The following is a 288,358-nucleotide window of genomic DNA, read 5'->3' on the forward strand; positions in this document are numbered from 1 at the left end:
GTGTGGTCCTGTGACATGGAGGTGAGAGTGGGAACCAAGGAGTGGCACTTTTAGGAGGTGTGGCCTTGTTGGAGGAAGTGTGTCACTGGGGGTGGGCTTTGAGGTTTCAAATGTCAAGCTAGGCCTAGTGTCTCTTCTTGCCTACTGATCTGGATGTAGATCTCTTGGCTCCTTCTCCAACACCATGTCTGCCTGTGTGCCCCTACGCTTCCTGCCATGATGATAATGGACTGAACATCTGAACTGTAAGCCAGCCTCAAGGAAATGTTTTTTCTTATATGAGTTGTGGTCATGGTGTCTCTTCACACAATGCACCAAGTTTTCTGCTGCTCTTAGGAACAGCTTTATTTGGCTAACTAGTAGAATAGTATGGTGCTGGTTGGAGAGGGATTCTGTCTTCCTTCCTTCCTTCCTTCCTTCCTTCCTTCCTTCCTTCCTTCCTTCCTTCCTTCCTTCCTTCTTTCCTGTCTTTCTTTCTGTCTGTCTGTCTGTCTGTCATGAGTAGGATTCTTTCCCTGGTGACTTCCTCAGTGTGTTTGTCATTGTTGTGTAGAAAGGCTACTGAATTTTGTATGTTAATTTCCTATCCTGTCACTTTGGTGGAAGTGTGCATCAGTTCTTCCATGGTGTGTGGAGGAGTCTTTATAGTCTCATCTAGAATCATACTGCACAGAAGGATACCCTAACATCTTCCTTTCCTGCCTGCAGTCTGTTTATTTCCTTCACTCCAGCTGGTCTCCAGTTGGGGCTTTTGGCTCTGCCCCGTGAAGTTCGCTTTACCCTCCGAGCCACACCGTCTTTGTTGCTTCCCTGACTTCTGGCTTTCCCTGGATTATTCCTTGGAGATGATAGCTGATCATACCATAATGTTACCATTTGGGTCCTTCAAAAATTAGTATTTTGTTTTTAACGGTCAAGACGTAGAAAAGGAGGAAGAACTGTCCTCAATCCACTTTACGATATAATGTCAAAGCTTAGTATTACTGAGAAAGGATGTAATTGCATGTGCAGTACCTGGTGTTGTGTGTCGTTACAAACACTGCTGACTGCACTGACTTTCTCAACAAAAGAAAAATAATTGGGCTAGAGAAATGGCTCATTGGGTAAGAACACTTGCTATATAAGCATGAAGACAAGTTCAAAAGTATGAATAAAAAATACCTATGTCTCTAATCACACACACACACACACACACACAAGTAACTCTAAAAAAAATGAATAAAAGTACCCATGTAAAAGTCAAGCATGGCCTTGGATGCCTTTCTGGGGGGCAGAGAAAAGATTGCTGGGGCTTGTTGGCCGGCCAGCCTACTCTCAAAATGGTGAGCTCCAAGTTTAATGAGAGAACCTATCCTTATGGGGGTAAGGCTGAGAGTGATAGGGAAGGACACCCATTGGCCGCCTCTAGCCTCCACATGCACACTCTAACACATGTGATACACCATGCATATGTACCATATACCATACAAATGCAAGTTGATGAATGGAGTTCCAAGAAAGACATGGAATGAACTTGTAATGAATTCAAGCTGTGGTTGAAATAATAGCATTAAATTCTAAATACCTACTTTAAAAATTTTCAATACTAAATAAATGAAAAAAAAAAAAGGCTATGAAAGCTAGTAAGTGAGGCTGGAGAGAGCTCAGAAGAGAAGAGCACATCCTGCTCTTTCCAAGGACCTGAGTTTTGTGAGCTGTGGTTCTTAGCACCCACATCAGGCAGATCACAACCACCTGTAACTGTAACCCCAGTTGCAGGGAACATGACATCTCTCCTGGCTTCCAGGGACACACACACACACACACACACACACACACACACACACACACACACACGACATCCATTCACACAGGTGGCAGATTGGATGCTTTTCCTCAGCTGCATCCCAGTAGCTCAGAAGTTTTGAGGGCATCTCTCAAAACCTGGTCTTGAGAAGAAAGTCCCCGTTCTTCCAGTAGGCCCAGCAGGGTATGGTAGACCAAGGGCTTGTAGGCACAGGAAATCATCTATCTCGACAGTGTTGGTGGCACTTTCCTGGCATTGTGGAGAACCTCTGAAATGCAATACTAATGGTCAACATCATAATTTTGGGTATTCACAAACCATTGGATTGATGAATTATCTAAGAACATTATAAAAGGAGCTGTCAAACATACTGGGTCTCACTGTGTGAAGCCTAGCACTACCTCAGTCCACACTAGTAAAAAGACCCACAGAAGATGCAGCCATTTCAAGCATCCAGAACAATAAAGTTTATTTTCTTGATACTTGGTCTCAGGAGTGAAATTACAGCAGTAGAAAACAAACCAAGACAGATGGAGGAAACATGAAGCAAAGTAGATGGTCAATAAGAGAAAGTCAGTTGGGGTCCTACAAAATTGAAGTAATAAAGTATATGTCTTAACATACCCAAATACATAGTCACAGCTCCTTGAGGCATGGTTGAAAGAAACAAAAAATATAAATAAATATATTTCTTGTTCTGTGGTACAATCATTATTAAGGTAATAAGTCTTTTCGTCTTCATCTATAGACTCTACAAAACACCTGGTACTTGGTCACATGGGCATTAGACAGCCAATGAAGTCTGGTGTTCCTCAGAAGAGAGCCTCAACTACGTGGGATGCTGTGAATATAAGATCCTAACCCAGGCCAGGCAGTGGTGGCGCATGCCTTTAATCCCAGCACTTAGAAGGCAGAAGTGGGCAGATCAAAAAGATCCTGACCCAGAGTTAGTTTGTCTGAATAGTGGCAGATACCACAGCTCTTAGACAGGTGGGCCATCCCATAGCTACAGGGTCCAATTGTTTGAACATCACAGGGCATTCCCATGGCCCACCTCCGGAGATGACAGACTAGGCAACTCTCACTGAGGGAAATTTAGAAAGGGGTGTTGGAGAGGCCTGGACTGCTGCAAGTGCTGACACCTTCTCTCCTAGAGCCAGCTCTGGGACATCTCAGGTTGTGCACCCCTGGGAGGAAGTCCACCCACCAAAGGCTATGGCCCATGTGGAGACCTTGGGGTTGGTCAACGGGAGAGGATCTTGAAAGGATATCAGTGGGACCTCCAAATGTTGTGGGGTAGAGACCCAATGACCACTCAGCACAACCAAAATCTGAAATGAGAATCTGTATTAATCCATGGTGATTTCCTGAAGAGAAACACTTCTCACAGAGCAGCCTGGAATGTATCTTACAGGGAGCTTTTAAAGGCAAAAATCACAGAAAAACTACATCTTGATTGCCAGTTGCAGAGGGAAATAGAGCAAGGAGGCAGTTTAACAGGAGCCAAAAACAATATGCAGTTAGCTGGGGCATTTTGACCCTGACTGACTAGAACAGGGTTGCATACTTTCCCATGGGACTTTTCGTGGCAGGATTGAAAATGGGGGTTGGGGGCCACTTTCATGTTAAACCAAAGATGGCTCCAGCTGAGACAAGATGGAGGAAACTTTGCCCTGCCACATAACTCGGATGTAGAAAAAGACAGACCAGAAATAATACTGAATAACAATAGTGATAAATCTCCCACCAAAGAAAAGCCTAAAATATAAGGTTTTCACTTGTAATTTCTCTACCAAATACTTAAAGACTTAACTCCAATCATTAAACTCTTAAAAATAGAGAGGAAGATTGTCCATGAGAAGAGAGAGGGAAGGAGAGCAAGAGAGGAGCCACCGACCAAGAGAGGCAGCCAGGGCCATGAGACTGGAGTGGCCAAAGTGGCTGACTTACACAGGGATCAGGCAGGGGGAAAGGAAGTGGGAGCCCTGTCTGTGGGAGGAAGAGGATTAGGGGAAGGGGAGGGGTGAGAAGTTCTGGGAGGAGCCACAGGTACTGAGGGATGCTGGGAGAACTGACCAGTGTCCCCTTTGATATGTTAGTAGGCACCTCAGTTAGCCATTTGCCCCAGGTTTCTGGGACCTAACAATGCCCTCTTCTGACTTCTGAGGACACCAGGCATGCATGTGGAGTTCAAACATACACAAAGACAAAACACCCAAACACTATGTATGTATAAATAAATACATTTATAAAAAGAAATACTAATTTTATAAAAACCAGCAATACCTCATTTCAAGGCAAAATAAGGACAATACAAGAAAAAGTTAGAGACCAATATTTATTTCTTTTTTTTTTTTATTAAGAGCTTTTCTATTCATTTTACATATCAACTACAGATTCCCCTGTCCTCCCTCCTCCCACCCCCAGCCTTCCCCCGGAACCCACCACCTTATTCCCACCTCCTCCAAGGCAAGGTCTCCCATGGGGAGTCAGCAGAGGCCAATATTTCTAATGAACCTACATAAAAAAAATCCTAAAGAAAACATGGTAAAGTTTGTTCAACAGAACATGAAATGGATCGTCAACTGTGGGCTATTGTGATGGCTCAGCAGGTAAAGGTACCTGCTACCAACCCTGACAACTCCAGTTCAATCCCTGGGTCCCACACTGAGAGTAGAGAACTGACACCCACAAGTTGTCCACTGACCTCCACATGTGTGCCACGTCACACATGCACACAAATAAATAAAATGTAGTGAGGTTGTTTTAAAGATCATACAGGATGATCAAGTAGTATTTGTTTCTGGGGTCAACATATGCAAATCAATAAATATCCCATACAACATTAAGAGAATAAAGGCCAAGTTCCTGTAATCATTTCATTCTATGCAAAGAAGCATTTGACAAAATATCTGCCCTGCTAAACTCTTAATACAAAGATTGAATGATTAAGGAATAAAATGAAGAAACAGAATGAACAGAAGTTGATCAAAAGGTTTGAGAATGAAACTGTGTAGATAAAAAGATGTAATGGGCTGAAGAGATGGTTCAGCAGGGGAGAGTGCTTACCGCTCTTGCAAAACTGGGGGATAATTTTGTTGATCAAGAACATTCCTATTGATATATTCTACAGTAAACAAAAATTCTCAGTAATTTGCAGGTGGAAAAAGGCTAGGGCAAAGCTGGCTAGGGCTGCTGCCAGTCACTGCAAAAGATGCCCAAACTGTCAGTTTTATCTCACTTTTGATTTTGGATAAGGATACAGTCAAAATCATGGTGAAAAGAATAGTGACTGGCCTGAAATTTTGTATAGACTTATTTATTTTAAAGTTTAAGTCCTTTAAGGATGTGATTTCAGGAATGAATGAAGCGTCATTATTAATATAAAACATTTTTTCAAAGGAAAGCAAAAGGTCAAAAAGCATGATGGAAATGGTATTGGTGGGACTGTAGAAACAATCTAAGATTTTAGAGTATGGATTTATGTGTCTGCATGAATATGTATGCATGCTTAAGGTACAGAATATAAAAGAGTATCTAAAATATGTAAAAAAGCATATAATGAAAGCAGAAAATTTAACATAGCTATCAAATTAAAAAATAAACTTGGTCTGACAGTAATTATTCAAATTTAAAAGTTCACATATAGTACCAAGTTCTGGTTAAGGCAGACAGCAAACCATACATATTGGAGGCAGACAAAGATATCTTCTCAGTCTTTGGGAGGAATCTTGATAGAATCCATTTCAATGTGAAATTTAGGTTCTGATATCAAACCACAACTTACGGGAAGTGGAGGAAATTTGGACACCTACAGAGAAGCCAGTATGCTGTGAGATACCCAGTGGAGCATGTATGCCATGAAAGCAGGAACACCATCTCCAGATATGGCTGTGTTGTGACTAGGCTACCCCATTTAAGTTGACCTCCAGTGAAATTCAGGAAATCCTTAGGACGTATGTTAAAAACATATATTCCACTGAACTGTAAAATGTAAAAGAAAAAGATAAATTTCTAGATGCATATGACTGACTAAAATTAAACCAAGATGAGATAAATAAAAACTTACCTATTTCAGCAGACACTCCATATGTCTTTAAGTCACTTGTTTTCATAGTAATATGTTGTTTCAAGCATAGTAATTTCATCCTGCCTGAATCAGAAACAAAAATATCCTACAAATACCAAAAAAAAGGTGAAAATAATTTTCATGCCTCTGGGATACATTATACATGTCTTCAAATTTCTCTTGTGATGGGACATAAAAATGTACGGTTGGTGCTTGATTTCCCCACACTCTTTTTTTTTTTTTGAGGAAAACATTTCCCCTCAAACATCTCCCCAAATTATTTTAGGTCCTTGGCAGAAGCTATAGAAGTATTCTGTCAAAAAAAGATCATTCCCAATAATGAAGAATAGTTCATGGACACAAAGCCTGCTCTTTTGACTAAGGTCACTATTCAGATCCTAAAAGGACCATATAGGTAGGGTGAACCACAAGTTCTAGAGTCAGTGGTTGGACTTTGAAAGTCAGAGAGACTTGTGGAATTCCAGTCTTGTTTGGGTAAATTCCTTGACTTGGAACAGTTGACCCTTATTAATAAGACAAGACATAATGATACTGAATGCAAAAATGTCAACATGTCTTTGTTCTTCCCTGCATCCAATGACCTAGGCAACACGTTTTTTCTGTCGCTACCATCAAAAGGTGGTATCTTTTTCTATCCTTTGCAACTGAGTTGACCTCATTTGGCCACAACTCACATAACCTTGTGTCTCTTAAAGTGCATTAGTCTGATACCTGGGCTGAAAAGGTCTTGAATGGTTTTCCTTTCTATTTTAAGACACCTCCATTTCTATGAGAACAAGTTCACAATAGCCTGCTGCAAAGACGAGATATCCTGAGGGATTTGGTAAAGATGCCTCGGCTGATGCCAGCTCACCCTTCTGAGGCCATGCCATCTTGTCAACCATCCACTTACCAGATGCACCAGAAGTAGCCCAGCTGAACCTCTATTGAGAAGCAACCCAATCACCAACTAATAAGCTTAGAAGTGGTTTGTTATCCAGGGATAGAAAAGTAATGTGCCCTTATAGGCATGATGCCATAACTTAATGATATTCTAATTGTAAGTTACCAGGTAAATGGCAGCCTCTATGTATGCATTAATTTCCCTTCCCACTAATTAAAGTTAGATCTCTTGCTAGATGGTGTTGAACTATACAGGACATTTTGCAGACATTTGTGCATATGGTTGGGTCCTTAAATTTACACAGTATTCCACATCACAGGAGAAAACAGACATCCACAGTCTGACAAGTAGATCCAAGACCAAACTGGAAAAAAAAAAGGAATTTTGCTTTTAATCTATTTAAACTACAGAGGGCACGTCTGTGGAAAGATCAGGAGACAAGGGTTTCCCTCCTGTGCCCACCTTTGGACCCCTCCTGCTTGGAGCTCCCTGCTTTCTTTTAGGACACTGTTACTCCCATTCATTGGGACCTAAGCGAAATATTGACAGGGAATTGTATTTCTTCACCTATGACATAAATGGGAGAGATTCTCAGGCCCCTCACCTTATTGAGGTTAGGAAAGTCATAGCCCGTAGACGAGGAATGTGACAGACCTGAACTCAAATCTGCTGAAGACTCCATGAGTTTTGATGATTTAGTACAGTAACCGAAATGTGTATGTGTGTGTGTATACACACAGTATATATATAATATATTATATATATATAAAATATATATTATATATAATCAGTAACAATATATGTGTATATGTAAATATACACATATATCAGTAACAATAACTATTCCACACAATGATAATATTTTGGATATACTGGGTTTTATTACAATCACTATCGCCTGTTTTAATTTTAATATTAATACTAGAAAGTTTAATATTACACTTGGTGTGTTACTCCCCCTTTTTATATTGGCTATTGCTGATTCAGGGGACTGCTTCCCATTTTAAAATACAGAATTCGGGAAGAGAGCTAAGGAACAAAAATTGTCATAAAGTTCTTTTCTATTGAGAATAATATACATACATATGATTCATAAATCGGTATGACTTTAAATATGATATTAAATGCAATGTCCCCTTTAGGGTCAGCTTTAGTACAACTGTACCAAGAACTTGTCATTCCAGCTTCGCAGGGCAGTGCTGGGGCCTGATGGGGCGGGACCTGAAAGTCATCCAATCAGCAGCCCGATAGTGAGACCTTCCAATCAGACGTTTAGAAAGGGTGGAGGGGGCGGGCTTTCACGTTTTGTTTCTGAAGTCCAGGATCTTGGAATCCTCCGCAGGCTGGGTCTCTTCCGGTGTGGACGCTGCCTCGGCCCCGCTGCATCCGTTTGCCCCGCGTCTGTCGGGTACCGGGCCATCCACGGGAGGACGTGGACACCGCGGACGCCGGGCCACCATGGTGAGTGTGCATGGCGCCACGAGACTGGAGGGAGGCTGCGTGGAGCCCGTGGGAACCGGCTGCGGCCGGCGATCGCTGAGGGAGGACGGAGGGCACGGCCGAAGCCAGCTGCTGAGTGTGTGCGTGGCGCGGCGAGGCTGGAGGCTGCGTGGAGCCGAGGGGAGCCGGCGACTGGAGGGAGGCTGTGGCGGCCCCGCCTTCCCGCGGCTGGCTCCGGAGGCGGCCGGGTTGATCCCCGGTGGGTGGGCCGTGTGTTGGAGACCCCCGTGTCCTGCCACGCCCCCCGAGCCGCCGGGCAGTGGGCGAAGGCCAAGGGTCCGACCCTGCCGTCCTGTCAGATCGCTCGCTAGAAAGCGGCTTGCTCCCGGACTGGAGTCCTCAGCGCTCCGGTCCAGCAGCTCGGATTGTGTGGCGATGACCGGATCATCAGCGGGTCAGGGTGTCCCAGCTCTCGTGTGCGTTTCCCGCAGTGGAAGGAGCTGTGTTCTGTGAGGAGCCCGGCCCCTCCCGAGCGTTCCGGATAAACGCGAAGCAGAACCTCATAGCCAGACGTCTGCTCTTCCTCTAGCCTCGCTTCTCTCATGGGTGGCAGAAGATTCCTATCTCCCGACTGCATTCCCAAACACTAACTTAAAACAAAACAAAAACAATATTAACATCCATTTCCCACGCTGCATTTCAAGTAGACATAAGTTTTGTTTGGTTGATTTTGATTTTTTTCCCTCCACATACTGGGTGACACTTTTTAAAGGATTTCCTCTGGATATTTCACATAAAATCAATGGACACTTTATTTTTAAAATCCTAATGCCTCTCCTTTTGTCTGTCTTAGACATAGGAACCCAATCAGAATGCTTTGGGGTTGAGCTTCCCCCTTGGAGGTTTTACATAGTGATGGGTCTATCCTCATCTTTCCTTGCCCCAGTTTCAGAGATGCCTAACACCAGCTGCCATGTCTCTGGTGTCTATGAGCATCCAGTGCGTATCAGTGTCTGGGCTCAGTCACCTTAGCAGCCTGAGGTGTGAGGATAGAACCTACTGGGAGCTGATACTGGGAGCCACTAGATGCTTCGGTATACACCCATCAGAAAGGTACTTCAGCTATTTCAGCTTTTTGATAATATTCTGTGCTTAGGATACGGAAGGTCTTCTGTTTGCTTAATTAAATCTTTGGTGCAAGTTTGTTAGAATGAATCTAGGCTGCCAAGTAATCATGGGAAGTGTGTGCTGTAAACCAGTTCTGGACATAAAGGGGTCTTTACTTTCTGGTCCTTCTGTGTTACTTGTGGGGATGGAAGGTGGTAGGGCTGATGGGCATGTTTGTATCCTTGTTTAAAATCACTAGGTTTTTTTTTTTTTTTTCTGCATCGTTCTTTTATTATTACTTCTTTTTCATTTATTTATCTTCTGAGTGGGGCAGGTGCATGCCAGCCGAGGTGTTCCTGTGAGGTCAGAGGACAACTTGCAGGACTTGATTCTGTCCTTCCATAATGTGAGTTCAAGGGACCAAATTTAGGTTGTGACAACAAGTGCCTTTACCCACTGAGGTGTTGATTACTGAGAGAATGCATTAAAAAGCAAGTCCTTTAAATAAAGGAACAATAAAAGGCATTTTTTTTAGACATGGAAATCTGTTTTGCGAGTTTACCTTTCTCAGCCTGTCAGCAAGGCAAACCTGTCTGTAAGTCTGCTTTTCTCAGCGGGAGACCAGGTAGCAAGGCGTGAGTTTTACATATGGAACCAGTTCAGGCTAGTAGTTAATTGGGTCTCCGTTCAAAGCCTTTTTTATTTAAGAGACTCAGATAATTTAAACCTTTTAAAGTTTTAAAAATTTGTACCATCAGCAAGTAACACGTATGACTTTTGTACCCCAGGTTATTGTAAAGCCAAAATATTTGTAAGGTGAAACAGACTTTCTAGCTATGAATGGATTGATCTGGGACTGTAGCCTAGTGGGAGCGTCTAGTTGAGGTCAGCTAAATAAACCTTGTGATAAAGCTAGGGTCCACTGCCAATGCCATCCCGGAGATCTGAGAAGAATGTGTTTGAGTAGGAAGTATAGACCAAATGGCCTCTGTATCGATTAAGACTTGGCTGGGTGATGGTGTCACACGCCTTTAATCCCAGCACTCGGGAGGCAGAGCTGGGCAGATTTCTGTGAGTTCTAGGCCAGCCTGGTCTACAGAGCGAGTTCCAGGACAGGCACCAAAACTACACAGAGAAACCCTGTTTCGAAAAAAACAAAAACCAAAACTAAACCAAACCAAAACAACAACAACAACAAAAGTGATGAAGACTTACCCGCTATCTGGATGGGCTGCCTGGGCTCCTCCATGGTAATCTCGATGCCTTTGTGGTAGAGGTCCCGGGGCAGCATCAGTCTTTGGCCACCAGGCCTAGAAAGATCCAAGAAACTTTCCTGAAGAGGAGGTGTTGTGGATATCGCTCTATATAAATAAAGCACTGATTGGCCAGTGACCAGGCAGGAAGTATAGGCGGGACAAGGAGAGAGGAGAATTGAGGAAGGAGGAAGGAAAGGGAGACCGGCTGGAGCCACCGCCAAGACAAGGAAGATGTAAAGTACCGGTAAGCCACGAGCCACGTGGCATAGTAAAGATTAATAGTAATGGGCTGAATATAAGAGTGAGAGCTAGACAATGATAGGCCTGAGCTAATGGCCAAGCAGTTTAAATAATGTAAGAGTCTGTGTGTTTATTTTATAAGTGGGCTCCGGGACTGGCGGGACTTGGGGGTGGGAGCTGGAGAAAAATTCTCCAGCTACAAGGAGGTGCTTGGGGAATTCACCTACCTTGGTAAGGCCAGCAAAGGCAGTAGATTTTCCAGATTCCCACAGTTTGGGCAGGGTCCTGGCGGCTGGCAAGCTGCAGAGCAGTTCTTCACCCAGTGACAGTTGCAGCTGTATTTGAACCACATTCCCAAGTGAAGTCCACCCCCCTTCCCACCCCCCTTCCCCGGTCTTTGGAGGAGATGTTAGGGCTGTAGCCAGGAGCTGGCGTTTCTGTCTCTCACAGGAAGCTTTTTCATTAAATACCTCAAATGGCATTTTTCAGCAGATCTCTCTGAAGGATTTGAGGGCTGCCATGGAATTTGTTAAGTATACCTGATTTTATACAAACTTTACTTATAAAATAGGCTTAACCTTGACAACATGTTCAGAAGGCTAAAGGTTGTTCCTATAAATGAATTACATTTGTACTTAGCATAACTAAAGTTATAAGGTAACTGACCATAACTTTTATGTCTTAATTATCTTTAACAGTTTACAAGTTCTTGGCTTTTAAAGATGAGGATTTTATAGTTTCCTTCCTGTTAAGTTTGAGCCTTAAAAATGGAATTGGAGATTTAATTGAAGATCCTTTAGCATCAAAATAAAACTTTAAACCAAAAATACAGTCCACAGGGAGACTGGGAACCTTGCTTTACTGATCCTTTCTTAGTGCACCTTTATAGAATATCACACTTTTCTTGTATGAGTCACTTTATCCAAATAGCTAAAGCTTTAAAAAGTTAGCAAAGACAGAAAGGCTAGACATACATCTTCAAGTTAGGTTTTGCTAGCCTGAATGGACCTTTGGAATTCATAACCCCTTTTCATCAAACATGTTCCTTATCTGAAGAAAGTTTTTAGAAGTTTGGTGTTGAACACAGTTAGCAAAGACGTAAGTAGTTAGACATACATCTTTAAGTTACTTTCTGTTAACTTGTGTTCTTGGTTATTTTTTCTACTTTTGCTCTTTGGTCTTTTGGGGGGCCCACCACCCAGCTCTCAAATAAATCACACACAGAGGCTTATTCTTAATTATAAATGCCCAGCCTTTAGCTTGGTTTGTTTCTTGACAGCTTTTCTTAACTTTAAATTATCCCATTTACTTTTTGCCTCTGGGCTTTTATCTGTATATGTTACTTTCACTCTTACTCCATGTTCTCTTGTTCTTTCTTCTTCTCCCAGTTTTCTCCTTCTATTTATTCTATCTGTCTGCCAGCCCTGCCTATCCTTTTTCCTGCCTTGCTATTGGCTGTTCAATTCCTTATTAGACAAATCAGGTGTTTTAGACAGGTAAAGAATCACAGCTTCACAGAGTTAAACAAATGCAACATAAAAGAATGCAAAAGAGCTTTGCATCATTAAACAAATGTTCCGTAGCATAAACGAATGTAACACACCTTAAAATAATATTCTACAACAACCTGAGTAGACCTTGTAACCTTAGGAATTCATAAACTTAATCATCAAACATGTTTTTAAGTCCTATTCCAGAAACTTTGTTCGTGGTTTTGTTCTTATCTGTTATTTTTTTACTCTCAGGACAAAAATCATCATAGAAAAATCCATCCTAATCCAAAATATCTTGGAGGCCTGGTGTTGCCTCCTTAATCTAAAGTAGGAGATACAATGAGAAGCAGAGGGCTCAGTGGGACTGAGAAGTTTTGTGGGTGCTGCCTTAGTTGGTTTATACCACATGGTCCCTTAACCAAGATGGTGATGAAGTCCCATTGGCTGCCAGCCACATGGTGGCTATTTATTCCAAAGTGAGCCATCAGGCACACACTTTTTCCTCCCCCTTTTTATAAACATCTATTTTGCTATAAACATCTATTTTGAATCCAAGTTGATGTAAGAATGTTGTAGCAAATTAAGATTTTTTTCCCTATCATCTCTTTCTGTTGCAAGTTTTAAGCTAACTTTATTACAGATCTTTTAGAAACCACACCCAGCAACCTTAAAAATCCTGAGATACAGAAAGTTTACACATGGTCTTATAAATCTTGAAATAACATTTGTACTTCAGTAAGAGTAAGAGAAGGGAGTATTCAGAAAGTTAAATAAAATCAAGAAAAAGAGTATGAGGTAAGCAGCAGTAATCCTTATTGGGAATAGCTCACTCTTTAGCTGTTTTAAAGCACACAGCATCTTGCCCTGGGCTGTTCTGTTTTGCCTTCCTTCTCCCTGTCACAATCAGTGGCCAGCCTGATCCAGGACACAGAGACTTTGGAGGAGGCTTTTAAATAAGCATGCTTGGCTCTGGAGAGAGGCCATAGCTCAACCCCAGAGACAGCTTTTTAGTAGAATAGTATAAAACCCATTTTTAATATTATTTATACCCCAATGACGTTTGAATCTTTAAGACTGAATCCAAGATCAGAGGGCGGGACTAGAGCAGCTTAGAGCAGAGAAGGCTTAGAGTGTGGGGTCTTCTGAGAAGAGCAGAGAAGGCTTAGAGTGTGGGATCTGTGTGGGATCTTCTGAAAAGAACAGACAAGGCTTAGAGTGTGGGATCTTCTGAGAAGAGCAGAGAAGGCTTAGAGAAAAGGGGATTCTTGGATCATTTGCTTGTGTGGTCACAGAAGTTGTCACAATCTGAGAATTTGGCCATTTTCTGACCATTGAGACTGATTATCTCATCTGTACGGAGGCCAAACTGTTTCAGTAAGACAGCAAGACTTTAATGGAATCCCTGAGTCTAAGGACGAAAGAGAATAGAGGAGGCAGGTGAGCAGTCTAATGCTGAGTGGGAAGAGTCATGGTCAGAGATGGGAGCCGAGAGATAGAGCAAGTAGGAAAGAAGAGATCTTTCAGAAGCAGAGTGACAATGAGGTGGGAGGGGCTTAGGGAAAAGTGTTGTAAATAGGAACTCCAGGAGAGGGAGAGGCCCAGGAGGGCCTAGAGAAGCTGCCTGGTGTACCTTCTAGACTTCTGTAGAGTAGGCTCCAGGAGCTGAGAGAAACAGAAAGAGAAGGATCCAGTGAGTGGGACAGAGACGAACAGGAGCTCCTGGGGGGAGGAGGGAAGACAGGAGAGATCAGTGGTTAGCCAAGGTTAGAGAGCAAGCTCCGAGAGGCAAAAGAGAGACAGCAGGCGGGGAGGCAGCCAGGAGCAGAGTAAGTGGATAGGAGAGATCTAGAGTAAATGTCCAGGGGACAAGAATTTCCATTTGGGGCATTCCCAGGTGGACCTCGATACTTGTCAGAGAGATGCTCCGGTCCAGTGCAGGGGTGTCCTTCATCCACATGATGGTACACACTCAAAAGGGTATAGGGAGGCTTCCTGACAAACCGGGACACCTTTGTGGTAGACTCCTGGTAAAAAAGACAACAAAACAAAAACCTTAAGAGCTCTGCTTGTCTAGTGGACAGAAACCTTTAGGCTTGTTTACCCAGTAACAATCCTCCTTTTTCCCGGGCCGAGGTCCTGTTTAGGACAATGTCACCAGCACTGCCATTTTTGGGGAAGGGAAGCTTTGGACCTGACAGTCTTTACACATTTTACTCTATCTTTACAACTTCGTAAATTGTGCATTTATTTTAAGTTTTGGAATAAGGATATTCCAACACCGAAGTTTGCTGCAGAACATTAATAATTACTGACTTTAAAAAAGGCTGTGGACTTGATCACAGATATTGGGCTAAATTCACACCATTGAGAATCTTTCCTCAATTGTAATGGTCACCTTTTCATGCATAAATATTACACAAAAGGTGGAGCAAAAACACCAAATAAATACTGAGAAGAGATATCTTCAACAACCATATTAATATAATATTAACAGAAAAAAAAAGCATGAGAATGTAACGGGACTCTTGGCTTCTGAATGCCGCTTTTAAACATTAAAAACAAGTTTGGTAAAGAGTAGAAACAATTCCTAGGCCAGCAGGATTTAACTCTGCCATAGGACTCCAGGGATCTGTGTGGAAATTTAAGCATGAGCTATTTAAATGGGAAAGTGTCTGAGAGGAAATTGTCACGTTGCCCATTCCAAATGCTTGAGAGCAGAATGGCTGGTGCAGTGAGTGTAGTCTTAAGTACTGTAGCAAGCAGAAGTGGAAGAGGCAGTGCCTACCCATGACATTGCTTTTCTAAATCTGTATTACATGTAATTACTTGTGTGCATGTTTGTGGAGCATATATGTACCACTACACGTATGTGATGGTCAGAGGAGATCTTGTAGGGGTCAGTCCTCTCTTTCTACTATATGTGTCTTTGGTATTGAACTCAGATTGGCAGGATTGGAAGCAGGCACCTCTTTCTACCATTTGTGTCTTTGATACTGAACTAAGATTAGCAGGATTGGAAGCAGGCACCTCTACCTGCTTGGGCCATCTTGCTGGTCTTCATTAGTTTTTAAATTTCAGGCAAAATCAATTCTGATTAATTTACTTATAGAATATGATTAAAATATCACAACAAGTATCATACTTTGTAAAGGAAATTTTGTTTTGTTTAATTTTTATTTCAGTTTTTCAAGGGTATATAGGTGTATACTTGGCATGTTGTATTAAAACACTTGTTTTCTTTTCTTTCTTGGTTTTGCAAGGCAGGGTTTCTCTGTGTAGCCTTGACTGTCCTGGAACTTGCTCTGTAGACCAGGTTGGCCTCGAACTCACTGAGATCTACCTGCCTCTGACTCTTGAGTGCTGGGATTAAAGGCATGTGCCATCACTGCCCAACCTAAAATACAGTTCTTATCATGGGCTAAATTTAGAAAGCAACTAGAAACCACACATTATTGTTACTCATCTTACCTTTGAAACATCTTCAAGTCACTCCTTGTTTATATTTTAATGCCTGTTACAAGGGTTTAAGCTGGTCTTGGTGACCTTCATTTCTGCCTGTGTGACTGATAGTCTCTTGTGTGTCCATTGCCACAGTTGTGTTCTGCTCCATGATCCCAGGCCCGGAATAAAGATCTTAGACAAATGCACCTGTATATATTACTGAACTGGGATTGGTGAGGGTGGAGTTACATTATGTATGTAAAACATTTATGGATGTTTGACAAAATGTCATAAACGAGGAAACACATTCCTGGTCTCAATAGATTAGTTGGGGGTTTATGCATTAGTATATGAAAAAATCAGTGATACTTAGTGTATTTTAAATGATAAGAAAGGATAGTTGTCGTGCTGCTGTTACAGTAAAAGTAAATTCCTTAAAACTCTTTCAATTCAAATCCATTAGGGAATTCTCGTGGTATCTACCTTATTGCTGTTGGGTAGTTTGGTTTTGTGTTTTTTTGGACCACTGATACTGGTGTTACTGGTGAGCTTCTGCGTTGTCAGGCCCACTCCAGTTTAAAACTACTGAATTAGGATCTCTGATTTTAGGGCTGGGGATGAGCTTAGCTACAGAGCCGTTTCCGAGCTCATGTAAAGCCCCAGGTCTGAGCCCTACCCCACCCCTGACCCACCCCCCAAAAGGTAGCAATGTTTCAAAGAGTCATAAGTACCTTCCTCAGTATGTCCTTTTCACCTGAAAAATAGACATACATTATCTTACATTAAGTAGAACTTTAAAATGTAAATACTTAACGTTGATGCCTTTACATTTAGTTTTTCATAAAAATACAGTATCTACTCTGCTTCTATGGATTTTATGTTGTCTTCACTCGAGAGTTAGGTAATACATTAGAAGTACCACTAAGTTAAAATGTCTTAGTGAATAGTTCAGATTGCTCACCTGTATGAAAAGTAGTTCTCTCTAACTCATTCCATCCTGGGTCAAATTAAGAACTGAGTCAGTGGCCACATGATCATTGTGTTACTCATTTTTATTTCAGGAACCGTTGACCTTCAAGGATGTGGCCATTGATTTTTCTGGAGAGGAATGGGAATGCCTGAACTCTGAACAGCAGACTTTGTATAAGGATGTGATGTTAGAGAACTATAGGAACCTGGTCTTCTTGGGTAAGGATAACTTCTCTACAGAATTACTAATTCAGCATTAACATTCAGTTTCCTTACATTGCTGAATATATCATAGGAACCTCTGTTTTCAGGGGAGAAATGGGGGGAAGTAGTATTGAAATAGATAATAAATATTCCTATTTTTTGTCTTTATCCTCTACCTCTTTCTTCAGGTAATATACATCCCAAGTTAAAATTAGTGTTAATTATAGCAGCCAAGTAACATAAAATATTATAATTTACACTTCAAGTCCAATTATTCCCCCTTTATCTGTGATTTGGTAGTAGACAAAAGTAGAATCTGTAAATTGTAAATATATTACTATATATCTGTAGGGAAATAACAGTTGGAAAAGTAGTATTCTAGACTATTGTTACATATCTATTCTGTATCTTCTTTCATACTGAATATAATTCTAGGCCAGATGTTAGTAGTTATGAGGAAAGTAAGTGTCTTGTTCTGTTTTCCAATAACTAGGTCTTGCTGTGTCTAAGCCATACCTGGTTACCTGTCTGGAGCAAAGGAAAGAGCCCTGGAATGTAAAGAGGCAGAAGACAGTGCTCTTCTTCCCAGGTCAGTAGGAATGACGAAGCAGAGCACAAAGATGAGCGCTCCAGGGTTGGAGGGAGCCAGGCCTAAAAGATGTGTTAGGAAGCTCTGTTCCATGGGCACTGTGTTTTCAAAGTGCAGTTCTGGTCGTCCTCTCACTGTCACTGAAGGGCACTCCACTGTGGGTACCATCCTTCTAAATCCTCCCAGCCTGGTCCTCGTCTTCCTGCAGTGACCTCCTGCACATTCACAGTGGTAGCTGGACTCTTCCCCTTCACCTGTGGGGCGCTGGATAGTGTGACGGTTCTTTCCTGACATTTGGGGGCCTCAGATAATCTGGGAACACTTCTCAGGACCCATTGGTCAATATACCATAGTGTTTTAATGAAGTTAAAACTTTGAAAGAAGTTTTCTATTAATATCATTTAAATATTTGTTTTTTAATTGTCTCAGAGCTTTTTATAAACATTTTAATAGGTTTTCTGTGAATTTTTTTTTTTAACCAAACACTGACTGCTAATGATTGACAGGTATATAGAGACAAAACTGAGAACTAGTTTTCTGTAAAGACATTTTTAATTACCACCTGTTTTGTTTGTTTAGGATTTTATGGGACAGTGGTTCTTTTTTCCTTCTTTATTTTTCTTTTTTTTTCTCCTATATTTTCAGTTTTTATAGTAGGTTCCTTATATCCATTAATATTACTAGTTTTATCTGCATTTTATTATTGAATGTCTATTACAAATGCTATATATTACAGTACAGTGTATGGTGAAATTAAAATAAGATTGAGTTATGTATGTGTCTATTACCAGTAAAATTGTGTATATTTTTATTTTTGTGGATAAATAGTACCCCTGTTTTATTTATGACTGGGATGTTTTCTAACTGGATTGTGCTCATTGGTCATTTCATCCTGTCTCAGTGAATATTCTTGACAGTTACCTTATTTTATCATCTGTGTCTTGATAAATCTGTTTCCATCTCTAAGAGAAACAGTTTGATTTTAAGGTAGCTTTTGAGAAATTTCAGTTTCATTTCTTTCTTACCTAGCTTTTAACCATGATCAAACCCACATAAAATTAATTGTCTGAAAGATTTTATTACTCTGTTTTTTTTTTTTTTTTTTTTGGTTTTTCGAGACAGGGTTTCTTTGTGTAGCTTTGCGCCTCTCCTGGAACTCACTTGGTAGCCCAGGGTGGCCTCGAACTCACAGAGATCCGCCTGGCTCTGCCTCCCGAGTGCTGGGATTAAAGGCATGCGCCACCACCGCCCGGCTTATTACTCTGTTTTATACTGTTAAATATATCCAAATTGTTGTGCAACACATCTCTATAAACTTTTCATTTTACAAAAGTAAAGTTCAGTATTTATAAACAAAAACGGAGTGCTTATTTTCTTCCAGAGTTACTGTGTTCAGTATTAGTGAAGCAGTGAAGGCCATAGATTTTCTGTTCTGCTGCTTGTTGTTGTGCTAAATTCAGCATGATTTTAGATGCTAGATTTGTAAGTTGTATTCATCAGAGTCTAGTGAGTGAAATCATTTTTTTTTTTTGTCTTGATTTCTTTCAGCTCTGTTTCCTCATTATAACCAAGACTTTTCACCAGAGCAGAACCTAAAATACTCTTTCCAGGAACTGGTCAATGGAAGTCATAGGAATTGTGGCCTTGACAATTTGTACTTCAGAGAAGAAAGGGAAAGTATAGAGGGGCATGAAGTTCAGAAGACCTTTTATAATGGACATAACCAGTTTGTTACACCTGATACGAGGAGAAGCTTTCCTCCCAGGAGAGAGCGGGACCATGAAATGGCTCAAGAAAACCCTCAGGCTATGCCCGTTATTTGTGAAGAGCCATGTGCTTCTGTCAGTAAACATCAGAGTCAGTTTGTGAAATGCGCCTCTTCATTCAAAGATAATTTGGGAAATACACAAAGGGGTCTAGTCCATTCTTCAGTTAATGACTTGAACAGTTTCAAATGTAGCTTTGGGTTAAACTTTCATTCAAACATTTTTGTAGATGAGGAACTTAAAAGTGAAGAAAAAATTTCTAAATGTGATCAGTTTGAGAACTCCATTATGAAAAATTCATTAGTATATAATGAACAAATAGGACTTTCATGTGCCAAAACACAGAATTTCCATAAATATGGCAGGTTCTTTACACATCCAGTATCACCTAGTCAAAATTCAAATACAGATATTTTAGAAATCCAGTATATATGTAAAGAAAATAGGAAGGCCTTTACTGAGGAGTCTGCCTTAAGCAATCACCAGGGCACCTACATTGGAGAGACAGTATATCAATGTAATGAAAATGATAGCAACTTAACCCAGGAGTCAAATCTTGCTAATCATCAGCCTGCTCCTTTCCCAAAGAACTTTTACAAATGTTTCAAATGTGACACAGTGTTTCATCAATACTCAGAACTTATTATCCACCAATATATCCATATTCAAGATCACATTTCTAAGGGGATGGATTGTAACACAGCTTTCAGTAAAACTTCCAGCCTTACTAGAAGTAGTACTGGAGAAAAACCCTACAAATGTAAGGAATGTGGCAAAGCCTTTACCTATTGTTCAAGCCTTAGACAACATCATAGAATTCATTCTGGAGTCAAACATTACAAATGTAAAGAATGTGGCAAAGCCTTCTACCATAAATCACTCCTTACTCAGCACCAGAGCATTCATGCTGGAAAGAAGCCCTACTGCTGTAAATTTTGTGGCAAAGCTTTTAATCAAAGATCCACTGTTACTCAGCACCAGAGGATTCATACTGGAGAGAGGCCCTACCATTGTAAAGAGTGTGGCAAAGCTTTTCATCAGAGGTCAAGCCTTAGCCTGCACCAGAGAGTTCATACTGGAGAGAAGCCCTACAAATGCAAAGAATGTGGTAAAGCCTTCAACCGTAACTCACTCCTGACTCAGCACCAGAGGATCCACACTGGTGAAAAGCCCTTCCACTGTAAAGACTGTGGGAAAGCTTTTAATAAAAAATCAAGCCTTACCCAACACCAGAGAATTCATACCGGAGAGAAACCCTATTCTTGTAAAGATTGTGGCAAAGCTTTTAATCAAAGATCAAGCCTCAGCTTACACCAGAGAGGTCACTCTGGAGAGAAACCCAATAAATGTAACGAATGCGGCAAAGCCTTTAATCGTGTTTTTTTCCTTACTCAACACCAGAAAATTCATACTGGAGAGAAGGCTTACCACTGTAAAGATTGTGGCAAAGCTTTTAAACAGAGATCGAGCCTCACTCAACACCAGAGAGTTCACACTGGAGACAAGCCCTATCATTGTAAGCACTGTGGCAAGGCTTTTACTCAGAGATCCAGCTTTACTCGACACCAGAGAATCCACACTGGAGAAAAGCCCTACAAGTGTCAAGACTGTGACAAAGCCTTCAGCCGTAATTTACTTCTCATTCAGCACCAGAGAATCCACACGGGAGAGAAACCTTATCACTGTCAAGACTGTGGCAGAGCGTTTAATCAGAGATCAAGCCTCACTCAACACCAGAGGGTTCACACTGGGGACAAGCCCTTTTGTTGTAAAGACTGTGGCAAGGCTTTTACTCAGAGGTCAAGCTTTAACCGCCACCAGCGAATCCACACTGGCGAGAAGCTGTACAAATGTAAAGGCTGTGACAGTACGTTCAGCTGCTCTTCCCGCCTTGCCGACCACCAGTGCCCTTCCTTAGGCAGCTGCTTCCAAGACCCCAAATTCCTCCAGTATATGTGAGTTCATTGTTCTGTTAAAGCCAGTTAGCCAACACAGATGGATCTGTTCTTAAAACATGTAATATGTTTGATTATATAAAAGATACTTCTTTCTATTGCAATACCTTACTGGATTCCCAGAATCACATTCTGGTTTAATTGAGTAGTAGTTTTCTTTCTCGTCATGTTGTCAACTGGTTCTTTGTTAATAATTGCATTCTCAAATGTTTTTCCCAAACACTTTCCAGAATGTATACGTAAAACATATACATTGTCCAATGTATACATGAAACTGTACACCAGGCTTCACACAAGAGTAGTTTCTTGGCAGGTACCATTCGGAGTCTCCCTGTGACTTACAGTCCCATCTCTAAATTGTGTAGCACAGAGCTTGGCTGTCCCCTCCAGTTGTGTTTACCATCTTTTCTACAGCACAATTAAGATGATGTTTTCCATGAGGATAACTACAAGAAGCAGCTCTAACCCCGCATGTCTATTTTTTTCCTTCAGTCAAGAAACTGAGAAACCATAGAGCCCAGATAGCAGAAAGAAAGAAAAAAAACTTATCCAGTATAGAATTGGTCTGAGGGTCTTGACTTCAGAGTACTGCTAAAAGACTGAAAATATGTAGCTGATGCATGCTGAATGCACACTTTTTTAAAATTAAATTACATTGGGGGGGGGCTGTTGTGTACCTCAGCATGCATGTGAGAGTCAGTGGGTAATTGACAGTTCTCTATCATTTTAGCTTATCAGGCTTGGCTGCAAAGCTCCTTTATCTGAGTCATCTCTTCTGTGATTGGATTTTAGGGTCTAGGGTTTTTCTGGCTTGACTAGAACAGCCTCTATGGCAGAGAACCCTGCTGTTTTCCACCTTGTTGTAATTAGAAAGTCAGGCAGACCACCTTCAGTTTCTGCACAGTGCAGATAATCTCCCTGAGATTTGAAAACAGGACCGTATTTAAAAATGAGAATGTACAGGAAATGTAGGGAAACATTTTTATGTTGAGATTTCAAAAAGACTCCATTAAGCTGAAGGCCTTTTGAGTAAGTCTTTAGAGTTCTCCAGATCATGTCTGGTTGCATATTGCCACTGATAAAAGGCTATGTTAGTGTCCTGGTGATGAGTGCAGAATCTGTAAGAGCAAAGAAATAATGACAGCATACTTGATTAGATACGTTATCAGAAGGGAGAAGAGCTGAAAATAGGGAAAGATAGGTCAGCATCTAACCCAGAGCTGTGAAACAACTAATTGAAAACTATACATTGGAAGTGTTGTTTTCCTCAGCTGATGGAGGACCAGGTCTATTTCACCGTCAAAGGTTTTTACTGGGGCTGTTTTATTCTCTGTGTTGGCCTAGAGTCAACCTGGGTCTCACCTGCCTGAATCATCATTCGTGCATTGGTCCAGGATCACTGAGAACCGTCTCATTGCACCTAGGACCTGCCAAATATTTAGGGGTCCAGATTTCACATTTGGTTCAGGCTAACAATATGTCAGAAAGAGGAATGAATGATTCAGAATTCTTTCACAGAAGAATTTTTGGTTCTATAGAGGAATCATTCCAGTACTCAAACGAGGAAACCTGTGGCCACCTACAGGCAAAATATACTCAACAAATAAATTTCTTCACATAGCTCTTCTTTCTAAGACAACAACAAAAACAAACACACACAAAGCTGTCATGGTTGGAAACTTCTAGAAAACTTCAGTATAAAACAAGTGGACAAAAAAATAGAATTTTGTATGAGGTGATAAGTACAAAGAAGGGAAGGCGTGATTGACACATTTGAATTTGGAAAAAATTTCTTTATTGTATTCTATGTTCTGATGCACTTCCACAAGGGCGTTTTTTAGAAAAGTTGTTACTTCTATTTGTTGCTTTTACCTTGTTGGAAGATTTGAACTCTAATAGAATTATCTTAGAGAAATTTAAATTGGCTGTTTTATGTTAGTAAATGGAAAAGTAATTGTTGTGGTTTGCTTTCTGTTGCTGTGATAGAAACCATAACCAAGAGCAGCTTGGGGAGGAAATGGTTTGTTTTAGCTTCCTTTTCCAGGTAGCAGTCTATCATAGGGAAGTCAGGGTAGGAGCTAAGGTGGGAGCAGGGAATGGAACGTGGAAGAGAGGTGCTCACTGGTTTGCTCCCCCTGGCTCCTGCTCAGCCAGCTTCCCTAACCATCCCAGGACTACCTGCCTGCCCTTGGGTGGCACTGTGCACAGTAAACTGGGTTCCCCCACATCAGTCAACAATCAAAACCATTACAGACTTGGTTAGGCCATTCTGATCTGGGCAAGTCCTCAGTCCCTCAGTTGAGGCTCCCACTTTCCACATGACTCTTGGTGTGTCAAGTTGACAGTAGAAACAAACAAGGACAGTTAAGTGTAAGGTAGTGGTTAGGGCGGATAAAAGAGAAGCTGCTGTAGCAATACGGCAGCCAGAAGCCTGCATCCTGTTTCTGGTTCCACAGATGCTCAGGAGACATTCTGAGGCCCTGCTCAAGTCCACGCCAACCAGCAGTCTCCCCTCAGAAGAGACAATACGTCAGCACATTTGGTGGATATGCCAGCCTCAAACTTTTCCCAGACCTAAAAGAAGATAAGTCTGTTTGATGGGATGGCATCTTGATTTCTCATTAAACCTGTATCCAGAAATCTTCTCCCAGAACTCTGTTTTTTGATTCCTGAAGGTCTAGTAGCTCCTCCAAATATAAAATAACAAGGACAAACTCAGTAAGATTTCCTCTAAACTGCTCTAGGAATTAAGGTGTTTTGTTCTTAATTCTCTGCATTAAACAAACCAGTTGGTTCTGACATCTGTATGTTTCATCATTAGTGATGAAACAGTACCCAAATTCAAGGTCTTATGTCAACTAATGCAAGTAATATTAAGTCTCCAGCTCATAATTTCACAATATTCTGTGAGCACATAACACCCGCTTAAATAGACATTTTGTAACTGTCTACATCTTGTGTTCCAAATGGTAACTTAAGGACATGTGCCTACAGCAAATTTTAAGGAAGCCAAGAATAATTTAAGATTTGTAATATTCACAAAGAACTAAGAACATGTGTTTTGAGAACAGATAAATTACAGGAGTCTTGTGCTGTGCTTTCTTGCTAGTGTAGTGGATGTAAACAACAAGGAACTTGCTTAGGATGCCAGTTCATGAGTGCCTCCCTCTAGTTTCCTCAAACTCACAGAACCACAGTTCCTTAGACTGGAGTCCTATGATATCACATGATTTTCTTCCTTCAAATGCAAGGTCACTTAGCATAAGCCTACAAGATAGTCTGCATGTTTGTTTTTGTGCCACTGCCATCCTGTTCTTTGTAATTTTTTTGCAAATTTCATGAATATGTTTTGATCACGTTCTTACTCCCACATCTTCCCAACCCCACTTTATTGCCTTAAAGAGTGTGTGGTATAGTTGGACGTCGGATACGCTATTTCCAGCATCACCTTTCCTATTCAAGATTGTGTGAGCTATTTGGGGGCATTTTTTGTTTTCATAAAAGTTATAGCATTAAAAATGTTTCTATAAAGAGTGTCATAAGAATTTCGACTAAAATTGCATTGAATCTGCATATCACTTTTGGTCTAGGTATTTAGCCCAACAGTGAGCATGGGAGGTCTTCCTGTCTCTAGTGTCTTGTGCGTTTTTGTTGTAGAGGTGTTTAACATGTTTGGTTAAGTTTCTAACACGTAGGTGTTTTGTGTTTGTTTACATAGCCATGTGAGCATGTGGAGGCCAGATGTAAACCTTAGGTGTTAGTCCTCAGGCGCTGCCCACCTTGTCTACTGGTGTGGAATTCTGCAGGTAGGACCGGGCTGGTTGTTGGGATACGTTTTTGAAGATATCATGGATGGAGTTTTCCTGATTTCTAGTTCATGAAGTTTGCTGGTGTGTAGAGAAACTGATTTTTGTGTGTTGGATTTACATCTTGCTTCTTTGACGAAATGACCAGAAGTAAGAAGCTTCTGGGTCTTTTGGATGTCTTAAGTATAGTATATTGTCTACAAATCAGTTATTTAATTTCCTTTTTCATACCCCTTTCATTTCCCTTATTGCTGTGGCTAGGATTTCAGAAGTTACTTTGATCAAGAGTGGTTAGAGTGGGCATGGAGCTCCTTCCTGATTGTAAAGGAGGTGCTTTCAGTTTCCCCATTCAGTGTAATGTTGCAATACAGTTGTCTTGTGTTGAAGAAATATGATCCGTCTTTTACTAGTCTCTTCAGGACTTCTATCATTCAGGAGCGTTGAATTGTGTCAAAGGTCATTTTCAGTATCGATTGAAATGATTATGTTTTGTCCACATTTCTGTGTGTGATCAAGGTCTATTGATTTGTGTATACTGAACCATGTTTCATCCCTACTGGGAAACCAAGTTGATGGCAGACGATCTTTTTGCTGTGTTCTTGTATTGAGTGTGCAAGCATTTTATTGGGGATTTTTGCATCTAGAGTTGTCATGAAGGAAACTAGTTTGTAATCCCTTTCCCCCTCCCTCCCTATCCAGTTTTTTCTTAGCAGGGGAATGAGTTTGGAAGTACTCTCATTTTTACTTTTATAGAGTATCTTGAGGAGCATTGATGGTCAAGTTCTTCAAATGTCTGGTGGAATGCAGCGGTGAAGCCATTTTAGTCCTTGGTTTTCTTTGTTGGGCAGCTATTACTACTTCCATCACATTGCCCATGATAGATTTCTTTAGTTTCTTATACCTTCGTAATTAATGTGTGTCTCAAAGAACACTCTATATTTTTCAATCTATTGAAATATATTTGTTAATTGTATGTTTCATAATATCATGAAGTATCATAGAAAGTTGGATTTCAATAGTAACAATTTTATTTGATTTCTTTTTTTTTTTTGGTTTTTCGAGACAGGGTTTCTCTGTGTAGCTTTGCGCCTTTCCTGGATCTCACTCTGTAGACCAGGCTGGCCTCGAACTCACAGAGATCCGCCTGCCTCTTGCCTCCCGAGTGCTGGGATTAAAGCTGTGCGCCACCCTGCCCGGCTTGATTTTTTAATTATATTCATTTCCGGTTTTCTCTCTTTTACTGAAGTTACTTAGGCTGTTTTTCCACTGTATCTTTTCAAGCAAGTAGCCTTCCTTTCCTTTATCCTTCATAATTTTCTCTTCACATTTTGTTAATTTGCAATCGGATCTTAGCAGCTCTTTCTGTAGATGTTAGGTTTGGCTTATTCTTGTTTTCTGCAACCTTGAGATAGCATCATTAGGTTATTTTCTTGATGTCTCTTTTTAAAGTCAATACTCAGGACTACGTAAGTTTCTTTCTTAGAACTGATTTTGCTGTAGCCCACAGACTCCTATAAGTGTTTTTTTTTTAATTTTCATTTGATTCTATGAAGTTTTTAATCTTCCCATTTCTTCAGTGAACCACTTACCATTCAACAGCATATTGTAGTAGTTTATTTTCTCTTGCTGTCGATTTCTGGTTTTATCCCATTTGACCTGATGGAGTACAAGAACTTACTCAATATTTTTTATTTGTTAAGATTTGCTTTAGGGTCTGATATAAACTGTTTTGGAGAAAATTTCATGGGCTGCTGAGTCAAATGTGTATTCTGAAAAAAATGTGTATTCTACAACTACTGGAATATTCTTTGTCTGTGTGAGTGTGTCTGTGTCTAGGCTGTTTGGTCTTTGGTACAGTTTAAAGCTTATTGATCCTTTGTCTAGGTGCTCTATGTATTGATGAGAGTGGGGTGTTGAAATTACTTACTATTGTATCTGAAATTCTCTGTTCTTTATGTCCAGTAGTGTTTGTTTTATGAAATTGTCCTGCCAGTATTCACTGTGTGTATGTGTTTGTACACAATTGTTTTATCTTCTTGATAAAACTGTTCCCTTTAGTCGTGTTTAGTCATTTTTAGTTTCAACTAATTTTGCCCTGAAATCTATTCAGGTATTAGGATAGTTACTCTACGTAGCTTCTTTTTTGGGTCCATTTTCATGGAATATCATTTTCCATCCTTTCAGGCTGTGTGGCTGTGCCAGTGATGTTTATTTCATACAGGTAACAAAAATTGAATCCTTTTCAATTCAGGAGCCAGTCTCTTTAATTAGAGAGCCAACACTATTTATATTTAGGTTTGTTATTGAAAGATACATACTAATTTCTATTTTTTTCTGGTTGTTTGGAATACTCTATTTTCTTCCAAATTAATCATAGAGTGTTGCTGCTTTATTGTTATACTATTTCTATCTTATTTATCATTTGATTATTTGTTTAGTAAGATTTATCCCTTCATAAGCTCTTAGTATTGGGTATATTGTTTTCTTTTTTTTTTTTTTTTGGTTTTTCAAGACAGGGTTTCTCTGTGTAGCTTTGCGCCTTTCCTGGAACTCACTTGGTAGCCCAGGCTGGCCTCGAACTCACAGAGATCCGCCTGGCTCTGCCTTCCGAGTGCTGGGATTAAAGGAGTGCCCCACCACCGCCCGGCTTGTTTTCTTAGTGTAGGATTCTTTTATATATTTGCAATACTGGCTTAATGGTGTAGAATTATTTTGGTTTATAGTTACCTTGGAAGGTATTATTTCTCCACTGATTTTCAGGTATACTTTTGCTGTCAGCATTACTATTGGTTGGTGGCCATTTTCTTTCAGGGTTTAAAATACATCATTCTCTGTTATCTTGGCCTTAAAAGAGTTTTTGTTGAGAATTCTACTGTTATCCTGACCAGTTTTCCTGTGTAAGATGCTTCGTTCTTGAGCTTTCAGTATTCTGTTTGGTACTCCTGGAATCTCACTAGAATGTTACATAGAGAAGTGGATATCCATATATTTCCTTAGATTTGAGGTATTTTCAGCTATTTTATGAAATAGGTTTTCTGTGTCTTAGGCTGTATTTCAGCTCCCTCTTCTATACAAAAGATTCATAAATTTCATCTCTTAATCATGGCCCACAAGTATGGAATATTATAATGATGATATCTCATTTTTATTGCTCTCTGAATGTAAGAATTCATCAGCCTGTGTTCAGTTCCTCATAGTCTTTCTTTGCTCTAGTCTGTTGCTGAAGCTTCCGGTGGAGTCTTGATTAAGCTTTACAAGATTATTTCCCAGAAAATTAATTTTTTTCTCCTCTTTGCTTAATTTCTCATCCAAGTCCTGACTAATTTTTTAAAATTGTTTGCTTTTTTATTTGTACTCTTTTAAAGTTATTATCTTTCTTACAATAGACTTCAGATTATTTTGGCAAGCATTTAATCTGCATCATTATGTTTACATATGAATATTTAAAGGCTATTGGCTTTTGGTGGAGTTATTTTTTCTTGATTTTTCATATTGTTTTTGTGTTTACCTTCTGAGACAGATACTTTGCCACTGTTCCCTGAGAATCTTAGCAATCAGTCTTCTCTTAAGGGCTCAGTCCCCAGGGGGATTCCTTGGGGAGGAAACAACCTCAGATAATAATGATAACAGCACAAAACCAAGCCAAATATATAAAGATAGCATGAAACAATAACACACACTACATTTCCAATAACAGCAGAAAAAAAGGGGTGCAAAAAATAAGATAGGTTAAAGAAATGGAAAACTAAATAGTTTGAAAGTGAATGGTGAGAGAGAAAAGGAAAATAGAAAACTACCAGATTAGATTTGAGAAAAAGTGTGGGGAGGTGAGCAACACACAATCAAAATGAGGAGAAAAGTAACAACTTCCTCATGGAAGACATGGACACAGCGCTTTCCCAGGCCTGTGGTTCACAAGGTAGCCACGTGTGGCAAGTGGGAGCAGTAGGTTGTCTTCTTATCCTCAGGTAACATCTGACTGGCAGTACAGAGGCTGATCCTCGTCCTGCCAGCCAGAAGGAGCTAAGAGAAAGTGTCCACTTTAGGGTTCTGTGTACCAGAGTGTGCTGACGTGGAATACTGCAACTCTGCAGATTTATGCAAGACACCTGTCTCCTGGTCCTGTGGGTGTGTGTCAGCAGACACCAAAGTCACTACCAGTGTGGCTCTGAGCTTGGGAAGTATTAAGACAGTGGGAGCATATCCTCTAAATGTCTCTGAGCATGCACAAGGTGACCAAGCCGAATTAATCTGCTAGAAGCAGGGAGTCTCAGACACCAAATGATCACCTAGCCCTGGCCATGCTTCTCCATCTTAACTCCCACATATACATGCACACAGCCAGTTTCACCCCCTTTGGAATCGGACCACTGCTTTAAACAGGAAGTACTTAAGAGCAGTACTCTCGCTATGTAGAATTGTGGTAAGAATTTTAAATAAGTTATTTTCCTGGGGTGACTGCCTAGCTCCCTGTTTTAACACTAGTGGCTAAGCTAGAAAAGACAGGAGACAATTCAACAGCATGCTTCAGGGATTTCCAAACTGTTTCAGACTGCAAACTGCCAAGTTTTATGTTTTCAAAACTGATAGACTTACGTCTTGGTGTAGCCCTGCTGAGTGGCAGCTTCCCCTTTACTCACCATCCTCTGAGGTAAACGTTAATGTTGTGTTTCCATTACAATGAAAAGGTCTGATGTTTCTAGATTTCATCTGATTGCTGTCCACCTATATGGTGGTAGCTTGAATTGAGGAGCATCCAGGTGGTGCCTGATCTCGGATCTGGAGAGCTCTTGGCCTTCAGACCATCTTGCTCATGAAAGGACAGGCAGGAGAGCCAGAAGCAGTGCTCTGCTTCAGTGGATTGATACATTAAGTTTCCAGAGAAGTCTTGAACTGGTTGATTCCTGACCTGGACAAAAAAGATCTCAAGGCAAGATGATATCATGGAAAATATCAAACCTGCTAAATTTGGTGTCAGGAGCAGCTAGAGACCTCTGCCAGATGAGAGAGACCATTCTGAGGCTTCTCCAAGTGGATTGTGGTGAGGGCCAGACACATCGTAGGATTCCCAAGTACTGCTTATGGACCAGACCTCAGAGCAGGCTAATCTAACAGCAGTAATTACTGCTGAACACTACACACATTCCCTCGCTCTGCCGACTGACCCCATCTTATAGGCAGCCAAGTTACCATGCAATGGCAGCAGCAGGCCCTGGGCTGGGTTCACAGGATGAGAAGAGAGTAGAGGATGTACCCACAAGATGTACTCGGGTCAGGGAGCTGCTCCAGTTTGTAGAGTTGAACTGGCCAACAGGAAGCTCCTTACTGAGTCTAAGGAGACTTGGTTCCCAGCTGTCTTGGCCTCCTGCTTCCATGGCTTCCCAGTGTGGAAAAATAGCGAAAAACCCATTGGCTAAGGGAAAGCTGCTGCTCACTTTTTTTTTTTTTTTGGTTTTTTTTTTTTTTTTTTTTTTGAGACAGGGTTTCTCTGTGTAGCTTTGCACCTTTCCTGGAACTCACTTGGTAGCCCAGGCTGGCCTCGAACTCACAGAGATCCGCCTGGCTCTGCCTCCCGAGTGCTGGGATTAAAGGCGTGCGCCATCACCGCCCGGCGGTGCTGCTCACTTTTTAATTTTGCTTAATCCTTCCCCAGAGAAGTGGGATCAAAAAAAAAAAAGCAAAACAAACAATAACCACATTGTATGCTGAGAGTGAAACCGGTTAAACTTTTAGTGAATTTGGCCTTATCTAAAAACAAACAACAGCAGCAAAAGCAAAACCCACTGTGAATAAGTGAAAAATTTCCATTGTTCTCAGTAACCTTGGTAAAAGAACACTAAGTAAGGAGGGGTGGAGGGAACCACCTGCTCTTTCTTCATCACAGAACTAACAAGTCTGTGCAGCTGCAGTCGGATAGCTATCTAATTAATTATCTGTCATATCTGGCAGCTGGTGATAACAAGATGAAGTCATGCTCGTCAGCTCCATATAAAGTTAGGGTTGGGGAGTTAGGGAGGGGAAGTCCCACGTTTGCCTACCTGAGGTAAATTCTATCTCAAAGACGTTCTAAGGACTCAAAAGAGATTGCTTCTGCATGCAGCCCAGGTTTTACACATTCCAAGTGCAGATTTTCTGACAAAGTTTATCTTTGTTAAGTCTACAGCTCAGGCTAGACCCTTAGAGCAGTGGTTCTCAACCTTCCTAAGCATTGACCCTTTAATACAGTTCCTCATGTTGTGGTAACCCCCAACTGTAAACCAATTTTCATTGCTTCTTTATAACTGTAATTTTGCTACTCTTATGAATCATAATGTAAATATTTTTGGAGGTAGAGGCTTGCCAAAGGGGTCATGACCCACAGGTTGACTGCTGTCCTAGAGAGAATAGTTGCTCAACAACATCTTGAACAAATTGGGGCTAGTTATTACTTCAGGTCTCCATGAACAATGAGATTTGTATCAAAGTACCTTATGCCAATTTCTTCTTTGCCTCCGCTTTCTTAAATAAGCCCATAGTTGGCAATGACGGGTGTCCCCATTGCTTAGGAAATTACAAAATAAAATAATTCTGTAGAGAATTTATTTAGATTCACACATTAAACTACAAATATGCCAAATGTTTCAGTGCCTCAAAATGAGATTTCTTAAATAAGGTTGCCATATTATGATCTAGGGAATCAATCAAGAATATACAGTGATTGTAAGTCTATATGCATTTACAACCCAACATAGCGGCATATTTCCAGCATTTGGGAAACTGAAGCAGAACCAAGAATTTGTGGCCAGCTTGAGCTACATAGCAACATCCTGTATCAAAACAGTATCTTCATGCACATAATAGTGAAGTGCCCAACTTCATAAAATTACATAATCAGACTCAAAAGATAGGCTCAAATTTAGTAATAGCAGTTTCAAAACCCAGCAACAGACACTTAGACAATACATCAGGTCACACATTGTTAACAAGAACTTACAAATGAATAGATCTGGAATCTTGTATCTTCTGATCACAATAGAATGAAACTATAAGTTAACAGAAGAAACTATGCTGGCTAGTTGTTTGTTTTTTCATTTGACACAAGCTAGACCATTTGGAAGAGAGCACTTCAACTGAGAAAATGCCTCTTCCATATTGACCTGTGTCCAAACCTCTAGGGCATTTTCTTGATTGACGATTATGTGGAATGGCCCAGCTCACTGTGGATGGTGCTATCCTGGGTTGGTCTTGGGTGCTCTAAGAAAGCAGGCTGAGCAAGCCAGCAGGGACAAACCAGTAAACAGCTGGTCTCTACTTCAGTTCCTGTCTCCAGCTGGCTGACAAATTCCCGTCCTGACTTGTTTCCTTGATGGATTTCAATGTATTAGTGTAAGCCAAATACCACCCCTGAAACAAGTTGATTTTGTTCATGGTGTTTATCACAGCAACAGAGATCCTAATTAATACAGAAATCGGTACCAGGTTGCGGGGTCTTGCTGTGACAGACCTAACCAGGGGTCTTTGGGAGGATTGTAATGGTATTTGAACTTTGGGCTGGAAAAGCCATTGAGTGCTCAGAGCTCAGTGGGTTGTTCTATGGGAGCCTGGAAGGTAAGAATGTTGAGAAGAGTGAAGATGATGGAGGCCTGGCTTGTGAAGTTCTAGAGGGAAGCAAAGATTATCTGGGCCACTCGTGATATTTTGAATTAAGAACCACTAAAGTTGCTGGTCAGTGGTGGCACATGCTTTAAATTCCAGCACTCAGGAGGCAGAGGCAGGTGGATCTCCATGAGTTGGAAGCCAGCCCTGGTCTACAGAGTGAGTTCCAGGACAGCCAGGACTATACAGTGAACTCCTGTATCAAAGAAACAAACAGAAGAACCACTAAAGTAAAACCTTTGATTTGCTGGGAAATTGATGTTGGTCAGCTGAGACTGAAGAATCAGCTGTGAGATTCCTAATGATATTCTCTTATACTCATAGACCGGACTCTAGCATAATCGTCAGCAGAGAGGCTTCATTCAGCAACTGGTGGGAGCAGATGCAGAGACCCACCCACAGCCAAACATTATGTGGCACTCAGGGAATCCTGCAGAAGAGGGGGAGGAAGGACTGTAGGAGCCAGAGGGGTCAAAGACCACTACAAGAACATGGCCCATAGAATCAACTGAGCAGGGTTCATAAGGGCTCACAGAGACTGAATCGACAATCAGGGAGCCTGTATGGGTCTGAACTAGGTCTTCTGTATATATGTTATGGTTGTGTAGCTTGGTGTTTTTGTGGGACTCCTAACAATGGGCGTAGGGGCCGCCTCTGAGTCTTTTGCCTGATTTTGGGACCCTTCCCTCCTAAGGGTTGCCTTGTCTAGCCTTGATATGAGGGTCATGTGCCTAGGTTATGATGCCATGTTTGGTTGACATCCCTGGGAGGCCTGCCCTTTTCTGAAGGGAAACGGAGGAGGAGTGGATCTGGGGGAGAGGGGAAATGTGGAGGGAGGGGGGACTAGGAAGAGAGGAGGGAGGGAAAACTGCAGTTGGTATGTAACATGTGAGAGAAGAATTAAAAAAAAGAGAGACTAGCATCATTGAGGATCATAAATGTGGGAGTGTTTCCTCAGGGTCAGCTCACACAAGCTGTGGGCCATAAGGGGCCAAGGCTGCATCTCATGTCATCACTGAACTTGGTAATGTATAAGAGTTACCCAGATGGCATGAAGTGGGTATGGAGAGCAGCTGAGGCTTGGCACCAGATAATAGGGTTAGAGTTCCTGGAGAGAGCCCAGGAAAAGCAATTGGTGAAGGTTCAGCTTAGTTGCAATAGAAAACTCCAACATTTTGGAGATGCCCGTACCATGGGATGACTGCCAAGGACAGTCTGAACCTAAGAGACAAGCTGTGTGTACTGCCAATGGTGGAGCCAGAGAAGTGGCCCAGAGGATCATGCCCAGGGGATCACGAGTGGGTCCCAGACATCAAGGACTGAACTGTTGGGCTTTGGTTTTTCTTTGATCTGATTATTACTGTGTCCTGGTTCTTCCCTCTTGGAGTAAGAAAGTATTTAACTCATTTTTTAAAATTTTACAGGAACTGACAGCTATGAGACCTTAGGTGTTTTATAGAAACTTTGGAAATTTAGAGCAATTTTGATTTTTGTTTTGTTTTGTTTTTGTTTTTTTCGAGACAGGGTTTCTCTGTGTAGCTTTGCGCCTTTCCTGGAACTCACTTTGTAGACCAGGCTGGCCTCGAACTCACAGAGATCTGCCTGGCTCTGCCTCCCAAGTGCTGGGATTAAAGGCGTGCGCCACCACTGCCCGGCGCAATTTTGATATTTTAGAGAGACATGGACTTTTAGGGAGAGTGGCTATTTAGAGAGGCTTGGAAGTTTGAGAGAGACTTTGGGTATCTTAAAGAGAATGAATTTTGAAAGTGTGTGAAGTATTTTTAAAGACAGAGGGACTTAGAATTGGAATGTTTTCAATTATGGTATAAATTAATATGAGGTCTTGGGGATGAGCAATAAGGAAAGGTGATGATTAAATAGTAATGTATCTGTGTGTCAAGTTGACAAGGGATCAGTTGTTCTGGTTAGTTTTTTGTCAGTTTGACACAAGCTGGAGTCATTTGAGAAGAGGGAAACTTAACTGAGAAAATGTCCCCCAAAATTGGCCCATGGGCAAGCCTGTAGGGCATTTTCTTGATTAATAATTAATATGGGAGGGCTCAGCTCATTGTGGGTGGTGCCACCCCTGGGCATGTGGTCCTGGGTGATATAAGGAAGCAGCCTGAGCAAGCCACAGGGGCCAAACCAGTCAAACCCCTGCCGTGGGTTCCTGCCCTGACTTCCTTCAGTGATGGAGTATGACCTAAGAGTTGTAAGATGAAATAAAGCCATTTCTCCCCAAGTTGCTTTTGGTTGTGGTATTCTCTCACAGCATCAGAAACTTTGACTGAGGCAGAAACTTTAGAGACTGTGCAAATATACTGAGATTAGGTAACTTATTTTTTTTTAAACAAACTGGGTTATTCAGGAATTAAAAATTCGTTGAAATTTTTCTTTAAATGAAAAACTATAAACACAACATACCCAAATCTGTGGTATACAGCAAAAGCTGTATATTTATATATAACAATAAATGCCTACATTAAGAAATAGAAATGTTTTAAATAACTTAAAGTTAATAAATAATTTATTTAATTAAAGAGTTTATTAAATAAATAAAGTCAGAAATGCAGTATCCTGTGATGTGGAAATCAAGTCTGAGCCACAGGCTGGAACAAGACTCATGTGTTGCTTGGGAGGAGGATGAACGATGTAAGGTGTTTAAAGGGGTCCATGTGTAAGAAGCACCAGTGGGAAGTTTGCTGACAGCTGGACCTAGTACTTAGGGACAGGAGGAGCTGGACCAAGGGAAGGAACAACCTCAGCTGGCTCCCTATGACTCCCTATGACTGAAGGGCTAGCCTCACAGAGATGATCACAGTAAGTGAAATACCACCAGTTCTTCTGTCATTGGAAGGCACCAGCCCACGTACCCAGAGAATTTGTAAAAGGGACAAATTCGATTTCATGGAGGGAAAAGTTTGTCCCTCAAATGGCCACAGAGTAAGTATAGAAAAAGTAAACCATGTAGAATCCAAATGGAAAAATGAACATAGACATAAACTTTATGAATTACACAAAAATTCACAAAAATATTTTTCATTATATGAATGGAAAATTTGTAAAGTTTATAGAGGAAGATCCACATAGTCTGTGTCCTCAAAAAAGGTGCTGACTAGATGGCCCAGCAAGTAAAAAGGTACCTGCCGCCAAACCTAACAATTTGAGTTCGATTCCCGAGACCTAAGGGGTGAAAGGTAAGACCTGAACTCTCACAAGTTGTATTCTGACTTACAAAACTAAATAAATATGTAATTTAAAAAAGATGTATTATCCTTATTTTATGTGTGAGTGCTTTGCCTGTATGTATGTATGTGTACCATGTGCATGCCACAGAGGCCAGAAGAAGGGGTCTGATCCTCTGGAACTGGAGTTATGGATGGCTGTGAGGTTTCATGTGAGTGCTGGGAATTGAACCTGGGTCCTCTGGAAGAGCATCCAGTGCTCTTAAGCACTGAGCCGTCTCTCCAGCCCCAGATATGTCACTTTTGAAAGGGGGCTTCAGATACAGAAGCACACAGGAGACCCTCTGTGGAGATGAGAGATCTGTTGCCACAAGCCACTAAGTTGTGGGTGCTGAAGCAAGGCCTGGAGCAGATGTCTTCCCTGGTGTCTCCACAGGAAGCAAGGCCCCAGGGACTCCCCAGTTCCAGAAAGCTGGACTTCAGAGCAGAGCAGTGAGCCAACAAACTCCTGGGGTACTAAGCCACTCAATTTGCAGTACTTTGGGGGGGTACTCTTAAGGAAATAACACACCACAGCTGACTCCTGAAGGCCACCTAAAGAGGCAGGAGTGGACACAAGACCTTCATAGGTCGAAGTCACTGCAGAGTGGTTACTCATGACTTGGACTGGCAGCTCTAGCTTCAGCTGCCAGCCTCCTGGGACCAGTGGGATAATGAGGAGAAGGACGAGCAAGAAGCAGCTCTTGTGTAGGTAGTCCCTGACCCTTTCCTCCCTGGAACCCAGAAAGCCCAAAGCTGCACACTCCTTCCTTCTCATCTTTTCTAGTCCCCACTCTGAGCTATGCCCAATTTAGAACAGCCAAGATGATGTCTCTTTTAAGAGCAGAGGAGAAAATGCTTGAGGAAGCACAGGTATGGGGTGGAGGTGGGGGCAGGTTGCCGTCTGGTCATAGTGTGTGATGGTTAATTTCTAACTTGATTGGATTATGAAATGTGTAGGCATTAGTGAAGCACACCTTTTTTATTTTTGTTTTTTGTCTTCCGAGACGGGGTTTCCCTGTGTAGCTCTGGCTGTCCTGGAACTCGCTCTGTAGCCCACAGTGGCCTCAAACTCACAGAGTTCTGCCTCCCGAGTGCCGGATTAAAGGTGTGCGCCACCACCGCCCGGCTGAAGCTCACCTTTGAGTGTGTCTGAGAGTGTTTCCAGAGAGAGCTAACGGGATGAGACCCACCCTCAGTGTCGTCAGCACAAGTTGAACGTTTTCAGTCCTAGACTAAAAAAGAGGAAAAGAGGAAATCGGCCAAAGTGCTGCTGGTCCCCCTTCCCTGCTTCCTGCGCAGAACCGTGGGCCACGCTGCTCCCATCACTACGCCAACCCCGACTGTGGTACACTGAGTTCTTCAAAAGTGTGAGCTAAAATAGACCCCTCTTAGGTGTTCAGTCACTGCGATGGGAAAGGTGATTAATAATACATGGTGATTCGTCTCTGTTCACAGAGTCCAAGATAGCTCTTTAAGACCTTTAGGGTCAAACGGGCACACTCTTCTCCCCAGAAAGGGACATGACAAGGGACAAGGAGGAGTCTCCTGTTCAATCCAGACAGAGTCCCTGATCACTGCATAGCTGCCTTTCTCAATAAATCTACTCCCAGCCAATGGTCAGCCCAGTGTTCCAGATTCCATTAAGGTGACATGATATAGCTGTCTAAGACAGTGTTTCAGGACTGAGCTGATAGCGGACTAAGATAAGGAACAAAATGTTTTGGAGTTCCTCACTCAGCCCCTGCCTCTGACAATGACCCGCTCTTCCACAGTCATCTTTTTACTGGCTGTCAAATCCTTGCTGGACACTTGGAAGGCTCTAAGCCAAGACTGGGCTGTTCCCTGGGAAGGAAATTACAGAGCAGTTTCCTCTGTAACAGCATAAAGCAGTGGTTCTCAACCTTCCTAATGCTGAGACCCTTTAATACAGTTCCTTATGTTGTGGTGACCCCTAACCATAAAATTATCTTCATTGCTACTTTATAACTGTAATTTTGTCACTGTTATGAATTGTAATGTAAATATTTTTGGAGATAGAGGATTGGAAAAGGAGTCATGACCCACAGGTTGAGAACCACTGGTGTGAAGTATAGTTGTCTCTATTGCTACTCTCTGTACTTGGAAGTGTTGGGTTGCGGTCCCTGTGGGAGGCACTTGTCTCCCCCCCCCCCCCCCCCACACACACACACTCATGCTGCTGACAGCACATTCTCTGACTTGAGGCTCCCAGGACGCCAGGGCCTCCTCCTCTTCCTCTTCTCAGCTGGAGGATTTCCAGGGCTCTAATGAGCCCAGGATTTGGTACCAAGGCCTTCAGTTACTAGATGACAAGGTACCGGCTCCCTTTGCTGCTCCCCCAGATGTTTGTTTCCTATCTCCATAAAGACTTCCCCCTTAATCCCTCTACTTAGAGTTCCCAAGTGTGACTCATGGCCTACAAGATGCAAAATCTTTTGGTAAGAAAATCATCGCAGAGGAGGGTGGGAGCTGCCGAGAGCAGGGCCAGGGCTTGACGTCTGATTCTGCTTAGGCCGTACACAGCTCCTTTCTGCAACGGACACCCAAACAGGTGAGCAGAGGTCTGTCCCAGGTTCTCAGAATTCCCTTAGGGTACCCAGACTGACCAAAAATTCAGCTCCAAGGAATTTTGTAAAGAAATAGGTCAAGAGAAAAGGTCAGAGGTCAGGAATGTCCAAGGCAATATTACTTTTTAAAAAGACAATGAAGACAGTAAGGAACCAAGCTGTTGATTATACAATCTCATAATAAATTATTGGTCTGGGAATAAAAAGCTGGTATAAATGTCTGCTCAGTGACATGGACAGATGTCATGATATTCAGTGAAGTGAATAAGAAGAACAAAACAAACATGTCAGCTCAATAAAATATTTGTTTCATAGACACAGTGAACTGGCATCAGACAGGCTAATTCTCCAGTCTGTCGTGTGTGGGCCATTCCTAGCCAGGCTTGCTGCTTGCCAACCAGGGAAGATGGCTGATAATCACAAAAATGTCAGAGAACTCCCCATACTTGAGTAACAAACTTTACTGGTAGAGGAGGGTGGCCTTGTATCAGGATGGGTGGGGTCAGCTGTGGAGCATTCTCCTCTCTAAAGAGACCTACTGTGCAGAATTCTCCAGGTGCCTAGCTCACATCCAAATAGAGCAAACCCACTCTGTGCTTCCTAGAATACAAGTGGTTGTCACCCAAAGTATTCGGACAGGGCTAAGAAGCCACTGAGCCTTCTCTGCAGAGTTCTCCAGGGAACCCTGGGGACTTCTGTTGAGCTGAAGATAAAGTTTGGTGTGGAGTGTTGAGCAACAGTGTAGTCCACATCTGTCCTCTTTACTTGGTTCCCCAGGCATGGCTGGACTAAATGCTGCTGACACCTCAGGAGCATCCTGCTTCTCAGGTCTGGCCACCATGCATGCCACTGTATCTGAAAACAGGTAAAGTATGACACATTGAGGCGCCATTTGCCAATCTGTCTCACTTTCTTGCCTGGGAACTGGTTGACTTTATCAGACACACTCTGTGGACTAGGCAGCCCTCACCCCAGCACCCAGTCCACTGATACCCAAACATGAGTCATCTCAGCTCATTCACTTCAGTGAGGTCTATTTATTCCATAAACTTCATAAGGAGTCAAGCTGGCACAAAGATCATTACATTCCAATGAAAGCACATCTGGCTCCCCTACCAGACGTCATCAGTGTGTAAGCATGGCACTACTCTCATGATCTGATGACAAGAACTTAAGGATAGAGACAGCAATATTACTTATATTTCCACCAGAAGTCAACAAAGGGATTTGTTCTCTAGTATTTATTAAGTTCTCTAGTATTTATTTATTATTAATGTGTGTGTGTGTGTGTGTGTGTGTGTGTGTGTGTGTGTGTGTGTGTAAGCACCTGTGTGAGTTTGTTTGTCCTCCCCACACTGGAGTTATAGACACTTGTCAGCTGACCAATGTGGGTGCTGGGAGCTAAACCTGGGTCATCTGCTAGAGTGGTAAAGTGCTCTCAACTGCTGAGCCATCTCTCCAGCCCCAGATTCTCTAGTTTTGAAATGCAAATCTCCACTTCTATCTGTGTCCATGCTTTTACCTGCTTCCAATTTTGTTAAGATAGTGCTTTTAAAATTCAATTCTAAGTCCTGGAAATGTGTTATCTCCCAGGTTCTTTTCGCTCACTAGCATCAATTTTCTTCTTCCTTCTCTACAAACTGTCTTCTTAAAGTGTACCAAATTCTTGAAATGGTGCATTGACCACGTAGATAGATTCCCAAGTTTTGCCTCACACTGAACTGGACCTTTGTCTTTGCCAGTTTCGTTTAAAGATTTTTGGTTTCCTTTCTTCCTTCCTTCCTTCCTTCCTTCCTTCCTTCCTTCCTTCCTTCCTTCCTTCCTTCCTCCCTCCCTCCCTCCCTCCCTCCCTCCCTCCCTCCCTCCCTTCCTTCCTTCCCCTTCGTCCTTCCCTCCCTCTCTCCCTCCCTCTCTTCCTTCTTTTTCCCCCTTTCTTTTTGTTTTCATAGGAGGAGTGCTGGAAAGATAGCTCAGCACCTAGAGTACATGCTGCTCTTCCAGAGAATCCATGTTCAGTTTCCAGTATCCACATCAAGCATTTCGAAACTGCCTGTAACCCTAGCTCCAGGGCATCCTTTGCACTCTTCTGACTCCTGTGGGAAACTCTACTCATGTGCACAAAGGTGTATTTTTTTTGAAGAGTTTTTATCTAGTATTTGAAAAATTTATTATATTTTATGTGTATTAGTGTTTGTCTGCATGCATGTATGTGCACCATGTGTGTCTTGTGTCTGTGGAGACCAGATAGAGTGTTATTTATTGGGTCCTCTGGAGCTGGAGTTACAAGCAGTTGTAAGCTTCCAACTGGGTGTTGGGAACTGAACTCAGGTCCTCTGCAAGAGCAGCAAGTGCTCTCAACTACTGAGGCACCTCTCCAGCTACCTTATTATTTTTAATTATATAATTATAATGTGTGTGTGTGTGTGTGTGTGTGTTTGTGTGTGTGTGTATGTGAGGTCATGTGCCTGTAAAGACCAGAAGAGGATGTCAGATATCCTAGAGCTGGTTTATACATGGTTGTAAGCTGCCTGATGTGGGTGCTGTAAACTGAACTCTGATCACCTTCAAGAGCAGTAAGTGTTCTTAACTGCTGAGCCGTCTCTCTACCCCACCCCATCTAACTTCTTCAGAGAGGAAAGTGTTCATATGCACCAGGTGGGATGGTCAAGAGTGAGCATTAACACTTTCATTGTCTCTAATCGGTTACACCAGAATGGCTAGTTGTTCTATAGATAGTGACTGTATCCATATTTCCAGTAGACACCACCTATGAGATCCTCCAGTTGTTCCCAGATGTTGCTGAAGGAAACGGTTCTTACTGCTATGGTTTTCTCTATGCACACCCCATGGCTTCCTGTGTTGTCTTTATGATTACACATTCACCATTAAAATTCAGTTTTGGTATCAAGAAACTTATTGTGATTCCTCATTTACTCTGGATGCCCTCCCTTCTTCATTATTGCTGTGGCTTTGTACGTTTGTCATTGTTTGATTACCAATCTAGTGGGAGAAATACACACACACACACACACACACACACCTCCAGCCATTTTGATTAAGGAATCCTTGCACAATCACTTTTCTCCTGAGCCGATCCCTTTTGCTGGAGTTTCAAGAACAACCGTGCGCTCGCTCTGCTTGCTTCCTGCAGAGAAGAAATGTACTGCTGGCTTTTCAGATGGATGGTCCTTTGCCTTGGAGTCTTTTCTAAACAATTGTTTGTGTTAACTAATTAAAGTTTCAATTTTTAAAGTCCTCTTTTGTGTAAAATTTCCCACTTTAACATCACTTTGCAAATGTAGAGGAGGCCCAGGATTGTGGCACAGTGACCAGAAACTGCCGGAGTCAGATCAACGACTGGTTTCCTCCTGTCCTTTCAGAAGGACAGTATTCAAATAGGTTTATTTTTAAAAACTCTTCCTTACATCATTATTTCTAACCTTTTCTTCTGTGAAGTCATCATAGCCCGGGTTTGGAATATAAGAATTATGCCAAGTAAGAGGAAAACATGCCTCATGCCTGATATCTGAGTTGATAGAGATATGTTGAAGTATAAAACTTATGGATTCATCTGATTTTTTTTTGTTTTTTTGAGACAGGGTTTCTCTCTGTAGTTTTGGTACCTTTCCTGGATCTTGCTCTGTAGACCAGGCTGGCCTCGAACTCACAGAGATCTGCCTGGCTCTGCCTCCCGAGTGCTGGGATTAAAGGCATGTGCCACTGCCACCCTGATTATTTTTATAACTGAGTTTTCTATGTTATTTCACTGGCCAGTCGGCTTAAAGGCAGTCAGTCAGTATTAATCTGGTTTAGAGAGGAAAGTGTCCTCAATTTGGGAAGGGAGAGAAGGTGTCTGTCTGACACACTGCAGGAGCTTCAAAAATAGTGGATGCTCACACCTTAGACTCAGGGAACATTGCATAAGAGAGAGCAGAATGAGAGTGAGAGTCAGAGGATCAGGGAGTTTGCTGTGAAACTGTGTCTCCTAGTAATTTAAGGAGCTTTTCTAAGAAGTCTCACCAACATGGTTTCCCAAACATGATTCCCAATCATGAGCTGAACAAGGACAGCACCAATGGACATGGCAGAATGGGTGGGGAGAGCCCATGAAGTCTCAACCCTACACAAAGAACTACGGGTAACTGAAGAAAGATGGAAGTGGGAGAGGTGGTCCTCCCCAAGGACGAGAACGCAAACTGGTTACCTAGTGCCAAACATTCAGCCCCAAAACCATGCGTACAAGTAGCATCATGCAGACTGAGCAGGTTATACTTAGCAATATATGTATGTACATAAACATACAGTGACAACTAGTGACAAAAGAGGCCATGGATTTGATGGAGAGTGGGAAGGGGTATATGGGAGGTCTTGGAGGGAGGGAAGGGAAGGGAGAAATGTTGTAACTATATTATAATCTAAAAAGTAAAATTAAAAATAGTAAGTTGAACAAATGATAGTATCCCATTGTCCTTTTTAAACATACTTTGTAAAACCCCCAAATGCTACACCTGAAAAGCAGTAGCCCTTCCCTCTGTTTTCACTCCCAGCTGTAACTTCTCGCCATTTTATTTAGAGTCTGCCTTTCTTACAGGCAATGAAGTTAAGTGGCTACATGCTAAACTTTGGGCAATAAAACAAAATTGTTGGAAGATTAGTTTTGTGAATTTGGAACGCAAAATTAGCTCCTAATGGAATGTTAAATAAAGGAATTTTATAGGCTTGGCAGTAGTAACGATCAAGTTAAAAGTTAGAAAGAATGACTCAGTGGTCAAGAGTACTGGCTGCTCTTCCAGAGGACCCAGGTGCTATTCCCAGCACCCAGGTGACAGTTCTTTCTCCAGCAGCCACATGGCAGCTCCTGTCTGTACTCCAGTTTCAGGGGATCTGATGCCCTCTTCTGGCTTCCATGGACACCAGACATGCACGTGGTACACAGACATGCGGGCAACAACTCCCCCGCCACACACACACACACCCATCACACATAACCATCAATGCTCCTTGAAAACATAGACCACGTTGATGTAACGTTGTCCCTTTGGTCCCTCTTCTGTTGGGAGCCATGAGGGCTGGTTTTCTACTTTGACTTTATCATTTATTTATGGATAAGTACATAAGGATGCAACTTTTCACTGTCATATCTGAAGTCACATGAATATTGAGCTGTTAGGTGAAGCTAACGAAAATCAGCACATAGGTCCGTTTTTAAGGATCTGTCAGGTAGTGATCGCTGTCTTACTACAGTATAACTAGACAAGAAAGGTGACAGTTTGCAAAGTGACCCATACAAAACAATGTTTTCCTTTCTTCACTTGGCTGATTTTCCCATGTCATGCGGTTTGTCTTTATTATTCTACACCCTGCTTCACCTCTCTCCTTTTCAATAGTGTCTCATTGACACACGTGAAATAAAATGCCTGTAGCTAAGAGAACCCAAGATGTTTGTGCTCTTTGGCTTCCAAATCTTAAAGCTTAGGTCATAAAATATCCCGAGTTCTTCAGATGGAAAATGAGTGCTTGAAAACCGGAGGCAGAGGAAACATCTAGACAGCGAGGCTGTGGTGGGGCTTTGAGTATCTTCTCTATTGGGAAGGCAACAGTGTTTACAGTGGCAGCCGGATTCTTGACACACGGGACACAGGAGTGGGGGAGGGGCTGAGCTAGTGGGGAGCTCTGTTCTTCCTGACCAACCGCTTGGAGGTCAGCCTTGGACGTAGCAATATTTCACAGGCTTGGAGTTGCCTCAGTCCTTCTTCATTAGTGAACTGATGAGAAAGTCCCTCTTAATACATAACAAAAAGTCCTTCATCTCACGAGTGAGAGAGAATGAAGTACCCAAAAGAGAGAAATATCTGATCTGAGCTGTCTGTCTGTCTGTCTATCTAATGAAGTAACGAGGCTACTCAGCCTTTCTTTTGATGAGAAAAACCAGTTACAAAACAGTCACGAGAGGAGAGTGAGGCAGAGCTGGAATAAGTCTCAGAAAGGAAAGCAGAGAAGCAAAATGGAGATAGAGAGAGGAGGGGTGGGACCAGGACTAGGAGGTCCTTAGGATGCAAAGTGCCTTCCTTTCTGGTCAGTTTGCCTCATGACTGTTCCACGAGTGAGCGAGGGGGGTGACCCTCCATTCACGCAGCAACAAATAGAGACTTCAGAAGATGAGGTGACTTGTCATCACAGAGACAGAAGCTTAAAGGATGTGGCATTTGTATTTTAAGTTTTATTAGTTGTCATTTGCCTGATTCTTCGTCGTCTTTGCCTTTATTATTATGGCACAAATGTCAGTTGCAAAGTTTGTTACCGTAACTTCAACAGTATGCTATAAATTACATTATGGTGTTCAGCTCTTTAATATGCAAAGATGATGATACAATTTAATAATTTCCATCCAGTTTTGCAATACACGGAAAGTCACATTGCATTGACTACATGGACAAAAACTGCTGCCAAAACCATTGCTTTATGTATGATGTCTTGAATAAATCTGCTTTAATTTACAAAGCTGTTTTAATATTTTTCAAAGTTATAGTTTCATGTATTATGTCAGTTTAAGTGGAAAACATGCCTTGTTTCCCTTCTTGTCATCATTTAAAAATAGTCTTTGACCTTTGCTCAAAATAACTTTCCATACAAATGATATTAATTATGAAGATACCATTACAATTCATGTCCACTGCCTAAAGTTGAATTTTCAGAAAGTTCAGAACTAAAGAAAGCAAGCTGTCGCTTGAGATGCCTTTTCTCTTCTGGCTGCTCACACACTTTGACTCCAAAGGTGGCGTCGCTGAATGCATCTCCCTTGGTTTCCTCTACTGGACACTGTTGTCGCGATAACTTGGCTCTCTTCTGCGTCATTGAAATTCCTGAATTTCTGTGCTTCCGTGCTGGAGAGAAGGTTTCCTTTATTAGACAATAACAAACTGCAGACAAAAAATTCTTTTTGAAGTTTTCATTCATAAATGCATACACAATGGGATTACAGATGGAGTTGAAAAACCCAATTGTTTGTGCTACAGCAAAAACCATCTTGATTGTGACATCATCATATTCTTTTTCAAAATTACCTGAAATAGAATAATACTTTAGAACATGGATTGACTTTATTAAGAAAATTAAAAGCTATCATCTGACTTTGTCAGAGACAAAAGGCATGCAAATTTCTGAAGCCCACTGTGGGAGAGGAATCTGATTATCTGGGAACAAATGACTTTTGTAATGAACATTCTTACATACACAGGCTGGCGTCCAGCATGTGTGACTGGGCTCACAGTACTTTCACTAAAGAATTCAAGTGTCATGCAAACTAGAAGCTGGAGTTACCCTTCAAATACTCACTTGTGAGTTGAGGTTGTAAAAAGAGATGATTCATGAGATGCAACATCACTCCCTTTAGGAGTAACATAAGAATCTGGAAACTTTTCTTTATTGTCTGCAACTACTGAAGCACACTTCCTAAAGTGTCCTTGTCACATAATCACCCGCCACACAGGGAGCTAGTGCTCTTTTACCAGGCTTGGCATTTAATGAAGCCAGTGAAAAGCACCAGTTTTACAGTCATTCCTGTGCATTCTAGCAGGAAGGGACCAGAAGTCATCGGGTGAGGATGCTAAGTACTCACTGTATTCAACCATCATGTGAACAACATGGAAAGGTGCCCAGCACGCAGCAAAGAGAGCCACCACTGTCACCATCATAATGACAGCCCGCTTCTTCTTCCTAGACCCACAAGAAGGGATTGTGTTGGTTCACTTTGCTGTGGAAAATGTGTTCAAACAGCAACACTGAAATAGAAGTTGAGCGTAGGCCACTCACACATAACTGCAGGTAGACTATCTCCTTTTCCTGCTCTCCTCGCCCTTGTCTTCACAGTCTTTATGTAATAGACATGCTCATGATGTGTGCTCATTGTGGGTCTGGCATTCTACTAGGTTACTGACATGGATTATACCATTGACATTCAAAGAAATCGATGGGCCAGTGCAGAAGCTGAGGCCCACCGAAGGTTCCTGATTTGTAGTCAGATGGCTGGTAACTGATGTACTTTGGGTTTGGATTTAGGAGTCTAAGTCAGCAAGTGAACTTTGATTCATCGTGTATTGAAAATCATTCTCATCTTTGATAGCAAAACATCAATATTTACAAAATACAGTAAGGATCAAATTAAAATTCTGGTTTACCTGGCATTCAAACTCATTTCTTATAAGTAGATTTATATCTGCACTAGAACTATGCCTTTGCTTTATATATATATATATATATATATATATATATATTTTTTTTTTTTTTTTGGTTTTTCGAGACAGGGTTTCTCTGTGTAGCTTTGCGCCTCTCCTGGAACTCACTTGGTAACCCAGGCTGGCCTCGAACTCACAGAGATCCGCCTGGCTCTGCCTCCCGAGTGCTGGGATTAAAGGCGTCGTGCGCCACCACCGCCCGGCCTTGCTTTATATTTTAAAAGTTCATGCTTGGCACCTCTCCTTTCAACTCCAGAATCCCTTTCTTCTGAGGAAAGGGTATAATAAAAATATTCCCGAGGTGATGAAGTCTTGGGATCTTCCTATATTCGGAGAGGCCTGTCTTTATACAACTGGCACTAGAGGGCGCTGCACACCGTGATTTAACTACATCCCTCAAATCTCCGAGACTCATTTTCATTTGAGTGGTCATTCAGTACAGCTATAAAGTCAGTCTTATGTGTTATGTAGGAAGCATCATAGTGTTTTAAAATGGATACTAATGAATAAGGTAAGAAAATAGCTTTTATGTTGAAATCAAATTTCAGCAATAACCATTTAACGTAAGTAATATGCTGTGGTTTAAAACATTTTTATACATGCCATCTCATGTATGTTAACACCATCTTTGATGAAGTAATGACAGAGGGCATTATACAACCTTGTACTTATGAGGAAATGGAGGAGGGGGGGCAAAAATGCAGATCTATGTCACATGGCCAGCAAGGTGACAGAGAGCTGCCCCCCCCCCCCACCAGAGATCCCTGACACCAGTTCATAGCTCTTTCTGCAAATCATATTTATATACAGATGAAAATGTAACCATGCTTCAAATTCTCTTCTTGCTCACTCCCAACTTTGCTTTTGATTTAAGAACTAATGATTTTGATCTATCTTTCTGCCACACATTAAATGGCACAGTTTCAAGGGTTTAAATACGCTCAACTTAGATTACTTTGCCTAAATTACCCAGGAGTTCTGGCATCCTTGTCAACTGTCCTTTCTAGAACAACTAATGAAAACTTTTAAACAGAGATGAGCATTTAATCAGACAGACCTGGCTATTTTGGACATTTCTTTCCCATGGATAGCTTGCAGCACTGAGCTGTCTCCAACTCTCTTCTTGATCCAGAGTTCGTAGCCGATCTTACCGTAGAGGACCAGCATCAGCACCAGGGGCAGGAGGAAGAGGATGACAAGAATGAAGGTGGTGTAGATTTTCTGGTGCGCGGGGCTGGCCCATTCTTCCAAGCAGCAGACGTGTTCTTTCTCATATAGGAAGTCGTACTTAATCTTTACAGTGAGAACAATTCAGTTGAAAGAACCAACAGTCAGCATTAGAAGCAGTCAAGTGTTATTGCAGAACATCATTGTAAAGACTTTTATTTATTTATTTATTATTTATTTATACACCGATGTTATTGTAACTGTGAATTACTGCTTCATTGCTATTTTGTAGTAAAATATAGTTTTCCCACTAACCTGCTTAGGTTTTAGAGAATTTCGTGCTTTTAGATTTGAAATGGAATTGAGGTCTGTGCATGTTTCTTTCATTTCTTGCCTTTCTCAACTTTTATCTCTGCTTCTCATGCTTTTCAGTGAGCTAAAAGAGCACACATACCACACAGTCTATGGAGAATACCATATGCTGTCTGTTGTCTGCTTTGATATTAATTAAACTAATACATTTTTGCTTTCTCACTTGTTGAAGAAACAGACTTGGAGAGTCACCAGATTTCCTTAAAGTAAGAGATGCTAAAATAGGCATTAAGAAGGCAAATGGTAACTTTTAAATTAAGGCAAATAGAAAATGGGACTCAAACTACTGCCAACCTAAAATAATTGAACTGATTTACTCAAACTATTTCCTGCCGACTCATCTTTAAGTTCAAACACTATTAACAACAGGAAGTGGTGTGGCTCATTTCCAGACTGAACTGAACCCTTCAAGTATATTCAGAAGCCACATCTCTGGGTAGCAGAAATGGAAATGTGAGAATTTATCAGGAATGCTGTCCTCTAGGCCTGCTGGATCTGTTCAGCTCAATGCTTAGGTTTTGGACATAGTTTTGCTTCTGTTTATTTGCTTGTGTGCAAGTTTCATCACAATCTTCAGGAGCAACTGAAAACCAAGAAAAGTCAAGTTCTGGTCTGGTCTATTATTGACAAACAAAACTAGGAATGATATAAACCATTGGAAAACGATTTCAAGATCTGAACTTCCCATGAATAGAGGTAAAAACACAACCTACTCTGACACCATAGAAGCAGCCTCTACAATGACCACAGTCATGGAGCAGCAAAGCCTAAATCTCCCCGCTTATCGCTGATGGGTTCACACAGCTCTAGGGAGAAGCAGGTTTCTAGGTGTACTCTAATTCAGATATTCTGTCTTCTACCTCTGTGTGTGTGCTACTTTCCCAGCCTCGTAGTCTCCATTTCTAAACATACATTTCTCTAAAATTTTACTGTTTAAGATAGCACTCGGGGTTGAGAAGAGATTTTGGGTCTGTTTTCACCATCACCCCCATCCTAATTTATGAATCACATCTATCTCCAACACAAGTCTTACTATGAGTACCAAGGAAAGAGACAATTTATTACTGACACTAGCGAAGCCTCCCCCCCCCCCCCCTTTTAGGTGTCACCGAGGAGAGCCCTTCTGCTTTTCCCAGTGTTAAGTATATTTGTATCTAGTGTAAGGTCTAATAGGAGGGGAAAATTGTATTTTGACAAATACTGGGAGGGGACATCCTCGGTTATCATTTCATATGTGGTAACAGAGAATAAAGTTGCTCCCTGCTCTCACACAGTTCAGTTTACTCAATACTCAAGTCATAATCAAATACCAGACTATTTTTAAAATCTACTTTTACTGTGTGTCTCATTTGATATGCTTGCTGAGGGATGCGGCATGCTTAGTAAAATTCCTTATTTGCCTTTCTGTTTTAAAAAGTAGACTAGAATATATCATTCTATATCTTTGTTAGGGGCTTTGTGAGCAATGCCCTGTTGTCTTTGAGGATTGGTGTCTGTGTTAGACTACAAAAGATGTTCAAGTTGACACCAACAGACTGGCTGGGCCAAATGAACACTCTGCTTCCTTACTGTGAATCCTCACACATGGCTGAACCCACCAAACAAAGGCAGGAGAAGGAGAGAGCTAGGATAAGATGCTCTCTAAGAGTGTTTCCTACTCAAATTTCAATTTCCTACTTCAAATTCCAATGAAGATGAGGCAGACAATAAAGGCCTTATGAAGGAGAATCAACTAATCGATTACATTTTTTGCATGAGTTAACAATAAAAGAAAACACAGAGAAGGGAGGGGAAATAATAGATCAGCACTTCTCAATCTGTGGGTTGCAAACCCCAATAGGGCCACATATCAGATATTTATATTATGATTCATAACAGTAGCAAAATTACAGTTATGAAATAGCAATGTAAATAATTTTATGGATAGAGTCATCACAGCATGAGGAACTATATTAAAGGGTTGTAGCATTAGGAAGATTGAGAACCTCTGGAATAGATAGTTATGGATGGACAGGAGGATCAGATGGGTAGTGGGAGGGGAGAGGGGGATGAGGGAAGGAATATGGGAGGGATGGGAAAATTAAAGGCTACTTGAGGAATTGTATGGAAACAATATAGCAGAAGTTTCTTAAATTATGTATGTATATGAAGGTGATCTAAATGAAATCATCAGATAACAGGGGAGAAAGCCCCACCTGGACACCTCTCATCACCAAATGAACCCTCTAGTACCAGGAAAGGGGTTGCATCTAATTGAGCTGCTGGCCAAAGGAGTGCCAGGGGACCTCTCAGATAACTCAGGCTGTTGCAAAGGCTGTAGGGCTCTCTCCACAAATTGACAGCAAGGCTGTATTGCTGCAAACAACACACACACAATTCATTGAACATGGAGAAGTTGAGCTGGTGCCTGCCTAGAGCCTTCAGCCCTACTGGCTAGTGCTCTTGGTACCAGAAGGTACTCTTCACACTGCCAGAGGAGAAACAGAAACTCCAACCCATCCACAAACTCTTTGATCTACAATGGTGTCCTGCCTGCAGGGTAAACTAGTGCAATGGTGGCATAAAGCTGTGGGAGTAACCAACCAACGTCTGCTTTGACTTAAGGTCCACTCCACGAGATAGAATCCAAAATGATGCCACTTGAGTGACCAAGAACCTGAGACCAGATAGCCCAGGGACCTAAGGGAATGCGAAATGCTACTGTTCTACAAAAGAACACAGCAATAAAATGATTCTTAATGATATCCTTTTATTCTCATAGATCAGTCCCTTGCTCAGCCACCATCAGAGAAGTTTTCTTCTGCAACAGATGGGAACAAATGCAGAAATCCCAGCCAGACATTACATAGAGAGTGGGAGGCCTAGGAAAACTTAGCCCCAAATGGAATGTCTCCATCAAATCCCTCCATTCAGGGCTCAGGGAACCCTGTGGAAGAGAAAGTGTAAGAGCCAGAAGGGATGGGGGACACCAAGGAAACAAGGCCTTGTAGGCACAGAATGACCAACACACATTTGAACTCACAGAGACTGTGGCAGCATGCACAGGGCTTGCATGGGTCTGCATCAGTTGGTGTCCAAGGGCTGAAAGGAGAAGTGGACACATGCCTCATCCCTAACCCAGGAGAAATCTCAAATTAATAACTACTTGTAAAAGAAAAATTAGTTTTCTCCAAGGGAGTCTCCCTGAGGAGACAAACTACTCTTAAGGGTAGATCAACAGCAGCATATTTGGAGGTTCCTTGTCTCATAATGTCCTGTCAGAGTTATCTATCTATCTATCTATCTATCTATCTATCTATCTATCTATCTATCTATCTATTTTACGCTACAGGTTTTGTGCATATATATTGTGGCTCCTGGTTTTGTGTTTTTATGGGATTCCTGCGTGTTCGAACAAGTGGAGCTCTATGTTCCTGTTTCTCCAGCCTTGTCTTAGGCTCTTTTTTTTATTTGTTTGTTTTGTCCTGTTTCAATTTGCTTTTGTTCTATCTCATTATATTTTATTATTATTCCGTAGATACCTATTTGTTTTTCTAATGAGAGACAAAACGGAGGAGGATCCAGATGGTAGGGGATGAACTGGGAGGAGTAGAGGGAGGGGAAACTGTAATCAGAATATACTGTCCATAAAAAAAAATTTTTTTCAATAAAAGAAAATATAGACCACTCATTGGATTCTCAATTATATTAAGACATCGAAACATTTTAGATAAAACATTTTCAATTTGTAGAAAAATGGCGAAAGTGATTTTGGAACATTTAAAAAAAAGTTAAGCATCTAGATATTAGCAATACAATACCTAGAAGAATTAAGTAAACAGAGAAAACTACTTCATCTCATTTGAAAGATTTCCAGTGAAGGAACTGCAGTAGTACAGACTTGCTAAAATGCTCTTAAGATGGGTAACAGTTATAGATGAGAGATGCGGAGGAGAAATATTTCAGTAATATAAATGGCAATTCAGCCCCAAATCTACCTCAAGTTGTTGAACGTGCCACATGGGTGATCCCACGATGATGGCCACCAACCAGACCACACCTGTAAAAATGTGATAGTCATCATAGTGCCGTAAAATGGAGTCATGCTTAACCATCAGGCTCTCTGTCTTCAGTGTCCTTAAAATACAATACCAGCTAAAATTTTAATGACAGAAATACTGTTTTCTTATTTATTTCACATGATATATTAGTTAAATTTGCTACCTTTGATGATCTTATAGCTGTACACTATGCATCTGATTATTATAAATTCAGACCATTATAAAACATCTTAAGATTTTAAGCACTCAATGGTAATTACTAAAAAGGAAAACTAATCTATTACCATGATAGACTTGAGGCCATTGTTTCAAATTCAGCATTTTTATGAGATTTGTTGTATGTATCATGTCTTACTGAGTCAGGGACAGTACTAGCAAGCTAAGAACCTAGAGTTGCTTAAAGTGAAATGAAGAGAGTGGAATGTATCTTTGTTGGGCATCTGAAGGACCCTCTTCTCAGGCACTTGCAACCTCTATGTGAACGGACTGGGAGCCACCTCTGGACAACACCCCTGTTTCCTGCTTCCCTCGAAGCACATTTTCTGTTCTGTATCAAAGTCTTCTTGCTCTTGTACACTCAGAGTCTTCTCATCTCAGGTCAGATGAAAGTTAATGTGGAAATGCCACTGATGGCTGTCATTCATTAGCTAAATGGAATGCTTAAAAGTTGAAGACTTAAACTGAAGAAATATATCCAAATAATATATTTCAATAATAGGAGATTCCTAAAGGAGAGATGGTGTGGGGTAAATGCTGAGAGAACCAAACCCCTCAAATTATACAGGAATGCTTACACATAAAGGGAAAAACTTCAACCGTACAAATACAATATTATTTTATAATGTAGAATGGCATTAACACTGTAGGTAGCACACTGGTAGCCTCACAAAATATTACAATTTAAGTATTAAATGTCCTCGAAAGTCTCAGAGGACTTGACTGCTAGATTGTGGACTTTGGAGGTAGGTTATTGTGTCATGAAGGCACTAACTTTACGAATGGATTAATCTACTGATGAACTCATAGATGAATGGAAGTAGGGCCTGATTGGAAGAAGTGGGTTAATGGCATACAACGTGTCCCAGATTGTTTCTCTCTGTGTACTTGAGGTGAGCCACTGCTCTATCACATGTTCATGTCATGTTCTGCTTTACTGCCCAAAGGCCCAGAAGTGAGAGCCAAATGGCTGTGGACTGGAATCTCTGAAGTATCTCTGCCATGAGAACCAGCTTCCAGCAGCTCAGGGATTGAGGGGGAAGCCAGGGGGTTGGCAGACTAATCACTCAGCTTGACTTTTCTTTCTTTCTTTTTTTCATTTTTCTTTGTTAAGAAATTTTCTACTCACTCCACATGCTATCCACAGACCCCCCTCCTACTTCCTCCCACCCCCAGCTCTCTTTCCCAAGCTACCCCACATCACCACATCCCCCAAATTGAGGTCTCCCATGGGGAGTCAGGAGAGCCCAGCACACTGAGCCTAGGCAGGTCCAGGCCCCTTCCCACTGCACCAAGGCTTTGCAAGGTGTCACACCACAGGCACCGGATTCCAGGTCAGCTTGACTTTTCTAAGGAACCAAAACTTAACTCTCTGAGGCTGGCGAGGGAGGCTAAACTTGACTCTCTGAGTCTGGCAAAAAAAGGAAACACACACCCACACACCCACACACACACACACACCTCTTTAGGTTCTCTCTATCATCTTCTTTCTGTTCTTTATTTCTTTTTTACTTCTATCCAGATGTATCCCTTCTGTCTCTCTTGATGTTTTCCTTCTAACTAACTTTAGTTTTTCCCTTACAGCTTATACATCCCAGCAAAATCTTTCAAGCAGTATAAAAATTAGAATTTTTTAAAGTGAATGATTACAATGAACACAAATAAAAACAACGTGTTTTTCATCTCCCATACATGATTAAACATTCTACATATTACAGGTGAAAAACAAGTTGTCCCAAGAACCCACATTCATTCATACTTAAGCAGCTTGTTATAGATTAACAGAGTGCAAGCAAGCAAGGTATTTTTCTCAGTCAGTTCTTTTTCTGGAAGGCTGCACTTTGCAGTTACAAAGAAAGGATCAATCATTTTATTACTTATCTCAGAAAGAAATTTTATAAGAATCATAAATCTAAACTTTTATATCTGAAAAGAATGAGTCATCTCTACTTTAAATCCTCGGGGTGCACACCCATTTGTCAACAGTTTTTTTATGTCAGGAGTCTGAGAGCAGAAATGGGCACAGGAATTAATCATCATCTTTGATCCCCATTCTAACAAGGAAGGCACATCAGCTAATAATAACCTGGCTGCTTTGTTCTTGTTCCTTGACCTCATCAAGTCCCTCACTCAACTATGTGCCTTTCTAAACATCAGATTGTTTCCTTTGTTTTTTTTTTTTAACCTCAAAGCTATTAACAATGACATCTTAACCTAACCTTAAGTCATTATTTAATGACTTTGTTTTAGCTATGATTTTAGTTTTAGCACACTGAAACCCAGGAACACATCTCTCAACATTAAGATGGAAAGATCTTGAACTAGCTTAGCTTCTGGGACTCAATTGTCTTTCTTAATCATTAACGTAAGCCACAGTCTTGACGGCTCCTCAACAGAAACTAGCTGTGTGACATTTCCTTGTTCTTATTTTCTGTCCTCTGCAGCCTCTGCTTTATCAGGGGTGGAGGCAACCATGTCTTGCTTTGACCTCTGTTAGTTTTTCCACTAAGCTAACCTCTATCTTAATCCCTATTATATTTACTAATGATCCTCAGTCATCAAAATCCTATTTAAACTAACACTACTATTGTATAAAATCATTGCTTCGGTTCAACAGTACAGCTTACGAGAAAAACCTTCATAATAATAATGCCCAGTAGAATGGGATATTTCCATGAGCTATACATTAAGGTCAATGGGTATTTCCCCACGCCCATTCACACCATGCCAGATACCATAGAAAAATGGCAGTGGGAAACATGTAAAGGCACAGCAGTAGCAAGAGACATTCTGAGATCAGAACCCTTGGGGCCTTGCCGATCCAAGATTCACCTGTCAGCGCCTTGCATGCTGGTGGGCCAATCCCCTGAAGTCAGTTGCCACTTGCTGCACCTCTGACATGGCCACCGGCACTGAAACCATAAGCAAAACCAAATTCTTCCACTTCTAAGTTGTTGATATCAGCTATTTTGACAAGTGACAAAAAGTGACTTGCATACCCAAGATTGTGAAAGCCCTTCGGTTGGTGTACTGCCACTTCATTTTAAAAGGATGGACAAGTCCTTGGTGCCTCTCAACAGCAATGCAGGTCATCGTTAGGATTTCTGTCACCACGGCAGTGGACTGGACAAACGGCACCATCTTGCAGATGAAGGCACCTGCATCAAGGAAACAGATATGTCCTACAAAAACGGTTTTGTGAAAGTCTTTTCTGTCTCTTAGTAAATGTTGCAAATCATTAACTATGAGCCTCTGCTCAGAAGTTTCATGATTAAGCTATGCCATAGACGCAAACTAATGAACGAAACCTGCATTGGTGCATGCTTCATCTCTGACTAGAGTTTTAAGTCCTAAGACAATAGGAGACACAAATCAGTATGTAGCTGTTGGTAACAGTCAGGGAAAGACTACAGTTTATGTGAGTGGCAGAGTAAGGTTGTACATACTTCTAATCCCAGCACATAGGAGATTGAGGCAGGAGAGTCAAAGGAAAGTCAAGATCTGTGTGGGCTATATTGCAAAACCCTGACTCAAAAACCACAAATAGAAAAAATTCGTGAGACTATTAATTTTCAGATCAAAGTTAGAATGAAATGATTGACTGGGAAATAAGTTTGAGTTTTCTTCCCATTTGGCTCTCTGTGAAATCATAACAAAGGAGTAATTTCCACCAAAGTTCAGTGTATTTGTGTGTGTGTGTGTGTGTGTGTGTGTGTGTGTGTGTTTGTTTTCATGTGTGTGAATATTGATGTGTATGTGTCGTGGACCCCACGTGGATGTCAGAGGACAGCCTTGGGTGCTGGTCCTTGACTTCCAGTGTTCACTGTTGTTTTTGCTATTCTACCTGGCATGCAAGCTCCTGGGATTCTCTTCTTCCTGCCTCCCATATTCCCATAGGAGCAGCAGGATTGCAAATGATGTCACCGAATCCTTGTTTCTAGGGGTTCTGGGGATTCAAACTGAGGTCCTCACATGTGTGCAGCAATTATTTACCCACTGAGCAAAGACTCAGATTTCTTCTTAGAGTGTCTATCCAACTTGATATGTAGGTTAAACCATTAGCCATTATAATTTTTTTTAGTTCTATGCTAGGTTGTCTTTTTCTAATTGAAAATTGATTTTTTTATGCTCTATATTCTGATGACAGTTCCCCCCCCCACCCTCTAGTCCTCCCAGTTCCATCCTGTTCCATCTGGACCCACCCCCTTTCTGTCTTTTATTAGAAAACAAATAGGCACCTAAGGAATAATAATACAATAAAATAAGGGAAATAATAAACAAACAAATCAGAATAGAACAAAATAAATACAGAGAAGAAAAAGAGCTAAAGGAAAAAACATAAGAAACTCATGTAGACACAGAGACACATGTGTTTGCACACATAGGAATCCCTTAAAAACACAAAATCAGAAACTATAATATATACACAGAGGACCTTTAAGGTTTAAAAAAAAAAAATCCCTGACTCAACATTATGAGACAAAGAACTTCAAAAGGTGCCGTTGACTTTGTTTTGTGTTGGCCATCTACTGCTGGGCATTCATTTCATTTTTTACTTTCTTAACTTTTCAAATGTAAAGATCTCAAAGTGATGGATAGCAAAAAAAAAAAAGCCTCATTTTATTTATACACTAAGAAATATTGAGAGCTGCATATCAGCTGTTCCAGCCACTGCTCGGCTCCGAGACAGTGTAGAGGTTGGTCTGGAACCCCAGTTAGAGACCCCTAGTCCTTCTACACATCTGCCTACCAGGCACCCACCCCACCACTTGCCACAGACCACTTACAGTATAATTAAGAACCCAGAGAACCAGTGGTGTGCCTGCCTATCAGCTGCTCAAACCACCGTACCAACCTCGAACTGTGTGTGTTTCCAACCGGGATCTCAGGTTGGTACCTCCAGAGCCAATCCTCCTGCCCCACATCAGCCACCACGCCCATTACTCAGCGCTGGGACCGAGTGAATCCCAACCCAGAATCCCAGTTCGGAACTCCCAGAGCCAGTCCTGCCCGACTGCCTCTCAGCTACCTCATGCACCGCTTGGCTCTGGGACCAAGTAAAGGCTGACCTGGAACTCCAGAGTGGCTCCAAGACCGAACGCCAGTCATTATTCAGCTGGTCCACTAGCTAAGAGTCATTTCAACCCTCATGTGTTTGTCATCCCAAGGCTTCTCTCGACCGATTGCCAAGGCTGTTCGTTTGACAGGCTTTTCGGACCTTCAGTTCCCTGGACCACACTGACGTTGAAGGCTGCTCAGGAATCTACTGCTTCCCTAAGTCTGACCACACTCTTCGGCGGCTGTACCACAGTTAACATCAGCCTTTATCCATTTCACTGTTTGAATACTTATCACACTGCAGTGCATCAGCTACCTCACATCCTATATGGCTGTGGCATTTTAATAAATTAATATTTGAGTAAAATATTACTAGTATTCCTTAGAGTTTTATTAAAAATTTAATCAGAATTGTTTTCTATCCCTTCAGTGAGATTGTTTATACATTATACAGTCCAACATCAAAGGAATACCAGAAGAAAATTTTACTGAAATGGACTTAAGTACATTATCAATATATTTTTAGAATTCTTTCTTTCATTACTATTAGTTATTATCTTATTATTATCTCTGTGTGTGCATACATGACATGGTGCACATGTAGACAGAGGATAACTTTTGGGTGTTGCTTCTCTCCTTCCACCTTGCTGAGGGACTTTTGGTCTTTCCGACATGTTTCATACTTCACAGTAGCTGGCCTTGGGCTTCCCAATGACCGTCTTGTCTCTGTCTTCCATCTCATGGTAGGAGTGCTGGGATCACAGATGTGTGTCAGTCCGTTTGGCCTGCTCTTTCCTTCTTTCTTTCTTTCTTTCTTTCTTTCTTTCTTTCTTTCTTTCTTTCTTTCTTTCTTTCTCTCTCTCTCTCTCTCTCTCTCTCTCTCTCTCTCTCTCTCTCTTTCTTCCTCCCTCCCTCCCTCCCTCTCTCTCTCTCTCTCTCTCTCTCTCTCTCTCTCTCTCTCTCTCTCTCTTTCTTTCTTTCTTGTTTTTTCTTTGTTTTGTTTTGTTTGTTTTGTTTTTGTTTTCTCGAGGCAGGGTTTCTCTGTGTAACTGCCCTGGCTGTCCTGGAACTTGCTTTGTAGACCAGGCTGGCCTCCATCTCACTGAGATACACCTGTCTCTGCTTCCTAAGTGCTGGGATTAAAGATTTGCACCCCCACTGCCCAGCTGTTTTTGTTTTGTTTTGAGACAGAGTTTCCCTGTGTAGCCCTGGCTGTCCTGGAACTCACTCTGTAGACCATGCTAGCTAGACTTGGAGATCTACCTGCTTCTGCCTTCAGAGTGCTGGGATTAAAGGTGAGTATTACCACCACCTGGTAATATCTGGCTTTTATACATGTGTTCCAGAGACCGCATTCAGGTCATCAGGCTTGTGCAGCAAGTGCTTTACCAGCTGAGTCGTCTTGCAAGCCCATCAATATGTTTCAACCATCCAAAAGTCAACCAGTGTTTGTTGTAGTATTCATTGTAATGTTATCTCACTATAAATATGTTCATTTTGTCCATCATGATCAGATGGGGCATGAATCACCTGAATTCCTGACTTCAGGATGCATCCTGAACCTTATTTATCCAATCAACTAGAGATTCTGAGTCTCAGTAGCACTGTTTATAAAAAGGGATTGTCAATACTCCTCATTGTAAGTCCAGTATTGCCACAATTTGCTTCTTAATGAATGGCAGCTCTTGCACTTGGGGGCAGCAAGATTAAAAGAACTTAGGTACTGATGGTATATTTGGGGCTACTATATTCTTTTTGGTTAAAGTATAAAAGAAGATCTAAGTTGACAACCTTGTTTCCCAGAGAAAGATACTGTAATTCATAGGATTCAAACAACGTAGCATGGCTACATGGCTATTTAAGGACAGAATGAAGACATGGATCTGGGTTCTCTTCGTTTACAGACATCACTCACTTTTGTGTGGCCAAGGTGTGTGACAGTTTTCTATTCTACAACATGCACATGCCATCTCTTTAATACTCAACTGGAGAATTTTGCACCTAGCCTCAGTTCTATGACTTACTGTGCCCTTTTAACAAAGCCAGAAAGCAGTGGCTCAACTTCTGACTCTGTCCCATGGACTTTGGAAAAGTTCTTGACAGTGGCTCCTTGATCACATCGACAAATTGCTTCTGTGCTGTGGGCATATAGCTTGTTAGAGTGTAACTGTGAGTTATTCGTAAGTATGAAGAGTACCTTTTGCTTGCCTACTTCATTGTCTTGACTTTTTAAATGGAAAGCTTGTTTTTCAAAGTCTGTAAGACTGAAACAAAATAGACATTAATTTTGGTGATCTGGAGTTGTAGCTAGGTAGACTGCTTGCTTGGCGTGAGTCAGTCTCTGGGTTCATCCTTGGCACCCCACAGGAAAGAAAAAGAAGAATTTTATTTTTTCTTTCCCTGTCATTAGCCAATGTTATCAACCTTCCCAGTATTATTCACTTCCCCGATCTGATAATCCCTGAAGTTTGAGGCTCTTCTGTTGCCCTCCCCTCCCCAACACATATATCTCTAGAATGTGTCTTATAACATTTTTTATATTGTGAATAACTATCCCTTTTCTTTTTTTAAAAAAATAGAAAATTATTATTTAATATGCTCTTTTTATTACATTATTTTTATTTCATATTCTCCCCCTCTCCCAAGTTCTTACAGATCCTCTCCTCCCCTCTAACCACCAAACTTTAAGTTCTTTCTCACAAAATAAATAAAAACCCAATATAACAATAAAACTCCCCCAAACCAAGAAGAAAAACAAGACCTGCAAACAACAACAACAACAACAACAACAAAATGCACCAAACTGAAACAAATACAAGTACCCACAAAAACCCTGTGGAGTCCATTTTTTATTGTTCAACTACTCCTGAACATGCTGGAGTGGTTGATATATCTAGTGTCACTCCATTGGAGAAAACTGATTTTTCCTCTCCCAGCAAGTATAAGCGACAGTTTAATTGTTAACCTTTACCCTAATGGCTAGGCTTTCATTCATTCATTCATTCATTCATTCATTCATTCATTCATTCAAAAATATATAACAAAATAAAGTACAATAAAACAAATTATCACTTAAGAGTTGGAGAAGACAATCCAACAGAAGGACAAGAGCCCAAGAGAAGGCACAAGAATCAGAGACCCACTTGTTCACTCAGGAGTCCCATAAAAACACTAAACTGGAAGTCATAATATACACAGAGGACCTGGTGCAGACTCATGCAGGCCCTGTGCATGCTGCTTCAATCTGTGAGTTCATATGAACTTTGCTCAGTTGCTTTAGAGGGTGTTATTTTCATGATGTCCTCCTACTCTGATGGCTCTTATAATCTTTATGCTTCCTCTTCCAGGGGGTTCCCTGACCCCTGGGGGCAGGAATTTGACGGAGACCTCCGATTTAGGAATGTGTGTTCCAAGGTCTCTCACTCACTGTGTAGTATCTGGCTGTGGGTCTCTCTATATTTGTTCCCATCTGCTACAGGAGGACGCTTCTCTGATGATGGCTGAACAAGGCACTGATCTATGAGTACAGCAGAATATCATTAGGAGTCATTTTATCAGTACTTGCCCCCCTCTTCTTTTTTTAGATCAGTAGTATTTGGTTTTACACTAGGTCACCCAAGCAGTGCTGGGTATGAGTTATATCTTGTGGAGTGGGCCTTAAGTCGAATCAGTTATTGGTTAGGCACTACAACAAGCTTTGTGCTGTGATGGCTCTAGAATATCTTTCAGGCAGGACAGATTGCAGGTCAAAGGTTTTGTGTCTGGGTCGGTGTTTATATTACTTTTTTTGATAGTATGCACAGTACCTTCCTATACCAAAGATGTTGGAACATAGGGATGAAGGCTCTGTGTAGGTACCAGCTTGACATTGCCATTCAGCATAGGTGTTGTCTTTAGCCATGGGGCTTTGCTGTCAGTTTGTGGAGAGCAATCTATTGTTTTAGCCACAGCCTGGGTTGTTTGGGGCCTCTTTAGCCAACAACTCAATTAGATGTAACCCAATCCTGGTACTGGATGTCGTTGCCTTGGGTGACAAGAGATGGCCAGCTGGGATTCTGTCTCCATCATTATTTGGCAGTTTCATTTAGATTGCTTTCAGATATGTATATATTTTAGAAATTTTCTACTGTATTAGGTTTCCATAATACCCCTCAAATGCTCCTTCATTTTAACTGTCTCTTCCTGTATTCTCTCCCACAACCCCTACTCTTTCTCCCTCCCCACTTGACCATCCCATTCCAACCATATCTAGCTTTTGTATTTCCCTTTTCCTAAGGAAATCTGTCTGTTTCCTCTAGTCCCTTACTCTATACCTACCCTCTGTGGTTCTATGAATTGTAACCTGGTTGTAATTGACTTAATAGCTAATATCTACATATAAGTGAATACATGCCATATTTGTCTTTCTGGATCAGGGATACCTCACTCAGGATGATTTTTTTTCTAGTCCCGTCTACTTACTGCAATGGATATGTAAATAAATATTGCCCAAGTTTAGTTTTATCATGAAATGTCTTATTTTATCCATCTATAGCGATTGAAAGTTTTGCTGGGTATAGTAGTCTGGGCTCGCATCTGTGGTCTCTTAGTGTCTGCACACATGTGTCCAGGCCCTTCTGGCTTTTAGAGTCTCCATTGAGAAGTCAGATATAATTCTAATACATCTACCTTTATGTATTGCTTGGTCTTTTCCACTCGCAGCTGTTAATATTCTTTCTTAGTTCTGTATGCTTAGTGTTTTGATTATTATGTGGCAAGGGGGACTTTCTTTTCTGGGTCCAATCTACTTTGTGTTCTGTAAGCTTCTTGTACTTTGATAGGCATCTCTTTCTTTAGGTTAGGGACATTTTCTTCTGTGATTTTGTTGAAAATAGTTTCTGGCCCTTTGACCTGTTTTTCTCCCCTTTCTCTCTTCCTATTATTTTTAGATCTGATCTTTTTATGGTGTCACAGATTTCCTGGAGGTTTTGTGCCAGTAGTTTTTTAATTTAACATTTTGTTTGACTGGCATAGGCATTTCTTTTACCATTTCTTCAATGCCTGAGATTCTCTCTTCCATCTCTTGTATTTTGATGGTGAGGCATACCTCTATGGTTCCTGTTTGAGTTTCTAAATTTTTATTTCCAGATTTCCCCCAGTTTGGGTTTTCTTTGTTGATTTTATTTCCACTCTCATGTTTTGAATTGTTTTATTCATTTCCCACCACTGTGTATTTGTGTTTTCTTTAAGGGATTTATTTCCTCTCTCTGCACCTCTATCATATGCACAAAAGAAATTTTAAGTTTTTTTGTATTATTTTTAAAAATTAAATTATTTATTTTACATCTCAATCACATTTCCTCCCCCTCCTCTCATTCTCTCTCCCCACCAACTCTCTGCCCCCACTCTACCCCCAATCCACTCCTCCTCTGTTTCTGCTCAGAAAAGGGCAGACATCCCCTGGGTATCAGCAAAGCATGGGATATCAAGTTGAGAGAGGACTAAGCTCCTCCCCTTGTTTGAAGGCTGGGCAACGGCAGCTCAGTCTCTTCAACCAATGGTGCTGGCATAACTGGATGTCGTCATGTAGACGAATGCCAATAGATCCATTTCTATCTCCATGCACAAAATTCAAGTCCAAGTGGATCAAACACCTCAACATAAATTCAGACACCCTGAAGCTGATAGAAGAGAAAGTGGGAAGTAGCCTCGAATGCATTGGCACAAGAAACTACTTCCTGACTAGAACACCAGTAGCAAAGACATTAAAGTCTTTTATTTTTGTGTCAGTCGTGTTGGAATATTCATAGCCTGTTGTGGTAGTGCTGCTGGGATCTCGTGGAGACATAGCATCCTGGCCATTACCGATTGTGATTTTGTGCTGGTATCTAGGCATCTGGGATTGGGAAGACAGTAACTTGAGGTGCTGATATCTGATATCTGATCTTGTCTTTGTGGGGTGGGTGTTTTGTTCCTTGGTTTCTGTTTTCTCTCAAGTTCTTACAACAGTGTGGTAGCTATGTGTTTCCTATGGGGAAATCTTCTGGGGACCTGAAAGGTGTGGGCACTGGGGTCCCAGGTAAAATGTGTTTCTGGGTACTGGGCCCCGAGATTTAGGAACGGGGATGGGCTGGGGGCAGTGGAGCCGTAACAGGGAGGAAAGCAGAGTGTTCCACCAGGATTTGCTCAGTTGGTCTCCAGGCAATGAGGGCAGACAGTGAGGCGAGGCCACAGCAAAAGGTCTTCTACGGAGCTGGGAATGGGACCGGGTGATCAGATTTGGAGGAATGGAGAGAGAGGTGAAGATCTGGAGTTAACTACCCTGGTCAGAGTGACCTGTGGGTTCCAGAGTGCCTGCTGGAGCTGGACAAAGCAGTGAGCGGAGGGAGGGAAGTTTTGAGGGAAAGGTCTGTGGGATCCATCCACTGGAGATGGGTGCAGGAAGGGAGGCTGCAGCAGGTGTTCTGCTGCAAAGCTGGGATGAGATTGGGGGATTATTTCGGAGGAGCTGAGGGAGAGGTGAAGGTTTGCAATTAGCTTCCCGGCTTCCCTGGCTGGGGTGGCCGGTGTGTTCCCAAGGAGTGCCTGCTGGAGTGGGGGGGGGGGGGGGGCGGGGGGGCGGGGCGGATGGACACAAAGCAGCCATGGGGGGGGGAGATTAGGAGGTGAAGGTCTGTGAGATCCACCAGAGAGGAAGCGGGGGGGGGGGGGGGGGGGGGGGGGGGAGAGTGCCGTAGGTGAGATCTGCTGCAGAGCTGTGCATGAATCTAGGGCATTAGAGGAATGGAGGGACAGGTGAAGGTCTACAAAGCCGACCTGCTTCCCTGTTGCAGAGCTGGGGTGGAGATGAGGGGGTTGTATTTGGAGGGGCAGAAGGAGAGGTAAAGATTTGCTGTTTGCCTACTTGTTTCCCTGGCCTGAGTGGCCTGTGGGTTCCCAGGGAGTGCCTGCTGGAGGTGGGGGCTGGGATAAAGCAACCATGGGGGCGGTTGGGAGAGGAAGATCTGTGGGGTCCACTAGAGATGGGAGTGGGGGGCTGCAGCAAGTGTTCTGTTGCAGAGCTGGGGAGGAGACTAGGGGGTTGTATTTGGAGGGCCAGAAGGAGACGTGACAGTCTGCTGTTTGCCTTCCTGATTCCCTGGCTGGAGTTGTAAATAGCTATTTCTAACTAAGATAACACTGAACTCCTTCTATTGGGCACCATTTTATGATTATCTTACTTTAGTATCAGAGCTTCTTCTTAAAGCCTGCCTATAATGGATATCTCCTCTCTTGACTATCCAGTGCCCACTTGTTCCAGCTTCAGACTGAAACCATGGGTCTCCAGTAACCATCTATTGTATTCTCTTAGCTACTTACTTGTCAACTTGTGCTGTAAACAAGTGAAGTTACTCATTGTGCTTCTCTGCTGTCTTTTCCAGTTAAAGTAGACTTCCCGGAATGTAGCATTCTACGGTAGCTGTCCCTTCTCTGTCCTGTTAACTCCAAGATAACCCAGAGCCTCCAGCTGCAGTCAGACATCACTTCTGTTTTGTTTCCACAGTGTCTGACTCTGGCATGAAATGTACAATAGTTTACCTAGGCTGCTGGCTAAGGAGCAAATGCTTTGTTTTATTATCCAGTGCTTCCCATTCTAACCTCTGCTCATGTATGTTCTTATTTACCACAACCTCTTATTCTCAATGGGAATAGTGTCTGTATCCTACCTACTCGTGCTCCTCCTGATCCACCACACACAGCAGCCTCGGGGATTTAAATAGAAACCATCTTATTTAAAAACACAATGCTTGAAAATTGAAAAGAATTTGTATTTACTGTAGCGGAACAATGACTTCAAGAAGGACACATGTGGAAAGATCAGGAATTTCAAGACTTCATTTGTACAGAAGATTAAAAACATTGCTTTAATAATTTTAAAAAAAATGGTGTAATACACCATAATTGGAAGAAGCAACTGAGGGTGATAATGGTTCAGCAATGAATTGCCTCTTTTGTTAGTAAAAAACAACATGAACAGACACTTGCAGTTTACCAAGGAAAAGAGGGCTTCATAACTCCCCCATTACAAACAATAGTCTGACAGGTTATAATGCAACTAGGCATGTAGTTAATTTACTGTACCACACAAGCAAACTATTCAAACCTTTGTCTGTCTAGAGCCCTTAAGTTTCTAGCTCTAACATGATTCTTAGGTGCTACTAATGAGTATCTTATCTTTTTTTTTTTTTTTTTTACTAATTTGCCAGTTGTGAACCCCATTTCATCCTTTTTAACATCCATCAGAATGAGAATGGAGAATAAATCAAGCATAGTCAAAGTTACAGTTGCCATACGAGTATGGCAGAGACCCACAGGAGACCCAAACTGAGTGTCTTTATTGGAAAACCCTCTTGAGAGCACCCAGCTTTCTGTCTCTGTCCTGGGGATCATCCTTGCAGGTACTGTAGGAAGAGGGCAGGCCCATGTGCAGCATGTGGTGGCTCCTCACTCTGGCCCTGCTTCAACAGCAGCAGGAGTTATCACCATATCTAGCTTCATTTGCTGGACTCCAGCATGTAAGCTAACTGTAACTGCGTCTGCTGGACTCCAGTGTGTAAGCTGACTGTAACTGCGTCTGCTGGACTCCAGTGTGTGAGCTAACTGTAACTGTGTCTGCTGGACTCCAGTGTGTGAGCTAACTGTAACTGTAACTGCGTCTGCTGGACTCCAGTGTGTGAGCTGACTGTAACTATGTCTACTGGACTCCAGTGTGTGAGCTAACTGTAACTGTAACTGCGTCTGCTGGACTCCAGTGTGTAAGCTAACTGTAACTGCGTCTGCTGAACTCCAGTATGTGAGCTAACTGTAACTGCGTCTGCTGGACTCCAGTGTGTGAGCTGACTGTAACTGTGTCTGCTGGACTCCAGTGTGTGAGCTGACTGTAACTGTGTCTGCTGGACTCCAGTGTGTGAGCTGACTGTAACTGTAACTGCGTCTGCTGGACTCCAGTGTGTGAGCTAACTGTAACTGCATCTGCTGGACTCCAGTGTGTGAGCTGACTGTAACTGTGTCTGCTGGACTCCAGTGTGTGAGCTGACTGTAACTGTGTCTGCTGGACTCCAGTGTGTGAGCTGACTGTAACTGTAACTGCGTCTGCTGGACTCCAGTGTGTGAGCTGACTGTAACTGCGCCTGCTGGACTCCAGTGTGTGAGCTGACTGTAACTGAGTCTGTTGGACTCCAGTGTGTGAGCTGACTGTAACTGCATCTGTTGGACTCCAGTGTGTGAGCTAACTGTAACTGCGTCTGCTGGACTCCAGTGTGTGAGCTAACTGTAACTGAGTCTGTTGGATTCCAGTGTGTGAGCTAACTGTAACTGCATCTGTTGGACTCCAGTGTGTGAGCTAACTGTAACTGCATCTGCTGGACTCCAGCAGACATGTTAACTGTAACTGTAAAGAAGATGTTACAAAATCTCAAAGCAGTATACACAGAGTCCTATTTTTAGAAGAAGACTAAATACCTCAAAACTAATAAAATAAGAGGATTGTTGTAACTCTAGTTGTTGGAATAATGCATGTTCTTTTTAGGTTTATTTTTCTACACACTAATTGGAAATAGACATATATATGAGTTAAAAATAGAAATCAAGTATAGAGAATATACACTATAAGAAATAGACAATTCAACCCCACTGGGTCAAATAATATAGAATATGTATTATTCCAACATTAACGAATTTCAGAGGTAGAATATTAGAGAGTGGTAACATCTATAGCTAAAGTATTTTACTGTGGATCCGGGTCTCTGTTTTGAGCTACTTTGTCCCTTCAGTGTGGTCTTGCTTTTGTTCTTGGATGTCACTTTGTGTAAATATGATGACTGTATTATCTCCAAACTTCATGTCTCAAACCTAGTCAGAGACCACAAAGAGTGGTGGAAGCAAATATTTTCCCCAAGCCCTTTTCATTACGTTTCTTGTTGCTGTAACAAAATGCCTGAGAAGAAGCAGTGTCAGACAGGAATGGGTTTACTGGGGCTTACAGTTTGAGGACAGACATTCCATCACAGTGGCAAGGCATTGCGGCAGGAGCGGGAGGCTGGCCACCCCCTCTGCATCTGCAGTCAGGCATCAGAGAGCAAGCAGAAAGCGGGGACAGCCGCCTCAGCTGACTCACTTCATCTGGTGAGGCTTTTCCTACTAAAGGTGCCCACATACTGCCACTAACGGGGGACTAAATGTTCAAGCACATGAGCCTGCAGGGACATTTCACATTCAGACCACAACACCCTTCATGAAAGTATGAAGTTCAGACCCCATACTAAGAACTGATTGCACACTTGTTTTTAAAATCAATGACAAGGGAAATTAAATTTTAAAGATTAACTTATTCCTTAGGCCAAATAAGAGCCCTAACCTTTCCAGACAAATATGTCTACCCAATTTCTAAACATTTATTCTCCTGTTAGCGAAGAATAACATGAACAAGCATGAGGTATGTAGATGATTATTCTATACTTCTGCAGAGGGATTCAGCCCCTCATTGTCCCTTAGTGGCTTCAAACAACACTAATTTATAACTAGGCTATGGAAGGCACAAGTTTAAACTGGGTCGCTAGAGCTGCCTTCCTCCTCGAGGCTCTAGGAGAGAAGTTATTTCCATGCCTGCTTCAGTTTCTAGAAGCTGTCTGTATTCTTGGTCTGTGGCCCAGTATTACCCCATCTTCTGAGACAATTTTCACATCTCCTTGTCGACTTCTGGTCTCCCTCTCACAGTGGCATTTGTTAGTTACTCTTTAGAAGATCCAAGGCAATCTCCTCTGGAACTGCTAGGTCCTTAACTTAATCATACTGACAAGGTCTCTTTTAGAACAGAAGACAGTATAGTCACAGGGCATAGCAACTGAGAAGTAGAAGTCTCTAAAACATCATTATCTTTGGGAGACAGGGGGATCTCTGTGAGTTCAAGGCCAGCCTGGTCTACAGAGAGAGTTCCAGGACAGCCAGGGCTACACAGAGAACTCTGTCTCGAAAAGAAAAAAAAAAAACAAACCCTATCAGCACAACTATTTGACATTTTACTGTGACTCTGCAAAGTTGCCAATTTTCTCCAAAGCAATATATAAATTTAGGGCAGCATCAGTCAAAATACCAGGCAGGTTTGTTAAAAAGTTAAAAATGTTAGTTTTAATGAGTACAGAAAAATCAACTTCCCTTTATATAACTAAATCAACTCTGGAAAGATGCCCAAATGAGTGGGAGACTTCTATGCAATATTTAGAATAGCTAAAGACTTCTGCAATAAACACTGTGATGGGATTAGCCATTGCGACAGCATTTCAGATCAGAGACCTAGAAAGACTGGAGCAGAATAAAGGAGCATCGTAAATCTATGAGGAAATAAATTTACTTGCTTTACACACACACACACACACACACACACACACACACACACACACACACGCGCACACGCACACGCACGCACGCACGCACGCACGCACGCACGCATGCCCACGTGTGTGCGCTATCAGTTCTGTTCTCTAGAGAACCCTTACTAATAAATAGCCCAAGAGAGAAAAGTGTTGCAGGCGGCAAAGATAGATGGGTGGAGCCATCTCAGCCCTTTGACATTGGACATAGAGCTACAGGATTTGGAGTTTAGGGGTTTGGAGTTTGGGTCTTGCTTTTGTCCAGTGTTTCCTCACTGTCCTCTATTCCTCCCTATTGGAATGGTAATTTATATTTGTGCCATTGTATATGGGGAATATGTAATTTGATTTTTTATTTTACAGGGGGATTACTTTGAGATTGTTGAGGCTGAAGGGGACTTTTGGAGTTGGACTAAATGCATTTTGCTTTCTGATATGTTGGCCACAAGTCAGCAGGAGCAAGTGTGGAATGTGGTTGCTTGAATGAGAATGGTCCTCATAGGCGCATATATTTGAATGCTTGGCCCCCAGTTTGTAGAATTATGTGGGAAGGATTGGGAGGTGTGGCATTGTTGAAAGAGGTGTGTGACTGTTAGCTCCCTTTCTGCCTCATGGTTGTTTCAAGATGTAAGCTCCCAGCTGCTGCTCCCGAAACATGCCTGCTTTCCTGTTGCCATGCTCCCTGCCGTGATGATCATGGACTCATACTCCAAAATGATAAGTCCCTTTTAGAGCTTTCTTCTATAAGTTGCCTTGGTCACAGTGTCTCTTCACAGCAATAGAAAAGTAACAAAGATAGAAGAATCTCATTCTTATGAACATCATAAAACCAAATATAGCTAATTTCTAAAAAGTGCCAAATACTATAATTATGGTAGCAAGATGGCACTCGTTGAATCATTCAAAGCATTTTTATAGCATTTCCTGTCTGCTACTGACAACTTTGTATGTGCGGAAAAACGAGTATTGGATTTAAAAAAAATCATGTCTTTGTTACAAAATTCAGACAATTTATTTCTTCAATACTGAAAATCTAATTTGAATATGATTTGAATTTTGAATGATTTGTTCACTGCATTAACCATCAGATAATTTAAACTGCCAACAAAATCTACATCTTGCTCGATTTTGTTTTATTTCTTTAAGTCCTGAGTTAATTTGTTGTAAGAAGTTGGTGAGCACTAACTTTCAAGGCTTGATCCCCCTGTTTTCAAAGACAGCCTCAAGCTATTCTCCCACTGTGTATTGCCAGTGTTTCTCAGAACCTCCTGAGAAAATCACTACTTAAATCAGGCTCACTGTGACACTTAGATTAGCTTTAATGAAATGAAATCCCTCCTCACAAAAGCACATCCTTGATTGTTTCTAGATACCGCAATAAAGAAATGTTTTAAAATTAACATAGTGTCCTTGAGTGGGATGTTAGCTCCTGAGTCAGTGTAGAGTTTGGTGAATGTGAGTGTAAATGTGTGGCTCTCCAGGCAGGCCTGAGGAGAGTCAGTCAACAGGAATAAACTTTCATGAAGGTTTCTAAGGAAAAGATCATGTTAAATTTTCATTACAGAAACTTTCCTTTAAGTTCTGAACTAGCACCTGAGCCTAAGGGTAACACTGTGGGGGGTGGGAGGACAAAGCAGGAGCAGAAGCAGGCAGAAAGCATGAGGAAGTGAAGAAAGAGACCTTTCTTTCCCACTGTAGCCACTGCAGTAAAAACCACAGATTGAAAGAGACTCTTTGGGTTCAAATCTGTGCGCCAACACTTCCTAAGTAAGCATAGACAGTTTGCTTGCTGTAAGAAATTGTAAGACAAGAAGACAAAGGCTACAAATCCATCCCAGACTTCAAGCCCCTTTGACCCGTTCCTCCTCCCATGAAGAATGTTTCTCTGCTCTTAACAGCTGGACCAGGGATGGGACTTACTTTATCATAGGAATGGTGTACAACGTCCTTACATCATCACACGAGTGGTGTGCAGGTCCTATACTGGATCTGCAGACGCTTTGACGTTTCTGCTCTTTCTTGGACCACAGTGACTCTGTGTGAAGAATCTTGGGCTACTCTGATACAGGAAATGCTAGGACAGGATGGCTTGCCTCTTTCTGAGACCTAACACAAAGAGTCCCTGCCAATTCATCAGTTAAACCTAGTCCCATGAGCGACTCCTGTGAGTCTAGCTTGAGAACCCCTCAATGGAGCCGAACTGAAAGTGATGCCTCATGGGATTGTGAACAATAATTCTTTAATTACTCCACTTTTGAGTGGTTTGTTATGCAGAATAGATAATCAATACACTAACACCCCAGCCTCCCTTTTCTCACCTGTAAAATGAGAAAAAGAACTCTTAACACATGATTAGCTCAGGTACTGACTTCAGTGAGGTTCTTCTAACTTCCCTGCAGAGCACAGAAAGGTCCTGGTGCTCAGATCTGCTGCATGCAAACAGAGCATGGTCTGCACCATGGGGAAGTGATGCACAGTGCCTGAGCCTGGTGGCCAAAGTGAGGTGCAGCCAGCACCGTGAATTAGACAGCATGGCCATCTGAAGGGAGGTTCATGGTGAGGGAGGAAGTTTGCCACATGGGCTTGTCTTCAATTCCAGGTGGGGATGGGGCCTGGTGGCATCTCTGTGTGAGGTTTGTGCTATAGTGTGGGGTGGTCTGGAGCCTTGCAAGGAGCTGCAGCCCTGCACCAACTGCAGCCCTGTCCTCACCACCACGATCCCCTCCTCTAGGATGTGCCACTGCCTCATCAACAAATGAAAGCTGTGCCGATTGTTTTCTGCCTGCTAAATACAGGTGATTAGTTTGAACCATTATAATTTAAGTGCTGAAATAGCTCTTCATGTAAATTGTTCAATATTGAACACAAATAGGCTACAAATTCATATGACTACCAACATTTTATATAAATTCATGCTGTATACATTTGAGATATTACTAACAGTGCACTGATTTTTTTTTTAAGCATTTAATCAGACTTGCTGGACATAAACCTATTCTACACACAAACTTACAAAACATTTAAATATCACCTAAGTCCCCAGTCCTTCCACTCATAGGGTCATTCATGTTCACAGCAACCCTATGAAGTGGATATCTGCTTTCTTCCAGGCTTACAAATGAAGGAATTGAACCAAATATTTTAATAATTGTCTTGACATCAAATGCTATCTTTTGCTAACTTATAACATCCAGAGGTTTTATATACATTGCAATTCCACCAGGAAAAATGTCTTTAAAATAATGTCACTGTCCCTCCATGCACTGTTGGAAGAGATTGTCAGTAATATTTTACAGGTGAAAATATGTATGTGGTATTTATTTCATTCTGAAATCAAGTTGGAATCCATAAGAACTGGGTCTGCACTGGTTCTTTTATATCTAACTTTTATTACTTTTTCTCCTTTGAGAGTTTGATACATGTATATAATATATCATGGCTACTCTCACCCCCACCCCCCATCTCCCTTCTAACTCAGTCACCTCCCCGTCTCCAATCACCTCTTTACTCTTTACAAGTCCCTTTCTCACATATTTGTGTCTTCGTGTTTTGTTTTGTGACCCACTGAGTTTAACAAGGGCTATTTGTGCATATGGGTTTTGGACTAGTCATTGGAGCCTGGTAGGCTCCGCTGTGAATATCCAAGTGAAGACAACGCCTGCTTCCCCCTCAGAATCTACCACTGGCCAGTATTTCATCAGGATGGGATACGGTCCCACGAACCTTTGTCCAGTCTTGACTGATGCCCTGTCTTGTGCTGGCCCAGTCAGTGGAGGCAACCGTAACCGCTGTGATGATGGCTGCAGTAGCTGTGTCGTGCCTAGAACACAGCGTTCCACAGCCCCTTCTCTATCTTCTGTCTCTTACATTCTTTGTCTCCTTTTTGGTCATGTTTCCTGAACCTTAGGAGGGGTGATACAGTACTCTCTTTAGGGTTGAACACTCAATTTTCACTTTCTCTTGGAGCCTTGGGCAGCCATGAATCTCTGCATTCACTACTATTTATTGCAAAGGGAAGCGTCTCTGGGTAAGGCTGGGAATAGCATCTGTCTACGAGTATAAACATAAAATGTTGATTGTTTTCTTTTTGTTTTAAAAAACCAAGATGTAGCGTTTATACAGTTGTACTAGTTCCTGCAACTGTGATATACCACCAGATGGCAGCATCAGACATTATTTTTAAGCGGCTCTGCTTGGTCTAATGCCAGGCAGTATCACATACAACCTAGCTAATAACAAAGCAATTAATAAATGGTGGAAAACTGCACAAGCTCACCCTTACCGCATGGCTGTCTACTTCCTCCCAGGAAATGAGAACAAGCTGTCTTTTAGGGTTTCTGTGATCTCTACTGACTCACTATAAACCCAGACACAGAAAGAAATGAATGCATTTAGTTTTAGTTTCACAAAGTCAGATAAAGACAGAAAGCATTTCCCTAGCTGTTACAGGATTAGTCATTAGAAACCCACTGTTTTCAGATAGAAAGGGAAACAAATACAACTTCTGCTTAATCTTCCTCAGTGCCTCAGGCTAGTGGGGAGCTGGCAAGGAAGCTCCCCGACTTTCTCACTGAATTGTCTGTGATTCCTCAGAGAGGAAGAAAGCAATTGGGCAACTGGAAGTTCGTCTGCCACAAAATTCATGAACTTGAAGGGACAGGCAGAAAATGGTTGTTTTTATGAACTATAGAAACAGCTGACACACTCCCTGTGGAGGACACAGTGGTGGGGCTGACATGTGTTTTGTAGTTTCTTATGCAGCTCATGTCTTTTCAGGTCCCCCCACCCAGACCAGGAGAGGTGGGCATGGAACAGCTTCATAATGTTGATTAAGCTCCACAGGGGAGGAGGTAAACGAATCCAAAGGCAGAAGACATATGTCATGGAGCTTACTGGCTATTACATGGACTTGGTCCCACAGATGTACAGTGACAACCCTGTGACTCACGCCCTCCTTCAGAGCTCCTTGCCCAGGGGCCACACATTCTGGAGGACCTCGGTGGCTAACAGGATCACAACTGTCATTGCTGCAGCCGTGAGCTTGGCTGGTTATATATAGTGTAATATATTTAGCCAGCAAAGAATCAATGAGCCCATACTCAGTGAGCCCTTGGGAATCCACACAAATTCAGGAAGTTTATTACTTAGACAATGTGGAACAGATAAACAAAGTGTCAGCTTCTTATGCCTCCAGTCTCACAGAAAGAAAATGACTAACAACACGAACACATGGCTCATTCCACTAGGGTGTGGACAAGCTACAAAGGAACTCTCAAATGTTGCAGCTTGTGGCAAGGTGGGAAGTTCTGAGCTCAACTGTAACCAAATATAGCAGATGGGTGCAAAATAATCTCCCATTCCTGAGACTTAGAGGCCGGCCCCCAGCTCCCATCTTGCTCCGGACTTCCCTTTTGGAACACTGGTGAGTACCCTTCCTTGCCCCAGACCCCATCCCTGGGCACCAGCCACTCCAGGGAAGACCTGCCCAACTTGGCCCCAGGTTCTGGCCACCGGGCAGGTTCCCTGCTAGCCCCACCGGGAAGGATCCCCTTCTCCAAGACCCCTGGCAGACCCTGCAGTCTCCACGCCCTGGCCCCACGCCCATCCGCCTGAGCCCCAAGCCTCTTCCTGAGACTTAGAGGCCGGCCCCCAGCTCCCATCTTGCTCCAGACTTCCCTTTTACAACACTGGTGAGTGCCCATCCTTGCCCCAGACCCCATCCCTGGGCACCAGCCACTCCAGGGAAGACCTGCCCACCTCGGCCCCAGGTTCTGGCCACCGGGCAGGTTCCCTGCTAGCCCCACCGGGAAGGATCCCCTTCTCCAAGACCCCTGGCAGACCCTGCAGTCTCCACGCCCTGCCCCCACGCCCATCCACCTGAGCCCCAAGCCTCTTCCTGAGACTTAGAGGCCGGCCCCCAGCTCCCATCTTGCTCCGGACTTCCCTTTGGAACACTGACTTCCCTTTTGGAACACTGGTCAAGAACGAACCACAAGGAGATGGGCAGACGTCAAGGCAGAAGCATATACAACAAAATGAATAGCAATACAGCATCACCAGGCCCTAGCCCTCCTCCAACACCTAGACCTGAACATCAGAAATTGGAAGAAGCAGAAGAAAACAGCCTTATGAATGACATCATGAAGAAGCTAGAGGCTTGTGTAGAGGAAAAGACAAAAAAATGTGAAGAACGCTGTAAACAACTAGAGGAAAGGGCAAACAAATTAGAAGAAATCAATAAAGTCCTGGAAGAAAACAATAAAATACTGAGAGAAAATCAAGAAAAATCAATGAAACAAATGAAGGAAACAGTCCAAGACCTGAAAAGGGAAATAGAAAAAATGAAGAAGACACAAACAGAGGGAATGCTGGAAATAGAAAATCTGAGAAAACGATTGGGAACTTCAGATGCAAGTATAATCAACAGAATGCAAGAGATGGAAGAGAGGATCTCTAGCGTTGAAGATACAGTAGAAGAAATACATTCATCAGTCAAAGAAAACACTAAAGCCAACAAAGTCATGAACCAAAATGTCCAAGAAATTTGGGACACCATGAAAAGACCAAACCTAAGAATAATAGGGGTTGAAGAAGGAGAAGAATACCAACTCAAGGGCACAGAAAATATATTCAACAAGATCATAGAAGAAAACTTTCCCAACTTAAAGAAGGAAATGCCTATGAAGATACAAGAAGCTTATAGAACACCAAACAGACTAGACCCCCAAAAAAAGTCCCCTCGCCACATAATAGTTAAACAACTAAACGTACAGAATAAAGAAAGAATATTAAGAGCAGCAAAGGAAAAAGGCCAAGTGACATATAAAGGCAAACCCATCAGAATAACACCCGATTTCTCAATGGAGACTTTGAAAGCCAGAAGAACCTGGACAGATGTAATGCAGACACTAAGAGACCATGGATGTCAACCTAGACTAATATACCCAGCAAAACTTTCAATCACCATAGATGGAGTGAACAAGACATTCCATGACAAAGCCAGATTTAAACAATACTTATCCACAAACCCAGCCCTACAGAAAGCACTAGAAGGAAAATTCCAACCTAAGGAAGTCAGATACACCCTCGAAAACACAGGCAACAGATAAAGCCACAGCAGTAAACCCCAACGTATAGAAGTACCCACACATCACCACCAAAAAATAACAGGAATGAACAATCACTGGTCATTAATTTCCCTCAATATCAATGGACTTAATTCACCTATAAAAAGACATAGGCTTACAGAATGGATACGAAAGCAGGACCCATCTTTCTGCTGCATACAAGAAACACATCTCAAATTCAAAGATAGACACTACCTAAAAATAAAAGGCTGGGAAAAGACTTTCCAATCAAACGGTCTTAAGAAACAAGCGGGTGTAGCCATCCTGATATCCAGCAAAATAGACTTCAAACTAAAATCAATCAAAAGAGATCAAGAAGGGCATTACATACTCATCACAGGAAAGATCCACCAAGATGAAGTCTCAATTCTGAATATTTATGCCCCAAACACAAGGGCACCCACATATGTAAAAGAAACATTACTAAAGCTTAAATCACATATAAAACCCCACACATTAATAGTGGGAGACCTCAACACCCCACTTTCACCACTGGACAGATCTCCCAAATTGAAACTTAACAGAGAAATAAAGGACTTAACTGATGTCATGACTCAAATGGACTTAATCGATATCTACAGAACATTCCATCCTAACAAAAAAGAATATACCTTCTTCTCAGCACCCCATGGAACCTTCTCTAAAATTGACCACATACTTGGCCACAAAACAAATCTCAACAGATACAAAACAATTGGAATAACCTCCTGTGTTCTATCAGACCACCATGGTCTAAAGTTGGATTTCAACAACAACAAAAACTACAGAAAACCTGCAATCTCATGGAAACTGAATAATACCCAACTGAATCACCAATGGGTTAAGGAAGAAATAAAGAAAGAAATTAAAGACTTCCTAGAGATCAATGAAAATGAAGACACCACATATCCAAATTTATGGGACACTATGAAAGCAGTACTAAGAGGGAAATTCATAGCACTAAATGCCCACATAAATAAGTTGGAGAAATCTCACACTAGAGACTTAACAGCATACCTGAAAGCTCTAGAACAAGAAGAAGCACAGTCTCCCAGGAAAAATAGACACCAGGAAATTATCAAAGTGAGAGCTGAAATCAATAAAATAGAAACAAAGAGAACAATACAAAAAATTAATGAAACAAAGAGTTGGTTCTTTGAGAAAATCAACAAGATAGACAAGCCCTTATCCAAACTAACCAAAAGACAGAGAGAGAGAGCATCCAAATCAACAAAATCAGAAATGAAAAGGGGGACATAACAACAGACATTGAGGAAATCCAGAGAATCATCAGGTCATACTTCAAAAACCTCTATTCGACAAAACTGGAAAACCTAAAAGAAATGGATAACTTTCTGGATAGGTACCACATACCTAAGTTAAATCAAGACCAGATAAACTATTTAAATAGTCCAATAACCCCTAACGAAATAGAAACAGTCATTAAAAGTCTCCCAACCAAAAAAAGCCCAGGACCAGATGGTTTCAGCGCAGAATTCTACCAGATCTTCAAAGAAGAGTTAATACCAATACTCTCTAAATTGTTCCACACAATAGAAACAGAAGGAACATTACCAAACTCCTTCTACGAGGCTACAATTACCCTAATTCCTAAACCAAACAAGGATACAACAAAGAAAGAGAACTACAGACCGATCTCCCTCATGAACATTGATGCAAAAATACTCAATAAAATACTGGCAAACAGACTCCAAGAACACATCAAAACAATTATCCACCATGATCAAGTAGGATTCATTCCAGGGATGCAAGGGTGGTTCAACATACGAAAGTCCGTCAATGTAATACACCATATAAACAAACTCAAAGAAAAAAACCATATGATCATCTCACTGGATGCAGAAAAGGCATTTGACAAAATCCAACACCCCTTCATGATAAAGGTATTGGAGCGATCAGGAATACAGGGAACATACCTAAACATAATAAAGGCAATTTACAGCAAGCCAACAGCCAACATCAAATTAAATGGAGAGAAACTCAAAGCAATTCCACTAAAATCAGGAACGAGGCAAGGCTGTCCACTCTCCCCATACTTATTCAATATAGTACTTGAAGTTCTAGCCAGAGCAATAAGACAACATAAGGAGATTAAGGGGATACAAATTGGAAAGGAAGAAGTCAAGCTTTCCCTATTTGCAGATGACATGATAGTATACTTGAGCGACCCCAAAGATTCCACCAAGGAACTGATACAGCTTATAAACACCTTCAGCAACATAGCAGGATACAAGATCAACTCAAAAAAATCAGTAGCCCTCCTATATACAATGGACAAAGAAGCGGAGAAGGAAATCAGAGATACATCACCCTTTACTATAGCCACAAATGACATAAAATACCTTGGGGTAACACTAACCAAGCAAGTGAAGGACCTATATGACAAGAACTTTAAGTCCCTGAAAAAAGAAATTGAAGAAGATGTCAGAAAATGGAAAGATCTCCCATGCTCATGGATAGGCAGGACTAACATAGTAAAAATGGCAATCTTACCAAAAGCAATCTACAGATTCAATGCAATCCCCATCAAAATACCAACACAATTCTTCACAGACCTGGAAAAAATAATACTCAACTTCATATGGAAAAACAAAAAACCCAGGATAGCCAAAGGAATCCTGTACAATAACACAACTTCTGGAGGCATCACGATCCCTGACTTCAAGCTCTACTATAGAGCTACAGTAATAAAAACAGCTTGGTACTGGCATAAAAACCGACATGTGGACCAATGGAATCGAATTGAAGACCCTGACATTAATCCGCACACCTATGAACATATAATTTTTGACAAAGAAGCCAAAAGTGCACAATGGAAAAAAGAAAGCATCTTCAACAAATGGTGCTGGCAAAACTGGATATCAACATGTAGAAGGCTGCAAATAGATCCATATCTATCACCGTGCACAAAACTTAAGTCCAAGTGGATCAAGGACCTCAACATAAATCCAGCTACTCTGAACCTGCTAGAAGAGAAAGTAGGAAGTAGTCTTGAACGCATTGGCATAGGAGATCACTTCCTAAATAGAACACCAGTAGCACAGACTCTGAGAAAAACAATCAATCAATGGGACCTCTTGAAACTGAGAAGCTTTTGTAGAGCAAAGGATACGGTCAACAAGGCAAAGTGACAGCCTACAGAATGGGAAAAGATCTTCACCAACCCCACATCTGACAGAGGACTGATATCCAGAATATATAAGGAATTCAAGAAATTAGACATCAAAATGCCCAACAGTCCAATTAAGAAATGGGCTATAGAACTAAACAGAGAATTCTCAACAGAGGAAACTCAAATGGCCGAAAGACATTTAAGGAACTGCTCAACATCCCTAATCATCAGGGAAATGCAAATCAAAACAACTCTGAGATACCACCTTATGCCTTTCAGAACGGCTAAGATCAAAAACACTGAAGACACCTTATGCTGGAGAGGATGTGGAGCTAGGGGAACTCTCCTCCACTGCTGGTGGGAATGCAAGCTTGTACAACCACTTTGGAAATCAATATGGCGCTTTCTTAGAAAATTGGGAATCCATCTCCCCCAAGATCCAGCTATACCACTCTTGGGCATATACCCAAGAAATGCTCAACCACACCATAAGAGCACTTGTTCAGCTATGTTCATATCAGCATTGTTTGTAATAGCCAGAACATGGAAACAACCCAGATGCCCTTCAACTGAAGAATGGATAAACAAAATGTGGTACATATACACAATGGAATACTACTCAGCAGAGAAAAACAATGGCATCATGAGGTTTGCAGACAAATGGATGGATCTAGAAAAAATCATCCTGAGTGAGGTAACCCAGACTCAGAAAGACAAACATGGTATGTACTCACTCATAGCAGGATACTAGACATGAAACAAGGATGACTTGTCTGCTACTCACATCACCAGGGAGGCTACCTGGAAAACAGGACCCCAAGAAAGACACAGGGATCACCCAATGACAGAGAAATGGAATGAGATCTACATGAACAGCCTGGACATGAGTGGGGGTAATGAAAGGCGAGGGTCGAGGGAAAGAGAGCTTGGGGGAGCGGGAGATCCCAGCTGGATCAACAACAGAGAGGGAGAACAAGGAATAGGAGACCATGGTAAATGAAGACCACATGAGAATAGGAAGAAGCAAAGTGCTAGAGAGGCCTACAGAAATCCACAAAGATACCCACACAACAGACTGCTGGCAATGGTCGAGAGACAGCCCGAACTGACCTACTCTGGTGATGGGATGGCCAAACACCCTAATTGTTGTGCTAGAAACCTCATCCAACTACTGAGGGATCTGGATGCAGAGATCCATGACTAGGGAGTCCAATTAGCGAGAATGAGGAGGGTTTATATGAGGGCGAATTGTTGAGACCAAGGTTGGATAAAGCACAGGGACAAATAGCCAAATGAATGGAAACACATGAACTATGAACCAATGGCTGAGGGGTCACCAACTGGATCAGGCCCTCTGAATGGGTGAGACAGTTGATTGGCTTGATCTGTTTGGGAGGCATCCAGGCAGTGGGACCAGATCTTGTGCTCATTGCATGAGTTGGCTGTTTGAAACCTGGGGCCTATGCAGGATTGTTTGGCTCGGCCTGGGAGGAGGGGACTAGACCTACCTGGACTGAGTCTACCAGGTTGACCTCAGTCTGTGGGGAAGGCTTTGCCCTGGAGGAGATGGGAATGGGGGGGGGGGTTGGGGGGAAGGTGAGGGGGACGGGAGGGGAGAGAACAAGGGAATCCGTGGCTGATATGTAGAACTGAATTGTATTGCAAAATAAATTAAAAAAAAATAAATCATCTTAACTATGAAAAAAAAAGAAATGTGAAAACATAAAAAAAAAAAAAATCTCCCACATGACAAGGATAAGAAACTATCTTGCAGGGGTGTGTTGCTCTATGAGGTATCTACAGACATCCTGCCAAGAATCAGCTCAGATGGTGGTAAAGTCTTGCCTGTATGGCCTCATTGGAAATATGCAAGGCTCCCAAAGGACCAATTGAATGCCAAATTTCCAGAGTAAATCTACTCTATCCAAGTCATTCAAGTAGGAGCGACCCTAACCTCCCAACCTGTCAATCCGGCCCACCACCATTGGAGGACATGACTAAGTCCTGAGCAGAGGATTCCATTAGTTTCATTCACAGTATCTGATTCTACGAGAAAGAGTGAGACCCAGCTGGCTGGAACCCTTCTAGAACATTCCAGATATAGCCAGAAGTATCCCCTTTTATCTTCTGAGGTAGAGATCAATTTTGAACATAGATATCCTTTTCTATCATTATTCTGATTGTTTTCCTACATAGAGAAGATCTTCTATATAAAATCCTGTGGCTGCTACTCCTTCTTCTACTTTCTATGAAAATTTAGTGATTTTCTTGAATTATAGTAGCAGGAAAGACACTAGTTTTTTTTCTTCAAAATGTGCACAGAGTTAATTCGAGAAAGCACACTCAGATTAGTCTCATGACAAAATTTCTGAGTTTATTTCCAAACTTAATGTTGCCGTCTACCCCTTGATCATTTGTCTTTTAAAAAAAGTAATTCTCCTCCCTCCCCCAAAAAGACAATTTAATAGTTGTCATCATTACCGTTAACAGACTTTTAAATTCATCAAATGGTACTCTTGATTTCCCATCAATTTGGCCATATGGAAACTTCGGAAGTGTAAAAGAAGAAGGAAAATTATTATGACATATATAATTGATATCATCTCATCACTAATAAATTAATAAACTAAAGTTCCACGATAAGCCTCTAATCTGAACTGTTCCACAAATTAATATCTTTTCAATAAAATAAAGTTCAACAACTTCCTTTAACCTATTTCTCAACTTGCTGGTTTCTGGTCTCTAAGATCTCCCCAGCTGTTGCAAGCAGCACAGGAATCTATTCTTTGTTTTCCTCCCTCCGGGCCCCCCCATCCCTCTAGTGAAATGTTTTGTAAAACCATAGGCAAAGTTGTATTTGTTAAAAAGATTGACGGGTGATGTTCTGATAAAACCTGAGAGTCACATCTCCTGGTTCATCTGCGCAAACCAGTCCTTGTAGCTCTGACAAACAGATGGGAAGCCTCTGTGAAGCGTGCTAATTCATGGCTACAGACGGAGTTTTCAAAAGAGAAGGATCCTTGTAGTTTGTTATTTGTGTGTTTCATATTTCAATCCTTTTTTTTTTTTTGGTTTTTTCGAGATTTTTCACTTCTTTACATATTTATCTGCAATGACTACAGAAAGGCCAAGGGCCTCAGTAAAGCCACAACAGACTGTCCACGATGGGACAGCTGCCCAGAGTCCTGTCAGACTGCATTTTGCACAACCTTTCATTGCATTTCATAAGCATTTCTGATTTTTTTCATATTTTAAAAAACATAATAGCTCCCTTGAGATTGTATACGTGGAAGGCACTGTGCTTTTTAAAACTCTGCCTCAATCATTCTTTAAATTTTAGCCTTCACAACAAGCTAAGCCCCGACACGTAAGCGTTTGTGCCGCACAGTGGTTTTCAGCTTTGCCTGGTAATTATAATCCTTTCTAATGTGTGGAACTTTTGAAAATGTGGAACAAGTTATGACGGCCAGACTTATAAAATCAGAATCTCTTAGTGTGGGACCGAGTGTTCCTTAAAATTCCCCAAGTGGTGATTCCCGGCGTTCAAAGACAGAGGTAAATTCCTTCCTCCCTTCTCCCCTCCCCTCTCCTGCCCCTCCCTCTGTCCCTCCGTCCCTCCGTCCTTCTGTCCCTCCCTCCCTCCCTCCCTCCCTCCTTCCCTCCCTCCCTTTCTTCCTGTGTCCAAGGCTGCAAAAATGATGAGTGATGGGTTCATAATAAATGGCATCACTGAACTTCTTCATTCCATCACTTCCCCACCCTTGGCCCCCACGCTTTGTGCTTGCAATCCTTCCTCAGCAATTGAAGAACTCAGTCCCAAAGCCGTGGGGCAACAAGCTTTGGGTTCTTCCTCCATCCTTGGTCAGGTGGGGCACCTTAGTCTGAACGCCTTGGAGAATCCAGAAGAATGACAGGAATCGAGGGAAAGGTTTCACCCCCAGGAAAGGGGTCTGTATTCAGTGTGGTGAAGTAGGGGCTCTTGTAGCCTGGGGCACCAAAATGGGGCCCTGGGGGCAGAGGAAAGGATACAGGCCGCCTTGGAAAAAGAGACGCTGCTGCTGTGAGATGGTCTGTATGTCAAATGTGTTGCTGATTGGTCAATAAATAAATCACTGATTGGCCATTGGCTAGGCAGGAAGTGTAGGCGGGACAAGGAGGAGAATAGAGCTGGGAAGTGGAAGGCTGAGAGGGAGACACTGCCAGCCGCCATCAGGACAAGGGAGATGTAAAGTACCGGTAAGCCACAAGCCACGTGGCAAGGTATAGATTAATAGAAATGGATTAATTTAAGCTGTAAAAAGAGTTAGCAAGAAGCCTGCCACGGCCATACAGTTTGTAACCAATATAAGTCTCTGTGTTTACTTGATCGGGTTTGAGCGGCTTGGGACTGGCGGGTGAGAGAGATTTGCCCTGACTGTGGGCCAGGCAGGAAAACTCTAGCAACACGCTGCAACCTCATATTCCTCTTGTTGGAAATAGTCAATACTTAACCATTTGCCCTTCTGGTGCCGGTTGTAAAACCATACTTGGACCACATCCTTTTCCAGCCCAAGCAGCTCCGCAATGATGCAGATCTGCAGCAGGGCAGGGTGGGCTTCGGGCACTGCAGAAACATACTCTCCAGGCTCCCTCTCAAGCGGTTCTCTACACTCCTCCCCTCCCCCCTCCCATTCCGCTTTCCCCAGCAGACCTGCATCAAGGCCTCTGCTTTGCATGTCTTCTGAAGGTTGTTACCAGCCTCCTCCACCCACTTCTGCAGCAGCTTACATACATTCTTGCAACTGAGCTGCAGATCCTCAAAGAGGCAAATGGTCAGCTGGCTGAACCTTTTTGAAGGGAAGCCCAAGGTAAGCCCCATGTCTGCCTGGGTATATACTCTAGGGGATCGATCCTCTTCTGCTTCAGGAGCTTGGCAAACTGCTTGAGTTCTTTCCACAGAGCGTTCATGTCCTGGGACTCCTCAGGACTTGGTTCCACCTTCAGGGCATGGACCCAGGGGAGCCCCCCTCTGAGCTGCTTTCCATGCCTGGCCCTTAGGCTGTGAACTCTCCAGGCTGATTGTGGACATTGGGTCCACTCCAACCTGAGGTCCACAGTGTGCCATCCCTCTACAGAACTCAGTGGGTGGAGGACATAGGGAAATCCCCAGCACCTCTGAGCCTGGCCCAAGCCCTGACCTGATTCCAGGCCCACTCAGAGGGTCTTGGAATCTTAGTCAGATTGCAGGGTCCATCTAGCCTACCTCTAGCCCTTCTGACGCATCACTCTGGTGGGGGTAAGAAGACGACATCTGAAGCTAGGTGTACGTCTATGGGGAAGACAGGCACTCCAAGAGGGGGCCTGAAGGGAGGAGGGTTCACCTAAGGGCCCAGAGGTAAATTCTTGTATTACCTACTGAAAATTTAATTTTCTACATTTCCTTACTTGGGCGAGTGTTTTTCAAGAGTAGTGAGCATACGTAAATGTGCTCTTCTCGTGCCGACACTGCCATTACTTAGGATATTTGGGGAGCTTTTTCTTGGAATTGCTCTGAGTCAATTTGCCAGCCACCATTAAAGCATTCTTTTCGCTGCCCAGCACAGAACTGTGGAAGAGCCACAGACCTGTGAGCACCAGGGGACTATCTCTTCCAGGCTGAAGCTGTACTCATAGTAGGATGAATGAACACAGAGCCTGGAGGTCTCCTTGTAAGGCTGCTGCTTGCACATTCTTTAATCCAGTGGTTCTCAACCTATGCACCATGACCCCCCAAGAGGGGCTGCCTAAGACCATCTGAAAACACAGGTACTTACATAACAATTCATTACATTACAGTTCATTACAGTCTATGTTGGAGAGGAAGTGGAGCAAAGGGAATGCTCCTCCACTGTTGGTGGGAATGCAAACTTGTACAACCACTGTGGAAATCAGTATGGCGGTTTCTCAGAAAATTGGGAATCGATCTACCTCAAGACCCAGCCATACCACTCTTGGGCATATACCCAAGGAATGCTAAATCATACCACAAAGATACATGCTCAACTATGTTCATAGCAGCACTATTCGTAATAGCCAGAACCTGGAAACAACCTAGATGTCCATCAACTGAAGAATGGATTAAGAAAATGTGGTACATATACACAATGGAGTACTACTCAGCAGAGAAAAACAATGACAGCATGAAATTTGCAGGCAAATGGATGGAACTAGAAAATGTCATTCTGAGTGAGGTAACCCAAACCCAGAAGGACAAACATGTTATGTACTCACTCATAAGTGGATACTAGATATAAAGCAAAGAACAATCAGACTGCAACCCACAGAACCAGGGAGGCTATATAGCAGGGGGGACCCTAGGATGACTGTGGCTTATAAAAAGCTTTGGTTTTACTCAATTACTGGGCAAGCCTCAATGAAACATTTCACTATTAGGATAAGAATTTATACTGTATCAAGCTGATAATAGAAAAATAAATAAATAAATAAGTGAAAAATTCATAACAGTAGCAAAATTGCAGTTATGAAGTACCAATGAAGATAATTTTGTGGTTGAGAGTCACCACGCACATGAGGAGCAGTATTAAAGGGTCACAGCATTAGGAAGGTTGAGAACCATTGCTTTAAACACTCCATCTCACTTTATAGTTATAGAGTCATAAAGGAGGATAGAATTAGAACTGGTTTTCTACCTCCTTCTGGATCTTCAGAGTTTATCCTCCTATGCCCTAACTTTCCACTTATTTTAGTCATCCAAGACAGCCCCATTGTCTTTTAGACCCCACCACACCTTGACTCAAACCCTTCGGGCTCTGAGCATCCGTACTCAGGCTCTTCATCCTTTCATGGTATTCTCTGGAACCCTCTACACTTACAAATTCCCCCTGTGCTCTCCATCTTTTTGCTAAATACTTCCTTCCCCTTCTTGATCTAACCAAAACTAGCTATTTCAAAAGATACAACTTTCTCAACACCTATAGTGTCTCAATACTCCAGAAACTTATCTAGCAAATGCTTAATACAATCATGATTGTGCCATGATAGTCCCATTGGTCATTGTTTAGACCTTGGGCAGAAGGCAAGATATGATGAGAGAACAGTGGATGTTGATAAGATTTCACATCAATTTTTTCAGTATGGAAATTCATGAGGTGTACTAGGAAAATAAAAAGTATTACAATATTATGATGCCCAGTCTTCAGGCTAGGTGAAAGACTGTGTCTTCATATTGTGATTAAAATTCAGAATCGTCCATCAAGCATGAATGTCCTGATAATCGCCTCTCTATGCAGAAATGAACAATGAAGAAAAAACTTTGCAAAGTGAGAGGGAGTTGAGAATCATTGAAGGACAGAAGATTTAAAAAGGAACACGAAGACAAAGAGAGACTGGAGAAGAGAACAGTGATCTTAATTGTTGGTCCAAGAAAAATCAGTTGCTCTGAATTATCTAGAAATGGCACAAACAGGGAATTCAGAGGAGTCTTCCAGACGCCATGAAAAGTTAAAAAGAGGAAGAAAGGGCAAAATGAAGGAGCTATCATTAAGGACAGGTAAATTTGATGGCTGAAGGAGAAAAAAAGGCAATTCAGTTTAGAGGGAGGACAGACACAGAGCTTCCAGGTCCCTTTCTGAAAGCTGTGGGTGACACAGCCCTACCTTTGTGTCAGTAGATAGAAAAGCCATAAGTATATGTTGCTCACAGTGAGAGCCTCCACTCCTGCTGCCCCGTGTTGGAAGAATTCCTAGAGAGTGATGAGTCAAAGAAAAGCTGAAATACCAATGGCTAATAAACACCTGGGAAAAAAAAGAAGCTCCATACTCTTAACCATCAGGGAACGTAAATTCAAAGTGCTTTGAGACTCCATCCCAACCCAGGTAAGGGACGTGGGGAAAGAGAAATCATTATACATTTCTGATAAGAAGCAAACCAGTATATAGCCACCATGGAAATCAGTATGGAGGGACTTCAAAAAACTAAAAATTCAGCTACTATGTGATTCAGCTAAACTACTCTTGGATCTATGACTGAAGGATTTTAAGTCAGCAAACCACAGAGGTATATTTACATATCTTTGCTTAATGCTACACTAATCACAATAGCTAACATATGGACTCAGCCTCGCTGTTCATCAATAGATAAGTTCATAAAGAAAATGTGAAACATACATACAACGGAGTTTAATTCAGCCATACAGAAGAATAAAATCGTTATTTGCTGGAAAGTAGGTGGGGCCGGAGACGGTCATGTTAGACAAAATAATCCACACACATTTCATATTTTCTCTAGAATGGATGCTGAAGGGGCGAGGGGGAATCTTGAGAGAGGGGAAAGGGAACAAGAAGAAAAGGTTAATGGGAGGAAAGAGATAAAAGGCTACATGTTTTCCCTATGTGGAATACACATAAAATGAGACATGAGAACAGACCATGGAATATTTGGAAGAAGAACGGGGTGCAGCCCAAGGAGGAGAGAGGAGACAGAAAGGATATCAGGGGCGAGTATGAGCAAATTACAATGTTATATATGAGTAAAAATGTCAACATGAAACCTGTTCTTTTGTGTGCTAACTGAAAATGAATAAAAATTAAAATGTTAAAGAAAAGGAAAGCCGACAAATGGGGCAAGTGCTGTATGGACTCCCTCTGAAACTTGAATCAAGCCCCCAAATAAATGCTATTTTTTACAAGTTGCCTTGGCCATGGTGTCTCTTCACAGCAAGAGAAAAGTAACTGAGGCCTCAAGGAAGATAGATAAGGAGTTTGCACAGCAGCTTGCCTTCTGCTGGGCAACTGGTAGATGCTACAGAGTAGTGATCTTCCGACTGGAGTGTAGTCGGGTAAATAAACTCAGTGTCTGTAGATATATCTTTTTACCGGTCTTTTATGAAATATGGTGACTTAAATGACAATGGTTCCATAGGCTCATGTGTTGGAGTACTTAGTCCTCAGTTGGTGGAACTGTTTGGGAAGGATTGGGAGGTGTGACCTTGTTGGAGGAGGTGTGTCACTGAGGGAGGGCTCTGAGGTTTCACGAGACTTTTGGGATCCCCAGTGTATTTTCTGCCTCATGGCTGTATCTCAACATGTGAGCTCTCAGCTCTTCCTTCACTATACCATCATGGACTCGAACTCTCTGGAGCCAAAACCCAAGTTAAATGCTTTCTTTTATAAGTTGCCTTGGTTACTAGGTTTTATCACAGCAATAGAACAGTAACTAAGACATCAGGAAAAAAAAGAAAGAAACTCAATGTTTTTGTTCTGTGGTGTTCTGGAAAGACAAACTGAGGTGTTCAGTGTTCAGTTGTAGCCATCAATTGTAGCTGGTGATTTCTGTGGTGTGCCCCCTTAGGACTGATTGAAAACCAGTAGCATGACATCCTTGAAGCAGGTCCTGGATGGGATCAAGGACCCTGGCTCCACCTGGCAGTTCCAACTGGCCCCTAGTTCCAGAGAGCCCTGTCACTGGACTCCAGGCTGGCTAAGGTAATCTCCAAGAGCCCTTTGGGAGATTTTCTGTGCTGCTGAGTCTGAGAACCATTGTTTATCAGACTTTAACCTGCATTATTCATCATCTGGGGATCTTGTTAGAATGCACGTGTTGACTCAGTGGGGGCTGTTGGTCCCTCTCAAGGGAAATAGTGGACTGAAAGAAAAAGTGGTTGCTCATCCACCCCTGTCTGCAATGTTTGGGAGAGTGGCTCACCACAAGTGTGAATTATTCATGATTGTTTTGCTTTTTAATTTGCGTTACATGTCAAAGTCATAAAATCTGTGTTTGCAGCCTCTCTGGGAAGGCAGACATAACAGTTACAACTGAAGAGGATGTGACAGTACCAGGCAGCCACCCTGCCCTTCCAGAAGCAGCTGCTTTTTGCCATCATCCCCTCCTGGTGAGCTCCACATGGATGCTTTGCATTTCCTACCACCCCCTATGACAGGTCTTCATATTTTTGGCCTTTACCCATTTCCTTCCCCAGTTGCAATGACTTACTTTTCTGTATATTCCCATTATTCCCCATTTCATATATTTTCTTGAAATGCCTTATTCAGCCTTCTTAAAATACAGCATTTTTTTTCTCCCCAAACTACAGAGTGCTCCCAGACATCCTTCTCTGTTTAGACACCCCTTCCTTGGGGTGTGTTCCAACAACAGATGGATCTTCATCTATTACATTTTAATTTTGTTTGCTTTGGGGTCTCTTGTGTTCTCTGAGACCACAAAAGGACCACAGGCTTTATTTACTTTTGCATTCTCAAGATGATACTTAGTCATATAGGAGATTTTTCAATAGATTTGTCAAGTAACTTATGAATTAATTTTCATCTTTTACATTCTTGTGAACGCTCCTTTGATGACGTATGATGGCAGTTTTGCAATTATTATTCTTTTTTTTTTTTTTTTTGGTTTTTCGAGACAGGGTTTCTCTGTGTAGCTTTGCGCCTTTCCTGGAACTCGCTTTGGAGACCAGGCTGGCCTCGAACTCACAGAGATCCGCCTGGCTCTGCCTCCCGAGTGCTGGGATTAAAGGCGTGCGCCACCACCGCCCGGCGCAATTATTATTCTATCTATAGCATGCAAGTTAATTCACTCCACACCTGTCTGCCGGTCTTTTTCAGGCTTTTTCTTCTCATCTGAACTGTGATTTTGCTGTTGTATACTCAACTTATAGACCATTATTTATCTGGTCCTGTATAAATGTAAGCAACCTCCAACTAAGCAATTCTTAATAGAATTAATCATATACTTTCACAGCATGATTTCTCTCTCTCTCTCTCTCTCTCTCTCTCTCTCTCTCTCTCTCTCTCTCTCTCTCTCTCTCTGTGTGTGTTTTGTTTTTGTGATCTAGGCTCTCCTTTTGCAAATTCACTATGTAGCCCAGACTTGCCAAAAACTTGCAATTCTGCTACTGCCTCCCTACATGCTAGATTACAGGTATGTAACCATGCCTAATGGGACCAGTTTTTTCAAAGCACTTTTATGTTTTCTCGTACTAACCCTACAACACAAATGTGCAGCACATTACCACCTCTTCAGTGTTTAGAAGCTAAAGTGAAATGTCTCCCATAAAGCCGAAAGCAAAGAAAACAGAAGCACGAGGTTAACCATGGTTGTTCCTCCCAATGTCCTCTGCACAGGGCCCACCCTGGGAACCACACCTCACTCTGACTGTGGGCTAATGATCTGCTCTACTCCACTTGCAAAGTTCTCTCCTCCTCAATACTCTGTTGAAAAACTGCAGCTCCGATAGGCCCAATTATCATACAGTAGAGCTCAGGGGCAATCTCTTCTTTAGACTACTACTGAATGATCCCATATTGCTTATGTTCCTTTTCAAGTGGAGTGTAATTGCTTTCTAAATCTGTGTTCAAACACTTAGAAGTAGTAACTCAAGACCTTTCTTCTAGAAGTCCTGTGCAAGGATCCCTCAGGAATTTGTTGAACCTAGTTTTAGAGGTAAATTTTAAATGTCCAAACACGATAATTTCACTAGACAGTGTGAGAAAGTGTCTGGTCTGTGGACCAGTTTACTCCCTTCTACATCATCACCGGCAAGTCAATGCTGCGTGTTCAACAGTTAATGATGTTTTAGAAATGCATGAGATGAGATGAGAGCCAACAACTTAGCATTCCCACCTGCTGAAATAAACACAGTACACATGAGTGGAAGACAGCAGTGGCGAAGAAATAAGTAGATCTCCAGTGGGCAACGGTGGGGTAAAAACACCATTCATGCCTTAGGAAGACAACAGCCAAAGATGGAAATGGCAGGGTGCCGGGGCATAATTAGCCTTCTCTCTTACTTAAAGTCACTTTCTAGGGATTCTTATGTGGTGGCAAGAACACACTGATTTATGAAAATGGGTAGAGGCAGCACACCCTCCCGAGGCGCAACACCGCAGCTGTGAGCACAGCACACAAATGCAGACGTAATCCATGGACACCGCTGTGTATCTGTGGGAAGACTGGAGAGTCTAGTTCCTTATTTTTCTATGTCTACACACTGTTCTATTATCAGTGGCCCCACTTGCCAGGTTCTTTGTGTTTCTGCCCCTCTCCTAAGGAGGGGGGATCTCATCTCCCTGTTAGAAGTGGGTGTGTGTGTGCTTTCTATGGTCCTCCCTACAAGACTCTACCAGTACAGTCTCTACAAAGGACTTGTTCAGGATACTTTTCACTGCAAATAGTATTTGTTGTAAAAAAATGTACAGATCATATATTAACTAGCACATACCGGAACTTATCTGGAAGCCACACATGCAGCTGGTAGGCAAATTTGGAAGTTGGAGAAAGAGAAGAGATTTTTTCTTTAAAAAATAGAGGAACTCTCACCTTGTAATTATGGAAAATGGTTGAAATAAGTGGATGCACAGGTTCTCTGAACTATTCCTCTCACTTCAACCGACGTCTGGATTGCACCATAAAACAACCTCCCACCCCCACCTTTTGTCTCCAAGAAGGGCATAGGATTCAATTTGACAGAGAAATATAAGGAGCTCAGAAGTGTGAATGTAGTGGTGTGGTGTGTGTGTGTGTGTGTGTGTGTGTGTGTGTGTGTGTCCACGCGTGCGCACGTGTAATCACTGTCTTACCACCACGCCACTTGTCGGAGATGTTCTGGAGTATCGTGACCGGGATGCAGAAGAAGGCGATGAGCAGATCACTGAGCGCCAGGGAGCAGATGAAGATGTTGGTGACGGTGCGCATGGCCTTGCTGCGGGTCACCACATAGACCACCAGAGAGTTGCCAAAGAGCGCCAGGGCAAAAATGAGTGCTCCCGCCAGCGCAAAGGCCAGTTTAGCGCGCGCGGGCAGCTCTGGAGTGTAGACCAGCGGCCGCAGCCCATAGCGGTGAATGAACTGCTCCCGAGTCAGGTTGTGCGCGCTCAGCAGCTGGGAGAACTGCTCCGCGGTGATGTTGAGCGCCTGCATGCCGAGCCTGCGCTGCCTGCTCTGGCTGATCCAAGTCTAAGTCTCTGACAGAGCAGAGCTTAGGCGGAGTGAGGCGGTGCCCAGACATAACACACCAGCGGGAGCAGGGGGCGGGGCCAGGCAATCTCGCCCACGAGGGTTTGAAGTTCACAAAAGTTCTGCGATGCGCGGGAAGGTCTGAGCCCGGTGCCCCTGACTTTGCGGTCTCTGGGCACTGCCCAGCTAGTAGTCAGCTTGCATCCTCAGGTCTGGAGAGCCGCCTGGGGCTGGAGAGGGTGGGCGGAGCCCTCCATCCACCTGCTGCTGTCAGATCCTCTTAGCTCTTGGTCTTGTTAGATTGAAACTGGAGATTTGAATTTTCCACTTCTCATCGAGTCTCCTCATGAGAACTAAGGTGAGCCACATATACCCAAAGCAATGAAAACAAATTATGCAAGAGGAAGTTGCAATGATAGCGGAGTGGTCCCTGATATCCTTCACTCCACTTAACTCCACTGTGTCTTAATATTCAGCAACACAGATCCAGGAACTTGTCAACGTGTGTGTGTGTGTGTGTGTGTGTGTGTGTGTGTGTGTGTGTGTGTGTGTGTGTGTGTGTGTTTGTGTGTTCTAGCCTTAGCGACCACTGACCTTCCCATCCAAAGTCACGCTCTACTGACCCCTACCTGTTTATTTAGCGATTGGCCAATTGCTGGGTATTTCGGTCATTTCAGGTGTTGTTAGATTACCTAAGAAACTGCTACGGATGACTTGTATATTTAATTTGTAAGCAGACCCCCGAGGTATTTCCCAAAGGTTCAGTTCCATTTCACATTTCTATTGACAATGAGTGAGCTTGAATTTTACTCACATCCTTGCCAGCCTTTGGTTTTGTTAGTATTTATTATTTATTTGTGTGTGTGTGTGTGTGTGTGTGTGTGTGTGTGTGTGTGTGTTTCCTGCACGTGACCATGCATGTATGAGGAGGCCAAAGCAAAAGTAATCGGTTTCTCTATCACTCTTTGACTTAATGACTTGAGACAGGGTCTCTGCTGACCCCTAAGGTTGCTGTGCTGGGTAGGCTGACTGGCAATCAAGCTCTTGGGATCCCAAGGAGGGGTGGTACGCCTGAAACCACAGCATGGGGGTAGCATGGGGGTGGGGTGTCGTACCCAGGCACGCCCAGCTGCTTATGTAGATGCCGTGGTTTTAAACTCTGGTCCTCATGATCGCACAGCAAGCTCTCTAACCCATACAGCTGTCTCCTCAACCCCATCAAAGTGTATAGCTAACATTCTAGCTGTGCCAACAGATGTGTAGTGATGTCAGTGGGGTCATTTGCACTTTCCAAGGGCTCAGTGACACCGAGTTTTCTTGTACTACTATCTCCTCCAGAGAAATGTTTGCACATGATTTGCCTATTTTCTAATTGAACTATTTATATGCGTTTGGGGGCTCATTTAGATTCTAGATTCAAGTTCTTTCTCACGAACGTGGTTTGCAAATATTTTCTTATAGTTTGTGGCTTAGCTATTTTCTTACCAGTATCTTTCCCAGAATGAAACTTTAAATTTTATTGTGTTAATTTTGCTTTGACTTTTGTAGTCTATATCTAGTTATTCATTTTGTTCTTTGTTTTCTACTGATTAACTTTTAAATTTAGCATATCGAGAATGGGTTTCATTATGGAATTTTCATAAACATCTGTCTTCATATTTTTTCTAATTCACTCCCCTCCATCATTGCCTTCCTACATCCCTCACTCTTTTGTCTCTTCCTATCCACAGAGATCCCCTTCTGCTTCCATGTCGCATGAATTTCATTAGCTTCTTTACTCTCCCCAACTCTGAAGATCTCTGTTGCCCTCTGCCTTCTACTATCATGACCCCCACACATATTCACACACCACACACACACACACACACCACACACACACACCACACACACACCACACACACACACACACACACACACACACACACACACACACACACACACACACACACACATACACACACTCCTGTGTATGGAGGGAAACATTCAGTACTTCTGAGTCTGGATTATTTTGTTTAGCAAGATCTCCTGTTCTGTTCATTTTCCTGAATTTTCATTTTCTTTTTCTTTTCTCTTTATGGTTAGAAAAACTCCATTTGTGGATTTGTATTCGTTCCAGCCAAGGATACGTTTTTCCTTATTCATTCATCTATTGATGACCATTTAGGTTGGTCCCTGAATTTTTTGTTTTGTTTTGTTTTTTCCACTTAATTTCTATCTTCATGAGTTCATTGTTAGTGTACGGAAAGGCTGCTGATTTAGGTAAGTCAGTTTTGTATCCTGCTACTTTGCTGAAAGTGTGTATCAGACTAAGAGTTTCCTAGTGGAGTTGTTAGGTTGTTTTAAGGATCCTGCCATCTGCAAAAAGCAGTATTTGGACTTCGAACTTCTCATTTGCATCCTTTTTATTTCTTTTTCTTGTCTTGTTGTTCTAGCTAAGATTTTGAACACACTTAACACTCTTTTACCTAAAATGACAATTCTCCTCAGTGCTCCCCAAAACCTCTCATGAAGGTGTCTTCCAAGTGAGTTGGAGATGTGGAAGCAATCCCAGCACTTAAATCTGTAAGTTAGAGGACCTACCTTTGTGTTTTCAAAGGCTCCTGGGTTTTCATCAAGCTGCCATCAATATGGGGGTTTTCACCTGTACTTGGAGACCTACTTTAAATTCAGTTGGCATTTACTCCACATATCCTATAGATTTTTGCCTTATGAATACACATGTTGAAGTGGCATGTAGTCATCATTGTGTGTTGTCTCTCTGTGCCAATGACTGACTTGTTTTAAGGGTCACTCTCCAAATAATGATGCAAGTATCCTGACTTCTTTTGATTAGTGTTTTTCTGGCAAGTCTTTTCCACTCTTTTACTTTGAACATAAATTATTATTATAGTTTTAAGTGAGTTTCTTTCTTTCTTTCTCCCTTCCTTCCTTCCTTTCTTTCTTTCTTTTTGAAACAAAGGTTGCATTTTTAAATATAAAGTGTATACATACTCAGAATCAAGTGTGGATGTAAGAGAAGTACATTATAGATGTTAGATGGTAGGGTTTTTTTGTTTTTGTTTGTTTGTTTGTTTGTTTTGGGGGAAGAGGAGAGGTGGAGGAAGGGCTGGGAGGAGAGAGGTGAAAAGAGAGGAGAAACTGTGGTTAGGATGTAAAAACAAACAATAAATAGATAAATAAATTGAGTTTCTCATATACAGCATACTTTTGGATCATGACTGGTTTTTTTTTTTTTTTGCTCCAGCCTGTGAATCTCTGTTTTTTGATAATACATTTACATTTAATGTGATTACTGATAAATCAGGATTTCAGTATATACATTGTTTTCTCATTAATTTATCTTATTTCTTTTCTCCATCTGCCTTTGAGTTATATAAACATTTTAACAACTTACTTAGGTTTAATCTTTAGTAGTTTATTTATTTTGTGTGTTTCTTTACATGCCCTTAGGGCTGAGTTCTCTCGGTTATTTTATTATCTGTAGCTAATTTACCACAGTCTACTGGTGCCAATATTTGCCCAGTTGAATCAAGTGTAGTTATCTTACCTCTTTTTCTGTCCCCTTAATCTTGTCTAAATTTATTATCTTAAATACTGCCTCTACATTTAGAATAATAACGGTCATTGTTTTAACTTTATCTTCAACTGTTAAAAATAAATCAGGAATATAATGGTCATTGTTTTAACTTTATCTTCAACCGTTAAAAATAATTCAGGGATGGCCGGAGGAAAGTCTAGTGTGTTTACTCATGCATTATTCTCTCCTGTTCTTTCTTTTTTACTGATGCTCCTTCCTGATAATTCCTTTTCCGTAATTCTCTCTGACTTTATAGGGTATCCTTTTTGAGATGCAGACAACAAAATCTTTTTTTCTTTACCAGGTAATGTCTTGATTTTCCTTTTATCACTGAAGAACATTTTCAGTCTATATAAAATTCTGAAAGATTTGTTGGTTTTTGTTGTTTGTTTTTAGTTATTTTCTTTTCCAAATCTTGAAAAATAACCACAACTTTGTCTTGTCTTCCACGGTCTCTAAAGTGAAATCTATTGCCATTCAAATGGTTTCTTCCTAGATGCATAAGGTGCTATTTCTCTCTTGCTGTTATATCAAGACTTCTTTGTTACCTTTGATTTTTTTTCACATTATGGCAAATCTTTGGCTCATCCTTTGGCATCTTGAATTCTCAAGCTTGTCTTTTACCATATCTGGGAAAATTTAAAATCTTTATTTCTTGACACATGGTTTTAATCCTGCCTCATTCTTTCCTCTGGGATCTTTGTTGTTTTAAGACTACAGATTTTCCTCATTCTTGTCTGCTTGAAGGAAAGACTTAATCTAGGAGATGCTGACAGTTGAACAGAAGTTTATTTAGCAAACAGCAGTACACTCCAGAGGGCTTGGAGTAAGCTGACTCAAGGGTGGATAGGGGCAAGATAGTATGATTTTGTGTTTTTGTAAAAGTTTTTATTAATATTCATGAGGTGGGTGGTTATTCACGGGGTAAGGTGACTTTTAGTGTCTCCCAGGTCATGGTGGAACAGATCTCCCTCTCAGAGTACTTTTTTTTTTTATTTCTACACCTTTATTTCTCTGTATAAAGAGTAGGGAAAGGAATAAAATAAAAATGGCACAGTTGACACACACAAAAAAAACCACATGGTTGGGGGGTCGGAGAAAGGGTAGTGGTGGTAAGTAGATGGGTGAGGGGTCCCTATTACAGCAGCAGGAGCCAGTGACCTAGGATACTCCATCTCTCCCAATATGGGCAGGAACAACCAGCTCTTCCTTTCAGGCTGCTGCCCTGCCCCAACTTGCACTGCCCCAACCCCTTGGGAGGTGAACAGAGAAGTCTTCCCAGGCTACAGAGAGGAGGTACCGTGCTGGGGGAGGGGCCTGGGGTCAGACCATGCACAGGGAGTGACAGTCATTGGCCTCCACCACCTCCCTAAGGGAGGTACTTGGTGGAGGTTGGAGGGTAGACACCAGAGGCCAGCAATGGTTCTTCTTCCAGCATCAGGCAAGAGACAGAACAGTCAGAGCCTCCTGGGCAAAGTACTTGACATCCACATCTTGGTCTTGGGTCAGCTTCTCCAGGATGGGCTTGACTTCACTCTGCAGTGTACTGTTGTCAAGAATGGGTCCTATCTTCTGTAGGGATTTGGCCACATTGAAGCGGACATTGGCGACTGGGTCTCTAGCCATAGGAAGAACTGTGGGCAACATGTGCTTGGTGGTGATATCCTGCCCACAGACCTCAGACAGCACATTGATGCAGAAGAGTGTAGTCATGCGGTGCAGGTAGTTAGGGTCTCCAGACATAGTTAAGACCTTGGGGATGATAGTGGCATGAGCCCACTCCTTCCCGAACTTCTCCACTAGCTTCTTGAGGTTGCTGGTGGCAGCCTCGCTGATAGCATAGACATGATCCACCAGCCAGGCCATACACAAAGAGTTGAGTTTCTCGTCAAAAAATTCCACACCCAGCTGTCCAGCCAGCAGAGGCATGGCCAGCCGCACTCGCCACTTGGCATCCTCAGCCAGCTCCACAATGGCAGGGAGCAGAGACTGAGAGAGCTGCCGGATGCCAATCACCTCATTCACGCAGTCCAGGTTGGAGATGATGTCAGCCGCACTTCAGGACACTCATCCTTTAGCTGAGCCAAGAAGAGTGGCAAGAGGTGTTCAATGGTGTTGTCTTTGCCCAGAATGGGAGAGAGGCCCATGATGACTGAAGCCAGTGCTGACTTGACATGTTGGTTGGCATCTGACACGAGCTCCTTGATGCAGGGCAAGATCTGGGTCATGATCACATTCTCCCGGCAGTCAGCTGAGAGATTTTCACAGAACTCTTTGACCTTGTGGGAGGCTGCGGCCCTCACCTCGGCCTCACAGTCCTTCATCAGGTTCTGGAAGGCGGGTACCAGATCTGTCTTGGTGATCTCAGGCCCCACTGCTTTCTGGGGCTCTGTGAACTTGTCAGCCACCATATAGCATACACGCCAAGACTTATCCTCAGCAGCCTGGCGCAAGGTGGGCATCATTAAGGCCTCCAGGTCCTCCTGGGGCAGAAGCTGAGCAATGTTCACACATGCCTCCACTGCCAGCAGCCACACCGAGTCCTGCTCGTCAGAGGCCAGGTTAGAGAACATGGGAATGATCTCACTCTTGACATTGTCCAGCTCCAGCACCTTGGCAAACTCCCCCAGCTTGGAGGCTGCGGTCGTCGCACCATGGGGGTGTCATCTGAGCACAGGTTCCGGAAGTACTGTCGAAGTTCTGCCTTCACAGCACTGGATACTCAGGGGTAGCAGACCGAGAAGAGGCCGCAGGTCGAGGTGCGGGAGGTGAACCAGTCTCCACCCCTCAGCCGCTTCACCAGAGGCACAAAATGAGCCTCCAGGTCGGAAGGTGAGTGAGTGCTCGTGTGAGATGGCCCGTAAGGATTCTACCGCCTTGTCTGGCACCACTGTCTCTTCCACTGTGGCCAGTGACTCCAGGGGTGGCAGCAGGCAGTGCACATACTCAGGTCCTCCCACCAAAGTGGTGAAGGTTCCCAGTTGTTCGGCCAAGGCCAAGAGGACCTCATCTTCATCATAGATGGTGTCTGTAAGGAAGGGCAGGAGCTCACTTCTGGTCCGTTCAACCCCAAGGGCCAAGGCGATGGTGGAGAGCTTCTTGATACTATTGAGGCGAAGCTGAACGTCTTCATTGCGGAGTTCATCGATGAGCACCGCAATGGGGTAAAGTGAGTCATCGCCGTCGGCAGCTTTCCATCTTGGCTCCCTGGCGTCTGTGTCAGGCTGCGGCCAGCGCCGGGCGGAATCCAGCCTCAGAGTACTTTTTTTGCCGTGACAGTTTTGAACAGCCCATGGAAGGCATGGTCAAAACCACACTAAAAATGCTATTATAATTGAGTTGACGCCTTTTGAAGATGTGGACTTCTGGTGTTTTGAATGAGAATTGCCCTCATAGGCTCATATGATTGAATGTTTAGTCACCAGGGAAAGGAACACTTTGAAAGAATTAGAAAGATTAGGAGGTGTGGCCTTGTTGGAGAAAGCGTGTCACTGGGGATGGGTTTTGAAGTTTCAAAAGCCCATGCTATGCTCAGTTTCCCTCCCTCTCTTCCCCCCTCCCCTGTCTGAGGATCAGGATGTAAAACTCTCAGCTACTTTTACAGCACCATGTCTGCCTGCATGCTGCCATGCTCTGCGGCATGATGATAATGGACTATATTTCAGAAATAATTTCTGAAACTGTAAGGAAGCCCCCAGTTAAATGCTTTCTTTTATAAGAGTTGCCTTAGTCATGGCGTCTCTTCACAGCAATAGAATAACAGGACTTTTCATTAGTGCATTCATTAGTGTGGCAACTGGGAAAGCTGCCTTAGTGCCTGGGGCTTCTGATGTGCTGGAAGGAACCTAACTCCAGCTTCCAGGATGTTTAGCCACTAAGGGGCAGTCTGACCTTCAGGAGACAGACCTACCAATAGACTGGTATAGTCTCCTTGGTTCTCTTAGGTCTAACTTTCTGCCTGCTCAAATTCACCAAGACATGAAGGTCAGCTCTTTTCTTATAGTTACACCAGTACCTGAGTCTCTGTGTTCATTTTGGGGAGTGTGAAGGTCTATTTTCCCTGTTTTGTTTAGATTGAGTAACTCTGTACTTAAATGGTTCACTGGCTCCTGTTTTTTACTTCCTGGCGTTGACTTCATTTATTGATTTGTACATTTTGGTTATTCTGTTTTTCAATTCTGAAGTTTTTCAATTCTGTTTGATCTCCATTGTACTGTAGCTCACTACGGAGCTTAGACTAGAGTGGAATTCACCATGTAACCCAGTTAGGCCTTGAAGTTATGCCTTCCCATCTCATCTTCCCCAGTGGCAGCATGCCCTGCTAAAGCTTACTTTTGTTGTTTGTCTGTCCATCTTGGGAATTAACCCCAGGGCTCTGTATATGCTGGGCAAGTGTCCTACTGCTTTCCTAGGCCCCCAACCCCTTGGTTTTTCTTTATACCTTTTTTTTTTTTAACCTGGGACTTTCTGTTTGGCTTAAAGTATGTTTATTATCATTTGTTAATTTTTTTATGTGAAAAGAAAGGTTTTTAATAAATACATCAGAAGTTAGGAGTAACAGGCAGGTAAATGAGATGGCAATGATTTACAAATGTCTTTATTCAGGCTCTCTCCTAAGCAAATGTTTATAAATACACACTAAACATAATAAACAGTATTTTACAAGAGAATTTGACAAGAGAAATAAAAATAAATTAAAAGAAAACACAAAATGACAGTGTTGGTTGCTACATAACAATTTAAACAAGTACAAGTCTGAGATGCTTTGGGTTTAAATTAGTGTTTAAATTCCATCTTACAAACAAACTGTTCAGTTCCAAAGGCCCATCAAGTGCGATGCTTCCTGGAAAGGAAAGGCAAAAATCCAATGCATACATACACACACACACATACATACACACACACACACACACACACACACACACACACACACACACACACACACTCACACACACACACACACACACACACACACACACACACACACACACACATATATATATTTGTAAAATCAAAACTATACATTTGGACTGTTTCGGTATGTTGGCAGTAAGCAAATGTTGAAGATGAGGTGGGAAGATAATATACTAGTTGGAAACTATAAATGTAATATTGTTTATGCATAGAATTTAAATATTCTGAAATCTATTTCAAGGCTAGTGTGGGTACATCAAAACAGCAGAGTGAAACAAACCACGCAGAAGTGTGATCCTATGGCTTTCTGTATACTTCGGGGCAACAGACCCGGGCCAATATTTTGCAGCTTACCTACTTTCCTCTCTCCCAAATGTGGCTCATTTTATTACGTTTTGGAAATTTGAAATATTAGACTATGAGAGTTTAGTTCTAACTAATTTGGTTCTTGCAGTTTTTCTGACCTCTGCTGCTGTCTAGCTGGAGAAAGAAGAACAACACTCACTGCTGCTGAATAGGGGGAAGCCTAGCAACATAAGTCTTGGAGTTTACTCATTTGCCCAATTTCAATGGAAGCTTTCTTTTGTTTTGTTTTTGTTTGTCCCATTTCAAAGTGATGTCTTCAGATACTTGGAAATAGAAAATGAAATTTCATGTAAAATTATTCTCATCATATCCACCTCCCCACCAACATCATCACTGCCTTCAATCTTTAACAACCAAATATTAAGTGTTATAATTTACAGTGATTGATAAGAGTAAATTGTGTCCCCGATTCATATACTGAAGTGCACTTCTCACATAACTGTCTTGAGGGGTCTCTAGGAGGTAAAGTTGAGTGAGTTTTTATGGTGGGTCATAATGCATTAGGACTAGTCTTAGAACACCACAAGACTCTCTCTTCTCCTCCCCTTATTTCCCTCCCTGCACCAACAAAGGGGTGAAGGAGACACAGTGAGAAGTCACATATCTGCAAGCCAGCAAGCAAGTCACTGGGAACCCTGGTCTTGAACTTTTAACATCCAGAACTCAGAGAAAATAAGTGTCTATTGCTTAATCCATCCTGAACAGCATTTTGTTATGGCTGTCCAAGCATATTAACATATCTGCAGTTTTATGATTTTGATCCAATCCCTTCTTTGGTTAATAGTTATCCCATAGACCCATATATCTTATTTTTATTTTCTTTCAAGTAATATACTAGTTGGAAACTATAAATGTAATATTGTTTATGCATAGAATTTAAATATTCTGAAATCTATTTCTGACACCCTCATGCTGCATAGAAATGGATTTATCTACGCCTGGCCCCTACATCTACTCACATGTTATTATAAAACAAATGCCTCATATGTGAATGTATCTTTTTATTATTTAAAAAACTCTGAAGGAAGCTGACACCCTAAGGGTTGTAGCCCAACCTTGCTCCCTTACGTGAGTGATGACTCCCATCTGTGACCTCAATTCCTGGCTTGGGATGAAGGTTTGGGTCTGAAAGACGAGCTGTCAAATGATGGAGGAAGCACACAGGGAGAAGGACACACCTCTCTTTCTCTGGTCCTTGTGCTGGGATCAAGGAAGAGCAGCAGTGTAACTGCAACCCCAGTCCTACCCCTCAGTGATCTGGAAAGGTGCTAGTTAAAGTTCTCAGGAAAAACAAAACACCATCCTGGTTGTTTTAGTCAGGGTTTCTACTGCTGTGACCAAACGCTGTGACCAAAAGCAAATCTGGGAGAAAAGGGTTTATTTGGCATACACTTCCACTTCTCTGCTCATCATCGAAAGAAGTCAGGACAGGAGCTCAAACAGGGCAGGAACCTGGAGGCAGGAGCTGATGCAGGGACCATGGAGGGGTGCTGCTTATTAGCTTGTTCCCCATGGCTTGCTAAGCTTGCTTTCTCAAAGAACCCAGGACCACCAGGGCAAGGATGGCACCACCCACAACGGGCTGGGCCCTCCTCCATTGATCACTAATAAGAAAATGTGGATCTTATGGAGGTATTTTCTCAACTGAGGTTCCCTCCTATCAGATGACTCTAGCTTGTGTCAAGTTGACATAAAACTAACCAGGACACCGATGTTAAAAATTATATAAAATTATATAAGACTGACTAGAAGTTTATGATCGTAGAGAGTTGTAATGTTGCTGGTCCACAGGTAAGTTATCTTGAGCTGTTACTTCTGGTCCTCATTGCCCAACCACTGTCTGATTCAATATCCTGTGACTGTGAAGTAAAACCTTTAAAATGCATTCTTTTTTTTTTTTTGGTTTTTCGAGACAGGGTTTCTCTGTGTAGCTTTGCGCCTGTCCTGGAACTCACTTGGTAGCCCAGGCTGGCCTCGAACTCACAGAGATCCGCCTGGCTCTGCCTCCCGAGTGCTGGGATTAAAGGCGTGCGCCACCACCGCCCGGCTTAAAATGCATTCTTAAGAGAATACTAGTTTCCACCAATACAAACTGCAAATGGGGGTGACATTGTGTCCTCTCATTAATCGTGCTTGAAACTTTTTGTTTTTATTTTACTTATTTATTTAATGTGTGTGAGTCTTTTGCCTGCATGTTTATATGCGCATTATGTGTGTGCAGTTTTGAGGAGGTCAGAAAAAGGGCATCAGATCCCCTGGAACTAGAGTTACGAATTGTTGTGAGCCACCATGTGAGTGCTGGAATCCAAATTCAGGTCCTCTGCAAAAGCCACCAGAGCTCTTAATTACAGAGCCAACTTTCCAACTACATCAACCATGCTTTAGTTATGACTACTCACGAAGATCTTGTACTTTGCTGAAATGAAGGCATCACGATCAGAATGATTCACTTTTTTACCTCTCTCATTAAACTACCTTATTACTCAGTATATTTTAGATACAAAATTCCAGAATTTAGACTGGGAGAGTGCTGTTTTTAATCTCCCCAAAGGAACTCCATTCAGGGAGTATCTTTATCTTAGATCTAAATTCCTTGAGCCAAAACCCAATACAATTTGTACTAAAAATATGTTACTTGGGTGCAACCAATTAGATTACTGTGCTAATTGTACAGGCTGGAGAGATGGCTCAGAGGTTAAGAATATAGGCTGCTCTCAGGTTCTGGCTATTATGAATAAAACTGCTATGAACATAGTTGAGCAAGTGTCCTTGTGGTATGATTGGGTATTCCTTGGGTATATGCCCAAGAGTGGTATTGCTGGGTCTTGGGGTAGATCCATTCTCAGTTTTCTGAGAAACTGCCATACTGATTTCAAAAGTGGCTGTACAAGTTTGCACTCGCACCAGCAGTGGGAAAGTGTTCCCTTTAGTCTCATCCTCTCCAATGTAAGCTGTACTCAGTGTTTTTGATTTTAGCCATTCTGACAGGTGTAAGATGGTCTCTCAAAGTCGTTTCAACCAAAGAATGGATAAAGAAAATGTGGTACATATACACAATGGAGTATTACTCAATGATAAACAACAATGACATCATGAAATATGTAGGCAAATGGATGGAACTAGAAAAGTATCATCCTGAGTGAGGTAACCCAGACCCAGCAAGACAAACACAGTATGTACTCACTCATAAGTGAATATTAGATGTAAAGCAAAGGATAACCAGGCTACAATCCACAGCCCTAGAGAAACTAAGTAACAAGGAGGGCCCTAAGAGGGACACACATGAATCACCCTGGGAGGAGGAAATAGATAATATCTCCTGGGTAAAATGGTTGGGAGAGGGGGAAGGGGAGGCCTTAGGGGATGAAAACATGAGGGAATGGGATGGTCAAGTGGGGGAGGGATGGAGAGGGAGAGCAATGGAAGAGATATCTTGATAGAGGGAGCCATTATGAAGTTAGGGAGAAACCTGGTGCTAGGGAAATTCCCTGGAATTCACGAAGATAACCGCAGCTAAGACACCTAGCAATAGTAGAAAGGGCGCCTGAACTGGCCATCTCCTGTAATCAGATTGGTGACTGCCCTAATTGTCATCATAGAGCCTTCATCCAGTGACTGATGGAAGCAGATGCAGAGATCCACAACTAGGCCCTGAGCTGAGCACCTGGAGTCCAGTCGAAGAGAGGGAGGAGGGATTGTATAAGCAGGGGGGTCAAGATCATGATGGGGAAACCCACAGAGACAGCTGACCCGAGCTAGTGGGAGCTCACAGACTCCCGACTGACCGCTGGGCAACCTGCAGGGGACCAAACTAGGCCCTCTGAATGTGGGTGACAGTTGTGTGGCTTGGTCTGTTTGTGGGGCACCTGGCAGTGAGAGCAGGATTTATCCCTGGTGCATGAACTTTCTTTTTGGAGTCCATTCCCTATGGAGGGATGCCTTGCTCAGCCTTGATACAGCAGGGAGGGGCTTGGCCCTGTCTCAACTTGATGTGCCAAACTTTGTTGACTCCTCATGGGAGGTCTTACCCTCTCTGAGGAGTGGATGAGGGTGGGATGGGGTAGAGGTGGAGGGAGAAGAAGGAGGGGAAGGAGGAGGAACTGTGGTTGATATGTAAAATGAAAAAAAAAAAAGAACATAGGCTGCTCTTGCAGAGGATCTGGGTTCAATTCCTGGCATGTACCTGGAAGCCCATGCCTGTCTGTGACTCTGGCAGATTTCATGTGCTTTTCTGGCCTTTATGAGCACTGCATGTACCCAAGGCACAGACACACATTCAGGTAAACACTCACACACATTATTTCCTTTTTTAATTAAAAAAGTTAAGATGCGGCACTACCATCAGGCTGAAAGGGCTCTGGAATTCCTACGAGACGTTCAGACTTCTGCCTCCTTGGGATAAACTGACTCTACAAAGGATTCTTTTTATACAACTTAAAGAAAAACAATCAGTCTCCAATGACAACATACACGGTGTTTTTATCAAAGTTGCCCGAATGCTAGAACAAAAAGGCATCTCTGTAGGTTTAAATACTAAAATAAGAATTTTAAGCTCACTAACTTTCAAAAAATAATAAAAAATTAATCCCTTAAAAGGATTCATATTAAAAATAGAATATTCAGATAGCTATTTCAAAAAAAGAACTTGTAGCCCAAGAGACTATACTTTAATAACTCATTTCCAAATTAAACACGCCTCCAGGTGTCCTACAGAATGGGGATTCATGGGACTTTTCCGGGGGGAGGAGAACAAACCTTTCTTCACCCACATCAGACACGAGTGACAGACAGAAGAAGTCCAGTTTGGTGAGCCAGTGAGTTTATCCGGGTCCTTGCACACACACAGACAGTTTACAGACAGCTGCATCACTGAAAAGCCCCGCCCCTCCTGTACCCCTTGAGGTTGGCAGGACAAGTCAGGATGGAGAATCTCTCCCTCAGTAGTTCTTACTGCTTACATAACTTTGGGGAGAGAGGGGGCCTGTGAATCCTCTAAGTTTTAGCTGTCCCTCACTTGTTAGTTTGTTTACTTCCTGAGTCCCATGTGCCTCTGTCCTCCCTCCAGGAGAGAATCTTTCAGCTCAGAGAAATTGCTACACAACACTGGAATTTATACAATAGTCACATTTGAATCTTGACAGTGGCAAGTAGAGGGGCATGATTTCAAGTGACTCTACTGGAGCCACATTTTCCTTTCTTATTGTGAGAAAGATTTAGTTTGGCCTGTGAAATATAGAAAATCCCATTTTATCATAAATCTGGCCCCCTTGTTCCTATAGCTGCTACTAATACTATTTGGTAAATGGGAAAAGGGCATTTTTATTAAAGAAATTCAAAATGATACCATATTGTTATCTGATTACTTCTGCACCATGACTATCCAATTGTTTCCCCTGGGCTAGAATATGATGAAATACCCAGATAACAGACCAAATGAAAATATTAGCTATGAACAAGAATTTCTAAAATTTACGTATTAAAGACCAATCTTTTCTAAAATCAAAACAAGCCACTCCACGTGACATCATGGCTACATAAACTGCCAAAAGTCCCTTAGTGTTAAAATAACAATAAATTATTTCAAACACTCCAAGCATCAAATATAATATTTAATAGAATGCAAATGAGTGCAGACACAGAGCAAAACCCCATGTTAGTCTGGCGAGGAGATGGTGACATGTGGACGACACATGCTTGGCTCAGGCCCTCCTTCTTCACCTGTGACCTTTGCTCTAGGGCAGACTGTGCTCTTGGTAAGCCTGGGATAGTACACCTGTGATGTAATATGTTACATACAAAATGTGATGCCAGCTACAAAAAGGTAAAAATGTCAAACCTGCATCATGATGATTAGTAACAGTGACATGATTTGGGGACATCTTCCTCAATGACCTGAGCAACTGTTTCTGCCTACCGCAGCCCTGTCTTTATCAGATCCTAGAAATGAACATTCCTAGTTCTGAGGACACAGAACAACATTTGTCATCCACATCCACATCAGGGAGACATCAGGGAGAACTAACTGCCAATTAAACTTCCCAGAACACACTCACACACACACATTCACTCACCCATACTTGAGTTGAAGATTATACAAGGCTGAATGGTTGATTAAAAATTTTAATTGTGGAGAGTTAGAATGTTTCAGGTCCATAGTCAAATTATCTTGAGGAATCTTTAATCACTTAAAAGGCATTCTTTGTCTACCAATGTATCCAACCTAATAGCTTTTTGGTTATAAGGCAAAACCTTGAGAGAGAGAGAGAGAGAGAGAGAGAGAGAGAGAGAGAGAGAGAGAGAGAGAGAGAGAGAAACTCATGAGGTAGCAGCCCAGACTAGCCTCAAATTCATTATACAGCTGAAGTTGACCTTCAATTCTTGCTCTTCCTGTCTCTACTTTCTGAGTGCTAGGATTATAATCTTTTTTTCTTTTATTGAAAATAGATTCTTTCTCACACAATATATCCTGAGATCAGTTTCCCTTCCCTCTGCTTCTCCCAGTTTCTTCTCCCCTCTCATTCGGATCCACTCCCTTTCTGTCTCTCATTAGAAAAAAAACAAAACAAAAAAAAAACCAGGCTTCTAAAAGATAACAACAAAACATGACACAATAAAATATAACAAGATAAAAACCATCATTTTGAGGCTGGACAAGGCAACCCAACAGAAGGAAAAGAGCCCCAAGAGCAGGCACAAGACTCAGAAACCCGCTTGTTCACACTCTCATAAAAACACTCAACTGAAAGCTATAGTGTACACACAGAGGACCTGGTGCAGACTGGTGTGGGCCTTGGTTGCTGCTTCGGTCTCTGTGAGTCCATATAAACTTGGCTCAGTTGATTCATAGGGCACAGGATTCCTGTGGAGCTGAAGTTACAGGCTATTGTGAGCTGCCTGACATGGGTGCTTAGAATCAAGCTCAGGTCCTCTGCAAGAGCAGCTTTTGTTCTGAACCATGGAGCCGCCTCTCCAGCACACCACACTGCATTGTTTTTGATAAATACCTTGATTTATAACTTTATTTTTGCAACTAATTAAGTCTCATGTAACTGCTACCAAGGTAAAAAGTCTTTGGTACAACCTGAATCTGTGTGCTGAGGCTCTCATCATTCATAGTTGCCTCCAAACAAACTATTTCTTATTCCATTTGAGGGAAGAGTTGTGTTTTACACTGACAGAAGAAATCTTTGAGAAAATTTAGGTCCTTCCTAAAGGCCAACTCAATCTGGGATGGGTCCATCCACTCCTGCTTTGTGAACACTGTGGACAGAAGCAGTGTTGAACTGAATTCACCAGCCTCAGCATACTCAGCCCTCTTCAAAACAGGCAAAAGGAATCAGGGGGTGAGAAGCAGAGTAGCTGTTCTGGGATCTCCTTGGGACATTCGGAACCCCATGGACACAAAGCAGAAGAACTGCTTGTCGAAACAGGGCTTTACTGAAGCAGCATTTGATCGGAATAAGAAAAGGTAAAGATGGGCAGAATTAGTTCTTTGTTCTGAATTACAGACAACAAGGAAAGCTGGTAGAAAATGTGGCTGAAAGGAGCCCGAGAAAATACTGCTGCCATCTCTAGGAGGGAACTACTGGCCACTCCGTACATCATCAGACAGGAAGCATCAAGAAACCAAGGCAATGATGTTTAGAAAAAAACACATTGTCTCTTGTCTAGTGTCTTTAAAACAGGTACTGACAAAAGAGGGTGATGAACTGTAATATTTAAATCTCTGACAGTGCTATGCTAGAAGATCACAAGGGCATGGAGCATGTAGTACAGCCTCAGCTACTATGTAAGGACATAGATCCAGAAGTGTATTTAATTCTAGAAAAATCACACACACGTGAGCAGATACAGAACCTGGAAGAACAGTGACTTGAGAATGGGCTAGAATCCTTTTGCGAAAACTGTTTCCATAAAGTGGAATAAGAGGATAAGTAATTATTTAAATTATTTTATATCCATGTTAATATCCATATAAGATGTTTGGAATCAGTTTATGATCAAAATTATTATACCTAAAAGCTGTATGTTATAATTAATAAATGAATTCAGTAAAGTTGCAGGGTATAAAATTAATGCAAAAAAATCACATTTGGAAAATAATTCCTTTAGCAATAACATCAAAAAGAGTAGCAAACATAGTAGTGTACTTTACCAAGAAGGGAAAAATGTACAGACAACTACAAAATTTTGTTTAAGAAAATTAAAAGAAGACAAAAATAAGTAAGATAACATCCTGCATTTATGGGTTAAACAATTTAATATTGTTAAGATGTCAATAATATCCAAAGTGACCTATAGACACAAGGCGATCCTTGTCAAAATCATTGCAGCCTTTTTACAGAATCAGAAAATTCTATCTTAAAATTGACATGGAATCTCAGGCTGAGAAGATGGCTCACTCAGTGATGTGACTATTGTGTGGGTAGGAGGACCTGAGTTCAGGTCCATAGCACCCACACAGCCAGGAATGGCAGCACTCACCTATGATCCAGAGGTAGAAACAGAAAGACTCATGGACTCTCTGGCCAGCCAGTCTAGCTAATTTGATGTGTTCCAACTTCATTGAAAGACTCTGTCTCAAAAAAATGAAAGGTAGAAAGTTATTGATTAAAGACATCTGACATTGACTTCTGGCTTCCACATACATACTCACACATACACATACACATACATACATACATACACACACACACACACACACTCACGCACACCTGCACCAATATAAACATGTATAAATATGCACAAATAAAAATTAGTATGAAATTCCAAAGGCTCTTGAAGCCAAAAATAATTCTATAAAGAAGAACAAAGTTGGATATCTGATATTTTCTTATTTTTAAAACTTACTACAAAGCAATAATCCAAACAGACAGAGTCAAATGGAATGGAATTAAAACCCCAGAAATAAAGCCACATATATATCATAAAGTGATTTTTGTCAGGGATGTTAAGACCATTTGACAGAGGAAGGGCAGTGTTTTTATCACATGATCTTGGGAAAGCTGGATACTCACATGTAAAATAATAAGTTGAAATCATACAGCTCGTCATACAAGAAATTAACTCAAAGTGGATTGAAAAACAAATCCAAACCATCTTAAAAACATAAAGTTCTTAGAAGAAAAAAACAGGATAAAAATTTTTATGACATTGGATATAAAAAAAATAAGCTATCGACTTCCCAAAGTTAGAAAGACTATTATAAAAAAGACAGTGAGTATTAGCAAAAATGTGAAGAAAGGGAAATGCTTTTCACACAATGATTAGAATATAAATTGGTGCTATTATTCTGGAAAACAGCATTAAAAATACAAAACAAAACTACCATTTATTCCAGCGATTTTGCTTATACTCCAAAGAATTAGCAGCCCAGTCTAGAAGAGACATTTGTGTGTGCAGGTGTGTAGCTGCACTGTTCTCAACAGCTAAAAAGTGATAGCAGCTTAAATATCCACCTGTGGATGAATGAGTGAACAGGCTGTGATCAAGTATTCACACAGAGACATTTGTGTGTGCAGGTGTGTAGCTGCACTGTTCTCAACAGCTAAAAAGTGATAGCAGCTTAAATATCCACCTGTGGATGAATGAGTGAACAGGCTGTGATCAAGTATTCACACACATAAAAGAATATTCATCCTTAGAAATTTGGATGCGTTATGCAACGTGAATGAAACCTGGGGATGTTATGCCAATCACAAAAAGAAAAATGCTTTCACTTTAAATGAGGTACCTGCAGGAGGCAAAATTGTGGAGACATAAGGTAGAGTGGTGGTTGCCAGGGGCTCAGAGGATGTGGAGTGGAAAGGTGATGTTTAAGGAGCAGTCTTGAGTGCTCAAAAGCTTTTCTGCTTTTACAGAAGACAGATCTATGCAGAATAGTGTGAATGCATTAAGTGCAAAAATGGTTAAGATGGTAAATTATGAAGTGTATATTTTACCACACATTTTAAGAAGGAAAAAAAATGCAAAAATAATGTCATGTGACTTGTTTTCACAATGATCGTGTGAGCTTTAATCATCTTCATTTTAGAGATGAAAAATTGAGGCAATGAGATTATTATGGTACTTGATTAGTAACTCAGATAAAACACGGTTGTTTATTCCTCAAAATTCCAGGTAGTTTAGAACCTTAAGAGTTAGAACTTTGTCTTTTCTATCAACCAAGAAAGTCTAAACTGTTAGGACAAAACAAGAGGGGACAGGAGACATGAAACTGGTCCCAAAGGAGATATTGTAGGGACCTTGAAGTTGGCTCAAGACCAAGTTCTCAGCACAAAAAAGACTTATTTGCCCCAGAAGGACAAAGGGCAGGGGAGTAAGAGACAAAGACAGGAGATAGAGGACTAGGGAGAAGGGGAAGGGATTAAGGGAAGGGGAAGGGGTATTTGTCTTATAAGGGGGTGGAGCAGAAGAAGGACTGCCTCTGGATAGAGGAAACAGCCGTGGCACATAGTAAAATGGCGGTTTATAAAGGTAAAAGAGGAGACCTGGTATTAGGAAGAGGTGCTTAATTCTGATTGGACAGGTTAATCAGGACAGACAAAAGGGGGCTTTTGATTGCTGAATTTCAATACTTTGATAGCTGGACCTTGGTAGTCGGCCTCAGGAGGAGGAAGTGGTCAAATAACGGACTAGACCTTGGTGGTAGCTTTAGGAATGTAATCTAACGGTTTTTTTTAGCAAAGCAGAGGGTAAGGAGGAGAAGGGAAGGCCTGGCTGCCAGAGCCATGTTTGCCATGCTTGGGCTGGCTGGAGTCTCTTCAGATATTTATCTGTATATTTATTTATCTAAATTACAGAAGGCTACAGACATGGAACAGAAAGCTGTCAGCTTCTGCCCCTGAGGGAATCAGGGACAGTGAGGGACACAAAGACACAGTACCCTCCTCATTACCTAAAGGAAAGAGGAGTGGGCCAGCACATCAGGGGGGACCACGAGAACCTTGATATAGAAAACAATGAGAGGATGCTGATGGCATCTCCCGTAGCAGGGCACATTCTGCAGTCAGCCACTCCTAATGGAAAACTCGCCATGAGCTGCTGGTCTAATCAAACCATCCTCCTGAAAAGCAGTTCTGCAGAGCACCACAGTGACATAAGGCAGGTGCCTGCCTTCTGGTGATTTGCCTAACAGGGAAGAGTTTAGCAAAGGTGTAGCCATTCACAGCTCATGAACCAACAGTCTTGAGAAATCATCCTTGTCAGACTTTGGACAGGAGTTACAGAGCAAATGGCTCTAAACTGAGTAAGTGAGGAGAACTCTGTGGATGACTGAAAGGAACTCTGTGGACTCTGGACATGTGTGGACACACTGTGTCCAGCAGTGAGCAGATTTTTATGAGGGCTGAGACTTAGCGATGTCTTTGTATTGTTCAAGCAATATGCCTCTTCCTTATGGAGGTGATGACAGACGTGCAGCTGTGGATTGTGAGGAAATAGTAACCAGCATAGTTGAAGAGCTGCCCCTGAACATCTGGAAATCAGAAGTCCAAGATAAACGAAGAAGGCAGGATGTTCATAAATTCCCAATCACCCAAAAAAGAAAATTAGGATTAAAAAAAAACTCTGTGTGTGTGTGTGTGTGTGTGTGTGTGTGTGTGTGTGTGTGTGTGTGTGTTTGTGTGTGTGTGTGTGTGTGCCGTGCAGGTAAGAAGCATCGGATCCTTCTGGGGTTGAAGTTATAATTGGTTGTGAGCTGTCCCATGCGGGTGGGTGCTAGGAGCCAAACTTAGGTTCTCTATAAGAGCAGCATGAGCTCTTAACCACTGAGTCAATTCTTCAGCCCCCAAAGTAAGGATTTTAGAAACTTGAACTTGAAACTAGTTCCAGGAGAATCCAAGGCAAGGAAAGGAGATCATCAGTCTGCCTTCTCAGTTAGAACCAAGTGTCTACCTTCTTTGTCTTTCTCTGCCTTGTGTTGCTTTCTCACAGGTTCCCCATGCTGTTTCCATCATTAATTGGAAATTTTATGTGAAGGCCATGAAACTATATTACTCATTCTGTTTCAAACAACTAACAAGACATGAATAAAAGTGTTTGTATTAGAAAATGTGGAAAAATGTATTTATTTTTTCTTTTAGGTGACATTCATATGAAATAACATTTATCTCAATAAAGTGAACAATTCACTAGCACTTAGGACATACACTTTTAAGTAACCACCATCCCATTTAATCTACATATTTTTTTTCTCCCTAAAGGATACTTTGGACCTTTAAGGAGTAATTTCTGATTGCTCTCTATGTTCAGTTCCAAAGGACAAGTAGTTTATATTTGTATCTATGGATTTAGTTACCCTGTGTAGTATACATAAACTGAATTACACATATATGAACTCTGTGTCTACTTTCAATTCCTTGACATAAAATTTCTTGTTTATTCATATAGTACATATATGTATTTTTCATTTAAAGCTAACAAACATTTGGATTGTCTTTACCTTTTGGTTATTGCAAGTAGTACTGCTATGACCATTAGTATAAAATTATTTGCTCAAATGCCTATATTAAAATAATTTGGATAGACACCTATAAATGGGTCACATAATTACGTTTAATTTTTTGAGGGTCTACTCAACAGTTTTCAATAATGGCTTCACAATTCTATATTTCCAATGTAATTAACAAGCATTCCAATTTCTTTACAACCATGTAAAGATATATCATCTTTATGTAATCTCTACTAGTGGATGTGAAACTATATCTAACCGTACTTTGGATTTTCATTTCCCTGATGACTGACACCTTTTCTTTCTGCATGATTATTCACCATTTACTTAGCCTCTTTAAGAGATGCATTCATTGGTATGGAAAATAAATGAAAAAATTACTAAAAATGAATTTATCTTTTACCCATTTAAAAACTGAATTATTTGTTTTTATTTTTTAGTGCATATTCATTACATAAGATGGTGGGTTTCATTATGACGTTTCCTCACATGTATACATCATGAAATTTGATCATATTAACCTGTGTTTGTCCTCCATCCCATCTTCCCCTGGTCTCTGCCTCTTAAAGAGTCTCTCTTCTCCTTTAAAAAACTCTACATTCCACGTAGAAAAGAAAACATATGGTATTTGTCTTTTTCATTTTTTTTCTGAACATAATGATCTCTAGTTTCACCTGTTTGCCTGCAAATGACATAATTTTGTTTTTCTTTGTGACCAAATATAATTCCATGGTGTATGTATATATACAACTTTACTTATTCATCTGTTGATGGGCATCTAAGCTGGTTCTTAAATGGCCGTTGTAAATAATTCCATGGATAAATAATAAATAATAAACATAGATGTGTAGGTATCTCTATTGTACATTGTGGTGGTTTGAATAATAATGACCCCCATAGGCTCATATGTTTGAATATTTGGTCCCCAGTTGGTGGCACTGTTTTGGTACCAAACTAACCAACCAACCAAACAAATAAAAACTTTATATACTATGTAGTTACTTAGACCAGGTGTCTTAGTTAGGGTTTCTATTGCTGTGAAGAGATACCATGACCATGACAACTCTTATAAAGGAAAACATTTAATTGTGGTGGTGGCTTACAGTTCAGAGGCTCAGTCCATTATTATCATGGTGGGGAGCATGGTGGCATGCAGGCCTACATAGTGCTGGCTACATCTTGATCAGAAGGCAACAGGAGATGGACCCAGACACTGGGTGGTTTCTTGAGCATAGGAAACCTCAAAACCCGCCCCCACAGTGCCACACTTCCTCCCACAAGGCCACACCTACTCCAACAAGGCCACACCTCCTAATCCTCTCAAATAGTGCCACTCCCTGGTGACTAAGCATTCAAATACAGTCTACGGGAGCCATTCTCATTTAAACCATCACAACTAGGAAGCAATTGTACCTTTCCCCCTTCTCTTTCTCTAGTGTAGCTAGACTAATGCTCTGGCCAACAACTACATCTCTGTCCATCAATTCTAGTTTTATTGTGACTACTGCAAGTTCTAAATGAATTTCTGACCTTTATGCAATTTTTAAAAAACTATAATCTGGGGGATATAAAACTTCCTTAATTCTTTCGTTTTAGACAGTAACATAATGACGATGTAAAAGGCTCAGCATAACATATAACACAGAGTTGTTGACAGTAGCCATTGTTATTTCTTCTGTCAAATGCAAAAACCAGTTACAGACTTAAAAGAATTCTGTGAGTTTGGTACTGAAAAATGAAGAAAATGTTTTAATTTTATGAAAATTTCCTCCACAAGGGGCTAGAGCGGTGGATGATACAGTGGTTAAGAGTGCTGGTTGCTTGTCCAGAGGCCTCAGCACCCACATGGCAGCTCACAACTGTGTGTAACTTCAGTTCTGGGGGATGAGATATCCTCTTCTGACCTCCTCAGGCACCAGGCACACATGTGGTACACAGACATACATGCAGTCAAATATTCACATATATAAAATAATTTTCAAAACTATCCCTCACATTTATTTACTGGAAAGCAACTTTATTATGCAACTGCTCACATTAATTATTTCAATTATGAACATGATTAAAGGATATAATTACTACAGAAGCACAGAAGTGATATTGTAGCTGAATTTTAGAAGATCCTGATGTCCTTTTGGAGACTTTTACATTATATTTTAACTTATCTAATATTTATCTGACTTATCTACAAGTAATTTTTTTAAAATTTTCTTTTTATTTATTCGTTGTGTCTTTCACATCATGCATCTCGATCTCATTCATTTTCCATCCCTGGGTGTCCACCCTCTGCCCTTTCAATCCTTCCCGCCTCACCCCACAACAAATAAAATTTAAGAGAAAAAAGAAAAGGAAAAAAACGAGGGAAAAAAATCTCATCATGGAAGCTGTAGTGTGACACACTGAATCATGCAGTAAACCTTTTTGTCCATGTATCTTTACTTGCAAGTGTTCACTGCAGAGTCATTAGTCTGGTTCAAGGCCTCTGGTTTCTGCTACACTATTGATGCTGGGTCCTCACTGGGACTCCTCTTGGATATCCTGCTATTGCCCTATGTTGTGGAAATACAAGTGATTTATTGATAAAATTCAGATTTAAAACAATATATTGCTGAGAAAATAAGATGGTGTAATTCAATTTAATAGGTGTATTACTCCATAGATACAGTAAATGAAGAGATGAAGGATTATTTCTGAACAGTTTATATGGCTATGGTTTTTTTTTCTTTGTTTTGGTTGTATTTTATATAATTTTTCCTATAACAAATATATATATATATATATATATATATATATATATATATATATATATATATATACACACACACAAATGGAAAACACTTTAAACTTTTAAAGTAGGGAGGTCAACAATGCTAATATCTAGTTAGGCCTGGTAGTCCCAACACTCTGGAGTCTGGAACAGGAGGATCATGAGTTCCAGGCCAACCTGGGTAACTACCAGAGGAGAGAGTGAGAGGAGACTGGAAGAGAGGAGAGGAAAAGGAGGAGAGGGGAGGGCAGGGAGAGAAGAGAGAGAGAGAGAGAGAGAGAGAGAGAGAGAGAGAGAGAGAGAGAGAGAGAGAGAGATTGTGTACTTGTGTGTAATGTGGTCCTGTGTGGTTTACTAAAGAGGACCCGGATCCTCTAACATCAGTATCGTCTGTGCCAGCTTCCTCACAGGTGGAAAAATGGCTAGAAGCATATGACATAGTTCAGTGAAAAGCAAGATGCCGTTTGAATCATTTGAATAGTCACAGCTCTAGTGGAGAGGAGATTGTCAAACCTCAGACACAGATAGCTTTTGAATGGGTCAGGATAGAAGAAGAAAATCGCAGGAATACCTACACCCCAAAGGTAGAGATGGCCACTGGGATAAGTCTTAGTAGGAGTGATAAAGTGAAAAACACTCAGGAAGATTGGCAAATGAAGTGAGTGCAACCCGGAAGTGGACTTAGGTCCAAGAGGCAGTGGGTAGCAGGGAGATCTGACAGCAGGTGGCCAGGCCTAGCTGGGAGGTAGAAATAGAGTCTTGGGTAACACAATCCAAAGAGGCTTAGGAAGGGACCACTGATTCAGATCAATGACATGCCAGGCCTGGGTATGAAGGTAAGTACAGAGAACACAAAAATGTATACAATTCTTAAGCAGCTAGAGTGTCATGAATGAAATAAGTTAACATCCTGAGTGGACCAAAGTCTAAGTCAAGACCAAGGACTGTACACTACAAATTACACCTTTGCATTGAGTGGATTTTTATGCCCCTCATTAGGGATGGCTCCAGGGATCCCAGGCAGGTTCAACAGGCATGAGCTCAGCTGTAGTGAGGAGGCTTCACCTTGTAGTTTCTCACAGGGATCCTCACTTCAGAAAATCAACCATTTTCACAAGGTGAACTGGAGCTATCAGACGGTTCTCACAGTGGTGAGAATGCAGCATGCAGGCAGGAGAATCTGTATTTTGAATTCTGAATCTTGATTTTTTTCTGCGCCCTGATAATGCAGTGTGACCCTCTCTCAGTGGTGGCCAGTGTCGTGAGTCAAGGTCCCAGGCAGCCATACAATCATGAGAATAAACAACCACACTGGACAGCATTCGGTGTTGGAACCTAAGTGTCTGGTAGGTGTGTCAAATGCATTTCCAATCCACAGTGTTCTGACTTGTGGCGGGTTACAAGTTCATCTCTGCATGAACTGATCTACAGATGCTAAGTAGACAGGAGCAGCAGAGGCACCATGCCCTCTCTCTGCCTCCTGCATGTCAGAAGAGAGCAAGTTCTCTTTCCCATGTCTTGAGGGTCCAGGGATATTGTTTTTTTTTTTTCCTGTGAAAATTAGATGTTAAAGAAGCCGAAGGAAAGTCAATGAGGGGTGCTGACAAGAAAATGAACATGGAAGGAAGGGGCTAGTTGGCATAGGAAAGAACTGCTAGAGAACAACATAAAACTTCCATGACCTGAGGCTGTAAACAGTTTATACAATAGAAGAACAATACGAAAAATAGCAATAGATCAAGCAATTGCTCACAAGAGTGGGAATTTCTCAGAAAGCTTGTTATGACTTCTGAAAACAGGAATCCTGAAAAGAAGCTAGTTACCTTAGCTTTAGCCACCTGAAGAGCCATTTTTACTCCCCTCTGGTTTGGAACTAACCCCCAAATGATGCTAGAGTAATTATCTCTTATTCTCTTTAAGGTGAGAGCTGTGTTTTTGATGTGGACACCCCCCATACATTTCTGTGTGCAGAACACTAGAACTTTTCCTTTTTATAAAAAAAAAAATGCTCACTGAATACCACCAAGGCTATAGCTACTCCATGAATATACAGGAAATTCTCAGAGATGGAATAAGAGGAGCTAAGAGCCAAATGGAGAGAGAAAAGTGTGAGTAACATATAGCAAGTTACTTCATTTCTGTCTCTCTGCCTTTTTTAAAATTAACCAGTTGTAACATGGGGATCACACAGAATCACAGGGAAGATAAAATGAGTTTATTTTTATAGAATACTTATAAAATGTAAGTGGCTACTGGTGATACATGCCTTTAATTCCAGCACTCAGAGGCAGAGGCAGGTGGATCTTTGAGTTCAAGGCCAGCCAGGTCTGCAGAGTGAGTTCCACAACGGCCAGGGTTACACAGAGAAACTCTGTCTTCAAAAACCAACCAACCAACCAATCAACCAACCAACCAACCAACCAACCAACCAACCAAACAACCAACCAACCAACCAAACAACCAACCAACCAACCAAACAAACAAACAAAGCAGGTAATATAGATAGATAATATTTATAACAATAGGGAACAGTTGATTCTGCCCTATCTGCTACATAGAAATAAGATAACAATCCATTAAAAAATTTTCCTGTATTCAGTAGTTCTCAAACACTGGTGTTGCCTGGGGAACTTTTAACAAGTACGCCATGCAGACCTGACCTCCTGAGGCACTGTCATGCCCGAGGAATGAATGTGGGTATTAGGTTCAGTAAAGGCTCCCTGAAGACTCAAGAATAATCAAGTCTGAGAACTACTTATGTCAACACTGACTCTTTTGCTGTGAGTAATAACAAGGTGTTGATGATTAAACAGATAATTTTACAATGAAATGCTACATGAATGATCTATCTACTGCTGACAGTTAAGGAAATGCAGGTTGGCACCAGTGGGAAAACATCAGCTTTTTGGTTTGAGTTTGGGAGGTGACAGAGTTAATCCTGTAATATCTGATTTATGGGTTCTCAACCCTTGGGAATGACCATAAAAATAGGGTAAACTGATAAATAACAGCCAAATCAGTGGTGAAAAGGATCCATCAAGCAGATGTTTTGCCAAGAAAGCCACAAGGGTTTAAAGTCTGGTGTACTCACAGTGGTGTACCTTCATGCCGAGACTGTAACTGCAGACCTTGCTTCTTCCTTATGATGAGGGCTATACATAACCACTGATATTCTTACCATAATTTAGCTGAGGCATTACTGGTTTAAACAGAAAGGCTGTTCAAGCTTTTCTGAGCCACTTCTGAGGTGTTTCAAAAATAGCTACCGAAAGTGCCAAGTGTCATGGAACTGTAAATTAGTTTTTAATTCAGATTCTGGGTAGCAGACGGTTATTTTGGCCAGAGGAAGAGAAAAATGTTTTGCTCATTAGCACAGCAGAATCTGTTGGTTACAGAAACTGCAACTCTAAAATCTCACAGACATGGGATGCTCTGCTTAGAACCCAAGAGTTGCCGAAAACCTGGGGTTAGCAAGGCAGTGTTCTGGGTGGAAGCAACCTTTTCTGAAGAAATTGGTTGTGTATGACTTGACAGCCAAATCCAGAATAATAAGCAAGGCAGGAAGTTTTTCTTTAATTTGTTTTAGGAACACCGAGGTGAGAAGTAACCCTTGCATCCATTAGAGGACACCGATAGCAGGAAGGATGCTTGATGACACTCATTAGTGATTTCACTGGCGCTTTCACAACCACTGTATAACCATCTGTATAACAAATATGATTACACGTGTGTGATTCCCATCACGGATTCTATTTTCAGGTAGTCTGCGTGAGGCAACACTGGAACTAAAACAGTATGACTGATCCAGACTCCTCATTTGAACTGGACCCTGATAGAAATCCAGGAGCCTGGTCAGTGTATTCTCTGAGAGACCATTCAAGTCCTTTATCTTAAAAATCTGTCATAAGGATGAGATAAATTTACATTGTAAGTCATATAAAATAATACTTTTCACATAGTTGTAGGAATGTTTCTTAGATAATGTGTGTAGAATTTCAAGTTAGGTTTTCTCACGTGGCTTTCCTGTGTGTGGGTATCTGAACCAGGGACATCTGATTTGATATCTAAAGACTCAGCTCTGGCATTCTGAGGGGGAGAAAAATAAAACAAGCAGACCTCCTTTCAGAAAACCATCTTTCCAGGTTTCCAGAATGCTGTTGATACAATTTAACAGACTGAGAATGCCACTTGCCTAACTGCCTTCTTAGTAAGTAGATAGTGTCCTAGTTTGCTTTATTACCGTGATAAACATTGTGACTAAGGACAGTTGGGGAGGAAGAACGTGTTTACTTTCTCTTACAGCTCACAGTCCATCACAAGCGAAGGCAGGGCAGGAGCTCAAGGAAGGTGCTGAGACATGAACTGTGGAGGAACGCTGCTCACTGGCTTGCTCTCCATGGCTTACTCATTTATTATTTTATACAAGTCAGGACCATCTGCACAGGATGAGGCCACAGTGAGCTGGTCCCTCCTACATTAATCATTAATCAATAAAATGCTCCACAGTTCACCCACAGGCCAGTCTGATGGAGGCATTTACTCAGTTTAGTTCTTCTTCCCAGAAGACTCTAGTGTGTGTCAAGTTGACAAAAATCTAACCAGTATAGACAGCAAATTATATCTGTATTTGTATTTATTTGGGGCGATAGTTTTGCTTTTTAGGTTTTAATGTACATTTTTTAATTGTCAGAGTAAAAAGCACAGCTTAGCCAAGAAAAATCATGGAAGTCTATACTTCTCAGAGTTTTATGGGTTTTATAATGTTCATGGCATAGACAGCTCTTTTAATTATGAATTTTGGCCAGTGTTGTGGTTTGAAAGAAAATGGCTCCCAAAGGAATTGGCCATTAGGAAGTGTGTCCTTGTTGGAGTAGGTGTGGTCTTGTTGGAGGAAGTGTGTCGTGTGGAGGCTGGCTCTGAGGTCTCATATATGCTCAAGCCACCTCCAATGACTCAGTTCACTTCCTGTTGCCTGCAAGGCAAGATGTAAAACTCAGCACCTTCTCTAGCACCATGTCTGCCTGTATGCTGCCATGTCCTATCATGATTATGGATGAACGTCTGAACTGTAAGCTACTCAATTAAATATTTTCCTTTATTAGAGTTGTCATGGTCATGGTGTCTCTTCACAGCAATAGATACCCTAAGACATCAAGTTTCTATCGCACACACACACACACACACACACACACACACACACACACACACACACAAATTACATTGAGAAGGACAACACCTTCCCAAGAGAAACAAAATGTCAGTGTTTTTATATTCTGCTTTGTGGTGGTATTGTGTTCCCCAAAATATTGTGCACGCTAATAAACTTATCTGGGGTCAGAGAAGAGAACAGCCACAATATTAAACATAGAGGATAGGCAGTGGTAGCACATGCTTTTAATCCTAGCATTCCAGAGGCAGAAATTCTTCTAGATCTCTGTGAGTTCAAGGCCACATTGGAAACAGCCAGGCATGGTAACACACGCCTTTAATCCCAGAAAGTGAGCCTTTAATCCCAGGGAGTGATGGCAGAAAGCAAAAAGATATATAAGGCGTGAAAACCAGAAACTAGAAGCTTTTAGGCTGGTTAAGCTTTTAGGCTTTGAGTAGCATAGTTCAGCTGAGATTCATTCTGGATGAGGACCCAGAGGCTTCCAGTCTGAGGAAACAGGACCAGCTGAGGAATTGGTGAGGTGAGGTGGCTGTGGCTTGTTCTACTTCTCTGATCTTCCAGCATTTACCCCAATACCTGGCACCGGGTTTGTTTTTATTAATAAGACCTTTTAAGATTCCTGCTACACTGCTAAGGGTAAAATTTGAATTCTTCAAGATCTAATACTTGGAATTTCAGTGTTCACAGAACAATGCAGTGACATCCTATAACCTTGGGGTTCTGCTTAACTATCATAGCCTTGGCTGTGATGGGCCAGTGACTGTCTAAGCAGACCTAGTGGCAAGACACCATTGACACTATCTCTTAGGAAGCAGCTGAGGGACATGATGGCAGAAACATGGCTCTACCAGTACCTTCAACTTCATCTGTCTGAAGAAGAAGGAGGAGGAGGAGGAGGAGGAGGAGGAGGAGGAGGAGGAGGAGGAGGAGGAGGAGGAAAGAACTATGAGAGCACCATGGACTCTGCAGGAGCAAATGGCACCTTCCCATTTGTGTCTTTAGGTTTTCATCTCTTTTAACATGTACAGTACGAGCATCATAGACTCTGAGTCAACATAATGGTAAGATTTCTTAAGATCTTTGACTTAAGGCTAGAGAGTCCCATTTTGGCCTTTCTTTACACTTAAAATGCAGGGTAAAATGTGTTAAAATAGACACTACAAAAGCTAATAGAACAAGTAAATTATTTTACCCTATTTTCCATTAAAAAATATTATGGAGGGGGTTCTTGAGTTCAAAACATTAATGAATACTTTGGATGTTTATGAAAGTGCCATACAAACTACTGAGTTTATTCCTAAGTGGACCAGAAACTTGTGTAGCTCAGGGGAAGTTGTGGTCTTTAGACTGCCTCACTCATCTTATTGAAATTCAGTTCCTAGACACAGAATTCTCCCCTTTGAGCATTATACCTTATCTGTTTCTTATCTATAGTAACACTGGGATTTAACACCAGTAAAAGTCCAATAGGGACTGGAAACATACTACTTTTTATTTGTATTCTGCTTACTTGCCCTACTTCTAAATCTTAAACAAACTATCACCGTTATCAAGTTTTCATTTCTTCTTAGAGGGTGACATATATTTGTGTGGATAGAAATAACACAGTGGAAAATAGGTCCTAGAACTTTTTTTTTTTTGAGACAGGGATTTTCTGTGTAGCTCTGGCTGTCCTAGAACTCGATCTTTAGACCAGGCTGACCTCAAACTCAGAGATCCATCTGCCTCTGCCTCCCAAGTGCTGGGATTAAAGTCGTTTGCCACCATCAAAGAAACTGAAATGGTGTTTAGAATGAAATTCTTGGCTGTACTCACATAAATGTTAAAATTTATACCCATTAGTTTGGGTTACAAAATGTGTCTTGATTCTCAAGGTTATTTTGGAATATAATGATTAAATATTGTATTAATACTTCTAGTTTCTCTATGTCTACTACAGTATCTTATGTTCTGCTTTATAGTGTTTAAATTGCTTTTCATGAGAACTATATTTAGTTACTTTTAATTGACATATGGTATGCATATTTACAAGGCATAATGTGATACTTTGGTTCATGTAGACAGGAGGTAACAACACAAGGTTATTAACATAATTTTCACCCTAAATTTTTATCATTTACTCATGGAAAATACATTTGAATTTCTGTTTTTGTTTTTATAACTGTTCTGTAGAGGCAGTCAAGCATTCTCCACTTTTTCAGACATAGTCTTATGGTACAAGTTGCCTGTGTTCAAATTTTGCTTCTCATTTACCTACTATGGAATTTGGGTAGGCTGCTTTATTTCTGTCTCACTCTTTCCACAGGACAAATTGAGATGATTATAATAGTATCTGTGACACCTTTTAGACTGTTATCTCGGATAAAGTCTCTGTACTATGCCTGACAGTTGCTGCTATTATTTAACATTAAACTCAGCTCCAGAGAGTGTCTTGCTAGTAATGACACTAATCAGTGGTCTGCCTTAATTCAAGGTGTGCTTGCAATTTCATATCATCATTTTCCCCCCAGAATTCAAATGTAGTTCATATCTATCTATCTATCTATCTATCTATCTATCTATCTATCTATCTATCCATCCATCCATCATCTATCTATCTATCTATCTATCTATCTATCTATCTATCTATCTATCAAGTCTGTATTTATAAATATATGTGGATATATTTGTTTAAGTTATATTATAATTTTATTTATTTAGTGTGTGTGTGTGTTTATCACAGTGTGCATGTGGAGGTCAGAGGAGAGCTGGCAAGAGTCAACTCTCACCACCATGTAAGTTCTAGGGATCAAACTCAGGTCATCGGTCTTTGCCACGGTAGCCTTAACTGCTAAGCCATTTCCAGCCCTCAATGATTATGCACTCACAAAATATAACATGATTTTAGAAAATTTTAAGCACTCTTTTGTTGTTTTATCAGTGACACAGTGGCTGCATCTGAGCTTGCTGCTGCCTCGCTGCTGGGTCTGAGGCCCTGGGGAAGCCTCCATGTCCCCTCCCCCTGCCTCTGCGGCTGCCTCAGCCTCCTCCACATTGGGAGCCAAATGTTTTTGACTAAGTCTCCATTGTTCTATTTTATCAATAAAGACTCAGGTGCCAGGTGCTGGGGTGAAAGGCTGTTAGTTCAGAGAGGCAGAGAAAGAACCCAGTTCTTCCTCCTCTGCTGGTGTCTCCCAAAGGCCAGTTTCTCCTACCGGGTCTGAAACAAAGAAAAAACTCCTCCAACCGAATGGCCCTCCCTTCTACTTCCTGTGTGTTTCTCTGTCCTTCTGACGTCCTCCCATTCTCTATGACTTTTTCCTGTCAACTGGTTGCTTGCTCTGCCTCTTGACATATAGTTGATTTTATTTAATCCTGTTTACAATATTCAAGCAGAAAAATCTTTTGTTAAAGGTATGATAGGGCTGAACCATGCCACAACTAGAAACAGGTTTTCCCAGTAAGTAGTGGAATCTCAGGGTTCATAATGTGATCAAATATTCTGCAACACTCTTCCTCAGAGTTATGTTGCCACATTTTTAACTTAAATTTTAATGTGCTACTTAAACAGTAAAACACAGTTCTAAATCTAATTGCCTTACTTAGAAACCTTAACAATAATTCTGACTGAGTTGTGTGAGCAACGAAGAGGGACTATAAAGCCTTCACTATGTACTTTTATGTAAAGTTTAATTTTTATAACAAACTCAAAATTGCTACCATCATAGATATTTATGGATACAATTAAGTTTAAATTTTAAAAATGTCTTGTTCTTCATGGTTTCTGAACACACACATACAAATTCAGCTGTTGCCTACATTTGTTACCCTAAATCCTACACAGACCAATGGGCCAAACCAGACATTTCTACAATTTGCCCTTGCCAACTTGTCTGTCTTTGAAGTGCTGGGTTCAGGACTGTAGATCTCAAAAAAAAGGTGGAATGTAAAATTACTAGTAGAATAACTCATATTTTTGAATGTCTGTTCTGAACAGTGAAACCATGACCATATTTTAAACATATAAAACATCATTATGTGTATGTGTACACAGAATGCATGTATACTTTTTCTACTCCCGTAAAAACCCACACAAAGGTATAGTAGAAGAAAACATGAGGAATCTTCTGTTATATTGGTTATTTCACAGATTTATTGGGGCTCTTAGTGTCTGGTTCCCATCCTAGGCCATGGGGACCTCTAATCAATGAAAGATGCCACTGAGGTCCTTTTGTATATGACAATACTATCACGTCCTGGGGGATCAGCCTCTAGGCAGCACAGGGCTCAAAGGGAAATCCACAGCATCGGTGTGAACTAGAATTTTCTATATGAGGGGATTAGGGAAAAAGACATTTACATGCTTTCTTGATGGTTTCCTTCCTTATTCTTCTGTATTCTTTCTCTGTTCTTTCTACTGTATACTTTTTTTTCTACAGGTTATATACCACAACAAAATTTTCCAGGCAATATAAAAATTACAATGTGGTTACATTCTATTTTTCAAGTGAATGATTACAATGAAACAGGTAAAAATGTGTTTGTTATCTCCCTTACATGTTAAACATTTTCGTATTGCAGGTGAAAAATAAATTATCCCAAGAACCCATGTACATTCATACCCAAGCAACTTGTTATAGATTAACCATGTAGGTGAGGAAGGTATTTTTCTCAGTCAGGTCTTTTACTGGCAGGCTGCAGTTTTGCAGTTACAAAGAAAGGGCCGGTTACTTTATTACAGATCTTAAAAGGTAATCTTATAAAGAATCTTAAAGGAATCACAAACCTAAACTTTTGTTGTTGTTTTTTTTTTTTTGTTTTTGGTTTTTCGAGACAGGGTTTCTCTGTGTAGCTTTGCGCCTTTCCTGGATCTCGCGCCGTAGACCAGGCTGGCCTCGAACTCACAGAGATCCGCCTGCCTCTGCCTCCCGAGTGCTGGGATTAAAGGCGTGCGCCACCACCGCCCGGCACAAACCTAAACTTTTTATATATGAAAAAGAATTAGTCAGTTCTACTTTAAATCTTTGGGGGTACATACCCACTTATCAATAGTTTTATATCAGGAGACTGAGGGCAGAAATGGGTATAAGGAATTAATGATCACCTTTGGTCATCAACCAATCCTAGCAAGAAAAGAGTGTCAACTAGTAATAATTGGGCTGCTTTGTTCTTGTCCCCTGACCATAACAAGTTCTGCATTCAGCTATGTGCCTTTCTAAAACTTTAGATTATCTTCTTGAGTATTTTTTTTTTTACCTCAAAGCTATTTGATGAAAACATCTTGGTCTAACTAAGTTATTTTCAAAGCTTTATTTCAGCTGCGATGCACTGCAAAGCCTGTGAACATACCTCCCAACATTAAGGTTAAAAGAATTTAAGCTAGCTGGGCTAACTGGGACTCAGCTGTTTTTCTTTCATTTATTTTTATTTTTATTTTATTTTGCAATACAATTCAGTTCTACATATCAGCCACGGACTCCCTTGTTCTCCCCCCTATGGCCCCCCTCACCTTCCCCCCAACCCCCCCCCCCCCCATTCCCATCTCCTCCAGGGCAAAGCCTCCCCCGCAGACTGAGATCAACCTGGTAGACTCAGTCCAGGTAGATTCAGGCTCCTCCTCCGAGGCCGAGCCAAGCGATCCTGCATAGGCCCCAGGTTTTCAACAGCCAACTCATGCAATGAGCACAGGACCTGGTCCCACTGCCTGGATGCCTCCCAAACAGATCAAGCCAATCAGCTGTCTCACCCATTCAGAGGGCCTGATCCAGTTGGTGACCCCTCAGCCATTGGTTCATAGTTCATGTGTTTCCATTTGTTTGGCTATTTGTCCCTGTGCTTTATCCAACCTTGGTCTCAACAATTCTCGCTCACATAAAACCCCTCCTCATTCTCGCTAATTGGACTCCCAGAGATCCACCCAGGGCCTAGTCATGGATCTCTGCATCCAGATCCCTCAGTAGTTGGATGGGGTTTCTAGCACGACAATGAGGGTGTTTGGCCATCCCATCACCAGAGTAGGTCAGTTTGGGCTGTGTCTCAACCATTGCCAGCAGTCTGTTGTGGGGGTATCTTTGTGGATTTCTGTGGGCCTCTCTAGCACTTTGCTTCTTCCTATTCTCATGTGGTCTTCATTTACCATGGTCTCCTATTCCTTGTTCTCCCTCTTTGTTGTTGATCCAGCTGGGATCTTCCGCTCCCCCAAGCTCTCTTTCCCTCGACCCCTCACCCTTCATTACCCCCACTCATGTCCAGGCTGTTCATGTAGATCTCTTCCATTTCTCCATTATTGGGCGATCCCCGTGTCTTTCTTGGGGTCCTGTTTTCCAGGTAGCCTCCCTGGTGATGTGAGTAGCAGTCCAGTCATCCTTGTTCCACATCTAGTATCCTCCTATGAGTGAGTACATACCTCTGGAGGCATCACGATCCCTGACTTCAGTTGTTTTTCTTAATTATTACCCTAAGCCATGGTCTATACAGCTCCTCAATAGAAACTCATGTGTTCTAGCTATGTGACATTTCTTTGTTTTTATTTTTATTCATTGAACTCTGTATAAACTAACATTATTATTATCAATTAGAAAGTTCAGCTTAGGAATTAATCTTCATAATATTCCACAGGTAAAAATGCCCAGTAGAATGGGATGTTTCCATGAGATAAAGACACTACATTACAGGCAGTAGGGATCTCCCCACACACATTCACACCATGCCAAATACCAGAAAAAGATAACAACAGCAAACTTGTAAAGGCACAGCAGAAGCAAAAGACATCTCAGGTCTGTGGTCTCGGGGCCTTGCCTAACCAAGATTGACCCATCAGAGAGTTTCCTCCTGGTGGGCTGACACCTTGAACTTCTATTGCCCCTTTAGCTTCTCTGACATGGCCACCAGCACAATACTAAGAAATTTGTGCAACTATTCTATTTTTTCCTTCCTTCTTCCACCTCCAGTTGCCCAACTAAGACTCTGCTCTTTCATAATGAACCAACTGTGGGTTGTCCTGAGCTTTAGACCTACATTGGTTTGCTAACTGGCAATGGATTCTCATAGCAGTAATGGAAGGATAGAGTCTTGTAACCTAAGCAGATGCTGTCCTCTGACCACCTTATTCCTAAAAGATCTCGCTGTGGACAGAAGATGCCAGGTGGACTGAATTTTCATACCTAAGTACAGTTTAAGCTGTTTTTCACATGAAACTAATTCTGATCATACAGGAAGAAGCTTCTAACTTGAGAAGACTATTTTGACTAATTTTATGAACATGAACTAAAGACTGTGTAGACTCTGAAGTTCCCCAACATTTTAAGTATATTCTAAATATCCTCAAAAAAATTTGTGCTCTATTGTCCTTGCAGAGTACATGAAGAACTCAAGATGACTCGCATTTGCAAATAATAGAGTGAGGTTTTGAAAAGTATTGGAACCTTGGGACCTCTGGGGTAGAGTGCTGGAATTCTTGTCCAGAAGTTTAGGAGAACTCAGCCCCCTCTGTTTTCATCTCTTGAACCCACACCCTCCTTTGCAGCTCCAGCTGACACCAGGTGCATCAGCCATAACTGGATTTTACTGAATCCTGTGGCCAGTTTCTAGGCACAACCACTTCCCACTTCTTCCTGTTGTTACTGGAACCCAGAAGTCTTGCTACCAGCTGACTCTATAGAAACAAAGTGGAGACTGGCTTTTGGAAATATTGTTTTCTAAGTCCAGCTTTGGAAAATGGAGTAGACCTGCCCAACTCAATGAAAAATAGTTCCCATTTTCAAAGGGGAAAAAATTGCAGGGCTTTTATGGGACAATGAGTGGAAATGTCCCAAACTTGGGGACATTCTTTATCCTCTGACAAGTTCTTTTAAAGACTTAAAGGACAGAGTTGTTTCACATTTTTCTCTGAAAATCAGCCTCAAGTCCAAATCCCTGCCTTGTTCTCAGCATTCTGATTTTGCAAGTGAAAATCAGCAGTATGTGGGTAGGATATTCGATCACACCATGAACCCTGAGTCTGTGTTTGTGTTAATGAAATAAAATCAACCTTGGGTCAGGAGGCTGAGTTAGTCACTAGTTGACAGAAAGTAATCATAGGGAGTCAGAGGGTGTCTGGAAGATGATAGAGAAATGCCAACGAGACCTGGAGGAAGTCAGATGGACAGAATGGAGGAGAGGTGAAGAGACACATGGCAGGATGTAGATTAATAAAAAAGGTTAATTTAAGTTATAAGAGCTAGTTGGGAACAAGCCTAAGCTAAAAAACAAACTTTCATAATTAATAAATCTCCGTGTCATTATTTGAGGGCTGGCGGTCTGAAGAAATTCTGACAAGAAAGACTCGGTTACAGTAGTAGGCAAAGGAAAGAGGAGGAATTGAATCTCCCTGGAATTTGTGCATCATGAGAAAATGTTGATTATTACAGATTAGGCAAAAAGGAGAGAGGTTACCTGTGTCCACGCTGATCTATATCGCTTGAAGAAATGAACTTTCCAGACTCATTTTGGTTTAGTGGCTTCTCCTGATGCTATTGCATTCTAGCAAAGGAGAACAATTGCCGATAGACATCTCAGTCCACAGTTACTCTTTGACTCCCTCACAGTGATTTGAGGGCCACTTTCATGACCACAGTCCTAACTCTAATTATAAACATGTGGTGACATCATATGAAATCGCACTGGAAGTTTCAATAGGGAAATAATGATAGAACATTCAGTTCTGGAACATAACTGCACAGGAGCCTTACCTACAGCAAAGAACCAAGAAATATTTTAAGATCACCTAATACTCTAAATTATTACACTAATGCTACACATCACAACTTCTAGATGGTTTATTAGCTCGGCTAGGAGCAATGCCCCTTCGCTACCTATTAAATATGCATAGATCATTTCCCTTTTTGATGTGTTTTAGAATATGTTTCTCAATGAGAGGTATGTGTGTAATTTAAAAAATGCTGGAATGTATGATAAATATAAATTTTAGCAATAGATTAAAAGGATAAAAGCTCTTTTGACAACCATTTTTTTCTTTGAGAGGCTGCATACATTTACATTGGATTATTTAGTGTTGTCCAGGAACAAAATACAATTATTATTTCTGTCATGGCTAGCTTTATTGTTAATATGATTGGATTATGAAGCTCAATTCCACACATATACACAGCCATATAAATGATAGATTTTTTTAATCTATCGGATTTTGTACCACTTGTTAGTTTTGTTAGGCTATCGATCAGATTGCTTTTTTTAAAAATAGCATTAGCAATCCTTAATCTAAAATCTGTACTTTTAAAGGCATGTGTTTTAATATAACAGGTCTTTTATTTTTAAAGACATAGAACCTAAGCTGATTATTGGTAAAGTTTTAAACAGGCCCCAACAGGCTGGTTTAAAAATGATTATTTCTTTTCTTTTTAGTTTAAACTGTACAAGATAAGAAACCTCAGTTTTTGAAAGAGAATGCAGAGAGATAATAAAGACACTATTATCCCTTCGTCCCTCTCTGCTTTCTGATTTACATCTAATTATTTTTGTCATATCCTTATTCATGTTTCATTCTTTTTACCACCTAGCACTCAGGACTACCTCCCATTATGGACTCACAATTCACCCCAGAATTTAATGGTCCAGGAAGGCACTCCATTTGCTTAGGATTCTGTGGATTAGATACAATAGCTTTTCTCTGCCTTTCGTGGTGTCCATTGGGCCCATTCACACAATGCAATTATGTGGGAGAATCTAACATTGTGTTGCTTGCCCAGCATGGAAGGCTGGAACTCTGGACTTCTTTCTCCTTGTTTGACTTTATCAGGTAGGAATCCTCTTTAATAACCTTCTAATCATAGGTCCCCATCATCTCATCATCCTCATATAGACTAAAATTGCAGTTTGGCTTTCCTACATGATGAGCATGGTGAGTTAGCTAATGTTGAACCAGCTTGCCTCCATCTTAGGCTTGAAAGCCATTTTATAGTAAAGACAAAGTAGATTCAGTCTTGCTTATGATTAAATTTGTTTCTCAAGGGTTGGGCTATGCACCACCTGTAACCTTAATTTCAAATAGTTCTGTACTTCCTGTTCCAGAAAATGGCAACCATGTCTTTGTTTCAAGAGGTTATTATGACAGCCTATTGTTACAACTACCTTGTTATAACCACATTGTTATGACCTCCTTTCAACCATGTCTTTGTTTCAGGAGATTGGAGATTGTAATGACGAACTTGTTATGCTTATTCTCTGCTTCTGTAACCCCACCTACTTGCCTACCAAATTCCTTATTTGGAAACCCTCTATCCCTGAGCTATAAAACCCTCATCTCACCCATGTCCAGTGCTGACCTCTTGAACCCTGCCTTTAGGGAGAGACAGCCCATGTACACAATTTTTTTTTTTTAAAAAAAGCTTGTTTTAATTAATTGCTTACTTTAATTAATTTGACCGTGATGATTTGGCTCAGTGGTCCTTCTCTTGGTATCTGTGGGATTAACATTTGGAGATCAAGACCCCAACCCAATTTCAGAAGCTGGACCCTTCCCTCTGTCCCTCTGGGACTGAAGAGCTGTACTTGGGAGGGTGTGCACTTTGGAGACCTTCCAAGGCCCCAGGGCATGCCTTCAGTACTGCCTGAGCAAACAGCCACATCAAAAGAAAGCAGCAAGCACCTGTTTCGGGAGGCCTCTGCTGGTAAGTCATAGATATTCTCTGTGACATCTGGTTCTGTGGGAACCCTATCTGGAGATGTGGGGATTCTGACAAGATCCAATATTCCCCAATCCAAGGCAAAAATGGGTTGTCTCATGGCTCATCTGGTCACTGGGAGATCGTCCAGAGCCACCAGTTCTTTTTCTGACCTGCCTTGGGACTCCAAGGATGCCCCGTGAGACTCGGAGCCAAGCAATCAGAGAAACCCAGCATCTGGTGCCCACTGGAAAGTTTCCGATGCCTAGGCTGCACAACAGAACCTTGGAACCCTGAGGATGTTCCCTGACACTGGGAGCCAAGAGGTTTTACAGGCCCAGTGCAGGACATCTGGCATGACTAGGAGCCAAGACAGACATCAGAGAGGCCTGGCCTAACTGAACTGGGGAAACCCAACACGTAGGAAGCCCGTTTCCTGGCACGTGGAGTATGTAGGGAGGCAGCTGAGATAAAGCTTCCTCTTTGTTAAAAAACTTCTATGGTCAAACTGGTGAATCTCTGAATGACCCCAATTGTTGTCATTGTCCCTGTTATTTTTGCTCTGTGTCTTGTCTTGTGTTTTACCTGTCTTCATGTGTTCAGACTTGGGGTGACTGACAGATGAATGACATGTGTAATAAGACTAGTAAGCTGGACAGTCCTCTAGCCTATGTTCTATGTATTGATTTTGTTTTTGCTGTCTCCAGATCTTGTATGTTCTGTGCTCTGTTTTTTTTTGGTTCTATTTTTGCTGTGTCTGTCTTTTATATGTGCTTCTGTGCCAAGCTCTAGCTGCCACCACTCCCATGAGCCAGGCTGGGCCAATGAGGGCATCCTCCCCCAACATGCCACTGTGGGCAACTTAGTGCACTCACCCGCCCAGGCCCAAATATGCTGCCACTTGCTGTGGCTACTTTGAGAGCCAGGGCTCAGGACTCCTTATCTTTGAGCTTTCTGACCAGTGAATTCAGTCTAGCAGGGATTCAAATGTCTTTTGGGTATGGATAATGTTGAAATATTGTTTTATGCTATTCTGCTGTGTTGAAAAGCTGGCTCTGGAGTTGGAAAGTATCTGACCTATGTCAGGTGAACCATACGACTTGTGGCAGAAAAAAAGGCAAAGCAGAGCAGCTAAAAAATTAGGTTATTGGTTTCATTTAACTGCCTAAAACTTTTGCTAAGATATAAACTTCACCTCAATATTTCTAAGACTATTATATGAACTTTCTGTATCTTGAGATTTACAAATTTATTAGATATGATCAAAAATCAATAACATTTGTAACAAAAGTTGACTTAAAACTTATAATACATAATTAATAATTAGAAATTATACATAGGTGATCATACCATTCAGGCTGTAAAACTCAGCATATAGACAGCACCACCAGTCAAAATGAAAGCATAGACCCAATCCATCAAAGTCCATAGTTCTGGGAAGTCTCATAATGTACTAACCTTGCTTTTTAGCTTCTGTCTTTCCACTTCTTGTTAACTGAAATATGTCAGCCCAAAACATGGTTTTCATGCTTAAAAACTCACCCTGAGAAAGGCTCAGCAGAGACCGACTTACTAATATGTGTTTAGCCTCCTTATCTTTGCTTACTTTGTTATGCCTTAGCTATTTTAATAAACTGAGTCATTCTACAATGATGCACTATGAAATGGTAATATTCTGCAACGGTGCATTATGAAACAGTGATGATATTCTGCAGTGGTGCAGTATGAAATAGTGATGATATTCTGCAGTGGTGCAGTATGAAACAATGATGATATTCTGCAATGGTGCAGTATGAAACAGTGATGATATTCTGCAATGGTGCAGTATGAAACATTGTGATATTCTGCAATGGTGTAGTATGAAATGGTGATGTTATGCAATGGTGCACTATGAAATGATGATACTCTGCAATGGTGCAGTATGAAACAGTGATGATATTATGCAGTGGTGCAGTATGAAATGGTGATGATACTCTGCAGTGGTGCAGTATGAAATGGTGATGATATTCTGCATTGGTGCAGTATGAAACAGTGATGATACTCTGCAATGGTGCATTATGAAACAGTGATGATACTCTGCAGTGGTGCAGTATGAAATACTGATGATATTCTGCAATGGTGCAGTATGAAACAGTGAGGATACTCTGCAACCGTGCATTATGAAACAGTGATGATATTCTGCATTGGTGCAGTATGAAACAGTGATGATACTCTGCATTGGTGCATTATGAAACAGTGATGATATTCTGCAGTGGTGCAGTATGAAATGGTGATGATATTCTGCAATGGTGCAGTATGAAACAGTGATGATATTCTGCAGTGGTACAGTATGAAACAGTGATGATACTCTGCATTGGTGCAGTATGAAACAGTGATGATACTCTGCAACGGTGCATTATGAAACAGTGATGATATTCTGCATTGGTGCAGTATGAAACAGTGATGATACTCTGTAATGGTGCAGTATGAAATGGTGATGATATTCTGCATTGGTGCAGTATGAAACAGTGATGATACTCTGCAGTGGTACAGTATGAAATGGTGATGTTCTGCAATGGTGCAGTATGAAATGGTGATGATATTCTGCAGTGGTGCGCTATGAAAGGATTAGGAAAGTAAAGTTTCTAACCTCCCTATGGACTATATTCATGATTTAAAGTTTTATTTTGGTACTAAAAGAGCTTCAATTCAAAAATTGTAATTTTTGAGGCTAAATTTAACAGGAATAAAACTTAAAGATAACTAAGACATACAAATTAATAGTCATCTTATAAATGATCAACAATGTTATTTATTTACAGAAATAAGTTTTATTAGCTTCCTGTATATGTCTTCAAGGTTAATCCTAAAACAGGTAACTGAAAACAAAGTTCATTTAAAATCAGGTATACTCAATAGATGCCCTCAAAACTTTTCAGAGACCTGCTGAACATGGTGTTTTTAAAAAGGCTTCTCGTGATAGAAATGCCAGTCCCTAGAGGCAACCCTAAAGTCTCTAAAGAAATGATGGGGCCTCGACAAAATCACTTGAGCTGTGGTAACACCATTCACTGGGAAAAACTGCCCCATGCTTCCTCTGCCACCAGGGCCTGCCCAAACTGTGGACACTGGCGGGTTGACTGCTGTGTTCTGTCCTGTTAAAGTGAGGTCAGTTTTCCCAAGTGCCTTCTCCACGGGAAAATATCACAGACCATCTGAGTGTGTCAGCCCTAGGCCAAACCTGCCTGTGCAGCAGCTGAATATTTAATACTGTCCTGTGTGACAGCTGAAGATCCTACAACTACTGCCCCCAATGGGGCGATTGAAACCACCGCAGCCTAGGGTAACTGCACAGGCAGTAGTAAGTCTCTGTCATTTTAATTGATACATAGGCGATTGGGATTATACTTCCTGCTATAATTTATCCTTCCTATATGGCTGGTGGTATGGATGGCTAGACTAACTGTAGCTTTGTCAGTGTGACAGCAGCAGGCAACCAGCTCCTTCCCCAAGGCTGCAGCTGCCCTGTTAGTTCATTTAAGTCAGAACTCAGGCCTCTCTTGTCTAGGGCTGCTAGGTCTCCTGCTGAGAAAGATGGACACAGACAGTTTACCTTGCTGGCAAACTTCACACTGATAAAGACGAAATCGCAAAACAGATTTCAGTGTAACTTTCTATTCCTTTATTTAAAGAAACTTGCTTTACAATGATAGCTCTCAATAATCAACCACTTATATATGTGTAGTGGTAAATAAGTGGATAAAAAGTTTAAGGTTTATAGAAATTATAAAAGTTTAAAAACAATTTAAATTATTAACATCTGAGGATACAAAAGTCTAAATAAGTGATGAGGGTCTAAAAATAATTTAAGGTATATAAATGCAAGTTACTTTATACTTTTGTTATATTAAGGTTTCAAAAATTCAAAGTTTTAACATTAACCAATGACATTCAGATAAGCTGGTAAAGCACTGACTACTATTATTACTCACAACCTCTCATGCTTTAACCCAAAGCATGGCATGAGTTGACTCCAGCTGTTTTACAGATACCTGTTAGCTGCTGTATCTACGACATAGATGTCAATGCAGATTACAAACAATGGTAATATAAGCTTCAAGGAAAAACTGAAAGACTTGGATCCACATCTCACAGGTCAAACAGACTCCAGATAAGTACTCCTGTCAATCAAGAGCCTAGCTTCCCTATTGCCCATTCCTGAGGGTGAAAGTTTCCTTTTAGTTCTTTAGCTTCTGTCCCTGGTCAATATCTGTTTTGGCAGAGTTCCATTTGCCTGGTAGACACCACCCAGAGATCATCTGTGGACTACCAACTGCTCCAAAGGTAATCTACACTGTACCAGCCCCAGGTAGTCCTACAAAACCAGAAAACCCTGGATTAGCTGAAAACTAATATAAACCAGTCCAGTCACGTGATTATTCCATCTCTTTAGCTAGGTCAACAAACCAGATGCTTCTGATGAAGATCTTGTTGTGATAATCCCCTTCTGGCCTTGACTAACACTCTAGCCATCCTGGGGTTTAAAATGGTGTCCTAACTTTAGCAGGAAGTAGCTAAAGAGGAGAGTATGTCACCCTTTGTCCTCAACAAAGGGCTGGAATGTTCGCTCAAAAGGAAACTCCCTGGCAAAGGGGACAAAATGGCTACCCATAGAACCTATTGGCATACCAATTGCCACCTGCTGCTCCTCTGGCATGGCCACTGGCACCTGAATCTGGGTTTGTGCAGTGATTTGCTTTGAGTAATGCTATATATTGGAAGTGAGTCTCTGAACTTCTATGGTTCAGCCTGAAAAACCTTTGAAGCATACATCTGTGCATATTAGTGTGAATTTCACAGATATCAGGAGAAAGACCTCTGACCCAAATCATCATGGCCAAATTAATTAAAGCAAGTTTTTTAAAATGTGTGTACATGGGCTGTCTCTCCCTAAAGGCAGGCTTCAAGAGATCAGCATTGGACATGGGGAAGACAAAGTTTTTATAGCAAAGGGCTAAGCAGTTTCCAAATAGGGAGTTTGGCAGACAATAGGTAGAGTTATAAAAGCAGAATGTAAGCATAACAAATTAGTTATAACAACCCCTGAAACAAAGACATAGTTGCAAGATGGGCACAACAGGAAGTCATAATATGGTCATAACAAAGTTGTCATAATAGCCTTTTGAAACTAAGGCATGGTTGAAAGAATGTTAAGTGGCGCTGGTTACCGGCACTGGTTACCACTCAAAAAGGTCACGAGGCACGGCCACGACTACTTAGTAGCAGAGCTTTATTAGGATGAAGAAGGGTGGGGGAGAAGAACCAGGCCTGGGGGAGACAGAACAGAACAGAGAGAGAGGGTGGGGTCTGAGTCAAGGCTCTTTAAGGTGCAGGTGGGCCTACAGAACTACACCACGCATGCACTGATTGTGTGACCATGCCTCTAGCACATAGTCACTAGTGCACACTGATCATGTAAGACACAAGACCCTTTACTTAACCCCTGAACTGCACATGTGCCATCATGCAGCTGGAGGGCAGAATTCTAACAATGGTTGCCATTTCCTGGGAACAGAAATTCAGCCCACCAGGAGGCTAATCCTTGATGGGTGAATCTTGGATAGGCAAGGCCCCCAGACCACAGACTCACCAGAGTGTCTTTTGCTTCTGCCATGCCTTCACATGTTTGCTGCTGCCATCTTTCTCTGGTATCTGGCATGGTGTGAATGTATGTGGGGAGATCCCCTATTGCCTGTAATGTAGTGTGTTAATCTCATGGGAACATCCCATTCTACTGGGTATTTTTACCTGTGGATTATTATGAAGATGATTTCTTCTTAAGCTGTACTGTCTAATTGATAATAATAATGTTAGTTTAAATAGAGTTTTGATGATTAAAAATAAATACAAGGAATTGTAATACATCTAGGGCCTATGAGTTCCACCTAAGGAGCTGCATAGATGGCAGTTCAGGTTAATGATTAAGAAAAACAATTGAGTCCCCAGGAGCCAGGCTGGCTTAATTCTTTTAATTTTAATGTTGAAAGATGCACTCTCAGATTTTGGTGTGCATTGTAGCTGAAACAAAGCCTTAGAATGACCTCAGGTTAGATTAAGATATTTTGATGATAGCTTTGAGATTAGGGATTGAAAAACAAAGCAGCCCAATTATTACTAGCTGATGTGCTTTCCTTACGAGGGTTGGTTGGTGATCAAAGATGATGATTAATTCCTTCTACCCATTTCTGCCTTCAGTCTTCTGATACAAAAAAAAAAAAAAAAACTATTGATGTAAAATGTTTAATCATGCAAGGGATAAGGAAAATATACTATTTTTCACTTGTGTTTATTGTAATCATTCACTTGAAAAGTAGAATATAACCACATTGTACTTTTTATATTGCCTGGAAGATTTTGCTGGGGTTTATAAGCTGTCAGGGAAAAACAAAGAGCAGGAGAAGGAAAACATCAAAAGAGACAGAAGAGACATTTGTGGATAGAGATAAGAAAAGAGAACATAGAACACAGAATCAGAATACAGAAGAATAATAAAGAAGGAAACCATCAAGAGAGTGTGTGTGTCTTTTCCCTAATCTCCTCAAATAAAAAAGTAACAGTATGCCAGAAACTCCATGGATTTCCCTTGGAGCCCTGCGCTGCTGCTGGAGGCTGTTCTCTCAGGCAGCGAAATTCAAGATTCTACCTTTTAATGGGAAAAATCACCAAAGTCACATGATGAAACAAAGAACATTTTAAAGTTCTTATATTTGAGAACTATGCAAACAGATATGCACACTTCTAAAATATCGTTGGCTTAGATGTTCCTCTAAGTTTAAATTTTTACAATTATAGAACCTAGGAAAAAGGGTAGAAATTAAGAGCTGAAGAGACGAACACTGAACGTTTATTAGGTATGTTGACAAATCATCCCAAATCATGGAATTTACAAGTCTCAGTTTGCAAACAGTATGGCAAAGCCAGGGACAATATATTTCCCAGGGATATTTGTAATTGCCCTGGAGTTACAGAAATCCCAACTGGAATTAGTTTAAAAATGAATTGATATATCTATAAGAAATGTGTTATAACAATTACCTAATCAAAAATAATGGGAGGTTCCAAAACTTTTAGATACAAGATAATAGTGTATTAGAGGTTCTAGCCCAGTTCTAATTTAACAGGTAAAGCAGGAACACATAAATGTATTGTGATAAGTCTGAAGAAAACTCATGCCATCCCATCAACATTACTTTACGATGAAATCAAATATCACACAGAACAGTCACAGGAACCATCTAAGTCAAAGCCCTGGATTCTGTTCCTCTATTTTTAGTTTTTTTCACTGCATTTGATATTTTCACATCTGTATTATTTACATATCTAATTTGTGTTGGATAAATTTATGATGTGTTATAGCCTTCCAACACAGAAAAAAGAAAACATACATGTACATTACCTCAAAGAAATGGGGATACCTTCTCTGGAGAATTTACAAGTAAAAATGATTGTAAATAAAAAATAAGGCAAGTATAACCATCCAAGGTATAAGAAGAAAAGAACATAGGTCTTGGGAAAGGGTGCAGTGGGCAAATTACTTCCAGTTGTGAGCATGAGGCCCTGAAGTCAGATCTTTTGTACCTATGTAAAAAGCTGGGGATGGCAGAGTGTATATGTAACCTAGGGGCTGGGAAGCAGAGACAAGCTGTGCCTGGACCTCACTGGCTGACCAGCTAGCCTATCCAAAATAGCAATCTACAGGTTATATTCAAACAACATCAACAAAAACAACAGAGAATGCAATAGAGCAGTGTTTCTTAGTGTTCTATTGCTGTGAAAAGACATCATAACCATGACAACTCTTATAAAGGAAAATACTTAATTGGGGCTGGCTTACAATTCAGAGATTTAGTCCATTATTGTCATGATGGGAAGCTTGGTGGCATGCAGGAAGACATGGTGCTGGAGCAGGAGCTGAGAGTTCTACATCTGAATTGGCAGGCAGCAGGAAGTAAGAGTGACATCCTGGCAAGGCTTGAGCTTCTGAGGCCTCAGAGCCCACCCTGTAGTGATGCACCTTTTTCAAAAAAGCCACACCTACTCCAACAAGGTCATACCTCCTAATAGTGCCACTTTCAATGGGCTTACAGGGGCCGTTTTTGTTCAAACCACCACATTCCACTCCCTGGCCCAAATAGACTTGTAGTTATAACATAATGCAACATGCATTTAGTTTAACTTCAAAAGTCCCCATAGTCTATAACAGTCTCAAACTTCTTTAAAAGCCCAAAGTCTAAAGTCTCTTCTGAGACTCATGTAATCTCTTAACTATAATATCCTGTAAAATCAAAATGGAAAAGTAGATCACATACTTCCAACAAAGAATGGCACAGGGTATACATTATTGTTCCAAAAGGGAGGAAAGGGAGCTAATTGAGGAAACACTGAACCAAAACAAGACCAAAAATTAGCTGGGCAAACTCCAAACTCTGCATCTCCATATCTGATGTCAAAGCACTCTTCAGATATCCAACTTGTTTCAGCTTTGTTGACTGCAACACACTTCTTTTTCTTGAGCTGGTTCCACTCCCTGTTAGCAGCTTTCCTTGGCAGGTATCCCATGGCTCTGAAATCTCCAACATCTTGGGGTCTCCAATACAATCCAGGCTTCACTTTCACAGCTTCACTCAATGGTCTCCCTAGGTCTCCAGGCAGGGACACCCTGACACATGCCTGGCCTCAGCAGCTTTCCTTAGTCCTGGAGAGAGCTTTCAAAATTCCTTTTTCTACCCTTGACTCTAAACTCACATCCCTGTGGCTGAAGCTGCCAAGTTCTGCTGCTGCCTGGGGCTGGAACATGGCCCCCTTGTTCAATTATATCTTTACCAGATCTCTGTTTTTGATGGTTTCTTTCACTGCCTAGGATTAACTGTCCTGAAACTCAATCTGTAGACCAGGCTAGTCTCAAATTCAGAGATCCTTCTGCCTCTTCCTCCTTCCACAAGTCCAACCAGAGTGTGTCACCACACCCAACTCTAAGCTTTTCTTTAATTTTTCACAACTTTATTTTCACAAGTTGGAAGCTTAGCTGGATGTAAGCTTGCCCTGAGGTCATCACTCCCTTTATTCCATTTAACACAGGATTTTCTTTCATCTGTTTATCACAGAATTTACCTTCGTTCTACTTCCTGGTACCCCTTTTCTCCTTCATCTGTCCATTTTGTATTTTTTTTCTTGCTCAGTTTGCTCCTTTTCATTATAGATCTTCATAAGACTGAACACTAATAACAATACGACAGAGTCTATACTAGGCTGTTTTGAAATTTCCTCTGCTAAGTCAATTAATCCAAAACTCTTCAATTTAGCCTCAGGCAGACTTTTTGACCAAGGGCAAAAACCAACTACATTCTTCACAAAATATCACAAGAATGGTCTCTAGGCCACATGCTAATATTCTCCTCCTCTGAAACCTCTTGACCCAGGCCCCCACAGTTCAACTCACCCTTAGGACCTCTGTCTTCCATGCTCCTACTAGTATGACTTATTAAGCAATACTTAAAGCATTCCAACACTTTCCTAACCCAAACTTCTAAAATCCAAATTCCTCCAAACAAAAACATGGTCAGATCTATCACAGCAATACCCCATTCCCAACTACTGTCTTAGTTAGGGTTTCTATTGCTGCTAAAAGTCACCATAACCATGGCAACTCTTATAAAAGAAAGCATTTAATTGGGGCTAATTTACAGTTCAGAGGTTTATTCCATTATTGTCATGGTGGGAAGCATGGTGGCATGCAGGCAGACATGGTACTGGAGAAGGAACTGAGAGTTCTACATCTGGATCCACAGGCAGCAGGAAGAGAGAGTGACACCCTGGCCAGGCTGGAGCTTCTGAGACCTCAAAGTCTACCCCTTAGTGACACACCTCCTCCAACAAAGCCACACCTCCCAATAGTGCCACTCCCTGTAGGTCTATAGGGCCATTTTTATTCAAACTGACACAGTGATTCTCAACCTGTGGGTCACAACCCCCTTGGGGGTCCCATATCAGATATCCTGAATATCAGATATTTATATTATGATTCATAACAGCAGCAAAATTATAGTTATAAAGTAGCAATGAAATAATTTTATGGTTGGGGGTCCCCACAACACGAGGAACTGTATTAAGAGGATGCAGCATTGGGAAGGTTGAGAACCACTGTAATAGAGGAAGACATGCTGTGGCTCTCTGGCTTACACACACACACACACACACACACGAACAGGAGGAAGAAGTAACACCAAATGCCTGGACTCAGTGGTCCATGCAGGTACCTGGCTCCCATTCAAGTGATTCCTCCAGTAAAACGAGATCATTTTCAGAGTCCCCTTGTGGTTATTGTATTGCAGTTCTAACTAGCCAATCAACTTCTTTCTAGGAATTTTCCACTTCCAGTTATTGAAGGGTTAATGATCTGACAGCCTGAGAAAGTTTTAACAAAGTTAGCTTGCTGATAACATCTGCAGGCTTTGGGAGCCTTAGAGCAGACTTCCTGATGAGGGCAACACATCCATCTCCTTTGGTATTCACGACTTTGAGACCACAGGGGAACATATCTACAAGTGGAATCCTCCACTGGGAAGATTCCCCTTTCTACCCTATGAATCCCCACACTTCTTCACATCACTGTTCTAATTAAAGGCAATCTGCTGCTGTGGAGATAGGTTTCCCTTTTCTTTTATTTTCATGGCACCTTGGTCAGTCCTGATCTAATAATTATAACAATTGTGCAACTTTATCTCTTTTTCACTGCTTCTGAACAGGTCAAAATTAAGAGATATGCTCTCTCTCTTTGTGTGTGTGTGTGTTGTGTTAATAGTTGTATTAAGTAGACACTAGCAGTTGTCTTTTAAAATTATTTCAACTTAAAAAAATACCCACACCGGTAAAGCTTTAAAAAAATAAGTTTTAATTTCAGAATTCCATACCAGAGAGTTAAAAGAAGATTTAAATGAAAGCAATAAAATTATGATTTTCATGTAGATATAAAATGAAGGCATGTCAAATATATTTGTTTCACTCACTAATTCATAAAAGAATCAGACATTCAAGGAAAGATCAGAGGACTGTTCATTTGCACAGAACGATGGGACAATGGGATGAACTCAGTGTGGCTTTTTCTATCAGACAGAGTCTGTTTGAATCCTCTAGACAAACGTATTTGCATTGTCACCAGCTGTTTGCAGTTCAGGCAGTCACAAAGCAGTTGAAGAGGATGACAGGTACAGATACTCCTGGAGGATCCAGTGACTCACAGAAAGGACATCTAAGAATCTTTGTAGTTACATCCCAAGTCTCCTATTTCTTCTCACAAAAGATATCTGGTAATTGCTACAAAAAAAATCTATTTTCTAAAACAACATTTTAAAAGTAATTTTGTAAATTGATTTAAAACAGAGCAATTGCAATAGTTTCAGTGATGAATCACCTGTACTCCTCCAACTGTTAGGGGAAAACCCTAACAGTTTTAGTCTCAAAGGACAATCAAGGCATCATGATTATGTATCTTGTATTAGAAAAAGCTGTTGCTCTAGTACTATAGACACTGACATGTTCAATGCACAGAATAATTAAAATATATACAATGGTGTAGCTAAAGTTTTCCTGCCTGGCCCACAGTCAGGACAAACTCTCTCACCTGCCAGTCCCACAGCCACTCAGACCCGACCAAGTAAACACAGAGACTTATATTGGTTACAAACTGTATGGCCGTGGCAGGCTTCTTGCTAACTGTTTTTACAGCTTAAATTAATTCATTTCTATTAATCTATACCTTGCCACGTGGCTTGTGGCTTACCTGTACTTTACATCTTCCTTGTCCTGATGGCAGCTGGCAGTGTCTCTCTGACTCAGCCTTCCACTTCCCAGCTTTATTTTCCTCCTCCTTATCCCACCTACTCTTCCTGCCTAGCCAATGGCCAATCAGTGTTTTATTTATTGACTAATTAGCAACACATTTGCCATACAGAACATCCCACAGCACAATGGCAATTATCCTGCAAGAAAATGTCAAGAAGTGGCATAACTATACATTAAATGAATTATTTACTTATGCACAAAATATACGTTTATTAAAGCTAGGCATAATTTTACTGAAAATAGTAGGCTGTCTATGATTCTCTATGTTATTGTGTTGCTTGGTTTCTTCTAACAGTTGAAAAACATGCTAAATAACTAGAGAGCATTTGTGAAGAATTCTTGTGTAGATCCTGTTTATATACAGCTGTGCCAACATCTGCATTCTCAGAGCTGTTTCACTGTTGCGAAGAGATCTGAGCAGAGTCCAGCAGGGCAGGCAAGGAGCTAGAAGGGTGAGTTAGGTTTTACAGTGCAAGCCACTGCCCAATCTGAAGGCCAGAAAAAAGAAGACAAGAATCAAAGTCCACACTTGTGGCTTCCATTCACTACAAAAATAGTTTAAGCTATGTGATTAAACAGAATTCTGTGGTATTTCCCAGAGTGTTTTTGAATGGATAGGATAGATTTAGGGTCCATAGATATGCACAGCCTAAAACAACTGTCTTTCACCATGATTCAGTTCTCTTGTTCTTTGTTTTTTCAACTCCCTTCAACTACTCACGCAGCACAGCTCTCAGGTTCATGCTACCACAGATGTAACATCTCTCTGACTTTCGATAGGTTTCTTTTTATGCAGTGGCCCTTATAGGCACAGTAAGAAACCACTGAACATTGCCACTCTCTGTGGAGGGAAAGAACATTTGATTTAAAACAAACAGACAAACAAACAAACAAAACCAAAAAACAAAGCCTGCCAGACTGCCTTGTCTAGGAGCCAGAGTAGCAGAAGCTTGTTAAGTTTTAGATGGGTAGACAGCAGGGGGAGGCTGCTCAAAAGCTGGAACAACCAGATGGTTAGTGTAGGGACCCTTTCAGACAGATGAGGTCAGGAGCATTCAGCCGGCCACTAAGAGCTTCTGGGAAATGCTCTAGGACTGTTTCTGAGAAGAACCCGGCTCAGGTGGGAGTCAAGACGCTGCCATCAGCACCGCCATTTTGGTAATAAAAGTATTTAGCATAAGCAAGGACACAGTGGAACCATGAAGGCAGGCCACTCCTTGGGTAGAAAGAAGGGTTTATTTGAGATCAAACTGCTGAGGCTGTCTCCTAGGGAGCAGAGAGCAGCAAAATGGCGGGAATTAAGCAGATTTTATGACAGTGGGGTGAGGTCTTTCAGCTGATGCAGGATATTCAGATGCCCTTGCCGGAGGTAGTTGACCTTTGGGGGCAGATTAAGGGAGGTTTCTGGCAAAGAGAAACCCATCTTATGAGATCTGCTTTTCTGGTAAATGGAAACAGACATTTAGGTTTCTGTTTGCCAGACCAGAGTCCTTCTGCTTAGGACATTGTCACCAGAACTGCCACTTTGGAGAGTTGCTGGACCTAACACCCAGGACTCCAAAGTTTTGTCTGGTAACACTAAGGAAATGTTTTTAGCTAGACTTTCATAATATCACTTTATCATAAATATAAAATTCAATATATTTATAGTCAGTTAAGTCAAATTTGGCAAGATGTGCCAGTTTTGTGTTTATGAAAATGTAAATTCCCCTATTAAATATATTAATCTGGATAAAAGAATTGACTTCATTCAACTATTCAAATACATGAATGAACAAATGATGGCCCCCGGCAGTGGGATGGCATAGGTCCACCTGGTGTGTGGAGGACTGACAGTCAGAGGATTTATGACTGTTCCTGGGTTTCAGGACTGGGGATTCATCCTGCACAATTGCCAGCTGCCTGTCAACCTGTTTTCCTGTCTGGACCTATGCCTGCTGTTCCCTGATCCAGACCTGTTCTGCTCTTTTGTCTCCGAAGCTGACTATATCTCTCTCAAACCTGACTCTCTTGCAGATTAATCTCTACAACAACAGTGTTTTTTTTTATCAATGCAAACTCTATTAACATTTCTATCAGCCCACTTCTGAAATTTTAACTCTTCTATAACCTCTTTAATTTGTATTCATTATGTGAACTATGCATATGCATGCACAGAGAGACATATTTATATGTGCTGTGTGATATAAGAGTCAGTATTAGTAACTAGGATTGGAATCAAAGAACCTACATTTGCCGTGGCCAGATTACTGTGAACAAGATTTTAAAAAAGCAGTGTCTGCAAAAGTCACTTAAAACCTTAATGACTGGGAAAAGTTTAAAATGTAGCAAAATCAAAAGCTTCTCAGGCTATTTTTACTACTCCCATGGAGTTATTTCTTACCCACTTCTGTGTTAGACCTAATATCCTCATAATCACATAAAAATCTTTGGGATGCATTAACCTAGTAAACCCCCATCCTACACCAATTGATGACTAAAAATGCTATCAGATAATATCTAAGGCCTATAGTGCACAGCTTCCATCTTGCAGCAGTAAAGACCTGTTGAAGGTTTCCACCAAATTTATCTTATATATTTATTTATTGGATTTTTGAGACAGAGTTTCTCTACACAGTCCCTACTTTCCTAGAACTCACTCTGTAGACCAGGCTGGGAACTCACAGAGATCTGCCTGCCTCTGCCTTCTGAGTGCTGAGATTAAAGTGTTGCTCTATAACACCCAGCTCCAAAAGAAAGTAGCTTTAATGGGCCTCACCCAAGCCCAGATGCCTCCACCTTTTCATATGGCTATTTAAATCCTAAAGGAGGACTTCCCCCTTCAGTGTTACCAGGAAAATAGAGATGAGAACCATGCTTAATGGTCTCCAAAGCTGCAAATCCCTATAAGGCTGTTGCTTGACTAATATCCAAAAGAAATTCCTCTGGGGAGTTGCTTTATCTTTCCCTAAACCAAAAGCATGCACACACAACAGAACCTACCTGCCAGGGAACGTAAGGTAAGAGACAGGCCAAAGTACTGGGTACTGTATTTGGAGCTTATTTTTGTAAAATCTTCAAAAAGCAGAACATACAAACATTCTAAAATGGCACAATGGTTTTATTCTGAAGCTTTTTCTTTTGTTCAGTAATCTTTCTTTTTAATACCTTATATCTTTAAGAAATCTTTTGGATCCAATCTGTGTAAATTCGCTTAATTTTTATTTTCTTCCTGAGAATGATCTACAGCCTTGGCAATGTGTGTATTTATGATGCCTGCCATATTATCCTCTTTTGTTGAGTCACTTCTGGTCACCTTGCTTGGCAGTTTTGTCTTAGTTTAATTTATATAAAGTAATAAGTGATTAGCAATGGAACTTTCTGCATTGCCTCTTTGAATGTACTATTCAGTTGGTCTTCGAGCCTACATCCTTCTTTATCTGAGGTGAAACATGTTTCTCTTCCTACTTTTCTTCCTTCAAAGTATGGATTCTCTATGGCTTGCTTTCTCCAATTTCCAGTGATAATGCTCTGTGGCTGTATCTTGACACCCTGGGTTTAAATTCACAACAGTGAGTTTCTCTTAACGCTCATGATTTGCACCCAATCTTTTGTTTTCTTTCTGCATCTTCTCACAGGGTTTCATTGGTTCTCTGTTCTTGTCTTGTATTACAAATTCTCAAGCTGAAAGTTTTCCTTGGCACTTTCGTCAGCCAGCATTTGGTAGAGAAAACTGCATTTCTCCAGCTAGCACAGCAGAAAGGGATTTACTAAGAGGCATCACATTGCACCTGCGGAGCTACTACGTCAACAACAGAGTTCTTGGGAAGAAGCTGTGACTGCAAAGATGGTTAATAGAATGTCAGTGATGTGTAGAGGTTGGGATGCTGCAGGTCCAGAGGCTTATTATCTCATCTCTGGCTAACTTTAGCCTCCTGAAAAACCAATCCTTGCTCACCTCTCTGTTTAAGGTAACATCATGTGACTAAAAGGTAAAAAGCCTTTTGGAATCTAATAATTTAGCAGACCCTTGGCTTCCATCAACCCAAAGCTAAGAATGTCATCAGATGGCATCTGAGGCCTATAGGAGAGCTTCCCCATCTTGCTGTAACTTTCTTTCTAATATTTCCACCAATGTATTTGAAAAATGTCTTTATTCATGACTTCCTTCATTCTGTGAAGCTAAAAACTTCATGAAAATGCTTCTACATTGGAACGTGGAATTTTGAGTAACCTAAATCTGGGTTCCCAGGCTGTGGTGATTCAAATTTGGCTCCCAAATAAACTATCTCCTATTCTGTTGTTGTTGTTGTTACTGTTGTTGTTTTATGTTGACAACTGCAGCAGCTCACGAACCAGCTTGAGTATGAACTTTCAGGAATACTTGAAAAGACACAGGGAGACACTGTACCTCACAATCAGAAAGCCATTTGTCAAACCCTAAAGCACTGCTGCTGACTCCAGAAGAGTCAGGCAACAAAGAGGGACAGTGGCATAGTTCAGGAGGCTGGCCCCATCATGCTTAAGATGAAATAAGGCAGCAGCAGCAGCAGCAGCAGCAGCAGCAGCAGCAGAATTGCCTCCCCCTCACTTCCAATTTCCAGTTCTTACAGGAGAACATCTTATTAGCAAATCCAAAATCAAATCTAAACTCGCTGTCTCATGTGGTTTTATAATTTTAGTAGCTGAAGCAAAGGTGGCAGATTACACTGAGTTGAATTTGTACTGCATTAGCTACTTCATACATGGGCACACTTTACCAACATGTAAATATTGGCACAACCACTGTTTTCTATCCTCATGTGGCAGAGCTGTGCCTTATCCGTACGGCAGCAAGCCCCTCCCTCACCACAGAGGCAGACCTTTCACTTCTGTGATCACCATTCTTGTGTCGATCCTGGGTGGCACTCAGTTCTTCTCTAGGTCAGACATAAAACTGTGCTATCTCATAGCTGTAGACAAAACCACAAATGCAGCAATCACTAGCATATTCTGTATCTAAGGGGAAGGGACAGCTGGGCGTGTTGTCCGTGTTTGTGAGGCCAGCATTTAGGAAACTGAAGCAGGAAAGTCATGAGTTCCAGGCCAGGTGGGTTACCTAGTGAGCTCCTGTCTTAACATCGCAGCCTCCACACACACACCAGAAAGAAAGAAAGAAAGAAAGAAAGAAAGAAAGAAAGAAAGAAAGAAAGAAAGAAAGAAAGAAAGAAAGAAAGAAAAAAACACCCTCAAGCATGGGAGGGGAGATGGAAGTGGGTTACTAGAGAACAGTACGTTCAGTCATGCTTTGTTTATGGTGGGATATGTTCTGAGAGCTGTATCACCAGGCAGTTTCAACCACCATGCTTTAGACATCCTTGGAGAAGGCCTTTTGATGTAGTCAGGAGGTTTGATAAGCAGATGCATGGGGCAGCTTCAGGGTGACAGGGTGACAGGAAATACTGGTTCACAGCAAACATTTTATGGTATGATAAGTACACTGTAAAATACTCACAGAAAGGATAGTAAATGCATAAACCAGAGATATATATTATCAACATTATTAGAAATACATATTATCATATTATGGGCTATGAATACCTGTGTAACTTTTTTTTCTACATTGTCAGCTAGGTAGCTTTGTTGATATTAGTATAGCTGTAACTATGTGAGTGGCAAGCTGTGCTACTACTTTGTGGTGGCTGCAATGTCAACCGATGACTGAAATATTTTGGCTCCATTGTATGGGGTCACCATGAGATGAGGCATGTCACTCTGTGGCATGTGGCTGAATGAAATACGTGCTTCCTACAAACACACTGGGGATGTTAACATAATGCATTGTAAAGAATGAGGAACTACTACAGAGCTGGATTCTGCAACTGCTCACAAGGGGGGAGCTTGTAGTGTTTATAGCATCTCCAGTGCCGTGTGGGATGCCCCCATGATGGAGGATCAGCACAGTTCAGGTAAAGTCTTGTCCCACACTCCAAGAGCATGCTTTCTGCAGCCAATAGCCAGCACAGTTTCAACTGGGCTTTCCCCTTCCCGTTCTTGCAGAAACTCACCTACCTGCTCTGGAAAATTACAGATTAAAGTGGAGCTTTCCAGGATAAAATATAGTCTATAACTTTCTAGTGTTTTCCAGACAGGGTGGGTGTGGGGAGAGTGATTCAGAGACAGATCACCACAAGCATCACAACAATTTTCATGCTGTCTGTGGTGGTTTGAAAGAAAATGGTCCCCAAAGGGAGTGGCACTATTAGGAGGTATGGCCTTGTTGGAGTAGATGTGACCTTGTTGGAGGAAGTGTGTCACTGTGAAGGCAGGCTTTGAGGTCTCACATATGCTTAAGATAACACCCAGTGTCTTAGATCACTTCCTGTTGCCTTCTGATCAAGATGTAGCCATCTCCATGCCTGCCTGCATGTTGCCTGCTCCTGGCCATGATGATAATGGACTAAACCTCTGAAACTGTAAGCCACCACCTCAGTTAAATGCTTTCCTTTATAAGAGTTGCCATGGTCATAGTGTCTCTTCACAGCAATAGAAAAACCTAAGACACTGTCCCTCAAGAACTTACCTGTTTCCAAGACTCAACATAGGTTCACAAACCTTGAAAGACGTGGGTTTGAATTTAGGTTTTCATTTTTGAACTTAGAAATCTAAAACACCAGGACTCACTGTATGCCACTAAAGAAGTAAGATTTGCTCTTTTCTGAACATGTCAGTATTCCTACTAAAAAACCAGTAACCACACTACTAAGACAAAGACTTAAAACGGCTTAAATCAGTCTGTAACAGTTTTTACTTCAAACACGTTTGCATGATGACCACGTTTGGAACTGTAGGTGAGGAGCTGTACACCATACCTGCTGATGTTGGAAATCTCCCATCTGCAGATCCCTCCCACTGCAGGGTCTTCTTTCCCTGAGCTGAGCCCTCTCTCTCATTGGGTAGACCTCCCCAAGTCCCAGGCCCTGACTGTGTATCTTACTTACTTTGAAAACAACCCACATATCCATTCCAACTCCAGTAAATAAGTTGTATTCACACCGTGTCTCATCACCCAAACCCAGCTGCCATAGATGGTACCTTCTGGGAGAGCAGAGAGTTTTTTGTTTTTTGGTTTTTTTTTGCTATAGGGGTCTGCCCACATACGTTTTAACATCAGTTAAAAGAACAAAGGAATCGCTTCCTTTCCATTCTTCTTTGCTTGTCCAACTCAAAACATTTCTGGCCTTCCAGAAAAAAACAAAAACAAAAATGAAGTAATGTGTTCGAGATATTTGAATTTAATTTCAAAGAGCCAGAGAGCATAACAAAAAGTGGCAGGAGTAAATCAATCACTAAAGTGAGCGCAGGCGCAAAGGGCAGCAGAAAAGCCACGGCGAGAGGAACGCAGAGGAAGACCTTGAGGGAAGCAGCTGTACACAGTGTGTCCTGAATCTCAAAGCAGCCCACAACACGGGAGAACAACGCGATGTTTAAATCACGAGCAGCTTTGCTACACAAAGATGATCCAGGGGTGCAGGGAAGTCATTCAGCTGAGAACAGGCACCTGCCAGAGACAAATGCAGGCAGCATCTTCAGAATCCTTGTTAGGAGGCAGCGATGGGCAGTGTTTATACAGGGACAGTGACAACGGAACAGAGCATGTCGACAGACAGCAAGATGATTCATGCAGCATTTGGAAGAGAAAGAAAAGCATGAAGAAACTGAGAATTCTATTCATTTAAACCCACTAAATAGCTGCTGGAAAGTCAAAAACAAAATCTATATAAGCAGGACACAGTAGCTCACACTTGTAATCTGAGCATTTAGGAGGCAGAGGCAGGGGGACTGCCACAGATCTGAAGCCAGTCTGGGCTGCACAGTAAGTCCCATGACAGTCAGGACTACAGAGTGAGATCTATCTATCTATCTATCTATCTATCTATCTATCTATCTATCTATTCAAATATATATTTGATTTCTATCTCCTAAGGCATGATTTGAATACATATAACATATATACACACATACATACATATTCATAAATCACGCCTTAGGAGATAGAATTTGATAGAGAAGGAAAAGTTTTATTGATATAAAAATCATATTTACAAATAAAAATCTATTAATAAAAATAATACTCAGACTATATCTTGATCCCAGAAATGCCTTCTATTCACATCTCTTCACATGTTTGATTACACATTACAGAAGCATTAAGAAAGGAAGTAGGCAATAATCCAGGAAAGTAAAACATTTTAACTGGAGATGATTGGGTAATTTTTGTCTTGGATTCCCATTATTTTAAAAATATTTTTAGTAATTATTATTTTTTCTCTAAAAATACTAAGCAACTATAGTATTTCCTTCCTAGTTTTCTTAGAAGATTTTTATCTATTTCTGACAGTCACTGGTAAAAGTAAAATTGGTTAACTAAGCTGAAGCGTAATAAAAACAATGTCATAAAAACAAAGACCTCTTGGAAATCATTCATGATGGCTGGAGGCTCATGCATTTAGCAGTCGCTTGCACTGGTGTAGCAGGGCGGGTCCAGCTGAGTCTGACAGACCTCTTACCACCCATCCATCCTCACTCACTAACTACACTGGCTGGAAAGACCCATGTAAGCTCCTGGGATGACAGTCTGAGAAATAGAGAAAATCCATTATGTCCGTTTCTTGGACCCATGTAGAGAGCAAGAAAGAGAAGCAGCTTGGGGTAGGGTGAGGTATTTATTACACATGGGAAACCTGATAGACTTCTGAGCTCATAGCAAAGAGACAGGCAGAAAGAGACTAGAACTGACCTATCTGTTAGCACACACAGGGGGGAGGGGCAGTCTCTCTCCCATGGGAATGGATGGGTCTGCATGGGGAAAAGTTGGCTGGGACCCTTGATAGGGACAGGTGAGGGGCTTGAGAATGAGGAAGTTAATACAACTGTGTGGGCTATATGCAGATCTGTGGTCTCTCCTTGGAATTGTTTGCACCAGGCAAGACAGACAATCTTGAGAGAAAGGTGTCAGCAGGCCTTCCTCTCTAGGCTAATCGAGGTTAAGTGAGGTCAGCTGTAGCCTCACAGATTCTTGTTTTTATAGCTGAGACACTCTATCAATACCAAGCATTGTGTAGGAGACTGAGTAATCCAATAGGACAGAACTAAAACTGGAGAGACTGGAGACTAGAAGGGGTCCCCCATTCTGCCTTGAGGAGAAGGAGGCCAAAGGTTCTTGGAGGAGACTTGGCTCCCAGCACAACTGAGAGTCCCTTGGAGAAAGATGGAGTGCAGTGGCCTTGGGGATGGGCTGCAACCCTTGGCAGACAGAGCTAACAACTAAGGCATCCAGGCCTGTGATGTCAGTTTCATATCATTTGCAACTCATGTTGGTAGAAGCATGGAGGCATTCTGTTTACCATTGACCACTGGAGGAATTTAAACATGTCACTCAGGAAGCTGACATTTTTAATATTTTTCTTAGAGGGGGATATTTAGAATTATGAATGCCTTGGTAAATAATTATATGCTGGTTGGTTTTCCTTACATGAAAGAGAAGCATAATCCTTATTTTATTTTTTCTTAATGCATGAAACTTTATTGAAAGAAAAAGAACAGCAACCAGAAATTTTTGTTCCCACTAAAAGCATGTCTACCAAAATTAAACAAACACTATGTACTTTTCTTTTCACAGACAGAAATCAGAAGGATCAAGGAAGTATGCCTCTTCTATGTGGTCTAATTACTGAATTTCCCCAAAGCTCAATCTTAGGGAATAGAAGAAAGTACATCTTTGTTACATTAAAATGTCCAGGTTAGAAAAAAATGCAGGGAAGTGTTAGGTGGTCCAGAGGATGATAATCCTCCAGGCAGCTGTATTTCTGTGTGTGCTCTGATGAGAAATACCTTGCTAAACTAAGGTTAAGGAAGAATTAAAGAATTCTACTGGAAACCAACAAGGACTGTAAGTAAAACAAGCCATTTACTAAAACTTTTCTTACAGAACAGACATTTTTCTCTTTATGGACCCATAAAAATAGAATTAACAGAGAAAAGATAAGTGTCCAGAAAGTGCCCATTATTGGTCTCTAAACAGTGTTTGTAATGAATCAGTTCTGAAATACCTTGGATAAACCAGTGGAGGCAGCACTTACAATAATTACATAATGATGTAAGGAAGGCTTTATGACTGTGCCTGTCCAGATAACAAGAATCCTCTGTGGGAAACCCACTATCAAGGAAGTGTACTGCTGGGAGCCTAGGAAGACGCTGTCTGTACCTGAGTAATGTGCATAAAATAGGTTTGGTGAAGAGAATTTAAAAGAAGAGTTATTCTGTTCCTTTAGAAACAGGAATCTCATAATAAAACTTTGAGTATTACCATAATTATTAATATATCCTATAAGGAGATACTGCATGTATCTGTAGAATATTTTCTGGGCATTATTTCAGAAGCCTTCTGCATCATACATAACTATCATACATCCATGCTCTCTTTAAGGTCATGCTTGCTGTTCTCTTCTCAGACACAGGCATGCTGAATGCTAGTGTTAAAACTCAAAGGGCACACAGTTATTGCTGCAGCCTAATTATAAAGGCTTTGCCCATAATTATATAATGGCTGGTCTTGAAAAGGTAATAATTTAAAAGACTACTATTTGCTGCCCTTTTTCTTATAATTTTTCATTTTGCTATTACTTGTCTTCTGCCTCACATTCTTTTAAGCAGATTTGCAGAATCTCATATCATCTAAAAAAATCCTTGAGGTGCATCACTTTACCCTCAGTTTCCTTATTGGTAAAATGGCAATTATAATGAGGGCACTCTATAGCACTGAGTTGGGGTTAAGCTGAATGATCACTGTTGTTGTTTGCTTTTTATTCTTTTAGGGGGCCCACCATCCAGCTCCCAAATAAATCATACATGGAGGTTTATTTTTAATTATAAATTCCTGGCCTTAGCTTGGCCTGTTTCTTGCCAGCTTTTCTTAACTTTAAATTATCCCATCTGCCTTTTGCCTCTGGGCTTTTATCTTTTTTTATTTTTGTATATCTTTTTTTTTCTCCCTACCTATCCTTTCTCCTACCTTGCTATTGGCCATTTAGTTCTTTATTATACCATCAAGTGTTTTAGACAGGCACAGTAACACAGCTTCACAGTTAAACAAATGCAACATAAACAAAATAACACACTTTAAAATAACATTCTACAACAAATCATATCATATCGTTCAGCCTGACTTGATTTCCTATTTCATTTAGTCCTCACATATAAGATAAAATTAGCCATCTTTTCTCTCTGTTGTAATTTCTTTAGGCTATTCTTCAGCAGGTACCTGATGAAACCTGGTTTGTGAGCAGTAGTACTCTGGAAACTGATGGAGAGAGAGAGGCAGCAAACACTGTGCCTGTTGTGTGCAAGCTAAGGACCCTTCTCCTGCACCACAGTCACAGAGCCAAGTGGTATCCACCACCAACAGCTCATTGAGAAGTTGTAGTAAGGGAGAAACTATTGACTGTTAGGACCCAGACCAGATCCTGCTCAGGTTACTGTGTCTCTCTCCTACCTCATAGCTGATTCTATGTGCATGTCCCAGGCTACCAGACTCTTAAGTTGTCAGGGGTTATAGTAACACACCCTAGATGATGGATACACATTAATTAAATAGGGTCCCTTTTCCCAGTTTTCTACATCCTCAATGTCAAACATTCCTGTTTTGGAATGCAAACCTCCTTCCCTTTCTCTGCTACTCAGGAATCAGGAAAACTAAAACAAAAACCCCTGTACTTTAGACAACTAATCAACATGTGGCCTGGAACCTCTCCACTCCTCTATAATCTGTAACATGGGACCCTACTTTGCCATGTGGGCCTGAACTCCTTACCAAGTCCCCTCACAAGATGCTGTTGTCTAACTTCTTATGGCCTTCAAATAATCTTCTAATAAACTACTTACCAAAGAGACATTCCACCTTAGAGTCCTCCCTGAGCCTCAAAGCAGAGACCTTTCAGTGAGCAGTTGCTGAAGGCTTAGAGAAGCAAGGAGTAACCCTGATGTCCTCACTCAAGTGCATCTCAGAAGCAACTCTTCTTTCCCCAAATAGGCAGGAAAAAGTGACTCTGGCAATGTCACCTGGAAAGAGGTGAGCAGACAGGGCTGGATCTAGAGAGAGGCTAAACACACCACACAGAGAATGACTGAGATGCATCATCGTAAGAGGTTCTTGGTGTATGACATTCCTCATTTTTCTCATGGGAAAGTTCATTTTCTCACTTAGAGTTCATCCGTGGAGTGTCTGAATTCCTACCTAAGCTCATGAGCTTATTTCCATCAAGCTTCTTGGAGAAAATAATTTCCATTTTCTTTCCTGTATAGCACTGAGTAGCATGGTGTCTAAGGATATAGAATCTCATTAGATTTCCTTTTGTTACTCACAATTAATAATTTAATTGCTATGAAGTGTTGGACAAGTTACTTAGTCTGTCTAAACTCAATCCCTCATCTGTGTGTGGGAATCACAATGATCTCCTCTAACATGTTGCATTATATAGGAGAATTAATGTCATCTGTAGAGTTGTTGGTCCTGAGAAAGTGCTCAGGACATACCTCTGAGTGAAATGATTGCTTTTAAAGTGCTAGGAATCTTGAACTTTTCCCATGGATGTCAGAAGGGACCAACATTCAAATATGAACTTCATTCTCTGTCCTTTTGCTTTGGCTCAGTGTTTCTAAATTGCATATTATAATATCTGAAGATTGGTACTGGGTTACTTCCAGACCAATGAAATCCAAATATCCAAAGGAGGCATCCAAACACCAGCATTGCTAATCTCCTCAGCCTATTATATATGTAGCCAAGACCCACTGACATGCTTGCTGAGGACCAGCATCTTTGCTATCATCTGAACTTTCTTGGAAATACTCAATCTTGCTCTACCTTGGCCCCAGATGAATTGATCTCTGAACTTTACTAATATTCTCTAGATTAGACCTGCATATTAAAGTTTGAGAATCTTGCTTCAGGTAGGCATTTCCAGTATACTTTTAAGTAATTGGTTTTTAGCAACAACCAGCACAAACTCTCTTAGTGATAATTTCTTTCACTGTTTAACTTCCTCATATCATTGGGAATTAAGATTTAAAATTTTTGACCAATATAAATAATTGACATCACTAGATACAATAAAAGAAAAGCCACTGCATAAAGAAAAATGTTTGTGATGAGAAAAAAACTATAATTAACTCTTTATTTTGTAGTGTTTCATTCTGTTTTATCTTATTTTGCTAAGAGAGAAAGGTTTCTTTGTTCTAGATTAGGAAGACAGGTTGTTTCACACTAAGAAAGCAGAAATGCAAAGATCAGCAAACCAAATATATAAAATGTAGGTTTGCAGAAGATGAGTCTTGTGGGAGAAATTTTATGTACCATCAAACTGGCTTTGATTATAAGGGAATTATTTATACACTTAAAAATGAGCATAAATATCAAAAGTGTACTGTGATACAAAACAAGTTTCTGTCCCTACCAACAAAAATTGAGCCATGGGTCCATTCTCAGTGGGAAACTGTAAAAGCTTTCCCTTTATTTCAGGTTGTTTCTTTAGGCCTAGCAAACAGAGGTCCTGTGTTTTACCAAAATAATTTTCTATGCTTCAGGCTGTCATTTTTTTAGGTTTCTGATGACTTAAGATAACCGATTTTTTTCTATAAGAACTAACATTGTTCCACAGCTGTGTAACTTTCTGTATTTTTGATATGCATTTTTGAATCCCTGGTTGTGTGTTTCTCCACTGATGTAATAAGCCAAATCAAGCCAAATTAAAAGTCCAGGTTTAATAAGCAAAGCATTCCTAGGTGATCTCAGGGGAAGGAGAAATCACGCAGCTGCTCCCAAGGAGAGGCCTTAAATACCCTGTAGGCACAGCCTTTGAGCAGCTCCAGGGAAGGAACCCTGTTTGGTGGACTTTCTGAGGGCAGGGTCTGGAGAGGGAGGAGTAGGGCCAAAGTGAAGTTCCCAGATAAACATCCCAAACTTCTTGAATACATGGGCACTGGTCCAAGTCTGTCTACTTCCTGCTGGCACAGGATGACATGGGGAGGAGAAGTTGGGAGTCAGTGTACTCACACTCAGCAGGAAGTGTGGGTGAAGAAGCATTTGCTTAACTGCCATCCTGGAGACTTCAGGCATCTGTTTCTAGAGGAAGCAGAGAAGGCAAGTAGCTAGGAGAAGAAATAGGTTGTTATCACTGACCCTATGAATGGGACTAGCCATGGGAAGATTGCCAGAAAGAATGGAATGGAGATGTGCCAATTTATCCTGGATAGGTGCCCTGCTTGAGTCTGGAGAGGTGGTACCAGCATTGATATCCCAGGAACTTGGGGGTATGGCATGCCAAATTGAGGAGTGATGTATTCCAGGAGTACCTGAACCATCACATCTGCTGTTTTCCTGAATGTGGGGAGTGCCTGCACCCATCCTGTAAAGGTGTCAATAAGAGCTAAGAGATAACAGAGCTTTTTATGAGTGGGCATGTGGATGAAGTCAACCTGTCAGTACTCTCCTGGTTGGTGTCCTCAGAACTGATGGTAGGGCTGGCATATCTGGAGGGCCCCCTATGGGTTGGCCTTCACATAAGTCTGGAAGGTGGAGTGGACCTGCTTAGAGACTGATCCACCAGGCCAGATTCCTTGATACAGTAGCAGAACTGTTTCCCAGGTATCTGTAAGACAACTCGAACAGATTTACATCTTGGTGTCATAGCAAAAGCCTGGGTTAAAAGGCATGAACATTTTTCCTGGGGCCTGGCTTTAGCCTGATGAAACACACCTCTAAGTCTATACTTAGAAGACAACCAGAGGAAATTCAGTGAACAAAAGAGGTTGAATGAGTGAATGAGGAGGAGAGAGGGAGGCTGAGGAGTGAGAGAGGAGAAACAGAGTTGAACATGTCTGCAGACTTCCATACCCTCTCTAATGTTAACCTGTTTCAGAGGGGGAGGAGTTGGCATTTCAGCAGAGTTTTACCATGTGACTGGAGACAATACAGTAATGCCAAAAAAGCCTCTATGCTGTCCTAAAAGCTGGGACCAGTAAAATCCACAGAAATGTAAGAACTTTAAAAAACTGTTTGTAGTCAGTGCTCTATCAGTTTATCAAAACTGTATTTATCAATACTAGAACTCTGAACCTCCAAAGTTACATCTGAAGCCTGTACTATGAAGCCTCTGAATGAGGCAAATCTGTCTGTATTTTAAACAGGAAACTTAACTAATGAACTAATGAGCTACCAAGGTGGTTTTAGCCTGGGTGTCAGATAGAGAGATGTTAAACTGGTAAATCTACCAGTACCTCATCATCAAACACCATCAGATCTGAGAAGGATAAATTTCACCTGAGTAAGCAGGAGACAGCTTTCCAGCTACCTAGGCTGTCCCAGGTTTCTCCATGGTTGTTGGGGACAGAAGTCCCAAGGCAGTGCCAGTCTTCAGCTGCCAAGCTCAGAGGATCTGACTGACTTTCCTGTGGAGCAGGAATAGGTCGGCCTACCTTGTCTTGGCAAAGTGGGGCAGTCACTTCCCCAGCGTCCTGCTTGTCCACAGTCTGACAGGGTCTTGGAAGCAGCTAAGGCACAAAGCAGTTTTCTGCCCTGTTTCTGGCCTCACTACATTTAAAGCAAGCTCCAGTTGGAAGTTCTTCTGTGGCCATCCATGTTCCTTGGAGGGGTGCTGCTAGGAGCTGGCATGTCTCTATCATGAGAAGCATTTTTAGTAAGTGCCATATTCTCAGATCTCTGAAGCATTTGAGGATCAGGGGATTATTATCTGTCAGGTATATCTAAACTGGACAAATGCTGTTTAGGCTTAACTTTGAGAATATATATATATATATATATATATATATATATATATATATATATGTATATATGATAAATCAAAGAAGTTGAATCTTTATGAGGTAACTGATAGTAAACTTGCATGTCTTAGTGCAATGTTATAGGACATAACAGTTTTCTGTATGACTTAGTTTACCAAATTAACTACAGATTACCAATGTTAGTAAAAACAAGAAGGTTAGACATATATTTTAATACTGGCCTTTGTTAGCCTGAATAGACCTTAGATAAGAAGAGACCCTTTGTCAGACTGTTTAAGTCATTGTAGGAATATCTCAGTCTCTGGTGTTCATAATCTATGGCAGGCAAATCAAGTTTCAACATTGTGAACAATTTAGTGTTTTTAAAATCAATAATAAGGGGATTACTCTTACATTACAAAATCTGGCTGCCAGCAGGATACATCCCTGTTCATGGATGTATGGAGCTGTAGCTTTAATACATCAGTAAACCAGTGTTGTTTTAAATCCTATTTTTTATAAACTTTGTTTTTAGGACAGGACAGGAATTAACATACTGAAATCTATCTTAATCAAAAACACATTGGAGACCTAATGTCTCCTTGGTGGGGCCACTCCATGTGGTCACCTTTATTTAAGATGTCAGTGAAGTCTTATGACCTCCCTCTTTTTCAACCTTAGCCAAAATGGTGGCCGGCCACATGTTGTATTTAATTAAGGTGCTGGCCGACCACATGGTGTTTTCCAGAGCAGTTTCAATCTGGAGTTACCAGTTTTACAGATAAACCATACCCAATTTCTTAGCTGTTTTTTGTTTAATAAGGTAGAACAGTATAAAATAACTTTCTCTGTCATCCCATAAAATTCAGGGCCAGAAAATCCCAGAGGCAAAATCTGAGTCCAGGCAGCGAGCCGTAATAGCAATGGCTGACACATGGAACATGTACAGTCAGGCGTCAAAGACCAGTCAGAAACATGCATGTAGTGGCTGCACACTTACACATCCAACTGAGTCTGAAGCAAACCCACAGGCACAGATCCATCCATACACACATGATGGACGGGATTTTTTATTTTTTTAACAGAAAGACAGACAAAACTTTCCGGGAGAAATCATGTCAGATGACCAACTTAAAAATCCTGAAATGAGAGTTTACAGTATAAGAAATAAAAGGAATAAAAGCCTTTCGGAGTGAGGAAGTTGAGAGTGGAAAGGCTCTTGTGGCCTGAGCCATGTGGAGAATACAGCCTGCTGCCGCTTAAGCGGTGGGTCTCCCAGGCTGTTGGGAAGGGGAGCGAACAGCCACGTGTTGGGCATGAAGTAGTCGGTGTCTGCAGCTTTCATTTACACATTGTAACAAATGGAAGAACGAGACATTTACACAGTTTAGGGTGGAAGAGCAGGCAGGAACAGAAAGAACGCACCTATTTCGGGAAGAGTCTCAGCATGGTCAGGCCAAACGCCAGGGAAGTCTGGTGAGCAAAGTCAAAGTGGGCACCTTCAGCGGGCCCTGCCAAGGTGTGCCAGGAAGAGCAAACAGCAGGAACAGCAGTCAGTGCATCGGGGAAACGGGGAAAGTGACTGAGCGAAAGTCACCTTGAAGCAAAAGCATGAGAAACTGGCAGGCAGATGAGCAGGAAGGGGGCTGTGCATGCGTGCGTGCGTGCATGCGTGTGTTCGTGTAGATACAGAGAAACAGAACAGGGAAGGGGTGGGAATGCAAAGCTTGTAGCCCTGGAAGGGGGAGCTCCTTCCCTTCTCATGTACAAGTCAGAGAACTTTAGATAATTTATTTAATGTATTAGAGACTTTGTCCATTGTTGTGATGAAATACATGGCTGGAAGGATTTAAGGAGGGAACGATTTCTTTAGCTTGCACTTTAAAGAGATGCAGTCATCGTGGTGAGGATGGTGGCAGGAGCAGCTGACTGTGGACACCAAGAGCCTGGCTTGCGTCTGGGTGTATGTCTTAGTTTCTTTTCCTGTTGCTGTAATATTCTCACAATGCAGCATAAGGGGGAAAGCTCACGATTCCAAGTTATAGTTCACCATAGATGGGAAGTGGTAGAAATGTTATCTACAGTCAAGATGCAGAGAGCAATACATTAATGCTTGCATGCTAGTGTCTGCTAGCTTCCCCTACTTTTACACAATCCAGAATCCCCTAAGCAGGGAATGGAACCCAAGGTGGGAGGGTCTTCTGAATGCAATTAACATAATCAAAATCACACACACACACACACACACACACACACACACACACACACACACACACACAGGCCAACATGATGTAGGGAATCCCTCTTTGAGACTCTCTTCTCATGTTTGCCCGGGTTGTGTCAAGTTGCCAACTCATACTAACCATCACGTGTGTCACCAGCAATGAAGACACAGCTCTATACCACATAAACAATGCCTGAGTTCTTTTCAGTGACCCACCCAGGTAAAACTGAACATTTGTGGCTTTAGTGGTGGCCTTAATGAAGAAATGAATCTCAGGGTGAACAAAATATGAAGGAAAGTTGCCGGGCGGTGGTGGCGCCCGCCTTTAATCCCAGCACTCGGGAGGCAGAGCCAGGCGGATCTCTGTGAGTTTGAGGCCAGCCTGGGCTACCAAGTGAGTTCCAGAAAAGGCGCAAAGCTACACAGAGAAACCCTGTCTCGAAAAACCAAAAAAAAAAAAGAAAGTTGGATTTATTAAAAGCAGAAAGAATAGTGCTCCAAGAGACAGTAAAGCACGCTGCAAGGACAACTGTGAGCTTTTCAAGGGAGAGCTGAGGGCGGGCTTCTTTACAATGGGTCTGTGATAGGATTTTGCTGGCGCCAGGTCCATCTCTAAGCATTGTGAAGATGCTCTCCTTGCTGCTTCCTAACATTGACCAAAGAGTGGAATCTGTAACAAGGTTAAAAATTAAAGAAATTTTCTCACTAAACAGAATTATATAGGTCTGAGGAAGGAGCGTGTTGGCAACTAAGCTTCTACGTCACTTTATCCCTAAGTAAGCACAGCCTGCTCTCCGTCCTTGATATTCATGGCTGAGGTGTCCTTGGGAATGCATCAGACAGTCCTCAGTGAGCACAGTTTAGTTGCTATTTTAGACAAGATACCTCATGAAAAGCATACATTGTCTGTGTGGACTATTTGGTCCTTATCAGTGGTTCTAAAGTCCCTTTGTCAACGGATCTGATTTAGGAGGAGACCCTTCTTCATCTCCTGTGACCATGTCGTCATAATTACCTGTCTTTCTACCATCTCATGTGGATCAGGAAACAGAGACAGGACAGGAATTTGGACCTGGTTATAAACCTCAAAGATTGTTCCCAGTAACCCACTTCTTCCATTAATCTCCATCTTCTAAAAGTTCCACAGCTTCCCCAAATATCACCACCAGTGGGAGATCACATGCTCAATGTGTTTCCAGGGAGGGAGGCATTTCATGTTCAAACTGTAACACTTCTATGAATACAATTTTTTTCATTAAAATGGAATCAAATGCTTACCATATAAAATTGTAATGTTGAGTGAAAGAAGATATTTAAACAGTTCTTCTCCTAGTGTTCAGTTGTCCTCTCTAGAGAAACAAAACAATGTTTGCAGAAATTCAAATTAGAAATTGGAAAGTTTTAATGGTGACTTTAAAACCCCCAGCCACTTGTTTCCTATGCAAAGATCCTAGATTAGTAGCAATGAGTAGATAAGCTGTGCCTAAGGAGATGAAATTGTATCTAGAGATTTATTTGAAAGACTTACTAACAATTTAAATTTCATGCTGAATTTTGCAAATATAGATTTTTCACTTCCAATTAGTACTACTTGTTAATTCTTTGTTACTGTCCATTCCAAAACCAATAGAATGTGTTTCTGTACATTGGGATAGATCATTCAGATGTAGAAAATTACAACATAGGGTAACAGAAAAGCCTAAAAATTGCACATGGTAAAATGAGAAATACAGACTTGCTACAGAAACCATGACGATAGCTCACTGCTCCCCGGGGAAGCTTCATATTGATGTCTGAGCATTTATAACTGTCTTACATAGCCACAGTACAAATGCATGCTGTTGATTTGGAGTGGCACTAAGTACATTCACAGAAGTTGTAGCTAACACCCTTCTTTCTCCTGTGCATTTCTCACTTCACACTCATATTAACTAGGATATTTAGGTTCATAAACCTTAAACATTTAAAAATAAATTATGAAATAAGTTGATAAAGGAAAATTGATCTATTTACAGTTTGATCAAGAAAGAGGAAAATATTGCAAATTAAAAAAGAGATGGTCTAATAGGAGAGGGGCCCAAGCATTAAGTCCATGCTTCTCAGTGAAAGAGCTCCTAATGCTCCACTTCACATATTTCTTTACTTTATAACCACAGCTAAAGAAAAACAAGCTTTCTTATCACATCTCTCTTCATGTTCCCTTGCTACAGTAGTGCTTGGGATTTTTATTAATTTTATGTTGCTAATCCTAATTCCTTTCTAGGCCATTCTGTTTTCCTTGGGGGTGAGGGAGGCACTGTGTGCAGCCTTTGCTCCATCCATGTTATCACACCGGAGCCCCAAATAGATTAATTTCAGTAAAATAATAACTTCATGCATCAGTACATTTTCTCTCCATTTTATACTAGAAAAGTCAATTCTCAGGAATCAGGACAGTCATATTATATGAAAAGAGATATTCCATGAATATCACTAGTCCCTCCCTAATGACTCTCTTTTTATTAAAAGCCTGTGACTGGACATAAAAACAGAATAAAAAACAAATTTTGAAAATCTGGAAGCCAGCTTGTTCTTCTGTTTAAAGCTTGAAATAAAAATATAAAAGAAATCTAAGATGGTGTGCATACATACTTAGATCAGATACAATTTATAATATTAAATTAGTTTAATTTTATTAGATTTTCATAGTTCTTAGTTTTATTTATTTTTAGTTGTATTAATTAGTCATCAGCACTCAACTCAGCTCCCTGACCCTTGAGAGATTCATTAAATGAATTCGGGTAAAACACAGAGCATACTGTGGAACAGGTGAGTTTATTACAGAGCGAATAGAGCATGCTTAAGTCATTGTCCTTACTCTATTCTATATAGACCATATGTCCTATACTCTCTCTAAATCCCTAAAACTGAGAGCTTTTCTGAGTAACATTTTCTGTCTATAATTCCCTGTATTCTATCTGACTATCTTGCAATAAAACTTAAATTTGACATCAAATAAAACTCTAAGTGTATAAACTCACAGAGATTAAACAACTGAGTGATAAATGGGTCAAAAAAGAAAACAGGAATAAAATAAAAATTCTAAAATGAAGACACAACATAATATCTCTGGAGCACATAAAAGTAGTGCTACAAGAGAAATTTATAGCTCTAAGTGCCTACATTAAAAAAAAAAACACAGAAAGAAATACAACCAAATGATTTAACAACACAAATCAAGAATTTGGAAACACAAGAAAAGACATGACCAAACTTCTTCAATAAAGGCAGTATCGCCCTAAGATCAAAGCCAGATAAAGATAAAACAGCAACAGAGGAAAACTGCAGGACAATATCCCTAATGAACATAGACTCAAGATGTTCTAAGAAATACTTGCAGACAGAATACACTCAAAAGATTATCTACCATGACTAGGTTGTCTTTATCCCTGAAGTGAAAGAATTGTTCAACATACATAAGTCAATAAATGAAATAAAGCACATAAATGGACAAAGTCAACTCAATAGATTCAGAAAGAGCCTTTGACAAAATCCAATATGCTTTCATGATAAAAAGTCCTAGAGAATGCAGGACTAGAGGGAGAATAGTTCAACAATGTAAAGTCATATAAGAGAAATCTACACATCGTCCTAAATGAGGAAACAAGAAGCAATCCCACTGGAGTCAGGAATGAGACAGGGATGTCTAAAATCTCTCTCCTTTGCAATATCGTGCTCGAAGTACTAGCTGGAGCAATAAGGTAAGAAAGGAAATTAAAGGGATGGAAATAAGAAAAGAAGAAGTAAAAATATCCCTATTCTCAGATATGAGACTATATACACTAGTGATACCAATGATTCTATTAGAAAACTTTTAGAAATGATAAATTCAGCAATTGGCAAGATGCGGAATCAATGTGCACAAACCAATGCTTTTTTTTTACACACCAACAACAGGCACACATAGGCACAGATACTAACTTCATATGGATCAAAGACCTAAATGTGAGACCTGAAACACTGAAACTGCTGGAAGAAAACCTAGGCAGTACCTACACGACATAGGTGTGGGAAAGGACTTTGTACATAGGACTCTGTTTGCCCAAGAACTAAGGCCAACAATTGAAATGTAGGGTCTAATAAAACTAAAAAGCTTCTGCACAGCTAAAGAAAGAATCAATTGAGTGAAGAGGAAGCCCATGGATTGGGAGAGAATCTTTGTCAGCCATACATCTGACAGAGGTTTAATAGTCAGAATACATAAAGAGCTAAAAAACCAGACAAACAAAACGACCCATTCAAAAACTGGGCCTGAAACTGAGCAGAAAGTTCTCAAAAGAAGAAAAAATGTCTAAGAAATATTTCAAAAATGTTCATCATCCATAGCAATTAGGGTAATGCAAGTCAAAACAACTTTGAGATTTTATCTTACCCCAGTCAGAATGCCAAAGAACCACAAAACAACAAACACAAAAGGCTGGCAAGGCTGTGGGGAAAGGGGAACCCTCGTTCACTATTGGTAGGGTTGCAAGCTGGTTCAGGCACTCTGGAAATCAAAACAGAGAATCTTAAAAAATAAAAATAAATCTATCCTATGGCCCAGCTATATGACTCCTCAACATGCCCAAAGGACTCAACATTCTACTTCACAGATACTCGCTCAGCCGGATTCATTGCTGCTCTATTCACAATAGCTAGAAATGGAGACAACCTAAATGTCCTTCGACTAACAAGTAGATAATGAAAGTGTGTACATATACACTATGCAATACCATCCAACTGTAAAGAGAAAGGAAATCATGAAATTTGCAGGTAAATAGGTAGAACTATGGAAGATCATATTGAGTGAGGCCGCCCAGATCCAGAAAGGCAAATGTCGAATGCTCTCTGTCATCTGAGGTTCTTAGCTCCAAATCTTCCGAAGTGAGTGTATAACTTAGAGTGACTAAAGAAACCAGAATGTAAAAAGGGACCACTGTGTGGCAGGGATGGAAGGAGCAAGAGTGAGGGGTACAAGTGAGCTGAGGGGGTAAATGGGAACCACAGAGGGAGGCTTTAATTAGGGAGGGGCGATAAATACAGAAATGGAGGAGAAGGGGGAAAAGAACAGTAAGGATGTCTGAAAAACTCATAAGCAGCCATATTAATATCATCTAATTAAAAATAACTACAACAAATGGAAGTCTGTGTATACATATAAATATATAGTTTAAATCAAAGTCTCCCATCTGGGCTGACAGTGCTTCCCCCAAGAGTCATAGCCTAACAAAAACCCCAACACTAGGCATGGGAACTCCACTTTTGAATTTTTGGTTAAGGTTGTTCAAGAGACTCCCAAAGCAGTACAGGCTATTGCTATTGTCCTTGGTTGACTCCCCCAAGAGGTGATAGGTAAGTCTCTATTGCTGAAGACATCACATCCTACACTTCAGACACAGGACCCAGAGAACCTGAGCTGGATCAGGCCTGAAAATCTCCTCTCTGGGGACTAGCTTTCATGATCAGGTGACTCTAAGCAAGTATACAAAGAAGGGAAATAGCCAATAGTCTACTAGTTATGATGCCTGTGAACCACAGTAATGGCTAGCCTGACAGGTAACCCCGAGGGCACACATACCTTGATGGTAACCAACAGCTCTCTGATTGGACTTGAGGCCTACTCAACAAGAGGGAGACAAAGCCTAGTACTGTAAACCTAGCCAACTACTCAGGGATAATGATGTTATGGATCTTGGAGGAGACCCTATAACCACCACTTTTCTAAACTAGCATAATCTTTAACTATATTCTAAATATTTAATCCTTATAATCACAAATAAGTATATCTTATTTCCTTCATCAAGAAAACTTCTCTTTGCAACAGATAGAGACCATTAAAGAAAAGTACAACCAATCAAACTGCAGAGTTGTGGAGCCCAGTCCCAATCTACATCTGTAACACAGCTCCTGCACCTAAGGCTCAGGGATTGTTGCAGAAGAGGGCTGGAAAGCTTGTGACAGCCAGAAGAACAGGAAGTTTGCTGTGAGGTGGTGTCCTCTAGCCATTTCAGAGACGCTAGACCCGTGAAGTCTCACCAGCATGTCTGCCTAAACAAGACCTGAACACAGACTATCTCAATAGACCTACTCATGCAAAAGGGGGAAAGCTCATGAGGCCTCAGCCCTAAATAACGACAGGCAATGAAGGAAGGAAGGCAGAGAGCAGGAGAAACAGAGGAGGACAATTGGTTATCCAATACAAAATGAGCCTCCCTGAAAATGTGAATACAAGTAATATTGTACAGACTTTGCAGGACACACACACACACACACACACACACACATACACACACACACACACCAAAATAGAGGAAAAGAGGCCATGAATTTTAAAAGAATAAGGAGGAGTATATGGGGAGCAGTTGAAGGTAGGAAAGCAAAGGGGGAAGTGATGTAATTATAATCTCAAGAGATAATTTAAAAAATAATCAGAAAATGGCCAACAGTTATATTAAAACGTGTTAAGTCATAGTTACCACTAAGGAAATGTAAATTAAAACCACAACAAGACCTCTTATCTGTTAGAATAGTTATTATCAAAGTCACAAAAGATACCAGTATTGGTGAGGATACATACACAGGTTCATTTGTATCTTGTTGGTTAAATAGATACCTACTCCTGCCGTTATGGGAAACAATATGGAGGCTTCTCAAAAACTTAAAACTAGTTCATCCACATATCCTAAGGAAATGAAATCAATGCGCTAAACAGACAACCACAGTCTGCCCTCACTCCAGGGTCACTCACGGCAGTTCCATATTGAAACAAATGTGTCCATCCACAAATCAGTAAGGATTTTTTTGGGGGTACATTTGTATGATTAAATATTACCAGTTTAAATTTTTTATTTGTGTGTATATATATGACATGTGCACACTCATGTGTGTGCATGTGTGTGTGCATGCATGCGTGCATACGTGTGTGTGTGTGTGTGTGTGTGTGTGTGTGTGTGTGTGTGTATGTGTGTGTGTGCAGGCATGCATGTGGAGGTCAGAGGACAAGTATGGGTGTCTATCTTCAGCTTCTACTTTTTCTCTTGGCTGTCCATCATCAGTCACACTCCAGGCTACCCAGGCAGCAAGTTTCCAGGGACTCTCTTGTCTCTGCCTCCCATTTTACCACAGGAGCACTGCAATTATAGACTCTACTGTACCTGGCTCTGTGTGGGTTCTAGAGATTAAAATTCAGGGCCTCACACGTGGACAGTAAGCACTTGACTCATCAAGCCAGCTCCCCAACCTATTACTCAGTCTTTAAAAAAAAAAAAGTAGAAGCAATATTCTCTTTCATTTCCTGTTTTCCATCTTTCTACTTGTTTGACATTGAAAATATAGCATACTTTAAAATACTATAAAAAGTCAATGCTAAAATGTACCAGGCTTTCTATTTTGGGCCACCAACCAGCTCCCAAATCATGACACGGAGACTTATTTTTAGTTATGAATGCTCAGCCTAGCTTAGATTCATTTCTTGCTAGTTTTTATAACTTAACCTGTTTCTTTTCATCTGTGTTTTATCTTGGGGCTTTTTTCCTCCCTCCCTCCCTCTCTCCCTCCCTTCCTCCCTCCCTCCCTCCATTCCTTCTCCCCTCCTTCTCTTCCTCCTCCTCCTCCTCCTCCTCCTCCTCCTCCTCCTCCTCCTCCTCCTCCTCCTTCTTCTTCTTCTTCTTCTTCTTCTTCTTCTTCTCTCTCTCTCTCTCTCTCTCTCTCTCTCTCTCTCTCTCACTTTCCTGCTGTCTCTATATCTGGTTGGCAGCTGCCTGGCTTCTGGCTCCAGTCATGTCTCTCTTTTCCTCCCTCCTTCTCTTCTCATTTTTCTCTTGAGCCTAGATTCCTTCTCCTATTTACTCTCTCTGCCTGTTAGCCTAGCCTATCCCTCTCCCTCCTAGCTATTGGCTATTCATGCTTTTATTCAGGTGCCTTAGGCAGGCAAGGTGAAACAGCAACACATCTTTTCATAATTAAACAAATGTAGCATAAACAAATGTAGCACATCCTTACATCATTAAACAGATGCAGCATAAACAAAAGTAACACACCTTTACACAGTTAAATCAATATTCCACAGCATAAACAAATGTAACACATCTTTACATAGTTAAGAAATATTCCACAACACTAAAATTCTATTGCCCAAGATGTTAATAGATGTTCTAGAACTTCACTGAATTCCTTTTATTAAGTATAAAATTAAAGCAGCTTAATTTCCTTATGGAAAAAACTTTGAATACTAAGATGCCCACATTACAGTCTCTGAATATCAATAATTTTCCAGAAATCAACCTCAAACTGACCAGGAACTCTCCATCTGCTGAATAAATTTCATAGTGCTGGAAGGTACCTGGGGAGAAAAGTCATCAACAGTCTTGCCTAGCACTGGATTCTGCATACTATGTTACAGACCTGCCAGGCAAGACATGCCCAGCAGTGTAATAGTGGCATGACCATTATGGGGCTAACCACTCACTTTCTGCTTGGATTTGAGACAGACTCCACAGCAAGGATTTCAGGTCTTGTACTGTAAACCTGTAAAAAAATCCATGCCTGGGGAGGTCATAGGCTCTAGAGGGAAACCTACTGTTACTGTATTGCTAAAAGGTCATGTTTTCAAATGACCTTCTAAACATTTCATACTTATATCTAAAGATTTGTGCTTCTCTCAACTTTGGTCAGAGAAGTTTCTTTTTTAAAAGAGTAGTGGTAATGCAGAGATTCACAACTAGTCAAAAATGCTGAGACTATGTGACTATGAGTGTTCAGTCATAGATGGGTCCAACCTCCTCCAACCTAAGGCTCAGGGGCTATGCATGGTAGAAGAGGAGACAGAAAGAACTCAAGTTCCAAATGATGCTGATGAGAGCTATGAAACGCTGGCTGCTGGACATGGCAAGGCTGCTGCACACATGAACCTATAGCATCTGTGGTCACCTGTGCACAAGACCAAACTAGTTACAATCTCAGCATAGATGAGAGTACTGGCTCCCAAGCCGAGTTTCCAACTGAGGAGCTATTGGCAGCTGAAGCTTGCTGAGAGAGGGAAAGCCACTGTTTGGGTGGGGTGACAACTGGTAGGCTACCCATGTCTCAGTGGATGGCCCCATACCCATGCATATATGGACAGCATGAACTGGATGCAGTAGATTATTTTTTAAAAAGTCATGAAGCTGGGAGGAGCTGGGTTGGGGATTCTTGAAGGCGGAGCTGTAAGGAGATAATAGGGGGTGGGTATGATCAAAATACATTGTATATGTGCATGAAATTTGCAAAGAATGAGAAGTATTTTGACATTTGAAATACAACACTCCAAATGGTGCTTTTTTGGCCATATTTTGGCATGACTGTTCGGAGGATCAGCAAGGCCAGGAATGGCTTTGGGAAGCTATCCTTTGTGAAGTGATTTCTTTATTCAGAGGAAATCTACATGACTGATGTAAGCAGTGGCTGCAGACAGGCTTCTCTGAGGCCCCTTTACTTGCCACATATAGTAAAAGAAAGATCATACAAATTCCTCATCCAGATATCTAGATAATGAATATCCCCAGTAATAACTATCCCTTCTTGTCTCAGTGCTTATGGGAATGTGTAACCAAATTGACCAGGTCCCAGTCAACACCTTTCCTATTTGTTTTTTTCAATCAATGCAATAGAATGACTAATTATGGCAATCTCCTTTATTTTTCTTAATCATACTTCAGATGAGAAGAATTCACATATTCTTTGTTTATGTTAAAATACAACAGCATTTAGATTGGACTTAAATTCCAGGTGATCACAGATAAGTGTGTGACTGTCATGACTCCCAGCATCTCCCTCTTCAGAATTCTGGGATAGCCATTTCTTTCAATTCAATCAGTCTAGATGAGCAACCAAGTGTTCATCATTGAGGCTGCCTCTGGACAGCAGTTGTAATTTCATAAAGCTGCTAAAACCCTGCAAACACCAGTGTTACTTACTGAACGTCTTTCGAGCACACTTGGCAACATGACCTCTGCTGCATTTTTACATAATAGTAATGTATGTCTATTAATAGTTGCAAGTGTGGAAGAGAAATGTAGATTTTACTACTTCATCATCTCCAAATAGAAGGTAAGAGGAACAGAAGTTGAGCAAGCTAATCCACATATCAAGTACAGGAATGAGAGAAAGCATTTTTCATACCTCTACCTTTAATTATAGGTATTTCCACATATCTTTTAAGAACTTCAACAGAGAAATTCAAACACAACCAACTGGAAGTTCAACATCCATATAAAACCCACAGTGTAGGTAAATATGTATTTACTATCCTAGTTCATATTATCTACTTGTCTATTTTCTAAGCCAATTTCCAATGCCGTTTTAACACCAGACCTCTATCTAGCTCCTATAAGGACCCTATATGTTCATTCATGTTACTTCTAATCAGCTTATCTGGTTAAAACACAAGAAAAATTGATTAGAAGCCAAGAGCAAATGCTTTTGTCTCCACATTAGAAAACTCAATACAGAAACATTTACAATTGATAGTCATCTGAATAAGAGACCAGAGAATATAATTACCATTCTTCATGAACTTAATACATTTTCTATTCATACAGCATAGTCCTTTTTTCTCTAATTATTAATATGCTAATGTCATTAGAGGTTTTTAGTAGCTAAAATAACAGACCTTCATTTTCACATTTTTATACTGACAAAGAAAAAAAACAATGGCATAAATAAAAAGCATTAGGAATGAAAAGCAGAATGTAAGTACAGGTATGTTAATAACCAACCTCACAAACAACATTGTATCTTTACAAAACAAGCAGACTTTAAAAAATGTCTCAGAGAACATCCCATACAGTGGCATTAACTGTGTTTGCCAGTGTTGGCGTCTTCTCTATTTCTGTTTAGATTAACCAGTTTCTGCTACTTGAAGATAGACGAAGCCCTGTCGAAGGATTGGCCAAGCATTGTGAGCTGAGTGCCATGTCATTTTCAGATCAAAGCATTTAATTCCCAATGGTCAGCTTTCTGTTCCTCTCAGCTTGTGAACAGCAATGGTGGAAACACACATTAAAACTCGGGTGACTGAAATGAGTAGAACCAATGCTTTCCAGCACTGGGCTTGTTGTTGCCACTTCCTAATCTATTTTGGTCAAATTCAAATGGCCCTTAAAATTAAACACAGTAAAGATGTTTTCCTATTGCACAAACACCATACCCAAGACATTTCACAGGTAATTTCCCCCTAATATTCCAATATTAAAGTTGAAAATAAATCTCAAAGCAAGGACTCCTCACTTTCTCAATTTATTTTGTAAGCTACACCTAACTATATACCATTTTCCTGAATAATTATCCCCAATTCTTTCCCATCTTAGAGTACCTTCATTCTCTAATTGTTCAAGACATAAAAATCTTGATGTCAGTCTCCTATGGTTTGGGTGTGGTTTGCCTTCCAAGGGCTCCTGTACTGGAAGCTTTGGTTCCCCAGTGTGGTAAAGATGTGGTAGGATCTTTAAAAAGTGGGGTTTAGTTGGAGGTCATAGTCTTTGGGAGCATCTCTCTTAGAAGGAACTTCCAACTTAATGGAACCCTAGCTAGTTCCTGTCAGTTATTTTAAAAAGCCGAGCTGGGGGCTGGAGAGATGCTCAGTAGTTAAGAGCACTTGCTGTTCTTGTGGAAGGCCCAGGTTCAGTTCCCAGCCCCCACATCAGAAGGCTCACAGTTATCTGTAACTCCAGTTCTAGGAGTTCCAAAGACTTCTGACCTTCACAGGTAACTGCATGAATATGCACACAAACAGATAAGCAGGCATTCACATACACAGAAAATAAAAATAAATGAAAAAAGAAAAGAAAAAAGCAAGACAGAGCCTCCTTGCTCTCTTGTGTCTGGTCAGTCCATGCAAATTTTCTTTCCTTTTCACATTCCCTTCATGACGTCATCTGCCATGTTGTGACTCAGCCAGGCACCCTTTACCACAGCTAGCACCATGCTTCTGAACCACCAATATAATGTCCTTAATATTTGCAGCACTCTGCCTCCTACCAATTCCCTTCTGTTATCACGCTGAACTAATGTTTCATCTCAACTTAGCTGTTGGGTCCTGAATGCCCCTTACCTCAAGCCCTCTGAAATAGCTGACCCTTCCTATCCATCTATGACTCCTTTCCTTAACTCCTTAGGTTCCCCTAAGGGGACATATTTATTTTAAAATTGTAAACATACACCACATTTCACTCTCCACATTGTTGTCCTATTTTTCCTCTCAGAACTTAACTACCATCTAGCATTAAATGGTGTTCTCTGTCTCAGAGTGAGATCTGTGACTTTTCACATGCTTTGTTCATGCTATAGTCATAGCATCTGGAATACTGACCATCATTTCATCAATAGATAGTTATTGATGAAGACATGCAAAAAGAAATCACAGAAAACTATAGAGCAATCTTTCTCCTAAGGAAAACCAAAAGCATTCTAAATGAAGATGTTGTGAAGAATTTTTTTCACTATGTTAAAACTGTGTTTATTCCTACAACATAAGAAGTGGCGCCTCTAAAACATTAATGTAATTCACCATACTTGCAGGAAACTTCTTCAGGATGAGATATGTGACCCTCTATATAGAAGCAGGAAAGCATTTGATGGAATTCAACAATACTTACAGTAGACATAAAATCCTTTTAACAATGAAGAGTAGAAGAGACCTCAGACAACCCTGTGGTAAACTAGAAAAGACGTGTCAAGGAAAGCAGACAATAGTGCTGAGAATGCAAATCATAATCACCAAGCCATCAGTACTGCTTCCCCTCAACAACGCACTGCAAACCTCAGATTATTAGGAAATACCATGTGTGTCATGTCACGTAGATAAAAAGTAAGGACCGAATGTTGTAATTGGCAGATCATTTTGTCAACATTAGTAGTTTTCAACCTAACCACAAGAAATGGTTTTCTTTCAAAACTATCAGCCTGATATTTTAGAAAAAAAATATAGATGAGCTAAAAAGAAACTAAAGAAGACATAAAAGATATAAAACATAATTTTTATTATTAGATTCAGCACACACATTCATTTGTTCTGTCAGCTTGATAAAAATATTTCCCAACTCTCAGTCCAAATTTAATCTTCTCCTAGAAGAGCAGCAAATTCTCCAGTAATTGGCACTGGCTCCTGAATCATGTACTGAATAATATTCACTTACATAAGAACCTCCCCACAAAATACCTACATTAAATTCTCAGAATTAATAAAAAGTCCTTGGCAAACTAGCTATGTTTAAGATCATACCTCAATAAAAATTAATTACATGTATATATTGACTTACAAATGAGTAAAAATATGTCTGTGGAATTGAATATTTATTTGGAATATATTAAAGAAGAATTAAGTAAAAAGGAAAGCTAAGGTATATTTATAGATGAGAATCATCTTACATGGGTGCTACTTTTTCATGGATTTATTTATAAATTCAAAGTAGTGTTATAGTACCAAAAGCAAAACCAATAAAAGTAAAAATAGGCAAATGGGAACATATCTTACTAAAAAGCTCCTGTGTTTCTGTGCAACAAAGGAAATCACAGGATGGAATTGGAGAAAGAGTTGCACATCATATATCTGAAAAGGGATTAATACCTTAAATATAATCAGAGCTCTTATAATTCCACAATTTCTAAAATGGAAATGCAAATCATAATCACCATGAAATATGGTTTCATGCCTGTTGGGATGGCTGAAAAGAAAAGGAAGGGAGGGAGGAAGGAAGGAAGAAAGGAAGATAATTCATTTTACACCTGTCAGAATGGCTAAGATCAATAAGATCAGAATGGCTGATGAGGATATGGAGTAAGAGGAATACTCATTGACTGCTGGTGGGAGTGCAAACTTGAACAGCCAATACAGTGGTTCCTCAGGAAATTGGGAATCAATCTACCTCAAGACCCAGCTATACCACTCTTGGTAATATACCCAAAGGATGCTCCATTCTACCACAAGGACACTTGTTCAACTATGTTTAATGTGGCTTTATGCATAATAGCCATATGCTGGAGATAACCAGTTTCCTCTGTTGAGATGTCCCTTAACAGAAAAACGGATAGAGAAAATGTGGTACTTTATAAAATGGAGTATTACTCATATGTTTTTTGGGGAAAAGATACTATGAAATTTGCAGACAACTGGATGGAACTAGAAAAACTCATTCTGGGTATCCCAGACCCAGAAAGACAAATATGGGTATTTATTTGCTTATATGTGTGTCTTAGTTAGGGTTTCTGTTGCTGTGAAGAGATACCATGATCATGGCAACTCTTATAAATGAAAACATTTAATTGGGACTAGCTTACAGTTTCAGAGGTTAGTCCATTATCATGATGGCAGGAAGCATGGTAGTGTGCAGGAAGACATGGTACCAGAGAAAGATCTGAGAGTTCTACATCTGGCAAGCAGTAAGAAGAGAATGCCATACTGGGCCTAGCTTGAGCATCCAGAACCTCAAAGCCCACCCCCAGTGACATACTTCCTCCAACATGACTACACCAACTCCAACAAGGCCACACCTCCTAATAGTACCACTCCCTAATTCAAACCACTACAATGTGGATATTAACTATTAAGTAAAAAGTACTCAAGCTATCATCCATAGTACCACAGAGAGTAGGTACAGAGGAAGGGATATGAGGGTACAGATAGGTTATAATGGGCAGATGGTGGGGGGGGGGGGGGAAGCTGGAACAGGAGGATCAAGAAGGGAGGAAGAAGGGAGATGGGCCTGAGGTAGGGAATACAGGGAGAGACAGCTAAAATTAAGGAGCACTTGGAAACCTAATATAGCAGAAGCATTCTAAAAGATATACATATATGAAGACAATCTAGATGAAATTACCAAATAATGGGGGACACAGAGTCCCAACTAGCCATCTCTTGTCACCAAATGAAACTTCCAATACCAAGATTGGGTTACATCTAATTGAATTGTTGGGCAAGGTTTCCCATGGGAATCCCCAAACAATCCTGGCTGTTGCCAAGACAATGCTAGGTTGCTCTCCACAGACTTACAGTAAGGCACCCTTGCTGAAGAAAACACCCACACAACTCACTGAACATGGAGAAGTCAAACCAGTGTCTATATAGATAGAACCTTTACCACTGTGTTTTAGCATCTTTGGTACAGGAAGGTACTCTGCACACTACCAAAAGAGAAACAGACACCAACCCAGCCACAATGTGTCGATCTACAATGGTGTCCTGCCTGCAAGATATGCTAGTGCAATGGTGGCACAAAGCTGTGGGAGTCACCAGCCAATAACGGATGTGACTTAAAGCCCACTCTGTGAGATCAAACCCATACCTGGCACTGCCTGGGTAACCAAGAACCAGAGACTAGATAGCCCAGGAACCTGAGGGAAAATGAAATACTACTGGTCTAAAAAAAAGAAAAGAAAAAAGTGATAAAATGACTCCTAATGGTATTCTACTATACTCATAGATCAGTGCCTTGTTCAGCCATCATCAGAGAAGCTTCCTCCTATAGCTGATGAGAACAAATACAGAGACTTACAGTCAGACACAGAGAGATTGACCCTGGAACACTCAGTCCTACATGGAATGTCTTCACCAAGTCCCTCTCCTCAGAGCTCAGGGAACATCACAGAGAAAGAGGCAGAAAGAATATAACAGCCAGAAGGGAAGGAAGATACCAAGAAAACAAGGCCCTCTATATCAACATGAGCAAGGCTCATATGAACTCACAGAGACTGAAGCAGCATGCACAGGGCCTGCAGGGGTCCAGACTAGGTCCTCTGCATATATAGATTATGGCTTCCACTTTAGTGTTTTTATGTAATTCCTGAGTGTGTGAACAAGGGAGTCTCTGATTTTTGTGTCTTCTCTTGGGCTCTTTTCCTTTGGTTGGTTTGTCTTGTCCAACTTTGTTGTGATATTTTATTTTGTTATATATATTTTTTATCATCTCTTAGAATCCTGCTCTTTTTAAATTAGAGACAGAAAGGGAATGGATCCAGGTGGAAGAGGAGGTGGGGAGGAACTGAGAAGAATAGAGGGAGGGGAAACTGTAATCAGGATACATTATGTGAGAAAATAACCTATTTTCAATAAAAGGAAAATAATTTGAAAAGACAACCCCCACAAAAAAAGGAGGATGTGAAGAAATTGAAGACCTATGTGATGTTGGAAGAAATGTTAAACGGCATAATCAGTATGGAAAAATTACATGAATATTCTTTTGAAAGTAACCCAGTTATTTATCCAAAAGAACTAAATGTACCATGCTTAAAAAGATAGTTTCACTCTGATTGTCATGGTAGCAATATTCACAATAGCCAAGATATGAAAATAAATGTCCACTGATGGATAACCTAATAAGAAAATTGTGGTCTGTATATACAATAGACTGCTATTTATGTTACCTTCAAGACATTATAGCAAGTGAAATAAGGCCTTTGGAGAAGGACAAACACTGTTTTATTTCTAAGAGGTATCTAATATGATTTAACCCATGGAGGCAGAAAGAATATGTGACCTGGTAGTTTTGGAGTTACTATAGTGAATGGCACAGACAGAAACAGAGCCTCAGGTTAATCTGTGTTCCTGCCCAATAGAAAGAAGTGGCTGAGCAGGATTCAGCTAGGTACACTTGACTGTAGTGCCCAAGTGTTTCTGAAACATCAACTCTATTTTAAAACATAGTGCAAAGGTCTATTTCTAAACACCTAAAGACGGGGAAAAATATGTGAAAATGCTTAAGCATAAGTTGTTGCTGGCTCTGTCTAAAGGGAAGAGCCAAAAACTACTACAGCTAGAACCCAGTCAGAAGGAGTTTCTGCCACACCCACCCATCTTCACTTACATAAGGAAACATCAGGAAGAATAGATGTTCAGCTGCCATATTTCTGCTCTGAAGTAATTGATCTGAAATGTGTACTGCAAACAGGAAGGGTAATGGAAAAATATGACACCAGTCAACATGGAATCATATATTTAATCTGAAAGAAAATGATGGGACTTGAGAAATGGCCCATCAGTTAAGAGCACATGATGATCTTCCTCAACTCCAGCTCCAGGGCATCCAATGCCTTCTTCTAGCCTTTGGACACACACACACACACACACACACACACACACACACACACACACACACACAAAACTAAAACCTTTTTTAAAAAACGAAATGGAATGAATTAAATATGAAAGTATAGGTGTCAAGTCTCTTCACTTGCCACACCTGCATGCTACATAGCCACACTCAGGAGTGTTGTTGTTTGTTCTTTAGCTCTTTTGGGGGGGGGGGGCGACTGCCACTCAGCTCCCAAATAAATTACACACAGAGGTTTGTTCTTATGAATGCCTGGCCTTAGCTTGGCTTAGTTTCTTGCCAGCTTTCCTCAACTTAAATTATCTCATCTACCTTTTGCCTCTGGTCTTTACTTTACATTCTCTTACTTCTATAAATCTTACTCTTACTCTGTAGCTTGCTGGTTGTGTAGCTGGGTGGCTGGCTACTTGATCTCCTCTCCCATATTTGTCCCTCTATATATTCTCCCTGCCTGGCAGCCCTGCCTATCCTTTCTCCTGCTTTGCTATTGACCAGTTCTTTATTAGACCATCAGGTGTTTTACACAGTCACAGTAACACAGTTTCATAGAATTAAACAAATGCAACATAAACAAAAGTAACACACCTTAAAATAATATTCCTCAACATTTCCCCCTTTTTGTCTAAATAAAAATAAAGATTTTAACTTTAACATAGTAAAACTATATACAATAACAATTATCGAGTAATTACATTCACAATATTCTGTCCATTTGTAGTTAACATATTCAAAAATAATGCATTATCTATCCTATCTTAGTGAGTCCAAAATTTTACATCTAATTTACTTTCTATCATAACTAAGGAAAACTGCAACTCTAACTATCTAGCCTTCAATTCCATCAAAGACCCAGAAGGATATAATATTATCTAACAACAGAGACATTTGGCTGTCTGGACAGTCCCCCAAAATTCCTCTGCAACATTGGGGCATCAATCTTCAGTCTATAGGCCTACAGTATCTGGCAGACTTCTCAGTGAAGCAGGGAATTTGAAGGACTGTCCTGCCTTGTATTTGCAAAGTTCATCAGTCACTTTCCTCTGTGTCTTGCAGAATATCTGACAGACTCTTCTGTGAGAAGGAATTTTAAAAGGCTGTTCTGCCTTGTTTCAGCAAAGTTCAACAGTCACTTTCCTCTGTGTCCTGCATGTCCACTCTGCACAGCACATTGTCTGCAGTCAAAGGCAAGAACAGTTTCTTTGCCCAGTGTCTAACCTTGCCACAATGAAAGCAAACTCCATAAGGAGTGTCTTCAATGCCCATCATCTCTGAAGTAAATTGGTGCTGCTAGGAGCAGATGTGTCTCTTTGTTATGAAAAACTTTGTTAACAAAACATTTAAAGCCGGGCAGTGGTGGCACACGCCTTTAATTCCAGCACTCGGGAGGCAGAGGCAGGTGGATCTCTGCAAGTTCACGGCCAGCTTGGGCTATAGAGTGATTTCCAGGAAAGACGCAAAGCTACACAGAGAAACCCTGTCTCGAAAAACCAACAAAACAAAACCAACCTAAAACATTTAAATGCCATATTCTATAGATCTCTGAAGTATTTGAAGACCATCCATCTAAAATATATCCATTTAACTTAGAAAGCATACCTAACGTATCTACAAACTTGATTATTATAAATTGCTAACCACTAACCTATATTTCCTGATTATCCTACATAGTTTATAATAACAGCTTTCAAAAACTAGAATTTTACCTTATATTTTTAAATAATCTGCATAGGTACAATACCTTAAACAAGAATAGAAACATATATACAATATGTTGTAACAAAAATAACCTTACATTTTTATCAACATACAAAAATCCTTTCACAAAAGTAGAGACATATATACAGTGTAACAAAAATAACTTTAAATTTGCATCAATATTCTATATTCCTCTAAATGATAGCAAACATCCATACCCCACCAAATAACCAAAACCCACCCACACTCCCTAACTCTTGGGAATGTGGGTGTAGTTTTCTCCATAATTCTTCCTGCTGTCTGTGGATGAAGTATCTTTAGGATCCCAGAGAGAAATTTTTGAGGTAATGACCAAGTACCCTGAAGATCAACAGTAACCTTTACTGATAGATATCACCTGTCAAGTTTCAGGAGGTCTTGCCTGATCAAACCTGATCCATATTAATCCTGAAGGAATCCACAGCCTCTCATCTCCTATGGGAACAAAACTCCAAAGCATTTTTGATTTCCATTTGACAAATACATTTTTTGACTTCTTTTTTAATGTTAAGACATTTCTAAAATATCCAGAGTAGTTCAATTTAGCAGTGCAGGTCACAGTCCCAGGTGTCCTAGCAGCTGTCTTTTGCTTCTCAACAGTCAAAAGATTCAAAATCAACACATACAAGTTCCAAACTGCTTGTGTATTTCCCCTCTTTATGTGGCTTATTGTTTATTACTGTACTTCTCTCTTTAAAGACTTTATTTTATAAACTATTTCTTTCTATGACTATACCCCTTCCCTTTCTTTCTTAAGCCTACACACATTGTAAAAGACATTGGAACCCGTTTAGAGGTTTTTCCATCTGGATCTCTTTTACTGCATATCTTTTAGCCTTTTTTGACTGCAAGAGCAAACTTTTAAACTGATAAGGTACAACTGGATTCTCTGCATATGTGGCTCTTAGCTGGCTCTGCTCGCTTCTCAGGTCATGAAAGTCAAGTGTGAAACTCGCACGCTGGTTGGAGGTTTGTCTGACCAGGAACTGCAATCAACCTTTCTAGCTATGAAAGCCAGTACCTGAGCTGCAGCAGGTGTTTTTTGCTTAGCTTGCCATTTTTTATTTAGTGCTGCTGGCTGAACAGCAGTGCCTCTTAAAGGAGCTGCATCCTCTTTTTCTTTTTTCCCAAAGCTTTCTCAGGCACTATGGAAATTTGAGTGCCCCATGTTGGGCCAATTTGTTGTTGTTTTTGCCCTTTGGGGCAAAATAAACTGGCCCTCAAATAAATCACACACATGGAGGCTTATTCTTACTTATGAATACCCGGCTTTAGCTTGGTTTAGTTTCTAGCCAGCTTTCTTAACTTTACCCATCTGTCTTTTGCCTCTGGGCTTCTCCCTTTCTCTTACCTCTGTAAATCTTACTCTTATTCTGTGGCTTGCTGTGTAGCGGGGTGGCTTGTAGCTAGAGTTTTCCTGACTGGCCCACAGTCAGGACAAATCTCTGACACCCACCAGTCCCACAGCCACTCAGACCCAACCAAATAAACACAGAGACTTATATTGCTTATAAACTGTATGGCTGTGGCAGGCTTCTTGCTAACTGTTCTTACAGCTTAAATTAATCCATTTCTATTAATCTATACCTTGCCACATGGCTCGTGGCTTACCGGCATCTTCACATGCGGCTTGTCATGGTGGCGACTGGCAGTGTCCCTCTCACCCAACTTCCTGTTCTCTCAATTCTCCTCTCTGTTAGTCCCGCCTATACTTCCTGCCTGGCCACTGGCCAATCAGTGATTTATTTATTGACCAATCAGCAACACATTTGACATACAGACCATCCCACAGCAGTGGCTGGCCCCTAGAGTCCTTCTCTGGCTCCTCCTTGATCCCTTTTTCCCAGATTTCTCCCTCTAATCTCTCTGCCTGCCAGCCCTGCCTATCATTTCTCCTGCCTTGTTATTGGCCAGTTCTTTATTAGATCATCAGGTGTTTTAGACAGGCACAGTAACACAGCTTCACAGAGTTAAACAAGTACAACATAAACAAAAGTAACCCACTTTAAAATATTCCACTACACAGGAGTATGTCATCCAGGAAGCTCTTGTCACAGCTCTTTTAGTATAAGCACACATCGTGCTTTGCAGTCTAGAACTTGTTTCCAAAGATATTTAGAAATAGATAAACATAAGAGTCACTTTTCTTTGGAGGATGTTGCTGCTGTTATGTTGCCTATGTCCCGGTGAATGGTCCCACACCCACTTACACATCATCAGTTCTGGTAGGACTCAGTGGAACATCAACAATATCATCAACAAGAATAATAATTAAATGACATGAAGTCAGGAGGGATAGAGTTTTAAGGCCCAGGGGCAAGCTGGACAGAGGTTGTGGGGGAAAGATATGACCAAAATACATTGTATATATGTATGAAACTTTTAAAGGTAAATAAAAATATTATTTAAAAAAGAATAGATGAATCTATCAATGCTTCTGTTAATTGTGATTTCTCTCATTACATTCAGGAAGAAACTTAAGCATTTATAAGCATTTATTAACAGACTACCAGTAGCATTTGGTAATTTCTTTTTTTTTCTTTGAGAACATTATGTCTTGGGGCAAAGTAAATGATAGGCAATTGTAGAAGCAACAGCCAGTGTTGTGACAGAAGGCTCACACGCACTCAAGGAATCTAGATGGATACATTAACAAAAACGGTTTTTATAAACAAAGAAAAGTAGAAAAGAAGATAATTGGATAACCTAAAGCAAATAGAAATGAAACACATTTTCTGAAACCTGGAGTTATGCATCGAGTTCTCCATAACTCAGTCTAAAAAAAAAATTGGACATAGGTGAGGCTGGTGGAAAAGGTCTGAATTTCCAGATATCAGGAGACTGAGGCAGGAGGATCACAGGCTCAAGAGCTGTCTGGACTGTAGAGAGAGTTCAAGGCCAGCCGGGAAAAATTAGGGAGATCTTTACACAATAATTTTTAAAGGACTTGGAATTTAACTCAGCAGGAGAGAACTCAGCTGGCTTTGCCTAGCACGTACAAGGCCCCAAGCTCAACCTCAAGTGTTGAAAAGTCCTCCACATATGTGATTTCAAGATTAGGAAACAATCTTTTCTATTTCAAACCTCTATCTTTTTGTTACCTACTGAAGATTCTCTTAGTGATATTGATAGAAAGCTGTAATGTAAAAGTGTTTGTTACATTACGTGACTTCTTAGGAAATGGTTTCATGCAGGTGTTTTGTTGTATGGCTCTTACACCATTGCAGAGAAATCAAAGGCTTTCTCTGAGCCTGTAAACTGTGCTTGCTTCCACAGAGGATTTTCTATAAACGTGTTATTCCTGCAAACTCACTTTCATTTTCTCACCTCTGCTGCCAAAATTTGTACCCAGTCAAAACATCAGATGGAAAAAAAAAAAACAGGACTCCTTCACACTTCATAGTTCCTTGTTCTCCAGCAGGTAGGTCCAAGGTCTTCATCATTAATTTTATGCCTTCTGGAGAACACACAATTACTTCCTAATTAAGGATGCCGACAATTTTATAGCTTCATACTTGATAACTCTAAGATATCTACCAACACCTCAATTCAACAAGATCAAAACTGACCCACCTTCTTGTCCAAATTTCAAACTTTTCTGCCTGTTATAAGTAGTGACTTCATCACCCACTCAGTTTCACAATCCAGAAAATTCAATGAGTCTTCAACTCCTTATTCTTTAAGTCTGAGTAACTCTGTTTTCCAACAGCTTTGGCTTGTGCTCTTGTTCTCTTGGGCCTGATCTCCTGACCAAGTGATCTCCCCAAGTTGCTCTCTGTCTCCTCCTACTCATCCTCACGTAGCACAAAGGCATATTTCCAAACAGTCAGTCTGCATACCTGACTCACAGCAGTCTCAAAAGATGTCTGTTTTCTTCAGGATGAAGACCAATTCCTACTCATGCCATAGAGCCCTTTACAATTGACACCATTCTGCATTTCCAATCTCTTAGCTCAGGGCACTAATATTTCATGTTTTAATCTTCACCACATGTACATTATTATCATTATTCCCCTAGACAGTAGTTCTCAACCTTCCTAATGCTGCAACCCTTTAATACAGTTCCTCATGTTGTGGTGACCCCCCCAACCATAAAATTATTTCATTGCTACTTTATGACTGTAATCTTGCTACTTTATGAATCATAACATAGATATCTAATATGTAGTATAGCTGATATGCAACCCTTAGAGGGGTCATGACTCATGGGTTGAGAACCACTGCCCTAGGGTAGCCATGTTTTCACACTTGCATCGATAGCTGTTTAAAATGATCTCTTGTTCTTGGTATGAAAGATTTCTACTTTGCAAGTTTTTCCTCTTGCATCTTTCTCTGTGAAGTTTCCACTCCTGTGCCAGGGTACCAGTTGTTCATTTCTTTGTGTTATCATCATGCTCTCTACCTGCACCTTGTGGGTTAGGTTTCAAGTCCTAAAGCCCAGTTCTCTAAAAACATAAGCTGATGGGGGAATGTCTTTCTGTATGCTGTGAATGTGTTGCTCTGATTGGTTGATAAATAAAATGCTGATTGGCCAGTAGTCAGGCAGGAAGTACAGGCAGGATAAACAGACAGGGAGAATTCTGGGAAGAGGAAGGCTGAATCAGGAGTCTTCAGCCAGACACAGAGGAAGCAAGATGTGAAGGCAGAACTGAGAAAAGGTAACAAGCCATGTGGCTAAACATAGATAAGGATTATGGGTTAATTTAAGTGTAAGAGCTAGTCAGTAATAAGCCTAAGCTAATGGCCATACAGTTTATAAGTAATATAAACCTCTGTTTGTTTACTTGGATCTGAGCAGCTGCAGGACTGGACAGGACACTGGAAAACTCCGACTACAATAAGCTTTTTAGTAACTAGGGTCTTGGTATATGCAATCAAGTTGAGATGAGGCTTAGGGTCAAACAGTCATAGGACTGGTGTCTTCACAAAAAAAAGAGTTGGACTCTGGTAGCTGTAAAGGGTGTGGTGAATAAGATGTAAAATGGAAACAGAGATTGGATGATGTAGCCTCAGGACAAGAAACACCAGAAATTGCTGGCAACAACCAGAATCTATGAGGCAGCATGAAATACATTCCTTATAGAGCTGTCAGAGGCCTTGATTTTGGGTTCCAGGCCTCCATAACTTCGAGAAAACAAACACATGATAATTCAAGCTGCTGGTTTTCAGCACTTTGTTTATAGCGGTCCTATTAAGTTAATGAACCAGGCAAAGTCACCCACCCCTCTTGATACTGTATAATGGTTTTGCTTTATGTCTGTATTCCTACATTGCCTGTAGAGTAGACAGCAAAGACAGAGAAAGACTGAGACCTTGTCTTCTTTGTACCTCATCCCTGTTTCTAAGCCTTCGCTCAGCTCAAAGTACACTCAGGTCCTAGCTTGATGGTTTTGATTGGCCTCTGTCTTTAGCTAAGAATGTTCTGAGTCTGTGGGATGTGTGGCCCAAGGCACCAATAAACCTAGAACAAAAGACTAGTTGAGGGAGAGTGGAGAAGTATCATCGCAGTGGGTTCATGGACAACAGTGTCATATCTTACTGTACCATCAAATATTTTCTTTCTGTTTTAATGCATGCATTGTTCTTACTGACTCAGTTTAAAATAAATCTGAGGCATCACTATTTCACATATACATGCATGCCCACTCAGCTTTTTATATGGCTTCTGAAGAACTGATCTCTGGCCCTTGCCTTGTGCAGCAAGCAGTTCGTCCACTGACACATCTCCCCAGGCTAAAAATAAATATCTTTAAGTTAGCATTTTATTACCAGAGCTAAGAAAATCAGTTATTCCTTAGCATTACCTAATATTGTTTCTAAATTGAAATGTTTCCATTAAAGTGCTTTTCTAATAGGTGGTTTGTTTACACTGGGCTCTAAACTTGGCTCAGATATTATGTGTGCTTCTTCAAGCCCATCCTGATGTTGTCTTTACTAGATATTTGTCCCAATGTTAAGGTTTACTGTCAGGGAAGGCAAGAGCAGACTAAGAGCCCCATATCTCAGGTTTAAAATTCAGCTCTGGAAGATTGGCCTCCAAAGTCTTGGGCTTACTAATTAATTTGTTAATTGCTAATATTTTTAAAGGGTAATTTTATGTAAAATCCAAAGTTTGTATTTTTCTACAAAAGATTCTGGCAAAGAATGTACTTCTTGTATTTTAGCACCTGATGGGTGAAGCTTGCTAGCCTCTGTTCATCATGGACCCCATTCACCACATGTCTTCATTCACTGTAGGGTTCAATTCATCACAGGCTCTATTCACTACATTGACTACAATCACTCCATCTTTACCTCAGGCTCCTATTCATCAGTCAGCATTTCCAAACTTCACCACAGGCCCCATTCACCATACTCATCACTCTCTCTTTCACCACAGACCTTTTCTTCCCCTTCTTCAAATAGGTCCCTTTAATCATAGGTTCCCCTGCACCATAGGTTTCCACTCACCACAGGCCCCCATTCATCACAGTCCTCTGTTTAGTTTGACATGGGCTCCCACTTACCACAGGCCTTTTTCTCATAGGCCCCCACAGACCACAAGCCCCTGTTCACCACAGTCATTCACTCACCACAGGCTCCCATTAACTATAAGTCCTAGTTCATCACCCAGTTGACCACAGGCTCCTCTTCGGTTTGCACACCAAATATTTTCAAATTTTTTGTTCTTAATTTTCTGCATGCTTTTATGCACTAATTACAAAGGAGTAGATTCCTGCTGTTGTCTAAAGAGATTCAGACTTGGGGATTCTCTTACTAAAGCTGTCAAAACATCAGTGTGTTACCTTGGAGCATGTGACCCTTGATTTTGTCCCTTTATTGTTCCTAAGAGCTGTTTAATGCAATGAAAATGGGGTATGAATGTCATCTCTGCTATTGTGATAACTCAAATACTTCCAACCCGGGTTTACAATCAATGCTCCTGTGCTATTTATTTTATCATTTAAAAAATGAGGTTAATAAGAAAACGGGCAGCTAAAATGTCCTTTAGATCATAGCCTCAGCTCAGAAGCAATCATATATACAGTCCAGTTATGACTGACATGGACTTTTACTTGAGTGTCATTATTTTTTTACCCTAGAGAAACACAAAGCACAGAACCAGATGTTCCTTCCAATAATTAAGAGAGAGAGAGAGAGAGAGAGAGAGAGAGAGAGAGAGAGAGAGAGAATTTAGGTATAAAACAGTAATTCCTCCCATTTCAGTTCCTAAAAAAAAGCCAGACCCAAGCCTATCTGCAATTGAACAACAATGAGTTTGTGGTTTGAATTTAAAGTCATCTAGCTGGGAAAACCAGGCACCACAAATCTATGTGCCATTCATGAGTAGAGTTCCCACTTCACTTGTTCTTTCTAAAATATGATTTGTGAGAGGAAAAGTCCCCTGGAAAATTGCCTTGTAGCTATTCTACTCCTGAGGAAATTACATCAAGAAGCAGGATTTCAAAACCCCATCTTCATAGGTGTGGTACCTAAGCATATTTCTTGAGTTTATTAAAAATAATTTCTAGTGGAGTGTCAACTTGATTGCATTGAATTCCTAATGTTACATTGTGGACATTTTGAGATTTCACTTCTTCAGAGGAAGAAAGTGATAAGACAAGCAAAAAACCATAAGGAAAAAGTAAATCATAAGTTTTCAGTTTGTTTTTCAGATGATTCAATAAAGGTTAAGTGACTAGTGCCATTCTTGACCTAAGTGCTTGATAGTTTACACACTTCTAGAAAATCATTTGTGGCTGTGTTGCCATACAGCTTAGATCATCAGGAGCATGCCTCAGTGGTCTTCCTTGCCTGGTCATATCTGTGATAACCTGCTTTCCCAGTTTGAAAACCTGGCAGTGCTAAAAATCTATTTTTCCTAGGCACTGACAAGGTGGAAGTACACTCTCACCATGCCCACACCCCAGGGGAGGATGCTGAATTCTTTGGCTCAGATAAAGGCTCTCTACCTGGCAATTGAGTGCCATGAAAATTTGATTCATGTTTGTGTCATTCCAGGAGTAAATACCTATTGCTGTGATATATAGTGTTTCTGTGGAATAGAAGCATTCTTGAAGGGAAAAGCTAACCATATAACATCCTCTCCAAGACTCAGGGAGCATCACAGAAGAGTGGTTGGAGGGAATGGAAGAGCATGAAGATGACATATACTCCCAATCATAACCAGAATAACACCATCCTGCAGCAGCTACCCCTCTGCTGGTCTATACACCAGACTACAGCCAAACAAACTATCCTTCCCATAATTAGATGGTGTTTTCTAAGAATGGCAGAGTCCCTGATGAGGCAAGGATAAGACAGAATACACACAGAACATGACTTTCCCAGAGTCTGTTTGTCTGTGCCTTGGGTTATCTGAGTTTGTTGTCTATTCTAATTCTTAATTCCAAAGATGCAAGAAAAAAGACCACAACCCAAATCATCATGGCCAAACTAATTAAAGCAAGAAATTAATTAAAGTAATCTTTTTATTTGTGTACACAGGTTGCTTCCCCCTAAGGCAGGGTTCAAGAGGTCAACATTGGACTTGAAGAGCATAAGGTCTTACAGCTCAGGGTTAAGAGGTTTCCAAATGGGGAATTTGGTAGGCAAATAGGCATGGTTACAAGTGGGGTCCCTTTTTTCCTTGTGGTCCATTGGCTACCAGCCCACAAGAACAAAGAGGCAGACAGAGAGCTTTGTATGGCCTGTGAACATGATGGAAATAGCCTTCAGGAATACTGCTTCAGTGAGACAGCTCAGCTTTATTCCAGAGTATAGGAGAAAAATAGGATTGAGAATGTTAGCTGGCGAGTCATCAAAGTTGCATTAAACAGCATGCTTCTATCATAAAGCTCCTAGTACAAGTCTTAGTTACCATATGTGGAAGCTCAATCCTATCATAACACTCCTAGCACAATGTCTAATTACCATACGGGCAGCAGGCAGAAAGCTTCTGCAGGGAACTATGCCAAGGGTCATACTAGAGATAAGTCAGGCATCTGGGCCTAGAGACAGAGACAGTCTCCAAAGAAGGTCAAGGGGAGAACAGGGCACCTTCTGTATGGGGGGCGGGGTCCTCCATGTTGCCAAGCTTGGAGAGAGCTACCAGGTGATGGTAGACTCTAACATCTGACCAACAAGGCCTCCCCGCAGTTGCAGAAGTAGAACATAAGCATAACAAGTTAATCATAATGACCTTCTGAAACAAAGACATGGTTGCAAGGTGGTCGTAACAAGGTTATCATAACAACAGGTGGTCATAACAACCCTTTGAAGCAAAGGCATGGTTGCCACTTCCTGGAACAGGCAGTACAGAACCATTTGTAGTGGAGGCTGTAGGTGGGGAAGAGCCTGATCCTTGAGAAACAGAGATGTAATCATAAACAGGAATGAACCTAGTTTGTTTGTTTTTTTTTTTTCTATAAGATGGCTTTCAAGCCCCAGATGGAGGCAGGATGGTTTATCAGTAACATTAGTTTATAGTCTAATCTCAGGCTGCATTAATTCTGTTTTAAATCTACAGACATATAAAATAGGAGCATGGTATGGGGGGCAGGGGGGAGATTGAGGAAAAGGCAGCTATCCATAGTAGTCCACCATTCCATAGGTAAATCCAAGTTAAACTTTATTAATTAAATGAACTTCAATAAATCATTCATTGAGCAGTTGGTACATTCTGCGGTGAAGTCAGATGTTAATTTTACATCTTGCCAAAGATCACACTAGATGCTGACACTACAAATTCTGCTCAAGTACAGGGGACCAAGCATCCATGGAGACCATGAACCAAAATGAAACTTTCATTATTTCAATTGTTCTCCGAGGGTCACAGAAATTAGAAAACTAGTTTCTCATAGACTCTCCCATTAGCCATGGCACTAATTAGAAACAGTTTCTACTTGTCAAGTTTCTTAAACTGGAATACTTAATAAAGAAAATTGATTAATACTTAATAAATAAAATCAGAGAGGGTAGGGGCAGGTAGGAGAAAGGATGGGTAGGGGAAGGAAACCAAAGAGGAAGAGAAGGAGGGAGGGAGGGAGGAAGCTCACATTAGGAATTTCCTTTCAAGTATATAAGGAACAGAAACAAACAGAACCATGTAGGGAACCTCAAATTATTTAAAAGTTTCTTGTAGCAAAAGTGTAATTGAATTTCAAGGACAAATATTTACTTACATGAACAGATAACAGAGAAAGTGTGTGTGTGTGTGTGTGTGTGTGTGTGTGTGTGTGTGTGTGTGTGTGTGCTAGATTGATATGCTGTATTGGTGAAATTATTAAGGCCACTCCACGTAGTTAAAAGGAGATTTATTTAATGGCATAACTTACAAATTAAGGGATAGGTAGGTCGCAGGGTCTGGGGAAGGTGTATCACAGTCCAGCGGTGTTCTCTGGAGCTCTGCTTGGCCCACCTCCACCATCCAGGGTCCCGGAACAGAGAGAGAGCGCTGGCCCATCCAGATCTCAGGTCTCCAGGTGCTTCCCTTGGCCCCGCCATGTAGGCGTGACAGTTGCTGAAGTCTCAATGGGGGTTGGAACTTCCAGATCAAAGTTGGAATGGCTACCCACTACATCTCCCCCTTTTTGTCTAAATAAGAAAGTTCTAACCTAATACAAGACTATATACAAAGGAATGGTTATCAAATATTGTCCAGGCATAATGAGGGATAATGACCTAGATAAGATGGAATTACAACCAATGCAAACAATATCAAGCAAGGAACACATACTAAAATCCAGAGAAGTATAGAGCATAGGTAAATGGCATGTTACAAAGATCATTCCAAAAGGTGTCCTATCCTAAAGATCCTGAATCTAATACTTAATATGTTCTATCTACTAAGTTGTAACTATAACTGCTAGTCTTCAATCCCATCAAAGACCTGAGAAGGAATATAATGGTACCTGAGAAATGGTAGATGGATGCAAACAACTTTCAGGAATCTTGTAAGAGTAGACCGAGACAGCTGGCAGCCTGGACAGTCATCTAATGTTTTTTAGCATTGTTGGTACATTCAAATTGGCTACAGGCCTAAAGTATCTGACAGACCATTTTCAGAAGCAGGAATTCTGAAAGACCATCTTACCCTGTCTTGGCAGAGTACAGTGGTCGCTTTCCTGTGTCCCGCTTGTCCAGAAAGGACAGCATTGTATTTGTACTGTCAGCCATTGAGGCAAGGGCAGTTCTTTGCCCAGTAGGCCATTTTGTGCCAAGAAGACAAACTTCCAAATGGAAATGTCTTAGAAGCCCAACATTCTCTCAGGATCAAATTGGTGCAGCCAGGAGCAATTGTGTCTCACGTCAACAGAATTCTAATTTATTTAAATGCCATATTCTCTAGGTCTATGAAGTGTTTGAAGATTCCCTGTCCATCTGACCTATGTATCTGTAAATCTGGATAACCTAACTAACATAACTATAGAGATGACAAGCATAGGTGACTATAAATCTATAAGTCTTATCTACTGAAATAACCTAAGGACTAAGGCTTCACGTAAACAAGGTAAACAGTCTATAAGCAAATGTATGGTAAAGAACGATGACTTCAAAATTGTGACAATACACAAGATATTTATAACAGAGGTAGGAGTATATAGTGCGATATGTAATATGACAATCTTAAATATATATCAATATGCCGAATATCCTAAACAGAAGTAGAATATACATAAAGTATGACAGATATAAATTTACATTTGTATCAATATACAAATATTTCAAATAAGAGTAGAAATATATGTACATTATTAACAAATATAGTTCTGTATTTGTATCAATATACAAATTATCTTAAACAGGAATATAAAAATAGTTTACATTTGTATACTATTGAATGTATAAGAATCCATAACAGTGCAAAGTATCTAAGGCTGCTATTTTACTAAATTTGTTTACTAGTAAATACAATAATCTACCATAATATCTTATACCTATCCATTTCATTTCTTCTTTTGGAATGGCTACCCACTATAATGCTGTACTCAGAAAACAGGCCACAAGTGATACACATAAAGAAGAAGCACGTGCTTCTGCTTTCCTAGTTTCTCCTGCAATAAAGCATTTTGCCCCGTGGATGTAGCAATTCTCATCAGTCAAACTGTTTTGTGGAAGAGACAGTGGAAGATGATAAAGCAATTTCCCATTCTCAAAAAGCTCATTTCACAGATTCTCAAAATCATTGTCCTCCTGCAAATGCCTCCACAAAACTGGACAGTAGCTTAGAAGTAGCAGAAGTGTGAGGGGTGGCATGGTGGGTGAGACTTGGTCTGTCATCTAGAAGAGTCAGGAGAGTGAGGCCAAGCCACCCACAAGGGTTCTGCCAAAACTCTGAGGGAGGGGGATGCCGAAGTCAGCATTAAAGGTTCCGTAACTCCAGAAGGAGCAGATAAGCAAGGGCTGAACCCTGAGTCCAGAGACTGGGAGGGACAAGGGCAGGAAAACTCCAGCAGTGATGTCTGAGAAACCTTCAGACTCCCTTCACAGTCTGTGGAGTCTGTGATTCTGACAAGTTGCTGGCTTTGATTGAGAACATTTAACATTCCAGCACATTTGATCAATAAATTCACATTTGAATGAATTCCAGAAACAAACAAACAAACCAAAAAACCCCTCAGTTTTCTGTCAGTATCAGTTCTAGCACCTAATTCTTCATTGTTGCTTTATAGAAATTCCACTGGACTCTTCTTTATTGCTCTTCTATTTCTTGAACTTCCTAGGAATTCTTACCCATTTGTCCAGAGACATGTAGAGTGCTACAGGATTTTGCTTAAACAGCATTCCACTATAACCAACTAATTTGGAAGCAATTAACTTATTCACAAGTCTTTATTTAATTCAAATCTTATTTTACATCTCTCATTGACATGTTACTGCTTTTTGAAACTCTCATGAAAATTATTGCCAAGCATTTCTGTTTCACCTGGCCTTTGAATATGTTTTAATTTTGAATTTTTAACAGTTTTTTCAGTTCAATGAAAACAATTGATTTTCATAATTTACTTTGTGTGTAACTAGATGACTGTGTGAAGTCTGTGTCTCTTGAGTTTGCTACATGATTATTTTGCTGTCTACAGATAATGAGATGTCCTGTGGTTCGATGCTGTGCCTCCCACTTCAGCTTCCACTTGCTGTAATCCCCACTTAGCTCCCATGACTCTGCTCTTTCCAGCCAGTCTTGTTCTCTCTGGCATTATTCTTTAAGCTTCATCAAGGGATAAATACCAAGATAAATACCAAGACAGTGTCGGAGAACCTCCATTTCCATAGGTGAATGTTGTCCAAGGCTTTCCCTCAGCCCTAATCTCCTGCCTACACTATAGCATCATATACGGTACTGACTTGTATGCATCTCACCAGTTTCTCAAAGCAGCTCATTCGACACAATTTCACTTTAACATCCTTTTCCGAGCTCATTGTTAGCAACATCTGTTTTGTTTCAGGTTCCCAGACTAGAAACATTCAAACACTGTTTTGTGGACTAGAAACAGTCAAATGCTGTTTTGTGCTTCACCCCTCTTATTCTCTTAGGCCTCATGCAGAGTTTAATGCACAGAGCCTGCTCTTGGGTCCTTCACTACTTCATCCTCCTAGAGTCACTAGCCCAGTGATGTCATTACTTGGAGGCTAGGGACCAGCCCAGTGATGTCATTACTTGGAGGCTAGGGACCAGCCCAGTGATGTCATTACTTGGAGGCTAGGAACCAGCCCAGTGATGTCATTACTTGGAGGCTAGGGACCAGCCCAGTGATGTCATTACTTGGAGGCTAGGGACCAGCCCAGTGATGTCATTACTTGGAGGCTAGGAACCAGCCCAGTGATGTCATTACTTGGAGGCTAGGAACCAGCCCAGTGATGTCATTACTTGGAGGCTAGGGACTAGCCCAGTGATGTCATTACTTGGAGGCTAGGAACCAGCCCAGTGATGTCATTACTTGGAGGCTAGGGACCAGCCCAGTGATGTCATTACTTGGAGGCTAGGAACCAGCCCAGTGATGTCATTACTTGGAGGCTAGGGAGCTCTTTCCTCTTTTTAAAATACCACTTTCAACCTGTTGTTCTCCCCCAAGGTCGGCAGTGAGGGTCTTTTTTCTTAAATATTATAATCTCAAACTCTCCTAACTCTGAGGTCTCTGCAATCAGAAAAATATGCAAATACCTTGTTTGCTTTACAGGGTTGTGTGAGGATTAAAAAAAGCAGCAAAGAGTTGCTCAACAACTATTTCCTTAAAAAGCTAAAACTGCTCATTCATCCTTGCTCTCCAGCTACTGATGGGTTACACTCCAGTATCCATGTTTTCTTGATCCTTGCCCAGTAGGTCCTCTTCTTCAACAGCTGTGGGGGTCTCTCCTTCCTTTACTTCACATAAATAACAGACCTATAAGTTTTTAAGGCAACTTTCTCCTCAAAATGTTCCAATATTACTCCATCTCCATGAGCTCCCATTCATTCAGACTATAACCACAAGATAAATACAGTGCCCAGCCCCATACATGGAGATACATGCTATGAAACCATAGAGAGTATAGACTTCATATATGCTGTTTATTACCATATACATATACCTATAGTAACTTTTTTCTTTTAATTAAAACTTTATTGTAAATAATTTGTAAATTAAAAAAAATCACACAGAGATGGGCCAGACCAAAAAACTACGCGTTTCAATGAACTTCTATACAATAGTCATTGTGTAGCTATAGAGTTCCACAGAGGACTTGAAACTTTCATTATCAATTATATTTTTATGCACTTACCCTGTCCTAGTTTGCTTTCTCTTGCTGTGGCAAACACCATTCTCCAAAGCAACCTGGAGAAGAAAGAAATCACCTGGCTTTTGACTTTCCTAAGCCAGCACACCTGCACCATGGCGGAAGTACACAAAGTCCTTTGCCAAGGGCCAGTCATCTCCAAAACATGCATATATGCATACACATACACATACATACATACATACATACACACACACACACACACACACACACACAAAATAAAAAATAAAAACCCAACCTAAACAACTGAGCAAACAAACAAACAACAACAAACGTGTTTCAGTTACCATTACTGTATCACACAGTACCCTAAATCTTCTAGCCTTAAACAATAGCTACCTTCTGAATGCTGCTGGGATCTTCAAGTCAGAACATTAAAGACAGCACAACAGAACTGTCTTATGTGAATGAAAGCTGGGCCTCCACAGGAGTGAGTAGCTAGGGGAAGGGGAAGGTGGCTAAGTGTTGGCCAGTTGGGATAATCTGAAGGCCATTCCCTTACATACTCTGCCTGGACTGAAGGGCCACAAAGAGGAATGGTGGGAAAGAGTTTGGAGTTGCGGTAAAACAGCCGTAGACTCTTGGAAGAGTGTAGAGGGCTATTCTGCTGAGTGTTAAGATCAGAATGCCAGAAGAAATATGAACAGCAAAAGCTAGGCTCATGAGATTTCAGAAGGGGGCAGGCACTCTACTGTGAATTGAATGAGAGGCATTAATGCTATTTTGGCAAAGAATTTGACTGTGTTCTCCTATTTCCTGAAAAATTGTTTAAGAAGTCAGAGATAATGGACTAAGTTGGTTGGTGGAGAAAATTTCAAAACAGCTAACACTCAGCTATGACATAATTATTGCTCATCGCTCTTTGATTTACAGTGTGGGGGCTGGTGAGATGGCTCATTAAGTAAAGACACTTGCTGCCAAGCCTGAGGACTTGAGTTTGATCCCTAGATTCCACAGGGTGGAAGGAGACAACCGACTTCTGACTTCCTCAAATTGTGCTGACTTCCACACACATGTCATGCATATCCACATGAAAATTGTGCATTGGGGCAAGGAAAAGAGCATCACACAATAAGAAGTGTGGACAGAGGGGCTGTAGTCACTGAAGGGATTGGCTGCATTGAAGGGAAGCTACTACACACTGGGAAAAGCACTTGGAGGGTAAGACTTCCCCTATCCAAAACCTCAGCTTATAAAATGCAAATTCATTTGAACAAAGAATGCCTGAATCAAGGCTCCAGGGCATCCTGCCCAACTGGAGCCACTTAGGAAAGTTATTTCCTCCAGCAGCTAGGCAGGTGCCCCTAAGCTGCTGAAAATATATAGTAGAAAGAAGCCCAGAAAAAAAAAAAGAAGCCCAGCTACATCTTAAGCCAGTGACACAATTAGATATCATCATGTGTATAGATTCTGCAGACATATACAAGAATGTGGCAGTCACCGAGGCTTGTATTAAAGCTGTAGAAAGTTGCTGAGGCAGAAAACATGAAACAAGGATGGATTTTCTGAATGGAGTACTTGAATGACCTGTGTAGGAAAGTGAAGGTGAGGCCAAAGTTGTGGTGGAGATGCAAGGATACTGGGGATACCACCAAAGACAACTGTAAGCACCAAGTGGAGGTAGCCTGGGTAAGGCCACATGTGTCACAGGCAGTCGGACTGGAGAGGCAGGGCTACTCAAGCCCTTTGGAACCCAACTGATCTAGAGTCCTAGCTAGCAAACATGGAGCTGCAGGAGTTGATGCGTCTCTGCTGGGTTTCAGTTTTTCCTTAGTCTTACCTTTCCTTGCTAGGTCTTCATTCCTTTGGGGATGAGAATTGTTCCTGGAATACGTTTTCATGCCCATCCTATATGCAATGGATAGGAGTGAGTTTACTTCATGTTATTCACTACAACTGGCTATTGTTATTTGTTTATATGCCTCTATGGAAAACTATGTTTTTGCCACACGTGGGGCAGCTTGTCTGCCATGTGCAACTTACTCTCATGATTAAACACTTTACTCATCAATCCTCAGAGTATAAATTGTCTGATGCTCTGAATAAAGTTGGCTACAGCATGAGACTTTAGTCCAGCTCATTTATCGGCTCCACTCTCCCAGGTCCCACCATCCTTAGATCTCTAAATACTAAAGTTGCCTAGAAGACAAGCCTCTGGACACACCTCTGAAGGGGTTCCTAGATTGAGTTAATTGGTGTGGAAAGACATCCCCCAGTTGTGGGCAGCACTATTTCATTGGCTAGGGTCCTATTCTGAATAATGGAGAAAGTGAACTGAGCACCAGCATTTATTTCTTTCTGCTTTCCAACTGCAGACATGATTGACAAACTACCTGATACTCCTGCTACCATTCCTTCTCTGCCATGTTGTGTTACATCCTTAAACTATAAAATAAAATAAACCTTTTTTTGTTAAGTTGCTTATATTAAGTATTTTAATACAGATACTAGAGAAGTAACTATTACTGGAACTGTCTTTGGATTTGGGTATCTGTGGGGAATGTAGAATCAATTCCCCACAGTTATTAACTAATTAATGTATTGTGACTAAAAACTGACTCATACTATATGGTAGCATTTAACTGGCCGATTAACAAAAACAGCACTTCCATATTGGAAATGTGCACAACAAGGGCTCTCTTACTGTTCTTAAGAACTTTAGGGAAGTTAGAACAGTGTTAGAAGTACTTAGAAGAGACATTCAGTTTTCAAATAAAACAGCAAAGTAAAATAAGACAAAATTTACATGTATATGCATATAAGAATACATAACAGATAAAATTCCAGAAAAGACAATATTTTAAACTGAATTAGAATTGTGTAATAAATATTTTCTTGCAGTATAGTTTAAAAAAATAAGAAAAGAAGAAACATTCAGAACTGGAAGGAATTATAGCCTGTTTGTCTGAGGATGGAAATGATCCCGGAGATGGGAATAGGGTAATGGAAAAATAGAGAGATGTTCACAAGAGTGACGTGTGTGGGCAGAAGTGGATAGAATTGAATGCATAAGGGGAAGGTTAATTTTAGAGAGGAGAATAGTTTATTCATGTTGACAACTCGTAGAACCCATGGGCATGGGAATGGTAGATTCTTGTTGAGAAAACTATTTCTTCTTAATTGCTACTAGTTTCTTAGTAATGAAAAAAAAAACTAGGTCTTTAAATGAGAATAAGCAGAAGACGGAAAGGAAACGGTGCCAGAAGAGAAGAAACTATGAAATGGTTGTCTGGGGAAGGGAACAAATGGGTATGGAGGCGTGGGAGGATTCATGAGCCCTCAAGGGTGGCATGTGCTTCTCAACAATGGACAGACCTTTCCACTGAGTTGTGTGGTGTTTTTTTCCTAGCCACTGCAGTTCTGTCTGAAATCCTTCCCTTTGAGAAACAAGATTCCATCCTCCTGCATATTCAGCTAGACTCTCCCATCTAGCAGGTTTCTCTATTCTGAGGAAACAATGGGCTCCTGGGCTGAGCCCATGCCCAGGGACCTCTCTGTTATCACCAGTTAAACTGTAATATTCCACAAAATGGAAAGCACAAGCCAAGAAAAATACAGCAAATATATAAAACAGTAACTGGAAAAAGCTGCCATTCATTTACTACATTCTAGCTATTTGATATCAAAGTGAATTGAAAATAAATGTTGCTTGGAGAATTTTGAAGCAAGCTGCCATAAAAGTAAATAATACTTTTTGTTCTTTTACCTAAATTCAAATGGTTTTCTTTCCTAAATTCGACTTTATTTTCCATACTATGACTTGCTTATGGCTTCAAAAATTCATATCAATTGTATAAAACGTGGATTAAAGGCAAAATAAAGTACAACAAATCAACTAAAATCAAACTGAGATTTTGACAAATCCAAAGAAAAGTCAAGAAAGCATGCTCATCTGTTTTCTGCAAACATCACCTCAGCAGGATTAGACCCTTAGTACACCTTTTGACGGATTAACAACGCTTCCTTGTATTTTTCTGAGAACAAGGCAGTTTATATAAAATAATAAGCCTAATCAAAGAAGTTGAGTTGGGAAACACTGTGTCTCTAAGAAATAAAACAGAGGCCACTGCCTTAAATTCCATCCATCTCCTCCTTTTCCAACTGCAGGCTTAGCAGCCCCACACTGAAGGCCTAGAACAGCCATCCAAGCCATGCTCAACACTCCGGCCTCATTCCCAGATCGTGAGCTTCCTAGGCTCAGGCTGTTATCCCTGACCACCTATGCCATTGATTCTTAGCTGGCTCCTACACACCTGTCAGCCCTCACCTTCCTCCTCAACTCATTTAGATTTCCCCATTCTTTATTTCAACATAGTTTATGTCCCTCCACATAGAAAAATAACACAGCATGTCATCAACTATCTGTTATCTGTGCCCCTCGCTAGTTTATAAGCAACATAAAGGCAGACTGTTTCAGACTTATTGACCATGACATAGACATCAGCTAGCTGAATGCTAAAAACATGGTAGTCAGGAAAAATTAGTGATAGTAAGTACAGTGTTCATGAACAAGTACAGTCTTCTCAAAAACCCAGAATCTGAGACAGGGGTAGGAGTGGGGAGTGGCTGTCTTTTGTATTTAAAAAATTTGAAAAATGGAAATCAAGTAGATAAGGAAGGATGTAAGAAGTCACTTGTCTATTACAAGAAAATAGTTTTCCTGAGAAATGACTGGAAAGTATTTCTGTGAGGCCAAGGAGCTCAGACTGACTACAGATGGCTCCATCAACTAGCAGCCATCGTGGCTTTGAAAACTGAACTTCTCTTGACCTCAAATTCTTCCATCTTAAAAGGTGGAGGACATTGGTGAGTGTGCAGATTCTATTCCGGCACTAAAAAGGGATGCATTGAAGACAAACAGTCACCTTCAATCTCAAAAAACAGTTTTCATTTTTCAGTTGCTAAGACACTGACATCTTCCCTTACCGGAACTGCACAAACACATATCTCCAAGCACAAAAGAGAATTAATTAGCAGATATAAAAGGGATACATCTCCTATGCTCTTGTCCTTTTCAATAAGTAACAGGACTGAACTATGCAGTGTTTTGTTTTGAAGGAAACTAGCAAGCTTTAATAGTTATTAAATATGATTAACAAACTTACTTAGGAAATATTAAGCTACATAGGAATAAGAAAACAGAATGAGAAACCCTCTCTAACCTAAGGCAATCGGGCTACCTCTGAACTGCTGAACTCTGCTCTGTGAAGCTGCTTACCTCCTCATCTTTTCTGAAAAGGGCAACGTTTATTCCTCTCCCTTGAGACGTATCCACCCACATAGCACATTCTGTTTGCTAAAGTTAAAACTGTCCTAACTAGAAGCTTGCACATTTCAGCTTCTGGGAAACATCTCTTTTGGGGTGGTGATAAAAAGACTGCCCCAGAATGGTCACAGATTATGACGATGCCTAACCATATATAAACCATGAAACATTTCTCCTCAGGTCTGGGCCTCTGAGCAATAGTTAGAGGCTACAGCTGTGAGCTTATTGAAGAAGTTTCCCCCTCATCTTTGACCACTGAGAATTCCTTCTTGGGGGAAGGTTGGGGTTCCCCCCAACAATTTCAAATACAATAGCCTGGTTATAAAAACACTCCCTCCTAGTATCTGATCTCTTTTGTGGCCTCTGTGTTAGCCAAAATTAATATGAAGGATGATGCTGATGAATGGCTGTTCAGAATGCACATCAAAATCAACATCTACAGGACCTTTAAATATCACTCAGTCCTATTCTCAATAGTCACTCTCTTTTTATCCTATAGCAATACTAAAGAGGGCAGGTGCATGTCAGCCTGCAAATGAAGATTGCTGTGTCTTGCTTAGCCAGAAGAGGCTGACCCTGCAGGGAGTCTGCTGCTTTGATCCTCACATGTCTCTATAGCTGAAAGTTTTCCTGTGTCCCAACTGGTTCACAGCAGCTCAGACCCAAGTAAACACACTGAGGCTTATATTAATTAAAATTGTTTGGCCATTAACTCAGGCCTACCACTGACTAGCTCTTCCATTTAAACTCAGACCATTTCTGTTAATCTATATGTTGCCACGTGTTCCATGGCTTTACCTGTGTGCCATTACATGCTGCTCCCTGGACTGTGGACTGGCATCTCCTCTGACTCAGCCTTCCTCTCCCAGAATTCTCCTTCCTTCTCTGCTTATCCTGCTTATACTTCCTGCCTGGCTACTGGCCAATCAGCATTTTATTTATCAACCAATCAGAGCAACACATTCACAGCATACAGAGCAACATCACCCATCATTTCCCCTTTTCTTTCTATTTGAAAGGAAGGTTTTAACTTCAACATAGTAAAATTACATATAACAAAACAGTTAACTAACAAAATTTACAATTACAACATCTAGTCTATTTGTATTTGGCAAAATTAAAGAAAATATTCTATATATTCTATATTTGCGAGTCTAAAGTTTTATATCTAATTTATCTTTTATCATAACCAAGGAAAATTATAACCATCTAGTCTTCAACTATATCAAAGACTTCAGAAGGATATAATATTTCCTAAGTAAATAGGAAGTACATTGTAAGCAACTTCCAAAAAAAATCTAGAATGACAGAGACAGCTGCCTGCCTGTACAGTCATCCAAAGTTCCTCTGTAATGTTGGGGCATCCATCTTCAGCCTATAGGCCTAGTCTCTCAATCATTTTTTCCTTTGTGTCTTGTAGAATGTCTGGCAGTTTCTTCTGTGAAGCAAGAACCTGAAGGACCATCTTGCATTGCAAAGTTCAGTGGTCACCTTTCTATGGGTCCTGCATGTCCTTTCTATGGGTCCTGCATGTCCAGTCAATACAACATTTTGTCAAGCAGTCCAGGCAAGAACAGTTTCTTGCCCAAAGGTTATTTTTGCCAAGAAGATAAACTCCATATGGAGTATCTTTGACACCCATCACATGGATAATAATAATAAATACCACTAAGCTGACAAACATCACCCAAAGATCAGCTTTGGACTACAAACTGCTCAGAACAATTTTGAGATGGCTAACTTAGATGATTCAGCCTCACAGAATATTCGAACAAAGACTTGAGATAAACCCTGCACTTTGACATTATGCAGAAACTGGACAACAAATGATATAGCTACCTTTACTAGAACTTGACAATTAACCCAAAATTTTTCTTTTCAGGATCCCTTAAAGATATGCCTTCACCAAACAGCAGGAAGCAATTTTAAGAACACAATGCCCACATTCCCAAAGAGGTGGAGTGAGGTGAGTGGTTTTTGGTCTTTCTATGGATTTCAGGTTTGGGATGGTTGTCATTGTTTAGGAGGGTTGGTTACAAGCTATTGTTGCTAATGGTTAGGAAAAGGGCTAAACAAAGAAGATTAGATTTAAGGTTCTTGTTTGAAAAAAAAAAGAGATATAGAAATTATAGAATAAAGGGTAGGTTATTGAATCTACTCTGAAAAGAAAAAGAGAGGATGTAGATATGATATAGATAAAAAGTAGATTATTGAATCTACTTTTAAAAGACAATTACTAGTTTTAAATACTTTACATTGGATTGGATTTTTATATATTACATAAAAATTACACATATATACATATGTATATATATTGAGATCGATATTGTTAGAAAATGCTGTACGTGCATTTCTAATCTTGTTCAGGATATTGTACATATACAGTTCATTTAACAATGTAATGCAATTTGCTAATCCTTGAATGTTATTATTACCAACTATTAGGATATAAAGAAATAAAAGTTAGAAGTTATACATTATAATCAAACTTGTAGTCATATTAGGAATGTTTTCAAGGTTCAGCAGAGATATATTTTAGATAGACAGGTCATCTTCAAACCCTTTAGAGATCTACAGAATATGACATTTAAAATGTTTTAATAACTTAGAAATTTTTCTTTTTTTATGACCATGAGACATGTCAGCTTCTGGCAGCACCAATCTACTTCAGAGAAGATATGGGCATTGAAGAAACTGCATATGGAGTTAACTTTCATTGTGGCAAAAGTTAGCCACTGGGCAACAAAGTACCCTCACATCAACTACTGACAGTATGCTGACAGTATCCAAAATGGACAAACAGGACACAAAACAAAGGACTACTTATCCTTGCCAAGACAAGAGTGGTTGTGGCTTTAGCAACAGGCATCCTCTGAGGCCAAGATAATATGGCACCATTGCTGAAGTGGCCTTTGCAATCCGGAAAAGGTACAGTGCCCCTTTCATCAAAGGCAGCTGAACTGGCAGTGGACCGATGGCTTCTGGTGTGCAGTGGAACAGCAGCTGAAACAGTTATTCTTGAAAGAGTAACTAAGCTGACAAAGTCTAACCTCTCAATGGTAGACTGGCATTTAATAAAAGGGATGAAGCCTCCCACAAGCCAAGAAGAATGGACAGCCGAATTCCCAAAATATCAGCAATTTCCAGAATTTAAAATCCTGAATCATGACAGGACATTGGTGGAATTAAGGTTTATCTGGTACATGGAATACTCACTCCGAAAGTGAAGTCAAGCTGTAGGCCTTGTGTGCATCCTACTTCACAAATGAGTCTATCAGATATGCTAAGCCTGTAGACTGAAGATGATGCCCCAATGTTGCAGAGAAACCTTGGGTGACTATCCAGGCAGCTGGCTGTTTCTGTCAACTCACATTTTTTTGGAAGTCACTTGTTTGCACTTCCTGTTTTACTGGGTAATATTATTTCCTTCTTGGGTCTCTGAGGGAGTTGAAGATTAGATAGTTATAGTTTTCCTTGTTAAGAAATTTCAGAAAAGAAACTCACTAAAGAAGTGTAAAGTGTATAAATTTGAAAGACATTATAAGAGTTCTCTGTAAGTAATATAAGTGAGGACAGAAAGTGAATCAGGTACATTTTGGAATTACCAAAATAGGATAGATAATGGAATATTCTCTCTGAATTTGTCAAATGCAAATAGTTTAGACATTGCTGATGTATTTATTGCTTATATGTTGTATATAGTTATTGTACTTATTGTATATAGTTTTTCTTATATTAGTTATAACTTTTTTATTATTTTTTATTTTTATTAGAAAAAAGGGGAAATGTGATATTTTATTTGTGCTAAAATGTGGTGATATTTTATTTGTATGTTAATAAATAAAGTTTGCCTGGAGATCAGAGGACATAGCCAGCCATAAACAAGTCAGGCAGTGGTAGCACATGCTCTTAATCTGATCACATGGCAGGCAGAGTTTCTGTGTGTTCAAGGACACACTAGGGAACAAACAAGTGTGGTGACACACGCCTTTAATCCCAGTACCAACCATAGAGACCTGGAGGTCTATATAGACAGGCAGTGAAAAGAAAGTGAAGTAGCTGGGCTAAGAGCCAATGTGAGGGCAGAACAGCAAGGCAATAAAAGCCTGGGTACATAGGAAGTAGCTCTCTCTGGGGAAGCTACGGTGGTGTGGTGAGTAAGGATAGTTGGTGGCTATCACTATTTTCCTGATCTCTATGGCTTTCTCCCTATATTTGGTTCTGTGTTCCTTATTTAATAAGACTGTTTAGAAATTCATCTACATGTCTCTGTCTTGGTGTCTCACACCTGGGATTCTGCATGCTTCCTGAATATACAGCCCACCTCTTACCTTCTCACAAGGCCTATTAAACCCCTTGGCCAGACTGAAACCCTTACATATCTTGCCTTATATTCTGTCTCTGCTTTGATTAATGTGCTTATATATGTTGCCAAATAGATTCAAACTGTACTGTAGTCCCTGGCTGCCTTGGGTCCTAGACTGCTGGTTATCTAGCTCAGAAGCAGCCTTGGATCCTAGACTGCTGGTTATCTAGCTCAGAAGCTGCCTTGGATCCTAGACCACTGGTTATCTAGCTCAGAAGCAGCCCTGGACCCTAGACCGCTGGTTATCTAGCTCAGAAGCAGCCTTGGATCCTAGACTGCTGGTTATCTAGCTCAGAAGCTGCCTTGGATCCTAGACCGCTGGTTATCTAGCTCAGAAGCTGCCTTGGATCCTAGACCGCTGGTTATCTAGCTCAGAAGTAGCCCTGGACCCTAGACTGCTGGTTATCTAGCTCAGAAGCAGCCTTTTCAAATGCTTGAAAACCACTTGCCAAGGACATGAAGAGTAGTGTGTGATTTTTGTAAGGACTGCTATTTCTAGTCTAAAAAATGCCTACATTGTTTCTTAAAAGTACCAACCCAGATGTCAAATAACTTTCTGAAAATGAGGGAGAGCAACAATTTCCTTTCTTTGGTTCTACCAGAAACAAAATAAAATTTGTTTCTGGTTACAGTTGTAACACCAAAAACACATTCAAAGTAGGGATCATTGGAAGATTTTTGTTTTTTAAATCTCTAAATCTCATGTTTTCTAACAATTTTCCTTTACCTACTGTGTAACACTAGCCATCATGAGAGAATATCTACCTAAGACTCTAAGAATAATGAAGGATAAGCCAACCATCTGTCACAAAGCTGACTTTCTAAAACCTCCCTCCTCCCCCACATACATCCCGCCCTAGTAAATTCTCAGAGCACACTTTTAACATCATGAACACATTCTGTTTTGTTTGTAATTTTTATTTCTCAGGAGTTCCATGAAGAGCCCCTTGCTCTGTCCTGAGTAGCTAAGTTACTCATCTGGCTGCGTCTTACGATCTTAGAATATCAAAGCCCCTGTTCTAAGTCCTTCTATTTCCTGTTGTATTGAGATTGTTACATGGAAACAAAGAGAGTTGGAAAGTACAAAGACAAATGTGTCGGCCAGTTTTCTTCCCTATGTCAGATTATCTGCCATAAATGACTTAAGGAAGGAAAAACTTTATTGGTCACAGCCTCTAAGGCTTTAGTCATGATTGATTGACTCTACCATTCTGGGATGTAAGACGCACCAGAGAATCATGGCAACAGAGCATCATGGAAGAAGGGCGTGGTAGAACAGTTACTTATCTCAAAGCATCCGGAAGTCAGAGGTGAAGAAGAAAGAGCAGAGGATGAGATATATCCCTGAAAGACGTATTTTCAGTGGTGTATGTCCTTCAACTAGGCCCCACTTCCAATAATGACATCACATTAGGAAACATACACTGCCTCTATTGTCTCAGAGAATGTGCTTCTAGTTACAAGTCTAGTCTAGGGATTAATTCATTGACTACATCAGGACCATCACAATCCAATCACCTCTGAATGATTAAATCTAACAGCAGGAAGCCAAGTCTTCACCATATGATCCTTTGGGAGGCACTTCATATCTAAATCACAACAGCAAAACATTAAATTTTTTTTATTATGTGACAATATTAAAGAAGAAATAAATCTGGGTGCAGTGGTCTGTGCCTATAGTTTCAGTACCTGGGAGGCGGAGACAATATGAACACTTGAGTCCAAAAGTTCAAGGACAGCCTGGAAAACACAGTGAGATTCATTTCAGAGTCAGAGGAGGGAAAAAAGGAGGTAGAAAGGGAAGAAATGAGGGAGACCACATACATACTTCCCCCCAAAATCTCAAAATCAAAGACCTAATTTTAAAAACTATATCCTATTCTTTGTAATCAAAAATCCAAAATGTACAATTTCAATGAAGCATGCTTATATTTGAATCACATTTTTTCTTTTAGTGTTTGAAGTACTATCATACAACATCTTCAACAGTTACAAGGACATTTGGAATTGACTGTAAACAGGGAAGTACACTCCCATTTCACTTCATGTTTGATACACCACTTTGGGTAACAAAAGGAAACCTGAAAAGGACCTGACTTTTTTCAACAACTCTTTGAGAGAGAATAGGTCATCATGTAAAAAAACAAAGCAAAACAAAACCAAAAAACAAAATTCCATGAAATTAGCTCAGAAAGCCTAGAGTAGAATCCTTTCTCTCTTGTCAACTACCACCTTGAGTTAGTCCACAGCTCTGCTGAGCTTTCAAGGAGGCATTGGAATAGACGTGCTCTTTAATCCACTCTAATTACAAAGATATGGCATTGTCTCTATGAATCCAGGGAGCATGCGCCTCACAAGGAGTCAACCTACTACCCATGCATAGCTCCTGAGACACATGAAGACACAGGGTTCTACTCTAGAGATGTTGATCAAAAACATCCTGGAGAAGATGACCAGGGCGTTGAGATCTTACAAAAGCTATACCTATAATTCTGGGGCATGTCTTTGGTTAGTAACTACTGAACTAGGGAAGCAGGGTCACAACAGAGTTGTGAGGCTGAGACTGGGGACTCCAAATTGATGGACTTTTTGATGGACTGTCTGGGAAGAGACAACATGGAAGGTTGAAGGGAATTCAGGAACAGCCTACCTTCATTGAGAGGCAAAGCCAAGGCCTCAATAGAAGCTGAGTCACAACCCCAAAAGCCAATTGCTTAGCTAGAAAGTATTACATGGTTCAAATAGTGCATCTATGAAAATTCCATGAGGGTAGAATCATACTAAATGGGACCATAGTACTTCTGGATTTCAGATGGCTGAAAACAAGAACAAAGCAGTAATTTAAAACTTTTAAATAAAAAATTTCTATGCTCTAGAGATTATGGCAATAATTTATCTGAAGAGTAAAGATCTGCCTACTTCTGCCTCTCAAGGTCTGGGACTAAAGGCATATGCCACCATGCCTGGCTAAATGTGTAGCCCAGGTTGGCCTTGAACTTGTGATCTTCCTAACTCCATCTCCTTCAGCAAATCCTACCAGCAATTCACCCCTACAACCCGCAAGAGTAAACTCTTTTGAACGAGGACAGGGATGAGTTTGTTGAGTGCTGTTGATAAATGGCTATGTGTGGTCTCTAGTCCTTATTGATGATGTAACTGAGTTTCAGTGAAGTAATTCAAAGGCAAATACTCAGGCTAAAACATTAATTTTTCAAAAAGCTGTCCCATGGAAAGGATGTGGCACTATTCCTACAACATAAAGCAACTTCTGGTTATTCCTGGCAACTTTGACTTAGGGTAGACATTATAATGAGGGTGAAGGGTGAAGTTCCAAGAGTGGCCAATGCTCAGAAAAAGAAGTGATCAGTGTGAGTCTCAAAGCAGACTTACGAAATAGGCCCCAGGCTCAGCACAGTTGACACCGAGTTCTCATCTTTCTGCCCTGCAACATACTTGTCCTCGGAAATACTTACAAAAGTTTGAATTCTGAAAACCAATGTTGTTTGTGTATTTACAAACTGAGATGAGTCCCATATTCTCTGATGCCTTTTGCCTATGAAGAGAAACCAAGAAGAGGACAGGTGAGAAATGACAATTTAGTAAATGTCAGCATTCCCCCAAGAGTTTTCAGAAACACTGTTAGTGGCAGAAGCATGACTTATAGGTTAAGCTAACTTATTGGACAGTTATGAAAACGGTAGTCATGAAAAAATGAGAGAAATTAGCAATGCTTACAACCACCTTAGTACCACCTTGCCTTGGTGCACACAGACTGCTGAGAACACGGGAAGGCTGTGCCATTAAGAACTGTGACGCATGGACAGAGTTAAGTATGAATCCCAACTCTGCCATGCAACCTTGTTAATTTTATTAGCATCTAGAAGTTCTATTTCTTCCTGTTGAATAGTCGTATAGAGGTTTGAGTAAAATCATGCGTGTGGATATATCTGATATACAATAAGGATTCACTAAATATTTTTTTTATTTTATTAGAATTTAAGTGATAGAACCACATCTGAAACATTTTAGAAGTGCTACTGACCATTTTAATGAATCACCCGAACTCCTGAGCCAAAGTCAGGATAAAGAAGGTAGGAGAAGAGGAGGAAGGTGGCCAGCTGCACGTTTCCCTCAATATGGTCTAAATAACTCTTCCTATTTCCAGCAAAGGAGTATGAAGCTTCTATCACTGCTGTGCCTCATGACTAGCTCACCCTCCCACTGTCTCCCCATGACCAGCTCACCTTCCCACTGTCTCCCCATGACCAGCTCACCTTCCCGCTGTCTCCCCATGACCAGCTCACCTTCCCACTGTCTCCCCATGACCAGCTCACCTTCCCACTGTCTCCCCATGACCAGCTCACCTTCCCACTGTCTCCCCATGACCAGCTCACCTTCCCGCTGTCTCCCCATGACCAGCTCACCTTCCCGCTGTCTCCCCATGACCAGCTCACCTTCCCGCTGTCTCCCCATGACCAGCTCACCTTCCCGCTGTCTCCCCATGACCAGCTCACCTTTCCACTGTCTCCCCATGACCAGCTCACCCTTCCACTCTCTCCCCATGACCAGCTCACCCTCTCACTAGCTCTACGTGGGTAGCATTTGTACCACTCCCAAAGATTGTCCATCACTGGAGCTCGCCAGGGGCAAGCTCCCACCAGAATCTTAGGCATCCATCCCCATGTGCCACAAACCTCTTTTTCAGAAAGGTTTCTTTCATTTCTAGGTTAATATCTGTGTTATATAAGGAGTTGTGTTAATAGGAGTGAGTTCTGATGTTTTTAAAAAGTGATAGTGCAGTAGGAGACCTCAGTGTGCTCAGATTTTTCCCTTTGCCAATCATTTCCTATTTTATTCAAGGCTTTTTAAACAAAACTAACAGAAAGCCAACTCAAATTACTGCAAGAAAAAAAATAACACATTGACTTATGTAATGCAACTCAACCTTAAAAGAACAATAAAAATGTACGTTCACAACACTGTCGATCTTTGAAAAGTGCTCCAACACCTGATCTCGGAAGAACAGGGACACTGCTCTTCTCCCAGTCTTCTCATCAGACCCATTGGCAGACTGCCCTCCTCTCCTTCCCTCCACAAAGTTCTAAACTAACTTATACGAGAAACAATAGTCAAGCCTGGTGTGGTGTCACATGCCCCAAATCCCAGCACTTGGAAGGCTGAGGCAAAATGATCATGACTTCAAAGTCAGCCTGCACTACATAACCAGACTCTGTCTTACCAGGACAGACCAAACTCAACCCAACCTCAAAGTCCAGAACCCGAAGCCCAAAGCCCAAAGCAAAGCAATGTCTTAATGGGAAGTCAACCATCAATGTCGTCCTTTCAGTAAAAAGAAGTAAGGTAGGACTGCAATTTCATCCTGCCTCGGTTAGGGTTGCTATTGCTGTGAAGAGACACCATGAGCACAGAAACTCTTAGAAAGGAAACGTTCAATTGTGGTCGCTCACTTATAGTTCACAGGTTCAGTCCATCATGATGGGGAGCATGGTAGCATGCAGGCAGCCATGGTGCTGGAGAAATAGCCAAGTGTCCTACATCGTTCAGGCAACAGGAAGTCAGGTGACACACTTGGTGGTATCCTGAGTATATGAGACCTCAAAGCCCGCCCCCACAGTGACATACTTCCTCCAACAAGGCCACACCTCCTAAGTGCCACTCCCTGTGAGATTAAGGGATTATGGAACTATGGGGGTCAACTACATTCAAACTACGACAAATGCCCTATACTGGGTAGGAAATAAGAGGGGTATAAGGGAGGGAGGAAGAGACAGAAACAGACAGGCAATAGAGATAAGTAGAGAAAGTGAGAGACACAGAGAAGGGGGGGAGAGAGACAGAGATAGATAGAGATAGATAGGGAGACAGGGGAGAGATAGATAGAGAGAGAGGGGGAAGGAGAGAGAGAGAGAGAGAGAGGGAGGGAGGGAGGGGAGAGAGAGAGAGAGAGAGAGAGAGAGAGAGAGAGAGAGAGAGAGAGAGAGAGACCTAGTAAAATTAAGCCACCACTAGTTAAACAAGTTTGGGGCCTTAGACAAGTTTTCTGTTTCTTCTGCTTTCAATATAAAGATGCTGAGCCCTGGAAATGGACCCTGGTTATTGACCTTATTATTTGCAGGGGTGGAAGACGCAGAAGAGGAAACTTGGACTGACTTTAATAAGGGCTACCCCGTAAAATGAGCCTGCCGATTACCAAATGGGCATTGATCTTGAAGTGCTCAGAGTGATTTCTCACAAGGAAGGTGTATTAATTCTTTAACAATGAAAGAACTGAGAAAGGTCCCTTCCTGCACAGCAGATTGGGAACTTGCTTAGTATGAAAACCCCCTTCCCACAGTGAGTTTCTTTGTCCTGGAGCTGACTGTCCAACTCATCTTATTGTGCACAGCCTTCAAAGGAAGCAATTGGCCTCTGGAGCCAGCGTTTTATAGTCCTATTCTGCCACCTAATCTGGTTTTGATTGTGTTCACTAGCTGCAGGAATGGCATCTCCATTTCAATAAGACTGATGCTGGCAGGCATGCTGCATACCTCATTGACTGCAGAGTAAAACTATTTCAAGTATATCTGTGAAATGCACATTTCTGATAAACTTTGTTTCATACTCGTTCTTTATAAAAGCAAACTTTAAACTATCATTTCTGTGACTAGCATGGCTACTTGGCCCACTTCATGATCTGGCCTCTCCCGTCTCTGTGCTGCACAATGACCGTCTCTAGGTGCCCCAGTCAAAGGTTCTAACTGAACTTCTCTGGCTTTTAACAGCAAACAACCATTTTCTACTTTTCAGTCATGAGATCTCATTTATCCACAAGAACATGCTTAATTGCTTTTCCCTTTGCTTAGAATTTAAAATCTCACTGTCCTCACCCGGTTCAGACCCAGAAAAGCCCTCAGATGACTTCCTGTGTCCTAACCTCATTACCTTCCCACTTGGCTCTCTCACTGTGTCACAGCCTGACCCCTTATTCTCCTGCAGGATATAAAGAACCTGGGCCTTCAGGGAAAGCTCTATAAGCAGTATATGCTGAGTGACCTAAATAAACAAACTCTTGGCTGAAAAAAATACAACATATATGTAAAGATGGCAGGCTGGTTCCTTCTGCTGTTTCTGATATTTTTATATTTGTCACAGACTACCTGTTGTTATGGTGATGGGAAGAGCCTGCATTTGAGAGAACCGCAGAATGATGAGATGTGGAGAGGGGTGCTTTTACATTTATTAAGCATTCATCGAAATATGGTCACTTCAATGGCATTATCAAATGTTTTTACATTAAAAATTCCTACAGTTCTCCATTGAAATAAAATTGTTTTATTTTCCTGTACAAACAAACAAACAAACAAACAAAAAAGCCAAAACAAAAGCCATGCAGCATGGAGCTAATACAAAGGAATGGAGCCACAGGAGACAGAGCTGCTTGGCACACAGGTGCAAGAGACCAGGGAGGAGCCATCCCTCTAGAGGAGTGTGGGGTAGCGGGGCTCCTGCCTGCAATTCTGAGACCAAGTCTAATCCTCTGCAAGCACAGTCACCAGGAACAGAGAAGGACAACTACCTTGGACTTTTTATATTTAGTCCAGTGTTTAGTCCAGTGTCAGTCATAGATTAGAGTCCTAAATTGGAGACCTGGAAATGTTTTTAGGCAAGATAAAAAAAAATAGAGGAAATTAAGGGAACATGGAAGGGAAAAGTTACTCATTCCAGAATCTGTCTGCAAGTCAGAAATTTCAATACAACTGATAAAATAAAAATTGCTCACAACAGATGCCTCCAACCTTTTGACATTGTAAAACGATGTTCTTATCTACAAAGTTCATACTAGAGAACCACGCAACTGAGTTGCCAAAAATTTTATCACAATGTTTTAAATAAGTTTACAGTTTTGTATTGAGCTGCATTCATAGCATTCTTGGTTTTGTGTAGCTCGTGGTTCCCCAGATTGGACACATCTGGCCTTTGTAAATAACGTTTAACTTCATAAAAACATCTCAAAGATATTGAAGATAGTAAGCTGTTTATTTAAGACCAGAATGTCTGTGGCCTTAGTTTAGCTGTCTTAGCACTCCTTTCTCTTCCCTAAACCCAAACAGTGCACCACATAACGATACCTTATAACAATTTCATTTATCAAAGAAAATTATTTCATGCTGGGAGCCATTCCCAGCAGTGGCCGGGTCTCAGAAGAGGATGTAAAGAGTTGGCAGGGGAAGGAAGTGAGCCAGGCCATGGTGGTTGGGAGAATCTTGCAGCCTGACTGATTTGCAGCCAGAGCGTTTCTTTATTTATACAGAATTTAGTAAGCAGGGATCCATTCGTGATATTCTAAAACATAGATCATATCACTTTTGGTTTTGGACATGTGTTTCTCTTCCTTTCGCTCATATTTTAGTCATCATTAATAGACTATGACAGAACAGTTATCATTTCCAATCATTTTCCCTCAAGTTTGAGATCATTTTCAGTTATCCTTACTCATTAACCCTATAATCCATTTTTTAAGAATCTAGAGGCAAATGACAGCCTGTTCTCAGGCCAGTAGCTTTGGTTGCTTCAATGATGCAAGACCAAAACAAAATTTCCAAGCCAGCCTGGGCATGTTGCCATGTCCCAAGCAGTGTATTATTACTCTTAATGGTCAGAGTGCCCAGGAAAAACCCCTCAGGCAAAAGCTGCTGCAGTTATTATTCAAATTCTGGCATAATACAGTGTTCACATTTATATCTTTATAGAATTTGTCTATATGTCCAATCTTGGTATTCTGTTGTTCCTTGGTCATATGACACTACAGTGGTTCTGCATGAGCTAACTTTTCTAAGAAATGGAGGTCCTGACGTCTCATACTTTTATCATCTTTCTACATCATCCTTTGCTCATCATTATAAGTCTCTGTGTAGGACAGAGGTAACTTCAGTTAATCTAACTGTGTTGCTGTATATGCCATGTAATTGCCTGAGTGTACAGTGGAAGGGGCTTGCAATCTGAACTGTGGTCAACTCCTCTAGCCCACTGAATCTTGTTGACCTTTTAAAGTTTACTTTGTTTTGAATATCTTGTTCTTGTGTAAGTACAGGGATGGATGTTTCAAGAATGTCTCATAGCCTCATGAAGAGACCTCTGGCTTCTTTATGTGTCACAACCTCCAAGGTGTAAGGAAGATCGTCAAGTAGATAAGATCTCCCTAAAAGCAGGGGAATAGTATGTTCAGGACCTTCCTGGTTAAGCCTAGAAGCAGCATTCCTGGGAGAAGGTATAAATGATTCATAAGGAATTTTCCATAAATCCAATATCCTCAAATTGTACAAATATTAAAAGTGCCCCAAGTATGTAACAGGTGGAGATGAAAACCAAAGGTGGCATGGCAGCCATCATGTGGCTCAGCTCTGCTGGATCTTTGTCAAGCAGCTGTGCTGGCTTTATGACTTCTGCCATTCCATTCAGATATGGCTGTGTCAATTTCATCTTTAAATTTTGCTGTAAATTTTATTCTTTAAACAATGTAACTTAGAAAACCGCCAAAGTGTATATATTGTGAAAACATCTAAGCTTGACTTCTTCTTGGGAAGCCCACACTTATGTCTTCAGGGTGTCTAATGTTCTATTCTTAAGTATCTCTAAACTCTCAAGCTTAAACTAAAAGAATGTACTATCTCATATCTCTATTCAATAAATGAACATTGATTCACTTTGGCTGGTCCTGAAATTGGCCCCCCCCTCTGTGTGTGTGTGTGTATGTGTGTGTGTGTGTGTGTGTGTGTGTCTGCATGCATGTATACCTGTGGTTGTATGCTCACATGTGTTGCTCATGTGTAAAGGTCAAGAGACAACCTTTGATCTTGTTCCTGGGAAACAGCAGCCACTTCTTTTAAGGCAGTGTTTGTTATTGATCAGACAGTCACCCAATAGGCTAGCCAAGTGGGCCAGCAAGCTCTGTAAATCCACTTGTCTCCACCACTCTATCTCTGGAATTACAAACACATGTCAACATGCCAGCAGTTTTCTGTGGGTCCTTTGGGATCAGATTCAGGTCCCTATTCTTGCAAGACAGTTGCTTACTGACTGAGCCATCTCCCCACCCTCCAGAATTATTTTCTGCAATGTAGTCAAGGATCCAGCTTTACCTGTCTGTAAGTGGTAAATCCTCAGGTTAATTGTGTAATAATCTTTTTGTACACTGTGAAGACGTGTCACTCTGATTGGTAAAATAAAAGCTGAAGAGCTAATAGTTAGGCAGGGTTACTGGGCAGAGAGAATGCTGGGAAGAAGGCAGAGATACCAGGAGACACAGATCAAGCAGAATGGGCAGTATGGAGATGAGTCAATAAAGCCATGAGGCAGAAAGTAAATTAATAGAAATAGGTTAGCTTAAGATATAAGAGCTAGAGTGGGGCATCAGTGGCACATGCCTTTAATCCCAGAACTCGGGAGGCAGAGCCAGGTGGATCTCTGTAAGTTCGAGGCCAGCCTGGTCTACAGAACGAGATCCAGGACAGGCACCAAAACTACACAGAGAAATCCTGTCTCAAAAAAAAAAAAAAAGATATAAGAGCTAGTTAGAAACAAGCCTAAGCTAAGGCCAAGCTTTCATAATTAATATGAGTCTCTGTGTTGTTATTTTTGTGAACTGGCAGCCCAAAGAAAAGCCCAACTACAGTTACTGGTGCCATTCTAGTCTCTCCAACATGACTGTTGGTTTTAGAAATATTAAATCTAACTCTCCTTATTCCACTTAAGAAAACAGAAGCTGGGTGGTGATGGCACACACTTTTAATCCCAGCATTCAGGAAGCAGAGACAGGAGAATCTCTATGAGTTCGAGGCCAGCCTGATCTATAGAGCAAACTCCAGGACAGCCAAGGCTACACAGAGAAACCCTGTTTCAAGAAACCAAAAAAAAAAAAAAAAAAAAAAAAGACAACAGAAACTAATAAGGTGCAGAAAGGTGAGATGGCCCAAGCCTCCTCATTTGTGAGTGGCAGAAATACATTTCTCAGGCCTGATTGCCATAGTTGTGGTTGTTTCTGACATTGAATTCTTACCTATTATTGGCACTGGTTTGGAAAGGTATGGATATTGGCATCTTCTTTTGTTCTCAAACACTTATTATACTGTTTTTCATTGGCTTTCAGAAACTCAAAAGGGTCCAGTAACTTTAGGTGGCTAGTGTTAGCCAGAAGGATCAGTCCCAGTTCTGATGACTGATTCAAACTGTCAGCATAAGGTAATAATAAAAATAGGATCATATTTTTGTCAGTCGACTATTTTTTAAATTCAAATTTAAAGCATTTCTATCTTTGCCTGCTTGTGGGGTCACAATTCCAACAGTGCCAGAATAGAATAGTTTCCCTGACAGAGCTCTGAAAAGCGTAAAAAGGATCAAGGAAGTAAATACACTCAAGTGGAAGATGATGTTGGGTGTAAAAATAATATGCATTTAATAAAATGTTTCTGGCTTATGTGGTTATACAGTCTCCCAGGGATACAGTAAATACTTAACACTCTTGTTCAATTGATTCATACATACTTAAAAATCATATATTATGTAAAAGCCAGAGAAAATGAAAACTTACAAGACAATTTTAAAACATTGGGTTTCTTTTCTTACTCTTAGGATGCATGAAGCTGCTTATTCAAACTTGACATGTGACCTGTGTATTATCTTCATCATCACTAAAATAATTTTCAAGTCATTTAACATAGTTCCCAGAGAATATTGCCTTTGTTGTCTTCTAAATTACTTCAGATACCACATTTTCTTTGACTCTCTGGAGGATGCTAGCTATAGGAATTTTGTGCAGAATAGAATTAGTCATTCCATTAAATTTTTAGTGGTTTTCTGTTTTATTTTGTAAATTTATTCTGTAGCTAATGTTTTCAAGGACATATTTACTGTATTTTTAAGTAATCTTGGGGAGGGTTTACTAAAGGCAATATCTATGCTTGAAATTGTAGTAACTGTCCCCCAGGAACAATTTGTAATCCTGTGAATGTCATTGTCTCTTTTTGAAGCCAACCTGTGAGTGACCTTACATCATCTTTGTCATAAAAGAAAAATGACACATCTCCAGCTAAGAATTGGGCAGGGAATGAGGGTGGGCAGCAGTGACATGAGCTAGGCAATGTGCTGGCCCTCAGGGTCTACTACCACTCACTTAGCTTGCTGTGAATAGAGCTGTTCTTCTCTTAACCAAGCAACGGATGAACTCCTAGAATGAAAGGCAACGAACTGCACATACCTGTAAAGCCACCAGCTAGCATGGTTACCAAGACAACATGGGCTCCTAGCCCATGCACTCACCAGGTAAACTTGTGATCATACTCTACGTCCAGAATAAACAGGGAGATGCCTGAGCCTATGATATCCAGCTACAGGGCAGCTGGGTTCTTTTGTGATATTAGCTAACATCAGAGCTGTTTTAGCCTTCGTTTAGCAGGCACATTCTTGATGATGCAAAGAGTTCAGACTTGGCCCTCTCCAAAGCTCCTGCTTCTGTGTGGGTTCATTTTCATTAGCAATTATTTCTGTGTTTTTAGACGTTCATTTCCCATGAGTCTTACTAATAACTATATTGCAAACACTTAGACATCATCTAGAGCAATAAGTTAAATATCAGCCAAGTTTTTAAAAACTATTTGGGATTTTTAAAGAACTTTGCTGCAAATCTCTGTGAGTACTTTCTGTCCCTAAAACTAGGTTTCAGACCATCTCTGTCCTTCAAGACACTATCAAGGGAAATCAGAAACTACACAGCTACTGCCTGAAGCAAATTTTCCAACTTCAGGAAAACTTTGCTTCTTGAGTTTATTGAGTAAGATCCAAGAGCAATTTCTTGACTTGTGTTTTATTCCTTTCTTTCCCTGAGGAAAAATGATCTGCCTCTGCTGTCACTATAAGAAGACTGGAGTTCAAGAAAAGTCTCAAGATCTGGAGGAGTTACAAAATAATAATAATAAAAAAGACCCAGCTATCAGCTATCTGTGTGCTTGCGGCTGATTTATTTTTGTAGAGACTTTGTATGTTAAACAAAGTCTTTATTTCTGATAGTTCAGAACAGACAGCATATTAGAATGAAAGAGGCAGGAGACAGTGTCAGAGGGAACCACAGCCAAAGACACAGCAGTATGATGAGTTCCTTCAGAGCCTTCATGCAGGGAAACCAAGACTCCTGACTGCACCTCAGAAAGGAATCTCAGGATGAAACAAGTCTGGACTTCCTGAAACAGTTTTGGTGTAGATTTAAACCCAGCTGTTTAAGGAAAGGAAAGTGCTTGGAGAAAGGGCACTACACCCCCAAGGCATGAGTGCAGGCTTCTCAAGAGAGAATCACAATGAAGTTTCTCAACAGTGGCCAAATATATAGTTTTGGTGAATTCTGAGATTACATTGTTCAAAGTGTTCCTAAAGAACTTTTTTCTTTTATAAAGGAGACCACAGGGTGGTTCCTGAGACGCACTGGACAGGACTCCAAGCCAGTGAGATGAGACCACAAGTGTAAAAAGGAGCCCTCAGTAAGTGAGATTCTCAGTGAATGTGTGTTGTTAACACGAACTTACCATGTCAAAGACTGTAGAGCCTCAGACCTGTGGAGTAGTGGCAAAAGTGAAGCCCAAAGGCATGGTAGAACCTTCCCCTGGTCCAAGTGAATATGGTGATGTGTGTGCAGAAAATGTCCACCATAGCTTTCTCTCCCTAGGTATTGGTGGTCTGAAGACTGCTCCCCTGCAGAGACTGTTCCTACCAGGATTAGCCAAACCTGCCTCGATGATCCAGCCTTATATCATACATGCCGCCTCCTTGTTCATTTGCATAGAACCCCACCTGTATTTCTTTGTCCAGCTGTATGCAATAACCTCACCTCTCTGCTAGCTCTGTGTAAGAAACACACTGAGCTTCCAGAGTGCCGTGGTTTCTCCAAGAGCCCTTCTCTGTTGAGTGTCTTTCTGTCTTTTCCTCATTCCCTCACCATCCCAGCCAGGTTCATTCCTGGAGCCATGGATGTGGCACTTGTTACACTGGGTTACAAGGAAGTTAAGACACACAGTTTTCACTGGAAACAAGATTCATGACTGTGTTTATAGGATTTTCAGAAAGCTACAAATCTAAGCTGAGACAGAGGCAAGGTCAAGCTAAATGGTTGTGAAGGCTTTGGTCTTAAGCATGATTCATGCATATTTTAACACTTGTATTTGAAAGATCTCCATATAAAAAGAATATTGTCTCTATATAGACAACCTTTAAAAATGAACTTTGTTAGTTGTACAAAAGTTCCTGACTCTTAGCTGAAGAGAGACTTGAACAGAGGGAGCACCCTGTGCCCATGTTGAATCCTGCTTCAGCAAAAACATCCTGATGTGTAGCTCTAACCCACTTTCTCCCATTAGACATCTCAGTCAAACTTACTAGATCAACTTCCTTGACTGGAAATGGGATAATAAAATCTCAGGTTCCCAGAAAGCTATAATAAGACACATGTGGAGAAGACAAGGTCAACAGTCTGTCCTCACATTCAGGTCAACTGTCTGAACTTACATTCAGAATATATTGGTCTCTTTCCTAAGAATCAATAAAGAGAGACTTAAAGTGAGATGTTGGGCTCAAACGCAGAGGTTGCACACAGATAGTAAGTGCTCTGCCACTAAATTATAACTCCAGCTCCCATTTTCTTTTTCTTCAATGAGAAAATGACTAGGAAAAGCCCTTCTTGCGAACAGGCCACACAGGCTGTCATAAGCATGTGAAAAGATACTCAACAGTTTTCTCTGTGAGCAATGTTCAGAAACTAGTGTGATAATACTACCTCCCAGGGTAACACCTTTTATTTTAATTACAAAGGATGTAGATAGGACATAAAGCAATTAGAATGGGAATGTACCAGAATACAGCTAGTTTGTGAGGCTGTTTGGGAACACCTACTAAAGATGAACGTATGCATATGGCCATTTCATTCTTAGGTATATGCTCAACAAAGTGAATGCATTTGTACACCAAGCAGCATACAGTGATGCTCGCAGCTGAAGTGTTTGCCTTATGCTCTACCCATGTGTCTCAGTGTTATTTCTGGAGCTGTGATAAAGTATCCTAACGAAAGCAATCTAAGGGAGAAATTGTTTCTGTTAGCTCACAATTCCAAGTTATATTTCATCATAGTGAAGAAGTTGTGACAGGAACTTGAAGTAATTAGTCACAGCACAATCGTGACCAGAGAGAAAACACACACATGCTTTTGCTCAGCTTACTTGTTCCACTTTTACTCAGTCTGGAATCCCAACTAATGGAATGGTGCCACCCACTCTTAGATTGGATCTTATATCAATTAATGTAATCAAGACAAGTCCCCATAGCCATGCCCACCGGAATCAGGGGGTAAGGCCCCATTGATGAAGTTCTCACACACTCTAGTTGCAGGACAAGAGAAATCTAACTGAGCTGGCAGCTTTCTCCCTGTTGGCTAGTTCATGGTGCCTGAAGGGACCATGTTAATTCTTTAACTGACAAGAGAAAAGAACCTAGCAAGTCTAGGCCCTGGGCAGCATCAAGTTTATCAAGATTTTGTTGTTCTTAACTAAGAATCCCGATCCTCATCCATTGCATCTTCGTTTTTTTCTGTCCACATGGAACCTGAAGAAAACTCTCAGCTCTCTCTGAAACTGTTCTACTGCATGAGCTGAATTCCAGTCGTCACAATCTGCTTCTCTGTGACTGGTTCCCGTGACTCGCAGATAAATACCTCAAACAATGGGCCTGTTCAGTTGGTCCTCTCTCCTCAGAGTCCCTCACTTCTTTATACAGTCCAGTTAAAGAAAAGAGAACCAACCCATATTTTCCAGACAGCTTTACAAAAGGTGAAATACAGAAACAGGATCTAGGAAAGGCTTACTTCTCCATTTCACATTCTATTTCTTTTATCTTAACTATTCCTAAGTAGGCATATCTTCAACTAATGTAAAAATTAATAACTCTGAAGGCAAAATCCATTAAGATCACAACAGTCACAGGTCACTACCGTTATTCTAGGAGTTTCTCATATCTGAGCCACTTTTAATATGAGAAACCAAACGAAACAGACTAAAGGCTCAGAGAAAATTCTACTTCCTGTCTGGGGCTGGTTGCTTCCGTGGTCTGGAGAACACAGCATGGTAGGTACCGTCACTCTGTGAGGCTGCATAACAACTGTGCACACCTATGCAGCAAGTGTCCTGGTTCTGGGGTGGCAGGTACAGGAAGTCACCTAGCATCTTATCCATCAGCTAGTCAAGGTAAGACTGGCAGGAGAGGCAGACACTGTGTAAAGTCATTCACCCAAAGGCAAGAGCTGACAGACACTCATTCATGCTGAAAGTCCCCAAACAAGCAGCTGGAGTCATGAGTGTATGTATTTGGTATAAATAATTCTTTTTGGACAAGATACCTCCAAGAAAACTGCATAAGTATCATTAGTTACTGTGTTATGTAACCAACCCTCAGGCAGCAAAGAGTTTCTGGGAAACTAAATCTTATTAAATGCTGTTCACACTAATCTTCAAGATAAGGGGTATTGTTTAATCTGAACAAAGCATACTAATGTGTTCTGGGTGGTAAATTGTATTCAATGGATGGTGGCACTATGGTCTTAGGGGACAACTGTTAACAAGGTGTTTATGTAGGTTACACAGCACTAGAGCTTGCGTACTTATCTACCAAATGCTAATAGAGACTTTCTTCTCACAGGTCATTCTGTGAGTTCAGGCCTCCTAGGCTTTGTATATCCTGTACTCTCTGCGTAAAATGTCCCTCCTGATTCTTTTCCCTAACACACGGTAGATAGTCCTTCACACATTGTTGGGATAATCACTTCCTCCCAAAGACTCCTAGCCTCTACAATGACTGCAAATCTATCCACCTCACCTCCATCAGATTCTGCATATTGATTTACAGCACTTGTCTCATCGAATCATTATTTCCCTGGCTTATTTTTCAGCCTTCTGTATCAGATCATTACTTAGGCAAGGACAAGCACCTGTCTACCTTGATAATCCCAGTGCTTTCTACAATGTCTGTCACTTAGAAATAATATAGTTTTAAATAAATGAATTCACAAGGGAAAATAGGAGTTACACAAACAGCTTTGGAAGTAATAAGACTTTTCTCCATTGCTCTATAATGTTGGATACAATCCATTTTACTCCTGAAAACCTACAAAATGCAGAATACTCAGAATGAACCTCAATGTAACTATGGGCTTGGAGAGACATGATGTGATGCATCAGTGTTGCTGTCAATATCACTAGGTGAAGGGAGAGCTACAGGAACCATGTTTTCTGCAAGTCTAAAACTGATCCAAAATGTTGTCTATCAAAGAAAACAAATAAGTGGAGTGTGGTTGAATGTCATTGTGTATGCCTGACCTAAAAGAGATTTCAAACAGTTCCCCAGGAATAGAGACCACAGTCATTTGACAAAACTACATAAAAGAAGCCTTGAAAATTAGTAATGTTTAACTCTATTTGTTGTATAAAAAAGTGAAGAAACACAAGGTATTCTCTCACTATCACGTGGATAAAAGTCAAGCTCCTTGAATCAATGACACAGGCCTGTTGAGATGGGCAAGCATAGAGCAAGCCTGTGGCCCAAGGCACACCAGAGTCTCAAGAATGAAAGTCAGGCCGGACTCAAGGGTCTGATTCTGTTATGGATGAATATGGATGGACTCAAATAGTCCATATCAAACTGTTCTCTGGGGATTCTCCAGAGCCTTGCCCCAAAATGACTTTATAATCACAACCAATCTTTGTGAATATTAAATGGAAGAATAAAATAAAACTGCTAATGAATCAAATGAAGCAAAGCATGAGAAAGGAAATCACAGACATTACCATGATTAAACATGTCTCTTGGCATAACATAGTATCTGCCCTAAGCTGGAAAGTATAGTTTAGTAATATATCATTTAATCAGGCTCTGTACATTATGCTTTAAGAAAAATGATAAAAAAGCTATCAATTTTGATAAATATTCCTTTTCCTAAGAAATAATTTTACAAGCCTCAAAATACACAAAAAATAATTATATATATATATACACTTACATAAATATATATAGTTTAAAGTTTAGTAAGATGTCACACTTGAATTTGTAATATTGGTGAAATTTTTAGTGTATTTAGCATAAACACCATCTGTTCAACTCAGTAATTTTGCTTCTTAAAAAATCCTGTTAAATGTCATCAATGCATCTGAAAACTTAAAGGAAATTTAGAATTCTAATAAAAATAGAATTTACTAAAATTTAAATTTTAAAAAACCCCTATGAAGAGACATGAAGCCATTAAAGAATGGAGTCAGTAGTCTTCCCTCAAGAGAAATAACAGACCCACACGATTTCATAGACAGCCAATGAATAGGAATTCTAATTGATATAAACTTTCAATTTATAACAGAAGAATTCTGACAAAAACAAAATAAGGATAATAAAGCAAATGGAATATCATCAAAGTTATGAACACAGGTATGAAGATACTAAGCAGACACTCAGAAGGCGAATCCAGTCAACTGCCTATCTTCAAGTCAAGATTACAGTAGAAATGCAGTCAGAATTTAGCATTTGAAAAATCTACTGTGCTATTTACCACATTAGCAAAATGAAGAAGATGGGTTATGTAATTGTTTCTGAGGATATAAGGAAGCATTCAATGTAATACAATTGTGGTGATATTTTGTTGTACTCTAATAAAACTTGCCTGAAAATCAAAGGACAGAGCCAGCCACAGGGTTAAACATAGAGATCAGGCAGTGGTGGCACACACCTTTAATCCTAACACTCGGGAGGCAGAGATCCATCTGGATCTCTGGATCTCTGTGAGTTCAAGGCCACACTGGGCTACATGAGATTGATCCAGTCTAGGAGAGAAACAGTCAGGCAGTGGTGGCACACACCTTTAACCTCAGTATTTTGGAAACACATTGGAATTAATCCCAGCACTAGGAAGGTTGAGATAGGAAGTAAAATGGCTGGGCGGAAAAAGGCATATAAGGCATGAGACAGGAACTAGAGACCCTTTTGGCTGAGGACTCAGAGGCATTCAGTCAGAGGATTTGTGGAGCTGGTGAGGTGAGAAGTGGCTGTGGCTTGTTACTTTGTTTCTCTGATCTTTTAGCATTTACCCCAATATCTGGCTATGGGTTTTTATTACAGGACCATTTAGGATCTGTGCAAAAAACATTATATGTCTATTAACTTTTATCTCCTAGGAAAAGATGTCGTCAACATTACAAACATATCTTACAAAATCCTGAAACAAATCTCACACATGATGTCTTAGTTAGGGTTCCTATTGCTGCCATGAAACACCATGACCAAAAAGAAGTTGGGGAGAAAAGGGTTTATTTGTCTTGTACTTCCACATCACTGTTCATCATCAATGGAAGTCAGGATAGGAACTCAATGAGGCAGGAACCTTGAAGCAGGAGCTGATGCAGAGGCCATGGAGGGGTGCTGCTTACTGGCTTGCTCCTCAAGGCTTCTCAGCCTGGTTTCTTATAGAACCCAGGACCACCAGGCCAGGGTTGGTCCCACCCACCATTGGTTGGGCCCTCCCACATCAATCACTAATTAAGAAAATGCCTACAGCCAGATCTTATGTGGGTGTTTTCTTAATTGAAGTTCCCTCCCTTCAGACAACTCTAGCTTGTATCAAGATGTCAAAAAAGTAGCTGGCAAACGGTTATAAAACATTTTCAATTATGGCCTACCATTTAGAAACAACCCTAAGGGACACTGCGTCATCTGTTTTGTCTCATCTTCCTATAGAGGTACTAGCCAGCAAGATATAGAAAATAAGCAAAATATCAGAATTGGAAAGATGAAATTAAAACTGCTATTACTGGAAAGATACGGTTGTTACACAGGAAATATCATGTAAACACTAAATGGTTGATGACTGAGAAGGAAATGAAGAATGAGACTAGAATCTGGAGACCGAAGGATAGTGTGTGAGAGATAGGAGTAGAATGGAAGTGTGAGATGTTGAAGGGTGTGACTAATTCAACTACCTAAGGTTTTCAAATTATTTAAATAAATAAAAGTTCGGCAATGAGATCAATTTCAAATATTAACTGTGTTTCCTATACTAATAATAGAAAGATAATCCATTTAATGCACAAATAAATATTTAGAAAAACAATGGAAGAATATACAACTATATACATATACTTGTAAAGCATTTGTAGAAAATACACACCTTTATTGAAATACATTAAAGAATAGTTAATGACAAGGTAACTTCACATTCAATGGTAGGACACCATCACAAGAATATTAACTCTACCCATGTTAATGAATAAATTAAGATCTTAATAAAATTACACAAATATTATTCTTGGAAAATAAATTTACTTTAAAATTTATACTTATGTATGAAATGTCAAACAGGAATAGGTAAGACACTCACAAGGAAGAAATATAAATAGAAAATGAGGGGAATTTATTTTCTCATATCCAAAATTTATTATAAGTTTTTAGTACTTAATACAGTATGAATTTATGATAAAGAATGATATAGAAGCCATTGACTGGAACAGAAAAACCAAAACCAGAAACACATTACATGACATCTCTATGGTACAGTTGGCACCATAGGTTATTAAGAGGTTGGATTATTTGATTGAAGATGATGGGTCAACAAGAAATTCATTCCAGATGTGGAAAATAAAGCGTGAACTTCATATACATGGAATACAAACTCATTTCCAGATGGAATTATTTCTAAAGAACAAAACTGAAAGCTTTAGGAAAATTAGGTGATTTTTTTAAACCTTGGAGGAAAGAAATTCTTAAAACATAAAATGCCTACCAAAAATAAATACTGAATGTGACTATATTAAAAATCAACATTTAAGGAAAAAAATAACGTAATTAAGGCAATGTACAAAGAATACCAAGAATAAGCCACAGACAATTTCTGAAACAAATCTTACCCAGAAAGAAATATTCAAGAAACCTAATGGTGATGGGTGGAAGAACCAAAGAAACTTTTTAGAGACAAGAAACACAAATGCTTCATAAACATCAAGCCATTTTTTATTTCATTAGTAATCAGGAAAATGAAAATTGCATTTATCATATTAGTAAAATTTCAGGCATTTGCTAGTTAACAGTACTTCTCATCTCCTTTCCGAGTTGAGGGATTTCCCCCTTTTCTTGGTTAATTGCTCTAGCTGTGGCTTCCTGTAAAGACCAGAAGTGGCAAGGGTGTCTGTCATTGTCTTGAGGTGGGTTCCAGCCCAGACTGGGTGCTGTAACCACCCAAGACACAGGGTGGACAAAGGGAGACATCTTCACAGCTCCACCACCTCTGATTCCCTAAGATTTTCACTTCCTACAGAGTACATTTCTCAAAATAGTACCAATTCATAAGTTTGAAAACATTTCTAAATGAAAAGGTCAATAGTTAACTTCAGTAATGAGGAACTTTGTTTGCAAGGAATTTCCAGTCGCTGGAACTTGTCAGTTACTATAATTTTTAGCAGAACTGGCCCTCTGTACCATTTTACGTTCCATCTGCCCTTGCCCTGTAGGGTCCACTGGTTGCATGGAGCTGTGCATTCCACTTCAGTGTGCATCTTGGGCTCTGCCCTGGGTTTCTGGAGCTTTCCCTCCCCATTCTCACTATCTTCTATTAAAACAACCCCCTACATCTCACATACAGAAGACCTTCTCTTAACTGATAACTCCAGAGAGAGGAAGTTACACTTCTTGATGGCAAAAAAAAATGCATATCCCCTTTAAAATAGCATCAATTGGGGTTTGCGAGGCGGTTCAGTGGTTAAGAGCACAGGATGATCTTCCAGGGAACCTAGGTTCAATTCCTATCACTCACGTGGCAGCTGGCAAACATATGTAACTCCAGTCCTAGGGCATCCATTACCCTCTTCTGACCTCTGGGAACACTGCACACGTGTGGTGCAGACATATACATGCAAGCAAAACACTTACACACATAAAATTTTAAAAACTTCTAATGAAATTAAATACCAAGGGAAGAGACTAATAGAAAAATAATGAGAAGTGATGTGGTTAAACAGGCCTTTCGCCATTTTGCAAATCACACATTTGTACCTATCTACTCTCCCTCTACAAAAGTTTGCCTTAGTAGAACAATAAGCAGGGCTGGAGCAGGGAGAAGAAAAACACAATAGAGACTTTTAAAAAGCATCTCTCAAGGACCTAACACTGACAGGGTATTAATATAATAGTCATTACACAAGAAAGAGCAATCTTAACAAGTCTTGCTACATCAAAGAAAGACAGTAAAGGCAGTTAACATGAGAACTGAGCTACTCTCCAAGAGTCACTCTGTCACAGCAAAAGAGCCACTTCCTTCCCTTGGTTGTCACCTCCCGGGTAGACTACGAAAGTCTTTGTTCTCTCCATTTGCCTGTCACCTCAGAAGTGTCCAAGGCAAAACAAAATGAACATGTTCCCTGATGGCTCAAACCAAGCCTAAACCACACGCATGTATGTGTATATCTGTGTGTGCATCCGGTTGTGTGTATATGTGTGTGCATATTTGTGTGTGCATCTGGTTGTGTGTGTATTTGGTTGTGTGTGTGCATCCAGTTGTGTGTGTGTGTGTGTGTGTGTGTGTGTGTGTGTGTGCATTTGATTGTGGGTGTGTTTGTGTGTGTGGATCTGGTTGTGTGTGTGTGCATCTGGTTGTGTATATGTGTTCATCCAGTTGTGGGGGGGGGCAGTGTGTGTTTGCAGGGGCTGGAGCAGGGAGATAGCAATCTCTACTTGCATGCAGCTCATGTTGGGGACAGCTGTACAACTGCAGGAAAGAAGCACAGATCTTATACTTCCCTCTCTTCCTCTCAGCTGCACCTCATTACTCAACAGGGAGACCTCTCAGTAGTGACTGTGCTTTTTGTCTTTCCACGTTAAAGGCACAGCTCTGGGGTTCCAAAACTCAGCACCTCCTTTCAGATGCATGAATTGGTCAGCAGTGCTTTGTGTTGTGTCAAGAGAGAACGGCTTCGTCTCATCACTTTGGCTTTTATGAGCTAAAGCTGGAAATAATGTTCTACTTAATTTCTCTTCATGACATTTTCCTACCACTTTTCAGATCAATAAAACAGGATGAAGTTGACAATTTTCTTCTAAGAATTTATATCAAGGATGCTGTTAGGAATGTCCCCATCCTAAAGCAAACTTTCATCTTTGTGCCTACTCACTGGACTCGGGCTGCTCATTCAATAATTCACTCAGCAGAAGATAGTAACAGACCATCTGCCACCACCATGCCAGCAGAAGATAGTAACAGACCATCTGCCACCACCATGCCCTGGGTGAGGGCCAAGTCTATGCCTCTCCTTCAGTGCTCAAGAAATGGTTCAGCCTTTCATTTCCCTCCTTCCTATGTCTATTTTTAACCTTTATTGTTTTTTAAGTCAATTTCCTATCAATGCTTCTTCATCACAAGCAAAGAGAAAGTTACTTTACTGGGATTTTTCATCCTAGAAACCCTTACATATACATATGTGTTGTGGAATATTATTTTAACTGGGCAAAGATGTATTATATATGTTTATCCTGTGGAATATTACTTTAACTATGTAAAGGTATGTTACATTTCTTTATGCTGCATTTGTTTAATGATGTAAGGATGTGTGTATAATTATGTAAAGATGTGTTGCATTTGTTTCACATTGCCCACCTAAGGCACCTTATTGGTCTAATAAAGAGCTGAAAGGCCAATAGCTAAGCAGAGAAAGGATATGTGGGGCTGTCATGCAGAGAGAATAGGAAGAGAAATCTAGACTCGAGAGAGAAGACAGGAGGAAAGAAGAGAGGAGAGAAAGAGAGGGACATGCCCAGAGACAGAAGACAGACAGCAGCCAGGCAGAAGACAAGAGAAGCAGTGTAAAGTAAGATATGCAAAAAGAAAGTAAAAAGCTCTGAGATAAAAGGTAGATAAAGAGAAACAGGTTCATTTAAGTTAAAAAAGCTGGCCAGAAATGAGCCTAAGCTAGGCCAGGCATTCATAACAATAAGAAGACTCTGTGTCATGATTTGGAAGCTGGTTGGTGACCCAAAAGAAAAAGCCTGGTGCACATATGTGAGAATATCTAGGGTTCCCCAACCCCGATGCCTCAGCAGCAACACTACAATTCTCAGATTGAATTTTGAAGTTGAACCAAGAGTAACATTATACAATAATCTATCAAAGAATGAAAGTACAGTATTTCTATGTAGCTGCAAAATTCCTTGGGTATGCATAACAGATTAAACACTACGTGACTATTTTTAGAATTGCTACCCTCAAGACTGAGGCCAACACTAGCAGTTCAGTCCCATAGCCAGGTAGACCTTGCCACACCTACTGGAGTGACCGATCTCCAGCTATCCTGTGCCTGGGCTTCTTCTGCCCAGGGTCCATGCTCAGACATGGGAATGAAAAGCAGCAGCAGCTGTTCCAACAAATTCCCTGAGTAACATTTGCTAAATGGATCCCAACCAGACAGAAGCGGTGGATCAGTTCCCAGGGACAGTTGACCACAAACTGGGTACATAAAGCCACACACATTTCTCATGGCTCTTAAGGCCAGAAGCCCCATCAGTTTCATGAAATCGGGGCACAGGGAGGACTACACAATGGCTAGAGGCTCCAGAGACATCTGTTCCTTGCTTCTAAGCTTCTGATGTTGAGGAGGGATACTCCTCTAGCTTACACTTCTTGTCTTGTGACCATGATACTCTGAACTTCTCGTTGTGGTCAAGTGGCCTTCTGCTTCCTTCTCATAAGGGGACATATTGTTAGTTACATTTTGAATGATCTGTTATCATAATACCCTTAATCTAGTACCTTCTGTAAAAGTTTGTTGTTGTCAAAAAAAGTAAACACGTAATATTTCCAGTCTCCAGGGGGTAGCATTTGGGCATCCTTGTGGAAGCATTGTTGAGCCATTCATGACAGGCAGATTGTAGATGCCATCATCAAAAGAACAAAATGGACAAAATTGGAAGATGGATGGCTATACACATGGTTATCTCTGTACAGTGAGATTTATTCAGCAGTGAAAAAGAAGCCATAGGAAACACATAGAAGAACTTGAGGTAAGTGTTAATGAGTAGAAAAAGTCAAGGTAAAAATGCTACAATCCATATGATTCCAGTCATAGGAAATTCTGGAAAACCGAAACAAAATTCAGTAAGAGATCAGTGGCTGGCCAGTGGTTGGGGAGGTGGGAAGAGTGGAGGGAGGCAGGGGTGATTTTTAGGAAAGCAGACTTCCCCTGGATGATCCTGTAATCACTTATGTATATAATTACACATGCCAAAACCCCTGTGACATAAAGGGTGAGCCCAGATATGAATACTTTTCCTTAGTTAATAATATTGTCACATAATATTTTTTGTTTTTTTTTCAGTTTGCCTTTCTTTACTTTATTTGTGCTAGACTGTGCAAAACCAGACGTTAGCAACCTGCCTTGTTGCTTTGTTTAGAATATTCCATCTTACTTCCTTTGATTTTATTTATTTATTTTTTATAAAAAGGTTGGAACCCGGTCCCTTATCGTGATTGAGTCCATTTTTCCAAGATGTCACCGTTGGAGATAATAATTTAAGTGTTTCTGGAGTGGAAGAAGTCTCTCTCTTCCTAGTGGGAGGTCTTCTTTGCTCCTTTTCCAAACTTGCATCAAGACTGAGACCCAGGAATACCAGCACAGTGCCCACCCACTGCATGGAGCTGATGGGGTTGGCGAAGATCACAGAAGCCAAGATGGTGAAGAACTTCCGTGTTGTGGTGATGATGGAGCATGTCAGGGGACCAAAATACACAACTGTCATGAAGATAAAGCTCTGACCCAGGGCACTGGTCGGACCAAAGAGTAGGATGTTATAGATGATGGTCAGGTACCTCTCAGTGAAGCTTAGGAACTCTCAGAGTTCCCCGGTGAACAGGATCCCAGGACCAAGAAGCAATGTGGACCAAAGGTTGATGTGGTTGGAACATGTTTGGTAATGAGCCCACATATGGTACTGAGAAAACCTGTCAGTCCATCCAGGGTCAGAGATAAGAGCAGAAGCAGCTCTCCAAAGCCGACTGTGTGCTCTTCTACCCCAACCGTTTTCTTGGGCTTATACATGAAAAGAGCTACACCAGCCACAATTAGCAACACACACAGGTACTTGGCCACTGGGTACTTCTTCTTTAGGAGGGTCACCCCAAGGAGCGTAACTGGGATTGGCTTGCAGGATTTACCGAGGACCTGAGTTGGATAGTTGACAAACTGTAGTGCTGAGTTGCTGGAGACCATGGCACCCACATAGGAGACAGAGCAGGGAGCATAGAGCCAGGTCCGAGTATGATCCACCCTGGCAGCGTCAAAAAACTGGATCAAGATCTTGGCAAACATAGCATTGATCACGCACTGGGGATGAAAACCAAAGTTAAGGCAAAGGTGAACATCTCCTGTTTGGGTCCTTCCCCATACTTTCCTTTTGTTAGCTTCTCCTGTAGGATCCCATAGTAGAAATAGCAGACAAAGACACCTGTAGCAGGAATCCTAAAAGTTCTTATTAATAATATCAAACCTGAGGCCAGTTATTGGGGTGAAAGCTGAAGATCAGAGAAGCAGAACAAGCCACAGCCACCTCACCTTGTCAGTTCCTCAGCTGATTCTGTTTCCTCAGACTGGATGCCTCTGAGTCCTCATCCAGAATGAATCTCAGCTGAACTGCTGCTCCAAAGCCTGAAACCTTAACCAGCTAAAAGCTTCTGGTCTTCACGCCTTATATATCTTTGTGTTTTTGCCTTCATTTCCTGGGATTAAAGGCTCACTTCTTGGGATTAAAGGCATGTGTCACCATGCCTGGCTGTTTCCAATGTGGCCTTGAACTCCCAGAGATCCAGAGGGATTTCTACCTCTGGAATGCTAGGATTAAAGGTGTGAGTGCCACCATTTGCTAGCCTTTGTATCTAGTGGCTGTTCTGTCTCTGACCCCAGATAAGTTTATTAGGCTGCACAATATTTTGGGGAACACAATACTACCACAGACACCCAAGAAGCACAGTGGCAGGCGCAGCCGGTCAGGCACCAGGGATCTGCTAGCGGCTATGAGACACAGGCTCTGAGTGGCCAGAGACCCACTCAGAGCAGGTAGCGGTAGTGGCAGCGAAGGCGAAAGTTCCAGGCAGATATCACTGGCCAGTGGCAGGGAGCTGCGTGCAACCGCCACCTTGTAGGACAGAGCAGCCACCTCCAGAACTGCCCGCTTACAGCTGTGGAAAGAGAAATGCCTCCCGCCCCAGCAGCAGCATTCTAGGAGAGAAGGAAGGTCTTGAAACCTTGGTTCCATTCTTGGTGGCCAGGAGAGCCAGCCATATCAAGGTTAATGCCTCATCCCCTAGATTTTCCGTTCAGGCAACGCCGAGGTCACCTACAAGCCAGAGCTTGGCAGGCCCCATATTTGTGTATTATAGCTGCAACAAGTGAACTATACAGATGCAAAATGTTAATAGCAAGAACATTGGAGTGTAAGGACAGAGCATATGGAAACTCAAAACTGCTTTAAGAAATAAAGTCCACGAGATTTTAAAAAGAGAATTCACATGCTGCTCAGTGATAATGAAGTCAGATAAATTATCAAATTCAGACCCCAATACAACATCCAACTTGAGTCTTCCCTTGATTTTTATTTTAAATTTACAGCACCCCCACCGTGTGTGTGTGTGTGTGTGTGTGTGTGTGTGTGTGTGTGTGTGTGTGTGTGTGTGTATGAGTGCATGCGCACACACACTCATATGAGCACATGTGAAGGTTAGAGGACACTTTGGGAAGTCAATTCTCTCCTTGCACCAGATGAGTTCTGGGGATTGAACTTGGGTCACCAGGCTTAGTGGCAAGCACCTTTACCCACTGAACCATCTCGTTGGTCTTTTCCCTGATTCTTATGGAACACTGTGGAAGGGGTACTTGTTATAAAATATCATAAGAATAGAGACAGGCTGTAACTAATCAAAACCTATAATCATTTATAGAACCACATAAGTAGTAAACAAACTGTCTTATAACTCTGATCTCATCTCTAAATAGTCACTGAGAATAAGCAATAAAACAGCTTTAAAATTTATCTTCTTTTTTCTCCTTATCCTATCTCTGGGAGAGTATAAAATATGAGATGAGAAAAGGTCAAAGGGAATTTTGTTTTTTGTTTTTTTGGTTTTTTTTTTTTAGGATAAATAATAGTGGAGGAAATTGACTTGAGAAATCAAGAAATAATATCTTCATCCCCAAAATAAATTGTTCTTCAAAAGCCCATCTTGTTCCACTTTAATATCAGAGCTGAAGGAAAACACAAAACTAGATACCAACAACAAACACCTTAGTTCTCTGTTTGCAGATGGATGTCTAAACTGGAAAGCATAGATCATAGCCTGGCTAACTCACGTCCACTGTCTGCCTGCTGTGATGGTACCTAATCAGCAGATAGGAAAAAAATTTCAGAGACATAGAAAACAATTCTTAAAATTAAGATTATTCTGTTCAATAAAACTTGATTAAATAGGATTTCTCATGAATAATTTGTCCTGGGAAATCTGTGCTGCTTGTATTTCCACCAGTATTTATTCCAAGCCTCCAACTGCTTGCATAATTTAAAATAGTTAAAGGACTGGGGATGTGTCAGTGGTAGAGCACTTACTGAGCATGAGCAAGACTTTGGAGTTGAACCCTGGGACACAGAAAGAAGTTACAGATCCACACGTATTGGTGCACTGGAGCACTGCTGTGTCAACCACTTCTGTGGCCTTGAGCTGTATCTTGTCAATCACAGAACAACACTCAACACTGTGAAGCATTTACACAGAGTCAGCAGCTCACCCCAGACTCAATCCAAGTCAACATACCAGCTTCCAGCCTCCTCAAAGAATTCTGTGTACAAGTGAGATCTTACACACTTTCTAATCTGAGGGTTACACTGCCCTGCCATGGGTGATTCTAATGTTCTGTGCCCTGTGTCCACAGTTATGACTAAAACCTTGGGAGAACCACAGATCCAGAAACAATATTTCCATTTTTCTCCTTTAATCCTGTGGAGTTAATATGTGCATCTCCAAAGTCTCTCCTAGACAGATTCAACAACCAGTGGATTGGGCTTTCTCGAACCACCAGTCCCCAAATCAGCACACAGGGACTTGTTAATTATGAATGCTTAGCCTTAACTTAGGCTTGTTTCTAGCTAGCTTTTTGCTAACTTAAATTAACCCATTTCTATTAATCTATGTGCTGCCCCAAGGCTTGTTTACCTCATCTATGTACTGTCCATCCTGCTTTCCTGCTTCCTTCATGTCTGGCTGGCTGGACCCCCAGCTGGCTGACTGGCCGGCTGGCACCCCTTTTCTCTTTGCCTGCCATCCCCACCTATTCCTCCTCTGCCTAGCTATTGACTATTCAGCTTTTTATTAGACCAATCAGGTGCCTTAGGCAGGCAAAGTAAAACAGCAACACATCTTTACACAATTAAACAAATGCAGCATAAACAAAAGCAACACATCTATATGTAGTTAAATATTCTGCAACATAAACAAATGCAACACACAGTTAAACATATATTACATATGTTAAACACATATTTACGTAGTTAAACAAATATTCCATTCCACAACAAACCATTGGCTATTGTTTCTATCACTTGCCCAGATATACAAAAGCAAGCCTTCCCACCATACAACTGGTCAAACAGTTATTTTAACCCCACCTTCCGTGTTATGCCAAACTCTTCTCTGTTTGTTCCATCATGTGCCAGCCTTCCTGGAAGAATCTGAAATAATAGAAGAGCAGAAATCCTCCCTGGATCAAGGTCTTGGGATTTCTTTATCAGAAAGTATTCACTTGTGTTGTGTGATGATGGGAATGCTACAACATGTCAAACACGGGTGGTCTCAGCTGTTAACCCAGTACCAGCCAAGAAAACAGAAAAGGTATGTAGTGTGAAAGTTAATGTAAAATGGGAGGCAATTTTCACTGAATCACTGTATTTGACAGCTAATTCAGAAATTCTTAGACTAACGTTTTAAGTAGCTGTATGTGTTAAAATGGCATTGGCAATTTGCAGCTCGTATTCTCTGCCACACATCACCCATTAACTCTAACATTAAACAGAAATGTGAAGAGAGACATTTGGGGTATGCAGTCAAGTGGAATACCCTTGGAGTATAAGCCATCCTATGAGAGGGCTTAACAAGTTTCTACATCTAAAATAAAAAAGGCTTTCATAACCTTGGGGAAAAGGAAAGGGACTGGAAACAGAATGCCACCATTGGTAATTGAGGGCGTCCAAGTCCCCACAACACTAGCAATATTCAGTTCCACCCAGTATCATAACAACTTTATTGGAACAAAATTGATGCATAAACAACTGCATTTGATCTTTACGAATTAGTGAGTTTTGTATATTATGCATATAAAGTTACTGTGATAATCTCTGGATGAGCAGCATAGGGGTTTGTCTCAGGAGCATTCTAATGACGCTGTCCTGACTCTCCACCAACATTTCACTCATCACTGTGCTGGTCTTCCTTGGTTCTCATGGTGACTCAGATTTTAGCATTCTGCAAAACTGCTTAAGTTGGGAGAGGAGATTTTTGCTTTGAAGCCCTTTTCCTGAGATACATCTGCACCTCCCTCCCCTTACTGAGTTAGATGCTCCACAACTTTGTATTAAAGGGCCTTAGCCTTCAAATATTTGGGGATTTCCCAGACAGAATTCCATGATCTGTTACTTAATTCTACTGTGATTATATGACTTGAATGTTTTTAAATTTATTGAGACTTCTATCATGGTCCAACATACAATCTATCTTGATGACTGTTCCATGTATACTAAAAGCAATGTCTTTTAAGCTGTTGTTAGCTCAAATGTTCTACAGATGTCCTCAGACCAAGTTGTTTGATAGGACAGTGCATCTTCTGTTTAATATGCTGAATCTCTTTATTCTATCAAATACTGGGAGAGCAATTGTTGCTTTGTGTTTCCCCTTGCATGCTGTCAGTGCTTTGGTTTTGCATATCTTGAAGTTCTAGTATTAGATTCACCAACATTTAGCACTGGGACACCTTTTGATTGCACCCTTTTCCCTGAAAGAAGGCCTCCTTTCTCTGTGGTAATAATTTTTCTCTGAAATCTGCTTTGCCTGATGGTAACAGGGCAAATGCATCTTGCTTTGTGATGCTACTGATTTGGTCCCTGTTTCATCCTTTTACTTTTAATCTATTTGTATCACTGTTTAAAAAGTGAGTTTTGGAGACATGAAAATGAGTTTTTTTGTGTTTTGCCCAATCTGACTATCTCTTAACTGGGATGTTTATACCATTTATACTTATAATATATTTATACCATTTATATTTAAAATTATCAGTATTTGGGGATGTATATCGATCTTTTTAAAAAGTATTTTTAATTATATGTATATGTGTGGATCTCTGTGTGGGTTTGCACAGGACAGTGTAGTGCCTGCAGAGGCCAGAAGCTTCGGACTTTGGATCCCCTGGCACTGGAGTTATGGGCGACTGTAAACCACTCAATGTGGATACTGAGAACAAAACTTGGATCCGTTGGAAGATCAGTAATCACTCTTCCCACTGAGACATCTCCCCAGCACCTATACTGACCAATTTTCTATTTGTTTTTTCTTTGTCCATCTATTCCACGGTATCTTTTCTCTTTGAAATAAATGGAATATTTCCTTGGCTGCACCTTAGGTTCCTTTGCTGGGCTATAAGCCATAACTCTGTTTTGTTATTTTAATGGCTGCATTAATGTCACATAGTACCCACCTTTACTTCATCAAAGCTGCCTTCGAGTACTCTCCCACTTCACACTTTCTGTATGAATTTTGTAACAATATCTTTCATCTCTGTTCCTATGTCTTCCCCTTTGTCATGGACATGACTTCCACACACTTGGTAAACCCTGGGTATAATGTTATTATTTTTCCTTAAATAAACAGCTACCTTTTAAAGAAATTTACACAGAAATAAAACATTTTCCTGTCCTAATTTCATTTCCCATTGGTGTGATAAAATACACCTTCAGAAGCAATTTAGGAGAGAAAGGGTTTGCTTTAGCTCTCGGTTCTGGGTTACAGACTTCCACTGAGAGGAAGTCACAGTAGCAAGATCTTGGGGGACTTGGTCACATCACACCCGCAATTGGAGGCAGAGAAATGAGTGCGTGCTGACTTTGACTCCGCTCACTTCCTCTACTCTTCCACAGTTCAGGATCTCCTGCCTGGGGAGTAGTGTCATGTGGCATGTCTTCTCACCTCAGTTATTGGTAAACAAGACACTCCTCCAGAGACCTGCCTGATGGAGACAGTCCCTCACTGACACTTTCTTCCCAAGTGGTTCTAGACTGTGTCACTTGACAATAAAAACTGACCATCACAGGTCTTTATTTCAGTTATTATTTCTGGCATCATTATTTATCTTTAGTCCCTGAGGCATTATTTTTCTCTCTGCTTCAAAGATGAATGCTTTTGTCCTGCAAGTTTTCTACCAGCAAATTCTTTCTGATTTTGTGCAAGGAAGTCTTTGCTCTCATCTTTGGAAAATATTTTGCAAAGATTACTATCTAAATCTAATTACAGTGTTTTCTTTTGCTCACTACAGATCTGGTTTCAGTCTCTTCCACTTCTCGTTGGTTCTGCAAGACATCTCCTGTCATTACCACTGCTGTTTTTCCAAATATTTATGTCTTGGTCTCACTGCTTTTTAAAGTTTTCTTTATCACCAGCATTACACATTGGTTCAGACAGTTTCTCATGCTAGGAATTGAGAATTTTGGTGTCTCCACCTGGAAGATACTGGATTCCTTCTGGGATCTTTCCACATTGTGCCAGGGAAATGCTCTGCTGTAGGGCTCTGGCCCCCATTTTGGGTAACTGTTGCCTTACTTGCTGATGTTGACCTTGATGTCCTCCCTATGCTAATTCCCTGCTGGTTTCCACCCTTCTGAATGCTTAAGGGAAGTTCCTTGTTTGTGTATCCTGCACATTGGGTGTTAACAGCTTAGATGCAAGATTGTAAAACATCAGTAGTGAACTTCTGCCCTCCAGGGTTCTCCCATTGTGCTGTAAGCCTGTATTTAAGGTTTCCTACCTCTTTCAATAAACAGCATTGGGCATTCTGCTGAGGCGAATTACCCACTGTCTCTTGTCTCTGTTTTTCTATCCACAGCCCCTCGTTCGGACATGGTGAACTGGTGGTGGTATCGTGGGCATTACTGCTACACTTTGCCTGGGTGAAACGGATCACCACAAAGCTCCCCTCTGGCTCCTTGTATTTCAGGAGTCACTATCCTTTGTTTCAGGGACTCTTGACAGTCATTTGTTTGTGTGCTTTGTCTAAATTTTCCAATGCTCCAAGAAAAGACACATCCAGTTCCTGCTCCTCTTTGGCTGGATGATGCCTACCTTTATCCTTCATTGCAGCCTCAGCAGCTCTGGGATTAGAAGTGTGTGCTCCTCTGCTGAGCTACACCCAAGGCTTCAATACACTGTGTGATCTATCTCTAACTACAACATCAATTATTTCACAGTTAATCCATTTCCCTATACCATTTCTTTAATGCACTTGGCCTTTCCCCCATTTAATGACATATTTTTACATATTAAGTTTATTGTCTATATGTGGCTCTACAGGGTTGTTTTTTTCCTTTTTGATCTGCTGCTCAATTTGTGTGTTATATATCATCATGTTTTTATTACACTGTCTTTGAGTTTCTCTATCTCAATATCTAGTCAATATTAAGCATTGTAAACAAATTCAGGAAGCCATGTCTAGTGGTGTGCATGTACATGCTGTATGAATTTTGTAACAGTATCTCTCATCTCTATTCCTATGTCTTCTCCTTTGTCATGGACATGACTTCCACACACTTGATAAACCCTGGGTATAATGTTATTATTTTTCCTTAAATAAACAGCTACCTTTTAAAGAAATTTACACAGAAATAAAACATTTTTCTGTCCTTATTTCATTTCCCATTGGTGTGATAAAATACACCTTCAGAAGCAATTTAGGAGAGAAAGGGTTTGCTGAGGGGAAGTCATGGCCAGGTCCATACCCAAGTTCCCAGGAAATAGCCCAGAATCAAGTATGGCAAGGGCTTAAGAAGGAAAACCCATAATTCACTGCATTTCCCATCAGGTCCAATCAGAGACAAGCATATATACTGATGAACCTCCAGGCTACATCCAATCAGGGGCAAGTGTATATCCTGATGTATTTCCTGCCTGTGAACCTCCCACCCACATGTGATCAAGCACATCAGTACAGATAGATCAAACAAACTTGTTTAGGGGACTGAAAACATGTGGCTTGTTATCTCCCAAAAACAATAGCCTTTAGCATTTTAGGAACTATTTGTCCTTGGGCAAGGGGCTTGCAGATCAGAAGCATTTTGGATCTCTAAGGCATAGTAACTAAAACTTAAAATGTAACTTTGGCTCTCACAGAAATTTGTGTACAGATACTCATGGCAGTCTTAACATGAGAACTCCAGACCACATAGTACTTAAATGTCTCCCAAAAGGGTAAATTAAAAACTGTATCATATTCCTAGCATAATACTACTCATCTATAAATAAATATCCTATTAATTCATGAACCAATGTGAATGGAATTAAAGGGCATTATGGTAAAATTATGGTAAAGTGAAAAAATAATTTTAAAAGATCACATATATGTCATTTAATTAATATAGCGACTGACAAACTATAGAGATGACTGGTAATGAATGGCAGCTGAATGGTAAAATGAGCCATCTGCGTGAAATAAAATCCCTAATGGCACATGATAAGATGGATCTCAGGGAGTGCTTCTGGATAGAGGGGTAGTGGGGTCATCTGACCAGAGTGAGGGGTTCTCGGCTACAGCACAGTTGAGCCTGTTGTGTGTGGCCATTGTTGCATAAGGCTACACAGGACAAAGTCCAACAGAGCCATCCTGCTCCTTCACCCTCCAAACAGGAGGACATCTGCAATGGGTAGAATATGAATATTCTGTGTGGGCTGGTCCACTGCCAGCTTCTTAGCTTTGGTGTCATTTACAGTTGTGCAGATGTTAACATTGAGTGAGGTGAGGGAAGGGCTTTATAGGACAGGAAAACACTTCTTATCAATCTAGATTTATTTCAGAATTTAGAACAAGCACATAGCATAAATACAAAGCTGATAGAATTTTTATCTACTAGCAATAATTAAAATACAGTAAACAAGTTTTCATTTACTAGTAAAAATATTTGAAATACCTAGGAATTTTTAAAGCACAATTTCCTAGGACTCCAGGCAAAATGTTAATACACTAATAAAGGGCATACTGTGTGATCTGAGCAAATAGAGGAATGCAAGTTCTCTAGAAGGATACTTCAATAGCACGGGGATGTTTGTTCTCTCCAATCAAAGGTGAATTTGGCTTTTAGTCTTTTAAGATAGGATCTCACTATGTAGCATAGGCTGACCTTAATCTTGTGAACCTTCTGCTTCAGCTTGAGTACTGGGATTGTAAGTGTGGTGGTTTGAATGAGAATGACTCCCATAGGCTCATATGTTTGAATACTTGGTCCCCAGTTGGTGGAACTGTTTGGGAAGGATTAGGAGGCTTTGCTGAAGGGGTTTCAAAAGCCCACTCCATTCTCAGTTAGACCTTTCTGTCTCATAACTGTGTCTCAAAATGTGAGCTGTCAGGTGCTGCTCCAGCAACATGCCTACCTGCCTGCCTGCTACCATGCTTCTAGTCGTGATGATCATGGATTCACCCTCTGAAACTAAAAGCTCCCTATAAACTCTTTCTTCTTTAAGTTTCTTTGGTCAAAGTGTCTTCATCATGGCAACAGAAAAGTAACTAAGACAGCATGTTAACATCTGCACAACTGTAAACGACACATGTTTTCAGTCCCCTAAACAAGTTTGTTTGATCTATCTGTACTGATGTGCTTGATCACATGTGGGTGGGAGGTTCACAGGTAGGAAATACATCAGGATATACACTTGCCCCTGATTGGATGTAGCCTGGAGGTTCATCAGTATATATGCTTGTCTCTGATTGAACCTGATGGGAAATACAGTGAATTATGGGTTTTCCTTCTTAAGCCCTTGCCATACTTGATTCTGGGCTATTTCCTGGGAACTTGGGTATGGACCTGGCCAGAACCCATCCATCTGGTCAGTATTTAATTAAACCTTGCTTCAAATTTGGCTTTAAATCACAGTAGTGGTCTTATTCTCAATCAATATGGAATTAACATTTCCACCACAGACCCAGAGTGATTTTGAGTTTCTCTAGAATAAATTCTTAAGAGTGCAGTTGCTGTTGTATGTAACTTATGTTTAGTTTTGAATGTAACTGGCTCTGCCATCTTGTGTTCCCATTAGTGATGTGGACCTCACTGTTGCTTGAAAAGTTCCAGCATTTTGACTTTATGGATCACAGTTCTCCAGCACCTTTTACTTCCATTTTTAATGATTCTCACTATATATGATGGGAGTTCCCTTATGCCTTTTCCTTTGGGAAATTTTGTGCAGGCTTTAAAGGATGAAAATGTATAAAATGGCAGCCTCTTTAAACAAAATAAATCTTTGAAAAGAAAAACCCCACCACCATGGAACTATAGAGCATGATAATTCTGCCAACTCCCACATGAGTTAACACCAAGCTGCTAGAAAATTTAGAGAGGTAACATGTTTGATAAATAAGGTTTATTTGATGAATAAGATTTCTTTGAAAAATAAGGTATATTTGATAATCAAGATTTATAAATTCCTAAGGTCTACCCAGTTTCACAGTAATATTTGTCTCACTTCATCTGTGCTCACTTACAGCTTTAGCTATTTGGATAAACTAAGCTATATGAAAAAAACTGCAATATTCTATAATGGAGTGTCTGGTTCCCTGAGAAAGTCCTTTTTCCAAGGTCAAGCATTTAGACAAAAGCCCCCATTCCCTCAGGAGCTTGAAGAAAGTTCCTGCTTACTAAAAAAGAGAGACATTCTTATCTCCAGACTTGTGGCCCTTCCATTAACATATGATTGTGGTGCCTGTTAACTTATCCCTCAATCCCTGGTGGCAAACCACACCCCAGATCATATGGCCTCTTTCTCCCATTTAATCTTTGTGCAGTTGTAGAGTATAAGATGTGTAGCCTTTTTTCAATACAGCAGCGGTTACCCCATTCACCCTCTGATTGTGTCCGTCTCTTCTTTCCCTTTGCTGACTCCACACGTCCTCTTAGGACCCGAACCCACCACAGTTGGACTCTGGCACATCAGTGATGCATGGGCAGGAAGGTTTCCTTGCGTTATAGTCAGTATGTGGTACTATCACTTTTTCATGTGGCCATCCCCCTAGTTATGTAGAAACATATCATTTAAGTTATGGTTCTCGTTTCTCCAGTGGATAATGATATTGAACATGTTTTCTCTTCTTTACTAGGTATTTGTAAATCCTTTTATGTTTTATCCATTTTAATTATACTCTTTTGTTCTCTTGATGTGGAGTTTTGAGAGTGTTAGGTATCCTAAGTATAAGACATTTGCCAAATATCTGACCCGGGACTACATCCTCTTACTTTGAACTTTATCTATTTATCCTTTCACCAGGATTATTCACAGAACAAAGACTTTTTTAATGTTGCTAAACATAGGTTATCAATTCTTCTTTCTATGACCTTACACTTAGTGTCATATCTAGAATCTCTTTGTCTGTGCCGTAGTTTGGATTTTGAATGTCTTCCAAAGTCTCTGTGTTGAAGGCTTGGTCCCCAGGGTGGGGAGACTGGGAGGTAGTAGGCCCTTTAGTAATGAGTTCTTAGGCCATTGGAGGCATGTGTTTGAAGGGATCCTGACTCCATCCTCTTTTGCTCCCTGCTGCATTCCTGTACTCTGATGCACCACACTGCCGTAAACCCAAAAGCAAACTTGTCAATCAACCACAGGTTGGAGTCTCCAAACTGTCAGCCAAAGCAAACCATTTTTGGTGATAAATTGATTCCATTCTGTATTTTTTTTAGTGATGAAAAGCTGACTACTATAGCTTCTCTGAAGTCCTAAGGACTTTTTCTGCATTGTTCTCTAGACTTTTTGTACTGTGATACGTTATGAGTTCTGCATGTTTTTGTATAAGGCGTGAGGTTCAGGTGAAAGTGTTTATAGCTTTGTTTGTATAGATCCTGTTATCCGCTGACCTTTTAAAGTTTATCTTATGCCTACAAACTTGCTACATCCTGTTACTAGCTTTTGTGAATTCCAGTGCTTTTTCTACATAGCATTGTCATCTCCAAATAAGATTATATCTCCATCAGTATTTACTATATTATGATTTGGGTTTTTTCCCTATAACATTAGCCATTGATAAGTTTTGAATCCCTAGTTATTGGCTATTCTCCACCACCAATGTAATAAGCCATTCAATCCGAACTAAATCCAGGTTTAATGAACAGAGCAAAGCAACTCCTGGGTGACTTTCAAGAGGGCAAGAGAGGAATCACATGGCAAATGTGGGGACCAGGTCTTAAGTAGCCTGCTGGTGTGGTCTTGAGCAGCCCCAGGGAGGGGCTGATTCTTGGCGGGGTTTCTGAGGGGCAGGGTTTGGAGAGGGCAGCTATGGTGATATTTTATTTGTACTGAAATGTGATTTTATTTGTATGTTAATAAATAAAGTTGCCTAGGGATCAGAGCTAATACCAAGCCATAGCAGAAGCCAGGCAGTGGTGGTGCACACCTTTAATCCTGATCACATGACAGGCAAATCTCTGTGTGTTCAAGGATACAGCGAGTATGGAGACACATGCCTTTAATCTCAATACCAACCATAGAAGACCTGGAGGTCTATATAGACAGGCAGTGATGAGGAGGTCATGTGGTTGGGTTTACAACCAATGAGAAGGCAGAACAGAAAGTCAATGAAAAGACAGATACACAGGAAGCAGGTCTTTTTCTGAGGGGAAGGATGACAGTGGCAGCGAAGGGTAAGAAAGGGTTTTTAGTATCAGCTCTTAGCTGCTACTCTGACCTCTTGGGCTTTTAACTCTGCATTTGGATCTGTGTTTCTTACTTAATAAGACTGTTACATCTACAATTTGCACCCAACATGGGGCAAGGATTCATTAAAAACCGCTCAGCTTGGCTCAGCTTGGCTGGGCTTGGCAGCCTCGGCACGCCCGGCTCCCCAGCTCGGGCCAGTTCAGCCTAGGCCCCAGGCCCAACTGACTGTAGCTACAAGTAGTTACCCGCAGCTGGAGCTACTTGCTTAAAGCCGGTGCTATGAACAACTTAGGCCTGTCCTGCTGGAGCTACCAAAATTGCAGTAGCTACATGCAACTGCAGATAGAACTGCTTTTGGCTGAAATGCCAACACACGTGGTCAGAGCTTAAGGAAGCTGGAGCCCAGGCTCAACTCGACTCAGGTGGGAACACATGGCTTTTAGCCAGAACTCCTGGCTGCTCTCTCTCTCTCTTTCTCTCTCTCTTTCTCTCTCTCTCTCTCTCTCTCTGGATTCACACTTCAGACGCTAGGTAGCTGTTTTGAAAATCCCTCGGATTTCTACTGTTCTATGCAGACTTGGTAAGTCAATTAAGATATCAGATATTTTAAAGGAAAAAACTATTTAAAAGAGAATTTTTTTCCACATTAAAAAAATGGGTTTTATATGTACATTGGAAGAAAATTGGACTGTGTTTGAAAAAATTTTAGACAGTCTGAAAATGGAACAACTATATGAGAAGATTAATGTTGATGGAATTATGTACATTATTACTTTCCTTATCCTTATTTTACTATTTGAAAAGATAGTCAATTTAAGTGCCAGGATAAAAGCTTTAGAAAAACCTGTTAAACCTGTTAAAATGAATTATAGAGAAATTCAGATTCAGACAAAAGAAATTAACAGTGAAATTGTTTCAGGATTGGATTATAAGGTTACAGAAAGAAAGCCTGTTTTTGTACAATCACCCTTAATTTATCCGGTAACCCTACAGCAGCTATCTGGTCAAGTGAATGCACAAAATATTTGGACTCTAATTGAAATGTTAGCTTTATGAAAGTTTAAGGAGGCAATAGTATCTTATGGCATGCATTCCCCATTTATAAAGCAAATGTTAAACTCCTGGTCAACTTGTAATAAGACTATACCACAGGACTGGCGAGAGCGGTAAGTGCTGTTCTGGAACCTGGGGCACAGTTGCAGTGGCAAATGTGGTTCAAAGAGGAAGCTAAAAATACAGAAAATCAATGGAGGGCTAAAGGTATACAAATCTCCCAGGATCAGCTTGTTGGAGAAGGCCAATATGCTACAATACAAACACAATGTTTATATGATATCCAAACCCTAATTCTATGTTGAATGGCAACCTTGAATGCATAGGACAGAGTTGAGGAACCAGGAAAAAAACTGAGTCATTCCACATGGAAAATAATAATATCACTAAGCTGACAAATATCATCTACAGATCAGCTTTGGACTACAAAATGCTCAGAGCAATTTTGAGAGGGCTAGCTGAGATAATCCAGTTTCAAAGACTACTTGAATAAGGACTTGAGATAAACCCTGGACTTGGGCATTATGCACGGACTGGATAACAAAGGATATAGTTACCTTTCCTAGAATTTGACAACTAACCCAAAATTTTTCTTTTCAGAATAAAGATACCTTCTTCCATATCCAGCAGGAAGCAATTTTAAGAATATGGTACCCACATTCCTAAAGAGGTGGTGAGGGGTGGGTGGTTTTTTGGTCTTTTAATGGGTTTTAGGTCTGGGATAATTTTCATTGTTTAGGAGGGTTGGTTACAAGTTGTTGTTAAGGGTTAGGAAAAGGGCTAAACAAAGGAGATTAGATTTAAGGTTATTGTTAAAAAAAAAGAAAAAGACAATTACTAGTTTTAAATACTTTACATTGGATTGGATTGTTTTATATTGTATACAAATTATATATATTGAGATTGATATTATTAGAAAATGCCATACATATATTTCTAATCTTGTTCAAGATATTGTACTTGTATCATTCATTTAACAATGTAATGCAATTTGCTGATCCTTGAATGTTATTATTACCAATTATTAGGATATAAAGAAATGAAAATTAGTAGTTAAACATTACAATAGAACTTGTAGTCATATTAGGTATGTTTTCAAGATTGAGCAAATATATTTTCGATAGACAGGTAATCTTCAAACCCTTCAGCGATCTACAGAATATGGCATTTAAAATGTTTTAATAACTTAGAAAATTTTTCTTTTTTGTTATGACTATGAGACATGTCGGCTCCTGGCAGTACCAATCTACTTCAAAGAAAATATGGGCATTGAAGAAACTGCATATGGAGTTAACTTTCATTGTGGCAAAAGTTAGCCACTGGACAACAAAGTATATGGTGATATTTTATTTGTACTAAAATGTGATTTGTATGTTAATAAATAAAGTTGCCTGGGGGTCAGAGCTAATAGCAAGCCATCACAGAAGCTGGGTGGTGGTGGTGCACGCCTTTAATCCCAGCTCTTGGGAGGCAGAGCTAGGCAGATCTCTGTGTGTTCAAGGATACAGCCAGCATGGAGACACACGCCTTTAATCTCAATACCAACCACAGAAGACCTGGAGGTCTGTACAGACAGGCAGTGACTAGGAAGTCTTGTGGTTGGGTTTAAAACCAATGAGAAGGCAGAACAGAAACACTATAAAAAGACAGACACACAGGAAGTAACTCTCCTTCGGAGAGGTAGGGCGACAGCGACAGTGAAGGGTAAGGTTTTTAGCTCTTAGCTATTGCTCTGACCTCTTGGTTTTCATCTCTGTATTGGCTCTGTGTTTCTTATTTAATAAGATGGTTGGTTACATCTACAAAAGTATCCTCAAATCAACTGCTGACAAACAGGACAAAATGGACAGACAGAACATGAATCAAAGGACTACCGATTCTTGCCAAAACAAGTATGGTTGTGGCTTTAACAAAAGGCATCTTCTGAGGCCAGGACAATATGACACCATCCCTGAAGTGGCCTTCACAATCTGGAAAAGGTGCAGTGCCCTTTTCTTTGAAGGCAACTGAACAGGCAGTGGACTAATGGCTTCTGATGTGCAGTGGAACAGCAGCTGAAACAGTTATTCTTGAAGAGTAACTAAGCTCACACCTCTCAGTGGTAGACTGGCATTTTAATAGAGGGATGCTGAGATGAAGCCACAGACACACAGCCAGGAAGAATGGACAGCTGAATTAAAAAACCATCAACAATTTCCAGAATTTAAAATCCTGAATCATGACATGACACTAGTAGAATTCAAGTGTTTCTGGTACATGGACTGTTCTCACCAAATGTGAGGTCAAACTGTTAACCTTGGGTACATCTTACTTCACAAATGAGTCTGTCAGATGCGCTAAGCCTATAGGCTGAAGATGATGCCCCAACACTACAGAGAAACCTCAGGTGACTGTCCAGGCAGCTGGTTGTTTCTGTCAACTCATATTTTTGGGGGGAGCTACTTACATGCACTTCCTGTTTTTGTTTTTGTTAGGTAATATTTCCTTCTTGGGTCTCTGAGGGATTTGAAGATTAGATAGTTATAGTTAAAGTTTAGATAGTTATAGTTTTCCTTGTTAAGAATTTTAGAAAAGAAACTCACTAAAGAGTAAGTGTATAAATTTGAAAGACGTTATAAGATAGTTCTGTTAGTAATATAAGTTAGGATAGAAAGTGAACCAGGTACATTTTGGAATTACCAAAATATAATAGATAATGAAATTATTTTCTCTGAATTTGTCAAATGCAAATGGACTAGACATTGTTTAGGTATTTATTGCTTATATATATGGTATATAGTTATTGTACTTTTGTATATAGTTTTTCTTATATTAGTTATAACTTCTTTCCTTTTTTCTTTTTATTAAAATAGAAAAGGGGAAATATGGTGATATTTTATTTGTACTGAAATGTGATTTTATTTGTATGTTAATAAATAAAGTTGCCTGGAGGTCAGAGCTAATACCAAGCCATAGCAGAAGCCAGGCAGTGGTGGTGCACACCTTTAATTCCAATCACATGATAGGCAGATCTCTGTGTGTTCAAGGATATAGCCAGCATAGAGACACATGCCTTTAATCTCAATACCAACCATAGAAGACCTGGAGGTCTGTATAGACAGGCAGTGATGAGGAGGTCATGTGGTTGGGTTTACAACCAATGAGAAGGCAGAACAGAAAGTCAAAAAAAAAGACAGATACACAGGAAGTAGGTCTCTTTCTGAGGGGAAGGATGACAGTGGCAGCGAAGGGTAAGAAAGGGTTTTTAGTATCAGCTCTTAGCTGCTACTCTGACCTCTTGGGCTTTTAACTCTGCATTTGGATCTGTGTTTCTTATTTAATAAGACTGTTACATCTACAGGCAGCTGAGAAGACATTCCCAACAGCCATGACCTGTCATTCTACATTGAATTGTAGCAATGAGAACAGGGAAAGTGGTCTTGTTCTTATGCTGAAAGAACCTTATCAGAGTTCCTCCATTATGTTTATGTATTTTTTAGTTTATTGCATACACCTAGAGAGGATTCCTTTTATTTCCAGTGCATTCGTGTTTTATATTATGAATAATTCACACTGATTAAGTGTACTTCCAGGTCAGTGTAATGATTGTTACTTTTCCCTGTTAACATGTTAATGTGACAACTTGCACTGGTAGCTCTTCTGATGTGGAATTGTCTTGATCAGCGTAGCAAAATCTGCTTGCCCCTGGTGTTCCCCAATTCACACTAATGAATTCTGCTAATGAATTTTATTTAAAAATTGTACTTGTATCATCATAACTGAGTTAAATCTATAATGTTCTTGTGTTTCTCATGATTTGGAAATGAGGCTCTCATTAACGTCACCAAGTAAAAGAGGAATTTAGCTCTTTTTTTTTTTTAGTTTACCAGACTAATTTAAATTATAAAGGAATTATTTTTCCTTAAAAAATTAGTAAATCTAGGCTTGAGGCATTTTTAATGACAACTTCAATTTATTGCGCATTTGCTGGTCAGCTCTCTTCCTTCCTTATTCCCTCCCACCTTTCTGCTTTGCTGATGCTGGTTTCTGCACAGCCCTCTAGGAACACAAGTCTGTAATTCCACATGATGGGCTCATGGAAAAGCCAGGCTTCAGGGTCTCCATGGGAATTACAGCATAACTGAACCATGTCCCAGTTAATTCTGTAGAGGCACTGGAGTCATCATAGCAGGCCTCCTGGGAGATACTCAAAGGTTGTAATTGGCTCCAACATTTCTAAAGACTTGCAGGATCCTGCTGGGCCCCAGCTGTGGCATCTATAGCTGATTAAGAGGAAGCACAGTATTTGTTTTTAGATTGTTGCTCTTCATATACCTATAATATAGTATATTAGCTTTCTATTAATGGAGCATATAAAAATATAAAGATAAAAGGGCTATTTAGGATGTTTATTCCATGATCATTTTGTCTCCGTTGGTTTTAGGCTTATGATGAGATGGATTTCATGGCAAGGAATATATGACAGAGAAAAGCCACTCCTGTCATGGCCCTTGAAGATTAAGCCCGGAATGATGGAAAGCTGGTCCATGGGCACTGCCCTCTGAAGCTTCCATTGCCTCCCAATAGCACTTTGCTAGAAACCAAGGCTTCAACACAAGTCTTCTGGAAACACTTCAAACTCACCCTACAGAATGCAGCACATTCAATTTATTTATCCATTTGGAATTGGTTTCCTTCTTCCTTGTGTTCTACAACTCTTTTGTTCTGGCTAGCTTAATGTTACCTTCTCCTGGTTTAGCTTTCTTTCTTTTATTGTAAGTAGGTATATCTTAGTTTATTTATTTAGTGTATGTTACAGTATTAAAAACTGAATGAGGGCCTTATACATACTAAGCAGCTACTCTACTGTAACACTCCTCCAGATTCTGAAATACTTCTTGACTTTCATTTTTACCTTGACAGTGGCTATGTGACCAAGTAGAGAAGATATCAAATACATCCATGACTGCTTCTGAGTTTTAGCTCTATTCATAACACTGCTACTAAACTAAGTACAGAAATTAAGTATAAAGAACTGTTGTGTTTAAAAATCTTTCTTTAAATCTTTCTGACAGAGCATTGAACTCCAGCTAGTCTCTGCCCATATGGTGGCTCGTTTTTGTCTCATTAAGGTGTTTGCCCCCAGGATTCTCACTAATATAAAACTGTACATGGTGCTCACAATCTGTGAGTATACTCATTAATTTGGTCTGTTTCACAGTAAAGGAAACACAATGTAAATAATAATATTTTTTAAACTGAGAAGTGAATTTCAGTTGGACATCTAATATATGGTGAAATTCTCTCAACTGGATGTTAGGTTACTCACAGAAAGAAAAGAAAGCATCTAGGGAGAACCCAGTAGAGAAAGATACAGAGTCCCTGTTGGTCCACAGTTTTCTGTCCCTTTACCTCCCAAGTAGCATTTTTCTTGAATAGATATTAAAGAAGAAACTGATCCAAGGAAAAATGCTACTCTTTTATTCAAATCTTTAAATATTACTTATTCTTAACAAATATCCTATAAAGTATTCAGCCTTGCTAATAATCATTAGCTCACAGTCTTAAATACTCACAGCACTTGGTTAGATGCCCGAAAATTAGAGATGTGTTCATAGTGGTCACTACATACAAGAAGCTTCAGGCTAATAAAGAGGAGAGACTCAGAACAAATAAATAAAAAAATGATACTGTGCTGAGTCCAAGATAGAAGGAAGCAACAGAGTCCTAAAATACCATTTATTTGTGGAAACTATGGGTTCAAGCTAATAGAGACTGGGAAATTATATATACTAATTTGCAAAAAAATTGTAGAGAGAGCCAGGCATGGTGGTGCATGCCTTTATTCCCAGCACTTGGGAGTCAGAGGCAGGTATATCTCTGTGAGTTTGAGGCCAGCCTAGTCTACAAAGTGAGTTCCAGGACAGCCAGGGCTGTCAGGAAAACCCTGTCTCAAAAAAACAAAAAAACAAACAAGCAAAAATGTAGAGCATGTCTTTCCTGTCATTAGATGCAGGAGACAAGACTGTGGTGCCCAGTGAAGATGCTGTCACAAAGCTTTGCACCCTAGTCATGTTCTGCCTCAGCCATACTGCCAGTCTACTCCATGCAGCTTTGTTTCCTGGGGTCTTTAAGAACTAACTGGTGTGGGTTAAATGCTTTCGTTCCCCCAAAGTTTATATTTTGAAATTATAAAAATACCAGTGTGCTGATACTATGAGGGGACGATTAGGTCAGCAAAATGCATCCCCTTAGGAAAGAGATACAGCCACCCAGACCCATGGAAAGATCCAAGGGAAAGGCTGAGGGTACAACTCGGTAGTTGAGGTCTGGGTTTGATCCTCAGCCCTGGAAGAGGGGGAAGAAAGGTATCATCTGTAAGCTGGGAAACAGTCCACTCACCATACCATGGATCTGCCCAGACTTTGATCTTAGATTGGCAATATCCAGAACTTTGAAAAACTAATTTTTGTTGTTAAGTTGAGGAAGGATAGAAAGGGAGGGAAAATGAAGGGAATATGTAAGTAGGGAAAAGGAGTCCTTTATCCTGGAGTCTGACTGAAGTCTTCATAGCTGAGAGTCATTGATAGGAAAAAATCCCCCAGTAGTGAGTAATGCCACCGATGTAATAAGTCAGATCAGGCTGAATTAATAAATCCAGGTTTAATATGGGTAGTCCCAGGGAAAGAGGAGAAGAGGAGAAGTCATAAGGGAAAACCACAAAGGGGAGCCTTGGGCCAGACCTTAAATGCCCTCCAGAGGTGGAGCCGCTTGCTTGCATGGTGGGCTTTCTCAGGGGCAGAGTTTGGAAAGGGCAGCCCCAGGAGAGATCCCCAACAGTCATAATCAACATTTGTGGTAAAGGTTGCCTATGTTAAAACAATATTCCTTTTTTTTTAATTTTTATTTTTTTTTATTTTCATTTTACAATACAATTCAGTTCTACATATCAACCACGGATTCCCTTGTTCTCCCCCCTCCCGCCCCTCTCCCCTTCCCCCCAGCCCACTCCCCATTCCCACCTCCTCCAGGGCAAAGCCTCCCCCGAGGACTGAGATCAATCTGGTAGACTCAGTCTAGGCAGGTCCAGTCCCCTCCTCCCAGGCCAAGCCAAGCAACCCTGCATAAGACCCAGGTTTCAAACAGCCAACTCATGCAATGAGCACAGGACCCGGTCCCACTGCCTGGGTGCCTCCCAAACAGATCAAGCCAATCAACTGTCTCACCCATTCAGAGGGCTTGATCCAGTTGGGGGCCCCTCAGCCATTGTTCATAGTTCATGTGTTTCCATTTGTTTGGCTATTTGTCCCTGTGCTTTATCCAACCTTGGTTTCAACAATTCTCGCTCATATAAACCCTCCTCTTTCTCACTAATTGGACTCCCAGAGTTCCACCCGGGGCCTAGCCGTGGATCTCTGCATCCAGATCCCTCAGTAGTTGGATGGGGTTTCTAGCACGACAATTAGGGTGTTTGGCCATCCCATCACCAGAGTAGGTCAGTTCGGGCTGTCTCTCGACCATTGCCAGCAGTCTGTTGTGGGATACTTCAAATATTAAGATAGTAATAAACTATGTGTAAGTCCTAAGTATATGTGACTGGATTAGTTACTTTTCTGCTGCTGTGGTAAAACACCATGGTCAAGTTCACTTACAGAAGAAAAAGGTTATTTTTGGCTTACAGTTCCTGGGGGTTAGAGTCTACGATGGGGGACAGGAGACAGTGGGTACGGGGGCAGGGGGAAGCTGTGAGCATCAACTTGAACCCAAGCACTAAGCAGAGTGATGAGACTGAAAGTAGGCCAGGTCTTTTAGTTTCCAGGCCCACTTCCTGTGACACACTTCCTCCAGCAAGGCCGTGCCACCTAAACCTCCCCAAACAGCACCACCAACCAGGGACCATGTGTTTAAATGCTGGAGACTATTATAAGTATGGCCTTTCTTTTTTCCCAACTGTAGCTGAAATTTTCTGAAAATCTCATAAGCAAGACTATGAAGTTCATATATAGGAAGGACTTGTCTTGACTCCCTGTGCAGCCCTGTAACTATGACTCTATCTAATCAGCCTGTAATCTTATCCAAGTCACACTGGGAACCTCCCTGTGATTCATTTATTGAAACAGAAAATGAAAAAATGGGAGGGCTTGTCTCTCAGAAATCTTTTGTACAATGTAACTTCAGAAACCATCAAAATAGTATATCTGTGTTGCTGAGACATTCAAGTGCAATCAGCTTGAAAATCCCATACTGGGTACATACTGTCCTTTCCTTAAGCATCTCTTTTTCTATCAATGCCTATCTAAAGCCATGTTAGATCTCTTCTTGGGCTGATGGGTGGCTCAGCAGATAAAGGTACTTAGTACCAAGCCAGGTGGCCTGAGTTCAACCCCTGGGATCCTCATGGTAAGAGAGAACTGACTCCTTCAAGTTGTCCTCTGAACTCCCCACTGGTGTTGTGACACACATGCACACGCGCACATACACACACACACACACACACACACACACACACACACACCACAGTCACTAGTGTGTTTTCAGAGGCCCTGTGCACTGTTATGCCCAAGTCTTGGAGTCCCCCAGAGACTACCAAGGAGTCCAAACTGTATGAAAAAGCAAAGAGTCTTTATTCAAGCTCAAGCTTGGACCCCCTGAATGTCCAATGTAGAGGTATGATCAGAGAGTGCCGTGTCCAGGCTGGGTAGGATTTTTCATCATGGTAGAGGTTGGGGATGAGGGGATTTCCAGGGTTCAGGACCCTGATTGGCTGACATTTGTCTATGGGTGTATTGGCAAGAGGGAATAGGTATGTGCTGTGCTCAGGAACATCTGGTGATCTTATCTAATCTTATCAAAGGGTTTGGAATGTTTGGAATGTAAGGTACTTCCCCTTAGATGCTGGCTCATCCCTTGGTGGTGTCAGCTCGTAGCTTTTCCTGGATCTGGGTGCTGCCTGTCAGTAAATTGAAACTCAGGCCTACTTTTTAGCTGGCTTTTATTAAGCCTGCCATAGCAGCAGTGTTGCCAAGCTGTCCTGGGCCCCACACTCACTTCTCTGAGAATATTGACCAGTTTTGCAGCATTATATAATTGCCTCAAATTGATCTTCATTCCAAAAGAAGAAATTATATTTTTCTCTAAATCAGGCCCATTCTTCATCCAGCACCCAGCTGCCCACCTCATCATTCTGCTGTTGGTGGTGCTGCTCCTGCCTGTCTCAGACACCAATCCTGTCTTATCAGACACTTGTGTAATGTGCTGAATATGCATTTCCCTTTCTAAGGTCTTTATTTTTCATTTCTTTAAATTGTGACATTTAAGGTCTTTGTTCATTTCTTTAACATGACAGTGGGGAAATGCTAGTGTACCTATAATGATAGGACTTGAGTTAAGCTTCCTACCATATGAAGAGAAAGAGCATTATACACTCTTGCTATTTTTCCAGAGTTGTGGTTTTATGTGAGAATTGCTTTTTAACTAGACCACTTTATGTTCTGGGGAAAAAATATTTCCATTTGGTGTAGGGGTAAGTATTATAAAAACTTGAAGGGGATGAAGAAGGATGTGTTATTTATTAAGTGGTACAATGTTACTTATTAAGCAGCACTGTTTACCGTGTGAGAAAAGCCACAAGGTACAATAAAGCCCACAATAAGAGTTTTTTAAGGGAAGGGAACAGAGGGAGTACTTAGGCCTATGGAAATGATCACGCATGAAGAGAGAGGAGGGATAGGTGGAACCCGCTTTTTATAAGGTTCCCCCCATGCACATGTGCATATGGGCTTACATAGCTATGCCACGCATGTGCATAGGTTATGTGATCATGCTGCATGCAAAATATGTGATTGTACCGCGCACACATTATGTAGGATGTAAGGCCCTGGGATGACTAAGCATCTTGCCAGTGCATGTGCAGTCATGGGAGAGTGGCTAGGAATTCTAACAGGATGGAAGCAGATGAACTGAGAAACAGTCCATGAACAATAAAAGAAGTCACAAAGTCATGGAGGCAGCATGGAAAGTTCCCTCTTAGACCTTCTAGAGCATTCTTGGATCATCCAGAGCATTCTCAGATCATCCACAGCATTCCCAGAGGGTCCAGAGCATTTTGGACATTCGAGAGCATTCTCAGACCTTCCAGAGCATTCTTAGAAAATCCACAGCATTTCCAGATGATCCAGAGCATTCTTGGACCTTCTAGAGCATTCCTGGATCATCCAGAGCATTCTCAGAAAATTAACAGTATTCCTGGATCATCCAGAGCATCCTTGGATTGATCAGCAGTGATTGCCCCTACACTGCAATCTCCATACTCAACTATATTCTGGAGACTTCTAGGACTGGCTAGCACTTCTAAACAAGGTAAGAGAATCCTTAAACTGTTGTAGTTATAAAATAAACATAGTGGATCCAGTGGCCATACCTGGTTGGGAATCAGATCAATGTCTCACTCAGCCATCAGCAGAGAAGCTTCCTCCTGCAGTGGAAGGGAACTAATACAGACCACAGCTGGACAATGTGCAGAGAGTGAGAAACTTTGGAATGCTCTGTCTTAAATGGGATAGCTCCATCAAATCTCTCCCCTCACTGCTCAGGGAGCTATATGGAAAAGAGGAAAAATTGTAAGAGCCAGAGGGGATGGAAGACATCAAGGAAATAAGGTCTTCTAGACAGCAGTATTGACATATGAACTCATAGAGACTGTGGCAGCATGCATAGGGCCCGCATGGGTCTAAGTCAGGCGGAATCCCTAACCCCAAGGCTGTCTCCAATTGGCAACTGCTCACAAAGGAAAAATTAGTTTTCTCCAGTGGAGTCTCACTAGGGATACAAACCACACTTAAGTGTCTACTGCCCAGTAGTAGGTGGCCAACAAAAAAGAAATATCTTTGGATTTTTTTTTTTTTGTCTCATACTGCTTTGTTTTGGGCTTTTAAAAATTTTACTGGTCTTTTCCTTATAAATTGTTGTTTCTGATTTTGTGTTTTTATGATGTGTGTACATGTGTGTGTCTGCGTGTATATTTGTTTCTCACAATATTCTTTGGTTTTTGTTTGTTTGTTTGCCTGTTTTTAAGGAGAGAAAGAAGGCATGGAGTTGTATGGATGGGGAGAAAGAGAGGATCTGGGAGGAGGTTAGGAAGGGGAAATTATGATCAGAATATGCTATATGAAAAATTATTTTCAATAAAGTAAAATGGATACAGTGATAACAAGACCATTGTTAACTGGTAGAATTTTTAATCAGTAGGATGGGTTTTTTTTATTCATTTGCTAGAGTATTATGTTTTTGGCCAACAAAAATGATGGTCTTGTTGAAATACTATAAAATCATTTCAGTGACCCATACCCTCTCCCCACCTCTCTCTCATCTATATGTTTATATGCCTCTCTCTCATATGTCTATAAGCATTCATTTTGCATCTATGAGCATCCTACATTGATCTCATGACTTTTGGAAGAAATATTATTGAACTATCTATATGTCAGGTCAACTATGATATCAAAACAATTTCACATTATAGAGAGTGATGGCAAATGGATGCCAATGTTAGGCCATGACCTATGTTTTAATATTTTTACTTACTTTCATCTTAACTGATATACAAAAGCATAAGGAATGTACATATTAATGGTATGGTACTTTCAATGTTCCATACATACATGCATTTCCTGTTTAAATCAAACACCTTTCTCCTTAAACACTTACCATTCCTTTGTGGTACAAAGGAAATACACAGAACATTCTTGTCATCTGTAGTCACCTCTCTGCATACTACCTCTCCTGAGCTTCCTGCTCCAACTGTGACTTAGTTCCTGTCCACTGACCTTCCTATTCCTTCTGTTCCTTTCTCTAGCCTTTTCTACCCACCACTATATGCTAAGCTGTCAGTTGAGATCCACGTGTGTATAAGATTACACAGTAACTGACATTCTGCCTTTGGCTTACTTCACTTACTGTGACCATCTGCAGTTTCATCTGCATCCTAGAAGTAACAGGACTTCATCATTTTTAATGACCAAGTAGTATTTCCTTGTGTATATGACCCATGGTTTCTTTAACCACCCATCACCCATCATTCATATGCACAGGTTATTTCCAGAACTATGATGAACAGTGAGGATATAAACATGTGAGTGCACATATCTCCTCAGCATATTGATTCCATTTCCTGTGAATTTGGGAGTTATCTCAAGTTTTACATAATAGTTGCATGGATTTACAATCCCCCCCCCAAGTGTTGGGTTTCCTTTCCTCCACACTCTCAACAGCCTTGCTATCTATACACTTTTCATATGAGCCAGTTTTACTGTGAGGTGTTACCTCACTGTGGTGTTGATTTTCACTTCTCTGCTGATAAGTGATATCGATCATCTTTTCATATGCCTAGTGGCCATTTCAATGTCTTCTTTTGAGAAACATATTCTTAAGCCTACTGCTTACTTTTAATAGAGTTTTTATTGTTCTTGTTATTACTGAGGTTTTGTAGTTCCTTATATTCTAGATGTCAATCCCTTGTCAGATGTTCATGTTGCAAATATTTTCTCCCATTCTGTCTCTTCACACTGTTGAATATTAGATTATAACCAATTAAAGCATTAGAGACCTTGGCCCAGAGGTGAGGAGACAGTGACACATATGGACTCTCCAGTAATTGATCAGCCAGAATTTGGGCATGAATGGGGCTCCAAACCTTGTCTTCATGGAGAATCACCAGCTGCCTCCTCACTCAAGATGGAAGGTTGCTCCTATACTGAACTACATCAAAGAATGCTCTTCCATCAGCAAGTGCTGAGGCAGAGCTGGTCCAGCACCAGGCACTGCTAACCTGTGATCAGGTCTGAGACAGAAGGTCAGTGCTGAGTCAAAGTATCTACCTAGACTTTGCCAACAGCCCAGTTTCCGTATCACCACAGGAGATGCATTGTCCCAGCTCATTGACAAACAAACCATTTGTTCCAGGAGTTGTAAGGCAAGTATGTAAAAGGCCCTTACAATGATTGATTAAGCCTCTTACCCATGTAGTGCTTCTAATTAGGCAGCCTGTGCAATGTAGTAGGGCTTCATTAAACAAAACAAAGTACAGAAGAGCTCTGCTCCAATTGCCATTCACCGGTTTCTCAGAAATCAGCCTTCACAAGGTTTAAAGCAAATTAACTTAGTCTGTGCTGCAAGTTAGAAGGTCCCCAAGAACATCTCCTTCCATCTTCCAAAGACTGGAGAGGTTGACAAAGGGCTGCTTCTGCAGTTGTTATGGCCAGTAATAGACAAAAGCATTCTGCACAGAAGACCCTTCTCCAACCCAAGTACTGGGAGCAGAAGCAAAGGGAGCACATAATAGACCCTGGGATCATTTGCCACAACATTCCTTGCTGTGGAATAATCCTTCTGTACACTGAGAAGATTTGTTATTCTGTTTAGTTTAATAAAGAAGCTAACTGGCCAATAGCTGAACAGGATAAGGTTAGGTAGGAAAGCCAAACTGAAAATTCTGGGAGGAAGAAGGGCAGAGTAAGGAGTCACCAGCAGATACATAGAGAAGCAAGATGAGTATGCCGTGCTGAGAAAAGGTACCAACCAATCCACGTGGCAAAGCATAGATAAGAGATATGGGTTAATTTAAATGTAAGAGTTAGTTAGTAACTAAGCTATTGGCACTGAAGGACTGTCAATAAGATGGGTCATCAGCAATAGTTTCTCAGAAAATACAGGCTTGGGTAAGAACATTTTTGAGTCACCAAAAGGCCAGGTTCAAAATGTAGGAAGTGTGAAAGACATCTTTTGAGGATCAAGAAGACAAACAGAAACAGAAGACTGGGAAGAGTCAGTTCTCCTGAAACATACCAGGAAGGATGTTTTTAACCACAAAAGTCAGCTGGGTACAATGACTCATGCCTTTAATCCTATCACTAGGAAGGCTGAGGCAGGAGGATCCTACAAATTTGATGCCAGTCTGAGTGGTATAGCTGGGTCTTGAGTTAGATCGATTTCCAATTTTCTGAGAACTCACCATATTGATTTCCTGTAGAAGTAACAGTCTTTTAAAATAAGAAACACAGAGCCAAATGCAGAATTAAAATCCCAAGAGGTCAGAGCAATAGCTAAGAGTTAAAAACCCTTTCTTTCCCTTCACTGCCACTGCTGTTCTTCCCCTCAGCAAGAGAGCTACTTCCTGTGTATCTGTCTTTTTATTGACTTTCTGTTCTGCTTTCTCATTGGTTGTAAACCCAACCACATGACCTCCTCATCACTGCCTGTCTATACAGACCTCCAGGTCTTCTATGGTCAGTATTGAGATTAAAGGTGTGTGTCTCCAACTCCATGCTGGCTATATCCTTGAACACACAAAGATCTGTCTAGTTCTGCTTCCCAAGTGCTGGGATTAAAGGTGTGCATCACCACCACCCAGCTTCTGCTATGGCTTGCTATTAGCTCTGACCCCCAGGCAACTTTATTTATTAACATACAAATAAAATCACATTTCAGTACAAATAAAATATCACCATAATTTCCAGAGTGGCTATACAAGTTTGCTCTCTTACCAGCACTGGAGGAGTGTTCCCCTTGCTTCATATCCTCACTAGCAGGAGCATCAGTTTGTGTTTTTGATCTTAGCCATTCTGACAGGTGTAAGAATCTCAGAGTCATTTTGATTTGCATTTCCCTGATGGCTAAAGATGTGCTTCTCAGCCATTTGAGATTCTTCTTTTGTGAATTCCCTGTCCTATTGAGACCTAACCATTTAGTCTTCTTACAGATTCCCACAGAGATACCATCACACCCTAAACAGCAGGAAGCAATTTTAAGAAAATGATGCCCCCTCTTCCAAAGGTCTCATTTTACTCAGGGTAAGAGATAAGTTGTTATAGGGTAGAGGATGGAATAATAAAATTTAGACTCAGGATTCTCTTTAAGAAAAGAAAAAAGGGGAATGGCTAGGTATAGGATATTAAGATAGATTATTGTATCTACTAATAAATTAAATAAGCAAACTTTTAGCCTTAGATAATTTGCACTGATACGGATTCTTACATGTTGATACAAATGTAAACTATTTTTTCTATTCTTATTTAAGGTAATTTATATACTGATACAAATTCAAAAGTATAATTGTCATATTATGCACAGATTCCTACTCCTATTTGAAATATTTTGTAGATTGATATGAATGTAAAATTATGTTTGTCATATTGTCTGTATATTTTTGTTTAGGATATTTTGTATAGTGATACATATTAAGGATATTATTGTCATATTGTACTATACATTTCTACCTCTGTTTAAGATATTTTATGTATTGTCACAATTTTGAGGTCATTGTTCTTGTACTGTACATCTGTTTACAGATTGTTTGCCTTGTTAATGTGAAGCCTTAGTACTTAGGTTATTTAGGTAAATAAATCTCTTCTATCAAGTTCAGTGTGTCTGGTTTTGTGTTGAAGTCTGATACACTTGAATTTGAGTTTTGTGCAGGGTGATAGATAGGGATGTGCATTCTTCTACATGCCAACATCCATTTAGAACAGCACCATTTGTTGAAGATGTTTTCTTTTTTCATTGTATAATTTTGTTTTCTTTGTCAAAAATCAAGTGTCCATAGGTGTGTGGATTTATGTCTGGGTTTTCAATTCAATTTCATTGATCGACCAGTCTGTTCTTATGCCAATACCATGCAGTTTTTCATAATACAGTTCTGTAGTACAGTTTGAAATCAGGGATGTGATACCTCCAGAAGTTCTTTTATTGTACAGGATTGTTTTAGCTGTCCTGGGCTTTTGTTTTTCCACATGAAGTTGAACATTATTCTTTCAAAGTCTATAAAGAATTGTGATGGAATTTTGATGGGGATTGCTTGAATCTGTAGATTGCTTTTAGTAAGATGGCCATTTTTAATTCTACCAATCCATGAGCATGGGAGATCTTTCTATCTTCTGATATCTTCTCCAATTTCTTTCTTCAAAGATTTGAAGTTCTTGTCATACAGGCCTTTCACTTGTTTGGTGGGATCTACCAAGATATTTTATATTATTCATGGCTATTGTGAAGAGTGTTGTTTCCCTGATTTCTTTCTTAGCCTGTTTGTCCTTTGTATATAGGAGGTCTATTAATCTTTTTTTTTAAAAGTTAGTATTGTATCCAGCTACTTTGCTGAAGTTGTTTATAAGATGTAGGAGTTCCCTGATAGAATTGTGGGGGCTGCTTATGTATACTATCATATCATCTGTAAATAGTGATTCTTTGTCTTCTTCCTTCCCTATTTGTACCCCCTTGATCTCCTTTTGTTGTCTTATTGCTCTAGCTAGAACCTTGAGTACTATATTGAACAGGTATGAAGAGAGTAGACAGCCTTGCCTCGTTCCTGATTTTAGTAGAACTGCTTTGTGTTTCTCTCCATCTAATTTGATGCTGGCTATAGGCTTGCTGTAAATTGCCTTTATTGTGTTTAGGTATGTCCCTTGTATCCCTGATCTCTCCAAGACCTTTATCATGAAGGGATGTTGGATTTTGTCAAAGGCTTTTCAGCATCAAATGAGATGATCGTGTCAGGTTTTTTTCTTTCAGTTTATTTATATGGTGAATTACATTGACAGATTTTTGTATGTTGTATGTTCATTTCTTTTAGATTTTCCAGTTTTGTGGAGTACAGTTTTTTGAAGTATGAACTAAAGATTCTCTGGATTTCCTTGGTGTATGTTGTTGGATCTCTCTTTTTATATCTGTTTTTGTTAATTTGTATATTTTCTCTGCCTTTTGGTTAGTTTGGATAAGGGCTTGCCTATCTTGTTGATTTTCCCAAAGAACCAACTCTTTGTTTCATTGATTCTTTTATTGTTCTCTTTGGTTCTATTTTATTGAATTCAATCCTCAATTTGATTATTTCCTGCTGTCTACTCCTCTTGGGTGCATTTTCTTTTTGTTCTAGAGCTTTCAGGTACAATGTTAAGTTGCTTGTATGAGATCTCTCCAATTTTTTTATGAAGGCACTTAGTGCTCTGAACTTTTCTCTTAGCACCATTTTTATTATGTCCCATAAGTTTGGGTATGTTGTGCACTCATTTTCATTGAATTCTAAGAAGTCTTTAATTTCTTTCTTTATTTCTGTCTTGATCCATTTTTCATTCAGTAGAGTTTCATGTTCAGTTTCCATGAGTTTGTAGGTTTTCTGTTGTTTCTGTTATTCTTGAAATCCAGCTTTCATCCATGGTAGTCTGATAGGATACACAGGGTTATTTTAATTTTCTTGTATCTGTTGAGACTTGCTTTGTGACCAAGCATGTGGTCAATTTTGAAGAATATTCTGTGAGGTGCTGAGAAGAAAGTGTATTCTTTTGTGTTTGTTTAAGTATTCTGTGGATATCTGTTAGATTCATTTGGTTCATAATGTCTGTTAGCTCCAATATTTGTTTAGTTTTTGTCTGGATGATCTGTCCATTGGTTGAGTGGGGTATTGAAGTCTCCCACTATAAATGTGTCAGGATCTGTGTGATTTAAACTTTAGTAGTATTTAATTTACAAATGTGAGTAGCCTTCTGTTTGGGATATAGATGTTAAGAATTGAAAAAATCATCTTGGTTGTTTTTTCCTTTCAGTATGAAGTGGCCTTCTCCATCTCATTTGATTAACTTTGGTTTTAAGTCTATTTTGTTTGATATTAGAATAGCTACCCCAGCTTTCTTCTTAGGTCCATTTGCTTGGAAATCTTTTTCCAATAATTTTCTCTGAAGTAATGTCTATATTTGATACTGAGATGTGTTTCTTGGATTCAGCAGAAGGATGGATCTTGTTTTCACACCCATTCTGTTAGTCAGTGTTTTTTTATTGGGGTATTGAGTCCATTGACACTGAGAGATATCAATGACTAATGATTGTTTAATTTTGTTATTTTGTTGTAGCTGTTGTTGTTGTTGGTGGTGGTGGTGATGGTGGTAGTGGTGGTGGTGGTGGTGGTGTGTGTGTCTGTTTTTCTCTTAGGGTTTTTTCTGGTATGAGATGATTATTGCCTGTATTTAGTGGGGTATTTAACCTCCTTGCATTGGAGTTTTCATTCTAGTACTTCTGTAGGGCTGGATTTGTGTGCAGATATTGTTATTATTTAAATTTGACTTTATCATGGAATATCTTGTTTTCTCCATTGATTGAAAGTTTTGCTGGGTACAGTAGTCTGGGCTGGCATCTATGGTCTCTTAGAGTCTGTAGGAAATCTGCCCAGGTTCTTCTGGCTTTCAGAGTCGCCATTGAGAAGTCAGGTGTAATTCTAACATGCCTCCTCTATATGTTACTTGGCTTTTTACCTTTGAAGCTTTTAATATTCTTCCTTGCTTCTGTGTGATAAGCGAAGGGAAACCAGCCTAGTTGAACATGTGGCTCTGGCAGGCCTTGCCCTTCCCCCTATTCCCTCTGCCTTGCTAAAAACTGTTAGATTACATTCCTAAAGCTAGCCACCAAGGCCTATTCCCTTATTTGGCCACTTCTTCCTTCTGAGGTGAACTGTTAAAGTCCAAAAATCAGAAGCCCCCTTTGGCTCTCATAATTAACATGTCCAATTAAAATTAAACAGCTCATCCTAACATGGGATTTCTCCTTTACCATTATAAACTGCCATTTGCTTTTGTGCCAAGTCTGTCCCTCTCTATCCAGAGGTGGTCCTTTGTCCCTCTGGGACAAATATCCTTGCCCCCTTTTCCCTGTCCTCTTCCCCTTCTCCCTCATCATCTTTCTCCTTTACCACCATATCCTAGCCTATTCTAACACAGACCTCCCCTTCTTCTCTTAAAAATTACACCTGCAAGGTCATTTGTTGCTGATTTTCTCCCTGATTCAGAACCAGCCACTTTAACTCTTGTTTCCCACTTAATAAAGGATCTCTCTGTGAAAACAGGTGTTTGGGTGTGATTTGTGCCTAATCCAGGGTCTGGAAGGGAGCCCCCACTGTGCTGGAGTCCCCTTCATCTAGTGTTTTTATTATTATATGGTGAGGAGACCCATTAAAATTTGAAAATGAAAAGAAAACAAGTTAATAGCTCATGCATCTTATAAACAGACTTATGAGCAAGAGTTAAATGTCAGATTCACTTAGTACTCCAGCCTAGAAATGGTTCAGCGAAAGAAACTCTCAATATGAATGCATAGTATTTAAACAGACAGTGAAGCAAGTGACACAGTTCACACAAAAATCAGGTCCAAGACCACCTGGTCAAAGACATAACTAAGAGATCAATGAAGTAAGAAGGCTGGAAGAGGACGCAACACATCCAAGGCAACGAAGACAGAATTTCAGGTCAGACAATTAAACCAGAGCTGAGGATGCAACACAGAAATCATTCTCAGGAACTTTCACTAGGAGTCCAACAGCAATGTATTTGTTCAGGACCTGAAGGGAGAGCCACAGGGTTCACTACAAAGAGATGTGTATGACATGGAGATCAAGTCTTCCCTAAGTGATTCCTGCTCAGGATCAGAACCTTCCTAATTAGAATGACCTTGTCCTAATTATGTAAGCCTCATGTAGGCACTGAGGAGAGACCTGGGGGAATGGAAATGAGAATTTTTAAAAGCCATTATTCAAATATCTGCAAAGCTTGGACAAATAAAGAATACATTTTTCCCAAAATATTCATGAAAACAATAGGCACGGAGGTTTTGAAATTCATTATTCATTTTTGAGTGAGCTAGAGTGCTTTCTTGCTGACCTAAGTCTTCAGTACATCGCTTCAGTGCTGTGAGGACCCTGTCATCTGCATCCGGCTGAGGCCCCCACAGACTTCAGAGCTGACTCAGAGATAGCTAAGTAGAAAGAAAGACCAATTCATTTCCATTTGGAAAAAGCAAGAAAATTGATATGAAAACAATGTGCACTATGCATGGCATTATAAACACTGATTATGGAAAGAGACAATTTGATGGTAAAGAGAAAGCAGACATCCTTCAGAATGTAAATGGACAAAGTCTAATCAAAACACTCATGATACTTGAAATGATAGACTCTATTTAAAAAGCAGGAGGAGCCGGGCGGTGGTGGCACACACCTTTAATCCCAGCACTCGGGAGGCAGAGCCAGGAGGATCTCTGTGAGTTCAAGGCCAGCCTGGGCTACCAAGTGAGTCCCAGGAAAGGCGCAAAGCTACACAGAGAAACCCTGTCTCGAAAAACCAAAAAAAAAAAAAAAAAGCAGGAGGAAGATTATTACCTTCCAAATGTCTGTTCTTGTGTGTGTGCACATGGGCAGCGCTAGGCACTGAAGTCAGAGTCTTACATATACTAGGAGGTGCTCCACCACTGAGCTGCCATCCAAGGCCCTACTCTCCTTTTTCTTAGAACACAACTTGGTATATTGCAAGGATGAGGTATCTTAAAACAGTCTGTGCTCATATTACAGACATACATTTTATTTGAGACTTAGCAAGAATGTTGGGAAAAATTACTTCCTTTATTGAAGATTAAAAAAAACTACTGAATAAAAATCTTCTCATACAAAAACTGACATCATCAATTTAAGAGAAATGATTGCAAGTTCTGAGCACCTGAAAATGTCTGTAGCAGCAGCAATGAACTTGGCTATATGTCTCAGATACCCTTCATAAGGTAGCCTAAGGCACAGAAGCAAAAGTCAGAGGTAGACCTGAGAAGCCATTTAAATGAAAGGCATATACTTTCCTTTTTTCCCTGCATCCTTCTACAATGAAGACATGATCACTCGAGTCCCACTGTGACTGGGGAAGAACAGTGAGGATGAAGCCACAAGCTAGAGATAGGGGAGTGAGCTTGCTGCTGCTGTGTTCACTTACCATCTAGCTCAAGACTGGTTAATCCCCACAGGGAACAAGCAGGTTTTTCAGATCTCACCTATGTTAGTTTTTCGGCTGCGTTGTGTTCTTACCCTGCAAGGAAATGCCACGAAACACGACAGAATCCGCTAACAAGAGTTTTATTAAAGGTAAAGGGACAGAGAGTGAACAGGCCTGCGGGAAGCACGTGTGTGGAGAAGAAGGAGGAAGAAGAAGAAGAAGGAACCGGGAACATGGCGCCGGATTTTAAAGGCTGGGCGTGGACAGATCAGCGTCACTACTACACGCAAGCGCGTAGATCACATGGCCACGTTGCCTGCTTACGTGGCCAGTGGGACGTCATGGATCTTGGTCACGCGAGATGCCCTGACCCGGAAATGGCTATCTGGACCTGGACCTAGCTAGGCGGAAGTATCCGCCAGGCATAGGCAGACACGCCTGACCGTGGGGGCTTGTTGTAAATCTTTCAACCTATAAGCAGCTGTTGGCACTGCCATTTGGCTTCAAAAACTGGAAGAGCCGATGGAGCTAGGTCAGAGTACCTGGTGGAGTACTCTGGTCGACACTCAAATTAACCATTACAACAGAGAAGAAGACTCTTTGTATTGAGAAGGGGGTTAAAAAGGACCCAGCTGAGCAGCTAGAGCCGTTCCTCTTCCCCTAAGTATATTAACAAAGTTTACCACAGTATTTTATACACAACAAAAAAGTCAGTATTTCTGAAAAGTTTCTGCACCCTGATAAGCCTCTCCGCTGACACAGCAATCCAAATCAGACCAAATCAGACCAAATTAGAAAAAGCCCGGTTTAATGGATAAAGTTTTCCCAGGTGATTCTCTGGGCTCCCAGAGAAGAGAGAGGAAGAGAGACCAAAAAACCATGTGTCTGTTTTCTGGGGTGCAGTTTAAATACCCTGTGGGAGTGGTCTTGAGCATCTCTAGGGGAGAAGCCGTGTTTGGTGGGGCTTTCTGAGGGGGAGGGTCTGGAGAGAGAGAGAGGTGGGGCTTCCACCAGAATATTGCAAACTCTTTTGATATATGGGTGCCGGGGGCTGAGGTGTAGCTTCCACCAGAATAATTTCCAAACCTACTTCTACAATTGAAGGTAGGGTCTGCATGATGATGAGCTTTAGAAATAGCCAACCTCTTTTCAAATCCAGCCGCAGACATCAAAAGTGCAAGTAAGGAAATCTAGTGCCTTTACCAGTTGTTGCTGCAACAAAATGCCAGATGCAAGGTCCTTTATTTAAAAAGAGGGGAAAGGATTCTTCTAAGTCTATAGTTTTGGAGGTTGAAAGTCAAGACTGGGCATCTTCATGGATTCTGGCATAATGAGGGCTCAGTAATGGCAACAATCCCACAGGAAAGAGAATGCGCAGCAAGGCAGAAAGCCAGTGAGGGCTCAGCTTGTCTTCAATAGCAGTTTACCCAGAGGAGGTCAACTTCTTGGCCATTAACAAGCACTCCTACTGATCAATTACCTTACACTGGGCTCTGCCTCACACCGCCTCCTCCTGCACCTGCATACTAGGGACACAGCACCCAGCACTTAAACTCTTGGGAGCCACACTGAAACCATATTCTAACCACAGCAGTTAGACAAACTGAAGGTTCATCAATATTAAGCATTTTTGTGTATCAGAAAACCCTACCAACAGTGAAAAGATAACTGCAAATCATATCTCTGGTGAGAAAATAATATCCAAAGCATATAAAGAGTTCCTACAATTCAACACACACACAAAAGCATTACAACCAAAAAATCCTCTTATTCAAAAAGGTACAAAGAGGAGTCAAGTATGGTGACACATGCCTGTTAACTCTAACCTTTGGGAGTCCCGGACAGGAGGATGGTGAGTTCAAGGGCCACTCAAGCTGAAAGCAAAGCCCTGACTCTAAACAACAAAATATTCAAAAGACTTGAAAATTAGCATTTCTCCAAATAAGATAGAATGGCCAATAAGCTTCTGAAACATGCTCCAAGCCACTGGTCAGTGAACAGAAATTAAAACCATGTGTGTATCACTTTACGTCCATTAGGATGGCCAATATAAAGAAGGGAGTGAGGGAGGAAGGAAGGGATGGATGGATGGAGGAAAGAAGAGGAAAAGAAAGGGAGGGGGAAAGGAAGGGAGAAGGAGAAACGGTAGAAGGGAGCAAGGGGAAGAAGGGAGGAAGGAAAAATGGAAGGAGAAAGGGAAGGATGGAAGGGAGCGAGGGAGAAGGAAGGAAGGTTTATGAGGCTCCCTCCCAGACCCTGGATTAGACATAAACCACATCCAAATATCTGTTTTCACAGAGAGATTATTAAGTGGGAAGAAAAGTTAAAGTGGCTGCTTTCTGGCTTAGAAAACAGCAGCAAATGACCTTACAGGTGTCATTTTTAAGAGAAAAAGGGGAGGGTCTGGTTTAGAACAGGCTAGGGTGTGGTTTTAAAGGAGATGGGGTACAAAGGAGAAGGGGGAGGGGACAAGGGAAAGTGGGGAGGGACATTTGGGCATGTTAATTAGGTGAACCAAAGGGGCCTTCTGGCGGCAGTCAGCCTCAGGAGGAAGAAGTGGACAAATAAGGGAACAGACCTTGGTGGCTAGCTTTAGGAATGTAATCTAATGGTTTTTAGCAAGGCAGAGGGAGTGGAAGAGAAAGGCAAGGCCTGCCAGAGCCACATGTTCGAGTGGGCTAGTGTCCCATCATGGGAAATTGAAATGCTTGGAAATAAAATGATGCAGCCACTATGAAAACAAAAACAAAAAGCAAACAAACAAAAAAACCAGAATTTCTTCAAAAAGCTAAATGTTAGACTACCATAGACTTCAGGAAGTCTCCAAGCAGAGACTGGGGATTCTAACTTTGTACAGCTAATACCTTGAAGACCCATCCCCTTAAAGAGGAGGCCTCTGAGCCACCTCATGGTGAACTCTGGATGAAAAGTTTGTTGGCACCTTGGGGATATTCCTTTCTTTCTTTCTTTCTTTCTTTCTTTCTTTCTTTCTTCCTTCCTTCCTTCCTTTCTTTCTTTCTTGTTTGTTTTTGCTTTTGTTTTGTTTTTCAAAACAGGGTTTCTCTCTGTAACAGCTCTAGTTGTCCTGAAACTCTCTTTGTAGACCAGGATGGCCTCAAACTCAAAGAGATCCACCTGCCTCTGCCTCCTGAGTGGTAGGATTAAAAGTGTATGCCACCACCATCCAGCTCACCTTGGGGGATTTTCACAATGTTCTTAAGTCATGCCTGTGTATGGTGATATTTTATTTGTATTAAAATGTTATTTGTATGTTAATAAATAAAGTTGCCCGGGGGTCAGAGCTATTAGCAAGCCATAGGAAAGCAGGGCAGTGGTAGCGTATGCTTGTAATTCCAGCACTTGGTAGGCAGAGCTGGGTAAGTCTCTGTGTGTTCAGGGATACAGCCATTATTGGATACACATGCCTTTAATCTTAATACCAATCATGGAAAACCTGGAGGCCTATACAGACAGGCCGTGAAGAGGCGGTCATGTGGTTGGGTTTACAACCAATGAGAAGGCAGGACAGGAACTCTATATAAAGACTTTAACACAGGGGTAGCTCTGGTTCGGAGAGGTAGGACCACTGCAGGAGGAAGGGTAAGGTTTTAGCTCTTAGCTCTGACCTCTTGGCTTTCTTCTTTGCATTGGTTCTGTGTTTCTTATTTAATAAGAAGGTTGGATACATCTACATTTGGCGCCCAACATGACAAGAATTCATTAAAAACCGCTTGGCTTGGCTTGGCGGCAGGTCCGGTTTCCGGCCTGGGCGGCCCAGCTGCCTAGCTCAAACAACTCAGGCCTGCCCTGCCGAACAGGGCCCCTGCCTGTAAAGCCAAGGCTTGACTCAGCTCAAGCGGCTATGCTTTCTCTCTCTCTCTCTCTCTCTCTCTCTCTCTCTCTCTCTCTCTCTCTCTCGCTGGATTCACACCTCGAACACCAGGTGGCTGTGAAATTCCCTGGGATTCTACTGTTCTACCCAGACTTGTTAAGTCAATTAACATATCTATTTAAAAGAGAATTTTTTTCTACATTAAAAAAAATGGGCTTTATGTGTACATTGGAAGAAAACTGGGCTTTGTTTGAAATTTTAGGCACTCTGACAACGGAACAACTATATGAAAAGATTAATATTAATCGAATTATTCAGTTTATTACTTTTCTTATCCTCATTTTACTATTTAAAAAGACAGTCAACTTAAGTGCCAGGATAACAGTCTTAGAAAAACCTGTTAAACTGGTAAAAATGAATTATACAGAAATTCAAATTCAGACAGAAGAAATAAAGAGTGAAGTTGTTTCAAAATTGGATCATAAGGTTACAGAAAGAAAGCCAGTTTTCACACAATCACCCTTAATTTATCCAGTAGCCGTATAGCAGCTACCTGATGAAGAGAATGAACAAAATACTTGGGTTCCAGTTAAAATGTTAGACTTACGAAGATTTAAGGAGGCAATAGCATCTTATGGCATGCACTCCCCATATGTAAAGCAAATGTTAAACACCTGGTCAACTTATAATAGGATTCTACCAAAGGACTGGAGGGAATTGGCACAGGCTGTTCTTGAACCTGGACAAAATCTCCAGTGGAAAATGTGGTTCAATAATGAGGCTAAAAATATGGAAAGACAATGGAGGGATAGCAGAATACAAGTCTGCCAGGATCAGCTTATTGGAGAAGGCCAATATGCTTCAGTACAAACACAATGTTCATATGATGTCCAAACCCTAGTTCTATGTTGAATGGCAGCTTTGAATGCATGGGACAGAGTTGAAGAACCAGGAAAAAAAAAACTGAGTCATTTACAAAGGTTATACAAGGCCCCAAAGAATCTTTCACAGATTTTTTACAAAGATTGACTTCAGCAGTACAAAAAATGGTCCTGAATTCAGAGGCTAGTCAGATAACAATTGAGTCTTTAGCCTTTGAGAATGCAAATGCAGCATGCAAAAGAATAATCAGGCCGTTAAAGGCAAGATCTGCACCTTTGGAAGATTGGATTAGAGATACAGTTAATGTAGAGGCTTATGACCATGATGATATGTGGGTAGGAAAAGCAATTTCAAAAGGTTTGAGCAATGTTAGATGTTTTGGATGTGGAAAGCAAGGACATTTGAAAAGGGATTGTAAACAGGTCATTCCTAGAAATAATGCTTTTTAAGGAACACTGGCAACAGAATGCCCCTTCCTTCTGGAGTATGCAGAAGGTGTGGTAAGGGAAAACACTGGACCAACGAATGTAGATCAACAAGGGACAGACAGGGTAACCCTCTGCCTCGAGCTTCGGGAAACTCCCAGAGGGGCCTCAGACAGGCCCCCACAGTAAATCCAGTTCAAACCTTTTCTGCAGTTGTAGAGGAAACCCCTACTCAAAGCAACTAAATAACCAAATGTATATTGGAATAAATCATGTTAGTCGAGATGATGAAACAGAGAAAATAGGAAATACAGGAAAAAACATAAAAAAAATTTTTTGGCAAACTTCTATTAATGAACAAATACCAAAACTAACAATAAAAATAAATGGTGTTTTGTTGTCTGGTCTGGTAGACACAGGTGCGGACATTACCATAATTGCACCAGAATTTTGGGATCCAACTTGGCCTCTTCAGGAGGTAAACATTCAACTCTTAGGAATTGGGACATTATCTCGAGTAAAACAAAGTGCAAGATGGCTTGAATGTATAGGTCCAGAAGGACAGAAAGGAAAATTAAAACCATATATGGCTAACATAGCTATGAATCTGTGGGGTCGAGACTTGTTACAACAATGGAATACCCAGATTAATATGCCTCCAATCTCAGAAACAAATCATAAATTAGTACATGTTTCTGAGAGAAATATTAAAAGATATTATTCTAATGAGTGCTCACCAGCCATCCATGTCATACAAGAACAGGGCACAACTGATAATCTTCCAAAAACACTAACAGCTCTACCTTTAAAATGGTCAACAGACAAGCCTGTATGGGTTCAGCAATGGCCTTTAACAACAGAGAAACTCCAGGCTTTACAAGAGCTGGTGGAAGAACAGTTAAATGCTCATCATATTGAAGAATCAACCAGCCCTTGGAATTCTCCTGTATTTGTTATAAAAAAAAAAATCTGGTAAATAGAGAATGGTAACAGACCTTAGAGCAATTAACAAAGTAATTCAGCCAATGGGCTCTTTACAATCTGGAATTCCTTTGCCTACTCTGTTACCAAAAGGATGGCCTCTCATAGTTATTGATTTAAAAGACTGTTTCTTTTCAATACCCTTACAAGAAAAAGACAGAGAAAGATTTGCTTTCACAGTGCCTACTTATAATAATTCTCAACCGGTTAAAAGATTTCAATGGAGGGTTCTCCCACAGGGGATGTTGAATAGCCCAACTTTGTGCCAATATTTTGTAAAACAGCCATTAGAAGTGGTACGTAAAAAATTTCCTAAATCTATAATTTATCATTATATGGATGACATTTTATTAGCTGATTCAAATGCAGATACTTTAGAAAGAATGTTTGAAAAAGTAAAGAAAATTTTGCCTTGCTGGGGATTACAAATTGCTTCAGAAAAGGTACAAAGAGGAGATTCTATTAATTATTTAGGATATAAAATAGAACTTCAAAAAATTAGACCTCAAAAGGTGCAAATTAGGAGAGATCGACTACAGACTCTTAATGACTTTCAAAGATTATTTGGAGACATTTCTCATCTACGAACTATTGTTGGGGTAAAAAATGATGAACTGAATAATTTGTTTAAAACCTTAGAAGGTGATAAGTACTTAAATAGTCCAAGAGAATTATCACCTGAAGCTGAGAAAGAATTGGCCTTGGTAGAAAAGAAAGTACATGAAGGGCACGTAGATCGTATTGATCCAAAGCTGGATTGCATTTTGGTTATTTTACCTTCTAGGCATTCCCCAACAGGAATATTAATGCAAAGGGAAGATATTATATTGGAATGGATATTTTTACCAAATAAACCAAATAAAAAATTAAAAACTTATGTGGAAAAAAATCTCTGACTTGATTTGGAAAGGAAAATTGAGACTTCGTCAATTAGCAGGAATAGACCCAGCAGAAATTGTCGTACCTTTAACTAAGGAGGACATTGAAAAATTATGGATAGAAAATGAAGCTTGGCAAAAAGCTTGTAGTAATTTTTTGGGAGAAATTAACAGCAAATATCCCAAAAGCAATAGAATTGATCTTATAAAGAGAGCTGATTGGATCTTGCCTCGAATTGTGAGGAAAAAACCCATATCTGGAGTTCGTACATTTTATACAGATGCCAACAAACAAGGAAAGGCAGGTTACAAATCAGAAAATTTAAGTAAAGTGGTTCAAAGTCCTTATAATTCAGTTCAAAAATCAGAATTGTATGCTATTCTGTTGGTATTAATGGATTTTTCAGAATCTCTCAATATAGTAACTGACTCTCAGTATGCTGAAAGAGTAGTATTACATATTGAGACTGCAGAATTTATCCACGATGCTTCAGAATTAACTTCATTATTTATTCAATTACAAGATACAATCAGAAAAAGGAGTCATCCTTTATATATAACTCACATCCGATCCCATACTGGCCTGCCAGGCCATCTAGCACAAGATAATGATGAGACTGATAAATTATTGATAGGAAATGTGCTGGAGGCCTCAGAATTTGATAAAAAACATCATGTCAATAGTAAAGGTTTAAAAAAGGATTTTTCCATAACCTGGCAACAAGCCAAAGAAATAGTAAAGAAATGTCCTACTTGTTCCTTCTACAATCAAACACCATTACCAGCAGGATGTAACCCAAAGGGTACTCAGAGGAATGAAATCTGGCAGATGGACGTGTTTCACTTTGCAGAATTTGGAAAACTGAAATATGTACACCACACTATCGATACTTATTCAGGATTTCAATGGGCAACTGCTTTGAGTTCTGAAGAAGCTGATTCTGTAATCACTCATTTGCTAGAAGTTATGGCCATTATGGGTATACTTGCACAAATCAAAACTGATAATGCTCCATCATATGTCTCTGTTAAAATGAAACAGGTTTTGCTTATTATAATATAAACCATGTTACAGGTATACCACATAATCCTACAGGTCAAGCAGTTACAGAAAGATCAAACAGAACTCTAAAGGATATGCTAAATAAACAAAAAGGAGTAACAAAAACCCCCAGAAATAGACTATATAATGCTCTATTAACTTTGAATTTTCTCAATGCCAATGAGAAAGGAACAACAGCTGCAGAGAGACATTGGATAATAGAAAAAACTACAGAATTAAATCAACATATATACTTTAAGGATGTGCTGACCTCAGAATGGAAACCAGGATATGTGTTACATTGGGGACGAGGTTTTGCTTTTATTTCTACAGGAGAAGATAAGCTGTGGGTACCATCAAAATTGATAAAGGTTCGATTTGAACAAGAGAGACCTCTTAATTAGAGGAGGTGATAGTTCATCAACTATCGTAAACATCCAATTTAAACTAACTTACACCAGTAACACATGCCTTTTCATTTAATCAGATAACTTGTCAAAAAGGAACATCCCCAAAAAACCTTGGGGAAAGGTTTTTGTTTTTGTCTTTTAGGAGAATGAAGGTTAAGGAATTTGAAGAACACTGGACAAATGAGACAACTGAAGAAAAGGGACAAATCATCTATCCCAGGAAACAGAGTGAAATGGCGCATGGGTAGGTTATCTAAAAAAATTTTATGTCTTCCTAAATGTTTGTTTCTGCTTTTCTTTAAAGATTTAACACTATTTAACTTCTAATAGTCCCAGTTCAATTAAAATTTAAAGCTGACTTTGGAGTTGGAGAATGGCTCTCTCCTTCTTTAAACTCAAGCATGTTGTTAAAAGGAAAATGCAAACTCCCTGTATCATGCCAGAAGAAAAGAGCCATCTTCTGCTATGGGACAGGAGAAAAGCCAAATTAATTAAGGGACTATTCTATTACTAATCTCAACTCTTTGATTCTATTCTGATTCTTTAAACTTTTCTTAAAGTATGAATTTTATATCAAAATTTACAAGATTAATATATATAGATATATATACATTTTAAACTTTGTTAAGATATAAATGGTCATATAGAGTACTAACTAATTCTAAAAAGTCGCATATATAGTCTTTGTGTTCGAGTCTCTTATCAGTTTTTTGCAGGAAATTACGGTCAGGCCTAACATCAACTGAAGTCTCCAGGAAGAAGATGGGGCCCCACAACAACAACAATTCCACGTGGACAATAATAACATCACTAAGCTGACAAATATCATCTACAGATCAGCTTTGAAGTACAAAGTGCTCAGAGCAATTTTGAGAGAGCTAGCTGAGATGATCCAGTCTCAAAGACTACTTGAATAAGGATTTGAGATAAACCCTGAATTTTGGCATTATACACAGACTGGATAACGAAGGATATATTTACCTTTCCTAGAATTTGACAATTAACCTAAAATTTTTCTTTCAGGATAAAGATACCTTCGCCCATACCCAGCAGGAAGCAATTTCAAGAATACGACGCCCACATTCCCAAAGAGGTGGTGTGGGGCGGTTGGTTTTTTTTGGTCTTTTAATGGGTTTTGGGTCTGGGATAATTTTCATTGATTAGGGGAGTTGGTTACAAGTTGTTGTCAAGGGTTAGGAAAAAGGCTAAGCAAAGGAGATTAGATTTAAGGTTCTTATTTAAAAAAAAAAAGAAGCCGGGCGGTGGTGGCGCACGCCTTTAGTCCCAGCACTCGGGAGGCAGAGCCAGGCGGATCTCTGTGAGTTCGAGGCCAGCCTGGTCTCCAAAGCGAGTTCCAGGAAAGGCGCAAAACTACACAGAGAAACCCTGTCTCGAAAAACCAAAAAATAAATAAATAAATAAAAAAATAAAAAAAAAATAAAAAAATAAAAAAAAAAGAAAGAAAAGAAAAATGTAAATACTTTACATTGGATTGGATTGTTTTATATTGTATACAAATTATATATATTGAAATTGATATTGTTAGAAAATGTTATATGTATATTTCTAATTGTACCATTCATCTAACAATGTAATGCAATTTTCTGATCCTTGAATGTTATTACCAACTATTAGGATATAAAGAAATGAAAGTTAGTAGTTAGACATTATAATAGAACTTGTAGCTATATTAGGTATGTTTTCAAGATTGAGTAGATATATTTTAGATAGACAGGTTATCTTCAAACCCTTCAGAGATCTACAGAATATGGCATTTAAAATGTTTTAATAACTTAGAAAATTTTTCTTTTTTGTTATGATTATGAGACATGTCGGCTCCTGGCAGTACCAATCTACTTCAGAGAAAATATGGGCATTGAAGAAACTGCAAATGGAGTTAACTTTCATTGTGGCAAAAGTTAGCCACTGGACAACAAAGTATCCTCGAATCAAGAGGACAAAATGGACAGACAGGACATAAAACAAAGGACTACTGATTCTTGCCAAAACAAGTATGGTTATGGCTTTATCAAAAGGCATCTTCAGAGGCCAGGACAATATGGCACCATCCCTGAAGTGGCCTTCGCAATTCAGAACAGGTACAGTGCCCTTTTCTTCGAAGGAAGCTGAACAGGCAGTGGGCCGATGGCCTCTGATGTGCAATGGAACAGCAGCTGAAACAGTTATTCTTGAAGAGTAACTAAGCTCACGCCTCTCAATAGTAGACTGGCATTTGATAGAGGGATGTGGAGAAGAACGGGATGCTGAGATGAAGCCATATATACACAGCCAAGAAGAATGGACAGCTGAATTAAAAAACCATCAACAATTTCCAGAATTTAAAATCCTGAATCATGACATGACACTAGTGGAATTCAGGTGTTTCTGGTACATGGACTACTCTCACTCAATGTGAGGTTGAACTGATGACCTTGTGTACATCCTACTTCACAAATGAGTCTGTCAGATATGCTAAGCCTATAGGCTGAAGATGATGCCCCAGCACTGCGGAGAAACCTCAGGTGACTGTCCAGACAGCTGGCTGTTTCTGTCAACTCACAAATTTTTTGGAAGTTGCTTGCATGCACTTTCTGTTTTTATTTTTGTTAGCTAATATTATTTCCTTCTTGGGTCTCTGAGGGAGTTGAAGATTAGTTAGTTATAGCTGAAGATTAGTTAGTTATAGTTGAAGGTTAGTTAGTTATAGTTGAAGATTAATTAGGATACATTTTGGACTTACCAAAATAGGATAGATAATGAAATTATTTTCTCTGAATTTGTCAAATACAAATGGACTAGACATTGTTTAGGTATTTATTACTTATATATATTGTATATAGTTATTGTACTTTTGTATATAGTTTTTCTTATATTAGTTATAAGCTTTTTCTTTTTTTTCCTTTTTATTAAAATAGAAAAGGGGAAATATGGTGATATTTTATTTGTATTAAAATGTTATTTGTATGTTAATAAATAAAGTTGCCCGGGGGTCAGAGCTATTAGCAAGCCATAGGAAAGCAGGGCAGTGGTGGCGTATGCTTGTAATTCCAGCACTTGGTAGGCAGAGCTGGGTAAGTCTCTGTGTGTTCAGGGACACAGCCATTATTGGATACACATGCCTTTAATCTTAATACCAATCATGGAAAACCTGGAGGCCTATACAGACAGGCCGTGAGGAGGCGGTCATGTGGTTGGGTTTATAACCAATGAGAAGGCAGGACAGGAACTCTATATAAAGACTTTAACACAGGGGTAGCTCTGGTTCGGAGAGGTAGGACCACCGCAGGAGGAAGGGTAAGGTTTTAACTCTTAGCTCTGACCTCTTGGCTTTCTGCTTTGCATTGGTTCTGTGTTTCTTATTTAATAAGAAGGTTGGATACATCTACACCTGTGAGTTAGGATGGACTAGGAGAAGCATGAGTATAGGTGAACTTCTCTGTCCCACAAGCCACTCCTCAAATAATCACAGAGACTTATTATTAGCTATAAATGATCAGCCAATAGCTTAGGCTTGTATCCAGCCAGCTCTTACAACTTAAATTAATTCATTTCTATGTGTTAATCTATGTGTTGCCTGGAGGCTCTTCTACCTCATCTATGAACTTCCCATGTTGCTTCTTCCATGTCTGACTCAAGACTCCTCACACTCTTCCTGTCTTCTTCCCTGCACCCTCCTAGTCTGGCTGTCCCACCCAATCTCTTCCTGCCCAACTATAGGACAGTCAGCTCTTCATTAACCAGTGAGAGTAATACATATTCACAGTGTACAAAGATTGTTCCAGGTTCCCCTTATTCCTCATGTACACTGCATCTCTGTGTTTATCACCAGTTTATTTTTGTTCTCTTATTTTAACAATGCTGGTTGAGATGAAACAAACACAAGAGTTTAACACAATAGTATTCAGTTAGCTTGACTTCTCAGGGGCAGCTGAGTTTTGTTTGATTTGTTCCAAACACAAAATGAAAGTCCAGTCTACAGGAGATTTAGTGTGTTTCATGCTTGATCTAAGTCACTGGGGGCCCAAGTATAATTTGGTTCATTTTTAATGATCCCCTTGGAATAGAAAAAATTCAGGTCAGATGTATCAATTAATTTTTTTTTCTGAGAAATCAGTTGAAATGATAGATTTCTCCAACAGGCTAACAGTGGGAAGACCTAGGTTCATAGCAGACATTTAATGAGTAGTATGGATTCACAAAGACTGCTCAGCTAAAGATTAAGATTTTAAGCCTGTCCTTAAAGCCAATGATGACATTAATGTGTCAGTTAACTCATTAAAGCTAACCTCAGAGGGTGTGTTGATATTTCATTAAAGAATGAAAATAAAGCAACTTCCTCTTGGATTAATTTTACTGAGAACAAGCTCAAGTTTGAATTCTCCACCTTTCCCCATGTGTCTTCCATCCGTCTGTAGTTTGTGACCTATCTGTAAACTGTCTGTTGTGTGTGTCAGGGCCTGAAGACTATGAGTTGTGCCTTGCTCTGTACTTATTGAATTACATAGACAACATGACATGACTCTTTGGTTCAATGGCATTATTCAAAATAGTGGTGTCATTTTTTAGTCTAATGAGACCCTTACTGTGATCTTCTTGAGATCCCAGTCCACCAAACCTGCAAATCTCAAAGTTGAAAGAAAGGAAACAATAAGGAAATCTGAAAATAGGCTTTAAAAAGGAACAATTCCCACTTATTTCTCCCAATTGCTGGGTTCATACCCTCAGCTGCCAGGAGAGCAGAGATGATTCAGAATATGTTTGTGTTCTAAGTATGGAGTAAATCTTCCTTGAGTGTGACTCTGCTTCTTCCCCAGGATGGTTGGCTGCATTTGGTCCACAATGGTGGAGGGAACAGAAGCAGGGAACAGGGTAAGGACAGCTGTGGGTATAATGGAGACAGCCCTCCAGGAGACAGACTTCAGTGAATCAGCTCAACTTTATTCCAGAGTATAAGGAATATATAGGATTGGGGAGGCTGGGGGCAAACCCTAATTTGACTTAAGTGGGATGGTCCTATCACAAGGCTTAGTATGTGGCAGTAGGGTCGTATAGCACAGCTTCTACAGCAGGTCCTCTAGCAGGAATCTCTGCCAAGGGTCAAGCTAAAGATGAATCAGACATCTGGTTTAGAGACAGCTTTCAGATAAGATCAGTCTTCCAGACCCAGAGACGTTCCCCCAGATAAGGACAGGTAGAGGCAGGAAGTTTTGCTCGGGAGGGAGAGAGTTTCCATGTTGCCAGGCTTTTGGAAAAAAACTGCCAGGCTATGAGAGACTGTAACCTCCATCAGCATCAATGCCTTCCAACACTTGAAGAGTCTTTAAGAATTGCTCCAGTACTGCTATGGAACTTATATTTAGAGAGGGTTATGAAAATTAATGACTTTATTATGTTGACAGGTCCTAATTCACTTGGGAAGTGAAATCCAACCCTCCATCCATGCCCCCATGGTTACTTTACACAAGCTTATTGTACAAATCCTGGAGGATGGCATAGGATGGAGGCTGGCAGACCCCCACAGGAGATATCTTTTTGTTCAACTACTAAAAGCCTTCTCTACAGCTGAAGTCATTTACTGGATGGAATTCACAAGGCACAAATATTTCCAATTTTCTATTCTTGAAGACTAGAAAACAAACCTCTTCCCTGTATCTCCTTGTCATCAATCATTGAGTCTGCTAAAGCATTAGAAACCGCCCACAGGGTACTCCAGAGCTTTAATGCTGCCCAAACAGAGCACACACCCAAATGCAATCTATGTTCCGCCTACTTGAAGAATTTTCTCTCACATTAGTACTTCAGAACACTGGCTGCACTTTCATGCTGCAGACACTCCCGTCAGTGTCAGTAAATCACACAGCCATCTTTAAACGAGACCTCAAGTTTGTTTATCCTGTCCCTGTTAAATTATGGGCCTGTCACTCTAAACTCAGAGGTCATAGCTAGAATCAGGACCTCTGCTGGAAAGAATGAAGAGGGAGGTCTAGACAGAAAAAGCAAATTTAAGGCAAAAGAGACACAGGCATGCCCCCAATGTTCAGATTCCTCAGTAGATAGCAAGAATGACAGAAGATGGACACACTTTCTCCATGTTCCTGCAGCCCTTGACTGTTATAGTCAATCTTCTAAAACCCTTGAAGCATGTACATTATGGCTATACTAACACCACCCCTTGAAAATGTCATAAAGTTAGGCCTTCTCTTTGTTCCCTGGGAAACTCCCCTGTGAACATCTTCCTGCCAGCTCAGGAGAGTGGGAGTCTTCCTCTGTGTAAGTGTATATGTCAATAATACCCCATTCTTCCCCCTGACACCCACACCAGTGTTATCAAACCATCTCTCTCTCCTATCCTCTGTCATTGACTGAAGCTGTCACTGTAGCTATTTAACAGTTATAAATGCATAAGAGACTGTCTGTGAAACCACAGGCATAGGCTGAAGCAAAAGCAATGTCAGGAGACAGTGTTGCAGTCTGCTGAGGTGTATGAACCAGAAGCTTTCCTGAACCTCTGGGAAGAGTACAAGCCCAGTTCCTTTCCTTTTATTTCTATTTGAAAACAAGTTGCTATGGTTTGTTCCTAAACATATGGCTGCTATGGTATATGCCTAAGCTTATGGCTCCATAGAAACATTTGGCTTAATATGGGAACCTTAGGTCACCTTGTCATTTGATGTCCAGTGGTTCTAGACCTATACTGAGGTCTAGATATAACATCTGCTCTATAACTCTGCTGTTGGTACTTGCTATGGTTCCATGTTCCTATTTCCCACACATTCCTCAAATACCTTTAGATAGCTGCTCCATTGTTTTAGTTAGGGTTTCTATTGCTGTGAAGAGACACCATGACCATGGCAATTCTTATAAAGAAAATATTTAATTGTGGTGTCTGTCTTACAGTTTCAGAGGTTCAGTCCACTATCATCATGATGAGGAGCATGGTAGCATGCAGACATTTTGTGGTGCTGGAGCTGAGAGTGCTACATCTTGCAGGCAACAAGAAGTTGACTCTCACACTGTGGGAAGCTTGAGCAAAAGAGACCTCAAAGCCCACCCCCACAGTGACACACTTCCTCCAACAAGGCCACACCTCCTAATAGTGCCACTCCCTTTGGGGGCCATTTTCTTTCAATCTACCACATTCCACTCCCTGGCCCCCAAAGGCTTATAGCCATATCATATTGCAAAAAATGCATTTAGTCCAACTTCAGAAGTCCCCAAAGTCTGTAAAAGTCTTCAAGTTTCAAAGTCCAAAGTCTCTTCTGAGATGCATGGCCATGTATCTGTAACTATAATTCTCCTGTAAAAATAAAAATCAAAAAGCAGGTCACATACTTCCAACATATCATAACATGGGATATACATTACCATCCCAAAATGTAGGGAAGGGAGTATAGTCAGGAAATACTGGGCCAAAGGAAGACCAAAAACAGCTAGGCAAACTCCAAACTTTGCATCTCCATGTCTGATGTCAAAATGCTTATTGGGGAATATTATTTTAAGCTATGTTACTTTTGTTTATGTTGCATTTGTTTAACTCTGTGAAGCTGTGTTACTGTGCCTGTCTTGAACATCTGATGGTCTAATAAAGAGCTGAGTGGCCAATAGCAAGGCAGGAAAAATGATGGGTGAGACTGGTAGGCAGAGGAAAGATATAGAAGGAGAAATCTGGGGAGAAGAATAAGAAGCAGCCAGGGAAGGAGGACACCCGGGGGCCAGTCACCCAGCTACACAGCAAGTCACGGAGTAAGAGTAAGATTTACAGAGGTAAGAGAATGGGAAAAGCCCAGAGGCAAAAGGTAGATGGGATAATTTAAACTTAAAGACAACTGGCAAGAAACAAGCCAAGCTAAGGCTAGGCATTATAAGTAAGAATAAGTCTCTGTGTGCAATTTATTTGGGAGCTGGGTGGTGGGTCCCCCAACAGAGTGAAAAACAAAAAACAACAATGCTCTTCAAATCTCCAATTCCATTGGAGCATACTTCTTTCTCTTGGACTGATTCGATTCCCTGTTAGCAGCTCTCCTCAGTGGGTATCCCACAATTCCGGCATCTCTAACATCTTGGTTTCCTCAAGGCAATCAACTTCACAACTTCACACAATGACCTCTCTACTAGGTCTCCATTCAGGGACACCCTTGACACATCCTAGCCTCAGGAGCTTTCTTTAGGTATGGAGACAAATTCCATAACCTATTTCTTCTATCCTTAACTCTAAAGCCAGAACCATGTGGCCAAAGCTGCCAAGTTCTGCTGCTTACTAGGGATGGAACATGGCCCTCTCATTCAATTAAATCTTCACCAACTTTCTATCATTCACTGCCTAAGTTTAGCTGTCCTGAAACTCACTCTGTAAACCAGGCTGGCCTAAACTCAGACATGTGCCAGCCTCTGCCTTCCCAGTACTGGGATTAAAGGTGTGTGTAGCTGAAGTTTTCCTGTGTCCTGGCCTGCTGGCGGTCAGGACAAATCTCTTCCACTCGCCTCCCCCAAGGAAACACATAGAGGCTTATATTAATTACAACTGCATGGCTATGGATCAAGCCTTTTGCTAGCTAGCTCATATATCTTAAATTAGCCCATAACTATTAATCTATGTATTGCCACATGTTCTGTGGCTTTATCTGTGTCCCATTACATGTTGCTCCTTGGGCGGCTCACTGGCATCTCCCCCCACTTTCTTCCTGTCTCTCTCTTTGAATTTCCCACCTGCCTCTAAGCTGCCTTGCCATAGACCAAATGGCTTTATTTATCAGCCAGTCAGAGCAACATATATTCGTAGCATACAGAAAGACATTTCCCCATCACTTCCCCTTTTTTGTCTAAACAAAAGAAAGGTTTTAACTTTAACCTATTAAAATTATATATAACAAAACAGTTATCAAGCAAGAATTACAGTTATAATATCTAGTCTATTTGTATTTTGTAAAATTAAAGAAAAACTTTTCTATCTATCCTATATTTGTGAATCTAAGGTTTCATATCTAATTTATCTTTTATCATAACCAAGGAAAATTGTAACTATCTAGTCTTCAACTACATCAAAGACCCCAGAAGAATATAATATTACCTAAGTAAACAGGAAATGCATTGTAAGCAACTTCCAAAATTCTGGAAATGACAGAGACAGCTGCTTACCTGGACAGTTACCCAAAATTCCTCTGTAATGTTGGGGCATCCATCTTTAGCCCATAGGCTAAGTCTCAGTCATTTTTTCTGTGTGTCTTATAGAATATCTGGCAGCCTTTTCTGTGACACAGGAACCTGAAGGACCATCTTGCCTTGCAAAGTTCAGTGGTCACCTTTCTATGGGTCCTGCATGTCCAGTTGATATAACATTTTGTCAAGCAGTCCAGGCAAGAACAGTTTCTTGCCTAAATGGCTATTTTTGCCAAGAAGAAGATAAACTCCATATAGAGTGTCTTCAACTCCCATCTTTCTTTTTGAAGTAAATCAGTGCTGTCAGGAGCAGATGTGTCTCACTGTCCAGAAAGTGTAAGTTTTTAAAACATTTTAAATGCCATATTCTGTAGGTCTTTGAAGTATTTGAAGATTACCTACCTAACTAAATTATATCTATGTATACCTAGAACACAACATGACTATAAGTTTGACTATCATATAAGACTAATTATTAATCTGTGTTTCTTAATTATCCACTACAATTTCAAATGAGCTGCACAAATATAATACCTTAAATGAGAGTAGAAATATACATACAGTAAAACAAAATTAACTTTAAATTTGTATCAATAAACTAAAATCCATAGCATTGTAAAACATTTTAAACAAGTTGTTGTTCTTTAAAAGTAGATGAATAATCTACCTTTTCATCTTATCATATCTATACTACCCCCCCTTTTTTAGAAAAAGATTGTATTTTTAATTAACCTTATTTAAATAAAATAAACATTTATAAACAATTTTTGGGAATTTGGGCATAGTTTTTCATACTACTTCCTGCTGGATAAGGGTGCTGGCAATTTTATGGGGACAATCAATACTTACGGTCAAATCCTCACTGAAACAGTCTGTGAGGCTGTATTGTCTGATCCAGTTGCCTTGAAGTTGATTTTGGATATTGGATGATCTGGGCCATGGTGTCATTGGAGACATTTCAGGGGGTCTTGGCTGGTCAAACCTGATCCATCTTAACCTAGAACAAATCCATAGCCTCTTGCTTCCTGTGGAAACAAAAGCAGAGTCTCCTTTCCATAGCAACATATCCTTACATCCAAATTTTGAAGTCAAGATACCTTTAAAATATACATATATTGGCTTAATTTAGCAGCCTTTATAATCAAATGTCTTTCTGCAGTTAAAAATATCAAAGACAACACAGTCCAGATTTTTTGTGTAATATCCATCTACCTTTACTGTATCTTTAAAGACTTTATTTTTAAAACTATTTCTTTATACAACTGTCTATATTTATTTTCTTCTCTCTTTCAAGCCTATGTACATTTTTACACACTGTAAACCATTTAAAGTCTTGTTCCATCTGAATCTGCCTTATTGTGAATCTATTGCTTTAAACTGCAGCATGACTAGGACTGAAATGGCAGCTTTGGCTGCTGGCTCCACCCACCTCAGCTCCTCATCATGGCAGAACTACATTTACTGCCCGCTCTGGGAACCAGGCTCAGCGCCAACTATGGGAAGCAGTGGGTCTATGCTTCCATCCAGCAGCATGTATCCCAGAAACCTCTTTTTTTTCTGTACTAGCAAAAGCTAAATCTGTCATTATGTAGTGCACTGTGCAGCTTGGAGATGCCACTGTGTCATGGTGGAAATCCGCCATGCTATATTCAAACCCACACTCCACTGTGAAACCCGCCACACTATAGCTCATGGCTGGCCTGAGAGACATAACTGGAAAGCTGATTTTAGCTCCATTTTAGAATTTTTTTTAAGCTTTCTCAGGTTTTAGGTCCCATGTTTTGGTGTCATTTGTAGCTGAAGGTTTTCTGTGTCCTGCCCCGTCCGCAGCCGCTCAGCACCTCTGCAGTTCCTTGAAGAGTCTGAACATCATTTGTCATCCTAATGGAGAGAGGAGACTGCGAGAACATCCACTAGGTCCTTACAACCATAATGTATTTACTCATGAGCAGGAAACTAGCATAGTGGTTTCTTTCAGTAAATTTTGTCTGAGTTACGCATGCAGTAACCTGTAAAGGAACCACCACAGTCTGCTGATCTTCTGGACATGTGGAGCGTTCACCTACTCCAAATATGCCACTTACCACTTGACATCAGTAAGCCTTGCTCTGTACAGTAGCCAGTGGACCGTGGTGACACTTGTGTTTCCCCAATTTAACATCAATTCTGAGTCAATTTCTAGAATTCTTTGAAATTCTTGGTATTTTATTTTCTCCAATGTCCATTTTTCCTCTGAAATGTTTTAAGTCCCTTGAAGAAAGTTTTCAAAAAAAGAATATATAACTGATTTTTTTCTGTCGTGAATTTATAGTTAAAAAAAAAACACGTGTTTTTGTCACACATTCATGCTAGAGCATTATCTTCCACCCAAAATACACCTGTCTGTAGCTTCTGTGCACTTGGCCTTGCTTATGTTCATGGAGACAAAGAAATATTCTATAGCTGATGTTCAGTAAACAAAGAAAGGAAATAACCAAAAAGTACAGCAGAAGGAAGAAGCGGGTGTGCTGTGAGACACTGTTCCTGGGGAGATGGGAGCATATGTCTACTCATCCCAGATAGGGACCTGACTACAGACCAAAGCACGGATACCACCAAAGTCCAATTTGGTCAACCTGTGAGTTTTATTGGGGTTCCCTACAGGAATATGGGTGAGGGTTTACTTACAGGAGCAGAAATAACTCAAAGATAGCTGCATCACCAAAGCCCACCCCAGCATGGGTAACAATGAACAAAAGCTGTAAACCTGGAGCACACTGCACAGCCTGCAGGCAGCTCAGCAGGTTGGAGAGTGTCCTTTCTAATGACTCAGCTGCTATGAGCCTCTTCTGGGCAGCTTGACTGGCTTCTGCTCCTTCCAGGCAGTCTGGCTGGTCTCTGCTTCTTCCCCACTGGGTTTGTTTCTAAATTAAAAAATTTAAAAACCAACAATGGTCAACTTAAAAACAAAAATGAACATGTACACCTCTAACAATGCAAATGACAATGACAATGGCTGTCCCCCAAATATTCTATATCTACAAAAACTCTACCCCCCCATCTTGGTACAATGGCATTACCCTATGGATGAAATACAAAAGGGACACAACCCTCTCCTCACAATGGGAAGAGTTTTTTTTGCTCGTGTTTTTTCCACAGAAAGGACCAACCGAGGCCTATTTGGATCCCAGCCAGAAATGTCCAACATTATCCCGCAAACCAGAAAGATGTCTTGCCTCTCATTGGCCCATCAGGGGCAGAGGAGATCAAGAGATGGTTTTTAGCAAGGCAGAGGGAATGGAGGAGCAGGGCAAGGCCTGCCAGAGCCACATGCTCTAGTGGGCTAGTGTCCCTTCAGATATAGGGGTGTAGGGTAAGCCTTAAGGGTTCTAGGCTTCCTCATTTAGGCCTCATGCCCCAAATATTTCACAACCTCCCCAACAGCACCACCAGCTAGGACCAAGTGTTCCCCATTTCAGCAAGTGGGGAACAGGTCATATTAAAACCATAAGACAACATATGCGTTTAATTCAGTAAGAAACTTCAGAGTTGTATAGAACTATGAAGCTTAAATGCAACACTCTCTGAAACCCTGTCTCATTTTATGCATTTTTAGTGATTAAGCTGTACTTAATTACATACCGTTTATGATGATATGCATGACACTTCACCTTAAGGAAGATCAAAGTGTCCAAGAGGTGCTATGTGAGTTATTGTGAAATGAGCATGGGAGGGTCATCTGCCACCCAGTGGAAAGCCTGTGGCACTTGCTATGGAGGGATATTACTCCCCACAGTGAGCTAAGGGAGCTGGGAAAGATGTGTGTTGCATTTGTAAATTTGCAGTTCCTGCATTCACCGAGAGTTTTTCACACAAGAGCAAGCATGAAATTTGCCTTATGCTCAATTGTTCCTCAACAATATCTCAAAAGGAAGCATTGTGGTAATAACCACACTGTACTTAAATGATAAATGAAGCTATTGAAAGGAGTTAAATAGCAAAGTGATAGTTACATAATTTTTAAAAAGGTAATTCTGATAGTTAATAACAATTCAGACTCCAAAATTGCTAACAGAAAAGATCTTAAGTCATAAAAGGAATGTAAGATGACAGTTATATTAATAATTTTCTACAATTATTTCATAAGGTATATATACATCAAAACATCATGCATATTGCACAGTTATATATGATTTTTTTGTGAATTGCATCTTAATAAACTTGGAGGATTCTAGCCCATCACAAGAGAATACATTGTAAGAGAAAAAGGATCCCCACTTTCCTGCAGCAACCGCAGAAGAGCAATCATGAGTGGTCCAGTCATGGACTTGTGAAGCAATTCTGTAAAGAATAAATTTGCCAATGAGAGAATCCATATATAAGTCACTGGAGGAGCAGTTGTTGAATGAGTAAATGATCAGACTAACAGAAAGAAAAAACACACCTAATTCTGAGAAAAAGTGAAAGAAAAAATGACTTTGTCCTGTGGAATTAAATGCAAATGCAAATGAATACCACTAAACCAAATAGAAGTGATAGGAATTCCAACCACACACCCCCCCCCATGGCTGTGCATGCCCAGCAGGACACTTAGTCATTTCTGGGTCATACGTGCTATGTAACTCATGCCTCGTGGCTGCATGGTCACTCACATGCAATGTGACCACATGATCTATGTGCATGCATGGAGTAGCCACGTGGGCCTGTGGGCACAGGTGCAAGCTGGCCCTTAAAAGACAGGGCCCATGTTCCCCCGCCCCTCTCTCACACATGTCCTTCTGC

At 40.7% G+C, this 288,358-nt stretch overlaps 3 protein-coding genes and 2 pseudogenes across 3 annotated transcripts; 1 reads left to right on the forward strand and 4 right to left on the reverse strand.

The window, feature by feature from the left end:
- The first annotated feature begins 7,792 nt into the window (after positions 1–7,792).
- LOC128105288 (zinc finger protein 345-like) lies at positions 7,793–23,863 on the forward strand. Its single transcript, XM_052730296.1, has 4 exons — positions 7,793–8,220; positions 16,798–16,924; positions 17,403–17,498; positions 19,047–23,863. The coding sequence occupies exons 1-4, from the start codon at positions 8,218–8,220 to the stop codon at positions 21,221–21,223; spliced, it is 2,403 nt and encodes an 800-aa protein (XP_052586256.1). The 5' UTR covers positions 7,793–8,217; the 3' UTR covers positions 21,224–23,863.
- Positions 23,864–42,894: 19,031 nt separating this feature from the next.
- Positions 42,895–92,342, reverse strand: LOC128105289 (pyroglutamylated RF-amide peptide receptor). The gene is made up of 6 exons (XM_052730297.1): positions 91,755–92,342; positions 55,501–55,659; positions 52,223–52,284; positions 47,764–47,999; positions 46,091–46,188; positions 42,895–45,536 (listed from the first exon to the last, which is right to left on the reverse strand). Exons 1-6 carry the CDS (start codon positions 92,092–92,094, stop codon positions 45,130–45,132), a joined length of 1,302 nt encoding a protein of 433 aa, XP_052586257.1. The 5' UTR covers positions 92,095–92,342; the 3' UTR covers positions 42,895–45,129.
- LOC128105290 (POU domain, class 5, transcription factor 1-like) lies at positions 83,062–84,418 on the reverse strand (annotated as a pseudogene).
- A 4,374-nt stretch (positions 92,343–96,716) lies between the features above and the next one.
- Positions 96,717–209,672, reverse strand: LOC128105917 (serine/threonine-protein phosphatase 2A 65 kDa regulatory subunit A alpha isoform-like). Its single transcript, XM_052731224.1, is given in 6 exon segments — positions 96,717–97,755; positions 97,758–98,351; positions 98,354–98,546; positions 98,548–98,968; positions 208,530–208,692; positions 209,384–209,672. Coding segments are annotated over 6 exon segments (2,271 nt in total). The 3' UTR covers positions 96,717–97,144.
- A 20,974-nt stretch (positions 209,673–230,646) lies between these two features.
- LOC128105291 (solute carrier family 35 member B1-like) lies at positions 230,647–231,681 on the reverse strand (annotated as a pseudogene).
- Between the last annotated feature and the right edge of the window lie 56,677 nt (positions 231,682–288,358).

This window comes from Peromyscus californicus, unplaced genomic scaffold (genome assembly GCF_007827085.1).
Source record: "Peromyscus californicus insignis strain IS unplaced genomic scaffold, ASM782708v3 Scaffold_9__1_contigs__length_137607984, whole genome shotgun sequence".
NCBI lineage: Eukaryota > Metazoa > Chordata > Mammalia > Rodentia > Cricetidae > Peromyscus > Peromyscus californicus.

Bases quoted from the DNA above. Each gene is read 5' to 3' on its own strand.
- LOC128105288 (XM_052730296.1), top strand. The intron at 16,925-17,402 runs GTAAGGATAACT...TCCAATAACTAG, and splicing joins TAGGAACCTGGTCTTCTTGG to GTCTTGCTGTGTCTAAGCCA. The intron at 17,499-19,046 runs GTCAGTAGGAAT...GATTTCTTTCAG, and splicing joins GACAGTGCTCTTCTTCCCAG to CTCTGTTTCCTCATTATAAC.
- LOC128105289 (XM_052730297.1), bottom strand. From the start codon at position 92,094: ATGCAGGCGCTCAACATCACCGCGGAGCAGTTCTCCCAGCTGCTGAGC. The intron at 55,660-91,754 runs GTAAGACAGTGA...TCCTTGATGCAG, and splicing joins CTCCGACAAGTGGCGTGGTG to GTGCCTTCATCTGCAAGATG. The intron at 48,000-52,222 runs GTAGATTTGGGG...CTCACTGTAAAG, and splicing joins GGCACGTTCAACAACTTGAG to ATTAAGTACGACTTCCTATA.